Source organism: Hypomesus nipponensis, chromosome 23, assembly GCF_054491055.1.
Source record: "Hypomesus nipponensis isolate SF chromosome 23, ASM5449105v1, whole genome shotgun sequence".
NCBI lineage: Eukaryota > Metazoa > Chordata > Actinopteri > Osmeriformes > Osmeridae > Hypomesus > Hypomesus nipponensis.
In genome coordinates, this window is record NC_140383.1 from 4,937,944 (window position 1) to 5,179,520 (window position 241,577).

Here is a 241,577-nt window from a genome sequence, read left to right on the forward strand (position 1 = left end):
CTTGGAAACATAATCTTGTATTCTCAGCTATTTCATTATAATCTCCTTAATACAGTGATGATCTGTTCTCCCAATGTGTGCAACAGATACAGACCAGACATTACTATTTATGGATGTGTAAACACCAGCTATAATCTAAATTACAAACAAAATTGTTACAAACTTTTGTGCTCAGCTAAGTATAAACATTGCATCTACTTTTAGATAGACTGTAAGGAACTTCTCAAAGCAAAGCTTTTTTACATCGATTGTTCATTGCTGGAGTACATCCCTATTATTGTACAGGTAAAACGGAAGCAAGCAATGGTTAACCTGTTTCACTGTCATCATTCAAATTGAACTGTAAAGAGCCTTTTACACTTTTTATATTAGGGATAAACCACAGTTCTTAAACAATCTGATTTTGAGGGAAGAACTTGTAACATTTCCAAACAAACATATACTTGAGTTCAATAAAATGTTTATTTTAATCTTAACCTTTTTTATCTAGTTAAAAGCTAAAAGCTCAGTGGAGAAAACCTTGAGATGGCCATGGATAGGAGGAGGACATTGTGTACTGTATTCTGTACTGTATATACATGGCTGGTGAGCGGTCCAGTCACTGACCTTGAGGGGTTAGGGACAGTACTAGGTGCTGAGTGGGCCTGGGATGGTTAGTCTGTCAGTCGCTGGCCACTCCTTGAGACAGCCTCTTTCTGGACCATTAAGGATTGCTGTGGTCAATTCAATGTCCTTCAACGGGGCTTCTCACAAACCCTCACAGAGTATATCATTTTTTTAATGTTACTTTTGAAGAGGTCTGTCCTTAAACCACAGATCAGTTAACAATAATTAAAGATAAGGATTACTCTATAACTTTTCTACTGTTTGAAATGCTGTGAATGTAATAAACAATGTTTTATCTATACCCTGCTAAATTAAGCTCTTGAGCACATAACCGTTGGTTATGTCCACGAGAGAAATATGCCTATCTATTAATGATATTTCTTTTATCATTGATAAACAGTAATTATGCTGTTTTCTGATGCCTGCATTGCCATGAGTTAGTTATTTGTAAGGTGCGACGAAGAAAGGCCTGCAACACTAGTGTAGGTCAGAGGTCACAATATTACCAAAATCTATAATGCCATAAAATTTTGAACGCGGAAAATAGAAGGAACGTCAAGGCCATTTCTGGAAGCCCTATCTAAAGACCTAAACAAAAGCTATCTAGCAAGCAGTGTCCTATTTCTGTCCTTGCAAAGGCTATGCTAATCGTCTCATATCCTCCCATATTGTGATACTATTTAACTCCCTGGATTTCCTGTATTCATTATCCAGTTTTCTGAGATGCTCAACTTGAGTGTATCAGACACCTGCATCTTATAGATCTATAATAAATATGTTAATTAAGTCTCAACCTTGTACTTAGCTATTTACTTCATTGACTTGGTAATTTCACAGCAATTAAGCACAATCTAATACGTCTTCACTTTTAATCATGAATACATGGAGACATAATCTTCTATTCTCAGCAATAAATATTTTTATTTTACTCAATAAGGTGATGGTCGTCCTACCCTATGTGTGCAACAGATACAGACTAGACAAAATTATATTCATGTATTTTGTTTTTACCAAGTTGCGTTCATGTAAGTACAAACAATGCATCTACTTTAAGATAAATTGTAATGTACTCTGCCAAGGAAAACCTTTTCCCATTGCTTGGCAGTTTCTAATGATGACATCCTATAGTTAACATACATTTGGAACAGTAACTACAGTTAAAAGGGTCTCGCTTTATTTCCAGAAATAAGTGGAGCCATGGATATAAAGTGCCATTCTATATAGCAACACACTACTATTCATGGTTAACTAGCTACAGTATTTGGAGAAAACATTTTACACAACAATGGATCCTCCTTTAATTCAACTATTGTACAGTAGGGTTTTGGAGGATACTGCTGCAATGCAAGGGAGTGCATCCTTACTGTAGAAGTAATGATGAGGTGAAATGGAAGCTAGCATGGCTAATGTGTTGCACAGTCATTCAGATAAAACTGTAAAGAGCCTTTTACCCTAAATCATTTAGAATGTACAGTCTAACGGGTTCATAGACAATAACATTTTGATGTCAGATCTACTATAATTATCAATACAACACAAAAATAAGTTACATTGTATTTTTCCTTTGTTGCATTGATGATTTTTTGAGACTGAAGTTAGACGAAGCACCATAGAAAAGATTAACAACTAAACAGAAATATTCAAGCTACTGTATATGGTCTCACACAGGGGTTTTATAATTACAGAAAGATCTTATCTCTTTTGATATAATTAAAACATATAATATCAACCTTGAATAGCAGATTTCTTGAGGAACAAAGTCTTACATTGTTGTCTGATTATTGACAAATTAAATCCATATAGTACAGGGTTAAAAAGTGGTTGGCACACCAGGAAGTACAATGAGATAATAATACGCAGAACAGCTGGGACATGAGTCATGTCAAATCTGCTCTGCAGAATCTCAAACCAACAGCCAAAGAAGAAATTGCTCAGAGAAGCCAAGTGGGGTGTGCATGTGCGGATGGCTTTCTGTTTAGTCTCTTTTGAAGATCTTAAACAAATACGTAAAATCTTGATGTAGGAGAATACAATTGGGATCACAGGCACAACAACAGACAGAAAAGTTCCAAATATTCCATTGTAGTTATTCACTGTTGTGTCTGTACAGGCCAGTTGGACTAGTGAATAATTATTACAATATACTTTATCCATAATGTTGCCACACTTGGGTAAACTTACACTTGTATACATAGTAAAAGTAATGTTCATAAAAGGATAAATCCATACTAGTATTATGATCATGATCACTCTATTAGAGGTCATAATGACATGGTACTGCAAAGGATAACAGATAGAAACATACCTGTCATATGCCATGGCTGCTAAATTGCAGAATTCGATTACTACATATGTGTAAATAACATAAATCTGTAAATAACAATAATGAGCAGGCACCACATGTGTGTCTGATAGAACCTGTACCATGAGGAAAGGCAAAACAGCTGCACTGCCATATAATTCATTAACAAACAAACTGCAGAGAAACAGATACATGGGCTGGTGTAGCTTTCTTTCCATGGATATCACCACTATAAGCATTGTGTTAGCAAACACTATTGCAATGTACAACACAATTATTATAGTAAAATACAAGTATTTCAATAGTCCGATATTTCCATATGCAGTCAGTACAAATGAAATAATCTGTGTTGAGTTTTCCATTGTAAATGTGCTATTGTTTAAAAATCAAGAAAATTACATTTAAACACAATTTCTAAAAGTTGAAAAGTCTTTATCAACTGACTGAATGTCTAATAATTGTTATTAAGTCAATACAATTTATAATTAATCAATAATCAGCTTATTGTGTAAACATTTACAATAATCTAACTAGTTGTCCTAAATGGTACTAAGAAAATTTATCTATCATAACCGCCTCACCAAGTCCTCTCTCTGTTTTACACTTCCAATAGTTCCTTGTCTACAAAGTGTTCCACAGAAACTGCAGTCTAGTCAGCTGCAGTAAGGGTAACTGGCTAAGCTACATGGAGGCAGCTACAGTACTGATCTTATATACTGTTTGGGAGGGACACAACCTGCCAATCAGACGGGCTCAGAGGAGAAAACCTTGAGACAGCCATGGATAGGAGGAGGACATTGTGTACTGTATTCTGTACTGTATATACATGGCTGGTGAGCGGTCCAGTCACTGACCTTGAGGGGTTAGGGACAGTACTAGGTGCTGAGTGGGCCTGGGATGGTTAGTCTGTCAGTCGCTGGCCACTCCTTGATAGAGCCTCTTTCTGGACCATTTACAGTTGCGGTGGTCATTTGAATACCTTTTATCGGGGAATCTAACAAACTCTAACTTACAATATATCAATTAAAAATTCAACTTTTGAAGAAGTCTGTCCTTAAACCACAGATCAGTTCACAAGAATTTAAGATAATGATTACTTTATTATTTTTATACTGTTTGAAATGCTCTGAATATAATAAATCATGTTCAATCTATACCCTGCTATATTAATCTCATGAGCACATAACCCTTCGTTATGTCCAAGAGAGAAATATGCCTATCTATTAATGATGATTCTTGTATCATTGATAAACAGTCATTATGCTGTTTTCTTATGCTTGCATAGCCATGAGTTAGTTCTTTGTAAGGTGCAAGGAAAGACCTGTGTCACTAGTTTAGGTCAGAGGTCACAATATTACAAAAGCGTATAATGCAATGCAACTTTGAACGAGGAAAATAGAAGGAATGTCAAGGCCGTTTCTGGGATCCCTATGTAAAGACCTAAACCTTTAACTCAGACCCCATGCATGTGGATTGGACTTTAAGCCATTACTGACTGCAAAGGGAGAGACAGTGAGACCCAGCCGTCTGTTCTATTGCCAGAAGAGCTAAATACCTTTTACGCTCGCATTGAGAGGGACAGTGAACCCCTGCAGTGGTGCTACCTGTAGGCCGAGCCAGTAGCGTACATTAACTGTAGCTGAGGTCAAGCACTGCTTCAAAAAGATCAACCCTTGCAAGGCACTTGGCCCACACGGTATATCAGGTAGGGCCCTCAGGGGCTGTGCTGACCAGCTAGCAGGAGTCTTCAGTGACATCTTCAACCTATCCCTCAACCTGTCTGTACCCCCTACCTGCTTCAAGAGGACCACCATCGTCCCTGTGCCCAAGAACACCAAGGTCACTTGCATGAATGACTATTGCCCGATGGCACTGACATGAAGTGCTTTGAGCAGCTCGTCAAATCATTCATCTGCTCCTCGCTGCCTCCCACCCTGGACCCTATGCAGTTTGCATGCCGGTCCATCAGGTCTACAGACAATCCCATCGCCCTGACTATGCACACCGCTCTCTCCCACCTGGACTACGTATAAGGGAATACGTATGTGAGGATGCTGTTCATTGACTACAGCTCAGCATTCAAAACAGGCAATCCCCAGGGCTGTGTGCTCAGCCCTCTCCTGTTCTCCTTGTTCACGTACGACTGTGCGGCAACGCACAGCTCCAACCTCCTTGTTAAGTTTGCTGACAACACAACAGAGGCCTTGTTAGACATAAAACTACTGGGGCACAGGCCTCTATTCATGTCCCTTTTTTTCTTTCAAGCTTGCTGCGCACAATGCACTACTAGGCTATAGAAACTCCCCTTGCTTAATCCACTATAGTACGACAGTTCAGGGGCGCAAGTTTGATATCAGCTTTGGCAGAGACATTAATAGTTAATGTGTGCATGCACATTTCTTTCCCTATATTTTGAGCGCAAATACTCTTTTTTTGAGCTTCATGTAATATTGTTTTTATGTTTTAGTCAAAATACGATGATCGGTAGGCCTATTATTTAGAATCTTTCTTTAGTTTTTGAATATTTCTTACCCTACCTCAATTGAGTCTGACACCTGGACTTCTGTGTGCGTGCTGCAGTGGCTATTTGGCAAACTCAGAAGAACGCGCCAACATGGAATTCTGCAGGCATTGTTTGTGTTTTCGGTTCAACTGCTTTGATTTTACAAGCGTTGATTGGGATACTGCATTTTTTTTTCAAACTTTAGATTTTACTGGGGCACAGCAGATTTATACTGGGGCACGTGCCCCAGTATAAAGGGTCTAATGACGCCCCTGCGACACAACCATTGTGGGCCTCATCTCTGGCAGTGATGAGTCAGCCGACAGAGAGGAGGTTGATACCCTGACATCATGGTGTCAGGCCAATAAGCTCTCTCTCAACATCAGCAAGACCAAGGAAATGATTGTGGATTATAGGAGGCGGCAGGAGGAAGAGCATGTACCCCTTCACTTCAACGGACCAGAAGTGGAAAAGGTCAGCAGCTTCCTGTTCCTCGGGGTGAACATCAGCAATGACCTCACCTGGTCTGCACCTGGTCTGCACTTGGTCTGCACCTGGTCTGCTCACATGAACAAGGTGGTCAAAGCGGCCCAGAAACACCTCTTCTTCTTGGGGAGACGAGAGAAGTTTGGCATGGTCTAGGTCATCCTCACTAACTTTTGCAGATGCACTATAGAGAGCATTCTGACCGGTTGCATCACAGTGTGTTATGGGAGCTGCACAGACAGGGAAAGGCCCTAATTAGTGTGGTCCGGTCTGCTTAGTTCATCATTGGCAGGAAGCTCCCAGCTCTACAGGACACCTACCACACACGATACCTCAGGAAAACAGGCAGGATCCAAAGAGACTGTTACCACCTATCCTTCAGTCTCTTTATCCCGTTGCCTTCTGGCAGGCGCTACTGTAGCATTCTGTCTCGCACAAGCAGACTGGACAAGAGTTTCTATCCAATGGTCATCAGGCTTCTAAATGGACACTGATATGGACATTGATACATTTCTCACTAGTCACTTTACACACTGTCACTTTCAGTTCATTATTGCGCTATTGCATTAACTTACCCCACTTAAGTTAGTATAGGTCTTGTCTTAGCTTAGTTAGGTCTATAAGGTTAGTATATGTCATTATGTGTATTAAAGGTCAAGTATATTGTATTGTATATTGCATACTATTTTGTATATTGTGGTTTGTTATTATGTTATTTCTATTCTATTTGAGCTTATTATAGATATAATCCATGGTTTTAGTACTTATATGTTATGTTATACCAGGTTGCTTGCGTTGTCTTGTCCCAAGAATTTCTGTGCCCAGTCTGACCTTGTGTTGTTCTGTGCACCTGACAATAAAAAACTTGAAACCAGCTATTCACCTCATTGACTTCATACTTTCACAACAATTGAGCACAATGTAATACGTCTTTACTTTTAATAATGTATACATGGGAACATAATCTCCTATTCTGAGTGATATACAATTGAATCTCCTCAATAAGGTGATGGGCTGCCCAGCCTATGTGTGCAACAGATACAGACTAGACATAATTATATTCCTGGATGTTTTTTATTACCAACTTTTGTGTTTATATAAGTATGAACAATCCATCTACTTTCAGATAGATTGTAACCGTCCCAAGGAAAACCTTTTCCCATTGCATGGCAGTTTCTAATGGTAAGAATAGTTCCTGCTGAAACATTGATGACATATAATTTATTATAATTTATTTATTTCTAGCAATAATTGGAGCCATGGATATAAGGTGCCATTCTATATAGCAACACACTACTAGTCATGGTTAACTAGCTACAGTATTTGGAGAAAACATTTTACACAACAATGGATCATCCTTTAATTCAACTATTGTACAGTAGGGTTTTGGAGGATACTGCTGCAATGCAAGGGAGTGCATCCTTACTGTAGAAGTAATGATGAGGTGAAATGGAAGCTAGCATGGCTAATGTGTGTCACCGTCATCATTCAAATTAAAATGTAAAGAGCCTTTTACCCTAATTCATTTGGATAGTACAGTCAAATGGTTCTTAAACAATCACATCTACTATTATACTAATCTATTATTATTATCCATACAACACACAATTAAGATCAATTGTATTTTTTCTTGTTGTATTCATTATTTTTTTAGACTCAAGTTAGACGAAGCACCATAGATAAGATTAACAACTAAACAGAAATATTCAAGCTACTGTATATGGTCTCATCCAATTACAGAAAGATCTTATGTCTTTTGATGCAATTAAAACATAAAATTATCCTTGAATAACAAATTTCTTGAGCAACAAAGTCTTACATTGTTGTTTGATTGTTGATAAATTAAATCCATATAGTACAGGGTTAAAAAGTGGTTGGCACACCAGGAAGTACAATGAGATAATAATACGCAGAACAGCTGGGACATGAGTCATGTCAAATCTGCTCTGCAGAATCTCAAACCAACAACCAAAGAAGAAATTGCTCAGAGAAGCCAAGTGAGGTGTGCATGTGCGGAGGGCTTTCTGTTTAGTCTCTTTTGAAGATCTTAAACAAATATGTAAAATCTTGATGTAGGAGAATAAAATGGGCATTACAGGGACAACAACAGACAGAAAAGTTCCAAATATTCCATTGTAGTTATTCACTGTTGTGTCTGTACAGGCAAGTTGGACTAGTGAATAATTATTACAATATACTTTATCCATAATGTTGCCACACTTGGGTAAACTTACACTTGTATACATAGTAAAAGTAATGTTCATAAAAGAATAAATCCAGAGTAGCATTATGATCATGATCACTCTATTAGAGGTCATAATGACATGGTACTGCAAAGGATAACAGATAGAAACATACCTGTCATATGCCATGGCTGCTAAATTGCAGAATTCAATTACTACATATGTGTAAAGAATATACATCTGTAAATAACAATAATGAGCAGGCACCACATGAGTGTCTGATAGAACCTGTACCATGAGGAAAGGCAACAAAGCCGCACTGCCATATAATTCATTAACAAACAAACTGCAGAGAAACAGATACATGGGCTGGTGTAGCTTTCTTTCCATGGATATCACCACTATAAGCATTGTGTTAGCAAACACTATTGCAATGTACAATACAATTATTATAGCAAAATACATGTATTTCAATAGTCCTATATTTCCATATGCAGTCAGTACAAATGAAATAATCTGTGTTGAGTTTTCCATTGTAAATATGCTATTGTTTAAAAGCAAGAAAATTACATTTCAACACGATATCTAAAAGTTGAAAACTCTATAACCTGATTGAATGTTGAATAATTGTTATTAAGTCAATACAATTTATAATTAATCAATAATCAGCTTATTGTGTTAACATTTAAAATAATCAACCTAGTTGTCCTAAATGGTAGTGAGTCTCACCAAGTCTCTTTGTTTTACACTTCCAATAGTTCCTTGTCTACAAAGTGTTCCACAGAAACTGCAGTCTAGTCAGCTGCAGTAAGGGGGAACTGGCTAAATTACATGGAGGCAGCTACAGTACTGATCTTATATACTGTTTTGGAGGGACGTAACCTGCCAATCAGATGGGCTCAGAGGAGAAAACTTTTAGATGGAGGAGGAGGACATTGTGTACTGTGTTGTGTAAAATGTTCGAAGTCTTCAATCAATCTTCAAAGTTTGTGCTGACCTTGAACAGGTAAGATTCTAGGTGCAGGGCCAAAAAACTGTGCATCTTGACTTGTAGCTCAGGCCTCTGCGTGCAAAAGTGGATGCCTGCCTCCAGGTGGCCTTCTCACTCACTCCTCAGCCTCTGCCTGCCTCCAGGTGGCCTTCTCCCTCACTCCTCAGCCTCTGCCTGCCTCCACGTCAATTGTATACTGTTAGCCTACTGTATATGCAAGGCTGATGAGCAGTTCATCTGTGACTGACCTTGTAGGCTTGGAAACTTTGTTTTGGCACTGAGTTTGCTTGTGATGGTCACAAGCGTCAATCGATGGCCGCTACTTGAGACAGTTTATTTTTTGCCCACTTAGGGCAGTGGTGGTTGTAAGGTTCTACCTATGAACATGCAGTCCAGCAGCACAGAGTCCTTACCAGATCAGTCCAGAGGTGGTTACAACATTACCTCCCAGTCACCTCAAAACAACCATGGGGATTCTCCACTGCTTGCACACGGACAGGACAGAAATTGACTCACGTTATGTGTTTCCCCAACAACAAACCCTTGTTGACTAAGGACATTAACCGGAAGAAGGCGGCCTTCAGGACGGAGATAAAAGGAGGAGATGAAGAGGGCACAGAGAGAAGTGAGGGACAGGATAGCTGAGGGCAAGGAGTGCTACAGGAGGAAGCTTGAAAGGAAAAGCCATCAGGGAGGTGTGGAGTAGCATGAGAACCATCGCAAGCCATGGAATGAAAGGACACTGGGATGGAAGAACACTCTGATAGGACACCGGGATAAGACAAGTTTGACGATCACCCCTATCACCTCTCCTCAACAACTCTGGAGGCTGTGCGGTCCAGTGTTTAAAGTAACTGACATTTAACCAGGAGGTTCCCGGTTCAAATCCCATCTCCGTCACCGACTCATTGTGTGACCCTGAGCAAGTCACTTAACCTCCTTGTGCTCTGTCTTTTCGGGTGACACGTAGTTGTAAATGACTGTGCAGCCGATGCATAGTTCTCACACCCTAGTCTCTGTAAGTTTTCTTGGATAAAGGCATCTGCTAAATCAATTATTATTATTATTAACTTTTCTGGATCCTGTCATCTCACAATATTGCCCCCCTCCTCCATTAAGGTTCTCTGACAACCTTCCAATGGCCATCACTGTAGAGGATGTGAGGAGGGAGTTGGCTGGCCTACACCCAGGCAAGGCACCAGGGCCTGACAGCCTCAGACCCTTAGTGCTCAAAGGCTGTGCTACTCAGATGTGAATCTTTCAGGTTAATTTCAGGTCAGCATTTTCAAGGTCAGCAGGATAATGCGCCCTGCCCTGCCCAGCAAATAATGTCTAGGAAATGGTTTGAGGAACACAATGAGTTCAAGTTGTTGACTCTGCCTCCAAATTCCCTAGAAATGTTTGACCCAAAATCGATGTAAAAATGATTTACACTTAATAAGAATCAATTTCTTTGTTAATAATTTATAATAGATCTGTATTGATGAAGCGGCTTTTTTGCGAACTTAGTCTGACCGTGGCCTCTTTCACCACTCTTAAGGGAAGCACCACTCTGAGGTACCCTGGGGTCTCGTGAGGTCTAAAAGGACTTGACAATGAAGCAACATCTCTGTTTTGCTTTGGGCCTGGCTGGTCTCCCTGGCTGATCTCCCTGGTTGTCAGGTGCTCAACGTCCATCCAGGGGTTGAGGACTAATGACCCGATGAGCAAATAAACATGTATATGCTCTCACAGGTCATGATCATTTGCTACACTGGGGTATTAGGGTTGAAGACTGCTAATTAAACCCAGTTGTCCAGTTAGGCTTTGTGAAAACAAAAACAAACAGAAAAACATTTAGGAATATTGCAAGTACTTTGCAAGTTCTACAGTGGAATAAACTACTGTGTGGAGCTTTCACACAGAAAAATGCGTTTTGCATCTTCAAATGAAAATGTGTGCCACTGATAGAAAATACAGTCAGTATTTATTTATAAATTATAAATTTTAGGGAAAAACATCAATGGCCACTGAGCCATAATTATCAGTGTTGATAAAACGATCTCCAGTCAGCTCTGTTCCCAAAGGTTTTCAAACTGTTTGTTTGAATATGTCAAGCAGGGACATAACATGAGCGGTGGCCATTAGGGATTAAAGGTGCTAACGAAGCTCATTAACTTAACCTTACATCACTTAGGGGGGCACTGTGATTGTAACCACAATCAAACTAATTAGACCAACAGATACAGTAAGTCACTGTAATAATAATAATAATAATTATGAGGATTTTTTATGTGATATGTGCTCCCACACTATTCATGGGAGTTGACCCCAGCCAGAATCTGATGCCAGCCTGAATCTGAACCCAGCCAAAATCTGAACCCTTGGTACGCTAGCCCTACTGCAGCTGCTGGGAGATGGTCCTGGTGAAGGCGCAGGACATTAGGGACTTAGAGTTGCAGTTGTACTAGTCGTTGTTGTTTACTATGCATACCCACTAGTGAGGACACATCCTAGGGATGTCTACTAGGCCTACATATTTTGTTTGTTTTTTTTCGTTTTTGTTGAAAAATGTCCAAAACCCCATTTGTGCTTGACAGGTTTTTGGTTTGAATGGGCAAAATGTGATAATCATTCATGTTACAGGTTGTATTTAAATAGGTCTGTCACAGGTTAAACTCTTCAGAAGGTGAAAGGTATGGAAAGGAATCGAAACATGATGTACTATTACCCCACGTGATGTTGCTATTCCTTTCCCTACCAGAGAAGGGCAACAAATGACAACCTCTGAATTAGAATCAGAAGGGATTTTATTCTCCATGAATGTTTGCACAAACAAGGAACTTACTTTGGCAGGGAGGTGCATACATTAAACATATAGGAATATTGAAATCTAAATATGTGGACTAACTATACAAAAGGAGAAAAGTCTAGCTGATATTAAGGGGGGTCTGCTAGAACAAGTCCAATTCACAAATGTCCTAAAACGCTAAAACCCTCTTCATACCAATTTTTCTTAAATATTTGATATAAACTGGTTGAAAAGATTTTAAAGCAGGTGATTCTGTACATGGTGGATAACTGGTTAAAAATCCGTTTGTTCAGATGAAGCCCAGCTGGTCCGTGAGATTATGAAGGACAGGACATTAGTGGTTGGTCATTCTGATCTTCATAGCTCCATCCTCCTTCACAAGGCCATGGTCTTCAGAGCCACATGGTTGATCGCTCCACTGCACCATACTGTGACTGTTTCCACTGAGAGGGACAAGGCACATAGTCAATTTACTTTTAACAGTGATTTGGCTCGTTTCATTTTCATGCCTTCATTCGCTTTCCAAAGTATTATTATGTAGTATATTACAATTATTACAGTTTGAATATACCCATTATTATGTTTTTACTTTGCAGTAACTTGTTCAGTCATTTATTATAACATGATAGGCTGAACACAGGCATGGCTGGCGTGCCTAGGGACCCAAACCACACATTATTGACAGACAGCACACCTCATTGACCCTTAACACAAACTTCAGAGTAAATTGTTTGATTCCCTTTTGGCACTACGTAAACTACATATTCACTCTCTTTGAAGGTTGCAAATCTGTAAAATTTGTAAAAATATGCCATTCAACGATTATTATTCTTAGTAGGCGTACAGACACCTCTTGCCAGTGAACATTCGAGACATAGGGCCCTTCAAGCTGCTCTACTGTGACCGAAGTTTGTTTTCTTAAGCCTACCTGATTTAAAATTTCGGATGTTTTTTTGCAGTGGGAGCGCCTGCGACGCAAGCGCAACGCTACACCCCCGCAGACTCCAGTTCAATGTTTCAGACATTTTAATGCGATTAGCCCAATTGAATACACGCGCTTGAACTGGACTTTTCTTCTGACCGCGGGAAATTACACAAAACTACGGTGTAGCTGCTGTTATACATTTGCTGGCTGGCTTAGGGCATGGAGTGTAAAAGCTGTGCATTCTTATAGCCTACTTCAGGCAGTTTTGTTGCAGTTAAAGTAGGTGGAAAGCCAGATTTGGAGTCACACTCGCCCCTGTACTCGTCACAGTACACGGACAGAATGAAGGGAGTATCGAAATGTTATCGTTTGTCGGTGGTTCTGACGTTGTTGTGTTTGAAGTACTCCGTTTCATTTAATCTGGACGCTGATAACCCTACTGTCTATTCTGGACCAGAAAGGAGCTATTTTGGATTTTCTGTTGATTTTTTCAGGCCAGATGACAAGCAGTAAGTTTGTACTTTATCTGTGTAAATTCTCAATGAATCGAAATGGTGTCGCATTAATAATCAAAGTCAAAGACATGACAATGAAAACAATTCCAAAGTAAACATTCAATTGAAAGTGTTTGTGCAAGTTTCCCACCTCTATTCTCATAGTGTATAATGGGTGCATGCGATGCCATAGACCTGCATGCAGGGCGGTTAAGTGTGTTTCATTTCTGCTGCTGGTTGTCCCCAGGTCTAACGTGATAGTGGGAGCTCCCAGGGCCAACACATCAGCAGCCTCCTCCGTGGTGGAGAGAGGAGCGGTGTACAGCTGCCCCTGGGTGAGCTCTGGTGCCTGCCAGGAAGTATCGTTCGACAACACAGGTGAGCAGAATAGAAAATGTTTCTATGTTCCTAAACGCCGGTGAGTCGGGCCACAAGCGAAGGAAGAAAGTTCTAGAACACTGATAAGTAAGGTCACACTTTACACTCTAGAACATGAGTAGCGACAGGTAATGACACTGAAGCCGACAATGACAGGGATGATGCTGAAGTTTGTGTTGAACTAAAAGCGTTATCCATTTTTTTTTAAATAGATTTGGAATAGGTTGAGTGTGTCAGTCATGCATGTGGTGACTTGTCCTGTCTGGGCTCATCCAGGAATGCAGCAGGAGGAAAAGATTTGACATTCTGAGAAAGGCTGAACACCCACTCCAATCATTCATTCCAGCCGGATGCTGATCCATTATGTAGTAGGCCACATAGACTTCTTATTTGATTTAGTCTCATATGAATCTGAAGTGTGGAGCAGTGTAGTTGTGCTTGTTGTGACAGCACTGTGCACTGCCTAGTAGCTCCGACAGAGAGGCCCAGAGGCTGGGAGAGAAAGAAGCAGCATTGTCATTCTAAGGGGGATATCTGAACTCAGACACATTTAGACAGAGGGCCGAGGCATGTTGTTTAACCATAGCTTGTTTGGTAGCGTAACAGCTTGTGGGAAGTGCGGTTTGAGTGACTGCTGAGCTAAGTACAGGCTTGTGTAGGACTCTCAGTTGTGTGAAAACACCAAACTACTTCAGAGCCTCATTCTCAAGCTGTCACAGTTTATACGTATTTGGATTTGAACCCAACATCACAGGACTGTACAGAAAACAGTAAACAGCATGTTTTAACTTTTGACCCGCATTGAATTGTTGTCCAGTGGGGCATGTTCCTTTGGTCTGTTGTACGGTACAGTCACAATGACTCTCTTTGTGGTGGCTGACTTGCTAACCAGGAAGGCAGGCTGGATTAAAGGGTGACACAGTCCAGTACTGGAATTAGAGTGTGTGTTTCAGTGTTTATGTATGTGTATGTGTCTGTGTGTGTGTGTGTGTGTGTGTGTTTTAGGGCTCAAGTCATTTTTCTGTTACTCCCTCCTGACCTCAGCCAGCTTGGCTTTGCTGCCTCCGTGATGCCCAGTCATGACAACACTCTGCGTCCTGAGGAGGGGCTGTGGGATACAGAGAGACTGGGAGGGTGTGGTATGATGACAAGAGTTACAGCGGGCTATTGTTCTCTACCCTCCCTCCCTCCCTCCCTCCCTCCCTCCCTCCCTCCCTCCCTCCCTCCCTCCCTCCCTCCCTCCCTCCCTCCCTCCCTCCCTCCCTCCCTCCCTCCCTCCTCCCTCCCTCCCTCCCTCCCTCCCTCCCTCCCTCCCTCCCTCCCTCCCTCCCTCCCTCCCTCCCTCCCTCCCTCCCTCCCTCCCTCCCTCCCTCCCTCCCTCCCTCCCTCCCTCCCTCCCTCCCTCCCTCCCTCCCTCCCTCCCTCCCTCCCTCCCTCCCTCCCTCCCTCCCTCCCTCCCTCCCTCCCTCCCTCCCTCCCTCCCTCCCTCATGTTGTGTTACTGAGGGCGCAATGCTGAGGTGCTGACTGTGTTCTCTGGGGTTTAATGACCTACCTCCATCTTGTTCTGGTGAGGTAGCACTCTTATTATCTTGACCCTGCAGGCAATCTGCTCTGCTCTGTCTGCGCATGCAGGCCTACAACAACCACTACTGCATGCACAGTGTTGCACAGTAGTATGTCTGATGACAACAGGTTTACTTTAATATAGAGGGAAGCTTCTCCTTTGAACTCTCAGCAAATGGACACATTTATTTTCTCTGGTGAAAACATTGCTCGAGGTAAAGTACTGTGTGTTTTAGAAAAGGGGGGAAGACATGACACCCACACATGCACCACTGGGTGCAACCCAGGATTTCAACATTTCAATGAGTAAGCAAACTCAACCCAAAGGCAACACTTTCAAAGCACTCTCAGGCAGCTCCGAGGCTCAGCCTAAGTCTGAAGGCAGGCAGCAAATCAAGTGTGATCATGTACAGTTTATCAGGTCCCGGTGTCCTGCTCTCACACACATGCATGTGAGGGCAAATCCTGACCACGATTTGTGAGCCTCTATGCTGTTAGAGATCCCAATCGGTCAACAAGCCACAGTTGCAACACTTGCCTAAGGCCTGGCTGGGGTGATATCTGTGGTTCTGACCAGGGATTTTCCTTGCACTGGAGGTTGCTATGTACACACATACACACACACACACACACACACACACACACACAGCCTACTCACCACCACTACCAACCCTTCCCTTGGTGTGTAATAAGACAAGTCCCAACACCCTGGCTGTGACCAGGAGGAATGTCTCTCCCTAGGCGTAGGCCAGGTGAGGCAACAACAGCAACCTTCTGAGACATCGTCTGTTGTTCTCACTGTGGAAGTTGCGACATCTATTAGCAGTCTGATAAGCGTTCTGAGCTGGCAGCTATGCCTCTTTCGTGGTCCACAAATATCTTGTCCTCACAGGAGATCTTGTGACTCTCGACATGCATTCAATGAACTGTGAAGACCGTGATGTTGTTACTGTACATTATAAGTCAAAGCTATTACCTTTTTAGGAGATGATCACACAATTTATTGCTGCACAGGGTTGACATCTTATCCCGCCTGTAGTGTAGTAAAAGTTAGAGCATGGCTGTGTGTGTGGTCACGTCCACAAGGGTTATGTGTGTGATATGGTGAGTGACCAGGGGGTCTCATCCTCCCTCTACCCCCTCCTCCAGATGACAAGAAGAGCCAGACTGGGATTCAGATGGAGTTCAAGTCCAACCAGTGGTTTGGAGCGTCCGTTCGCTCAAACGGAAAACATATCTTGGTGAGTCCCTCGCACATTCACACACCCACACACACACACACAACAGTCCTAAAATCACTTACTACACGGTACTTTATCTTAAGCTAAGTTTTCACCAGAGAGTGTCAATTTGTGTCAACAGTGTCAATTTGCTGAGAATTAAAAGGAGAAGAGACGCTAGAAATAAACCTGCAGTCATCAGACGTACTGCAGTGCAACACTGTGCATGCAGACGTACTGCTGTGCAACACTGTGCATGCAGACGTACAACTGCTGTGCAACACTGTGCATGCAGACGTATGGCTGTGCAACACTGTGCATGCAGTAGTGGTGTTGTAGGCCTGCATGCGCAGACAGAGCAGAGCAGATTGCCTGCAGGGTCGAGATAACAGAGTGCCGTGTGTCAGCTTCACTGTGTGTGTGTGTGTGTGTGTGTGTCCAGGCGTGTGCCCCCCTATACCAGTGGAGCACGGAGGACTTTAGCGATCGGGAGCCGGTGGGAACCTGCTTCCTGAAGACGGGAGCTACGGTGGTGGAGTATTCTCCCTGTCGATCCAGTAAGGACTGTGCAGCACCCTGTCTCTCCAGTCACCCGATTGGCCTCTCTGCATGCCCATGAATAGTCTGTATCTCTGCTGTATCTCTGCTGTATCTCTGCTGTCTCTCCTCAGAGTTGAAGTCTCCATCAGGCCAGGGCTTCTGTCAGGCAGGCTTCAGTGTGGACTTTGTCAAGGTGGGGCCCCGTGCATCCTACAGTCCCCCACATCTCAGCCACACGCACACGCACACACACGCCAGCTATCTCCTCTAGGAATCTGCACTGCATCCTAGAATGACGCCATCGCTGTGTTTGTGTTACGTTAGGTTCATGTTAAGCAAGCAGTTTCATTCAAACTGGGGAAGAATGTTGCTGCTGTTGGTCTGCGTGGGTCTGACTGTAAACAGCTGGGCTAGTTGTACACGTAAACAACTTGGCTTCTCTTTCCTCTCTGACAGAATAACCGAGTGGTGGTGGGGGGACCAGGCAGTTTCTACTGGCAAGGTCAGAGCTCACTAAACAGCTAACACACATACACACACACACACACACAAACACGCGTGAAATGTTATCTTGGGGTAAAATTTGGGTTGGTTCCACCAAATCTCACTCAAAGGTCTTTTGAAAAGTTGGCAGCCCTGCAAGTGGCTTCCTTGGGTGGGAAAGGATAGTTTCTACATCCTGTTAGTTAGTCAAACAGCTAAGGCAGCTCTTTTCTAAACGCCAGCATTGTTTACAGCCCTCTATGACTGGAAAACTACAGTACTCTAAGGGTGCATGTGTCTATTGACGGTCAAGAGCCAGAGCACTTTGCACAATACAACAGTGCTATAGAGATACAATTCCAGTATAATAAACCCCATTTCCCCTTCTTCCCACATGTCCACTGCCCCTCCTAAATAGCTTATGTGTCCGTAGTTATTCAGTTTGTCTAGCACTGACTGGTTATGTGCCTAGGAAAACCCTGGTCATCGACCCGAAATCCTGACACGCTGTCTGCCTGTGTGTGTGCGCACACGTTTGTGTATGCGTGTTTGCATGCGTGTGTTTCTGTGCGTGCATGTGTTTGTGTCCACTCTCCACAGGCCAGCTGATCTCAGACGACATCTCCGAGATCATCACCAGATATAACAACCAGTTCTACACCCCCTACAGCAAGACTATGGCCACCAGTGCAGCCGACTTCTCTTATGACGACAGCTATCTAGGTGAGGCCAGCTGTGCTAGCCAGCTAGCATATATCTGACAAGCAGGACACTTTAAATGCTAATCATTATAATGCTAAATTATTATTGATGTTATTGAAAATAAACTGAAATGTAAAGCCAGTTGTAAGACTTAAGGATTAAATTAAAATGTAGGAAATGTACACCAATATAGGCTGTCAGTGTGCAACATGAACATATAAGCTATAGAGGGGATCTGTTGAGCAAGAGATGGTATGTTAGCACACCAAGATCAAGAGCAGCCCCTCCACTTAGAGCACAGCATCTACGTTTACATTTGAGTCATTTAGCAAACGCACTTATCCAGAGCGACTTGCAGTAAATACCGGGACATTCCCCCCGACGCAAGTAGGGTGACTTGCTCAGGACACAATGTCATTTTGTGCAGCTGGGAATCAAACCAGCAACCTTCTGATTAATAGCCCGATTCCCTAACCGCTCAGCCAAATTACCCTCCCCCACTTCACCTTCTGTTCTGTGTTTGCGGCAGGTTATTCTCTAACTGTTGGGGACTTCAATGATGACGGTGATGATGGTAAATCTGAGGAGAACCATGCGTTCCGAAAATTCAAATAGAAACAAATCAAATGAGATTATTTGTGTGTTTGTTCATTCTTAATGCAGGGTATTAGTACGTATATTCAGCTTCCTGTCTCTTCCAGATTACATCACTGGGGTTCCTCGAGGGGACAAAGCCCGAGGCTATGTAAGTGATGTGTCTTTGGTATGATGCTAGTGTGCCATTGTGTAGTGCAGAGCTTTAGTGTGCAGTAGTTTAATAAGGACATGTAGTAGTATGCTATTTTGAAGTACGATAACCAGTGTGGTGTTTCCTGTTGCCAGGTCAACATTTTTAACGGCAAGAATATGGAGTCCATGGTCAACTTCACCGGAACACAGGTCAGCCATGACAGCCAATCGACTATAGACAGGAGGGAGGGTGGGTGGAGGAGGGAGATGAAGGAAGGAAGGAATAGCACAGTGTTCAGAAGATATAAAACATCTCTTTCTCAGTCTTTCCGTCTCTCTCCTTTGTCCTCTGCCCTTCTTTACCTTTCTAGATGGCCGCTTACTTTGGCCACTCGGTAGCTGCGACTGATATTAACAACGACGGGTATGACCCTCGCCTCAGCATATCCTCACTCGACCTCTGACCCCCTGACCACCACCCACTCTATCTATCTCACAATCACTACCTCTCTCTGTCTCTCTCTCTCTCTGTCTCTGTCTCTCTGTCTCTGTCTCTCTGTCTCTCTCTGTTCCAGGATGTTGGATCTGTTGGTGGGGGCTCCTCTCTTCATGGAGCGTGGGTCAGACAGGAAGCTGAGGGAGGTGGGCCAGGTGTCTGTCTACATGGGGAAGGGGGGCTTCTCCTTCCACCCGCCCAGGATGTTGACCGGGGGGGAGATCTACGGTCGCTACGGCAGCTACATCTCAGCCCTGGGCGACCTGGACCTGGACGGGTATAACGGTAGGAGTCTGACTCCATGTGTCTCTCTGCTCTCTCCCCTGTCTAGAGGAGTTCTCTACAGTGGGGAAATAGTGTCTCTCTCTATCTCTGTCTCTGTCTCTGTCTCTCTCTCTGTCTCTCTCTCTCTCCATGTGTCTCTGATGGTTTCTGTTGGTCTTTTTCTCTTTTTCTGTCTCTTTCTGTATGTCTGTCTCCCTCCCTCTCTCCCCCCTTCCCCCCCTCTCCCTGCACCCTCCGGGTCCCCCTCAGACGTGGCCATCTCTGCACCCTACGGGGGCCCCCTGCTCCAGGGCCTGATCTACATCCACAGCGGGCGCTCCACGGGCCCAGAGCCCACTGCCTCGCAGGTGCTGGAGGGCCGCTGGGCCTCCTCCTACATGCCCGCCAGCTTCGGCTACTCCATGACCGGGGGCACGGACATCGATCACAACGGATACCCAGGTACACCGATACTGTACTCAGACCTGGGTCTGAGGACGCTGAGCCAGACCCAGGCTAAGACACAGAGAGGGCACAAACAGAGGGATAGGAACAGACAGCTCTGGATTGTTCTGCATACAGGCCTGGCTGTGGTTTGCGAGAGCAGTATCCTGCTCGGATGCAATTATAAAGTGCTGATGTGTGCATGTGTGTCTCCTTCAGACCTGCTGGTGGGGGTGTTTGGAGCTGACAAGGTTGTTCTCTACAGGTAATCCCCCCCCCACACACACACACGCCTGACTGTATGCCTTTGATCTAGGGCACACGGTGTGCACTACACACCTAGTCTTGCGGTTGTTAACCAGACCACCTACGACATGAAAGGCTAGCTGCTTCTACATAAACCTCTAACGCGGGGCTCAGGTGTGCGGGTGTAGCGAGCCACAGGAAGCACTGGTCTTCCGCCCGCCGGCCCCTGCTCCAGGTCATCTCTACTGCAGCTTCACAGGATTGGTGTGAGCGAGCGCGGTCTCACAGACAGCTGGCAGGCGGCCTGTCGTATCATACGTGTTTCTGTGTGCCCCTCCAGGGCAAGGCCGGTCATCGGGGTCAATGCTACCTTGGATATCAGCCCTCTGGTCCTCAACCCGGAGGATCGCAGCTGCATTCTGCCCGATACCAAGACCCCTGTGTCCTGGTAATACACACTAACTACACACACACACACACGCGCATACTCACACACATGCACAGGATGAAACATGCACTAAGTGTTCGGTTGACTGAGTTCACTGAGAATCTGCTGTCTGTCTTGTGTGCGTTTTGTGTGTGTTTGCGTTCAGTTTTAAAGTCAAGTACTGTCTGGAAGCCAACGGGAAAGGAGCCCCAGCCTCCCTCAGTAAGTTTCACCTTCTGAGCGCACACACACACACACACACACGCCTAGCTCTAGCAAGGTCACTCTGGGTAAAGTGATGTTGTGGGTTTTCTGTGGAGGGTAAGGGACACTTATTAGGGGGCATCCTGTCTGTGACACACACACACACACACTCAGGGGTGTATCCGGCTTCTCTGTTTTCGTTTGATCTCTGCGTGTGCGTGTGTGTGTAATAGTTACCAGACGTGGTTGTGCTGTTGTGGCAGCACAGACACTTTGCCTCGATCATTACCTCGGTTCCTCCCAGGCCTTTGAACTTTACAGCCTCTGCTCCCTAACCCCAACCCCCTGCTGCATGTCTGTCTCACTTTCTCTCTGTCTCTCAATTCAAGATGCTTTATGGAGATGAATGTTAAGGTTAAAGGACTGTTGCCAAAGCACATGCAATTATAAACACATCATAGAACTGAATTATTATCAATCACAAACATACAATTATAATAAGGCAAACTTGCGGTCTCGCTCGCTCACACTATCTTTCTCTCTTGTTCTCTCTCTCCCACTCTCTTCATTTGTCTCTCCGTCTACATGTCTCTCTCTCTGAACCCAGAGTTCCAGGTAGATCTTGTGCTAGACAGAAATAAACACAAGGGGGCGATCAAGCGCGTGCTTTTCCTCCAGAGCAGGACCTCCCAGTTCAGCACCAACATGACGATAGCCAATAAGAAGGGACTGACCTGTGGCGAGCAGGATGCCTTTCTCAGGGTGAGTGGAGAGCTGTGGAGGTCTCTCCGTAGTCAAGAACTCATATAGGAATGCTCAACCAGCACACCTCACCTCACCAAGCGCACCTCACCCAGCGCACCTCACCCAGCGCACCTCACCCAGCGCACCTCACCCAGCGCACCTCACCCAGCGCACCTCACCCAGCGCACCTCACCCAGCACACCTCACCCAGCACACCTCACCCAGCACCCCTCACCCAGCACACCTCACCCAGCACACCTCACCTCACCCAGCACACCTCACCTCACCCAGCACCTCACCCAGCACCTCAACCAGCACACCTCACCCAGCAGACCTCACCTCACCCAGCACCTCACCCAGCACCTCACCCAGCACCTCACCCAGCACACCTCACCCAGCACACCTCACCCAGCACACCTCACCCAGCACACCTCACCCAGCACACCTCACCCAGCACACCTCACCCAGCACACCTCACCCAGCGCCTCACCCAGCACACCTCACCCAGCAGACCTCACCCAGCACACCTCACCCAGCACACCTCACCCAGCAGACCTCACCCAGCACACCTCACCCAGCACACCTCACCCAGCACACCTCACCCAGCACACCTCACCTCACCCAGCACACCTCACCTAGCACACCTCACCCAGCACACCTCACCCAGCAGACCTCACCCAGCACCTCACCCAGCACACCTCACCCAGCAGACCTCACCTCACCCAGCACCTCACCCAGCACACCTCACCCAGCACACCTCACCCAGCACACCTCACCCAGCACACCTCACCCAGCACACCTCACCCAGCACACCTCACCCAGCACATCTTACTTGTCTGTTTCCTCACTACTGAAGCACAGGGAGAGACTAACTCTGAACCTGGCCTTCTTGCCCTGCAGGATGACTCTGAGTTCAGGGATAAGATCACTCCCATAGCCGTGTTCATGGAGTTCAGCCTGGACTACCAGCAGGCTGCCGACAGTACTGGCCTACTGCCCATCCTGGACCAAACAGCCTCCTCCAACCTTATGAAGCAGGTGTGTTTCCATGTGTGTGTGTGTGTCTGTGCGTGTGTGTGTAATACCGGACACCTGAATGTGTGTATTGACATGTGAGTGTCCTCCAGGCTCACATCCTGCTGGACTGTGGTGAGGACAACATCTGTAAACCTGACCTGAAGCTGTCTGTCCAGAGGTGACTGGTCTGGATGGATGGAAGTAAATTCATTCCAACACTTGTCTGTGTGTGTTAGTGCCTCATGCATCATGTACACTGGGGGTGTTTCCACAGTGACACCAACCAGATCTACATCGGAGATGACATCCCTCTGAAGCTGGAGGTGACGGCAGAGAACGGAGGGGAGGGGGCGTACGAGGCAGAGCTGCACATCACCCTGCCCCCCCAGGCAGACTTCATCGGGGTGGACCGCAACAGCCAGGTACACACACACACACACGCGCGCGCACACAACCAGGTAGATATGCTGAATAAGGTCTTGCAGTCCAGCCCTATGTTGTTGTTGTCCCCTGTCCAGACTCTGTCCCGACTGTATTGTGCCTACAAGAAGGAGAACCAGACCAGACGTGTGGAGTGTGACCTGGGGAACCCCATGAAGGGAGGAGCTAAAGTAGGTGCACACACACACACACACACACACATACGCACACACCCATCCTACACACAGACACACACTTTACCTTTTTTTGTGATCGACCAGGTGGTGGCAGGACTAAGCTTCAGTGTTCATCAGCTGTCAGAACAGGACACGTCAGTCAAGTTTGACCTGCAAATTGTCAGGTAATGTCCACTGCTCTCTAACTATTGTAACAACAACCAACAATGGGAATTGCGTGTGTAGACCCAGTACTAATGTGAAGAAGACTGCTTCATTCAGAAAGATATCTCTCCTTCTCATTATCTCTCGCTCTCGCTCGCTCGCTCTCTCTCTCGCTCGCTCGCTCACTCTCTCTCTCTCTCTCTCTCTCTCGCTCGCTCTCTCTCCCTATCAACATAAAGCAGTGCTGCCATCCTGTGGTCATTTTGTAATCCAGGTCACTCTGTCATGTCCTTGTGTTGCAGCTCCAACCAGTTCAGCAGCAGCAGTAGTGTGGTGTCCAGCGTCATTCAGCTGGCTGTCCTGGCCAGAGTGGAAATCAGAGGGTACAGTGACCTGACCTCTGACCCCTGAGACTAACATAGCAGTTCAGGCCAGAGTAGTTTCCTTCTGGACTAACTCTACAGATGCCTTCCTGTAGCTGTATGTGGGTGCCTACTGGAGGTATATCTGGAGGTTTAGATGTTATAGTGAAGACCAGTCGTGACCCTGTCCTGTCCTGCAGGAGGTCAGCTCCAGACGAGGTGTTCCTGCCCATCGCCAACTGGCAGCCCAGAGACCCCCCTGAGGTCGGGGACGACATCGGACCCCAGATCCATCAGGTCTATGAGGTCTGCCCTGATTCCAAGATGCGCTTCGCCACAGTGTTGCTACTACTTAGCTCGTCCCATAGAGCCAACTCTGTGTGTGTGTGTGTGTGTGTGTGTGTGTGTGTAGCTGCGCAACAACGGACCAAGTACATTCAGCAAGGCTGTCCTGGACATAGACTGGCCCTACAGGTTCAACAATGGCTCTCTGCTCTACATCACCAAGTTAGAGCTGGACGGACCTATAACCTGCTCCACTGACTTCGATATCAACCCCCTCAACGTGTTTGTACGTTCGACACACACACACACACTCACTCACTCACTCACTCACTCACTCACTCACTCACTCACTGTGTTCTAGAACGCATGAAGCCCTCTGTGTTGAAGAACCCCGTTTGTCCCGCTGTTCTAGAATCCCATATCAGAAGACACCAACGTTACCACGGGGACAGGGGGGGACCGAACCGACGGCAGGAGCCGCAACCGTCGAGAGGTGGAGGCCAAGCCCCTCGTGGACACCCTGGAGACTCTGGTACCGGAGCAAGAACCAAGCCCCTAAGCAGACCCATCCACCCGTACCATAGACTGGATCCAGTGAAGGAAATGCTGTGTCGCTCTCTCTCTCTTATGGGGTGTGTGTGTGTGTGTGTGTGTGTGTAGGACTGCACCACGGCCCAGTGCCAGAAGATCACATGCGAGGTGGGTCGCGTGGAGAAGGGCCAGAACGCCATCCTCTACATCCACTCCAGACTGGCCGCTGCCACCTTCCTCAAGGTGAGAGTCCTCCCTCCTTCCTCCTGCACGTTTGGAAGAGATGACATTAAACACAGATTATTTGAAGTGGGTGTTTGTCTGTGTGTGTGTTTGCGTGTGTTCTCTACAGATGGACAGCCAGAACCACTCCTACACTGTGCGCTCCTTGGCGTCCTTCAGTGTGACAGAGATGCCCTACAAGAACCTGGTGTTTGATTTGCCCTCTAACTCCACCAAGGTGTGTGTGAGAGAGAGAGAGGAAGGGATGGAGGGAGAGAGAGAGAAGGGATGGAGGGAGAGAGAGAAAGGGATAGAGGGAGAGGGATAGAGAGGGATGGAGAGAGAGAGGGAGAGAGGGAGAAAGAGAGGGATGGAGGGAGGGATAGAAGTAGTAGTTGGTGCAGGGATCCTCTGCTGTATTTTCTGTATGTACTATTTGTATGTCAGTTTAAATGAAAGTGTCAGGTAAATGTATTCAAATGTGATCATAATTGTGCTACGAGGATGGGACTGAAATGTGAGCCGTTCCCAGGTGGAAGTGTCTGTGATCTGGGTGCAGACTAACGTCTCCCAGTCTGTCCCTGGGTGGGTGGTGGCCCTGGCTGTTCTGTCTGGACTGCTGCTACTGGCACTGCTCATCTTCATCATGTACAAGGTCAGTCTCTCTCCTCCTCTTCCTCATCCTCATGTGGAAGAAGAGTTCTCAGCCAGCGATGTTGAGGAAAGTGTTATCCTAAACATGGCTAGTGTGAGTCATCAAGGAACCTGTGTTTTAAAACAGCCTTCACCAGTTGGTGATGCAAACGGACACTCGTACAGCAGAAGAAGAAGTCTCTGCGTTTCTCCACAGGTTCTGCTACTGACTGACCAGTTTTGCCTCTTTCCCCCCCTCCCCCAGCTGGGTTTCTTCAAGCGCGTGCGCCCCCCGCTGGAGGATGATAACGCAGATAAGGAGCATCTACAGCCGCAGGATAACGGGGACACAAACCCAGACAGCTGAGCGCCGCCCCCTGCTGGCCACACGCTTCATCTGGGGCCTGGAACACGAGCCGCTGGCTCAACTGTGTACACACACACACACACCCACACCTAGACACAGACAGGCAGAAAGACACATGCACAGTATTTATACCAAGCCTTGCAGTACAAGTTTTCTGTGTTTCACAGTGTGTTGACCCAAAAGTTGGACACTGATCTTAGACCTCTTTGAGGGATGCGGGATATTTTTTTCTTTTAGTAATGTATGCCTTTATGCACTCTAAAACTTGATGACCTGTTGTAGTAGAATATGAACCAAATGATGCATTGTGTTACAGCTTGTTGTTTGTGTTGTAGTGAGGTGCGGTTTTAAAAATGCTCTTTTTACTGCTCGAGTTGTTTGTTTTTTCTAAAGTGTACAGGAATAATGTGTGTTCTGATGCCACAACGCTGTTAAAAATAATTGTAAAAAACACACTTATCCAGTCTAATCAGTAAATGGTCGTGTGTGTTCTGCACACAGCCACATACTGTACTTGGCATCCTTGAGCCAAACGATCAAAATAAGTTGGGTTACTTTTCCATTAACTAGTCTGAAGGGTGTAAATCACTGAAGACTCAGCCATCCCATCACTACTGCTTCGGTGAAGAGGCTTTTCTTTTATAGTTTTTCAGAATATTAACAATGATCTTAGAGAGGAATACTGGTGGTTACATGAATGGATCTTAGAGAGGAATACTGGTGGTTACATGCATGGATCTTAGAGAGGAATACTGGTGGTTACATGAATTGATGCTATGCAGGACGGAGTGGATGTATGTGTGTATATTCAGTGAAATGTGCATTCGTGAACTTGACTTTGCCCATATTGGGTTCATCCCGTCTATGGATTTAATGTGCATCCAAGATAATAGGAAAAAAAGGCAGTTTGTCAGGGCTAAATAATAAAAATGTTCATGAAACCATTAAAACTGTCTTCTTTGATCTGTTTAGACTGTCTACCTTACAAAATTAGATATAGTACCGTTTTCCTGTTTAAATGATCTGTATTCTTTAAATTCAGGCCGACTTTAATCCTTCATGAACTTGTTTGATTCGTTTTGACCCATGTGTTCCCGACTGCCTTCCTATCTATATTATCTAGTATAAAGTTCTTTATCTTTACACCTAAGATAAGATTGGACAAATAGAGGTGAGTCACAGAATAAGAAGTAAACAGCTTTACTTGATAGACATATTATTTTACCAGTAAAACCATACTTTTGTCTTTAGTGAAGAAGGGATTAAAAAAAGTGAACAGAATGGCATAGTTCTCTCTTTGCTTTGAGAGGAAACAATGTTTTCCCAGGTCAAAGTCTATCTGTCAGCAGGAAGCTGAGGTCACTTCCTGTTTCATACTCCACTGTGGGCTTCTCCCTGTAACACACAGACACAATGCTATCAAACGCGGTTCATTGTCCTGAGAGTTTGAGTACGTGTGTGTCTGCATGTTTGTGTTACCTGATAAAGAGGCGGGCCTTGGTGCTTCCCAGTAAAGTAGCTTTGTCTCCTTCCACTAGTAGCATGCAGCCTTCTCTCAGAGCCTGACAACAGACCACAACACTGTCAACAACCTGTCAGCAATACCATCTAGCTAGTCAGTCAGTCAGTCAGTGTGTGTGTCTATATGTCTGCCTGCCTGTCAGTATTGTGCATGTAAATCCTTGCAATCAGCCTCACCAGCACACAGGGGGTGTCAGGTTCCTCAAGGTACTGAGTGATCCTCTGCTCTCTGGTCTCCTGAAGAGGACAACACACATGGTTATACAGATGACGTGCGTGTTACCATATCCATGCCTGGACATACAGCACGAAGGCTGTATGCTGGTGCTTGTACCCACCCCCATGTGCCTGCTGGTGGGGTCTGGGTCCAGGTAGTGGGGGTTGATGTTGAAAGGCACCAGGCCGATGGCAGAGAAGGTGGGCGGGTAGACGATGGGCATGTCGTTGGTGGTGTTGATGCTGATGGTGGACACGTTGGTGCCGGCGCTGGAGCCCATGTAAGGGACTCCATCCTGGGGGAGGGGATGAAGACCTCAACCTTGACCCATCTCCGAATCCGGGCATACAATGACATCATCGTGGAGGAGCGACCCCCCCGGTGACACTCACCTCAAGCACCCGCTTCCTGATCTCAGTCACCACCTGGATGTCGTAGAGACACTTCAGCAAACGGAATGTGTTGCCACCACCTAGAAGGACAGAACAGGCATCAGGAGCACTCACCTCACCTATGATGTCTTCCTGCTTTCCTCTCTTCTCCTCCCCCTCCTCATCTCTCCTCCCCCCGACTCCCCTCATCTTTCCTCCCCCATTAACTCTCCACCCTACTCTTCCTGCCTCTCCTCACCTATGAAGATGCTCTCTGCCTTCCGGACTGCCTCCACAGGATCTGAGGCCTCATGGAGGCTGTCCACTTCATAGCCTGCATCAAAGTCAACACAACATTAACACAGAAATTACAGAGCAATTATTATTATACATAATAAACGACAAACAACATTAATCAGTACAAACAGAAAGTCATTCATTTATGTGGAGTATGGACTTGAGTTAGAGCCCTGTTGGATCACAGCCCAGTCAAATCGTACTGTCTGGGTTTGAAACCCAGTGATAGAACGACTGTATGTGGTGTTGTGTCTTGCAGTTAGTGATTGGGTTTGGAGCAGAGTGATCAGAATCCAACCTAGACTCCTGAACTTGTCCCTTGCTGTCTTGGCGTATGCGTCTCTGTCATGCAGTGCATAGGGCACGAACAGGACCCGCTTCACGTCACTGTCACACACAAACATTTCAGTTTCAATAGTAATATAGGAACTAACCAACATCATGTCAAGGATAAGGTGTCTTTGATTTGAATGCTAACTTACTTTCCAAAAAAGTCTTTAATCTGTTGCTGACAGTGTTCCAGGTATCCACTCCCGTGCAATGTTGAATTCGACACCAGCAGTAGTCTTCGCTTCATCTCTGCAAACACCAAACCGTACAACTCAAGAATACGTCTGCATTTCAAAGAGCTAGTCCAGCCAGGTCGAAGTTTAACTTTGAGCAATAACCCCCGTCTGATTTGCTGACTCGTCCTCAATATAAATTATCTTTACTCTTCACTCATGGGTCTAAGGGTGGCCACAGTTTCTGCGACGATTGTTTACCTTTAGCAACTTTTCGCAGGCTCATTGAAACATCACTTCAGTGCTTACAACAGCACAGGACAATCAAAGCCTTATCCAATACATTCATGTTCATTCTTATTTGGAAATCATTTCGACGGACCTAGAGCAAATAGGAAATTTTAATCGAGTATGGTTGAAGCACACTGACTGCTTGACTTGTATTGCGTTACAACGCAGGCGCAGTAGCGGGCCTCATCACACAGCTAAATATCTCCATCTAGTTGTATTTAGGGGTATGGTTCTGCGCATCGAGGGCAGTCCGGCCATTCTCTGTACGTTAGTATGGGAACACACATTATCTCACGTGTAGTGTTTGTTGTTTTATGTGGCAAACAGTCAAATAAAAGAATAGTAACATGATAATGCATTGAAAGGATGTTTTATTTGTAGAGCATCTCCTTAGCCCAAAGAGGCTTATTTTTGTCCTTTTGCACTGACCCCAAGACAACGAATTGCCGGAGGCCATCCTTCGGATAATTCATACATATCACACTACATATCTTTAATGAAAATGGAAACAAAATCCGCCAAAAATAACTATTCAGAGATACACCCTACTTTATAAGCTAAGAGGCCAGAGTGTCGTGCTGTCATGCGCTTCCTGTTGGATCCACTGGGGGGCGCCTTCGTTTGCTCACTGGACGTTAAAATACAGTAGGCTGCATGTAAACATATACATGCAGTTATGTACAATTGATTGTTCATCTTATACAAAGTTTTTCAACTCTCTGGACTTCAAATTATAACACAAATAAAACCATGTTGTTGCTGTGTTGTATACAAGCCAGCCTTTTCTCCTATTGCAAACAAATCAGTTTGTCAGACCACTTTTAGTGACTCTTTCATCAATTATATTCATCAGTACATGAACACTTCAGAGAAATATGGGAAAAGGCTAAATATAGGAACACAAATTTAAATGATAAACATTTAAAATATCTCACTTGCAACAACAAATTGAGTTCTGACAACAACAGACCCTGATTCAACTTTCACAAGGACGTTGAGTGGTTGCCTTAAATCAGGATAATGGTTAACGATTGCTAGCATAATTAGCTTTACACATTCAACTGTCAACCTCGAAACACACAGGCAATCACCTCACTTAAGACCTAATGGACGCTGCATCCAGCACAGGGTTAATCAATGAAGAAAGGAGAAGTCTCCTTCCTGTTCCACGACCTGGCCATGCTCCATTTTCTCAGCCTCTCTGGTTTCTTATTCAGGAGAACTCCCCTGCTCTTTACGGAGGACGGCCCGGGGCTTTGGCTAGGACCAGTGCTTCCATGACGCCCACTCCTCAGTGTTGCTGGGGCTGGAGACAGGGATAAGAGATCCCGAGGCCGCTGTGGAGGGCTGGAGCTGCTTTATTTCACGTCTCTGCTGCTCGCCCACCTTCTCCCTGGATTTGCTGGCAGGGGGAGTTGTCTCCTACGCCTCGTGTTATGTGGGACTGAGATGTGGAAATCACACCGTGTGTCTTGGCAGCTTCAGAAGCCCCTCTTGAGGCATTTGCTCAGAACTGAGGCAAAAAAGAACATTTCAGAGAGAGAGCACAAAAGCAAGAACGATAGAACGATAGAGGAGAGCGAAAGAGAGAAGATAGCTAGTACTCCTGTGAACCAGGTGTGTAATAATTCATGCCACATCAGTTTGATCCAATATCTTACCTCATAGTAAGCTCCTGGCCCTTCTCTGGTTGTTGTTGCCCAGAAGCAGACCCAGCTGCCCAGTCACATGCCTCATGTTCGCAGTATATTTGCTGCAACTTCGACTGTCATTAAAATGTAAGTCATACAACATTTTTTACATGTTGTCATTTAGCAGATGCTCTTATCCAGAGTGACTTACAGTAAGTACAGGGACATTCCCCCCGAGGCAAGTAAGGTGAAATGCCTTGCCCAAGGACACAATGTCATTTTTCACAGCCGGAAATCGAACCGGCAACCTTCTGATTAATAGCCCGATCCCCAAACAGCTCAGCCATCTGACTCCCATACTGTATGGTTTCACATGAACCGAGGAAATACACAACACCATCAAGGTATGTTGCGCTGTAGAGACACTGTAACATCTGTAGTCTTCTCATATGAGAAACATCCATCTCATCTGATCTCCTTTCCTCATCAGCAACACTGAGCCAAAATAGATTAGTGGCTGCCAGGTTTTCTGATGGATTTGTTCACTGATTAATCGTAATTTGATAGAAGCATATGGGTCTGGAGCTTTTGCATTTCAATGAGCTTGTGAAAATCATTCATTCCTGCACCAGTCAGCCACCAACACACCCACTGGCTTTGTACAGCAAGTGTTCAGAACAACATAGTGAGAAACACTGGGATTGCTTCAACATTGTTGAGGCATTTCATGCGGCGTGTCAGTGAAGCGTGAGGATTCTCCGAGTGTCCAGAAGCCGCTGATCTGGACAGGAGGACCAGTGCTGACCCCTGGGCAGATCCACAGGACGCTGCCCTGTTTGTTCAGCTGCTCACTGTGTGAGGAGAGGCTGAATGACAACAGATAGGAGGCAGAGGAGGAAACATGGAAACTGCAGGCATCCACTACTGCTCATGCGGCCACTGTGTCTGCAGATTGGATTTGCTGGTTGTGTGTTATGGGTGTTCATTAATCCTGGAAGTGCAAAAGTGTTAGTTTCACAAACACTATGTTTAAGAGCTTCTGATACCTTACTTGAATTGCAGATACTGTAGATGTGTTTCCTCATTTTAATGTTTTGTTGTTCTGTACACAAAGTAGTGTACACCTGCCATTGATTACATTCCACACCATCACACTGTGGTACATTCCACACCATCACACTGTGGGGAATATCCAGATATGTTCAGGCAAAGAAAAGAGTGCTAAAGCCTTTTTAACAACGGCACACGTTCGTCTGAAGGAGACAAGGTGAAGGAGACTAGTCTTTCGTTTTCACAAGTTGGCTCACAGCTTCCGAGACCGAAAGCGGTAAAAACGGTTAAGACCCCCAACTGTGACTCCATTTTCTTGTTGTGACGTGTGCAGCCTCCATAGGTTCCCCTTCACTGTCACCACGGCCCCCCCATCTTGGTCTAACAGGTAATTAGGGGTGGAACTTTAACCCCCGCCGTCAAATTCAGGCTCTGTCTGTGTCTGGGCCCACACTTCCAGACACCGCCACGCTCTGTGTATTGCCTCTGGGCTGATTACTCGTGTCGCAAGGCTGTCAAATTTGCCCAAAAATATTCCGCCCTTTCCCTCTCAATTCTATTTGCAATACCCCTGGGTGCCCATATTTGATAGGCCAAAGTCGTTTCAGGAAACAATCACGGGCACAGTTCATGCACACGTTTGAAAGAAATGTTTTCTATGCTTGTGTCATTCTTTAATGGAATAATTGAATGTGTTACAGTGTCAAAATAATCCCAGTTCATTTCAACATTGCTTCACTGGTGTTTTATCCCATTTCCTCATGTTGCATCACCTTCTAGAGAAGGGAGAAAGCTTAAGCTGTGACAGTGCAATCCATTCATTAAATAGACAACCTGGACTGTCAGTCAAATACATTGGAACTGGTTACCATAACTTTCCTTGATGTGCTACTTTGTAAGGCTTACATGAATGATGAACAGTACCAAGTTACTGATTATTAGTCGTAAAATGATGAGATAAAGCTATAAACTCTAGGTCTTAAAGGATCCGTTTAGAACCCAATCTCAACAGGTTGTTTAAATATGTCATCGCTCCTGCACACAGAAGCAGGAAGTCTGGCAACAGCGAGAAGTCAGGCATCTCTGGAATGTTCTTCTGCTGAGGGTGGAGGAGGGTGATGGAAGGATGGTTGTTACAGCTGATCAAGCAGGGGTTGGGGGGGGGGGGGGGGTATTTGTTGAGAGGCCATTAGAGGAGCTTGGACCAGGGGGCTGTCTACCCCCTTGGGTGAAGCATTACGGGGCCCCCGGGTGGAGCTTCACGGCCCCCCCTGGGTGAAGCAGTCTGCGGACGAGGGCAGAGCCTGGCATGCTCCGCTAGCAGAGCTAAACACTGGAGGTTTCCCCGCCGCCACATCCGCACTGCTGCTTTCACTGCTGAGTCCACAGAAGCAGAGAGATGGATGACCTTCCTCTAACATCATGGCTCACTGTCTGAGCGCTGGGAAACCTTCACCGCAGTTCACTAGGAGGATGTGTTTGACGCTGTGTTGGTCTGCAAAGTGCAGGCTGCCTAACTCACTGACAGGAGTCGGAGGAGTTTGTCAGGTCAAGGCGGGAAGTTCAGTACAAGGCATGGGTGCAATGCCTGGCCTTCTACTGTGACATTCTGGATCATCCATCTCTCATCCCTCACTCCAAACACTGCCTGGGGGGAGGGACCTGAAAACAGCCATCACCAAATGTCATACCTTCTCCCTCATGGCTCTTGTAAATGTGAGAAAGGTTCCTTTTTGCTTTCACTTCACTTCACTGCCCTGAACCTGAGGCCTCTCTACAGCTGACAAAGTTGGAAGCTTATCTGACCTCACATGAACGCTTTTTAACATTTTAAGTAGGCTGCCCAATAGCATGTTATTGATTACTCCCTGCCATAATCACCTGACAGAATAAATAATCTGTCAGTAAGGCCACAGGTGCGGTGGGATTGGAACGTATGTTTTGTTCGATTGTATTCTATTCTAAATATAGATAAACATGCTGTTGGAAACAGCAGTGATAGAACCTTACTACTGTAACTCTTTGTTTTCATACTTCAATTACGCAACATATTCAATGTTCCCCCGTGTCACAAGAACGATTCACAAACGATGAATAAATCAATCAACAGCCATGACATCCAAAAAAGGACTTTCAATAAATCTGATGATTACTTATTCTCAGCAAACACTAGGAATAGGTCTATTGTGGAACTGATGTGACTGAAAGGTCTCGCATCATGTTTTGAAGAAGATGACATGGATTAACATCTGTACATAAAAGAAAACTAAAACAAAGCATACGCTCAGGAGAAGGAATTTCTCCCTGCTGTTTCAGACATCTTCCCCCCACACACTCCATTGCTACAGCTGCAAATTAGACTGTGAAATTGACAACTCATGTGTTGCCATCTGGTTGCCATGACACCTAGTCATTAAGGCCTCATGACAGTCCTAACCAGGACTGGAACGTTCTGTCCCCCCCCCCTCCCTCCGCTCTTACTCTCCCATTCTAAAAGGCGTGAAACTGGGTTGATGGGGGTTGGTGAGAGGGATGGAGGCTGGAGGTTCTCCCAGTGGAGAAGCTGGAATCCACCTGAGGTTCAGCGTATGGGGGAGTAAACATTCACACATTCAAGCTGTGAACCCACGCAGTCACTGTACACGAGCCTGCAGCAATGCTCCCCAGTCCTCAGAGGAACCCCGTAATCTAATCTGTTGATCAATCTCTTGGATCTCAGAACATCACTGGTGTTGTTGCATAAAAATAACAATGATGCATGTTGTTCACAAGACACATTTAACTTCAAAGAAAGGGGGGATACTGGGGAGATTTGATTTGCGATCTCTTGATCTGCAGTCGAATGCTCTACCACTGAACTTTATCCGCCACATCTTTCATCTGGAACCCTGGCGCACCACGGGGCAGTTCACCACCGAGGTGAGGTTCCAGTCCCAGTCTGGAGGTCTGTCTGAAGACTCCAGGGCCTCACTGGGCCTTTGTAATGCTCCACTGATCTATGTAGGGATTACAGCTCTTTAGAGCTCCTTTGTGTGGGCCCATCCATGGACTGAAATCAGCTAAAGGTTTAACACCACTGTGGGAGCTGAGCTCCATGGATTCCTGCCCAGGGTGGGGAATGTGTGCGCCTGTATGTCAGATGTGAGAGGAAAAAAAAAACGTGACATTATTTTCCATGAAGACCTGCGTGTCAGATAGTTACCCCCGGTGACTGAGTCAAGGTCAAGGAGGAAGTGAGGAGTGCCGGGGGTACGTGGGAGGGAGGGGGGGGGGGGGGGTTGAGGGAGAGGGGGGGGAGGATGGCGAGACTCATGCGCCGCTCTTTTACTTCATCTTGACATTTGACATACTGACGAGGATCTCGGCTGGAACAAACATGCCACAGAGAGTCACAGATGCACCGCCAAACACCCCCGGCAACCAGTCTGAAGCAGGACAGGTAACCATGAGTCAGCTCCTATTTAATTCATACGCCTACTCTCGGGCGGCTCAGGGAGTTCTCTTCAAGCATTTTTAAGGGCCGCTTGTTTTCCACACAGGGGCCCGGCTCTGCTTGCGCTGCCTAGTGATTCTTTGAAGGTATGTTGTAATGTGGGAGGGAGAACAGCTGTCTGCAGCAGGAACAAAAGTTCCTGTCTGTGTCACGACGTCTGTGAACACACTCTCCCACTTCAACTAGGAACACGCTGCACCATCCATCACCTCCCACCACCCACTCTCTGTCAACTGATAGATGCTGCTACAAATGCATCCATCGTCATAATACCCATGATAGATGTTTTGAATTTCTATTAGTCACACCTATTGTTATGGAAGGATATAAGAAAGACAGAGTGTTCGCTGGGAGCACAGGTAGACCAGCTGCATCAGTCTTATCCTCGTTCGTGTTCCCAGAAGCTTGTGACCTCCTGGTGTGCTGTCTCCCAGTCTTGTCATCTCAGACAGACAGGGTGACCACAGACGGCTGAGGGAAAACAGAGAGTCTGTCTCTCTCCTCACCGGGAGAGAGTGGATCTGGTGTTGGGGGGGTGGTTGGTGGGGGGGCTGATGAGGGGGGGTGCTGACAGGTGCCTCAGAAGAGAGGCTCACAGAGAGATGTATCCAGATCTATTAACAAGTGATTCCCCTGGAACAGGGCTTCCGCCCTGTCTACATCAGTGATTCAGGACCATCTCTAAAACTAGCCGCAAGTCGAACCAAGAAGGCAGAAGAGCCGGTGCATTAAGGAGCCTGCCTTTTATCATTTCTTTCAAGTGTTTCATCTGCCAATTCAATGTTTGGTACCTCAAATGTTTGGTACCCCTGAGATTCGGGTTTAATATGATATGAAAGCACTTCCAAAACGAAGGACCAACAAAAAACATGAATTACTTACAGTGTAACTTCAGCTAGTTCAGACTTTTTCAACTACAAACAAAGCTGATAGCAAATATCCAATTGAATACTGTGTGGCAATCGGAACAGCCATTGTCTATCTGTAATTGTAACTCCATTATCTTCACAGAACACCCTGCAGGGCTGGCCCTAATCCCACCCCCCACCCCCCCTCTCTCTGTCACTCTCTCTCACTCTATCTCCATCTTACCAAGTAGACATAGGACTGGAACTACTCCATGAGTGAGATCCCTCGGGCGTTGATAGAGAGCGATAGCAGGAGATACACAGAGAGAGAGATACAGAGATACAGAGAGAGAGAGAGAGAGAGAGAGAGAGAGAGAGAGAGAGAGAGAGAGAGAGAGAGAGAGAGAGAGAGAGAGAGAGAGAGAGAGAGAGAGAGAGAGAGAGAGAGAGAGAGGAGAGAAAAAGACAGGGAGAGGGGGGGGGTTGGAATACAGAGTCACTCATGATCAGCTAACACCAGTCATACATTATTGATGGCACTAACCACAATATGATGTGTGTTGCATGGTCTTGTATAGCTAGGGGCTTGTGAGGGTAGAGGCTATGGACGGTAGGTACGTCAGCAGGGCTGGTGTTTGCTGAATTCATGACTATAGTGTCCTACTAGGGCCCCCTTGGGCCAGTGTGGTCAGGACTGACTGATGAAGCTAGAACGGATGATAATGGGATGCGCTATAGCGAGCCGCTAACTCCATGTCACTCGGACACACTATCTCTATCTGTATGTACGTTCACAAACACAACCTTGACCTAATGTTACACAATCCTGGATGTATACAGGTTGTGGTCTAGCCCTAAACCCTGTTTGTCTGTTTGTACTAAAGAACTGTTATTGATGATTATTGGAACCAAATTACTTCATTATGCATGGCTAATCAATACCACCATTTAAATAAATATACATCCAAAGGAAAGATAAATCATGCTTTGTTTTAAGATGAATTTGATTAAATGAATAGATTTGATTAAACCAAACGTAATTAGCAAAGGGACTGTTTAAATCCAATGCAGTCCTCTGTTGTGATTCTCTTGTTTTCTCTACATCTTTTTAACCCTTGTGCTGCCTTCGGGTCACATGACCAAAAGATTCATAACGAACCATCGTTGTGTTTACCCAATTTTACCCAATACAAAAGCAAATGCTTTTTTTTTTCTTTTAACCTTCGCAATGTGGGGGGTCTGAGACAGCCCAACGGTTAAAAGAAAATGCTTCACTTTGTTTTTGTATGCGGTAAAGTTGTCGCAAACGACGGTGGGTCACAATGACTGATGGGTCAGAATGACCCGAGGAGAACACAAGGGTTAATGTAAAGATAGGAACATTGCAGAGCACAACTGGTCACAAGAGTATTAGATTCAGTTCAGAAAACAAAACATGCATTTGGGCCAAGAATCAAATGTCTTTGAAGTCCTCTTTACAATATTTGACAATAAAGTAATCAAAGTACACCGGCACAAACACAGCAGAACAGTAAGCAAGCTGTGAACAACTCACCAGGGAACTCAAAACACAGCTATTTGTTATTCACAAACCCACTGCATGTTTACTATGTTATTTAGGTCTGCAAATAGTAGAACAAAAGATATTTCAAGTCAAAGATGTCTCTACACTAGAAGAATTTAGGAGCAAACCTGCCTGTGGTTGTGCCACTCAGGAGCAGTTCTGTAAACAGTTGGGAGACTCAGTCTAGTGTTGAACGCACTTTTATTGTTTGGGTGGCTAATGAAACAGTGTCACCATTCATTTAGGGAGGAAGGAGGAGTAAATGTTCACATAAAAAAATAGAAAATGAACAATGGAAATGGTAACACGGGGAACGCCTGGTTCCCGTAGCAACATGAATGTACAGTTGGCCCAGTGCCAGACCCAGATGTGTTTGTGTTTGTGTTTGCACAGTTCCACAGCCAATAATAATCTCAAACGATGAAAGTCCTTTTTTTGTTTAGCCATGCATACGGTTGACATTTCCACGTGTTGAGTCTGTGTATTTGTTTGTAGGAGCTGGCACTTTCAATACAAAATATTTACACTACCGGTAATTATACTTGTTATCATCATCATCGTCATCATCATTATTATTTTTATTACTATTGTAACTATAAATTTTGAATACTCTGGATACATAAAGTGGAACAGGATGGTTTCAAAGCTTAAGCATCCCATCTTATTGTGATTCCCAATCAGTTAAGTTAAAGCAAACAGAGACTAAGATGAATGAAGGCGTCTTCATTCTAAACGTCACCCATTCCTGAAAAGAATAAAGGTTTTTAGAGTCTGTGAAGATTATTCAAACATTGACAGATGGATTTCTTGTTCCATCAGATTGAAACAGTTACAATATCCATCAATCTGCCGTCAGAGCCTCCAGAAAAGAAAAGCATCACCGGATATGCGAAAGACATCTCTGCTACACTAACTATAAGATCTCCAAAACGAGGAAATAGGAAACAGACAACATCGCTGCACGGATGTTTCAAGAAAGACACTGACTTTTCACCATTTTCCATTACTTCAAACTAATCAAAACAAAAAAAGAAAATGGAGGTGCTTTAAAGTCACCTATTTGGATCTGCCAGTAGGGATAACAAATAAAAATAAATCCATGCAGATGAAGGTAGGCCCTCTTTTTGTTTTTTCATCTGTGCAGAGAAACCCAGCACACAAATCAATTACTCATCAATGTTTAAAACTGGTGGATGGGAGGGGTTCTGCACTGTCCCGGGTCTGTGAACAGGAACACAGCACGCGGCTCCACTGTCATGGCAGCTTCACATGGAGAAGGCTCCAGCTAGATGGGCCGTGACAAACTGGGTCATAGCCACAAAACTAAAACGATGTTAAAGAGATGGTTTTTCAAAGCAGAACAACCTAAAGAGAGGGAAACCTGTTCAGTGTTCACTGCACTGACAGCTCTGAACATCTCCCTTTCTTTCAAATCAAAACAAATGAATAAACGCGTTAACATCATAAGGCGAGTGCACTTCTCATGAGTTCAGTTAGTCAATTTCTCTTGCGGCAAATTCCTTGCATTCCTCATTCCATTCTAATATTTCATATATATATATTTTTTTACATATCATTATTATTCATTACTTCATGACTTGATTTTATGCACCAAATAGTTAAAATCCAACAAACTTCTAACGTGAGCGTGTTAGCTTGTCTTCCATGTGTTATGTTGTGTGGATGTGTATTTCCCCTTTATATGGCATCCTGTGTAGAGACTTCCTGGTTGTCCTGTCCCATGGGGTTCTGGGGCTATTGTATATTGCAGGAGGAGCAGCAGGGGTCATCCTTGTCTGGCTGGGCGGCGTAGTCCATCTGCCGAACGATCTCAGCGAACAGTTCGTCCACCATGGTTTTGCTCTTGGCGGACGTCTCCATGAAGGGGCAGCCCCATTCTTCAGCCAGAGCTTGGCCCTCGCTGGACGACACCTCCCTCTCGCTCTCCAGGTCCACTTTGTTCCCAACCAGGATCACGGGCACCTTCTCATATCTGACCAAGACAAACACAGGGACACACACACACACACGTCAGACGTGACACGACAGTGTCTGACCCACATACACAGCTTTACGGCAGCCTTACCAAGTGAAAACAAGCGTGTGTGATACACAAATCGTATCCGATATTCTGGCACATAAAGATGTTTGTCAATAAATCATGCGACTCGTAAATAATTACATTTAATCCATATGGTGTGTATTGTCTTGAAATACTGTTTTCTAAAAGGCTTATCTTCTCAAAGAGATTGCTTGGTATGAAAGAAAGCTAGCCTATCCTGTCCAGCCTGTGGGCTATAATGTCCCACAGTACCACAATCTCTGACAACCTCTAGTCTAGAGCTTAACCCAGAAGTCAACAGGAAGTGGGTGATCTAGCCCACTGTTCCCTGGGGGCAGGAAGTGGCTATAATCCTGTGAGCGTTGAACTCTAAGCCATGCTGGTTGAGTGCTGCTTGCCACTGAGGAACTGAGCTACTTGAACAACGGCCAGAGAGACATAGTTACATCACACTGCCTTCTTACTGCCTTCTTACTGAGCTTGCAAGGGTTTTGATAAACACAGTATAATCTCAACTGTATGAAGTACGAACATTTCCCTATATTAGAGAGTCTGACTGGATCAAACTGCAGGCAACGAGCATCCTAGAAATATGGGGTGGAACTACTTTGAACTTACAACCTCAAAAAAACGATTTTCAATTTGTGAAAATCGAACTTTGCTTCTGTAGTTCGTAAATGAGTCAAACCATCAATCCATTTTGAAATGTCATTTTGTCAGTCAAAATAACCTATTTAGAGGGATTTTGCATCATCGGCAAAAAAGGAGTAAGCCGGCTGTGAGTCCTTCTCCCCCTTATCTACCAGTGAGGGCAGGAGTCCTTTCATTCTGCTTGAGTGGGGTGTTTCTTTGATTCAGCCACAGCCCAGATACGAACCCCCTCAGATTGCCCCCCCCCTTCTCCTCAAATTACAGAGCAGCAACAGATCACAGCAGAATCGAGCACTCCAACACCCTTCAACATCCTTTGAGTTTTCTAAGGTTAGCGTATTTGAATGAAATATTCATGTCCTTAAATTATGTATGTTTATTTGACAGAGAGAGAAATAAATACATTCATTCTTGATTGCTATGGTAACAGGTGAGAAGGGAAGGAAGCCGTGTTGGAGAGCGATCGGAGAGATGAAGACTCTGTACTTCTTTGTTCTGCAGAGGAAAGGAATCTCGTCACAAGGCCATGGTCTGCAGGTTCCACAGCTCCAAATAAGCTCCATCTAGCAGGGAATAAGGAGCTCACTTTGATCTACTCCTGAATATATTATCCAGAGTGAACTTTAATCTTAGCCATCCAGCTTCCAGGATCTGTTCCCAAGCCGAGCCGAAAAACGACTGGGACTTAAGAGCAGATTTTGGGGGTGCTGTGGAAGCTACTGAGACTGAGATACTGTACTGTCAGCTGCTACTACTGCAGAGACAGCTTTGTTATTCAGACTGAATCTCCATGTCCCCACACCTTTTTTTGTAACGTCAAACTAATACAGTTACAGAGCATGAGTTATTCAAAATACAACAGTGGAAAAGTCTGAGTCAGAAACTCATCAACAGATATAGCTCTTGGCACTTCGTATCTACAACGTGAAAAACTGCTATTTCGGAACCCGTCTTTGAGGCCATGGTAAACACATGCTCTCCAGTCTGTCATTCCTTTCCTGCTCTCATTGGAGAAGCCTTAATCATAGCTGTGGGTGTGTAGATTGGAGGGCTGGGCTGGTTTGAAAAGCAGCCACGAGGGGGGGAAGGAGCAGGTTAACAGCCCCTTACTGCTGGGCGTCTCTCTGCAGAGCAGGGTTGTGGTCTGGGGTAGTGTGCTGTGGTGGGGCCATGCCCGACACTACCAGCCCCCTGTCCTATGGAGCCCCCTCCCTCCCTCTTTAGCCTGCTTTACCAGGGAAGAAGATATGTTTGACATTCTGTAGCCCTGGGGCATAAGGAACCTGAACAACAGTTGGGTCTGAGTTCGAGAGAGCCTGGATGTGCGTTTAAGAGTGTGTTTCTGTGGTTGTTGTTCTCTGTGTGAGGGCGTACCTGTGTGAGCAATTCAGCTTTAGTCTACAGGGGGATCTTTTGGGCTCCAGCTAGCTCTGATGGCTTCGGAATCCACTGATGACCTTATGCCTTCCAACACGGCCTTTCTCCCTGACTGTCATAGCTGCCTGCCTCCCCCCCCTCCCCCCTTCACCCACCCCAGCCCTCTCAAACTGTGACTCACAGTCCCGTCACGCATCCAAACGAAAACCACCCAAAAAAAGAAACTCACGATCATGACTGACGCAGCAAGGGAAGAGCCGATAAGAACATAACTAATTGTCCGTGGATGTGACCATCGATAGGCTAGCCAGCAAAGCTCAGGCCGTCGTGGGGGTTGCGAACCTTCACGCTTCCAGGAGGAGAACAGCACAAAGGAAAAGACTTGTCATCTGGCGCCAAAGGAGGAGAGGCTCTATAAATAGCCGTAATAACAGAGGGGAAACCTGCAATCCCGGGAGGTGTGAGCGAGCGGCTGCCACGGACGCCAGCATGCAGGGGAGCGCGGCGGGGGTGGAGGGGTGCAGCATGGAGGAGGGTGCTGGGCAGTCTGGGGATGGGCCCGTTTGTGGGGAAGGGGAGAGAGGGAGAGAGGGGGAGAGGGGGGAGAGGGAGGGAGGGAGGGAGGGAGGGAGGGAGGGAGGGAGGGAGGGAGGGAGGGAGGGAGGGAGGGAGGGAGGGAGGGAGGGAGAGAGGGAGGGAGGGAGGGAGAGAGGGGGAGGGAGGGTGGGAAGGAGGGAGAGAGGGGGGAGGGGGAAAGACACTGGCCAGGCTGTGCACAGAGCAGAGAGGAGCCCTGCTGAACACGCTAGGTGTAGGGCATCTTGCGGTATGTTTAATGAAGGGTAGAGCCTTCCAACAGGAAGCCCTGTCTTAGGAGGGATGCGGAAACACAAACACTTGCCTTGCACGCGCACATACACACGAGCAGACAAGCACACACACAGTGGTGCCTGGGCACATGCACGACAACACACAACCCCAGGGCACAGATAGAAACTCACCCCGTCTGTCGGTCAGTCTGACTGCATACATTCGCATGCACTCTCCCTTCCTGGCTCTCCCAGACGGCCCTTATGTATAATACATGAAGCATCAACTGATATAGGCCCAGATGAGGCAGGGCGGGCGGAACAGGAGCTGGTGGTCCCTGGGTCGGTGGTTTTATCTGTGCCACTCTGAGAGGCAGCACTGTGGCCTACATGAGGGAAGGACAGGCCAGTTTCTGCACAGCTGGTGCAAGGCCCAGCGCCCCGGGCCTCCAGGATGCTGGTTCCCAGTGGTCACAGAGGGGCCTGTTGGGGGGGGGGGGGGCCTGCGGTTGACTCTGGAGTCTGGATTTAGCTGAGTCAGAGGGCCCAGAACATGGATATAGAAACACAGACACAACGTTTGAGATTTGACGCGCATCTGCGTCATATTGTGTGTGGTACACACAATTTTGGATATTCAGACTTTACAAGATCTTCCGCTAACCCGCTTCATTTTGAACCAATTTTCATGAACTAAGCAACTTGTATCAAGCTCAGTTTCTCACGTTTCTAACAAAAAATTCTCAAATTTCACGTCTATATCTATGGCCCAGAAGGTAGGCTTCATTAAAGCTGAGGTTCTGAAGAGGCTTTCAAACAAACTGAGTGCAGTCCCCCAGAAGCACTTCAGAGCCCCTATAGCAGGAAACGCCAAACTCCTATTCTGGTGAATGGATGGCAAAAACAGACAACAGCTGAGATATCACTTTTTAGAGAACCTTTAAACTCTCTGTTGCGAATCCAATGGATGGTTTCACAGTAGCTGGAGGAAGCTTTCCACTTCCCTTTCCTGTGAAGCTCTTGGTTTTTATTTTTAGATGTATTTTTCTAACAAGAACAACTGGACAGGGTCCAGTTGTGTGACAAAATGTTGGACATTCTCTACAGTAGCTCTTCCATCTAGATGTTTTACTTTTTCAGACAGTGACCTATCTTCACAGACAAAAAAAAAAAAAAAGGAAAAAATGAAACTTATCCTTGTGCATGGGCTTAACCGACATAGATGAAAAATGTTACATGTAGTGACAGTGTCTCCCGCAAACGTGTTTGGCTCTTCTGCCCATAGCATCCCAGCGAAAGAGAGGGGAGAGGAGGCATGGCTCAAATTAGACTGGTCTAATTTATGGTTTTTATAAATAGAAAGATTTGAGTGGCAGACTCAGCCTGTTTCACCCTCTCCTTCCCAGCATTTCTGGGTCTTCTGTACAGTACATGATGCTAATTCTGGAACCTCCATAGGCATGTATTTTGTACCTCATGAAAATAACTCATGGCTCCATGTGGAATAGTATAGTTCTAGAAAGGTAGTCACAGTTTGAGCCATCTGGACAAAAACTGATCAGACCAATACATTATCCAGTGAATTACTACATTGATTGTTTCCAAGATTTTCTTTTGAGGATTTCAGACTTGATAAAACGGCAATATGCTAATCATGCTTGGAGTAGCTGGGCTCTCTAGAGTTCCTGTAATATTGTTTCGCTTTGTGCATCAGTCATTTTCCACCCACCACAGTGGCATGTACACCATCTTCAAACGTTGCATGGCTCTTTCAACTACAGAGCCAGTAGATTCGGTCCTCACCTGTTCACTGCTTGACTGACGTTACAGATTGTGTCATTATTTTTTACTTTTTTCACTTACGACGGAACTGTAATACTCTGAGAGCAGCCAGGGCAGCTTTATGATGCTGAAGTCAGGCTTAGAATAGCAGACAGACTGAGCGTGCTGCGCCAGTGATCCAGGCTGCTTATGAGGGTCCTGCTTCACTGGCTCCGGGTCAGAAACTTGGTGCTGGGTGGTCTGAACCAAGAAGAGGGCGACGTGACAGGGTTTAAAAGTCCCATGAGAAAGGGCAAATCTGTCGGGGGTTTTTGACAACTTTGTAACAGCAAAATGGTGTAACTGGACAGTGCATGAAATTTGTAATTGTAATAAATGTCATGCAATTGTGTGTGAAACCTCTCTCATACATAATGGTTCATTCAATAACAGCATTGGCCTGGACTGGTAATAGGGTAATTAAAGCGAGCCACCCTTTTAGAACAAAATTGTTTCCACAAGTTGGTTTAGGAAATTCCCTTTTCCAGTTTCCCCTGCAGTGGCCCTGCAGAGCACATCTCAGGACTGGCTTTTGTCCCACATCAATGTTGCACAAACAGACGCCTGTGTCATACAAACAGTCTCTCTCTCAGCCTATGGGGCAGATGTCACGACAAACAAGCTGGACTTGTAGCTCCACGGAATATCAATGGAGCTCCTCTTCTCCCTCTTACAGTACATCCATCAAGCCCTCACACTGACCCTGGTGTCTGGGCGCGCTGGCGCATCCTGCGCCACCCGTCATTGGCCATCACCCGCGCGTGGCTAACTACCGCCGCAGACCGGAGCGAAGGGCGAGCAGGCGGGCGTGGAGAGGATAGGGGGGGGGGGCATGCGGGGGCATGCGGGGGTGATCATCTGCACCCTCCGTTAACAGCCATCTGTGGCACTAACGGCAGACACTAACGCTGGCTGACAGGGCTCGGAACAAGGCGTGACACACACCAGGGCCTCTGACCGGGGGGAGGGAGGCAGGGCTGTGGGGAGGCCGCCAGAGCGAAGCGGTGACGAGGAGGGCCGGGGCTGGGAGAGCAGCAGGGGCAGCTGTGAGGGCCACAGGGCCCCTCTGCCTCACGGACCCCTGGAGGGTGAGGAGCTGCCGGGCTGGCCAGGTTGACAGATCTGGTCGAGTCATGCTTCTCTCGTCTGATGTTCACGGACTGGGGATGCTTAGATAAACAGAGGGTTGGAGCTCAATGCAATACTGATGATTTGTTTACTGTTGGGCTCTCTCACTATCCTTGGGTTTTGAGCTTCAACAAGTTGAGGTTATGCCGACCAACAGCCACAACTTTACAACCTAGGTCTACTTTGTGTTCTATAGAAGTGACCTGGCTAGCTCTAGTCTTATGTTTACTGTACTCTGTACATCCCCCTTTTCCATTAGAATAGGATGCTTTGAGACTCAGGTCACGATTCAGTAAACAACATGAGTCATTTTCTTTGTTTGGAACAGAAGTAGTACTGTAAACTTCCCTACCATAATCTATGAAACCAACTGCGTCTTTGGCTGAGAAACTGAGTTGAGTGGCCCTATCATTTTGAAGTACAGCATTTAGAACAAGCCGTGGGAACATGACCATAGTTTAGGCCTCCAGTCTTGGATAATCCCCATCTTAACCTTTACTGTATAAACACACAAACAAACTGTCCAGCTGCAGGAAATATGGTTCGCCTGTTCCAAACAGTGTTGTAATGTATAAACATGGGCCAATAGCAGATAGAGTTGGTGAAGTACACCAAGTCACATCAAATCAAGAATGATTATTAGCATAAATATAGCAATCCCTGGGTTCTGCCAGACAGATGAAAATGCTCATTTTGATGCTCGATGATCTTTTGTTCCTGAGGGCACGAGGGGGAGAGTGTTGCTGGAGTGTTTTACAGTGACAACAGACTTGAGGAAACAGTCCCTGGGTGTGTGTGTCTGGAACGACACACAACAGCTGGCCCACACCTGGTGCACACACACACACATACACACACACACACACACACACAATAGGCTTTGGGCCACAAATGCTCAGCCATACCTCCCCTATGCTCACCTCTTTATGGGGGAAACACATGCTGACCTCATTCTTTCATGTGGAATCGTAGATTTATGTGAATGGTTACATCCAACCCAAACTCTGAATTAAACCCAGTCTGGGCTATGCTGGAAGTCATCAAGAGAGAATCCAGATACCCAGAAGGAGAAATGCAGGCGATGACAATCAATCGTTCAGACCAAATAGCAATAACAATCTGCGTTCATCCTCTTTAACTGTTTTTTTGGTGGAGTGTTGGCTTTGCTCTAGCATCGTGGCTACGTGCCTTTAGCTGTCATCAACCACAGGGCATAGATGTGCAGGAGTGCAGTGGTCTAGTGCTGCAGCTGAGGGTTGTCTGGGAGAGCAGAGCCTTGTCTCTTTGTGGCCTGTCACACTCCCCCACCCCCCGCCTCCATTCAGCCTGGCAGATACACTGACACCTCGATGGAGCGATGCACTCGCACTGTCACAGCCTCGCACAGGCCCAGACGCCACTCTTTACATGACCTCACCGGCCAAGTCACGGGATTAATAGCTGCACAAACAGGCCTTAATTATGGCCACGCTTTAGTTCTTTACCTGAGAATAATAAACCACTGAAGGGCTGTACATTAACTAGGCCTACGGTCATTAACAAGTGTGTTAACTGCTGTGAACGAGAAACAACCCGAGTTCATCTCCACAGTGCTGTGGGTATCCCCTGGTCAACTCGCATGTTGTCTGTGCTTGTGCTTTGTCATTAAACAACAATATGTTTGATTCCTTCCAAGGTGATCGTTTTTCTTCTTCTTCTAATAGCTTGTACTGCCAAGTAAAAACTCCACTTTTCCTCTACTGAAACTGGCCTGACAATAACATGCTTTCCCCCTGAAATGTAGCAACTCCAAAGGCCCATTGCTTTAGCAGTGATTCTGAGGTATAGCCACACTCATGGGAATACCAGCGGTCAGTTTCACGAGGGTTGCAGCATCCAGCACACAGTCATGGCCAAACCATCAGACAACCACGGCTAGCAGTAGCTGAGCTAGCCAGGCAGACACACAAGACGCTTGTCTAATATTGTCTGTAATGAGTGGGAGTAGGGGAGAGTGCTGTTGACTCTACTGAAGGCCAAACCTGATGCTGAACAGTAGGGTCTACTGGGAGGCTAACTGAGGAGAAGGTGTAGCATCATGGCCCTAGTATTGTAGATGAGGGCAGTAGTTAAGGGCAAATATAAAAATAGCAGATGACAAACCATATGGCCTCCATGCGCCAAATAAGACAAACACACATGTCGTGAACACACCACTAAATATATAATTCATACTGTTGAGAATCCCATTGGAGTGAGTGAGGAGAGATGAGCGGGCCTGCAGTTTGCAGTCACTGTGATGCTGAGGGTATTAATGGTAGGAAATGGCAGGTTGTGTTTGCTTCATCTGATGCCACACACTCAAGTTATCAACACACTGGTTAAGTAATTTGCGGTCTTTAGGAATTTACCCCGCAGTTTTATATTTTACTTAATTAGATGCACTTAGATGCACAGCCCGCACAGCTACTCTGCTAACATGGATCAATTCTGTCCTGTGCCACTGGGCTGTGTCATGTTAAGAGATGCCCTAGTGTGTGATGCATATTTCCAACTGGATACAGGCAATGCAGGCATTGATCCATGTTCACCAACCTTTTAACTCTGATGATCTGATCTCTCATAGGTTTTATGTCTTGGAAGCTCTGTTGGTTGACAAGGCTATAGACCAATATGAATCCTTGTCCATTTTTTATGTAAAGGTCCCGCATAGACGCAAACTGCTCGGTGCCAGCAGTGTCAAGAATCTCCAGAACTGATGGGGAGGAATCCACCTCGATTTCCTTGCGGTAAAAATCCTCAATGGTTGGGTCGTACTTTTCAATAAACGTCCCGGTGACAAACTGGACAGTGAGGGCGGATTTCCCGACCCCACCGCTGCCGAGGACCACCACTTTGTACTCGCGCATCGCTCCCTTGTTAGTGGACGAATTCAAGAGATTGTCAAAAGCTATTACTTTCCGCGCGACATTGAACTCAATTACAATATCCCCGCACAAATGTCATTCACAATTTGCATCCCATTGTGAATATGTATCAAGAACAGAGCCTTGGTTATGTTACCACTGTTCATATATGGCACATAAAAAACAGAGCACAAAGACTCGGTGCCCGCAGATTGATTTCATTGTAGAAATTCCTCCCGGCAGACAAGACATTGGTGACTGTGTCCAAACGACTGCAATTTCAAAATGCATCAAATACTTGAATGTGAAACGTGCGTTTTTTTATCTGCTCATCTCACCATCGGCATTGTGAAAAAAAACAAAACTTGCTCCATCGAATACATTGGCAATAACACAGGACAAACCGTGGCGGATTTTACGTTAAAGCCTTCACGCGCGCTTTGGGCCTATAGCCAATATAGTTGTCCAAACGCGGTTTCAAGTGTCCAAAATACAAGTTGGGTTTCTTTGTTTCTAATTCACCATATCTTTCATGTCCCCAGTTATTTGTTCATAAATACAATCCTGGCCGCCATACTCTCGGGTGGAGACCCACCGCCGCCGCGCTACGAACCAGTCCCCCCTCGGCTTCCGTACCACAGAAAAGAGAAGGGTCTTCCCTCTCATGAAAGATGTGCAAAGTACCCAATAGCTAAACTCATTCGCTCTAACCTCACTCATGACGATCTAGAGTGCCATACTGAGAAGGCCAGTGAAACTCGAGGATTGGATTTCCGTTCATGTGGTAAAATTCCCATCATTCGGTTACACCAGTGACATCCAAGGTGTGTTCGTCCAATCACAGCAGCAGCTTGGGGATGTGTATCCATGAGGAAAGTGCACCGGATGCTGTTGCTATGGTAACGCTGCATACCGTGAACTTGTAAGATTGAAAGCTTCTTGTAAAGTAATTGAAAAGACTGGCTGACAATTATGGTTTATTACCTAATAGAGGTAAATTGGTTAATCAAAGTAACATTACAATCTGTACAATAAAATTGTACATCATGGTCTATTGCTGTAACCAAAAGAAAGTAGTCAGGATTTGGACAGAATAACTAGGCCTACATGCTAATTTGGTATACACATGTGCAATGTAAAAAACTGAAACCCAAGCTTGGCATATACTTAAACCTTTATTTGTTTTTTTGTTTTAACATTAGACTTTACACAAATTTGGATTTACCAAAAAACATAACTACTCTATATAACATAAAAGAGCACGTAAGTATGCACAAATAAAACATTGAAAATTGTCACATAACATAATTAAAACTGAGAAAGGGTACTCTCCCTCTTCCATAGAGCACAGGTCTACAGTACAGCATCACTGATAGAGCCCTGTGCTTCGGACACAGTAGCCTCACCAGAATCCTGCCGTAACATTAGCACAACCATTCACAATGGCACGTGCCACCTCTCTTCATCAAGCTTTTCTCAGGAAATTGTTAGACTGCGCCTCATACAATTCTGTTTTGGCCACAAATAAAAACTCCTGTAAGAGTGAGAATTAAACAGCGTATTTTACTGATATCTAATTCGATCATACTAATCACAATCCTTACATTTCATGAGCCCAAGCTAACACATACAAACTGAAGCACGAAACATCAAAGGTAAGGCAAAGTTCACACATAAGCTTTTCTGCCCAGTATATCCACTGTCCAGAAAGTGCTCAGGAATTACGTTACCACTGGGTCAGTAAACTGAAACATTCTGACTGTCCTTAACTCTTTTGATTGGGTGACCTAAAATCTCAAATTAATAGCATCTGCAGATGTATTTAACTACAGTGTAATGTAATTATATTTTAACTTGAAATGAACTAGGACAACTTGAAATGAACAATTATTTTATAATAGTATTTTCTTGAAAAACGTGTCTGCTGTTAACAGTTGACATAATTTAAGGAAATCCAGTTTGCCGTACCCAAGACAAAGTTGTATTATCCGCAATGGGAAAATAATTATATTCTTGGAACAAAGTGCAATTCTAAACAGCTAACAACCATCAAACACAACCTCATGACATCAAACGTCCGATCAGCAGATACAGAAACTGAGCTTTTTGGTGGGAGAAGATAGAAATATTAGATGTCATAAGGGCCCTTATATCTTAACCGTAAAATTAATATAGTGTGATACAAAGGCAATAAGAAACAGAAAGTACATATTGTATGCAATTTGCCATAGAATAGGAAATGTTCTTTATGGCAATACAATCTTGTGTTAGAGTGCTCTAGAAAACAAACATAACAAGACATCCTTTACAAAAATACAGAGCTTCCATCATTGCAACTTTAGTTTGACACAGCAACAAATTATGAAATCATACCATACTACAATGAAAAGTAAGTTCAATACTTTTTTTCTTTCTTTTTTTTTTTTTTTTGGTAAAATGTGACAATAAACCTTTATTTTTTATTTTAATTTTTTTTGTGTGCTTTTCTTTAACATAATAAAACCAATTCTATCGCCTCGCCCGTACTGCAGTTTGTAAGATGACAGAGAAACACCAAGAGAAGGAAGCGTCACAAGCGTTATACATTTACATTCTAGCCAACGCTTCTGCTGCTCTGGGAGGCAGAGCGGAGACGTTTCTGACGCCTCCTTCTCTTCAAGCTCCCTGCAGATGACAAGGCAGAGACAAGGTGGAGGTGAGGAAACCCAGCACTGGTAGCTTTAACACATCTTCCCTTGTACACAGACGGCTTTTAGTAGGCTAGAGTGACAGGACAACCCCTTTGAGGAACCTCCAGCAGAGCAAAGCTCAGTTTAATAAATTACATTCATTTTTTTAAAATAGAATATAGGTTACAATATTGTTCTAATACTAATGTTAAACAAATAAAACTACTGTATATTCCATATATTTCCATCAAGAGTTGCTTAAAATTAGACTTCTAAAATAAAGGTGATTGTTAAAGGATGTACTGTAGGCAGTGAGGACTAGTGTGATGGGGCTTCGGTGGATTGTCAGGGAGTGGTGACGTTCATCAAACAAAACAACATCATTGTGTACAACGTTTTTGTTGTGTGTGTTTTTTTTTTTACAGACACACTGCTTTCACACAATCAAAATGAAATGAGGCAAAATACAAAGGGCTGTGAACTAAGCATTTGCACGTACAGTACACTAACTCGTCAGAGACGAGGAAGAATCAACGGGGTGATGAACAGTTTCATGTTTCAGATTTGTTTTCAGTCTTGTCTTAAATGACAGTTCCTAATTTTTGACAGGTTAAATTCAGAGTGAATTTGGACCTGTGTGAATATGCATATTTTCAACACAGCACAGACCATGTCTCACTATGAACAAGTTTAGTTTCATTGCACAGTTTGATAATTATTAGACCACATCTTATTACAAACACATTACATTATTTTGTGAAAAATTCTACCTGAAAGATGTTAGACTGTAAGTTAAATGCAATATATGTTGGTTTTTGAGAAAGACAAAATGAGACAAATGAATTACTAACACTCAGACACAAACCTTTCTACCAAATTACTTCCATTTCCCTAACTGAAAACTATTTATAAGGAACTCAACTTGTCCATCTTACAAAAGAAACAAAGTAATTTTGCAGAGGCATAATCAAATCTGTGACACAATAAATGCAAACTTTCATGGAAGTCCATGACAAGTTACTAAAGCACTAAAACTAACCAAGTGTACAAAAAGTACTAATGCACTGAATCAGCATCACACAAACACTTATTCGCTTCCTTACAGATCTAGTAGGCCCAGGGTTGCTGAGCTGATGGCGGCAGACTAACAAAGTTCTTCATTCTTAGATTCTAATGAGTCACGAATGAGGTTACGTCACTCTCAAACTCAACAAAGCCTTTTCCTGATGCTTGCTATGTACTTTAGGCACTTCTACAGTTCAAATAAAACAGGGTTGACAAACTACTTTCCCCACCACCTCAAGATTACCTTGCGAATCCCCCCCTTTTACCCAGAATCATCTATCTGCCTTCAGTCTAAAGTATTTCCACCCTAACCCTCCTGGGCAGTGGTCCTTGTGGTGTTCTACCCCCCAACCCCTCCCCCTTGCCTGCCGGGTCATCAGACACCTAGTCAGCCTCTCAGCTCCTCTCTAGACCCTGGTGACCTGGCGGCATCCACAGCACCCTGTCCTGCAGCTGTACAGCAGGAAGCCTGTCTATCCTACACCAACACGGCAGTGTGGGACGTGATTTAAAAAAAAGACGAGGTGAATTCTGGTGAGTCCACCGTACGTCCGCCTGTTAATAACACTAATTGAGGCTGCAGTAGGGGAGGGCCAGACCAGGTGGCTGACTGAATGAGGTGTCCCTTGACCAGCCTTCCTGGAGAAGCAAAGGCACGCATGGGCTGAGGGGAGCAGTGATTCTGTTCAAAAGTAGAGTAACAATAGGGGGAAACATATCCTCTGTGACATTCATATTCTCAAAGAGCAAGAAGGCCTCTTCCTCCAGTCTGAGTCATAAGCCAAGTGCAGGTAGTGTGGGGTAAACAGCTCTTTCCAATGGTCTGTGTTAAAATGTCAAAACTAGCACTAGATATACCATTTTTTTAATGCGAGTTTTATGTTGCTCTGTGAGTTCATGTGAATGTTGTGCACTTTTAAGAAACATTAAAAAGGAAAAAAGAAACAATATAATTGTTCAATAACAATTACATCTTCACAATCCCCAATCGTGTGTAAGTATATACGGTACATAAAGTAATCTTGTGACATTTAAATATCTGTAAAGCAGTATTAGTCCTAGGTATATAATTCTGATATATAATTTGTATATTTCACATAGCTCAAGGTTATGTTTACAACATTTCCTCAGTAATCTTCTTGTCAGCATGCAGGTTGCTGTAGTTCTCATGTGGAGCAGATGTAGTATTTACAGAAAGGATGTTTAGAGCCTTTGAGGGCAGCATCTCGACAATTTGTTCTTTTCATGTTGGTTACTTGAGGATGATCTGTTGCAGGAGTAGAAATTGGGAAAAAAGACATGTCACTTGATGGTGGCATTTTCTATTAACAATCTCGATTGCCCTTTGGTCCAACTGCATATACTAGGATTGCAAAGAGAATCCTTAATCCGTGCTGGCAACATTTGCTAAAGAAATAAAAAAAAGCATTTGAATAATGGTCGGCGGCAAAACTGTTTAGCGTAATGACACATTTTTTTATAAATTGCATATGAGACTGAGAGTGGAGTTAGGAAGAAGAATGACGCACACCCACACACCCACGCTCCCACCCACCCACACACGCACTCTCTCCTTCTCAGCTGACGAGGAGGAATCAGATCACCTGACCTGACCCCCCCCCCTGAAGATGCCTAAGATGGACAACAGAGGGCAGTCACAGCCAAGTCAGAGGAGGGAAGCCACTGGGTGTGAAATGGGTGCACAAACACACACACACACACGCACAAAATTGCTCGTAGACATAAACACACGTACACACAAACACACATAGTTAGAGGAGTAAAATGTCTGCTCCCTTCTACAGTGCTAGATAAAGCCATGTAAAGATGTTAATTACACCATCTCAAAGAAAGAGCTGAACTATTATGCAAGCCAAACTGTAGGTCTTCTTTGGAGGGGGTACTTCCCATTGAATAAAGCAAAGAACAAACGAAAAAGACATGCAAAAAAACAATTAAGGAAATTATGCAACAACACATCTACTATTTGCAGATGAGAGATCTCTAAATAAGTGCTGTCTGACCGTATTTGAGTGCAAATGTATCTCTATACCAAAAAAAAACAACTAAGCAAATGATTTGCTTGTAGGAAAGGCACAATAATCACACAAAGAAAAAATGTGTCTAGGGACTAAAACAAGCACTTATTTAGAGCTCAAGGATTCATGAGAGAAAGCTTTAAAAGGAGCAAACCTGATTGGCTGGAGCTGTTGCTGCGTAGGGGCTTGTGGCAGGAGTAGAGGCTGCAGAGACAGCAGCAGGCGTAGCGCTGTACATCATGGGAACTTTTCAGGAAGGGAACCATGAAAGCAATGAACAGGTAGGTGGAGCATTATGGTAACCATAGCAACGTTTCTTTTTTGTGTGCAGGGTGATAACAGTACAACATTAGCAGCAAAGCCATCATTGGGTTAGACCAGCAGATGGCATGCAATCACAGAGCAAAGCAAGATAGCATGGGAGAAATAATAGAGGAGAGCTGATTAAAGGTAGTTTAGGACATTTGACCATTTATAGTTTACTAAAGAAGATGAATAAAAATGCATTATGAAACACAATGACTAATCTCTAGTAATTTCATATTTACAGCTGTATGTATAGAACATGTTCTGTAAATGAAAAAAATGAAAAAATCTAAAGGGATACAAGTCATTTGTGGCCACGCGGAAATAAAAATGATGCATAAAATACATGGGAAAGTGATCAAATGTCCTAATCTACAGGATATAGCAAAGAGCTAGTAAATATCATCAACCAGTTGTGCTTAGATGAAATCTCGTGTTTGGAATTTAGTTTTTCTTTTGGTACAATTATCAGTGAGATGGACAAAGGGCGTAAAAAATGTGGAAACATTTGATCAAAATAAGTGAGGCAATGAGAAAGTATATAAATATTATATGTAGAGCATATCAATAATACCCTGGTACTTTGATCAGCAACAAGGTGCGGTAAGAATAAAACACATTTTTAAATAAAAATAATTATACATCCAAAACTGTGTTTTTTTCAAATGGCCTTTTAAATGTGTGTGCTGGACCCTACTGTGTACAAAGGAGCTCTGCCCAGTGACCCGGAGACATGTTGATCCAAGCACACGCCGGAATAACAAGAATGTCTATTAAATCAACAGTGAGAACATTCCATGTTCCCCCGTTCATTAGACATTTGATCAGAAGAAAGAAGCAAGGGACCTACCCATGCTCGAAGCAGGAGTCATGCACAAGACTGAGCCTGTGTGGTTATGCAGTGGGAAGTGAACAGAGGTTAATATGGGGGGAAAAACAGGTTAGCTTCAAACTGTTTTCAGCATGCTTACCACACACACACACACACACACACACACACACACACACACACACATCTGACAGAAACACACACACACACACACACACACACAGACATATCTGACAGAAACACACACAAAATAAAGAGAAGCAGACGTGGACTCCTCAGTGGAAATCAGGGATAAGATCTGTAGTTAGGTGAGCAGTGGCCATATCCAGAGAAGTGTGTGTGTGTGTGTGTGTGTGTGTGTGTGTGTGTGTAGGGTTTGATGTGAGGTACGGGTAACACTGTTCAGAGTGAGATGCACATGCAGAGGTTGTACTGTACATATTCATAGACTGGCCTAAGTCATGAGCACTCAGCAGGCAACAGTAAGACACGAGGCGGGTACTACTGATGCTGCTACACTGAGACCCTGCTGACTGAAGGAGCTTAGCGGGAGATTTAATGGATCACCTTTATCTACAGTCATCTTACACACCTTCAAAAGTGTCAAACTCTAGAACGCCACACCGATGGATTAAACTCAATATGATTTAAGCTGCCACATCTGAGTAGACTGAAATACTGTCATAATCCATCTTGACCTAGTTCATGCCTCCTTTGATTGACACCTCAGGCTTTGACACGTCACGATGATCAAGTTGGCGCTACTGCCGGGACAACAGGCCCCCGATGACGTGTCAGCAACATTAACTGCGCATAATTAGCAGAAATTGTTCACAGCGTTTTGTTTTTTTTATTCATCACATCTGGTGCATCTGACTGAGAGAAGAGGTGATACTGACCAGGATCGAACCCAGCAAAGACACAAGAACTCAAACTGTCACGGCCTCAGCCGTGCCCCCGTTTCTGGTTTTGCCCTGTCCTAGTGTTCCCTGTCATTGTCTTCACCTGGCTCGTTAGCTTCATTGTGTCCACCTGTGTGTCGTTTGGTTCTGTGTATTTCGGTTCCTGTTTTGTGTCCCGTCTTTGTCTTGTCCACCCCTGTCACTGTGAGTACCCTAACTGTTTTCCCCATTTTTCGAGATTAAACCTTTGTTTTCAAAATGCCTCACATCTCTCGTGCACTTGAGTCCTACCCCACCTCACACCCTGACATAAACAAGTAAGATCTCCGGGGGGGGGGGGGGGACACAACGTCTAGCAGGCACAGGTAATTGGGCTAGGGGGGGCTGTGGACCGGAGACAGGGCCTACCTGTGGGAAAGAATGCAGGCTGATGGAGCTGTGCGTTGGCCAGAGCCTGCTGGTAGTGCAAAACACTGGGGTTGAAGAGAGAGCTGGCGCCGTTGCTCTTCTCCAGTGCTTGTCTCTTTGGTAACGGCTGCAGGAGGCCGTGGGGAAAGGCCTGAGGAGGACACAGATCATTTCAACATGACACGGGAAGCATGAACATCCACAGCTAGCTCACGTCTTACAGTGCACTCTCTTTGGCAAATAACTAGTTTAAGGTATTTCAATAATCCAAATACATACAGTGTATGCTATTACTACTACAAAATTATAACAAAGACCTTTTTAATAATGAAGTGAATGTCTACAATATTAATGGTACTACATTTAAAACATCTATCAAGTCAATTAATCAGAGGTAACTGACGATGAATGAATCTGTGCACATACTAGATGAATCTAAGAGGTTTTAAAAACAAAAATGACAAATAAAAATTCTGTGAGTTGCTACAGTACAATTAATAGCTACATGCAAAGCAAAAGGTGAAAGGTCAAAGTACCAGGTCTACAGTTGCCTCGAGGGGTCGCTTCATTGCTTTGGCAGTCGACTGAGTCTTTTAATAGCAGGCAGCGAGCACATGATGGCAGTGGGCCAATGGGATTCAAGCGTATTAACATACAGGTAACAGCAAGCAGAGGTGCGTCATGGGGACAGCATTGCATTGTGGGTAGGTGAGAAGGAAAAAACAAAAACAAAATAATCTGAATGCAGTATACCACATACGAAACAATATGCATGCACAATAAACAAAATAACTGATCCAAGGAAACGAGAACTAACTCCTGCATTAGTAGGTCAGCATCAACTACACGTTAGCTTGATCCAATAGGTTTTACTACAATACATTTCAATCTTTCTGGAGTAAGGATATTCACAATATAGATTGACGACTACAATAATACAACATTAGCTGATTGGTAATTAATAATCACTATCAACACTTATCCAATTAAGGACAACAAAGTATAAATATTGAATTTAGGTTGCAATTCTACAATCTAAAAATGTACACACAATTACTGGATATAATAACCTTTTAAGAACACCTTACAAGTGATAATCACAGAATGTGGAGCACTGTTTACAATAATATTATTATTGTGATTATATTACTAGAATGATCATAAGATTTTGGATTGTGCCTTTTTTATTGGTTGAGAATTGGGTAAATCATTTTCACAGTTTTGTTTGTTTGAGCCAATTAATTGGTCACTGTTCATTTAGATCTGGTTAAATCTCTATGGTTACTGGTTGCATAGAATACAGTCATTGTAGACTAAAACCTATTTACTCAAATAAGCCGTAAATCTTTAAAAAAAGGGATTTGTAATTTGGCGGTCATGCAAAAAAACAAACAAACAAAAAACAAACATAGAATGTAGTAAGTGAACTAATGACGTAAAACACGTATGAAAAAAAATATGACAGGTTTACCAAGGGGTACATAGCGCATTCTAAGGTCATGGTGCATGCATGTTTTCAATTACATTTTTAATGAAAGCATGGACTGAATCCGTTGTTAGAGGTTAGATTGAAGGCCTTCATCTGCATTAGACTATAACTGTCCCATAGTGAGTGAAGTAGTGTTCAGTGAAAGTCGCTCACTCTATAACATTGCTAGTTATTAAGGCTTTAGACGTTTCAGAAACACCACCAGCAGACAGTAGAATGAAACAAGACAGTAGCTGTGGGAACAAAGTTAGGCTAGGTTTGTTGCAGCTACATCGACTTTAAAAAGCGTGGGAAGCAAGGGACGGAGGCCAAAGCAAGCCATTTTTATAAGAATACTGCAACTAGGTTAAAAGCTAGCATGAGTTGCAACATAAAAATGTTTAATAAACAGTATAGACTACTAGGGCATATTGTTGGAAAATTGGGAAAAATGTTCATTATTTTGACAAATAACTTGTCTACAAATAAAGCAGAGCTCCACATTCTATGATGATTGGTAAACTGACAGACATATGGTTGTCAGACAGGACTAAAAATCCATCAAGGCTGATCTGTCACATTTCATCAAAGCGTTAATTGCACAAGTTGTCTAAGATACAATGTTCTAACAGTATGAAAGATGTGGTGGGCTTGAGGCCAGGACCTTACCATGGCTGCTGCTGCCTGTGCTGCCACAGCAGTGTGGTTGACCTGGTGCTGGGTAGCTTTGATTTTGGCCTGTAAGTGTGCAGGGGGGTGGAAGTACTTGCACTTCTCCCTGGAGCAGCGGCTCTTGATGTAGTCCATGCACACGGTCACCGTGTTGTCGCTGGTGTCGATCATGGGGCTGTCGCTGGGGTGGGCAAAGCGGCAGTCCGTCTCGCCCCGAGCGCAGTTGCCTCGCTGGAACTCCCGGCACACCTGGGGGGACGGGGGGACGTTACTGGAAGGTTGAGACTTGAGACTTACAACACTCAGTGAGCAGGGATGCTTTTTTTAAAGTGTTGTCGGAGCCTTTAATGGAAACGCTGCACTAGGGCCTCAGCCTACATGGTACGAGCACTTATACGGAGTCAGATGGCTGAGCGGTGAGGGAGTCGGGCTTGTAATCCGAAGGTTGCCGGATCGATTCCCCGCTGTGCCAAATTACGTTGTTGGGCAAGGCACTTGCCTCGGGGGGAATGTCCCCTGTATTTACTGTAAGTCGCTCTGGATAAGAGTGTCTGCTAAATGTAATGTATACGGTGAGCTACCGGTCAACACACTCAACAGGTGCTTTAACACTTTCCAGTAGGGGTGTGCGGTTCAGTCTTCTAGCGATTCACAAATGTTTTTTTTGTAATGTTATTTCATTTATTTATTTTATTTAAAAAAACATTTTTGATTAAAAATTGTTTCTACCAAGAATCGATTCGACCCAAGAATCGATTCTAATCGAATCGTGAGGTACCAAAAGATTCCCACCCCTACTTTCCAATCATCTGGATTGCCTACCTCCAGCTTGTCTGTGCGCAGCATCTTCTGTGAGGACGAGGAAGAGGAGGACGAGGAGTTCTGGACATTGATGGGGGGGCTGCCGGGGATGATGACTGGGGCGCTGGGAAGCATGTCTGCAGAGACAAGCCCCATCCCGTGGCTCATGGGGGTCATGTAAGGAGCATAGCTAAGTCCAGGGCTCTGACCAAGTCCTTGGCTCATAGAAAAAGATGGCTGTGAAAAGCAGGATGGGCGAGAGTCAGGAAAAAAGTACTGCAAAGAATTTGGTTTCAAAACGTGAGTGTCAGGTGCTACTTGGAAGTTACTTACAACTGAGTATGAGTAACTTACTACTGGCTGCATGCTGGTTCCTGGGATCATGAACTGCATCTGCTGCGCCAGCATGGCGGCTGCTGTTTTCTGCTGGATGAGGTTGTTCCGTCCGTTAATCTCTAGCTGGGTTTTTAAATGCGAAGGTGGATGAAGGTACTTACAATTTTCTCTAGAACATCGACCCTGTGGTGAGAGAGAAGAATAATTCAATTTTAACACATTCTTGGGACCCCCCCAAAAAAGTAACCTGACCCACTAGGCTGTAATGTTTATGGAGTTATCCACATTCATAAAGGTTTTACATTGAGATGCAGATTTTTTTTAATCAAATAGACCAAATTGAATTTTGCAATTATGGAACCGAGGATCCATTTAAACCACTATCATCAGTGCTGCATATAAAATCATGACAGACAAGGTCAATAGAATCCATACACAGTCAAATGAAGAGACAAGGATGTTGTGCATGAAGGCAAGGACACATGGAGGCCGTGTAAGCCCATTTGACATCCATTTAGTCCCCCGTCACACTGGTGAGAGACCTTGGTGAAAGGCATTGGCTCCCAACAGGCCTTGGTGGTGTTGTCAAGATGACAAGTCCCCATTTTGAATGTCCAGCGTGAATGGGTGGGAAAACAGCTAAAACCACAAAAAAAAAAACCTTGCTTCAAACGTTCCATGTTCTAAAACCATGAGGAGAAGGTAACCTTAATGACACGATTATGACCAGGATCGTGTCTCCCTAGTGGATGAGCAGCTCGTGTTTTTCTGGAGGAGGGAGCAAGAGGCTATTATTTCTCAGAAAAAGCCAGTCAACTAAGATTGACTGAGGAGGGAAGTAGGCCACATCCTTATTTTAGTCTTATAATAGCACACATGGGAAGTGTACACTATGCTTGGATGTATGAAGCAGAACATTATCTGCACTTTCACTATGACAATCTCTCCTTTTTAGAGGTCAGCCACGCTATCTGTAGCATACAGACTGGGTCTGCCGTCACGATCACTGGTTTGCCGAGAGCTCGAACCAACATAATGATGACAATCAATGATGTATCGTGATGAGGCCGAGAAATCTCAATCTCCACGTCCCTCCACAGAAGTCTGGCGAAGCGGCCATGATTACCACCAGCAACTGAAACAGGCTTAGGGGGAAAAGCTGAATGGCCAGAAATGGGCTGTGAGTTTGCCAACATAGGGGATCTGTCTACACACTGACCGCCCCCTCCTCTTTGTTGGGGAACAGTGGGCTCCAAAGTCCATTCACAACAATTCAGATGTCTGCATGATAGCATTCTCACCCGGCTCTGTTTAGTAGAAGCGTGGGTCCAGCTCGGAGCTGAAATAGCCAGGCTACTAGGCTAGGCTAAAGCTTAAGGTTGGGCTAGTATACCAGCTAATTCTGAAGTGCTGTAAAGTCTGCAAAATAAGTTGCCTGATACACATTTTAATTGCACTGGGGACTCTTTTACCACAAAAAAAGGATTATTGTAGTCATCAATCAAACAGCCAATCAATGAGAGATTAAGCTGCTATCCTGTGTAGGTGTTTTACATATTCAAATGAAAAACTTGTTTAATAATGCAAGACAACAATTCTGACACATAGATTAGGCCTAGATTTACTGAACTCATCTGAGATTCCCCCAAGAGATTCATATACATTATTCTCATTCACTGTCCATGAGGATTTTATCTTTATCCAAGCATATTCTCTTGGAAAGTTCCAGATATTAAAGTGGGGATTGTGGATTAGAGACACAAAGACAAGCTGTTGTGTAACTGACCTTATCAGCAACAGCTAACTATTCACTCAGCTCACAGAAAGACATTTAATAAGGGAGAATCAGTGGGCTAAAACACAGACTAGCTAGCCATATATAACCTATCAATCTTTTCCTTCCTTTGTGAGCTAGATCTGGCATCTACTTAAATATCTAATAGGCATCTCCTATAGAGACAGAAAACACTGTCTTTCCTAATCTTTTACGGAATTTACATGTGACATCAATGCAACTGCCTTCAGCAATTAATGAGACACAGACAAACTATTGATCCGACGCAAAGAGACGCTCCAACAGATGTTCACTAAACACAAACAGGCAAGTGTGCCCTGGCTGTCATAGTGGGGCCAGCCAATCGTGTGGCCCTCCCATTCATGACAAATGAGATGGTGCAGCCATATTATTGGAGGATACAGAGAACAGAAACACAGCTGTGTGGAGCACAGGATCTCCGTTCACACACACACACAAACTTCTTGACAAGCTCTTTATTGAGGATACAGCTAAGACACTATACGCTTTGGACAAATGCATAGCTGCGTTATAGAGTCATTGTGATTTGTAGGCTATACGATGGCATAATCTCTCATCTATGGCAAGAAACACATGCTAAATTGATTTCCCGATTATACGGTACTTTTCCAGGGCAAAATTAAGCCCAGTATAAGCTGGTCACACCCAGCAGTTCCCAGCCGTACTCAACGGAGCTCTACCCTCAAGATACTTTGACCCCAGTTTAAATAGCTCGAGTTATCACTCAGTTTGAGGTCAGGCCCACACGTGTCATCATATCCAATAATCAGACTTTCACTGCCCTCATGCTGTCCTCACTAACCACCAACATCCTGAACTGTGATCCCTGGACAGGAAGGTGGCTGGCAGTTGAGGTGAGCCGAAGAGAACACAACCGGCACACAATGGCGTCTTATCTCAGCGTGATAAGGGGTCAGGGCAGATGCCAGGTCCAAATTCCAGGCAAGGCATGCCAGGGTAAACCGACAGGGTAAGGCGTCAGAATGGTCCACGCTACCGGCCCACTGGAACGGGGTCCGAGTTGATGTAACGCTCCTTTGGGTAAGCCCCCAGATGAGGTGTGAATAGTGCTGCGGGATAAAAGGATCATTGTTCGGTCTGTGTTAAATGCCTCATGAGAAGGGCCGTAGTGGGAGGCAGGGAGATAGAGAGAGAAAGAGAGAGAGAGGGGAGAGAGACAGAGAGAGACAGTGAGTTCCGTCCTCTCCAAGTTCTTGACTTGAACAGAGACTGAGCGTTGTGTTGGAGGTACAGTGAGTTGGTAGAGGATGCATGAATGTAGCAGGCTGTGCAGTGTCAGCATGGTCTGATGGTGAGCTCCTGTATCACTGTCAGACATGCTCCAGTGACTGGGGATTCTCCTTCCTGTGACGCTTTACTAAAATGTGGCGTCGGCGGGACTTTGATTCAGTAAAGCAGTTTATTGCCTTTCCGCCTCACTCTACCCTCCGGCTCACACCGCACACATAAACACACGTCAATTGCTTACTTGTCCCATTCTCCCAGGGGTAATCAAGAAGCCAGTGTGTTTGTCTATGAAAGAATAATCCCACAGATGGGCTAAATGAACAACTGCTGACATGTTTGAAATTAATATGTTAATATTTTTAGCTGAGCTTGAAACCCTTAAGCCTGGACTCATACTGCAGTGGGTGCTAATTCTACAGAACAGGGAAGGGAGAGAGAGATAATGTGTGTCAGAGAGAAAGAGTGTGTGAGCGAGAGAATGTATGCGAAAAAGAGAACGTGTGTGAGAACGAAAGAGTGTGAGAAAAAGTGTGTGTGTGTGAGAGAGAGAGAGAGAGAGAGAGAGGCCCCCCTCCTCTCCTCCATCAGATGATGTGATCTGCAGTGAGCTCCTGCAACTAGGCTGCATACTCCCCCACCCAGCCCCCACCCAGCCCCCACCCAGCCCTCACACCGCCTCACTCAATATGCTACATCCCACAGCCAAGCCCACGCTGGGGGGGAGGATGAGGGGGAAGAGTAGGAGGAGAGGGAGTTAGAGAAGGAGGGGGAGGAGGGAGTAGGATGAGGATGAGGAGGAGGAGGGGGGAGGAGAGGGAGTTAGAGGAGGAGGGGGAGAAGGGAGTAGGATGAGGAGGAGGAGAGGGAGTTAGAGAAGGAGGGGGAGGAAGGAGTAGGATGAGGAGGAGGAGGAGAGGGAGTTAGAGGAGGAGGGGGAGAAGAGAGTAGGATGAGGAGGAGGAGAGGGAGTTAGAGAAGGAGGGGAAGAGGGAGTAGGATGAGGAGGAGGAGGGGGAGGAGAGGGAGTTAGAGGAGGAGGGGGAGGGAGGAGCAGGATGAGGAGGAGGAAGGGAAGGGAGGAGAAGGTTGAGTAGGGAGAGGGAAGGGAGGGAGTTAAAGGAGGAGGGGGAGGGAGGAGGACAGTGAGCACCACTCCTGCAGGCATCAAGAGAAACCCACACAGGCACATGACCCTGTGTGTAGTGTGCTACAGGCTTGAGGACGAGGTCCAACATGATAATATCGGCAAACGAAACAACGTCAGTACATCCTGAGCCGTGCGTTTCCCGAAAGTAAACCATGTATGGTGATTTTACAGCAGAGCATGTGAACTTTGTTTCCCATAATGCATCCTTCTTTAACGTCAGAAGGGAAATGAAAAAAATAAGGCAGGCTTTCGTTTGCAGCAGGGGTGGGGGTGCTTTGTCCAACCAGAATGAAACTAGATGAGCTTCATGAATCCATACCATACAGGATGACGGTATGAAAAAGGGAACAGTAATGAATGTAGAAGATGTTCTGGTGGGCTCCTGAGCCTCTGTGCAGTGCAGGCTTGGAGCAGGAGGGGTGAGTCCTCTGAGCTTGGCCTTGGGCTCGCTCGTCTGCTGCAGCCTGGTGTCCAGGCGGAGGGAGGGGCCTTCATGTCGCACACAGGAAGCTGGATGAGTGTGGAATGTGAATCACACCTGAAACAACAACAACCATCTGCCTCCACTCACACGAAGGAGAGGAGAGACAATGGCTAGTAGCTTGTGTTGGTGTACCAGCCTTCATCCGCTCCACACTGCACACCCGTTCCAAGTCCACCGATAGGTAGGTATCAGAGGATGTCTATGAAAATGAATAAAAACAAGATGGCTTTTGCCAGGAATGTGACTAGTTTCAGCTCTGCTAAGCTCGTTACAGATTTTGGACGACTCAATCGCTATGAAAAAAGCCACGGCAGCCACGTAAGTTTGAGATTTATTGTCTGGAACGGCCATAATGAAATGAAAGAAATTAGTCCACCCAATGAGAAACATGAGGTACCGCACAGAGGTGGTTAATAGTCTGACAGGAAACCATTAAGTCAACACAATACAATACTTTTTATATCTGAACAATGGATGGCCTTTTATGGCATTTCACATACAGTAGCCCTCTGACATCTTTTTCAACACATGAAGGGGGAGAATGAAGCTTTCTGGTGCCCATGACTGCAATCATCAAATGGCACAAATATAGGAGGAACATTTCCTCGGCCCTGTGGGTCAGGGTGACACACAAGAGGCCTCTGACTCGTCAAAAGAAGCCACAAGTAGGTCAAAGGGAGAGGGGGAGGGGGAAATCTTGGTGGAGAAGCCTAAGGTCGACCTTCATAAGAGGGGAGAGTTTGTGTTGGTTTGGCTTCGTTGTCACTTTCACATGACATACCAGCGCCAATCACAGACGTGCTTGTGTTGACATGGAATGTGAGGCACTTGTGTTGGAGTTAAGTTAATCTTCCCAGTCAGACACTGCATGCCCCTGGTTCACCCGCATGGTAGCCTTGGCTCTAACCCTGCCTGACCACAACCAATGGCATGACTGGAGACGATGACCCTTGTTTTGGGAGCAGGAACATATATTTGTGTGTCTCCATTTAGGCTTAGTTAATATAGGGGGCATAGTAAGTATGGGGCACTCTGAATATGGTGTAGGCAAGCCTACTCTTAAAACTAATCACCGTCTTCCTGCAGACTGCACCTTTATTTGATCATAAATGCTCTCACTGTTTTCTGTTTCCTGAATGCTTTTTTAAGCATATCGCACGGTTGGCACATGTGCGTTTGCACAGCAGTAGCATGCAGTGTACCAGCATAATCCATCCGTCTTCAACAATGCTATGTTTCAGGGGAAGAGGTTGCAGATTAAGTAGCGCCAAACTATGATCTATGATCTAAAATAGGCATCGTAACACATGAAACTGAGGGTGTTAAAAGTTCAAACTCATGAAACAGAAGAGCCTCTTTTTGCGATGTACTGTATCTGGTAACAGCGGCACTAACATAAATCTTGGGAAGCAGAGTAGTCGCATAGCAAATAAATGAGACTAATCCCAGTATAACAGCATGAGCTGGTCACCCCACCCACACACTGAATGTTAAACACCATGCCACTGACAAGACAGGCCTAAAACCTGGGGAGCGGCACAAACACAAAGGAAACAATTCATACTGTATTTCATCCTGCGCTTTGGATGCAGGTTGAAGGGATTTCGAGTGTTTCTGAGGCTAATGCATGCGTTCCCTTGGTGGCATGACATAAACTTTCTGGCTTTTGTTCCCCGCGCAGAATAAAAAAATTTTCACGCTCTCCGCAAGTGAAAAAAAAAAAAGAGAGTCATTCTCCTTGTCAGTTTGTTTAGCCTGACTGCGAAATGAACTCTTCTCAAGCCAAAATGTGACGAGATGGGAATTCTTCACTTACTGTGGGCCTACTCACATGCTGAGCAATGCCGACAACCATTCTCTGCACGTACTATGGTATAGATGTCCCATTAATATTCCTGCTCTCAGGGAATCTCTCTGGGTGTCAGCTGAGGGCTCCAGAACCCTCCCGGGGAAATCACACAGTCGGTCACATGGCCTTCAGACGGCATCTGCTCATTATAGGAAGAGCTTGTAATGAGGAACACAATGGACAATAAAACTGTGGGTGCGGTGCCATGTTGCTATGGCTGATCTTCTTGTTTCTCGCTTTTGCGGTTAATGTGGTGGTTAATGTGGTGGTTAATGTGGTGGTTAATGTGGTGTTTTGCTTACAATTTTACACAAAATGTAATCAAGACAATTGAACAGCCTAACACGTATCGATCGCCACATTTTCTGGTGGGTTTACGTTTCAGCAAATTGGGATTTACGGTACACATCAACAATAACATTAGGTGAAATCATACTATTTTGCCCAGAAACACAGCTTAGGAAGTGTTTTGGGGTATATTCAATGCAGGGGCTTGCTTTAGGCACTGCCAGCCCTGCTCCTCTCCCTGCAGTGTCTTTAGAAGCTTCCTTTGACCCAGCTTCCACACTCTCCCAGGAGAGCAGCCCCAGGAAAGCAGCTTCTCTCAGCCACATCATGACTGACAGCCAGCCAGCCAGCTCCCAGCCTGCCCTGCTAGGAGCCCTGGGACCGAGAGATCCTCAGAGCCCCGGCCTGTTTCTAAGGGGAAAGCCGGTAGGTCGGGGAGGGAGAAGGACGCTTTCTCAGGCTGATGATGCAGCCTGAAGGGTGAGTCAAACCCCACAGGCACAGGAGGAAAAGAGTATGCTAAGCTAACTGGAGTGTGCTAACACCCGTGAGCTTATCGGCCAGACGCTCTTTGTCAATTGGCGGGCAGTCATGAGATAGTAGTTACTGTCATGCATGAGCTACTGGGCTAAGTGGGATCACATGGACTATATCAAGCAGGCTGAAGCATGTCAGGAGAATGGCTGATTAAGAAGAGAAAACCTGTGACATCCAAGAAGTTATCCCTTAAGATTTCTTTGGAAGTCATGCCAGTAAAAATAACAAAAAAAGTGAAAAACTTTCCTTCTAGAATAGGCTTTTAGTTTCACATTAATAGAGAACAAATGAATTCCACATGTTTATATCAGCGTCCAGTTCTAACTACTTGTTCTCAACTAAACAAAGTGCATGCTGTATGATTTACATTACATTTAGTCATTTAGCAGACACTATTATCCAGAGCGACTTACAGTAAGTACAGGGACATTCCCCCCGAGGCAAGTAGGGTGAAGTGCCTTGCCCAAGGACACAACTTCATTTGGCACGGCCGGGATTCGAACCGGTAACCTTCTGATTACTAGCCCGACTCTTAACCGCTCAGGCACTTGACTCCCATTTACATACAGAACACATTCAAATTCCGGGAGTGGGAAACCGCTGACCGCTAAAAAGAAGTCAGTAACAGATAGACCTCCAGTACAAGAACTCGTCTTCAACAACAAGCTATTCAGCAGGAAGAGTCATGACATCATCACATGACTGTGGCATTTAGTTGGTTTTCAAGGCCAATCCTGCCCCATCCCCCTTCTCCCAGCTAACAGCTGCGTCTCTCTCTTTTCACTCTGCTTCTCCGAAGGAGTCATGTCGTCAAGCGCAAGGTGGCAAAACCACGCTGACTCAAGTCAGCCCCATCTAATCTTGATCATGAATCATAATGTCTCTTGAGCTCTACCAAGAAAATCAATCAAATATATCCACTGAAGAAATTACGCTTGATTAATTTGTCTAGTACCTCATAGTTCCGGACCATGGGAAACACTGAACTAGACAGTAATGTGTGCTAAGCCTACAGTATAAAAGGCTGCTTCACATACTGTTATTGCTGTCCTTAGAATCAATTAAAATAGACTGCAAGAGATAGGCTACAGGGCTACAATCTCCTTAACAGAGAAACTGCGCCATAACAATTCTAACAATATTCTGTGAATTGTGTTGTGTGGGTGGGCTGAGCCTAGGAGCATTTTAAACCTGTTTGCAGAGGGCATTATTGTTATCCACCACAATACTTCAAAACAAACAACAAATACAGGCCTTTTTGGAGCAAATATAAAATAGCCAGTGTGTGCCCCCCCCCCCCCCCCCATGAACAGTCACTTCCTCCACCTACACTTCGGTCTAAATTCAGAAGCACGATCGTCGGCCTGTGTTGAAGAACCATGCGTGTATTTGAACGAAGTTTCCCTCAGGTACTACAGTCTCTCCTGCCCGCTAGTAGGCTTAGTCAGTCTCGCTGGGCCCTGGAACACCAGAGAGCCATGTTAGACAGAAGGCTGGAAGGACAGACTGCTCAATGCCTCCACTGTTCTGAGGGAGCAAGATCAACAGTGTATGACTCTCTAAGATTAATGACTGGGGCACTATTCAGGCCTGAAATGTCTTCGTTATCCATCCAGAGAAATACAAGGAAATCGAGAAACCTGCAACACAATCTTCATCTCCATTAATGGTTTGGGGTGAAAAGTCAATGGGCAAAATCAAAGGCAGGCCAAAGGATTTTATTCTTTCTCAAATACACAACACCCAGCTGAGGAGGCACTTGGGCAGAATGGGTTCTTTGTGGTGAGTTCCTGTTGCTGCTTGTGACAGCACCAGTCCTGACCGCTAGGCCAGGGACCAGGCCTCTTGCCCAGGCAGGCTGTGTTTAAACCGAGCGGTGAAGAGATAAGGAGGATGAGATCATTCAACATGAGAATAATCCGTGGGGAGGGGCAGGGCTGTACTGTGCTACGCTGGCAGTGAGAGCTTCTGTGTGGATTAACCCTGTCACAGCCACAGTCCCAGACAGGGTAAAGCAAGGCAGGGCCACTGAGGTGAAAGGGGGAACGCTTTCACAGTAATCCCAATCCCAGCCCCAGCTAGTAGAAGACTACAGTCTTAAATCCATACAACCAAAAGAGCAACCATTGTGGATTTTTGATGTGTATGGAGTACACTCTCACTCTGAGATGCTTATGCTGAGTTACACCAAATTATTATATGGGATCATCTCTGTCTGTCTGGTAAAAGCACCATCATACAGCACACATGATTGAAATTATCTCGGAAAACCTGCCTTTTTTTCTAGCATACCGAGGCAAACAGATCATGAATCTATCCGAAAATATGGTCCATAACATTCCTTACCTTTAGCGAGTCGAAGCAGGCTATAACTCTTCCATTTTCGACCTGGCAGCTCTTTGGTGGGTGTGCAAATTTGCATTCCTCATCACTCCGTGAGCAAGTTCCTCTCTGAAACTGACGACACACTTCCAATGTCAGCCATTTTGTGTCTCTAATCGAAGACATATTTAAAGCCATGTCCAAACCCTTGTGGTATTTCAAAACTGGTTGACTGTATTTCTGAGGTTTCACCACGCCTTGTCAGAGGTTCTAAACTTTTGAGTCCGCTTGATTTGTGAGTTTAAGAAGTTCTCAAATCATGAAGTCATCAGATGGTCCCCCACAGTGTCAGCCAGGCGGAGATGATAATTGATCAGCTAGATATCAGGCATCAATCAGTTTACACCAACAGCAGACCACTGGCAAGGGAAACAGCCTTGCTATGTGGTACATTCAAGTGGCTTTTCCTCCACTGACAGAACCCATAAATAAGATGTCTGGGCAATAGAGATCCTTGATAGAATATCAATGCAGACTGGTTAGTATTGACTTTGCCAACTTTTAGTCATTTGTCAGTGTTGTCCTTGCTGGCAGATCTTCACGTCTCCAAAGTAAATCTCTCCTTTTGGATCCCTTGCTTGTTGTGCAAAAGTCAACAGGAGACTGAGGAGTTGCTGCAGAGTTGTCCCCTGATACTGCACAGGCCTGGTCTTAAGGGGACTGGGCCTGGGCCGTGCACATGTGGACCGCAGAGAAGGTTCCAGATGGGTACGTCGTCTGAAAGGCACTTTCTGTTGATGAGCTGAAAAGTGGGAAAAAGAGGGATAAAGTATTGTGTTTTAGAACAGCTGTACTTCTTTACAGGAGCTCAATACCCTTATCTGCAACGACTTAGCCTTTATGGTAAACAAGTAAACCAGCTGAATGAAAAGCAGCTGAACAGTGAGACCTGCTGGAATTACTTACAGTGAGGAAAGAAGGCCAATACACCTTCACAATTATGGAAAATTGATATGTTAGGATCAGCTCTAAACACAAACTGATTCATAAGTGTGGTCCCAGTGGATCATCCACCGAAAGAAAACAAAAGCAGCCAAAACATTTGGACATTTGGAATAATTGCGAACATCTGTAAATATTTAGGCCTGGATGTGAACTCATGGACAAGACATAAAAGAGTCGTCAACAGAGATAAAAGTATAAAACCAGTTGGTGACACAGTTGATATCATTAGATAGCCTAATCTTAGCCATCAGTTGTAGTCTTTCATCATGTTCTTAATGTGGCTTCAATCATCTCAGTGCAGCATGGCAACAGTGTCTAAAACTAGCTATTTGACTTTGACCAATCAAATTTGACTAGTGATGGGGGTCTCGTAAACCAATTTATTCTGGCTTCATGAGGATCACAGCGATGAATGCGGTGGCATAAGACAATGTGGATCCTAAATACCCTCCATTAGGCCTACATTTTAACTAATAGGCAGACATACCCATCTCTTTTAATGTGCCAATCATGCCAATCATCCAAATAATCACCCCCTCTCTGGCAGGACCTAGCCTCATTTTCTCCTCTCCCAGGAGAACATCAGCTACTACAAACGACTACTATGTGTCAAATGTGACCTTTTGCAATTAGGCCAGGCTGGTGCGATTCATTTGGGACCATCTGAAAGCTTCTCCAATTTAGGGAAAGTGAAAACAATAACCTAGTTAATTAAATCCAATTATCAGGATCTAGGTTATAGATGAGAGTTTCCCCATCAGGCTAGGTAGGAGATATCACTTAGGCTCCTGTACCATATTATTACATCCATCAATAACGCTAGAACAGCAGTCACCGTATTCATAATGCAAAAAAAAAAACAGCTCGCCGTGTAAGAATAAACTGCAGGGTATAGATGCTTTATCCGGTAGTTAGCTTAGCCTCTTAAACATGATTCATATTGGAAAGGCTTGACTACATGTGGCTCTGGGATAATGTTGATGAAGCATGACAGCTGGAAGCCAGGTAGGGAGGTGTCTCTAACACTCTTGTGACCTCTCCAGATTAGTTTAGTTCCCTCGAACACCAGTCAGAGGGACACGAGCACAATACTGTACCAATGTGGAATGATACTGTAGTTCCTGAACCACCCTAGGTCCTTTAGGGGAAACAATGTCATCGCCCGGCATTGGCCTGTGTCTAAATCGACAAGCTAGTCATCAAGAAGTTCACACTACAGTTTGGCACTAATCAGAGTGACATATTTGACTGATTAATGTCTCTGACCTTGAAGCCTATTCAGCCTACGGTTTATGAAATTTTAATTCCATGCTCTCTAGGCTCTGCAGCGCTAGCCTAGCCTATATTTATCACCCCAGACAGCCTTTGAGGCAGGCACGTCCAATATGACAAAATTATAAATATGCTTGTGGAGAGTCGAAGCAGCTGGGATGCAGGGGACCCCAGCGAGACAGTCCAAACACAGATCCGACCCCAGAGTCAAAACCTTGCTATTGCGCAGATTTCTGTTGTGGTGACATGTGACAGCTAAGGACAGGGGTTGATGTTGGCCAGATGTTAGCAAGGTAGGCTATGTGGATAAACAACACTAAATTATCAAAAATACCAGAATAAAATTAAGCGTTGTTCCACTATTAAATAAGAAGATCTCTACTTCTTTTTTCCAATGTAGATTTCCTTTTAAAACTAAGGTTGAAGTAGATACATTTAATTGAAATCATTAATTCTATAAATGGTCTTTAATGTTTCTAGATAGGAAGAAAGTAGGACAGGCTATCACACACTTACAGAAATGGGGATCATTCAATCCTACAGTACATCTTATTCTCCATGGACATAATAAATGTAAATGGGCTAATTGTGATATCTACACATATTCCTCTCTGTGTAAAAATATCTGTGTATCTATAGATGTACAGCATACGTGTGTTACACCTTGGAGTCTGCAAAAAAAATAAAAAATAGGTAGACCAGGTCCATTATTCTATAGTTTATTCACAGTAGACTCAATAGTTTGGCTTCTAACTGAATGTGGGGCATCACTGTGATAAGGTTGTCAGAGAACCCGAGCTTCTGACTTTGGTTGCTTATGTTGAACATTTCTCTACATGGTTCACCTTCTGCTACTTGACAGATCATGTATGGGCCTTTGCCATTAATAGGCTAGCATACTAATATGATTTGATCTTTCCAAATCACACGGCGCAGGTGAAAAATACCTTCCAATAGATAGCCATTAGGGACTGATCATGAAACAATAGACACATATATTATGCTGAACGCTATTAATAGGCATTAGCCTACTAGTTTGCAGAAGGTTACGCCTAGGCTATTACTGGTATGACACCCTAGCTTGCAGCAGCAATGCAGTCAGCTATTTACTGAGTCAGCAGGCATGCGTGTTTCATATATCTACTACTGTGGTCTTAGCTATTAGGCAAACTGAACTGGGGTGACCTTAATTACTCTCATGTTACTGCGAGTGCACAGTTCTACAAGATAATCTACAACCGTCTGGCCTCCAGGGAGCCCAAAACCAATCCATAATTCGTATATTAAGCCTCCTTTCACTTATTTAGACTAAAACAAAGTTAGTCGACTTAAAATTGTATCTCGTGAAATGATGTTAGCGCAGTAAAAGTGCTGAACTTTCCCCGGATTGTCGCCCTCTGCCAGATATTTTCCCCACAGTGTTGTTTTCGTTGGTCATGATGACGACAAGGTAACACCTGGTGCCTCAGAGAATAAATCATTGTGTGTTGACCCTCGGTCCGCCTTAGCTCCGGGTACGAGGAAAACACTCCTCCGAAGCTTGTGCAAACACACACTGGGGAGGGAGTCAGACACGGGACAGACAGACCGGGTAAGTGCTGAAACGCCACAGGAAGTTGCAGAACAGGCATAAAGGGAGTACCTTGTTCTTTCCTGGCAGGATGAGTGAGGTAAACTCTCCACACTGGCCACATTAGCACATTAGACAAGAACCAGCCAACCAGTGGAAAGCAAATAAGAGTTAGCGGTAACTGTACACGTAGAGTTATCATAGGGGAGTGGGCTAGATTTTATCAACACACAAGTCAAGTCTCCTATCTCTCCCTCTCAGTCTCACCGCATGGTATGCAGCATAATGCAGCAAATTCCTTCAGGGAGCAAGTCAGGAAACACTGCAAGGAAACAAGCCTTACCTCGCGCAGTTATGAATCACTTTTGGCTAACCTCGTCCACAGAGTCTAGGTTAGTAATCAGACTTTTCCAAATGACTTTCTGTCTTGATAATCACTATGTGCGTAGTTGTCTTTCCCTTTGATATTCTGTTTTCTCAGAGACCATGCCTAGACAATTTATTTTCTTTCCACGACAGTACAGGAAAAAGAATGTCTGCTTAACTCTGGCTCAAACATTTCCAGCCACCCCCTTCCTGCCGGCCCCTCCGCCTCCAGGAAGGCCCTCCCATAAAGCTCTGGCCAATGGCAAATCAGAAACACATTTGCAGCATACAAACTGGCTGTGCAGGCCAGACAGACAGCCTAGCTAAATCAAATCTGTACTTACGTTGAGAAAGTTAACTGAAATCTGCCTGCTTCACATATTCTTAATGGACTACTATTATCAATATCATTACAAACATCCTCTATTATAACTATAGCCTATTACTGTAATTACTCCTCCAAAAATTGTAAGCCTGCAGAACATTAAGCAAAGAACAAACACTGGCATTTATTACAGCATAGAATAACCAGGGCATTTAGGGTTACCGTAACATACAATAAGACCACACATTTCACAACATTGCTTCAACATTGCTAGATTTAAATCAATTATGGTATCAAGGACAAACCTTTTCTCAATGTTAAATATGAATCTTCATGGTCTGACTGGTTTAGAAGAAAGTTACAACGTTAGCCGACAGTTGGCATTGATGTTATCTAAGGCTAAAGACTGCAAGAACACTTTCGATAAATATATGACCTTGTCTGGCTTTTCTATCCCCTATCAATAACATGATTAATAACGGTGGTGTCTAGCTACTACGACATTAATACGACATATGTCAATGTCCAGCTGGGTTGATCACTATCAAATGTCCTAAAATATAAGTAGGTTAATGTATAAGGAAAGGATTTACGTCAAGTCAAGAACAAGTGAAGTCTATATTCAACATCTAGTCTGCCTACCATGTACAATACTTTTTAAATGTTTTAGCTAGACTATGAAAGTCATTTCAGAGACGGTATTTCTGGTCATGTACGACTTCCTCGCTAGTACTAGCTACAGTAGCTAGTAGCGACGACTGGCTAGATGGGTTGGTAGGTATATTCTTGTTCTAGTCCGTGCTAGCTAGCTTACATTAGTCCAGCTAGCATTACTTTGGTGGACGTCCCGACCCATATATCTCAGTAGCTAGTTGACACGTGATTTCTGTGCTAAATCTTCAAAGAATGAGCTAACATTAAAGCGTCCTAAGACGGTTTATATCTTTATGCCACGTCAAATTCGCTAGCTACTGCTAGCTAGCTAGTTAAGTCGCTCACACAGCATTTTCACCTGCTTACCTTGGCTTTACCTCATCGTTATGAAGAATCTCTCTCCAGACTCCAGCCCAGCCTACCATTCGCGCAGACAGTGCAGACTTCAGCGCCACCGAATTGGGAGAAAAAAACAAGATAGCTATGGAGTGAAGCCGAAATATTTATATTCAATAACACATTGGGTTCTCACTTTATACAGGAAACTATGTTTTAGACGAGTATATCCGAGTGTCAGGTTCTTTTTCGACACTTTGTTGCACAGATTGGAGCAACAAGCATTTGACAGCTCCCTGTACGACAGCCAGCAGATTTATTGAAAGGGTAACTACAATGTCTATCAGTGTGCGTACAAAAATGTGAAGGCAACGTTTGTCGAAGAAAATATAACTAATATATGAATACCTTTTAGAGACTTCATGTTAATTGTAAAATATGTGCTATTTTTTTTAACGGAAGATTATAAACAAATGGAAATCTACAGAGATCACCCCATGAATGGACATGGTACGTTCCAAACGAATGTCAGGTGGCTCCAGAAGGGCAAGGGTTTGCTTGTTACCAAGGGAACAGCAGTGAAACCGTGAGGGAAATTATAGTTTTTCAATTTTTTATAGTCCTACATTCAGTTTATATTTGATTTGCTTGGCATTCGGTATATATTTGAGTTTCCACTCTGTGTATGGAGTATAATTATTAGATTATTATTAACAGCACCAAAAATCTTAAACTAGGTATAGCCTACCTTAAGTTGCCATATGAATTTGATTTTAACAATAGAAATAGTTCTATATATTTAATAACCAGATACAAATGGTTATTTTTACGTTAATATTTGTTTATAACATTTATTAGTACTGAATGTAACATGTTTTTTTGTTTTTTTTTCAAAAGCGAATGTATATAGCCCCAGGGGTTATACTTTTATTTTCGAATATTTCGAGGTTCACTTCCACAAAGAAAAATTTTGCAGTTAGGAGATAACATCATAACTCCCCCTGTGAAAAGTGGGATTGTATGATCAGCAAGTTTCTGAATACCTTTAAACACTGAACATGACATGACATTTACTAAATGGATGTTTCTTGTAATTATTTGCCCCTTTCCTCTCTGACCCACCTCCAAATTCCAAACTATTACTTATTCCTGTCATTTTACAGAGTGCCAGATATGGGATTACGGAGGTATTTATGGAGACAAACACATTCTTTCCATTAAATTGAAAGCGGTATGTGTGGAATGATGAGCTGTTATTGTTATAGGCATCAGAAAAAGGATGAGCAGACTGGAATGCCAGACTGCTGGACTGGGTTGGGGAAAGCCTGCTGACCAAGCTTCACTTATCTGTCCACACCAGGGCAACCTCCCACGCGCACCATGCAGCGGTAGTAGGGCAGAGGAGCAGAAGGCCTCAGTGACAGATGACAGCAGTACTGAAGGGGACATGGCCTAATGGAAATGCATAAGGAAGGCCTCTATTTCACAGTTCCTGTTGCCATGTGCTCTCTATATAAATACACAGTGTTGACAAAATAAAATAATTGTCTGTCATGATCAAAACTATACCCAATATTATGTGATTTACTCGTTGATTCTGTCACTGGGTTCAGTAGAATTCTTAATTTTTGACATATAGAAAAAAAAAGAAAACAAAACTGCCAAAATATATATGAACTATTAGGCCTATCAAATGGCTTTACCAGTGTCATGACTACAATGGGGTGTTCATTTGATTAAACTGTCACATTGATCAGCTTTGGCCTTCACATAGCATATAAGAGTATAGGAGTGGTCCAGCCTTTGATCTTGTCACACTGTCAAGCCCCTCCAAACGTGTGTCATGGACATCAAGAGCAGTGAGGAAAGGTCACCACATTGCTCCCATCAAGCCTGAAGAAATGCCACTGTCAAATAGACTCAGATATGAAACTGAAAAAACATTCTTCTACCAGTTCCCCTTTGACCTTGTAGAGCCTCCAACTACATATCCCTCAATAACCCCTGGTAGCTTCCTCAAACTCATGTAAAATACCATCTTACAGTGAATGTTAATCTACTCTCTTCAGTCTTGTGGGAATATTCATAGTAAGCTATATTTTGCGTGAGATATGTTCAATACGTGCTTGTTATTGTAACAACATCTTCTGGTACCACAAGTCCCTGCACACTGTTCATGAATATACATTATCGTCACATTATTATTCCCATGTGACTTGCTGTGTGGAGACCATGGTACTGGATAGTGTGCTGCAGGCCTGCAGCAACCTTCAAGCTCTCTCTTCAACAGTAATAATGCTGTGATTGACACCAAGCCTATAGCCTTTGATTGAATTTTCACTTTAGTTGCCTTGGAAACTCTCACTAACTACATGAAATCTAAAATAAGGTTAAGGATAAAAAAAAATCACATTGTGGACATTTTGTTTTTGAGAATTGGTTAGATGCCATCTAGTGGTTGTAAAAAAAGCTGAAAGTCTTAAATGCTCCAAAGGAATAGCGTTTAAAATCAGGGTGCTTCAAGCCAGGGTTTTTCAAAGTCATCTGATCACAAGATTCATAACACCAGACTGAAACAAATATGAATGTGAATGTTTTGTTCCAGGTTGTTTGGTTTCACAATAGTAAAGGGAAGTTAAATAGCATGGATATTTCAACACTGCAGATGTCATAATATTTTCAGTATAAAATAACCTTCTTGAATGACACTACAATTCAGGTTTCAATAATATAGCATAGATTTGTCAGTAAACATACCACGGTTTGTTCAATAATGTTATTATTATTATTATTATAAGTGGTGAAGTTCTGTAAATACCTTAATTAAGTTTGTTTAAAACTTTCCCCAATGGTGTGTTGAAAAGCTGAAATCCTCAAAATGTATGTGATTAAACTGTTCCCATTTGTTCACAAAAATGTGAGAAGGCCCTTAGATGACCACTAGATGTCAGACTTTCTTTAAAATAAATTATAGAACTATTCAAATTCACTGACTGTACAAAGTATTTTAAAGCCACTGTGCATAATTATTTTATATTAAAATATGTTCAGCTCTTGTATTTATTTCACTGAACAGTGGCAGAGGTGGTACACAGCATTTGACAATACATGTTCTTATGACGATCAGGAAATGTTGAGACATAAAGTGTTTATACGTGGAGTCATCAGTTAAACAGTAACAACAGTCTTCCCTACTGTTGGAGACTTCAACCAGGAACTAGTGAGAAATGTTTTTAGTATGATGACCTACGGGTAGTGCTGATAAAAACATAAACAATGATAAGTATTCAATTTCATAGACTACATTTATATTGGGTTCAAAGAATACTGCATATTATATTGTAATTTGACACACAACAAACACACTTTTTGGAGTGCACTCTTGAAAACATCACTCTAAACTCTGCTGTATCTTCTTAGTCTGAAAACATTTTCATGAATATTTTCTTTTTCAAATGACTCCAATAGGAAAAATGTTTCTCTAAATAATATATTTTGAATTGAAAATGGTTTAGTAATGTGCTGTCCTTCCTGGGTGTTCGTACTTGATGTTGGTGGGAGGGTCTGAGATGCTATTTACTCTGGTTCCTGCTGAGAAAACAAACTAGTATCCAGAAGATTCGAATCCAGAGGAGACGCACCAAGGAACAGCTTTGCAGTTTATGGTAAGAGTACTTATGCAGAACTACATTTTGCTGTCAGTGAAGGGAAATGTTTGAAAGAAAAGTAATACTTTATTTACAATCATTTTATTGTTGGTTGATTTATTATAAATGACAATAATTAATTCACGTTGTCCACAGAAACATGATGAATAAACCCTGATATCTCATGACACCTGAAGACAGAGTTCCGTTTAGCTGTGAATTGTCTTTCTAGGTGTTACTCGTGTCACTCTACGCAACCATGAGTCAAGAAAAAAACAGCTGCACGTCAGTTGGTGAGTCGTTAAAGTCATACTACCTGCCTGTGATGTACAGTATCATCTGTGTAGTGGGACTTGTGGGGAACATCATCTCAATCACCATTTACCTGGTGAAGTTGCGTCCATGGAAGAGCAGTAGCATCATCATGGTAAATCTAGCCATAGCTGACCTCCTCTATGCCAGCAGCATGCCGCTCCTGATTCACAACTACATCTCTGGCGAGTGGGTCATGCATGAGATTGTGTGCAAATTTGTCCGGTTCAGCTTCCACTTCAACCTGTATGGCAGCATCCTCTTTCTCACCTGTCTGAGTGTGTTCCGCTACGTGGTGGTGCTGCACCCTCTGAGGGCGGCCCAGGTACAGAGGAAGAGCTGGGGCATCCTTGCCTGCCTGGCGGTCTGGCTCGTCTCTCTGGCGGAGATCTCTCCCATGCTCACCATGGTCACTGTGGAAAAAAAGGACAACAGGACAGTATGCCTTGACTTTGCCAGTAACGATCCGGCAGAGACCGTGTGGTTGTATGGCTGGTTGCTCACAGTGCTGGGCTATCTGCTTCCCTTGGTGGTGGTGTCCTGGAGTTACATCTGCATTGCCAGGGAGCTGAAAGCAGGGCCTCACAACGGCCAGTCTGGCCGGGTGCGAGCCCGCAAGCTGACAGTGATGATCCTAGTGGTGTTCGTTCTATGCTTCATGCCCTACCACATCCTGCGCTGCTTACGGCTGTACACCAGGACTCTGGGCTCCGTGTCTTGCATTCTGGAAAAGGGGGTCAATGCTGCCTACATCATCTCCAGGCCTCTGGCAGGCCTCAACACCTTCTTTAACCTGGCTCTGTACACCCTGGCTGGGGATAGATTCCAACAGGCCTTGCTAGATCTCCTTCAGTGGAGGCCAAGTTTCACCAGGACATCCATTGGCAAACCAAACATCAACAGCATCTCAAGGGCTTGCCTTGTAAATCTGAAATAGATATTTTTATTTTTTGGTAAATGTCAGCTTTGCTTATTTACAAAAAAATGCACTTGTACTGACTTTGGGTGTTGTTTCATACACCTCTTTATGTTACTGCCTTGTTTGACTTTTCTAAATGTCTAAATGTTGCTTCCTTCAAAGATGTAGATTTCTCTGTGAAAGGGAAATCCCATAGAGAGTGTTTCTTTCCAGATTACTTAATTTCTTTATTGTTTGCAATATTAATCATGATTGTAAAATGATGTAATTATTGTGATAAACATACTTCAGTTAAAGTAAAATTTTTGTCGTAACAGTTATTTGCAATTTCATGTTTCTTAATTAGGAAAACCCCTTGTTTCAATTTTAATCAATTAACAACTTTTACATAATACAACTTTGACGCAGGTAAATCCACTCATAATTCATGCAGACAATCTGTCATATCTTTCCTATTAATTTGGCTGGCATGAAAGATGAGGAATATTTGAAGCTCCAAACGCTTACACAGCAGAAAATGGCTGAGGAGGAAAGTCTTGTCTCTTTCAAGTCATTACCCACTTCCTGCTGTTTTACTTCTGGGATAATAGAAATTGCACCATGTGGGTGAAAATGACATGCTGTAGTCCCAGTCTTTTGGCCTGAGTCAGCGATCCAAGGACTGGAAAAGAGGGGATGGCAGTTGGTGGTGTGATGTAGATGATACAGTACACTGGCAATCAGACAACACTAAACTGTTTTGTGTGTGGCTGTGGGTACGGTATCTACTTAAAACTAAATAACTGTATGTTAGGCCTGCAGGCTCAGTCATGTCAGGGTCTGAATACAGGCCAAATCACGAGGAAGCATTCCTGTAAGGAAGTATCTGGCAAGTTAACAGCTCTCAGGATAGTCAAGGACGTCAATATTGTCTTAGTAGTGATTAATTAATCGCTGTGGAATTTTATGAATTCCCCCAGGATAAGTAATTGGGAGAAGTACTGTACATGGTTGTTTGTCATGTTTTCTTTGTTTACTTTCTTTGTGATTTTTATCTGGGAGAGGTGCTCTACAGATACATTTGACTTACCTTCTTACTTACACACACATTGAAAAGCATTTTGTCCACTTACATTCAAAGATGAGGAATACATCTGAGATTTGGTTAAAAATGTGCAGGACTGTGTGGGGGTGTATGTTTACGTGTGAAGCCTAGTCATTTTATTGTATACAGTCTTATCTAATCCGTGTCTTGTCATCTTGATGGGTCATTGCCTACTACAGTACAGTGTGTATAATAATACAGACCATTCTAAAGATTTCTTTACTTATTTTGCTGAATTACATGAGATGAAAATACTGTTTGTTCGAACGTTATAAATCCTATTAGTTATTGGAAGAATGCTGATGTAAATAGAGAACCTAATCAGAGTTAAATTCAAAATGCCAAGTTTTTTCACCAGTTATGTTATGATAATCCTACAACAAGGCTTATTGAGGATTGTGCATTAAGATTCCTTTTAAACTATTTTCAAATCCTGCCTGTAGGTGTAGCTCTAGCACAATAATCCCAGTCAGAAATTTGCGGTGTTTGTTCAATGCATTTATTTCTAATATCTGAAGGACTATTCTCCCATTTTTGCAGATCTGACACGAAAATCTTAGATTAAGTAGGACAAGTCAAATAGCATCAAGACGGTTCTTTTCATACATCACAATAAATGTAACAGGAACATACAGAATACAAAGCTGTCTTTGAGCACAATCCACTAGCCTTCGTGGTAAATACAGACTTCTTCCTTTGGACAAAGTCCTTTTTTCCAGGAAAAAACGGCCAAATAAATACAAGACAAGCTGTCCTAGTGATGTGTATTTCTATTGAGTGGCAGTTGAGATTGAATTTAAATCACTCCGTAACTACAAGTTATGTCTCAGCCATTGGGGAGTGGCAGTTTCACATAAAGAGACAATGCCTTATTCTTTGTCACATCACTTAATTTACACCACATACCTATAAATATAGTTTACAGGTGTTTGTCAGTGGAGTTTGAACAGTTGAATATTACTCAGTTTCTGTGAGAGGTGCAACCTTGTAAGAGAAAAATTAGATTGGTCTAGCACCTGGGGGTATTTGCATATAAAAAGTTGATTTGACAATGGAAGGTAAAGGTTCCACCCTTTACTGAAGGTAAAGGGTCTGCCATGTCATTTTATTAGAAATGATACACAGTAGTGTTATCAATAAACAATGATGACCACACTCATCCCATGCACTCATGCACACATTCAAACGTTGATTTCAGATGGCAACAAAGATTTTGGTCAGATTCAGACACAATGAAACACGTACAGTATTACACTTTGTATGATTAAAACCTCCAGTGCCTGCAATTATGAGTAAAACAAGTGTCACACAGCAGCAGACGTCCCCATGTGTTCATGCCTTGGTTACGTAAATACTGTACAGCCATTTCCATAAGAGACCCATACAGTCAAAGTTGTAACACAGCTTTTATTGCCAATCATTCATGAGAACATCCTAGCGTTCAATCACAACAAACATTATACTTCCATGTACAGTAATGATGTGTATTTTCCAAGGTGGGGGGGCTAATAAACCACTGCTGTGTTCAGTGTTGATCGTGGCCCTGCTGAGGTGGCAGTCTGCTGGCCCCAGTGCATCCAGCCAGCACACTGTGTCTCCGGCCTGATCTCCACAAACATGTCAGAGCAGCCAGTGTGACGACTGGTAGAGTCAGGGCCGAATGCTGATCACCTCATTGACAGTCAGGATGCAAGCCAGCCACAACGCCCTTTTTCATCACCCATAGTATTTACGGACTCTTTATCTATACTTTCTGGAGAGACGTACTTTACAAAATCAGGCTTAAATTGTTGTAACATATTTTTCCGCTGCCGTTGTGGTGCTTGTGATGTGAAAGCTGACTGACTTTAGGTGTAGGGCAGGGCAGAATGAAAATATGAATGATTTGCTTCAGTGGGTAATCCTCTTTTTGTGAGTCTACGATTGACTTCACCTTCTAAACACAGATAGCAGCGGAAAGGGAAAAGTTCAAAAGTTCTTATGACAAGTTCCTGCACTCTATACAGAATATTGCACAAAATAAATGAATATGTATAATTTTAATGAAAAAGATTGACATTTATCTGATCAGATTTTTCAGACCAATATTTGGTGGCAGAAAAAACCCAACAGTTTACACACCACCCATGACCCATTAATGACCACAAACGTATTTTCATAAATATACTTTGACTCTTACCCTTCGTTTGAAATTCACTGCCCTCAGACCATTTGTCAAATATAGTGTGGACACATGACATGCAACAATCAGCACTTGAATACTGTTTCCTGATGAACTAATGTATTCCTGCCAGTTATAACAGAAAAAACATTGATTGATATTCACCCCATGTGACATTAAGCGTCCCAATGAAATAACTGTTACATTACAAGCAGCTTCTTTTGGTTGTGTCTTCTTCAGGCTTCATTGGCTGTCTTTAAAGAGTTGTCACAATCTGCATGATAATGAATAATCAAAGCAGGGAAGGAAAGAAGCAACATGAACAACCATTATAAAGGATTCCATTAAAATCATCCATTTACAACTGTTAAGACACCAAAGGGCACTCCAAGGCAGGGCTGCTGTGGGACCCACAGACTTGGCAGTTTGATGACGGTAAAAGAAACTACAGCAGAGAGCTTGGATCACACTGAAGCTGAGAAAGATAGAGAGAGATATAGTATATCGAGACCGAGAGAGCTTAAGAACGAGAGGGGGAGAAAAACAGAGAGAGAGATGGAGAGTTATGTTTCTGTGTGCTATCCCCTGTGGCTCCATTCTCTCCTTGTGTGGTCAGGGCTGTGGTGCGAGTTCACCAACGAGCCACTTGGCTGGTATAGTCCTCCGTTGTGGGGGCAAAATCATCGCCACCCCCACCTCCACCCCCCTCCCTGTCCCCTCCTCCTCCTCCGATCCCACCCCGGCCACCGTCTCCCCGGCGCCTGGGGAGCCAGGACCTGCCCTGCTCCCTCTGCTCCCGGAGCCAGCGCCGCTCCTCGCGCCTCTTCAAGCGCTCCTCCTGGTGCTCCCGCTGGCGCGTGAACTGGAAGCGCTGCAGGAAAAGGTCCTTGGCGTACTCGTACAGCTGCATGTCCAGGTAGTTGAGCTCCTCGATGCGTCTGCGCACGCCCTCGCTCAGGTCCACGTTGGCGGCGCGCGTGCTGTTGATCTGCGTGAAGGCGGCGATGAAGCGCAGGCTGAACGTCCGCTCAAACAGGTACTGCGTCTTGCGCTGGAACTCCGTCAGGCCGTAGAAGGCCATGTTCTTCAGGTTGTTCATGGCGCTGCCCAGCAGGATCTGGTTGCGCTCGCTCTCGTTCATGGAGGACAGGTTGTAGCAGCCCACCAGGCTGAGGTCGGCCAGCATGCGCACCTGACGGTTGTTGGCCAGGTTGGAGGAGCAGTCCATGAACTGGGTCAGGGTGACGCCCGACCAGTCGTCGCCGCTGTAGCACGTGGGGAGCTCGTCCTGGGTGGGCGAGCGTCCGTCGCACATGTGCAAGGAGGTCTTCCAGGTGGCGCCCCTCTGCACGTGCTTCCACTCACTCAGATAGCGGGATACGGGGTCTCGCAGCATGGTGATGTAGTAGAAGTTCCTGCGGCCAGAAACAAACACAGTCAGAGAGCTACGAACACAGCGACATCACAGCTCGCTGTTGTCGTGGCAGATGGTGACTTCTCTATATGTCAGACTTCAAGGTTGAATGCTAATTGCTGGGCTAAATGAGGGCTTTCTCCCAAGGGACCTTGACGCGAAAGTCCAGTGTAAAAGTCAAAAACATATTGCTGTTTGAAAAGTGTCATTTTGTTGAAATGTTCTTCCCTTTTTACAAGATTAAAATGAAAGTTATCAATCATTATCAATAATCTGTACAGGCGTTGACTAGGTGCTTGCTCATCAGTGGGTCAAAAATCCCTGCCACACTATTAAGGAAGATATTTCTTCTATTGAGAATTGCTATTAAATGATATATATAATTTTTACACACATCACTGCCTCTCCTCCAGAGAGTGACTTTCTCCTCAATCCTTGTAAGCCTAAGGACAGCTGCTGAGCATGGAAGACAAACGAGGAAGCTTCGCTACAATTCATCAGTCTTCTGAAGGGCCAACTTAAGGACATTCAAAGGGGAGGACATTACTGGAGGTCTGCTGTTGGAATCGTGACATCTCTAGTCTGGGCTGGAAACAGCCTGGGAATCCATCTTGGAGAGTGTGAAAAACTCTCAAAACCTGTGAACTCTTTCGATCTAACAACTGTAGGCGTACACAATGTACATACTTAAATATATGAACTGTTTTGCTGTCCAACATGTCTATCTGCTCCTAAAGTTAAAGACAAAAAGAATCTCGTCAGTGTTTTGCTCTGACGGCTGTTAGAACTCACATAAACACCACACCTGCCTGTCGCCAATGGGTAGATCTAGTTGAAAGGAGAGCCACCCAGCTCCAGGACCACAGGTATGCCAACCCTCCCAGCAGCCTGGGGTAGGGAGCCAGGACTGGGGCAGGTGTTGGCCGGCCAGGCCTTCCCCAAGGTGATGTCCTCTGAGTGCCAGTGAATATTTAATGGGGCCGCCACTCTGATGTGACCCCAGAGAACAGACTGGCCGGATAAAGTGAAGGGTATACCGCTGAGATTTCACACTGACTCCAAAGCTGCTCTGCGCTCACGCTCTTATACAGTAAACAAACACACACAAGCACATACATACACACACATATACAAACAGTTAGAGGAATGTGTGCTCTCTCACGCTTTACACAAACAAACTCGCTCCCTCACTCGAACACTGAATCGTCACTGGTCTGCGTATGCCTGACTGGTAGTAGCATGTAGCATCATATCACCGCATCTGCAACATAACAGCCCACGGCAATGAATAATAAAAGCAATATGATTTCGACATGGTCATGATTACTCTCTGTCCACACACATACGGCATCCATAACGTTCCTGAGCTCTCTGCTGAGTTGCCCTGTTAAAGGGCTGCAGTCACTAGTCAATTAGCCACCTCCATACAGTAGCAGTAAGACTACAATACAGTGGTTTAGGTCATGGATGTCACCAGAGCCAGATCATAACCTACAGAATCTCTCCCTACCCAATTGCCATGGAGTTCGATAAAGGCGCAGCGACTCAGACATCAGACACACTTAAACCCTGGCATAATCCCACTGCGTAATCATTGGTGTGCTAGTGCCAAGCTGGTGGTATGGTAGGGGGCAGGGGAGGCTAGGCAGCACCCTCTCTCTCTCCCCCTCCCCTCCACAGTGAGCTGGCAGAGCCGGACAGCAAGCTGTGATTAGAGCCCTCCTGGCAGCATCTGTACGCTGGCACGTGCTGGTCCAGCAGTGGGCAGGATGCCGCCGCTGCAGACACATCCTCATTAGCCTGTCTGTGGGACATAAACACATGCAGCAAGTGTTGTCTGAGCACGCTCAGCAGACCCAAAGGTCATCCGTGTGCACCATCAGTGTCACGGCGCATCAGCATCAAAGTGTCTGCGCTTGACGTCTCGGAGACAGGTGAAAGCCTTCCCGCCTGCTCCAGATGTACCTTAGGGAGGGAGGGAGGGAGGGAGGGAGGGAGGGAGGGAGGGAGGGAGGGAGGGAGGGAGGGAGGGAGGGAGGGAGGGAGGGAGGGAGGGAGGGAGGGAGGGAGGGAGGGAGGGAGGGAGGGAGGGAGGGAGGGAGGGAGGGAGGGAGGGAGGGAGGGAGGGAGGGAGGGAGGGAGGGAGGGAGGGAGGGAGGGAGGGAGGGAGGCTAGCTGTAGCTACAAGTTTCCATCCATCTTCCTCTTCTAATCATCAGGCTTCCAGCTTCTCCTCTCACGGATATAGCTAGCTTGTTATCGTCTGTGCAAACACCAGGATTTTGCACATCAAGTTTTTTTTTTTACCTGTTGGATGCGTGGGTTGGATGGTGCAGGCTGCCTGAGTAGCAGACAGGGGTAGAGACAAACATGTAAGTACCCCTTCCTGGGGCACCCATGCAGCCCAAGAAGCATGTTTAAGTTGAGGCATGCTAATCACTGATCGATAATGGATGGGATGCTTACAGCCCATCTCAGCCAGCTTCAGATTGCTCATCTCATTCTCAGCAGTGAAAGTCCACTGGAGCATGGATTAACGAGCGGTCATTAGGGGGAGATGGAGGGGGTAGGGGAGAACATGTGGATTCAAATGGAGAATAATACGTGATGACCGCCACAGAGAGGGAAGACTGATTAAGAATTGTATGCGTGGTCTTAACTTGAATAAAACTTTCCAGTTTGTGCTCCTGCTTCAAACTGTTACTTTGTGGATATGCCATACATTTTTATGTCATGTAAAATAAAATTTTAAAACTATACAATTGTGGGGTGACTGCTGTGCTTGAGCTGCGGAGTTAAACAACCACAATCAGTCCACTTACAACTCAAAAACTCTAAAGACAGTATAGATTTGGTGTCAAGGACAAACGGGTCGTCTCCCACTGGCACTTCAGAAAGATTGACACTGACGCGCCCCCTTTCTTCCCATCCGTCCCATGACACACACAGGCACCAATCTGAACAGACAGTAACTATTCATCCTCACCCAGTGTCAGCGGAACAGCCAACTGGTTCTTAATTGCCTGTAATTAACCTCAATGACATGATTTCAGCCCACTGCCCCTCCATGATTGCTTGCTACCAAAAAGGACAGTGTGCATTTAGCCCCAGCACACAATCTTTGCGATGTGGGCGAGAGAGCTTGTCAGGCCACTCAAGTGTGGAAGGAGTACGGAGGTATAGCATATCTCAGATGGACTCCTAAACAGGAGAGAACAAAACAAACGGAGATCGGGCTGATGGTGTCCAGTCTGGAGAAAGTTTGCTGTAAACTATGTTGTGGTATCGTTTGCAGGAAATAAGTAAAGAAAGTCCGTGTTACGCTAGGCCTAGTACTGACTCAATCGTCTGACTTTGTAAAAGCAATATCCTCAGATAGGCCTACCAATTCACTTCAGATTCGAACCAATTTGCTCAACTAGTCAACTCTACAGACACATTGCAGCAATGGGATTGATTGTTAGCAATTAGCTCATTGCAGTCAACTGGAATTAGCGAGGGAATATCATGTACTGTCGGCGCTAAATAGAACATGTTGTGCGGGTAATTAAATGTAGGCTAATCAACATCGGTTCCTGCCATGCACTGCATAACAGGATGAACGTAGAGGGCTTCACTAGAATGTTCCAAAAGTCGCCTGTGATGATGTAGCGACGCTGAGCTTTTCATCTCACCTGGCAAACGCTCAAACCGTTGCTTCTGAAGCTACACACTCGGATCTTCAGAAGCTTATGTTCACATTCCAACTAGCGGTGTGAAACGGGTCACAAAAATCACCTGTGCTGAAACCTTTCATTCAAAGACAACGTTTGCTCTGTTTAGAGTTGTGAAATATGAATTGATATGGCAAAATTGAACTTTGACTGAGCTGGCCAGCAAATTATTTTGAGATTTGGTAAATCATCTTACCATCACTCAGGGGCGAATCTAGGTTCCCACTTTTGAGGGGGCTAAGCCCCTATATAAAACCTAATATTTTTCCTGTGACCCAGCAAAACTAGGGGGGTCTGGGGACAAGTTCCCCCAGGAGAAATGTTTGAAAATATCGTTTTAAATAGTGTCCTCTAGTGGGGTTTAGGAAGAGAAATTAACAAATGTAGATAAATATTATTTTTTTAAAAATTTTATGAATTCTTTTGGGGGGGCTGATGAAACTTGTGCCCCCTCGCTTGACTCCTGCCCTTTCCTGCACTCAGCTGCTCCTTCTTGTCCAACAGACTTCAGGATTCCCTTTAGGATACTCAACCTTTCCTTTAAAGGTTGTTGGATTAATCACGCTTCTGATTTCACTCGTCAATCTCTCCCTTCATTCCACTCCACCTCCCTCTTTCTCTTTACTGTATCTCTATAACTCCTATCATCTGTTTCTTCATGTCTACTCTCTCTAACCAGCAGGGTTGGATGATCAACTACAGGCAACTCTCATCCACTCCATTTCTGGTAACTCCTGTGGTTGTAAATGCCCCAGAAAGTCTTTGAGAAGGTTATGACTGGCTCAGCCGATGAAAAGATAAGAGTAGGCAGAACTCAGAGACGGTTTGTTTCTAAAGGGACAAACACATTTAGTCTCATTCTGCATGCGAACCTCTCCAGCGATCACAGCTTGTTCTACCTAAAATCAATAGAAGGGAAAATGTGATCCACTGCAAGCTGTTTCAGAAGAGAAAAAAATCAATTCTTAATAAAGCAACCGTGCTGACGGTTAGGGACAGGGTATTAGATACAACACACAGCATGTAGAGGAGGGAAGATCAATTACTGTATTTTTCATTATTAATATCGCCGATTTTGACAGAAAATGCTTAAAAACATGCATTTTCTAAGTCTTACCACAGCCTTTGAATCCTAATAATCCATAGTTGTGTTTGCTCGCTTACTTCAACTCAGTTCAAAACATTTTACTGTAACTTTCATGCAGAACTGTTCTTTCAGGAAAGAAAACAGAACCATATTATTAAAGGATGCATTATTATTTATCAAAAACAAGTAAATTGGCAACACATACCGTATTTCGTCAATATAGAATGTTACATTGTGAGACACAAGATGCCAATCCCTATGTATTTGAACCTAGGGTGGCCTCGTTAGAGTCCTTACATCATCAGGCCTCCTAGCAGAACAATTCTCTATTGTCTTACTGCTGTGTACACTCTGCTGTGATGCGAGCCATGCATCTGAGTAGCGGATCATGTCAAGCCTTAGCAGTCAACCGCAGGGCATTACGGGCGGCGGATTTGCCCCAGGTGCAGCCAAGGGCTAAACGGCTATAGCTCTGGGCCTGCAAGGACACCCATCCCCTGCTAACAAAAACCACCACACTCACATTCACATCACATCATGCTCAAAAACATACACAATAATTGGTGAAAGACGCCATAGAACAACTGCAAAATAATTTGAGGGAACTTTTCTCAGTGCAGTAACAATGCCAAACCTCCAACGTCCTGCTGTAACGTTTACACAATGATATAAAGGTTAGGGGTTTGTAGTAAACTAGATCCTGCACTGTACTTAAATGACGTTGTAGAAAATATTGACAGGGTTACAACTGCACATATTTGTAGAACAACTTTGTAGAAATAAAGTGTCAGTAAAGATTGTAATCGGACAAACAAACTGTGTTGGCTTCAAACCATCTTCCGAGGAAGGAATCGGTTTCCTGACAGGGTGAGAGGAGGACAAGGCTGCTTGATGGAGAGGTATGAGCTGGGAGGATGGTGTTGCTCTCCTGGCTGAGAGAGGGGTATGAGGTGGGAGGATGGTGTTGCTCTCCTGGCTGAGAGCGAAAGCCCTACTCTGCTACTTCCTGTCTGCCCTGTAAGAATCGCCCCCCCCTGAAAATTAGTTGGCGTAATTCCAAGAAATAACTTCAGTATTAATGCAGCTCTGTAGCTTGGTGTATAAATACAGCTCTTTTAAATGCTAAGCCCCCGCCTCCAATTACTCTACCCTTGTTTATGCTGCATGATCGGAGAGGTACTGTACTTTAACAGATTATATTCATATTTGTATTGACATTATGGTTGAATCTAAATGTCAATATGAAACTACCAATGTTTAAGTATTATCTATTGGGTTGAATCTACTGTATAAACTCTGTTCATTTGATCTATGACCAAAACCACTAATGTATGAGGGGCCGTTTAAGAAATAACAGACTGTCCTTACACAAACACATATGAAACACATCCACATACGAAACGTTCACACACATTCATACTACTGAAAGTTCACATCCACATGAAATGCTTGCATAGACACATATGAAACGCATTCACATTCACATGTGACATGCACTCACTGATAAGCACTTGATGAGGATTCTAGTATACTCTACTGTGTGGTACTCTGCTCTGCTCTCCGCTCCTCCTCTCTCCTCTCCTTTCACTGTGTATGTCAAAAAAAAAGAAAACTTTTAGAAATTATTTCCTAAATGACCTCTAATACTATTGTACTGCACCATATGTCTGTTTGATCTTCCTTTCTGTGAAGTTACAGTTTGGATGCAGAGTTCCCCACAATAACCAGAACATGCAATTACATACAGCTTTTTCCAGCCTCCTCTGAAAAAAAGGAAGCAATAGTCTTGACATGTATGTGCCACCCAGCTGAAGCTGCAATCTTTTATTATTGCGTCAGTTGGAGCTTGCAGTATATAAGGACAGATGTGGTCTGAAAAGTTTACAGTTTCTGTTGTTAAAAGCAGGTGGAGGACCACTGTCTGGAAGCCCTAGCAACAGTTACTAATGTCCGTTTATGTTTACTCATGCTAACAAAACTTGTTATATTTTTCATATCTGAAGTGAATTTCATTCTCTCTAGGCTAATTTGTGCAGCATGAGACTGTATTATAAGACATGATTACTATAGATTCAAACTAAGGAGGTTTGGTAACTCGGTTGCTGAAACAGACAGGATGGGATTCCTTTTGAACTTCAACTCTGTGCGTGACTAATTCATTTTTCGACACTATATCACAACATTAACATCACAACACTGCTTTTATGAACGCCAACCTGACAACAAACTCAGGAGAAGATAAAAACATGCCTTAAAGCAATCGGTAGAACACTGAGTGTTTTGATGTGCGTATAATTTGACTTGTAACATGCATTAGTTGTCATTCGTGTTTTGTTGAAATCCGAAATCAACCCAATACTATGTGGTGTACCATCAAAGTCCTGTAACTCATTGTTCACCTATGATGTCACAATCTACAGGATACAGTCTAGAGGCTTGCATTTCTTTAACTGTACGGAGAAACACTATAGTTAGACAATAGATATAGAAACGGCGTTGCTATGATACCGCTAAAGTGAGAAATGTCTGTCTGCTCTCCTGACGGATGGGTTAAATCCAGCTGGTGTTCTCTGGTTCTCTGTGACTAATAAATAATGAGGTAAACCTGTCATAGGAAAAGCAGCGGTATCCGTGTAACAGACCTAGTCCATGATTATATTAATTTGAATGACCAAAGGAAGATACAATTGAAGACAGACAGATAACATGCACCGGATATAAGACTTGACCATGCTGTTTAAAAAGTCTGACGTCTGTCATAAACCTACTGGTGATTATGAACTGTTCATTCGGCACGCGGTTTTTCTATAATAGTTTACAACAATCTTTCTTTTGTAGAATATTTCTCTGTTGATTCAAACCATTTCCTGTGATGAATAATGCTCAGCTCTGACTTGTGGCCATCATAGAGGACCCTGATGCAGGTCTAATCTGACACACTGTGCCAAGGATCTACTTGACATTCATAGCCTTCAAGGTTTTCATTTGCACAAAAACAATGTGGATGAAGTCAATTTAGCTCCTCCATTAAAAATACATAAATGCATCAGGACTTAATGGCGTCTTGAAACTATGAGACTGAGCTTTCACAGTCTTGAATATAAGTCAACGGATCATTACGATAAATTGATAGAAACGCATGCAAGTCAGAGTTGCTTTTTTATCCCAATTAGGTAGAAAATTACCTAGTGTAAAAATGTGCTGGGAAGTACTGATATAGAAAGATGGATTAGAAAAACGCTGTATAAATAATGACTATACGATATCATGTACCTCTGTAAAGGACTACACAGCCGAACAGAAATATCATAGATAGAGACCTACTGCTTATAGGACATTTCCAAATAGGTCAAATAGTTTTGTTGACTACTGCAAGAATATTGGCTGGGAAGCATAGGTGGGCATAATCCTAACATAACCATTTTGTCTACCTGCCTAAAGTGAATCAATTTCCTCAAGCATTTTTCACAAGTGACAAGGGGCAGCCAAAGCACAACGTGTTATTTGAAGTTGCAATAAGAGGCGCATTTGAGGAGACAACTATTATAACATCTCTGAATGGGCTTTGGTTGATTGATGACAGTGTACAGTGAGATAAGACAATTCTCTCTCTTTCCCTAGTCTCCTGCCATGCAGATGAAATGTATGCCACCGGAAGTGACGTCATAGTCAAGCGTCACGCTGGGCAGAGTGATACAGAGTTGTTTTCGGGGATAAGTCTGGCGGGAGGCTGCTGTGCACCTGTTATCTGCTTACACATCACAAACTTGTCCAATAAAGTCCCAAATGGGGTACGGAGGGTGGTGGGGATATGGGGGGGAATTGCATTAAGACAAGGAAACCTGCTGAGTGGGCTGGAAGGAGATCCCTAAGTGGATGAAAGACATTTAAAAGCCATTGGACAATGCCCCAAACTCATTTTGATGACCTTTACTTTGATGACTTCAAACACACAGATTTACTAGTTCAAGCTTCTGCATGTCCAGGCATGTACTTGTGGGGACAGACTGACAGAGCTCTCCCATAGACCCTGTGCAGAGACGCTGAAAGAAAGATGACTCCCTTAGTAATGACTTTCCTCATCCCTGCGGGCCTTAATTTCAGCAGCCATGCAAAATGACATTGATAGCGCCAGCGGTAAGGTTATTGAGACTGATGAGAACTCTCTTTTATTAGGTCACTTTGTGAACTGTAATACTAGAAGCCCACAGTGTCTACCGTTACCACAGAGCAGCAAAGACCCATCCGCTCTGATAAGTGGCCGCATAAGTGGCGCGGCCAAACCTCTTTACTCACTCTGCCTTCTCTGCTACAACAGTAAATTACCCAAGAGTTAATTGATCCGTACACGGTGTTGAGAGGCAGAGAAACGGTGAACATAGCTGGCCTGTCCTTGCTCCACTCAGGGATGCCCTTGGTTTGCAACCGGGAAGAGGAGAGAGTTTCACGGTCTCTGAGGTGGTCGCTACATTCGCTCCGCGGTGCCCTCCTCTATAAGGCTACACGAACGCAACACTGGAGAGACATGCATTATTTGTAACAGATATCGTTCCCTAATGGGATCTGCTCTCTCCCTGGCAGCGCATAATGGGCCGTTTTTGATTTGCTCTGCGTCTCGTTCAGAGTTTTGATAGTGACGGAATGGGGACAGTCAGTGTCACCTGGGAAGAAACGAGATGAATGAGAGCCCCTTTCATTGACTTGTCAGGAAGCTGCAGCGATGGCACTTGACGTGGTGTGCAAACTGAAAGTGCTTGTACTGGCAAATAACAACAAGGGCAACTGCCATTCAGCCCAAAGAGACTTCATCCCTTCGTTCTTGGAGGGTAATTTCCATGTGAGGAGGACATGTTATGAATTTCAGTGGGCACATACAGTATTAGGACACATAGACAGAGGAAAAGAGGCAAGACGTGATGTCACCGCCACCAGCAGTCTTATGAGACTTTGTCACTTTAGAAGAGAGAGTCAAACATGAGTCATAATGTATCCAGCGAGTACTCAAGGAGTTCCCAGAGTTCCACTGTTGCACTACCAGCGGACAGACAGTCAGACAGTGGAAGTTCTATGTAAGGCCAAGGTAATTATGTCGAGCCTCACATAACAGCCTGGCTGCCTGGCTGGGACATGAGAAACCACTTAATGGATGGTGACAACAGTAAGCAGAGACATTTACTGGGTGAACATGGAGAGTGCCTAGCGATAGAGACACAGCTGTCTGAGGTAGTTATCCTCTTCCAGTGCATAAAAGCAATTTGACGCAGGAAAGATATCAATAATATGCATACTAATGTAAAAACACAGTCCAAAGATGAAATAGACGTTGTGATAACATCCTTTCGGTACCCTTTTTTTTACAGCCCACTGATAAAGTAAGATTTCTTCACAACAGACAAATATCAACATGAGATGAAAAGAAAGACTTGAGAGCTGTTACTTAGAAAGGCAATCAAGTAATTCCTGAACGCTGAATGCAAAGTTTACTTCTGGAAGAGTCAACTCAGGATGCAACTTGAGGAACAGACTTGGAAAAAACAAAATCTATCTCCAGCCTAATTGGAATTACTGTTTATCTTTAATGAGATCTAACATCCCATTTCTGCACTGCGGACTAAGTCTCCTCGCCACTCTGATTTTCTGTAGGATAAATCCAAAGGAAAACTGTTACACTAACAAGGGTTGATGTGGCACATATCCAAACCAACAAATTCATTTTTGACTCAATTAACTTGAGTAACCCACCATAAGCTTATCAGGTCAGAAATAAGCACTTACTTTTATGGAATGTAGGAAATTTGTTTCATCCTGCCTCAGGAACAATTCATTATTAAACATGAACATCCTATTTAAGGACATGCACGCACTTTTAAAAAGTATAGGTTGGACATGATATTTAAAGTGTAATTTAGAATCAAACAGAACCCTTTGCACTTTAAGTTGTTCGAAACAATCTCTGGTAATTTGAGTCCAATTAGCTATTCTGATTTGACAGCACAAAATTAAATTAGCCCCGACAATCTGAAAAACTCATCTGTCTAATTACATTCTCCTTTTAATTTCTCACAAACATCACCCTGTAAGAGGCAAGGGCAGAGGAGACTTGGCAAACACTCGTACAATCTCTGAATTAATCATAATGCCAGTTGAGATACAACTCCACAGGCTCACTTGGGTTACCATGGTACACATCACATCATGTTACTGTGAGTGTATGTGACTCTGAGAGCCTCAGGAGCATCACTGGGGCTGCACCATCCGACCGTCTTCCAGTCCACCGTGCTGCTGCTTCATCTTCATCCTTCTTACAATCCTCCACATCCTCATCTTCAGACCTCTTGTGTGGCTGACAGTATTCTCTGGACCTTACTAGTGATATCCCCCCTGCCGGGCGAGTATAAAAATGTGTTAAACCGTGAATACTTAAACCCATTAACTCCTTTCAGCCACATCTCTAATGGAATTACTCAACTCTGTGTTTAGCTGTATTGACTTCTGTGCTGAACTGGGCGATATTGATGCGGCACATTTCCCAGGGCTAAGAGCTCTCACACTGACTGGCTCCACTTCTGCATGATTCCCCCTCTTCATCCATGATCTCGTACCTGCAAGATTTGCATATCTTTGGCTCTTTAGAATTGAACCTTTTTGAAATCAAACGAAACCCCTCAGAATTAAGATCTGGGCTCCTGTCTCCAACACCCATTCATCAACATCATTCATGTAAGAGGACAAAAGCTGAACTATGCTGCTGGGTAAAACTACCTCTGTATACCCCTGTGTGTTGAAAGGAAGCTCTCCTGTGGTGTGTGTGTGTGTGTGTGTGTGTGTGTGTGTGTGTGTGCAGGCAGCAGGGTGTGTGTGTCCAGAAGCAGCCCATCTCGGCCCTGCCTGGCCTGTGGCAGGGATCAGCCCAGAACTGGGAGAGAAAGAGAGAGCTTTAACCAAAGCTAATCTCTGCTCTGCTGAGGGGCTAGAGAATGTGGACAGATGAGGGGGGGGGGTTGTATATTTGTGTTTGTGTCTGTTTGGGTGTGTGTGTTTCAACAAACACAAAGACAAAGAGACATGGTGAAAGGCAGACATACCTCCACATATCACAGGAAATGAGAAGCGAAGAGGAATTGAGACAAAAGGAAAACTTGAGAGGGACAGACAGAGAAAGAGAGAGAGAGAGAGAGAGAGAGAGAGAGAGAGAGAGAGAGAGAGAGAGAGAGAGAGAGAGAGAGAGAGAGAGAGAGAGAGAGAGAGAGAGAGAAAAGAGGGAGAGAGAGGCTTGTGTTTCCCCAATCCCCAATGAGCTCTCTGACAGCACAGGCAGCAAGCCCTGGTACACACATTCTCTCCTTCTTATAAATCCCCTTTCTCACATGTGCCCCCTTCCTCTCTGTGTCTCTGTCTCCATCCCTCCATCTCTCGTACTGTGGTAATCACTGTGGTAGGTCACTGAACTCGCTCTGCCAGGAAGAGAGACTTAAGACAGTCATGTCCATCCACAAGCCCTCACACAAGCTTACAGATAATGATGATATAAGCTGAGAGACAGTTCTGCAGCCTGAGACTGTCAGACTACCTTGGGAGGTACTACCAAGGGATTTTATAATGTGAAAACTTCAGATTAACAATGCAGGAATACTTTGTCTTCAATAAAAGAAAATACAACTAGAGTGACAATTTCTGAGAGAGAAACAGTTTCTGGATCCTGATCATACCAACAGATCTGAGAACAATTTGACGTTGATTTGACATGCAAAAAAATATATACATTTCGTATTTTCCAAACAGCAAATCAAAATCTAAAGTTTCCTCAAATGTATGTCTTTGCTTTCAGTGCTCCCTTAAGAAAATGAAAGAAAATAAGATGGCCAAATCAACAGTACAAGTTCTAGAAGCCCTGGTGCAGTGTGGTGTGGGGCTTCGGGATCAGGTGTGGTTTAGAGTCAGGTGTGGTGAGATTGTGTGAAGGTGTGCTTGTGTTTTACAATGAAGGGTATGTGTTGCAGTGCAAGATGTAGTGTGGAAGTGTGTAGAGTGTGGAGGGCTGGTGTGGCTCTGTAAACAGAGTCCCAGAAGACGGATGACGAGAGAACAGCAAACTCCTTGTCTGCCTTCAGATCAGGAGGTTAATGAAACAACAGAATGATATCTGGACCTGAAACAGAGCTGGATGAATTATTCACAGGGTCTTCCAAAGGAGCTGATGGTTATATCATGTCTGTGTGTTAGTGTGTGTTCGCACGCATGTTCGTGCATATCTGTAGCATTTACAGTATGTGTGTGTGTGTGTGTGTTTACGAAGATGAGGAGTCACATTATATCACCTATGCAATGGGGATCTATCCACATTAGTTAAGGAAAGCGGAAAGCCATGTCTAAGGGAGGAAATAGAAAAATAATCTAATTATGGTTCTCAGTTTGATCTAGGGTCTCCTGAGATATGATTAAATATGTTTCCAATAAAATCCTGGAGTAATTTCCTACACGGGAGGAAATACAACAGCAGAGAGAGACACTTCCTGTGACTGAGCCTCCCTTGTGGGACCAGCATGCAATGTGTTCAACAGACGAATGAAACACAACTAGTCTACCTAATATAACCAGGGCCTGAGAGACCAGCTCAACCACAGCGTAAACGTGTTCGCCAGGATCTCCTTCCTCCCATGCTATTGTTTCACGGTAGGCCGTAAGGGGAAATGGAGTAAGTGAATGAGCTGAGGGATCCAAAGAAGAAACATTTTCATGAAATATTCAAAAGATATATTCCACAATTTGGCCGCGGTGGAATCCATGCAGAATAAGAAGTCGTCCGGGATGTGGCCAGACCATCAGGCATAATCATCAGGTCAGCATTATTTATTAAGCCCAGCCATGGATAGAATATTTAAATAGTATAAATGTAGTTGAACGGACTTGGTGAAAAACAGGGCTAACCAAGAAGGTTGAAGTCCTAATGAGAGACCATTTAAGCCTTATGAATCAATAGACAGTTAGCTATGGAAGAGAGGGCCGAAGCTACTTGCTTGTGCATGTCGGGAGGGCGCTTCTACCACATTAGGTAGTGACTCAGACAGCGCTGTGGGGAGGCGTCAGACTGTGCGCTGTCCAGGCTGTCTGCCAGGCTGAGCTAACTCCACAAGCCGCAGGCCCACAATGCACTGCTGGCCAGCACCACACCTCACCACCACATCTGCCAGACTGCCCCCTGCTTCACCCCTGGATTCTGGATGTGTGTGTGTTTGTGTGACCAAATGGGAGTCACATCCCATATGGACGTACACACTAAGCACGTGATTATGACTTTCTTCACAGACAATAACATGTTGATTACTTTAGGAGAGAGCATTCACTAAAATCTGTCAGTCGTAAACATAAACATTTTTTACACCTCTGATGGTGTTTTTATGGTCAAATTAACTATAGACACCTTTGTCTGCTTTGTAAATGGAACATTATTGATTTTCGGGGAATGTTGTAGAGACTTAAATGCAGTGCGAGTCTGGGTCCTTACCTCGCAGGTCAAGGCGCTGCAGACAAAATGAAGACTTCAGAATCAATACTCGCCGAGACAATTTCATTCATTACCATCAAGGTTCTAGAAATTATTAAGAGCCATTCAAGGAAAATCTTCAATTAACAAGTTATTTCCCATGTCCATGCATGAACCCTTCCAATGTCTGTCAAAGGCTGTTGTGTTCTGCTACCAAAGAATGAATTAATGTGGACTAAATGTCGATTGCACTCCTAACTTTATTAACAGGATTCAGGATAAATGCAACTATACAGTATAATGCTGTTTCCATTAATTCATATTAAGGATGAAGATGAATTTGCATGATTACATGCAGATGAGGTCAGGAGCTGTGCGGGTGTGTGTGGGAACTGTTCGTGTGTGCAGGGTTTCAAGGGATTGTTCATCTAAAATCTTTCCTTCCTTTCTTTCCACAGTCTAGATGATGTCATTAATCATTATGAAGTTTAAACTTGTAATTGATAGAGAAAACCCACACAGCCATTACCACTTCGAATGACATTTGAATGAATAGGAAATGTGTGTGTGTGTGTGTGTGTGGGGGGGGGGGGGGGCACTGTAAAAGGATAAAATACCAGCATTTAGAGCAGGTTACTTATTCAGACTGATAGTCAACACTGGAATCGCATCTCGCTGAAGAGAATAGATGTGGATCAATAAGGGTTATCTCTGTTGCTTTTTGTCTGACTTCAGGCTACGGTAAAAAGAAACTAACAAACTAAAAAAAGAACAAAAAACAGAACAACTGGAAATCTGCTAAATCACCTCTTGGCCCCGTGACAGGGTACGCCGCGGTGAGGGCCAGGAGGGTTCAGAGGACACAAACACAGCCAGCCCAGGTGAGGGCCAGGAGGGTTCAGAGGACACAAACACAGCCAGCCCAGGGGATCCAGGGTCTGAGATATATTGATCCCTGTCCAAGAATATTACGGTTGAGGTCAATACCGACTTCATTTCATTCCCCGGACATGCGTGGCATACTAGAAAACCCAAATGATCTGAAGATGAGATTATTGCATAACAAATGGGAATGAACATTCATCTGGATTCAGAGCTGATACCCAGTACAGTACACAGCACTATGTATCTTCATAATTGCTAACTTTGTATAATTCATGCAGAGCTTTGGCAGACTTTACCATCAACACAATACCACAACTCTGATGTCCTCCTCAGTCAGTTTTCTGATGTGTCCTGACATGAAAGGCAGGTATAAAACAAACATGACAAAGAGACATGAAAGCAGGTTTGAAAGCTAGCGGACGCGGAACTGTCTCAGAGGGAAAACGCTGGGTAGATCACTGTGTCACAGATAATGACTCCAATAGGGTTTTTAAAGGCTTGTTTTCCTGTTGCTGTTATTGATGTTGCGGATGCAGCGGTGGCATGCTGTTGGGTAACGAGATATGTGATTTATCTGTCCCCGCTCCTCTGCTCCTCTTCCTAACTGAGTAGAATGCAAAATCAGGGGGAGAAGCCCCGCCCTAGATTGAGATTAATAAATCTTGTCTCAAGGTGATCGGTGACAGTGCCTGCCTTTGAGGGGACCCGCATTCCTGCGGCCTTTGCCTACTCGCTCAATTATTTTTGCTCATCATGGTGAAATGAAGATAATCCCCTGCTCTCCCTGCATGGAAATGAGAGCAGCGGGCTTGTTCCAATGACAGAAATTCATATGTGATGGCTACTTTAATAAACCTTTTAGTTCCGGTTTAACCTTCCCTTCCCTTTCCTAAGACAGCCCCCCCCACCCCCGCCCCTCCTTTCACTGTGTCAGTGGCCCGCTTACATAATTGTGGACATAAACAACCTCATTATGGTGTGCGTGTCCAGAACCTGGAGGGGATCTGGCTAGGTCCACCCCCGAATCCTTTTTCTAGTTCATACTGGATAAGATTAAATGAAATGCACCATAGTGTTAATGTTTACAATGTGACCTCACAGCGGGATAATTATGACTCTGAGACGACCTCAATGTCCAACTCTATAGAATCCACAGTTCAATAATAGTAAATAACCGTACACTGCATCATGTTATTGGCTCTTAATTAATGTTGTAGATCTTTATCTGACAGGGGTAACCAAGCAACACAAGAAGAACATGTGGCATGGATCTAGCCAGGTGATTAATTTAATGCGCATTGAACAAGGCTGTCGTTAACCACCGCCAATACACAACGGATTTGACCATTGTGTTCCACTCAACTGAGGCCATCATTCAACTTCACCAAGGAGCGGTTAACATATTCAGTTTGCCCATTTGTACAGGTGGACTCTCCAGGAGAGGAGCTGAGGGCCTGACGAGGCCCCTGGTAATAGCTGTGACCTATTACAGTGCTCATCTCTCTTGTCTCCCCACAGCCCAGCTTGCCGCACAGCATCTGGCGCCAGCGCGGCCGTTTATTACTCCTGCCGTGCGCCGCTGTGATGTGGGGGGCGTGCTGGGGGGGGGCAGTCAGGGTCCATGGCAACCCCCCCCTGGACCGCTGCTACAGGATGACAGGGCTTCCTCGCGTAGCCACGCATCCACCTAATCGATCTTCTCCGGGCTCTTCTCATCTCCTCCGCCCTCGCGCGGCGGCTCGCAAACTCAGCCGCTCAGTCGCATTAGGAGTCTGTGATGTGCCGCCGCTGATGCAAAGTGAGACCGTTTCAGAGGAGCGCTCGTTACCCCCCACCCACCACCGCTCCGCCCCCCCCCCCCCCCCAACCGCCCTCCCCCCCACACACTCCCCACAGCTACCTCATCCTCTGGAGTTCCTGAAGAGAGCGATTTTCGCATGCCACTGATTCAAAGGAGCCATGTAAAGTTATTTTCTTTGAATGCGGCATCTCACTCAATTCTCCCCTCTTACTCCTCTCTTAATCTCATGGGTCCTTCGACTGCCATACAGGCACTCCAGGAGCCCAAGGGTAGGAAGGATGGTTCACTGTACTACAGTATCATGTAGAACTTACTTCCTTTCAGCTTCCATATTCCATACAAGGAGAGCGTTCCCGCTTACTCATATGAAGTGATGTAGCGTTCAGATCAAAACTCAAACGGAGGGAGCAGAGCCAGAGCGCAGCCCTTTTCCCCGTGTTCCTCGAGGCGATGTTAAGGGAAGGGGACAGAGACTCCAGCAGTGTGGAGAACAGTCAGTAAGGGAGCTGTGTCCTTGAGCAAGGCGGGGTCACAGTCCTCCCTGAATAATTACCACAGAGAGTCCATGCTGCCAACACTGAAACTTCTCTTTTGGATGACTGGGATCTCAAGCACTGGCACGCTGACATTCAGAGAGTAAAAAAAAAACACCACAGCTTTTGAACAAAACCAAATTCTTTTCAGATAGTACACCAGGCATTTTAGTCAGGGAGTGTGACCGTCTCATTATATTTTACAACATTCCGGAGCAGTCTTTCACAGATCGATGTCAAAACAAACCTTTGCATAAATAGGGACAAACCTTAAGCTCCAAACACCCTGCCCCCACCCCCACCCCCACCCCCCTCACAAAACCTTTTTTGGCAAATAGGAAACCGATCGGAATATCCGATTGGGATTGAGCAGGACTTGGGCGCAATATGCGCTTAGCAGCTCAAAAGCCACAGACCACACTGGGCAGAGTGCCACGGCAGAGCAGCTATCTCCAATCCAGCCTGTCTCTGCTGGCCTTGCCCAGGCTCCTAACCCCAGCTCTCCCTCCGCTCCACTTTGATACATATTAAGCGTTAATGCTGCTCTCATGACTATTGATTTGGTAACCACGAATTAGCAGTTCTGCTTTGATGTCATTGTAATGCTACTGTATGGAAGATCCAAGATAAAATGATGGAGGGTTTATCCCATAAGCTTGTTATTTCGGAGGATTATTGGGCCGCAGCTGAATTATCATTTTCATTTTTGGGGGGCACAAACTGGATTATGCCTTGCTGTATCACTGAAGAGATATCAAACACTCATCGCTGATTTGCTCTTGCAGCCATGAACTCCCAGCACAGCTGAAGAGGGCCAGTGCTGATTGGGTCTGGGGAGGGCTCTGTGTGGTGGATTTCCCTGGCTTTGTGTCCAAAGCTCTGCAGCAAAACAATACACACATAGCATCACGGCCAGGGATAAAAAAAACAGACAAAATCTGCCTTGAAATACAGCCCTACCACTAATGCAGAGATGCAGTGTATTTGCTCACGTACTTCTGTTAGTGAAACAAACTTGCTTGTACTGTTTTTTTTGGGGGGGGCGCTCCACGATATAGTAATCGTTCCTTTGTGTCTCCAAGCATGCCTCATCGCTGCTCAATGTCTGTGGCAGCTTGGCTGTTTTTGTTGTCTCAGTTTATCCTACTGGAAAAAGAGCCCTTTAGTTTCAGTTGACCCTGAGGGACCCTATTACCGTCAGCCAGGAAGCCTCCCACCCCCACTAGGAGAATGACCCCACCCCAGGCTGGGCTCCACAGTCCTGGATACACTCCACTGGTCTCTCTGCTCAGCAACCCTGGCTCTCTCCAAAAGATCACGGTTGGAAAAAAAACATGGCTCAGTACACAAACAAAACACACCCAAAGTATGATAATCTAGATTGATATATACCGTCTCTTTTCTGTCTGTAGCGTCGATAAAAGTGTATTTTATGGATCGTTAATTTACATAAGGCTTCACCTTGAGTGAAAATCCTCTATTGCTTGAGGAGTTTGAGATGCATGCTCCGATGCTCAGCCGTGGTGAGTAGCATCTGGGCCAGCTCATCCATCCCTCCGCCCGTCTAACCCCGGAGCTGTGATTCACCTTGACATTAAAACTCGGCTGCTCTGCCCCCAAAAAATCAGCTCGGCACCGTGGGAAATTGTGACGATTATTTTAAGGCTATACACCCAGGATTTCATGTGTGAGACTATGGTTCTACTACAGACGATTTTTGAAAGATGTTTATTTATTTTTTTACCTTGTTTTCACGTTCGCTTCTGACTTGATCCGTGGTCCTCCCTTAACTGTGGCTGTCACTTCCTGCTTCTAAGGCTCACCACTAGTGCAGAATCAGACTGTATCGAGTAATGCTAGTGAATAAGAATACGGATAATACAATAGAAAAGCCTAAGTGTCCAGTCCACTTACCAGAGATTTTGACAGTGGCTGGTTAACAGTGCAGAATGTAAAACACAGCAGCTCTTTGCCTGCCTGGAAGGCAAACTGACCAGCTCTATCAGGCTGTGTCCACCACCTCCATGCTTATTTAAATAGACCTGACAACATGCAAACTAGCCCATATATACTTTCCCAGTGTTAAGGTAGGTGTCGAGGGGTAACGGATGGAACCCTGTAAAACATAAACACACACCGCGGTCTTTGTGCTCGTCTAGATGAGTTGAAGTGGGATGTCTGTTAGTGAGGTAGGCAGCTGCAGGGCAGGGGAGAGCTGGTGTCTTTACTCGTCACTGTTCTCCTGTGAGCCCGAGATAATACTGCACCATTCTGGAGACCTGGAAGATCTTCACAGCCCTACACAGCCAGGGGCCCCCACCACACCACCCCACGACTCACAGGAATCCTACTGTACTGCACCAACAACATACAGCTCAGGGCATGGACCTTCCATACTCAGACACACATGCAAATGCAAGTAGACCACACATGGACAAGCGGATACACGGATACAGACCTCAGCGAATATATATTAGCTCTCTCTGTACGGTTGAAGGTGCTCGCGCGTGTTTGTGTCTGTTCCAATCCAAGCCAAGACCCACAGTTTCACAGTCTCCATGCCAGCTGGGCACAGTGGCCGTGCGGGGGAGGAGAAACCCACTGTGACAGATCCACTCTGCTTGTGCTCCACGTTACCTCATTACACAAATATATCTCTGCGGAGCCTGACAGGATGACAGGATGACAACCACCATAGCGTCACGGGAGAACTTCTCCCATCCCCGGAATAAGCTCCGATTTCGCTGTCCTTTTCCCTCACTGTGATAAAAATTGGTTTTGGGCCTGTGCTCCAGACCATGCAAGGGGCACAGAGAGAAAAATAAGAAACTGGGGGGTGACCTTTTTCCCAGGCCTCCAGGAACACTTCTAATTGGCAGCTCTTATTGTTATACAGCATCCTGTCAGACAGAGACGTCCCACTGCACACTAGCATGTTTTCCATTTCAGGAACAAAATAACAGTTACAAGTTATTATAGGAGAAATGTAATACTTAGTATGTTGGATGTGTTGCTCCTTATTGATTGAGGTAGGGTCTCACTGATAAAACCCTTTGTACTACTATGTTTCACCACCCTGCCTCAAAACCCATACATGATCGATATCTGAGTTGAAAAATGAACCCAGAGCTTCATGGATGTAATGTGTATGGCTGCAATCGACCCTTTCTCATCACACCGCACTACAGGAAAGGTCATACCTCACAAACTGCAGGGGCTTCTCACCAAACACTCTGTCAATAGTACCATGCCTGCCTCACAGGAACACCTACTGTAGCTAGATTCAACCAAGCATGTTGCCTCAGGCTGCTCACTTCAAAACCAATAATAATATGACCCCCCCCCCCCCCCCCACACACACACACACACACACATACACACCATCGCTTCTTTCTGAAGATACAGGTACAGTACCAGTCAAAAGTTTGGACACATTATCCCAGTCATGTGTCCAAACTTTTGACTGGTACCGTAGCTCAAGAGACCAAAAAACATGGCCGTCGTTTTGCGTTGAAACACACAGTAACCAGTAAGCAATAACAGATTAAATACAGAACAGATATTGGTTATGTGCCCTTTCATCTCAGAAATATGTCGCAATTCTCAAGGTCTGGCTTTTAATGACAAGAGCTGTAATGATGCTAATAGATGCAATTCAGTGCTTTGTTCTGCTATGTTAGGTCGTGTTCTGTGTATAATTCTGGTTTCGGGATCTGAAACCTTTTACAAGCTGGTGTTGCTAGATCCCTTCCTCCCTCCTATCACACCAGATGGACCCACAGATGGGCACAGCGACATTCTATTAGTCCACCAGCTCCTGCCACAGCTAACACGTCAGACTGAGGCAGTCTATCGCAGTTCTGGGGCCAAATCCCAGAATTAGACTTTTTATTTGTCTGTAAATCACACACCGTCAACACTATCACCCAGATGACACACACAGACAATTAGAGTGGAAGCAGTGGACCGCACACAAGCACCGCCGACTCCAGATCCTTTCAGCAGACTGCCTACTGCACACAAAAGGTACGGAAGGGTATATAGCCGGAGAGAAGCTATCAGATGCTTGTTAGTGAAGCTGTACAGTATGTCAGGAGGTCTGACAGGGTCAGACACGCTTCTCTCCCATGTCTGTGGGTTTCTTAAAGCCGGGTTGTCGGGTGATCCCCCTCTCTCTCCCCGCTCAGGGCGGCGTGTGATGTGTGTCCGCCGAGATCGAAACGGGGTGGAAGTGAAGCCAGGTTTTCTGACCGTCGTAATCAGACAGATGCAGCCCTGGCGCAGTCTTGCGTTTCGGGGGCTTCTCCTGTATCCGTCTGTTGTTCACCAGCATTTAGCTATCAGCCCCTCGGCATCTTGGAGGAACGGGCGCCGGACGGCTCCTGGGATCCGCTAAGAGCCTGAGTGAAGGAGCAGCGTGACCAGGGGGATCTTCACCTGATACTATCTGTGATTTATCTCCTCCCGGTGCCCCCTGCTGTAGAATAGCCCGTCTCCTGGAGCGGCTGCCTCGGACAGGCCAGTCTCTCGGCTGACAGCCCTCCCACATCAGCCCGCAGATCCAGTTACACACATATCCTCTGTCCTCCAGCATTACACACACACACACACACACAGAGGTTCAGATAAGTTACTCAATCCACTGGCCAAAGTGGAGGGTATGGATCGCTGTGAGTGCCCACAGTCGCATACCCTTAAACACTGATTGCTGGGCTACACAGGAACGAGCTCTGCGACAGGATGTAGATGCCACATGAATGCACGTACCCGTATGCAGGTTTATGGTTTTATTCAGGGGAACGAACCAAATCGTTCAAATCGATCAAAAGTTGCGCGTCCCACTGAGACCTGCTTCAGAATGATGTTCTACAGTTGAACAGACACCCCTGCTCTGGAGAATCCCCCTCAGCCTCACTATGATTAGAGGTTTAAAGGGAACCTACAGCACCTGACAGACGAACACAGCTCTGACTGTCTCGCCTCACACACAAGCTAGCTTTCATTGACAATCGAAGGAAAGAAGACTCGCTCAATGAACAAAAAGATTGTCAGAGCTGAGAAGATGATCACAGAATCCACTGAGAGACAGAGAGAGACAGACATGGAGAGTGGGACTCTGCTCATGGTACTATAGTTTTATTGTTGTTGTTCATGTTCCAACTTCATCAAAGTCCTTATCAGTTGTGAGCCAGAGCTCCACACTTTTAGATTGACAAGGGAACATATACACTGTGTTTTCATCTCCCGTGAGAAAAGCCCCTCTCCCTGTCAGACCGCACTCTGCTCAGGTCTCCGTCTGCCTGAAGTATTTTGACAAATAAATTATGCTCCAGCTTAAGCAAAACATCTGAATAGAAACGCAAATTGAAGCAGATGCTACGTCCACAGAGAGACAGCGGAGTGTTGAGCTTCGAGGAGGATATTTAAAGAGTTGGAAAAAGAATGTCCACGGTTGATGATTGATAAAGCAATGCTGCAGCTCTGCATCACCATCACTAGCCAATGGCTAAAGCTGGAACTACTAGCCCACAGCAGAGATGATAATGAGAGATGGAGTTCACCTTGTAGCCGAGAGTCTTCCAAACACCATAACCCAGGATTAAGGGCCTCCACGTCCAATCATACTCCTCCTCCATCTTCCTCTCTTTTTCATCTCTCTTCTGACTCATGAAGACAGGGTCGTTTTTTATTTTTTTTTACCCCAACCACCAGCCCAACAGAAGATGTAAAATCCATTGGCACTTCATTTACTGTGGCTGGGCTGTGACGGCTCCCAAGAGGCACTGAAAAGTCTTCCTTCTGCAGTTCACCACAAACTTTCCCCTTTTACGGCTCCATGTGGCTTTCATCTAGAGGTACCAATACTGGATTAGCTATTATCAAAGTACATGACAACACCATGTATCCATCCAGACAAACATATTATACTTTAGAATATCGTCTGACACCAAAGCAATGTTAAAAAAGGTATGTTTGAGGGTTAACTAGGATGAGGTGAGATGGCTACTGTGATCACGGGGGGCTATTGTAAACAAAGCCCATTTGTATTGTGGGGAGCCAATGTGACCTACCTTGGACATTTATACTGGACCGTTATACTGTATATGAATAGGATAATGAAATGATAAACAGCAATAGTCACTGCAATAAAATCTTCCCCCAATTCTTCAAGGCAGAAATCCAACAGTCTGTGAGCTAATACAGTATCTGAGGAATATGGACGTTGATCAAACAGCTGGTTTCCATACAGCCATCTGAATGCTCTACAATTGTAGTTGACACAGATGGTCAGCAGCTGCCTGCTACTGTTGCTATTTAACTATTCTAATCACGGGTATTTATATGCTAAACCAATCCGATGGAGAGAAAGAAAGGCAAATTAAAGGTTGTAATGTCTCCATGGGGATTCTAGAACCAGCTATGGTACCAGCTGCAGGGCTGGTTAAAATAGCACTGCCCTGCTATGGGCGTCACCCTCTATGGAGAAGCAAGGACAAATTACGTTTTGCAGTAAAAAAAAAAAAAAAAAGTGTTTTCCTTGAGATAGAAAATGAGGTTAACAAGAGTTCCTATTTCCGACCTCAGTTTAATATCAGTCTAAGGTTTTCCAATTAGATGGCCCTGGTAGCTAAGAATTTCAAGGCAATACCATTACAACTTTTTTTCCCTCTAACCTAACATTTGAAAGCATTGATCTCTCCTTGCAGGGCCGACTCAGTTCTGCGGCGGCTTGTTCCCAATTACCTGCTCAGGCTCATTCGTCTGACAAAAGCTCTCTCCGAATACGCACACAGAAATGCAGACACTTCCCAAAACAACTCAGCCGAGGTGAAGTTGCAGGCTGAACAAAAGGTTAGGGAAACCAGAGTCTGGGGAACAAAGAGATCCGGGCTGTGCGGGGTCAGAGGCAGGTGATGGACCACCCTGCCCATCCACCTGCCTCTGTCAGTCTGCACTGGCCTGGTCTCTGGTGGGCAGACTAAAGACCTTGCTCTTCCAACAAAAACACTGTCACAGATAGCCCAGTCAGCCGTGAAATTGATTTTGTATTAACAAACAAGGCGATCTGTTTCCACCATCCTGTTAATCAAATCGTTTCGAGGAATGAGGGGGGAAGATGAAAATAAAATCATTAACTTCCAACAGTAAATCACGTTCACTGCCAACCTGTTGTCCCGTTAACCCTGAAACCTGTTCAATAGCTAATTAAGGTAATTACTTCAGGCATGACACGCCACTTAATCATGAATGACTGGCTCATTTATAGTGGTGGCTTCATTACCATTGGCAGCCTTCACTGACGGACTCCCCCGTCTTCTTCACACTCAGGAAACACTGAGGGGGAACTTGCCGGAGTCTCCCCCACCATGTTGGAACAGATGTCCGTACAGGGCTGGCTTGGATATCAAAGCACAACTTCAGCAGCAAGCCTATTGTCATTCCACCTACCCACAAAAGCCCTCTGTGGTGTTTTCCTTTATATTAAAAAAGACTGATCGCTTGCTTCTGACAGTACATAGCCTAGACAATGGATGCCCTTAGTACCCCAGATTAGCTAAATATAGACGGACAGCCTAATACATTTCTATTGCCTTGCATACGGTCTGACCACAGGTTTTTAGTGGCAGAATGAGTCTTGACTCGCACTGGTACTGTCCATGGTGCTGAACACGTACGCTCTTTACCTGCTTCTCTCTCTCTCTCTCTCTCTCTCTCTCTCTCTCTCTCTCTCTCTCTCTCTCTCTCTCTCTCCCTCCCCCTGTGCCCACTATGGTCTGACACCTCCCCTGTCAGCAGTTCCCATCTTGCTGGGTGTGACAGACAGAGGTGCTGAGGGAGGCCCTTGTAGTGAGATGTCCTGAGTGGGACTATTGATCTTCCTGTTTGTCTCCTCTGACTGCGGCAAGGCTGGGGCTGATACTAGGGATGGCTCCCTTTAGCTCAGTTCTCCATTCCTCTTACCCCCCCCCCCCCCCTCTCCTCAGCCCTGTCATGACCACACGGACCAGTGAGGAATACACGCCTGCTGCTCAGAGAGGCAGGCCTCTGAAGCTGGGTTCTGGGAAGGCTGCTCATCCTAGCACAGTTAAATGTCACTCTCTTCCCTCCGACGCACATCAATAAGAGAGGCCGGCACTGCAGGACACATCTCTCACTCATTCCATTTCCATTTGCAGCCATGAATACAAATTTCTGGACGATCTTCCACTCTGTCAGGCGGAGGGGGAATTTCACACAGACTCCGTACTGAACTGAAGTCTCCAAATGCGGAGTGACATTAAACACCCGCAATATATATTTCCCCTGCAGCTGACAGACACCAACTCAAAGACCAGCAGGAACAAAAAAGCTCACCTCAGACTGGTGTGATGGCCTTGACTTTGATCTACCTTTATTAGACAACAGCAGCCGACAGGTTTATTGCTGTGATTGCAAGTGTGGCGCCTTAATTAAAAACAGCGGTAGTTACCCTCCTCTAGACGTTGTTTATCTTCTTAACATAAAATGCACAGCCATTCATCAAAGCGCTGTATAAACAAGTGCCTGTTTGTGTTAGCTTATCAAGCATCAGTGCTAAAGACCTAGGGGAGAAGGGGTTCTGTGCCTGTGCTTTTAAACAATTAGAGTGGTTCTACTGCAGGGGAGCGAGGAGAAGAGGGAATGTCAGAGCAGGTACGCTGCCTTACTTTGTGACACCGTGCATTTCAATGTAAATGTCAGAGTGCTTTATCCCAGACTAAGACTCCCCGTGGACTAAACGTGTTTTGCATGGAAGCAGGCGACAAGCCCGGATGGGTTTCACGCGTCCAGACGCTTCTGCTTGAATATTCCTCACCCCCTTCGCATACTGTCCACATTGACATTTAGCTTCCTTAGAGTTAACATCCCAGCGTGGTGAGTCTCCGCCGTTACGCCATGTTATGTGGAAGAGGTGGCTGTCTTTGACTAATGGTGAAACTACAACGTCGTTCCTTCATGCACTGTAGTGGTATGTATGCTTAATGCTTAAGGCCTGAACTGTGCTCGGACTTAAGCAACGACGAACCACGACCAAGCCAATCTTTCTAAACGAATAAGACAAGAAATCACTCAGTGACAACCCAATGTTAAGCCAACCATTTTGGGCTTATCTTGGGGTGCGGGATACTGTAAATGGCTGTCATCGTGAATTAGGAACATGCCAGAGAAGATGAAGTTCTTTATGCTCATCCAAGAGGAACCGAAAGCCCCCTTCAACAGCCCCCTTCAACAGCCCCCTTCATGTGACATTTGATCAATACGTACGCAGATGAAGCACTGGCATTTCCAAACCCGACCCGACTTAAAAGTAAACAAAAGTCTAAACATGCATTAATATCCTAATGAACTGCTTTACACCTCTGATATGACTGACTGAACTGCAGCATTAAGTGGCTTTTAGCGGGGGCCTTCTCCACAGGGGACGAGAGAGCAGTCCCACTGTGTTCAGGGTTCCATTATTACTCTGGATGAGAATGACCCCCATGGGGGGAACCATTAGCCTGGGCTGTTTCTGGTTTTGGGAGGGGCACCCCTCCGAGCCTTAGGAGGCCTTGCCTCCACAACAATGTCCCACCATAGGGGCCCCACTACCCCCTGCTGAAATGATCACATCTGGTAAAAGTGGCTCCTTGGTAATTAGTTCACACTTGTCAGGAATGTGCTTATCAAAAGTAATGTTCCGGTGCGCCATGGGTCTTTGATGTAAATGAGTGATTACAGCTTTACCTTACAAAATGGATTTCTGATGAATTTGACAGAACTTTTTGACAGCTACCTGAGGCTTATCTGCAGGAACAAAAGCTAGCCTGGTGTTAAATTTAGTTCAAAATATGACCTTGCTGCAAGAATGAAAAATTGAATGGCTCTAGAATTTTCCGGGGCATTCTCTTTGGTTCCTGTAGTTTTCCTCTTTCTGTAGCATAGAATAAATGGATGTGATTGGGTTCCACTCGCTTTTGGATGGATAGTGAGTAAGCAGAGGGACCGAAGTCCAGTGTTCCCTGTGGTCTGAAGCCTTTGGTGTTTGGTGATAAATGCCTCCTGTGTGGTAATACTGTGTGATTAAGGAACACAGCCCAAAGCCTGATCCCTCCTTTCCCTGTTCACTGCACCTGAATCAATCATCTACATGGAACGGCCACAGCGTCGCTCTGGAGCAGGTTCTCAGCTCAAAGCACTCCGCAGTTAAACCTGCAGACTCCCTGTAAGCTTGTAAACGTATTCCATCTCAAAACAATGCGGTTTCCCTCGAATACTGGAATAAAGAATTTGGTAACACTTTTCAAAAAATAGAATATACATAATTTGCCTTACCCACGGGGAATTGCAGCACAAACATGGCGAGTCAGCAAACATTTCCAAACTAAAATACTCAGGGTAGCTTTAGCAACCATATTTCATTAACAAAAGCTGAACCTTTGAAGCCTTAACCATGGACAAGTTGCCTAATCTGATTGCCACAGTCCCAACCTATTAATACATCAACTGCAAGAGCTTGCTAATTTGACTGAATGTGAACGTGATTGTACTTGCAGTGCAAAATCGAAGGGAAAAACACAAAGGAAATGGACCAGTGAGGCTCAAGAGCAGAGCTGCTCAGCCCAGTATCTACTTAGCCTAGCCTCTGTTTCATCCTCCCAGTGTGTCTGTGTACATATTCGGTATTCTTGTGATTTCTCGATTAAGGGCGTCATTCACAGCAGTGTTGTCAAGGACTTTGTGTTGCATGTGTTTGAACGGATGGACATGCTCAAATATGGAGATGTATGTATGTATGTATGTTTCAAGATGCTTGTGGATTGTTTAAAACTGGCAGGGAAGCTGAGCGCATTCTGCGTGAATAGAAAATGAGATAAGCAAAGAATCATACAGTAGTCATTTAATATGATTCTTAAAGGCCATGCGTATTACCTTAAATTGCGAACTGAACATATTTTATCCAAAATAACATTATACCAAAATAATATTATAATGTTATTATGAAAGATACCCAATGTTTTTCAACATAGGTCGAAGTAAAGTTGATAGCTTTTTTTTAGGAAGACAAGAAGTTCAGACTTTGTCTGGAACCTTCTGTAAAGGGCTGCAGTCGCCACGTCCCTATTGGAGGGTGGATTATGTTGGTGGCATTGGCAGTCAAATCAATCCCAGTGTTTTTCTCTGTAGTCAATATTGGGCCCAGGTAAGACCCATTAGTCATTTTGGCACCCTGTATTGTGATTCCAGGCTTGAAACAACTTCAAAAAACTCTCTGCCCAACTCCCAACAAACCTCTCAGCTCACCTTGAAACTAACAAACCTCCCTTCACAAGGAGACTTCACAAGAAGACTAGGAGCCTCAACAAGCCAACGCACCTGCTTGGATCAGGACCCATGTTCCGCACCAAACACCCTGAAGAAGAACAAGCATTCTAGGAGACAAAATACAGTTAATCTGTTCCTTATGAATAATTGGAATATATACGGTCGCTACATCCAGCAATAAAACGATTTCCTGTGCGCCAGCGACTAAAGGAACCCCGGAGATCCCCAGCACCAGGGGAGTTACCCAGCACAACGACTCAGAGTGCAGTAGAAAGTAAATCATTCAGTGCAATGTTCCAGATAGCTGAAAGTAAAGTTGATCCCTGGATTTGTGAATGGGATTTGCAGCTGTACCTAGCTGTCCTACCAGCCGAGTCTCAGGAGGACTGGCTTACAATGAGAGACATTGGATTCCTATGATGGAGTTTATATGCTGCATCGCAGGCCCGTAGAGAGACATAATGCTATTTGTTCCACCCCACCACTCTGTGATGCTGCAAGATGTTACTCTATTCTCCTGCGCCATTCTAGTGTTAGGGATGGATTTTCAATCTATACTTATTATACTGTGTACCAGGACCAAATTTATGAAGCGATATACAGTAAGGCCCTGCTCGAGAATTGATCTGCACTGTACCTTCCCATTCCCAATGGGATTTAATATGGTGTTTAGTCAGCAAAACACAGAAAATGGAAGATAAAATGTGTCTTCTATCTGAGTCTTTAATGACAGTATTGCCAAATGAAGGAAATTGAAGGTTTTAGAAACAGTTTGCAAGGTAATGAGTCAGTGAAGCCTAGATCTTCCACTATAACTGCACATACTAGGAAATACTAGAAAACAAATGAGTGTTTACCACTCATTTACTTGTGCCTTATCTGCGGATCCTTTGATTCTATGTGCACTGCTAATTAAATATCTGAGATGATATTGCGAATTAAACCAGAATGCGCACAAGCTCCTATTTATAAACACAGGAGTTTGAGAAGCAATCTGGACAGCAATCTGTTCAGCGAGATCATTCTAGCTTCTCTCACAGCCAGCCTTGCGCACAGCAAATGGAGAGAAATTTAAAGATGCCAAGCCACGATGTGAAGGAGAGAACATTTGTTTTCACATTCCCAGTGAGGTTGAGGTTGGAGGGATGAAGTATTGGTACTGGGCATAATTAAACCAGAAAGTCTCCAGGGCCACTAAAAGCACTGTCAAAAGCTTCTGCAAGAAACCCAGTCACTGTCTGGTCTGATCCATCAATCAATGTCTACATCCCTGAGCATCACACTAAGACACACCCAAACACACCTATAATAAGGACCCGGAGACACTCGTAGCAGCTCCCGGACGATCGTCACTCCACGCGATTTTCCAACCCTGGCCATGAGGATCGCGTGACGGAGAAGCCAACGAGCCTGGGTTAGTTTTCCCCCTCTGTGGCCAGCCAGTACCGAGCTGAGAGGTGTGAAACAGTGGGCAGCGTGGCACACGCTACAGACCGGCCCTGAGTCACCTCTCACTGAAGAGGCACCGCCGTGAAGAGGAGATTAGTTCTCTGTGAAGGTGACTCTACCTGTACTCGGCACGTACCCAAACGCGAGCTCGGCCACTAAGCTCAAACACTGAATCCTTGTCAGAGAGGCGTTGGTCCTCCCTGTGAGCCTGGGTCCTGGTCCCCGCAGCATAACTTACCTGTCAGGACGCCCGGCCCGAATAAGGATAGATGACCTTTCCTCGGGTAGTTATTACAAATCAACTCCCGCGCTGGTTATTCCTGGCAGGGGCCTTTCCTCGGCCCTTAAAGGTATCAATTGAGAAACAACACAGCCAAGCGTCTGAGCTGCTGTTTTCCCTGACGCTGTTAGATCTGTCAATCTGTCAACTAAGTAAAGAAGCAGGCACGTTCCAGCCTGCGAGGGAAGTCAATCCTGTGATGCTGGAAACAAAAACAACAAAAAATGAAGCTAGGCAGGCCTTACCATCACCTGTCAAAGATGCCTGACTGTGCTTCATTAAAATCAGCTTAAGAGAAGTAATCACTTCTTTTTGCAGTATACAATGACTTCCCAAGGTCTCAAAACTATTTTTAAGTTTTTACCTCTGGTTGTGTATATTATACAAAAATATATACACTGTTTAAAATCAGAGACAGTCAAGCATTTGAAAACGAATCAATGGTAGGAATACAATCTAGAGACACTGTTATAGCTCACCATTCCACCTCACCGTGCAAACAGTCAAGATGATCTGATTAAGAGAAAATATGACGACATAAATTAACATGAAGATAAATGGCCAATGGCCTGTATCCTAATCCCTGTTGTCTCATTATAGTCTGAGGAGATGAAGCAGCGCTGGTAGACAGCAGAGTAGCACTATTAACACTCTAGAACAGAGAGGTTGCTACTGTAACTATCCTGTCAGTCCTCTTGAAGCTGTCATTGGCTGGTAGCATGTTCATATTCCTAATTGTGAAGTGAATGAGTTGAGTTATTCAATTGGCATCATCTAAAGCTGTGTAACAAACTATAGCTATCCCAGTTACAGTGTGTAACATTCCAAGACATTGCCTCATCATTATTCAAGGACAATGGCTACTGGATCAGAAGGTGAACCCACAGTACAAAAGTCTGTAAATGTCCTTAATTCCCAAGGCAACTGTTACCATAAACTCTCCTTCTGTTCCTATTGTATTCTATACTATTAAACAACAGCATGTTTCAGTTCAGGTAAACTATGTTTTTTTCAGTCTGGTCTACATAACCTGCTTAGCAGTTTATTTACCAAATCTTGCATTTATAAATTGCAGAAAGGATGATGAAAATGCTGTTTTAACAGCCACAGCTTTATATAGTAATAAAGAAAAACAAAGACTGCACGGTGACAGTTGTTTAAGCTTGGTTTGACAGTACCCTAGAGGCTGTTAAAAGAGGGGGAAAAAGCTGATCATGCAATTTTCATCTGCATATAATGAAGGAATATATGACAAGCTTGTTTTACTGAGATGCCTGTTGGAGGTAAACAAGGAAGTAGAATGTTTTTCTCCATAAGTAGGCAGATGTAGCAGAGTTAATGGCACCTCTGGTAATTGAGCATGTAAAAGCCCAGTCACACAGCAGGCGTCCGGAGGAACACGAGGGGCGTCCGGAGGAACACGAGGGGGCGTCCGGAGGAACACGAGGGGCGTTCGGAGGAAAACGAGGGGCGTCCGGAGGAACACGAGGGGCGTCCGGAGGAACACGACGGGTGTCCGGAGGAACACGAGGGGCGTCTCGGAGGAACACGAGGGGCGTCCGGAGGAACACGAGGGGCGTCCGGAGGAACACGAGGGGCGTCTCGGAGGAACACGAGGGGCGTCCGGAGGAACACGAGGGGCGTCCGGAGTCACTCCTGCCGACTGACTCCCATCACTTTGATAACTGCATTTAAGTAGATCCCAATGTGGTGACACAAACACACACACACACACACACACACCCTCCTCTCTCTGAAGCACACTGCTGAGGAGTGATCTTACCCTGATCAAAAGGGAGATTGGAGTCAAAGAGTTCAACTTGACAATTATGCCACGAAGCTCCACTTCTTCAAGCCAAGTACAAATACATCGGCACACCTTGAGTGGAGAACACCAGGATCAATACAATAACTGATCAAATGATCCCTCGGAGAGAAGGACCCAATCAGATCGACCTTCTGAAAGGGCTTCAAGGTCCCACAGCTACTAATATACAGCCACTGATACCGACAAAATGTGACGCCTCATCAATATGGTACTTCATTTTGCTTCTTCAACAAAATGCTCTGCTAACAACCACATACCTGGCCAGATAGTTCCTGTCCCGTCTTTGCACAGAGCAGGTTTGTCCGACCATTGCAGATCAGGGAGGTTGTAACGCACGCAACGAGCCGTGGATGAGGCCTCAGACTGTAGCCAGTAGGCTGAGGTCCTGTTCGGAATCTGGTCCAGGGGCCACCCTTTAATCACAGTCTTAGAGCTGAATCAGACTATCGGAGAATCATATTTGCCAGACCAGCAAATATTTGACAGCAGCATCAGAGGAGCTGTGCGCCTATTTTGGCACGCTGCAACCATTTCATTACCCAGAGTGGTTTTTAGAGGTAGACTATGAGGTCTGTAGCATACACTTTCAGAAGAAATAACATCAAATATGCCGAATGGCTGATAAGCATGCAAGAGGTTTCTATTTTCCGCCAAATGTAAATTTCCTGGACAAAGACTGTAATCTCAATCAGAGCTCAGCTTTTTAATCAATGTGCACAAAACAATATAATAGAAAGGCAAGTCAGGACACCATTTCGGTTATGTCACAAATCGAACTCTGGCATGAAACTGGAACTCTAATCTCCTTTTAGCTTAAAACACTTTGCAGCACTAAATTAATCTTCCTCAAAGTGACAACAGATTAAAAGTTCTGAAGTAAGAACTAGCTAGCAGTGCTTCACAGCCTTACTGAGATACACATCAGAATCATAAATCAAACATTCGAAAAACCTACGATCATTTTATTCAGCAACATTAAGTAAACTGCATTTTTATGGTGCTACTGCTGTGGGATATCCCATAATAACCATGAGAATTGCAACGATGGCAATGACCCAGAGAGTAATCACCCTGCCCTCCATCTATAAAGACGCTTTTGAATCACGTAGTCATTAGTGCAGTACATATCCCTTTAAATTATATTTAATCACACCTTCGTTGACTCACTTTTATTTTCTTTGTCAAGCCCGTGAACAAGCGCTTGACAGATGCTGTAACATCTCCTATCTAGGTAATACTTTATTATCGAACCAACTGGATTACAGTTTAGGCCTGCCAGCAATGACGGCTTGGATTAATGACACATGAAAAGCAATCTCCACACCCTGAGAGTTGAGGGCTCACAAGTGCACACTCAACTCCACACATAATAAACATCCCACAATGTGGAGGAGCTCTGAGCAAGGCCCACGGGTCTGCTGGAGCGACCAGGGCTGTAAATCTGGATAACTTTACCTCTCTGGGTCCATCTGTGTTCAGAAGACAGCTAACAGCCCTGCTGCTGGTTCAGCGTGCTGCTGAAACCGGGCCATGGCTATGGCTCTCTTCTGTTTGACTGAACACAGAGTTCCACAATGTTGACGCCCTTTGCTGAGATATTTCCCAGTTCATGCATACCTTATGCTAAAAGGACTGACTGGCTCCCAAGTTCAGCTTTGGGGAACCTTCTTTCCCCAAAAGTGCACCTCTATTTACATTCATGGGGCTCTCTATCCCGGTCCTGATCCCAACCACGGCCACTTAAAAAAACTATCGAGTTCTGAGTACCACAGAAATTATTATGTGACAGAACATGTCATATTACAACTCCAGAGACAGAGTAGAACGGTGGTAAAAACAAAACAGTAGTGGCATTTGGACCTGGTCCAGGTCACTGTGGTCCTCACCCTGCATGTCCAGACAGATGCCTAGCAGAGGTCTGCAGTATGTAGTAAGCAGGTGGTGGAGACAGTAAGATATACTGTAAGTCTGGATAAGTGTTTGGAGCGGTAAGCGGTAAGGGCCACACAGTAATTGCAGCCCTATCTGCTTTGGCTGTAATGAATACAATATTATGTTGGGTATTACTCAGGAGGTAGTGGGGTCGGAGCATGTCATCGGTGTGCCTGGTGAGTAATAATGGCCCATTAATGCTGCTGCAGGTGCCTCATTACTCTGATTGGCCTGGAAATGAATCTATATGAGTGAATCTATACTTTTCTAAATGTCCAAGGGGTAATGCTAGAGCAGCTATTACTGTACTGCACGTAGCATCGGTTGAAGACACGCATACCGACAGAGACTAACACGCACACACATAAATGCTGGAATCGAAAAACTAATTCAAAGCACTGAGTCCTTCTATTGTACTTCAATGTCTGGTGCGGGGGGGCAGATGGCTGAGCGGTTAGGGAGTCAGGCTATTAATCAGAAGGTTGCTGGTTCGATCCCCGGCCATGCAAAATGACGTTGTGTCCTTGGGCAAGGCACTTAGCCCTACTTGCCTCTGGGAAAATGTCCCCTGTACTTACAGCAAGTCGCTCTGGTGTCTGCAAAATGACTAAATGTAATGTCAATGTCTCCATACCTGGATTTTTGTTTAACACCTCTGAAGTTGTTTTTGTATATACAGTACTGTGCAGAAATCTTAGGCACCAAATATTTGATATATGAATATTGTTGTCCACTTCTTCTTCAGAAGCAAAATACCAACAACAAAAAAATCGATACTGAAAATGGAAGCAACTATGAAAGTACACACAAAAATACACAGAAAGATGCTGACAAAGTCAAAGATTGCTAATCCATTCTAAAAAAAAACGTTATGACTGTAATTAGGGCTGTGTTCATTAGTAAATCAATGAGACGGCAGTTTCCAGCTTGTAACTTTGCATGACCAAGTCATTTACCGGAGTTAAGATTTGATTTGCTGTATCACCAAGTTTGCAGTGACACTGTCGATAAGTAAGAGAAGGACAGAGAGTCTGGGTAAATCAGGAAAGAGGACAGAATCCACAGCAGTCTGTCTGGCTTAGCCTCCCTACTGCTGACGTGACTTCAAGCACACTTCGTTCACACACTCCCATCTTTCGGGATGTGAAGTGTGAAAATGGTGCTGAGCGTCATTCCAGCTGAAGACAGCACCATCTGACCCTGCTTGGCGCCATTAACGTAAGGAAGTTAAGTGTTTTCCTGTTCTCGAATAAAGCTGATTCCAGAGTTTCTCTTGCGGTGCTTTAAAAAGCTCCACTTGGTTGGATTTGCTGCTTTTCTCCAGGAAGCAGCGTTTCCCCGGGGCAGGTTTTTGTTTGAGCTGTTGAGTCTTGGGGGTCATATGTTTTGTGGCTGTATTCTGCTCACGTTGGACCAGAAGCCCTTGCAACAAGGACAGAGAGGAGCAGAGGATGCTTTCTGGTGCTATTTGTGGAGCTTTACAATAAAACAGCATAAGACCACAAGGTGAAGACCATGAGGAAACACAGAGGGAGGATGTTTGGTCTTTTGGCTACCATGATCTCAGGAAAATTGAATTCTATCAGAAACATAATGGTGGTCTTGAACAGTGTTTTTTGTTTGTTCAGTACAGAATAAACTGCATGGCCTGTAAAGATCTTCCATCGACACCAATGACAGGATAGACATCAAGCACAAAGACCTTTAGGACCTGTAATCATTTGAGTTAGAACTCAAATGTTTTGCAAGTAATCCTTACAGTTAGACAACCCCCTGTCATCAGGTAGCTTTGATTTGACATGACTCTATCGAGAAAAATAAATGCCCATTATCTCCTTGCGTGAGAAAAGCTGGATCCTGGCTCTTATTATGCTCTGGCAATCGTAAATCATGCAGCCAGCCACTCTCATATTAACATGCTGCTCTCAACACCGAAACTTAAGAGGACAGCTCTGTGGTCTCCCTCTCCCTGAAGCCCCAGCTGATACGTTAGCCTGCCTGCTCTGCTTCTCCCCTGACTGGCAGCACACTCCCACAGAGTCCCACTGCAGGGCACCACCCTGATCTGCTCTGACACGCCTGACCTTTCCTGGACCGTGCGACCGGCTCTCTGCGTGCCGCACCCTGCCCGGCTGAAAAGGCCACGCCACGCCAGGCGGACTGTGCCTCCGCCGCCCCACCCCCGACCCCCGTAGCTGCCATCACAGGGCTATCGGTGGCAGGGTGACTGGCCTGGACAGCCAGCAGACAGTCACTCCGTCTGAGGGGCTCTCGACCATAAAACAAGGGCATGCTATCTGTTTTTGGCAGTGAAAAACAACCTCAGTGCAACCCAGAACTATACCAGCAGTACTCGTTTAGTACTCGTGCGACATCCTGAGGTAAATTTCAGATTAGTGAGGTGAATTAGATGAGTGCTGGAGCTGTAACTCGTGGTTAAGTGAACTGTTATTTGTGCAGCTCTTTATGTTATGGCTCACTTTATTCATTTAACGTGTTGCATTATTAAAAACCTATATTCATTTCTGAAATGATGACCATTAGTAGACAATTTCACCATGTAAAAAGAGACTACACCCAGACCAGAGATTAAAAAACCCTCGCTGTACAATTTGTTTTTAAAAGCCAACGCGTTGCATCGCTCACCAACACAGGCATTACAGTGGCATTCAGTTTGGTTGAAAGCACAGTAGCAAGCGACGTGTATATCTCAGGACTAATGTGCTTCTGACGTCCAGGCCCCTTTAGGAGCGAGGAGAAGGGCCGGAGCACGGAGAGAACAGAATAGATGCTGCGACTGTGGAACGGGGAGCTGTCGCATCCAGTAGGCTCTTTCCGCGAGTAAAGGAAACACTTGGCACTGCAGAAATAAATCATGTGCTCATGTCCTTGCAGTTTAATGCCCGATTGTATTTTTCTTCTTCAAAGCCTATAGGAATGTTCTCATCTACAAACATTGCAGTCCCAGCATTAAAGATGTTTTATAGGTGCAACTTTCTGGGGGCTTCTTATCACCATTGTCTGAAAAGTACAGTAGTCTCTGGGGAAACTTATAAATGCGAGTCTACAGAGTCTACAGATAGACTCTGTAGACTAGATATTTTTGTTAAGATTAAATGAAAGAATGCTGGTCATGTTAAGTTACTGTTGTTTAATAAACAAACAAAAAACAAATAAACAAAGAATAAAACAAACTACAGTAGTATCTGTATAACTCATATTTTGTGGGGCATAAAATACCTTAAGGGAATTATTTTGGTTTATGGATTAAATGCTCATTACTGAATCCTTTGCTTAATGAGAACAGTAAATATTACTCTACGTTACTCTAATATAATGCCATATGTATGATGAATTTACGACATGTTGAGATATGTATTAATCATCAAGAAGATAAAAAGCAACATTATAGAAACAGACCCAGTATCACATCAATAGTCCTCTCCAGACTTCAAAGGCCCAGGGGTGAAGACGCAAGCCTGCATGAATGTGTGAGTGTGTGTTGGTCTACTGGCCAACTCTTTAAACCTCTTTAAACTAAAGACTGGACAAAGATGGATTCCCTCGATTATAAGGATAAAAGGCCACTGAGAAAAATCGATCCCCACTGCAAGCCTTTTACCGTCTATCTATGTTGGGTTTGAAGCTACTGGGTCTGGTTGATTAAATTATGTTTTGTGACTTTTGGATTCAAAGCATTAACATTTATTACAGTACTGCAACAGCAATGAGCACACTCCAAGACACCCAGTACTGTATAATTCATATACTTGCCCCTAACTACATAAGAAGCTGTGATTGGAATACTGTACTCTCAGTTGACTCACACCATCCATTTCAATTACAGGATGTAGAAACATTTTCAAGATGTCATTCATCGCTTTTAATGAAGGATGCAGATTGGGGTTTCATTTCAAACACACACCTATTCAGAAAAAGTTTAATTGACTAACCCCATCTAGCAAGTCAGTATTTCTGCACTCATTGGACATCAAGACTACAGTGTTTGTTATGAGTACTTAGCTTAATCATGAAGGCACTCCAGTTGTTGTTGTTATACCATCTATCTTTGATGTTGTTGTGCTTTTTTATGGGCTTGAAGACTACAATGCAACAGCAAGGATCTGTGCAGGTTCTGGGTTTTGAAGGAATGCGATGATCTCACATGTTGTTGCACAGTGATGGCAGGTCGTTTCAAGAGCACGCTCAAGAAAAGATAAGGGGAGGATGGCACGGTGAATGATAACAACAGTATTGTTATCATTTCCATTATATGACATTGTTATTTCTACATACTATTGTAAGTAACTGCTGTAGAGATTTTCTTGAGGAAAACATTTTGAAAAAACAAGCAGATAGTTTGGAAAGACAGTTTCCGTTAACAAATGCGAGAAGGAGGTTGGCTATGTATAATAAATAAAACAAATACAATAAATAACTTTAGAGTTGACAAACAGCCCAGGTAAAAATTACAAATATGAAAAGATTCTACCACAGGTAAATAATAAGATGAAAAGATTAAAAAGAGTAACTGGAGGACCACCATGTATTATACAAGGCTTTTGTTGGTTTGAAGGGCAATTATTAAGTGGTTTTATCAATAAATCTAATGGATTCTCAGAATTTACTCTGACTACTTTACTCTTACTCTACTACTATTACTCCCTTCAATACAATGCAATTTGCAAATGGCCCACACAGATACAGTCAGACAGACAGGCAGACAGGCAGACAGGCAGACAGACAGACAGACAGACAGACAGACAGACAGACAGACACACACACACACACACACACACACACACACACACACACACACACAAACATAATAAGTGTATACCTTCGGTTCTTCTGGGCTTCCTTCTTGTCCATGATGACGGGTACACAGTTTGTTAGTTCTGTCCAGTCTGCATGCAACCCACAGCTCCAACCGGTAGAGAACCGCGAGAACAGCCAAGATTCCTCTTTCCCCGGTCGGTGGCATGTGCATTTCTTTTGCCCAGGCTTGCAGTCGCATGGCTGCTCCAAACGAATATTCCTAACTAAGTGCCTTCCGAACGTTGTTCCACCGGTTTTCTGAATGTGCAAAAACACTATCACATCATCTCCTTTGATGTTGAATTCCACGTGCCGCTCAAGGTCTCGCTCTGAGAAGTTGAATTTTGAGGGCAATTTAGGCGGACTGTCTTCCTCCAGGTCTTGATCTCTGTAAAAGTCATCTGTTGTCCGATATGGGGTGGAAAGTAAACTGATCCCTTTTAAATTTTCTTCAGTTTTAAAGTGGCAAGAGTTGCTGCCAGCCGGACATATATACTGATAGCCAATCATTACAAAAAGAACAGCTAAAATAGGAACCAGGAGTAGTTTACTGGATTTATCATCCATTATAACGAGCAGGTGTTTTCTTCCATTAGTGGGAATAATTACATGAGGTATCTTTAAGAGCGGCTTCTTGATACACCATCATAATGATTTCTATGGATGTTATAAGTGCCACATGTTGATCACGCACGGTTTATACTACTTGGTAACGGTATACTCTGAGAGGCATAATCTGGTCTAAACAGGTAGCCTACCTTTATGTTCCTTTAAAACACCGTTGCGTACTCCATGTCCTGAGCACACTGTCTAATGTAAGATTTGGCTAACACCTCAATGCATTTGGGTTACTTCTCCCCGTGGATGTCCAACTTCACAAGCGATATTTCAGAGCTGCACAAAAACGACCTCCCTCATGGTTGACTATCTATAGTGGGAATAAGTCATCTCTAGATATGACTTACTCTCCCGTCGAATTTCGACTCATCACCAATCTGAAGAGTTGTCTGCTACGATTATGCAGCACAAACGTCGATATCTTTCACCGACGACACGCACAATTTCATACACATGCCCAAAGCATGCGTGTGAGGAGGCGAGCGACTGCGGCTTTCGATTACAGTAGGATGGAGTCTTCTGTAGCATCCTCAGCATCCCGGTTCTTTTCACTGTACATGTACACTCTTCTTCGAAGATGCTGTGCCGATGTCTAGAACACGTTATGCACTTGTCGTTGCCTATAGCTATCCTTATCTGAATTAGGCAGACGAAGCAGATAACGTTCAAAACCGTATTGACATGGCTTCAGTTCCATAAAGACACATTAGATTTTAGGAAACTAAGCGATGAGGTGTTTGCATCATTACCAGCCATTAAGAGACTAATTGAAGTCGTCTTATGTCTCGAATTAAGATGTATTAGTCTTTCAGCAAAGTGAATAGCATTAAACTAATATTATAAGTTTGACTTTATGTAAAAAAAACGAGTGAAATTAAATATATTAAGGCTAGCCTATGAGTATAGGCTTTTCAAATTAAGAGTATATCGTGTATTCTACATGTATAGTGGTGTATTTGTTAGTCCAGGATGCAATTTATCATAATTAATTTTGGCACCATGGACAGTTCCAATCCAGGCTAAAGTTAACTGTCACTTGGACTTAACAGACACTGCATGTCATATGGCTGTACAGCAGGCTTCGAATTTTGCAGGAACGGTTCCTTTCTACGTTTTTTATTTTGTCCATGCAAACAGCCAACTGTTGATAACAGCTCGTTGTTCAGCGTACGAAATATTTGTGTGATAAATGTTCAGTTATTAGTAGGCTAAGTTATGACGGAACAAGGTAGCAATTAAGTTCAAGTTCAAAATACCACATTACATGAGTCTATTTGTCTACAAATAGTTGCCTAACTAGGGCATGTATGCTAATATATTAAGTCCAGATTTATTAGTTTGAACACTGCATTCAGAATGTTTCTAAACATTATTCCACATCTAGGCTACACCAAGTAAGCACAGTTGCCTCAAATCAATATCCCAGGTTTGCGAGCTTGAGAGTTCTGAACGAGCGTGGCGCTCATCACAAAAGTAGGTGTCAATAGCATTGCCTGATAAAAAATATTGTTGTCAAACTTCGTTATTATTAAAAATAAAGAAAAATCACAACATACAAAGACGTGTGGTATATAGTATATAATTTGGTGAAATAATAACTAACTATTATTTAGTTAAGGTTGTAAGCACAAAGAACACGTTAGATGTGTATAGCAAAGGACCTCTCAATGGCAGCGAGCATAAACGGGGTAAGAAAGGATAGGCTACGTTGTCCACATTTCAACGAGCGAAATTGTGACTTGACATGGATTTAATGTTGCAACATTTGTCCGCAGAAAAAGGCAGCAGACTGTTTAGTTTACAAATTTGTATCTCACTGAAACCGCTGCCTGAACATTCATTCATAAAGTACCACTCAGGCTTTCAAACTGCTTTGTGGTTCATAGATTGCCTGAATGCTAGCTAAATTTAAGTACAAATAAAAGTAGACTACTACTACTATATAATTGAAAAATTGGCATGCCCCAGTAAATGTGTAATGTCTGCATATCCATTCTGTCATTCCATATCAGCCTGCACGTATCTATTACCGCTACGTGGCACAAAGCCTAGTCATGAGGATACAAGTGGGCTATGTCTGATGATGATTGTTGCGGTTGGATGTAAATCTCATCTCAGTGATTTTGTAGGCTACTGTATTCATGTGATCTGATATTTTCATTTCAGAGGATGAATAACGTCTTATTGCTGTCACTGTTCTTAATGAACATCCAGCATGTATCAGCTTCCAAAGGAGTCTCTGCCAGTCTGAAAGCCAAGTGGAGCATGACGCCTTTTCTTTTGGAGACAAGGTGGAGTTTTAACGCTAGTTGTTGTACGCTACATTAACCTATTTGCTACACTTTTTAGCTGGCACCTGTCATACCAGCTATTAAATGCTTTCCTGAAGTTTAGCTGTGGCCTATTGTGTTCACTTCCACAAATACATTTTGTATTTTACATATCGTTTTGGATACACAATGTACATGTAAAATATTGTATGCTTGTTGATTTTCATTTTTAACCAAGCCCTATAAATACATCGAACTGCAGCTGCTGCATTATGTTGACAGCAATGTTCAGCTAGCATGACCGTAAGGCTAAGCAATTATCTTTAATAGCAAGCAGGTGGGTGGAAGGGAGCAAAGTAGGATTAGTAGCAATGTACAGTAAACTGGTACATACGGGAGTGGAGTATTGCAAAGAGGAGAATGGGACATAGGATTTGTTTAGACAAAACATGTTGCTGGTTTTTTAAAGTATTTTTCCACTACTTTATTTAGCCTGTTTAGCTAATTTGACTTATTTTGTGTAGTGAGTTCATTGGAGAAGATGGGAATGAGAAATTCTGGCAGTTTGTTGAAACTGTTAAAGAGTTGACAGTGTACAAGAATGGAGGTATGTCAGTATTTTCAATCATGACCCCGACAGTAAACACAAAATGAATTTGTATTAATTGGTAATTCTGTAACACTTTCAGAACCAGTGTGTGACCTTCAACCCAATGACATAGCATAGATGTATCTCACATCATCAAATTAAGCCTGTAAACAACATGATTTTTATTCCAGCACGTCAAGTCAGTTTATTTATAAAGTACATTTAAAATCAGCCAACGCCAACCAAAGTGCTGTACACAGTTATCAAATAAGGCAAACAACAATAAATAGAAACAACAGACAAACACAATTAAGTCTGTGTGACCCTAAACTGACTCGAAACCCAAAGAATATAAATACGTTTCAAGACGAGATCTTAAAGATACTTCAAGATCTTACTGCGCTTCCAATGTACAGTATGGAGTTTATGCTTTACGTTAATTCCTCACTCATTGATGCCCTTGGTTAACTCTGCCGCAGAGTCAGTGCGATCATATTACAACTTGATCATCAAGAAGGCTGGCCAGTTTCAGACAGATCTTCAAGTCAGTCTCCTGAGATTTGCTCTGTCTATGAGGGCCTACTCTCCAGCAGTCTTTGCATCCCAGCAGGTAGGACCACGTACCATTTGAACCCCGGCGCTTACAATCATTACTGATGACCACTTGGCTCATTAAGAGGGGCAAAGTTATTCTTGTTATCATAAAGAGGTTTGCTGTTTAGTAGGGTTTTTTGTGTTATTGTCGGTCATTGCTTGTTGATTCCTACAGTTGTTCTCTGCCGGCTTCCAACAGATTGCCAGTGATGAGCCGCCTCCCAAGGCTTGCCCCGCCTTTGTGTCTGTCCATGGTCAACAAAGCTGTAGCACCAAGGACATGAAGAAACTCCTGAAGGCTGCTGCAGGCCGGTAACACAGCTTCTCATTGTCAACCCCTCGTGCTAACATCGGATGCTCTGCTCTCCCTCCACATGTTTACTTGTTAGCCTCAAGGTTTTTAACACTGTATTCACTGCACGGCTCGCCCGCTCCGATTCTTTTGAAACAAGAGTTTCTAACCATGTTTTCATGTGTGTTGCAGGCCTAAGCCATACATATACAAGCATGATCACAGATACCCAGGACTCAACAAGACTGAAGTCCCAGTGGTGATTTTGTATGCAGAAATAGGCACTGGGAAGTTCAATGCCTTCCACAAGGTCCTGTCTGAGAAGGCTGAGGAGGGCTCTCTCCTGTATGTGCTCCGTCACTACGTAGCGGTGAGTTGTGACCCTGCCGTCTTGGGGTCCTTCTGTGGAGCAATGAGCCGATTGACTTTGCATTTGATGTGGTTTAAAAGCTAAGTGAGCACGTAGAGCGAATATGACCCTGTGCATTGGTTGTTTTGGATAAATGCTCGAGGATTGATCCGAATGATGTAACCTCGGTAAGAATGTGTAGGCCGATTTTACCATTGTATACATTTGTGTTGAAGAATTTGAAGAAAGACATATACATTTTAAGTGTTTAGGTTAACTGATAACATCTCTTGAGTTAGGAGAGAAGAGGAGTACTAGTTGCCACCTTATTTACGACTATTATTATTCCTTTGTTAATAATGACAAAAGCCAGATAGGACCCTTTTCATGCTAGAAGAAGAACTGTGAGCCTTCAGTCCTTGCAACACTCTGTTCTTGCCTCGGAGCTCGTCAGCTGTCAGGATCGTGAACTCGATCGAGCCTCAGAAGTCTCGGTCACTTATTACTTGGCAGTATTCAGAACATACTCAGTGAACCAGGGAAGAATATTGACATCACCATTTCATACAGTATTTTATACTAGCTCTTTAGGGGTTCTTCTTATAGGTTTGAACTGGATTGTTTCAAGTGACATCCGCTGTGTTCTGAGGTCTGTTGTCTTCTAGGTAGAAATTGAGAATTTCAATATCCGATCTGGATCAGTTTAGCTACTGTAGCTCGATAGAAGTTATCTATTTTCTTTTGATTATGTTCACAATCAAATTTTTTTATTTGCACCGTGGGATGAAATAAACTTCCCTGGGAGGCAATGGAGAGTTCTAAGAGCTACGTGCACAAAAGCCAAGGTCACGACGATGTACAGCCAGATGGATTGCATTATCCGCCAGCGTTTAGCAGAAGAAAACGTCTAACTGTGGACGGTTAGCGTCTCAAATGCAGATGGCCTGACTCTGTGCTGCTGCAGTAATGTGTTCTTTTCAGAGACGCCGGTGAGATCAGCAAGCCACCGTGTAGGTGGCGGAGACGGTGCGGTTGAGCCGCCCCGTGTGTCAGGAATGCAGGGGGAATCTTTTGATCACGGGGGGCATTAGTGTCAAGGTTGAAATGTCAGTCTGTGTCCCGTGGCGTGTTCATGTTCACATAGAAAGAAGAGAAATAGTTCTGCCAGGTTTCTCTCTGTCAGGGGTTTAGCTCTTCGCTTGCTTCATCATCTGTGCCAATGTGTCTCTCCTCCCTTCAGATCATATTCCTTTAGGTTGTTTCTTTTCTTTTTCTCTAGGATCCAAAGCCTCAACATATGCTTTTGTCTGGATATGGTGTCGAACTGGCCATTAAAAGCACTGAATATAAAGCTGTAGATGACACCAAAGTGAAAGGTGCGTTTCTTTTTGGCTGCCTACTTGGTATAGAGAAATAGTAATAAACACCTTACGGGGAGAGTGAACTTCTATACATTGCCATGATTGCTTTAGATTCAAAAGTGGCTGTGAACACGGAGGAGGATGACTTTGATGAAGTCCAAGGATTCCTTTTTGGAAAATTAAAGTAAGTCTTTCAACTGTCTTTTTCAATAGACATTTTTCAATAGCCAACTATGACAAGAATGGCTAGTATCTGCGTACATTGCTGCAGTTTCAGATTAGTAGAACACAGTCGTTGTCCCACACAAGGCTACTTGATGAGTCCGAACTGTGGTAGTCGTTTGAGTGACATTTGAGTCACACCCCCCCCCCACTCCTCCCCCCCCCCCCCCCCCCAGGAAGTCCCACCCGGAACTACAGGAGCAGCTTGGGGAGCTCCGGAAGCATCTTCTGGAGAGCACCAACGATATGGCCCCCCTCAAAGTGTGGGAGCTGCAAGGTACTCCAGCTCCGTCGAGTACCTCGTAGGTTAATCTGGCTGACAAACAGAACCGGGGCCCTGAGCAGCAGCCTCCTGAGGAATTTCTGAAGTGGCTTTTTAGTCGTTTTTGATCAAGTAAATCACTTGAAATGAGCAGCGGTCATTTCAGGGGGGTCGGAGCTTTTAGTCGTGCTTTATTTAACGAGTTAAACGCAGCGTGACATAGCAAAAGGGAAGAGATTCTCATTGATTTTGTGGATTGGTACTAAATTGAACGGAACACGAACGCGTTCTGTCGTCAACCCAACCCTGACAACGAGGCTCCCGTTTCATCTGACAGATCTGAGTTTCCAGGCGGCGGCCAGGGTGTTGTCTGTACCAAAGTACGAGGCTCTGAAGCAGCTGAGGGACCTCAGCCAGAACTTCCCCAGCAAAGCCAGGTGAGACTTGGCACCTCGCGCTGCCTCAGAACGTGTCAGGAATCCACCTCCTCCGACATGGGAGACTATATCGGTCTTTCCGTTGTCGGACTTGTTTTTGGCACCAGACAGCTCTCATGAGGAACAACTTAGAAGTGCTGAGTCAAGCTTGGAGCTTGTGTTTACAAGGAGTCAGCTGTAGATATACCATCTGACGACCCACAGATTTGGGAGATTAAAAATGGGTTTTTACTGCTCGCCGGGGATGTGGAAATAGCTGATGGTGACTGTACATGTTTTACTGTTCCCACAGATCACTGACGAGAGTGGCTGTAAACCAAGAAATGAGAAAAGAAATTGAGGAGAACCAAAAGGTGTGACGTCATAAGCAGAATCCTGGGAGAAAGATTCAGGATTCTTGGCACTTTGTCTACAGAATCTTCTTTTTGTAGACATCTTGTTTATGTGACAGTCGCCACAGTCGTTCCTGAACTGATGCTCTTCTCTGGTTATTAACCTCAAGTTTGACTAGTATACTAATCAGACGAGCAGATTTCTGGAGGCTTGATTCACACTGGGCTAACAGCAATGGGTTTGTTCCCGCAGCGCCTGAGCGAGACCATGGGTGTCCATCCTGGAGACGGGGGGCTGTTCATTAACGGGCTGCACATTGATCTGGACGTTCACAGCCCCTTCAGGTAGGAGCCCAGCAGGGCGGAGCAGCAGTCAGCCTGCCTCCTGGCCCCTCCCTGGGCCGTCTCTGTGGAGGCGCTTCACAGAGCTGGCATCCTGGAACCACCGGATCCCAGTTTAGCCCTGCTAGCTTGTGCTCGCAGCTCCTGCTGGCAGGCCGGATGAAAGCTGACCTGTGATCTCGCCTTGTGGTAGCATATGGGACATCATCAGAGGAGAGGCCAGGATCCTGGAGGGCCTCCATAACCTGGGCATCAAGGGAGGGAACCTGGGCAAGCTGCTGAGACTGCCTGTGAACCCTGTGGAGGACAACTATGCCTTAGACATACGCCACCCAGCCGTAACGGTGAGAAAGCCTAGCCCGCCCCAGCCTTGCAGGTGCTTTGTCTTAGTGTCTGGCACCAGCATGTGGATTAGTGGATCAGTCATCAGAGTATTGCAGCAGTCCTAGTCTGCCAAAACCCTTGATTATGTACTGGGACCAGAGCCAAGGAAAGCTATCAAATTAAAAACTTGCAAACTTTGATTTCGGCCCCCCTTGGCCATTTTGTTATGCAAAACACTTAGAAAAAAAGGCCAAATGAACGGCTGTCAGATATTTAGTCTGAAATGTATTCCTTCGATCAGAGTGACTGTCTGTCCGTGAGGCCTTTCAAATATGCCCCCTGGTGCTAGTGGTCTGGTTTGCCAGACAGTGAAATGGCTGAAGAGAATGGGAGGGCGGGAATGAGAGAGAGAGCGAGAGAGAGAGAGAAGGAGGGCGAGAGAGGGAGAGTTAGTGTGCCAGAAAGAGCTCCTTCTCTGGGAGGTTTCTGAGGTTCTGGAGAAGAGAGTGTTGTTAGTAACAGTTTGGGCTGTAATGGATGATTTTGGCCACTGTAGCCATCTGCAAGTCTATCGCCCCCAACACAGATCTATACAGCCCAGCATGCGCCTCTCAGTCACGGGAAGAACAGCCATCTATCAGCCTCTCTTCTCTGGGAATATGGGTCGATCTAGCTATGGCACAGCGCGGCGCATTTAGATTGAACAGGAATCGATTTGATCTTTAAAATCCAAAACGACCATCGGCTTTTTCCTCCTGAAAAGGTCTCGGGGAAAGCCGGCCCATGTAATCAGTCTTTTTTCTCTTGTCTGGCGTTTTCTTTCCAGTGGGTGAATGACATCGAGAACGACTCCATGTACCGCAGCTGGCCCTCCAGCCTGCAGGAGCTCCTCAGAGCCACGTTCCCCGGGGTGATCCGCCAGATCAGACGCAATTTCTTCAACCTGGTGAGACCCCCCCCCCCAATCCCTCCCCCCCAACCCCCCCGGGAGCTCAGCTGTGGCTGTGGGTGGAGGGCGAGGGAGATTGTCACTCATTCTCTCCAGAACAGCTGCCCCTGCGGAGGAGATTGAGTAACGGACCTTCGATGATCCCGTTGTTGTCTTTTTTTGAGGCTTTGAAATGGAAAAAGATTTGATTGTTTCTTGTCTTGGCTCAGGCAACACATGTCTGTGTAAATTGATTATCAGAGGTGTTTATTCCAGCCGAGGAGGCGGTCTGGCGGTGTTCTCACCTGTTTCCTGTGTACAGGTGCTGTTTCTGGACCCGGTTCAGGAAGACAGCATCGAACTGGTGAAGCTGGCTGAGCTGTTCTACAAACACAAGATCCCTCTCAGGTGTGCTGTCTCAGACTTGTTTTCGTTTTTCCTTTTTTTTCTTCCTACACCTGTTAGCTGCGCCACATGTTCACATTCGGAAGCAATCAGGAAATTCAAATCTGATATTACTCTCGTTTCCCCCAAAGGATCGGATTTGTGTTTGTCGTCAACACGGAGGACGAGGTGGACGGCCTGTCAGATGCCGGGGTCGCCTTTTTCCGGCTGCTGAATTTCGTCGCCGATGAGTACGACATGTCTCAGGCTCTCATGTCTGTGGCCGCGGTACGCACCTCCCCACGGGCATCTTCTAACCCCTCCGTCTGATCCAAAACTCATCCTGGAAGCCTTTCCTGTAAAAAAGTGCCGCCTTTTGATGCAGCCCGTGAGACATTGGTGATTGTGGTCCGTGTGTTGGCCTGCTGCCTGCCGTGTTCTTGAAGCAGACGGGAGGGAGGGAGGGAGGGAGGGAGGGGGGGGAGGAGGAGGGAGGGGAGTCGTTTTGAGAGGGAACCCGAGAGGGAGGGTATCGACAGCACCCGGAATGTAATGGAGAGTGATGCTCAACTCTCACAGAACTTTAGTTTTGTTTTTCTTCTCCCCTGCAGATGTACAACAAAGTAGACATCGGCGAGACGCTGTCTGTCAACACGGTGTCTGCCTACCTGAAAAAGACATTTCCCAAAGCCAACGCCGCCAGCATCCTGGGGGTGGATTCTGAGTATGACGACAAAAGAAAGGTACACAATATGAGGATCTCTTTCCCAGAGTGCCTTAAGCAAGTCTGAGTGACAGTAAAAAAGCTGATCACGTTTAAAACACATGGATTAGCAGACTATGTTGTCATGGCCCCTGACTGTGTGTTTTTTTTGCCGGGGGGGGGGGTGGATGCCAGGCAGGAGCCGCGTTCCACAGGAAGAGCGGTCTGGGCGCCCTCCCTCTGGCACTGTTTAACGGCGTTCCTCTGAGCCCCGAGGAGATGGACCCTGACGAGCTGGAGACCATCATCCTGCAGCGCATCATGGACGCCACCAACTTCTTCCAGAGAGCTGTGTTCATGGTACGAGCCGCCTGGAACCAGATGCTTGTTAGGGCTGTTCTTGTTTACTTCCTTGGTCCTGTCATGAATTTGGGGTCGTGAGTGACCTGGATAGATATAATGAACAGTCTGGGGACATCAGCCAGTGGGCCTGCACTAGCGCCCTCTCCTGTTGTCTGCTGACAGGGTCAGCTGACTGAAGGGACGGACGTGGTGGACTATCTGATGGACCAGCCTAATGTGGTGTCTCGCATTAACCCTCTGGTCCTCAGCACCGATAGAATATATCTGGACTTCACTGCTTCGCCCGGTAATGCCCTTCTAACCCCCCCCCCCCCCACTGACGTGGCGTTCTGAGTTTGTTTGCGTCGAGCCTTGTGTGTGTTTGTGACACTTTGTTTTGGTTTCTCCCGTCAGTCGCGGATGACTGGGAGGACACCACGATGTTCTCCTACCTGGACACGAGGGACAAGACGGCCGTCGTCGCCAAGAAGATGAAGTATTTCACCAGAAACGGTGAGAGGCGGGCGGCTGTTCTGTCCATCTGGCACTGCTGCCAATTGATTGGTCTCTCCTCCGTGTCGATACCGCAGCGAGGTGTCGTTTAATGTGTTTGAGCAAGTGTGTAAACGATTTGTTCCAACAAAGCGGCGCGGCTTAAATGAGCACATCAGAGGAATGTTTGTTCCTCAAACATCAGGGAGGAGGCTCTGCGAATGATACGCTTGCGTGTTCCTGTGGGCCTGCGCAAGGATGAAGTTGGCCTTTAGAAAAGGAGAGCAGGCTGCGTGCGTTTCTCCCCAGATAATTGCCCCTCTCTCTGATTGGCACCATGCCAGTGGCCTGACTCTAGTCTCAGACCCACAGCTTTCTGCTCCCTCTCAGTCTCTGTCTCTCTGTCTCTCAGTCTCTCTCTCTCTCTCTCTCTCTCTCTCTCTCTCTCTCTCTCTCTCTCTCTCTCTCTCTCTCATATTCATATTGTGTGGGTTGTGTGGGTGGGTGTGTGTGTACACAAACACATATCTATGTGAGGAAATCCAAGGTCCTGTTTCACTTACTATGCTGAGAAGACTGTAGGGAAGAAGACAGTAAGCCATGACAGGTGGCACAATCCCCCATGAGCTCCCACTCTCCCTTACACACACACTCTCTCTCACTCTCTCCTCCATCCTCACACCCATCTCCCTCTCTTTTTGTTCTCCTTTGTCTCTCTCTCACTGGAAAATAGCTCAGATATAATGTTCCCTGTGCGCTGCAGTCCCAGCAGACAGTAACCCCTTTAAAGGGTTAGCAACACCTCCTACCAGCATGCTGGAGCTTTCACATTCAGATTGACCGAGTAAGAAAATGTGTGGGTGGGGGGGGGGGGATTAACTATCGGCCTAAAGGCCAAACCGGGGCTTAGTCAAACCCAAACCGGGGCTTAGTCAAACCCAAACCCAGGCCTCCCTCGGTGGAGCTAGACAATAGAGACCAGTGTTTCCTGAATGCGACCACCTGTGTGATGCGGAGCTGACAGGTGATTGGTATTCGTTGGGCTCCCCCAGATGAGGACGGGATCAGCGGAGTGACCGTTTGGATCGTGGGAGATTTGGAGACGGCCCCAGGGAGACGGCTGCTGCTCAACGCTATGAAACACGCGGTGAGCCCAGACGGCGTCCCCGCCCCCTCCCCCCCCTGCCACAGACACACTTCAAAGAAGCTCCGCTCCCCCTCTCGCCTTCCAAACTTCACATGCGTTTACAAGACATGAATTACTAATAATCTTTGGAGTGAATTTTTAAATATATTTTTTAATAGCTCAGGACAACTGACTCGTAGTTTTGGCATAAATGTAGCTTTAAGAATCCTAATTAACGACTCGCGGTTGCTTGACGCACACGTCAATGCAAATGTATCCCTTTCATGTAGTCTAGCCAGGTAAGCCCCAGACGTTAATTACACCCCGGCACGCAGAATCTCCGCTGGAATGAAACTCTGTTGGGACGTGTTTTCACCTTGGCCCCGAAATGAACAAACAAAAGCAGCCCGTGTGGTTCAATGATAAACACCCACATAAATATTCTGTGGTTCACTTCCAACAGAGCCAGAGGTGATGCCTGACTTGCCTGACTCACGAAGGCAGATATGGGTCGTCCATTAGCAGGCTTGTGAAGGTTTGGTCACTGCGAGCCATGGAAAATATTATAGAGGGCTAATACTTTATGAACTCCCCGAGGGGCGTTTGGCCATGCCAAATGTATTTTTCAGCAGCAGTGTTTTCGAAGACAAAATCCTTACCCCCCCCCCCCCCCCCGCCTGCTGTCTTTCAAAGCTAATAGGAAACGCAAAGCATGTGTAACCTTTTTAAGTGAAAAGATGTAACAATGCTGACACTAATTGAATTCCAACATATTTCACACCTTCAGATGCACAGGCAAGACCTTGGAACACCTTTGTTATTGCCCCCCTCGTCCGACTGCTATGCTGAGATTCTGTGTGTTTGTGTGCGTTTGTCCGTGTGCTTGTATTTTCCCGTGTGCAGAAGGCCAGTCCTGGAGTCCGTGTCGGGGTGCTTGCTAACCCCAGCAGTAAGCCCAGCCAAGAGAGCACCGTGGTGTACAGGGCTGTCTGGGCCTCGCTCCTCACCCAGAAGAACAAGGCCGCAGCAGAGTTCCTCCACAAGGTCCTCAGAGAGGAGAGCATTCTGCTGCTCCAGCAAGGAACCAGGATGAAAGACCTTCTGGTGCAGGTGAGAACAGGAGGAACGCTGCCATTTGTTCATGCCGTCATAAGTTAGAATCTTTTTTCTCTCACTCTCAAGTATTGCATAGATCTGTTAGTTCTATTCTAAGCCCTCACGCTCTCGTTTTCTACCTGCTGTCAGCCGGCAGTGAACACTCGTATCCCACTGCTCTCTATTAAAACCTGCAGCCCCGGAAAAAAAATGGTGATTGATGAATACCTCCCCTTATTCTTCTCCTGGATAGCACGTCCCAGAATATATTTGCCCGAGCGCGCCTGTCTGCCGGCCCTCAGTCAGAGGACACATAAGCAGCCGGCTGCTCCCTGTCAGTTCCACTCCGTCTGCCAGAGTCGCCGCACGAGCCGGCCTCCACGTGCTGCATCTCTAACCAGGATACCTGGATACCTGATCCCCCACCTACCACCCCCCAGAGGGAGCCGGACTAGCCGGGATCCTGCTTGCGCTTCACGGCCGCGTGGGTTAGATGTGCCCCGCCAAGCCTGTCAGTCACTCTTCCTGCTCCGGCTCAGTAACCCCACGACCACGGGTGTCCTGAGCCCCTGTCATCTCTGCGCTGGCTGGACATGGGATCGACCTACAGCGCTGCTCGCACTGGAGGAAAAACCTCGACCGGGTTGATCGACCACATCAGCTGACAGAAAAGCCGGCTTTCTGTCCTCGTTAGAGACAGGAAATGACCCGGGCAGCCATCAGTCAGGGGGCTGTAGCAGAGAGAGAGAGAGATGGGTGCACACAAGGAGAGAGGGGGGAGAGAGACACAGAGGGAGAGGGAGACAGACAGAGAGAGACAATTACGACTCTCCTTAAGCGAGGGGAAAGATTTGTCTGGAAATGGCAGGTGCTCGCTGGGGCTCTGTGGTTTGGGACCTGGAGCCAGAGTCCGGGGATATGAGTTTATTATTGGCTGCCTGACAGACCTGCTGACTGAGTTGTGCTGACATTATTGGTATTTCACCTGTTTTCGGGGCGAGGTGAGGTGGTGGAGAGGGGGGTAAGAAACTAATAACCTGACTGTGCAAACCCTCCCATTCTCCACACTTCTGATTTGTTATGGACAAAATGGCCAATGTTTAATTAAAGGTTTGTTAGATTAATTGCAAACTGATTGATCGCTCCTAGATTCCCATGCATGTGCAGTTCGGACAGCTCGGGTCTCTCTGGCTGTGAAATATTTACGTTTAAAGGCCGCCGTGATGCAGAACGTCAGTGATTTGTCAATAGCAAAGTGATTTCCAGCCCCGAATACATCATACTTTCCATCAAAGCGCTGGGCAGACTTTGTTTTGGACAGCCTGAGAATGGGAGGCCACGTCCTTGAGGAAGGCTGTGCGGCTATACATCACCGAGTCCTCAGAATGGCGGTGCGCGCGCTCAATATATCTGTCTAAACCCAAATGTTTGCTCCTCCGCCTCAGGGCATGGACGCGGACGCCTTTGAGAAGAAGTTCAACACGCTGGAGGAGCACCTGGTCCGCAGTCAGCGGCTCTTCTGCAGAGACGTCCTGAAGCTGAGCCCTGGACAGAGGGCTGTGGTCAGCAACGGCCGGGTGAGACACACACACACACACACACAGGCGCACGCCCGCGCTCCCTTCCCCCGGCTCTTCAGACAGATCCCTCAGAACTCCTCCACTCAGCAGTTCTTCCTGTTAGCGAGTCATGCTCAGACATCATAACAACACATTGTGTTAGGCCTCATGCATATCCCAGGGGTGACCCGGGGTTGGAGCTGTGGTGTGGGGCTGAGGTACAGCAGTGTGTGTCGTCAGGTCTGGCCCGAGTGACGGCGTGTGTGTGTGTGTGTGTGTGTGTGTGTGTGTGTGTGTGTGTGTGTGTGTGTGTGTGTGTGTGTGTGTGTGTGTGTGTGTGTGTGTGTGTGTGTGTGTGTGTGTGTGTGTGTGTGTGTGTGTGTGTGTGTGTGTGTGTGTGGTGTCCTCCTACTGTAGCGCAGAGATCCTGGAGCCTGCTCGTCAGCAGGAAGTTGTCTGGGGGGGTCATAGGTTGCAGAGGTGTGTGTGTGTGTGTGTGTGTGTGTGCAGAGCTGATGACTGATGCCTCAGCAGCAGCAGTGCTGACAGTAAAGGATGAAGAGGCCAACTCCAAAGATGGCAGTTACAATTAATATCATTTTCCATTCTTCTGTTGTGAGGCGGGCCAGTACGGCGGTGCAGGGCGTCTCTCCTCCCAGAATAGATGAGCCGAGTGCAGGGAGAGGAAGCAGCAGGGTGGGAGCGCACTGGCCATCTGGCTGGAGGAGATGAAGCACCCTACTCCATTCACATTAGCTGGAGAGATACAGCAGCCTTCACCATTCACATTAGCTCTCTCCCTCCTTTTTCTCTCTCGCTCGCTCGCTCTTTTTTCTCTTTCCTTCTTTCCTTCTGCTCTCTCTCTCTCTCTCTCTCTCTCTCTCTCTCTCTCTCTCTCTCTCTCTCTCTCTCTCTCTCTCTCTCTCTCTCTCTCTCTCTCTCTCTCTCTCTCTCTCTCTCTCTCTCTATCTCTCTCTATCTCTCTCTTTCTCTCTGTCTCTTGCTCGCTCTCTCTCGTTCTCTCTTTCCTGCTCTCTCTCTCTCTTGCTCTCTCTCTTTCTCTCTCTGTCTTTCTCTCTCAGATTCTTGGACCATTGGAGGAGGAGTTTACCGTGGAGGATTTCCATTTGTTGGAGCAGATTACCCAGAGCTCCACGGCAGAGAAAGTCAAAGGAAGAATCAAGCAGATGGGGATCAAGGGAAAGCAGTACGTGTTCCTCCATGTCTCCATTTCAGTTCAACTCACCGGCTCAGAGGTTTCTTCCTCTCTCTTACCTGTGCTTTGCCCGAACACAAGAGGCACAGGACTTAATAAATACAAAAAGAGTGAATGATATGATTCATCACAACCTGCTAAGGTGGCGCAAGACGCTTTTGACAGTTTTTGCGAGGTACGTTCAGTAAGGAAAATTGCATACACCAAAATGGTCATAAACAGTCCATTCTGTGTGAACCGCTTCACCTCCATAGAGGTTGCATCAAATCAGGTAACATGCAGAGGGGAGGCGGGAAGACTTCAGAACTGCTCATTAAGCTGGGCTTGGCTCGAGCTCCAGTGCGCCTCTGCTCCCACGCGCTCAGAAGGCCAGCGTGCGTCACCTCAGCTGGAGGTGAGGCAGTCCATTTGGGATGAAAGCGATGTTATCACACGACACATTCGTTATCATTTCCCAAGCCCTCCTCCTATCTTGTGGAGACGGTCGTCCCTTTCCTCACCGTCTCTGAAAGGTTTTTACAGAATGGACATTCAGTCTCCAAGGGGTCGATCAAGTTTTGTGAAATTGCCGAATCGTTCACATTGGGGGCTCCATCTCGTTGGTTAAGACTTTTGTGTTCTAAAACCGCTCGGCGACCTTGGAACGGTCCAGGTGTGGGGGGGGGTCACCTGCTGAGTGGTGTGTCGAGAGGGATCATGAATTAGTGATTGAGTGACCCTGGTCCTCCCCTCCTCAGAGCCAGCGACCTAGTGATGAAAGTGGACGCTCTCCTCACCGCCGCCCCCAAAGGAGAAGCCAGGAGAGAAGTCCGCTTCGCCAAAGACAGCCACAGGTGAGCGATGCCTCGTCTGCCAACCAGGCGGCCCCTCATGTCTCCTCCTGTCCTGTCGGCCATCTGTATCATTTACAATGAGTCATTTAGCAGACGCTCTTATCCAGAGCGACTTACAGTAAGTACAGGGACATTCCTCCCGAGGCAAGTAGGGTGAAGTGCCTTGCCCAAGGACACAACGTCATTTTGCATGGCGGGGAATCGATCCGGCAGCCTTCTGATTACTAGCCCGACTCCCTCACAGCTCAGCCATCTGTAACATTTGAAGCTGTGTAGAGAGACGGGAGTGTGTTTGATGTAAGTTTGAAGCGACTGGGAGTGCTGCCCAGTGTTGCTGACACGGCTTCTCTCTGTTCCTCCTCACCCCCACCACAACCCCATACCAGCGTGCTCCATCTCCCACCTCGCGAAGGCGAAGTGTTCTACGACGTGGTGGCCCTGGTTGACCCTCTGACCAGGGAGGCCCAGAAGATGTCACCTCTGCTGATTGTAAGTTCTCCTCCTTCTCCTCTCCTCACGGCTGAATCCTGACGCTCTAGGACACCGGTGTCTGCTCCCTCCCTTCAGGGAGAGCGACGCCACGCAGTGCACGAGCCCAAAGCTCACAAGCCCAAAGCTCACGCTGAACACTAGTCTTTTTTTTGGCTTCCCAGATATTGAGGTTAAGACCTGCGATCCTTTCCATGATCTACTTTGATTGACTGTTCCGTTTCAAAAGCAGTCTTTGTTTGTGAACCGAGACCCCACAATAGATGCTGGCTAATCCTGGCATTAACATGACGCCGTTGCCCTATATGATCGACCGGCAGCATTGAATGTGTTGTTACACACATGAATGTCTTCTGGGAGTTGAAAGAACAAGTTATGTGTACAGTTTGATTCTCCTTGCTTATTCTATAACAGGATGACTCATCACAGAACCCCAGTTGCTCAGGTAGTCGTAGCTGGACAAAACCATGTCAGTGTTATGTGACTGAGGTGAATTTGATGAGTCACCTCCCTGAGCTGCCAATTCCTGTATTCCCGTCGAGTGTGTTAGCATCTGCGCGTGGTAGCGTTCACGCCAAATCCAACGCAAGTCCCAACCGTTCAGCCGCATCTGTATTCAGCTGCTGCTCTGTAGCCCTCAGCTAAGGCTAAAATGGTTGTGTGGCGCGAGGCTGAAAGGTGGAAAACCTCAATGTATTGTAGTTAGAAGAAGATGGACAGCCCGACGCCGAGTCTTCCATCAGAGGAGCCTCCGCCGCAGGGCTCCCCCTGCAGAGCTGGGGCCGTGTGTTGTGCTGTAACTGGGTCGTCTCTCCATGTCTCCTGCAGGTGCTCAGTCAAGTGGTCAATGTGAAACTGCAGGTGTTCATGAACTGCCGAGCCAAGCTGTCCGAGATGCCCCTGAAGAGGTGAGCCCCGCCAGCGTCTAATTAAACTTCCTGTCCGGGCGTGTGCATGTACCTCCCCCCCCCCCCCCTTAACCGCCTTCACCCCCCCCCCCCCCCCCCCCCTTCAGAGATTGCGCCGCCACAACACCACACAGATGCTATCTCCTTAATAACATCACCTTATTGCTCTGGGCCTCCCCTAGCTTCTCCGGGCAAATTGTTTACAGCTCGTGCTGTAGAGTTTACATTACCGTCAACACTGTTTCAAGGTTTTGCTCACGAATATCTGTAATAACATACAGAGCTTAGTCATTTGGAGTTCTGTTTCATGCTATCTCCTGGTGATCGTTGGACGCCGATTCGCTGTGAGGCGTTTTCGAAATAGCTTTTTTAAATTCAGATACCCGGGGTGGAATAAAAAGCATTCTGGCTATTTCACCTAAAGAACAATCTCGACAAAATCAACAAATTGCGTCAACATCCTTTAATTTCCTGAAGACGATTGGGCTGTTGCTTGGCATTTGCGCCCAGCCTGGCGCTAAGTGGGGAGTCTGCTCGGGGAAGGGTTCCAGAGCTCCCCAATTTGGAACGGGAGATGAGTTTGTGTAAACACGGCGTTCTCTCCCAGCTCCCGAGTCACAGGGCTGGTTACACTCCTGCTCCTCCCCCCTGAGGAGGCTCTGCTGCAGGCATGTTCAGGTGGATCCCCACCCCCCCTGCCTCCACCACCACCAGGAGGGTGATTGCTTCTTACTCATGTATGTCCTCCCTGGGTGGGGTTGTGTGGGGTGGGTGGGTGGGCGGGGGGGAACAGGAGTAGAGGGTTGGGATGGGACTTCCTCAGGCATCCTGTCGTCTTGTTCCGACTTTCCGTTCAGCGCGGGGAATTGGTTCGCTCCTCAAAATGGGAACCAACCAATAAAGAGTGAGTGCTTCCTCCAGTGACTTGGTTTAGGGCTCAGTAATTTAATCCTCCATCTCTCTCTCGGTTTCCCTTTCTCTCTCCTTCTCTCACTCTCTATCTCCTTCTTTCCCCCTCTCTCTCTCTCTAACTTCCTGTGCAGCAACTCTGCTCTCCAGACTGCAGTCACTGACTCCCTCTCGCTCCTGCCTCTGCTCTGTGGGAGAAAAGAGAGTGCTACTGCCACAGACGGAATTAACTTCTGAAATATCGTCCTGTGTGCAAATGTGTGCCTCTGGGGGGGGAGCAAGATGGCGTCACGAACACAAAAGAGAAGGTGTTGGCGGTGTCGGCCCTGGTGCTTTTTATCCCCCAGTCGTCACGACTTCCCCGTGTCGTAGGGCAACGAAAAGAAAATAAATTAGCATAAAGATTAGCAGACAGAAAGCTGCCAGACGGCTGGTTAACACTAGCAGAGCTGGAAGGTTCCGTGCGACGTTCATGCGGTATAGAGCGCTAGATATTAAGTTGTCCACTTTGAAGACACCGTATCCCCCGCTGTCACAACAATCCCCGCTCTCCTTTTTCAGGAAGTGAAACATTGCACAACATGTCATCATCTTTGTCTAACCAAGTAAACGAAGCTTTTGTTAATTGCTTTGCATTGCTTATCAAAGATGTCAGAGCGCTCTGGTTCCAGTTTGATTCTCTAATTGTTTTGTTTGGGGGAGGGAGAGGGGTCTGCCTTATTCTTGCTGGGAAAAGTCTATTCCCAACTCATTCTTATCTGGATCTGCAGTGGAAATACACAACAATGTGTCAGCTCATCTCTCTCTCTGTCTGTCTCTCTCTGTCTCTATATCTCTCTCTCACTCTCTCCGCAGCTTCTATCGCTATGTCCTGGAATCGGACGTGTCGTTCATGGCCAACGACTCGGTCTCCGCGGGCCCTGTGGCCCGCTTCTCTGAGCTCCCCGAGTCCCCCCTGCTCACCCTCAACATGATCACCCCCGACAGCTGGATGGTGGAGGCTGTCCGCAGCCCCCACGACCTGGACAACATCCACCTGCAGGAGGTACGCTACACACCCCTCTCCTCCCCTAGCAGGAGGTACGCTACACAACCCTCTCCTCCCCTAGCAGGAGGTACGCTACACACCCCTCTCCTCCCCAAGCAGGAGGTACGCTACACACCCCTCTCCTCCCCAAGCAGGAGGTACGCTACACACCCCTCTCCTCCCCTAGCAGGAGGTACGCTACACACCCCTCTCCTCCCCTAGCAGGAGGTACGCTACACACCTCTCACCTCTCCTAGCACCCTCCCACTCCACCAGACTGCAGGGCCGCCAGGATGTGGTCCTCTCTGATACCTCTCCATCTGTCTGCCTGCCTGGTTGTTTCTCTGCTTGCTTGCCTGTCTCTCTCTTCCCTCCCTCCCTCCCTCCCTAATTGCCCCTCTCTCTGATTGGCACCATGCCAGTGCCCTGACTCAAGTCTCAGACCCACAGCTTTCTGCTCCTTCTATCAGCCTCCCTCCCACCATACCCGTCTCTGTCCTATGCGGGCCCTAACCCCGGAGCTGTGTGCAGGTGAGCGGGCTGGTGGCGGCGGAGTATGAGCTGGAGCACCTGCTGCTGGAGGGCCACTGCTTCGACCTGTCCACGGGCCAGCCCCCCCGCGGCCTGCAGTTCACCCTGGGCATGACTCAGCAGCCCCTCATGCAGGACACCATCGTCATGGCCAACCTGGTGAGCTCCATCTCCCTCCGCCGGGTCAGGAGTTAAGTGGCAGCTTAGCATGACTCAGATATTAGCAAATGTGTGTGTGCGTGTCTTGGGGGAGAAGGGGTGTGATACTTGATTTATCGGTGGCTACTGCCAAACCCTGAACCGTCCTCCAGAGAGAGGCTCTCCTCTACTGAGCCGTCTGGACGAATGGGCGAATGCCGTTTGGTCCGGCGTGTCCGAGAGGAGTGTGTTGTTGTGATGTGAGCGTCGGTCCGCAGGGCTACTTCCAGCTGAAGGCCAATCCAGGCGCCTGGGTCCTGAGGCTGCGCAAGGGGAGGTCGGAAGACATCTATCAGATCCTAGCGTGAGTAGAAACTCAACTGCAACCTGGTCTACCCTGTTTAGCCCCTATTTAAAGGATTGCATTTCCCTTTTGGCTTTGACACCCCCTGATAATTGAACGGCATTAGGGACACGAGTTTGTAATTTATCAGCGCGCCGCGCGCGATGCTAATTAGCGGGCGCCATCTGTAGCACAACTTCCGAGGTGTTTTAGCTACCTCGCGATCTCACCGGAGGTTTAAAAACCCCATCGCTATGGAAACGCAGCGAGCTGCTGACTTTGTAGCAGCTCAAGGTTTTGATGAGTGCAGGGAGTTTGCTGTGTACGGGCTGGAAGAGAGGTGGGGGGGGTGAGAGGGAGGAGAGGGCGGGGGTGGAGAGGTTTAAGGAGGGGAGAGGTGCCATTAGAGAGAAGACGGAGTGGAAGGATGATTCAGCTGGTCACCTGCCACGCCGCCATCTCCCAACCAGGGATATCAGCAGCTCAATATCTGTTTTAGCTGCCAGGCGTAGGCGTTGATGGCTGCATATAAACGCCGCGTGGATGTTTTCTAATATCCCCCGACAGAACCAGCATGATGTTCCCTCAACAGCGGATTTGATGCCTTTTCTAAAGGCCTGGGTCTTGCTTAAGTCCTAATTCCTTCTCTATATCTGGCCCAATGTCATTTTCTCATTCGAAAAGTGGAATTACAACACAAGTATAAATCCATCATCACTTGTGATCTCCCTGACAGGAGTGTGTGTAGAAGTCCTTGGTTGTCTGCAAGTCTGTACGGTTCTGACTCGCGTCTCTCTCAGAGATCCTGACCGCGCGCACACACACACACACACACGTACAGCAGAGTGGCCCCTCACATCACACACATTCGCCCCTCAGCTCATCCTCACAGAAGATTTAGGACATATACAGCCCTGGGTTCTTCCAGAATCACATCAGACACCCAAGATTTATTCCCCCAATCCTCCAGGTGGAGCTAAAAGGTGATGTCATTTTTCACCTTGGCAGCGCCATTATTCTTGCGCTTAGCGGCGCCCTGCCCCGGTTAGGGGTCCGATCAGAGCCGAGTGGGAGTGTCGGTCCTCTCCAGTCCCCGACCCGTGCCCCCCCCCCCCTGCTCCCGGGGCCCCGGGCGTGCCGCGGCCCAGCCTGTCCTGACAGCGATGAATGAGACGACCAGCTCTCCTCGTCGAGCACGGCCACAGACACAAATGGATCTCTCGTGCATTTTCCCAGCATCAGCCTTAATGGCTGTGCATCGCGCGTGCAGGCGACAGTAGAGGAGCCGAATCCAAACAGGACTCCTGTGTGTGTGTGTGTGTGTGTGCGGGGGGGCTTTGTGTCTATTGAGGGGTGGGGCATTTATCATAGTGATAAGGTTAATTCTCAGCCTTTTAGTAAGCGCTGAGGTCATAATGGCTTGCTGAGCAATGACAACCTATTGCTCATCTGTCTGAGCGCTGGTGTTCCACCAGCAGACCCCTGGTATCCTCTCACTCACTCACTCACTCACTCACACTCTCTCTCTCTCTCTCTCTCTCTCTCTCTCTCTCTCTCTCTCTCTGTCTCTCTGTCTCTCTCTCTCTCTGTCTCTCTCTCTCCCCACACACACTCAGCTGAAACAATTACAGCTAAAGGCCAGGACACATGATCAAAGGGCCTCCCTTTACGAGGCAGTACTCAGTACTCGTTCCCACAGACGGCAGAGTTGAACACTAACGATGGACACAATGGCATCAGGCTGCCACTGAACAACAACTGAGAACAGTGAATACGACCAGCGCGGCCAACCCTCCAACAGTCCCAGAATTCCCAGTGTCCTCCTCCCCCAGAATAACCTTTGTTGTCGTCCTTGGATGGATGTTGGGGCTGGGAGAGGGGCCGTCACAGCTGGAAGCCACACTGATGCCCTCTGGCTGTCTGGTCCAAAACACACGATTCCCAGGGAAAGGGAGACCGATTCTCAAAGTTTGGCAGTTATTTTATTTTTTTTGTGGGCAAACCCAAGTTCCCCAAAAGCCCGTCTGGATTGTGTGTGTCTATTCAGGGCTTGATAATAACGATGGCCGGGGGCCAGTCAAAAGTAACGTCGGGCCACTGCAAATTATTGATTGGAAAAAAAATCTTATTGTGAAAAGTTAACATCCTTCATATGTTTTGCTATCTGCTAAATGCGTAAATAACTTTGCAGCTCATGGGGCGCACAGTTGGCAAATCAAGAGTTAAGTAGTTAGTGACGAGTGTTTGTCAAATTGTAATTCTTTAATCTCGATACAGTTCTTAACAACTTGAGTTTCAAACAATATTAGCATTGAGCCCTGACTGTTGACCGTCCCACAGGCACGACGGGACAGACTCCTCCACAGACTCCGGCGACGTCCAGGTGGTGTTGAACAGCTTCCACAGCAAGATCATCAAAGTCAGGGTGAGCCCTCCGTCCTCTCCCAGAGCGGCCTTGCCCCGATGTTGCGCTCCCCGTGTCACTCTCACCGTGTCTCTCTCACCGTGTCTCCTATCACCGTGTCTCTCTCACCGTGTCTCTCTCACCGTGTCACTCTCACCGTGTCTCTCTCACCGTGTCTCTCTCACCGTGTCTCTCTCACCGTGTCTCTCTCACCGTGTCACTCTCACCGTGTCACTCTCACCATGTCTCTCTCACCGTGTCACTCACCGTGGCCTCACCGTGTGCGTGGTCCCACCGCAGGTGCAGAAAAAGCCTGACAAAATCAACGAGGACCTGCTGAGCGACGTCGCAGAGAGCCAGGGGATATGGGACTCCATAACCAGGTGAGGGTCTGTGCAGTGAGGGGTGAGTGTGTGTGTGTGTGTGCAGTGAGGGGTGTGTGTGTGTGTGTGTGTGTGTGCAGTGAGGGGTGTGTGTGTGTGCAGTGAGGGGTGTGTGTGTGTGTTTGTATGTGCAGTGAGGGGTGTGTGTGTGTGCAGTGAGGGGTGTGTGTGTGTGCAGTGAGGGGTGAGTGTGTGTGTGTGTGTGCAGTGAGGGGTGTGTGTGTGTGAGTGTGTGTGCAGTGAGGGGTGTGTGTGTGTGTGTGTGTGTGAGTGTGTGTGCAGTGGTGATGACTGTGTGTGTGCACTGAGGGGTGTGTGTGTGTGTGTGCGTGTGCAGTGAGGGGTGTGTGTGTGTGTGCAGTGAGGGGTGTGTGTGTGTGCAGTGAGGGGTGTGTGCGTGTGCAGTGAGGGGTGTGTGTGTGTGTGTGTGTGCAGTGAGGGGTGTGTGTGTGTGCAGTGAGGGGTGATGATTGGCCCTGGTCACTGATCCACTGTGGTTTTTAGGAAAGCTCCAACGTCCGTGGGATCCAGACTGCAGTATTACTCTGTAAGGTCTAGTCATGCAAATAAAATGTGCTTCTGTAGGCGTAGGTATGTGTGTATCTGCGCATGCTTGTGTGTGTGTGTGTGTGTGTGTGTGTTTTTCACAAGCACCTTCTAACTGCGTGCTTGTCTGTCTCTTCATTTAATGCTTGCTGTGTGGAGTGTTTGGAGCACTTTAGAGAAAAGGTAGGCAGAACATCGCAGACCAGTTTGACCGTGTTTACTGGCATGGTGTGTGTGTTGTTGTTTCTGGAAGGGGGGTTCTTCCTGCTCACCTTTTCCAGCTCACAATCATTTCTAACGGTCATCCCATAGTTTCCACCAAGTTCACTATTTATTTGAAATCTGTCACGGGAATACTAGACTCTAAGTTGGGACCTTTCAATAAATATCTTCCTATTCTATTTGATGCTTTCTAAGTGGGACTAAGTGCAAACACGTTCCACTTAGTTGGACTTGGTTGGAGGATGAGCTGTCGAAGCGGAGAGCTGGCTCCACCTGTGCAGGTTCTGTGGGGTTCTGCTCGATGGTCTGGCCGGGCCCAGTCAAGGTCCTTCCCGGGGTCTGGATGATGTGGCGCATGTCGGCCAAGCGGCCGCTCACCTGACTGCTAAAGCTGCTTATCTGGGGTCCTGTCGGAGCGCTCCAGATGGCATTATGTGGCCCTCACAACCGAGGGGTCCCCGTCATCCCTCTGTGGTGACAGGCCCAGCCGTGGGGGGGAGGGAGGGAGGCGGGGAGGCAGGTACTCACCCCGGCAGCATGCTCACTCTAGCAGGGAGGACCACAGTGCCAGCCTCGGCACAGACTCTCAGCCCCTGATAATGAGACTGAGACTGGGGGTCGGGGGGGGGGGGAGGGGAGAATGCATTGAAATGGAAGCAGAGATGGAGCTATTGCACGGCTGAGTGCCGCGTGCCTGCCTAAAATCAGAAATGGAGAGAGAATTTGAGTCCATGTGAGCCGAAGTGAGGCAGAGCATGAGGACAGATCCAGGCACCGGCGTGGGGAGGGGAGGGGGTGGGGGGAGGCAGACTGGGAAAGGCTGAATGCTCTGTTCCACCTCGCTATTAGCCACCATGGTCTCTGCCGGAGGCCCAGGGCCTGCTCCACTCTGCTCCTCTGATTGAATATGGGAGAGCCACTGCAGTCATCAGCAGTCTGCTAAAGACAAGGGCACGCAGCTGGACTGCTAAGAAGCCTGCCCCCAAGCCCCACAGGCCCCACTGGGACCCAACATGTGCCATGGTACAAGATCTAGTGCCTCTGGACAGGGCTTAGTGGGGGCATGAACGTGTTCTGGGCCCCTGGTAGTTTATGAAGACAAAACACAAGTGATTTATTACCCTATGAATCATCTGCCCAAACGTTATCTTGATCAAATTTAGAGTGAATTCGGTGCCTGGTTTCGACACTGAAGGGTCTGGCAGATTGAAAAGCACCTGGATGCAGCCTGTGGACCTGCAGTACAAGCCGGCATGATCCGACTGTCCTATCCTTAATCATCCCTCTGCACACGTGTTTTAGCAATTTGATGACTGTGTCCAAAATCAATCTGCCAATGGTGGAGGAACTGGAGCCGTGGGCTCGGAGCTCGTATTTGATTAGCAGCTTTTCATTTGATATGGGTCGAGCCAAACAGAAGGGCTTCTGTAGTTCCAGCTGCCTTCCCCGTGTCTCCGCTGTAATGACTTGATCACGCCAGCGTCCTGGAGTAGAGCCAACAGGATAACCCACACATCCCGCTGTCAAACCACACAAAGCCCCACCACAGTGGCGACGTGCGCTCCATAACTCGTCCTGACAAACTTCTCCCATTTTCTAATGCATGGTTTGTTCAAAAATGTTCCTTGTGTCATCAGTTAAACTCTGTGCTTCTGCCGGAGGGGCCTTAGGGGTGCGATGGCTCAGCTGTGATGTAGAGGCTTCTGTCTGAGGACCCCTCTGCATCAATCAGCAGGGAGCGGCCTCAACACCAGCGGGCTTATGTAACTCGCGGTCCTTTACAGCATGGCGGGGGGGTCCGGTTCAGACGATGGAGACAAGAAGAAGGAAGATGTGCTCAACATCTTCTCTGTGGCCTCCGGTCACCTGTATGAGCGCTTCCTGAGGTGGGTTAGCGAGCGCTCGTGCGCACACACACACGCACACGCACACACACACACACACACGCACACACACACACTGTTGGTCTGAAGCCTCAGCTTTCCTCTTGCCTTTTATTAGCCCTGCTCCTCTGAGATCCACCCACCCCCTCCTCCCCTCTCCTCCCTCCACTTCTCTGTTCCAGAATAATGATGCTGTCCGTGCTGCGGCACACCAGAACCCCCATCAAGTTCTGGTTCCTCAAGAATTACCTCTCTCCTTCCTTCAAGGTAAGCGCCCAGCGGCGTGACTCCATGCAAACTTTGTGCCTTCCCTGCCTGGTGGTGATAACTTTCTCCTGGCTGCACCACGACCCCTGGGACACAGATGTGTTTGTGAAGAGGGATGAAAGGAACTGTGGGATGCCTTCTCCTGTGTGATAGTCGGCCTTTTTTTATCTCCTCCTCCTCCTATAGGGATGAGTCTATACATATGAACGCCTACTAGTCCCCTCAAATGTCTCAGGAATAATAGAAAAGAGCCACAGGCGAAAGGGAGTATTAGCAGAAAACTGTACGTTTACATTTCACTGTTTATGAAGTATTCCACAAGATAAGAAATATTCGATACCCCGAGGGCCTTTTTGGGAAACTTCTCCGCTCGTGAAATATACATACATGTTTTATTTATGCATCGGGATGGCTGTTCTCAGCATTTTAGTTGCAAATGGAACAATGTTTTTCAAACGCGACAGTCTCACTTTATGGCGAGCCGAGGAGATTCGAGATGGGAGAAGTTCAAACGCGTCTAGCCTTGTTCTTCTGAATGTTTTCCTGTGTGTGTGTGTGTTCAGGAGTCCATCCCCCACATGGCTGAGCAGTATGGCTTCCAGTATGAGCTGGTTCAGTACAAGTGGCCCCGCTGGCTCCACCAGCAGTCTGAGAAGCAACGCCTCATCTGGGGCTACAAGATCCTCTTCCTGGACGTCCTTTTCCCCCTCGCTGTGGACAAGATCATCTTTGTGGACGCCGACCAGGTATGCCACCCAGTCCACCCTGACCTGTTTTTTGGCTAAACATTTGCGGTCGCAAAAGCCCCATTTTGGCCTCGTGTGTCAAGTTGCCGTGGGCCGGGAGACGGATGTGCCCGTGAACGAACACCGGGTCAGTTGTGGAAGGACGTTGTAGAGGGAGTGGTCTGGTGGAGACCCATGGCCATAGAATGCTTTTAAACCCAGGTTTCTTTTCTCTCCTTCACAGATTGTGCGCGCAGATCTGACGGAGCTGAGGGATTTGAACCTGGAGGGCGCCCCCTATGGCTACACCCCGTTCTGCGACAGTCGGACAGAGATGGAGGGCTACCGCTTCTGGAAGACGGGCTACTGGGCCTCCCATCTGGGGCACAGGAAATACCACATCAGGTACTAAAGTCCTGCTTTATCCCATTTACAAACTAGACTGCAAGGACAAATGGTTTCTGTATCAGTGATAATCCGTATTGTATTGTCTTCATCTGTTTGCTATACATGTTGTTTTTCAGCTCCAATATAATATTTTCAGACGTTGCCATAGAGTATAGAGAATAATACGTTTCCCCCTGATTTATTCAGCGGAATAAATGCATAAAATATTCTCCAGCAGACAGTGAGTGACTCCTTTGAGTACTCTGTTTACTCTTGATTCAGGACATTCATCATGTCTTCGCTGGCTACATGGACATACTTGCACATGGGCTACAGAGTGAGACCGTACCATTGCATCAGCTTTTCACACCATTTTGATTTTTTTATACTTCCGACTCATGAAAATATGTATTCCGTCACCACGGCTACAGCTCTTCTGGAGTGCTTCAATTTCCTTTTCTTTGAAAGTGCATGTCTGCTTTTCATCGTTGAACAGTACGTAGCATTAGGTCAAGGATTCAGAAAGCCTCCCTCAGCTACAACACAGCAAAGAAACAGGTTTTCCGTATTTCCACCAAACATCTCCTTTCTCGACCATTCGGATGGCACACATGAGTTTTTTAGGTAGCAGGACGAGATGGATCGATAATGTTGGTGTGTGGCGCTGGATGCTGGCTCCTTTTTTAAGTGGCCTAACCAGCAGGGTACTGCCAGGGGGAGGAACAGACCAGGTAGCCCCAGCCTGGCAGCCTGTTCCTGGGTCCGGACCGCTGCCTGAGATGCCTCCGGTGCTCTGGCCAGCGGGACATCAGGAGGATTTTTATCGGACACCAGCAGGCAACACAGCCGCATGGGCGGGAGGAGTGGAAGAGAGGGGTCTCTGTCCATCTCTCTCTGTCCATCTCTCTTTGTCCATCTCTCTCTCTGTCTCTGTCCATCTCTCTCTGTCCATCTCTCTCTGTCCATCTCTCTCTGTCCATCTCTCTCTCTGTCTCTGTCCATCTGTCTCTGTCCATCTCTCTCTCTCTCTCTCTCTCTCTCTCTCCCTGTCTGTCCATCTCTCTCTCATGCACAGCTACATGTGCAGACGAGGAGAGTGGCAGGAAAGGGGGGGAGGGTGACCTAAAGAGCTCCTTCTGTCTTTATCTTTTTGCCTCTGTATCTCTCTCCGTCTGGCTCTCTCTTCTTTCTCTTTGTTTGTTTCTCTATCTCTCATAGTCTCTGTTGTTTTCTCCTAATCTCTTTCTCTCACGTACACACATACATCCACACGTGGCTAAGAGTGTGTGGACAGACATGGTCTGTGATGCCAGTGCTGCGACATTAACTTCACTGTACCACAGGGTGCATTAACATCATGCAACAGCTCCCATGCTTATGTGGCGGCATGGGACATTTATCTTCATTTCACGCCAGGCTGAGTTCCCTCTGGGTTCAACCATTACTGAGCTAGTGTTGGGAACTGTAACTGTGCTCTCTGTCTCTGTCTCTCTCTCTGTCTCTCTTCCACGTGCCTCCAGTGCTCTCTATGTGGTTGATCTGAAGAAGTTCCGGAAGATAGCAGCAGGGGACAGACTGCGTGGTCAGTACCAAGCCCTGAGCCAGGACCCCAACAGTCTATCTAACCTGGACCAGGTGAGCGACGCCAACGTTAATCCACTCTTCGATTAACTGGATTATCCCAAAAGGGCACCACGGTTGTTAACCGCCCTTTGGGACGATGAACGATGAAGAGTGGATTAAGGTTTTGCAGCCAAAAAGCTACATAACGGTATTTCTTGTTACCATGAATCCCCCAATCCCATCCCGGTAGGATCTACCAAACAACATGATCCACCAGGTGGCCATCAAGTCCTTGCCCCAGGAGTGGCTTTGGTGCGAGACCTGGTGTGACAACACCTCCAAGGCCACTGCCAAGACCATCGACCTGGTAGGTTCCTCCTCCTCACCCCATCTCCGACAGGTTCCTCCTAACTGATTAACACCAGTTACATACTGTAGAACACTGTATCCGGGTCGTCACGGGACGCTAATTCTTGCTGATGGTTATTGGCTCACACAGTCAAGAATAGACCACGCTCATTTACACTCTCACCTCCAACACTGCGCCAACAAGCTGCTCTCTGCTTTCCCGCTTCTGGAACCTTCTAACTCCCTGGTGGAGTGCGAGAAGGAGAGCTTGCAGTCAGCCGACATAACCAGTTAACTACAGCCACACGGCTCTGACCAAAAACACTGCCACAACTTTTTCAGTAAAAGGGTGTGTCTACACATACTGAACTTTGTATGTCTGTGTTTAAAATGCTTTTTGTTCTGATATTCTATTTGCTAGTTATCCCCCTACACAAACTGTTCTGTACTGCTATGTAAATGTCATGTTCCTTGTTAGCAATGGTGCTGCCTGCACGTAATATTGTTTGTCCATGTACCCTTCATGGAAGGAGAACCTCCATTCAGGAGACCTATAGCATCTGGAATAAGTGTGCAGTATTACTGAGTTGAATAAGTGGTTCAAGTGAATTAGTGCTCCTGTCAGAAATGAAGCACAGTTTAGTATGATACTGTCTTCATATACTCCTTCGTACTCATATATTTATAACATATGTTTATAATTCCAATTCAGTCATGCCATCCCTTGGTTTGGCCTACTTCATTGAAAATTCTCTCAGCCTCCTTAATGTCTGTTATCCATGAACATTATGTTCAACATTCCTCTGCTGAAAGCAGTAATTCCAGGTTGCTAATGGCGTTGAGGAAATGGAGACACTGGTAATATTTTCTCCATTTCCTAAACTAATTCTGAGCGTGGATTCAAGCAATGGAGCAAGTATTTGCTGTGGAAATATTGGACAGGCTCTAACAGCCTGGAAAGTAAAGAGTTTCTCTATCTCGGCTAGGGGACATTTGTGGGCTTCTCTGCACCAGGAGACACAGACTAATGTCACTTTAATGGAGCAGGAAATCAGATCAGCTTTAAATGGTTGCTACAGACACTACAGAAGAAATGGTCTGGGTTGTTGTGAGGTTGCTGCGGTGGTGCCATGACAGATGTCTGTATCTGCCTTCTCTGCTGCAGTGCAATAACCCCAAGACCAAGGAGCCAAAGCTAACGGCAGCGGCCCGGATCGTGCCTGAGTGGGTGGAGTACGACAACGAGATCAAACGGTTACTGAGACAGGTGCAGGAGCAGAGGGCCTCAGGTCACACAGAACCTCCCTCTCAAGAGGAGAAAGGTCAGTCAAGCTGAACGTTTCATTAACCTTGTCTACCGTCGTATAGGACACGATCAACATGATGCATTCCAGGGGCAAATCTAGGTTCCCACTTTTGGGGGGGGATAAGCCCCTAGATAAAACCTATTATTTTTCCTGTGACCCAGCCAAACTAGGGGGGTCTGGGGGCATGTTCCCCCCGGTAGAAATGTTTGAAAATATCCTTTTAAATTGTGTCCTTTAGTGGGGTTTAGAAAGAGAAATGAACAAATGTATATTTAAAATATGAAAGGAAAAAGAAAGAAATAATAATAATATTTATAAAAAACATTTTGGGGAGCTAATGAAACTTTTGGGGGTGGCTCCAGCCAATGATGCATTCTAAATCACTCATGTCTACTTTTTACAGCAGCCGGTTTGTTTTGACTTGTTTTTATATTATATATTTTTTCTCATATTATACTATTATCAGGCAACTGCTGGTAAATGTTAATTTGATATATGGAACATACAAAAGCTAACATTGTCTCCTCGGTTATAAATATACTTTAAAGCCAATTTTCACTGTCGGACATGTAACAAGGATCTGCGTTGGTGTCTTGCTTGTTCACCTTCCAGGCAGCCTGCGGGACGAACTCTAGCCTCCTCCCCCACCAGGATGAGATGGTCTTCCTGTGAAGCTTGAAGAATGCCACCGCACAAAGATGTACATTTCACTTAGATCGAAGGGCGTTCTGGAATGTTTCCACGTGGGAATCGGGTACATTTTGCTGAAATACAAAGAAGGAACACATTTTCTCTCACCATCATTTTAAAACATTTTGCAATAAATAAATATACACAAGTGAAGGACAGCCTGGTGGCAGAAACATGACAATTCTCATTCATTCCTGTTAATTCACAGAAACCCTGATGGAAATGTTTCCATTGTGAAATATCCTGGAACTGTACAAACCCATTTTCCACAAAACTGGCCAATAAATATTAAACCTCTTTCAGAAGAGGAGGAACGAGAAGCATATTGCATATTTTAAAAGTCATGTAGATTTCAATTAATGGGCATCCATGTCTTATGACAGCATGTGATGTACTTTTTCCTGCCGTATATACACACTACATGTAGTACGTTAGATGGCTTTATGGCCTTATTAGAGATTAGGTATGGATGAAGAGCAGCAGGAAAAATGCAGGCCTATATAGGCCATGATAAGTGAAAAGTGTGGAGTTGGTGATGGCAATGATTGCACTGATACTGTAGTGTATGCAAAATAATCAAATCAAGAAGGCACATTCCTAAGATGAGCAGCCATCGCAGTGCCATTAGAAATGATCCGGAACATTAATTGTATTTAAATGTAATGTGCAATTCTACATCATGTATCTGCACACCTTAGAAGGCTATGGAGATGGAGCCTAGTGCATTGGTCCGTTCATTTGTGAGATGCACTGCTACTGCTTGAGGTTTTTCATCAGTTTGTTGCCTCTGTTATTGTACAAATCAGCATTTTACATATTCTTTTCTTGCACTACTCACAAGTACGTTAAGGACTTATTTCTGTGCTTTGTGTTAAAAACCTTGCTGTATTGGAGCTACTGTAATCACTAAATATTACATAGACAGAACCCCCCTCCCCCCCCCCTCCCAAGCTGTCTGGATGAGTGATCAACCCACCAACCATGTCTCTCACCTCGTCTCTCTCTCTGCCTGCCAAGTGAGTCTGTGTGCGCAGATTATGTTCACCTTAGAATCACAAAGGGATCTCAGTATATGGAAGCAAATCAGTGTTTTGAATTTTAAAAGGCATTAAATACCTAATATAGACATTTAAACACCACCAAATGTGTTGGTTTGGAATTCACCTTTTAAAATTGAAATATGAATTTATTTCAATGTAAAAAAAAATCAGATCCAAAAATTCAAGGTTTGGAAAATTCTGGGTTAGGGAGCAGGATTTTACTGTTTGAATTTGAGGAACCTGAATTTCCAAACTTTAAATTTTTGGATCAGAATTTCTGTTTTACATTGAAATAAATTAATATTCCAATTTTAAAGAGGTGAATTCAAAACCAACAAATTCGGTGGTGTTTAAATTTCAATATTAAGTATTCAATGCCTTTTTTTTCTTCTCCAAAACATGTCACAGATTTGCCTCCATATTAGTAGTTCCTTATGCAAAAGGCACAGTAGGTAGAACATAGGATTTGATAGGTTACTGATTTTGTTTACAGGCTGTGTTCGTGTTGGTCAAAGTATGTTTCACTTGTCAAGACTGATTTTGTTAATGCCTTGAAATGTACAATAAACTGCTTTTATCTCAGGAATGAAGTAGGTGTTAATCCATGTTTAGAAATGTGGGGCCATGTTTCTGCCTTAACAGCTAATCAAGAAATGAAAACCAGAAGGTGTATCAGCTCTTAAGTGTCCAGAGAATGTTTGTCATTGTTCACGTCACGTCAAGATGAATAAAATGTATCTTTGCTACCAATGTTTGTCGACACTGTTTCTATGCCAGTATGATTGATTGCACTTGAGAAGATATGCGCATAAGACATTCTACAGTTCCATACATAAGTTGTCAAACGTATTAATCAAATGTAATTTTGAATAATACCTTAACAGATTCTGAAGGAAATTCATTGAATAAATATCACGGATCTGTTATCAAGTAGGTATAAATAGATCTTTATTTACAATTCAGAATAACTCCATTCATAGAAAAATAATAATGTAACTATGTACACTTTGCTTTTACGAATGGAATTTCAGTGTTGTCTTCCACCAGTTGTGGAACATTTCTTTGGAATTTATCGAGGCCTCCCAATTGTAAGATCCCAGAAGAGTGAAAATACTTAGCAACAGTTCAATATTTTTTTGGTTTTTGTTTGTTTTGAAAAATAGAATCCCAAATACTGGAACCATAATACATCTTTATTGTGCTCAAAAAGTCACAGTTGTCTTCACGTCTCCTGGAACGACCCGGCATGCTGTTTCGCAAGCTCCTTCCCTGACAGGCTTGTGAGACCATGAAGAGCTGCAGCCACACTGAACAGAGCTCCGACATCAGTCGGCTCAGTTGTAGTTGAATTTGAAGTTGAACGGCCCAGAGCCAAAGGGGTTGAAGCCGCCTTGGTAGCTGTTGAAGCCTCCGTGGAAGTTCTGGTGGTGATGACCCCCTCCCTGCTGGCTCTGTGGGTCCATGGGGTCTTCTCCCTGGTCGAACTTACTCCTCATCTCTACACAGAGACACAGGAGCGCCGACGTATAAATGCAAGGAATAATTTAAAAAAAAGGTGCATTTAACATCTGTCTTGACTAGCATCAATTGGATGACTTCCCGGAGGGGGAGAACCCAGACATCTGTAGTAACGGGTCAGGAGAAGACCTGACCAGCACCAGACGGGCCAGCAGAGCTGCGTGTACGCACCTGGGTCAGTGAGAACCTCCTTGGCCTGAGCAATGTCTATGAACTTCTTCTCGGCTTTCTTCTTTTCTTCCTCACCCTGGAAGTTGTCTGGGTGCCACTGCTGCGCCAGCTTCCTGTAGGCTTTGATGATTTCCTTCTTCTGGGCGGATCTGGGATAGTGACACACACACACACACTAGGTTATATGATTGCGACCCTTTATTTCCCATTTTTCCTTTAGATCTTATGTAGATGCTCCGCTTCTCAAGAAATGACTGAGGAGCAACTGGATAGCATCGGGAATCGAACACATTTCTATCTATTGAGCATTTACATCCCGGGATTTATCCTTATCCAAAGTGTTCTCAAAACACTGTTAATCCTGTTTTGGAAGTTCTCTAGGCAAACAGGTGTGCTGTCTTGGGCAGTGCATCTTCATTGTACCTTCCATTATAAACACTGGTAACAACCCTGTGCCGCAGCAGAGCTAGCCGGTAACCCACCTCTTGACACCCAGGATCTTGTAGTAGTCTCTCTTCTGGGACTGTTTGAGCAGTCGCTGGGCTTTTTCCAGACCCTCCTTGATCTGGCGGTCGTTCTCGCTGTGCTCCTTAGCAGCCTCAAAGTCCCTGACAGCTGCAGAGAAGCAAACATGATGAAACAACTCCACGTGTCACGTGTGTTTTGTGCCTTTACAGGAGAATCAAACTGCCCCTGATGAAACACACAAGGCTCGGCCGAGGATCTGACGGCTCAGCGGCAACTACTGCTAAATAAACAGCGTGAATACGATTGAACAAATTCACGAAAAAGGAACCAATTCCCCAAACGTTTGCGTTTAGCATCTACACAGTTAATTCATCACGTCATCGTTCTGACCCCGTCAGAAATCACAACTCCGACCATGTTTGGTTTGTTCGTACATGGTACAGAGCCGTCAGAGCGAAGGGAGTGCGTGTGTGATCAGGGCTGCCTCTCTGTGGGGGGGGTGCAGATGTGCGTGAGGAGTAAAAAGAGACACAGTGTTTACAAGGCCCTGTGGGGCTGTGACAGTTTAAAAGCCCACGTGACATGCTGACGCTCCCACCTCCCACTGCTGTGTTCACGCCTAAGCAGATAAAGTGCCTTAATGACAATTTACTGGTGCCCAACCCCTTCTGCCTGCCTGCCTGCCTGCCTGCCTGCCACAGGGGACAAGGAGCCATGGTGAGGCTTCGCTGGCCAAAACCCCCCATGGCATGAGCTTCCTGCCCAGGAACATCTCTTACAGACACATTTGCGGTCTCTATTTATGCCCTGCATGCGCATGCGCGCACATTCACAACCACCACACTTGTGCGGAGTGCTGGGAGGGACAATAAAACAATCTAATCTGCTCTAGACTCTCAGATCTGTGCTCTAATCGACACTGTTGTGCCACATTAATGACGCCAAGCTAGTATGTGTTTGTCTCGATAGTTTCACACCTTTGTTAAGCCTGTACAAGGCTGGAGCGTCTAATTAAGGATTTTTCATTCTCTTTATTTACCATTTGCAATGTACTCAGATGGCTCATTGGGCATCATTCCATTTACAGCTTTACAGTTCCATTATGCTAAATAATGTTCTAGATGAGAAAAAATTGTAGTAGTTGAATGTTGGGAGCTAACAGACCATAGCAATAAGACAACAGTGATAAATAGATGGCGATCGGTATCTTGACAATGGATATGCATTAGGCCAGTGACTCGAGCTGTGGTCTGCAACAGAAGGGAATACAAAAACCAATAGAAACAGGCTAAAGGACTGTATGTGTGTGTTTGTGTGTGCGTGTGCGTGAGTTGGCACTGCCACCCTGGAATGGCTACCAGGTTGATTAACGAGCTGCTGTGCTTAACTGCAGCCTCCCAGGCAGGGCAGCTGTATATCAGGGCAGGTTGTGCATACTCCTACTGTTGCCCAGGACAGCAGGAAAATTGCCTCCCTCTGCATTTAAAGTCACATTGCATCACTTTTAAAACAGCAGCAATGTTTTTTTGATTCTTTTTTTTTGTCAAGAGAGGAGAAATAGGGGCACAATATGCTAAAACTTCAAAGAAATGTCTACTCAGAAGTGTGCAATTTTGTCTGGTTTCGTTTTTTGGATACCACATATTTGTGTAAGAGGACAGAGGGATGCCATGTTATATTTTGAGATTTCAGGCAACAGTGATTTGACCATACGGTTGCAATCATGTCCTGTCAACGCAGCTTGATGGGAGGGAGAAAAGAAAGAAAAAAAGTACATCATCTTTGGTCCGTGGTTTTGGTGGGAAAATACTGCCCTCTATGTCCGGGCACATGCTATGAGCTGTTCATAAACGCTTGGCATCTCAAACACGGCGCCACCAGGAAACACTGTGTCGGAACACGGACATGCTCACTCCACAGGTCGACAACCACTCCTCCTCACCTTCTTCGTACTGCTCGTCTTGGATGTAGGCTTCGGCTCTGCCCTTTAACGCGTTGACGTTCTGGGGGTCCAACTTGAGGACCTCGCTGCACACCTTGATGGCTCTCTCCGCCTGCTGATCCTGGGAGGGCCAGAGAGCAGAGACAAGAAGCTGGGTGACATCGTCAAGCTACCCATCTACTGTCCACACCAAGCAGCCTGGAGCAGGCAGGAGAGCCCTGGAGGTCTGTCTCCACACAGCCGAGGGCCGGGTGAGGGCCGGGTGAGGGCCGGGTGAGGGCCGGGTGAGGGCCGGGTGAGGGCCGGGTGAGGGCCGGGTGAGGGCCGGGTGAGGGCCGGGTGAGGGCCGGGTGAGGGCCGGGTGAGGGCCGGGTGAGGGCCGGGTGAGGGCCGCGCGGCTCCTACCTGGGCCAGACAGTGGCAGATGCGCTCCTTGGCGTGCAGTGAGTACTGCTGCACATTAGGCTCGGTCTTCATCACCGTCTCGTACTTACTCACGGCATCGCCGTATCTATGGAGGAGGAAGCACAGCTGACGCACTGTTCTTATGCAACGGACACTGATACACCCACAGATGTTACGACCATCCCCCCCCCGCGCGCGTCCCCCCGCGTCCCCCCACGTCCCCCCACGTCCCGCCTCATCCATGGCGCTCTTCAAAAGCGGATGGCGCTGGCTGGGATGTTTGGAGACGGGTGAATCACACAGCAGCTATTCTATAAACGCTGTGTTGTATGTGGGTGACTCAAGCGAAACCAAAAATACACACACACACGCACGGACAAAACATCATTTCTCACCTCTGCTGGTTGATGAGCTCCTCCGCAGACTGGATCTGTTTATTGAGCTTCTTCACCTGCTTGTAGTGACTGTAGCACAGCTTGTGATCCGGGTCCAGTTTCAGGCACTCTCGTACCTCGCTGGAACCACACAGGCGGTAGGGTTGGTTCCACAAAAAAACCCACACTTCATCAGATCGATCTAAGTCAGAGTTGAGGAGCAGCCCCTGCCCGGCGAGCCTTACGTGAGGGACATCTCGTGGTCTCCCAGGCTGTAGTAGATGGTGCTCAGTTTGTAGAAGGCCTCCGTGTTGTCGTTCCTCAGTTTGGACGTGGCCTTCAGGTCGCTGATGGCCTTGCCCATCTCCCCCAGCTGGATGAAGCACTCCGTCCGCAGCTCCCGAGAGTGAACGTCCCACACGCATGTCTGGACACGCGCACAAGCACACGCAGCTTCCTGGTTCAGCTAACGGGTCGAATTTGCGCCTCACCGGAATAGGTAGCACCGTGGACGGCGGGAAACGTCGGCAGTTCAGACCGACTCACCTCTATGACGGTGTCCAGCTGTGCGGCGGCGGTGATGAAATCCCCGCGGTTAAAGTCATTCTGAGCCTGAACCACCATACGCTGGATCTCATCAGATTTGGTCAGCTGACTGTTGGCCTCCATCTGCTCTTTGCTACTGGGGTTGGACTTCAGCTGGGAAACACACAGACAACAGGCTCACATTAACATGGTCGAGTCGTTTTTTTGCATGGACATTAGTATAAAAAAAAGATGTTCCTATCCCGTTCCTACAGCCATCATTACTGACTGCTCATAAATACATAGAGAACGAAGGCTGCTCTGCTGTAAATAAACAAAACGTATTTTTGCCAGTCACTCTTCTGCTCCTTGCGCACTGATGCACAACCTCCATCAGGGAGTAATCTTCCTCATCACTCTGCTCATCATCTTCATGATGGCAGGGTCGGTTAATGGAACATCCTTAACAAATAGACTTGGCTCTCTTAGTGTGCTTTCCTGCTAGCTCAGCTCTGGGAGCCCAGCGGGTAGAGGGGATGCAAAAGAGTGCCAGAGTAATAACCAGCTGAAGCAGCAGGAAAAAGGATGTCCCGTTCCTCTGGCCAGACCCCTCGACATCCTCCCCAAAACAATGCCTTAGAAAAACTGTAACAGTCTTAATGCATATTGCGCAGTGAACATGACCACTCCCCAACACACAAACACACGTCACCACCAGTACCGTTCTGGAGAGCATGACAGCTACCCGTCAATTACGACCTCGAACAATATCCCAACTTTTTACCTGCACCTTGAATAGATAAACAACAAGCATTGCAGCTGCTCGGAAGTATTCAAATGTTGAAGCCAGAGCAGCCTGGAGCGACCCTGTCAGTGATGGCCCAGAGCCGCACCTCACCCAGAGCAGCCTGGAGCGACCCTGCCAGTGATGGCCCAGAGCCGCACCTCACCCAGAGCAGCCTGGAGCGACCCTGCCAGTGATGGCCCAGAGCCGCACCTCACCCAGAGCAGCCTGGAGCGACCCTGCCAGTGATGGCCCAGGGCCGCACCTCACCCAGAGCAGCCTGGAGCGACCCTGCCAGTGATGGCCCAGGGCCGCACCTCACCCAGAGCAGCCTGGAGCGACCCTGCCAGTGATGGCCCAGGGCCGCACCTCACCCAGAGCAGCCTGGAGCGACCCTGTCAGTGATGGCCCAGGGCCGCACCTCACCCAGAGCAGCCTGGAGCGACCCTGCCAGTGATGGCCCAGGGCCGCACCTCACCCAGAGCAGCCTGGAGCGACCCTGCCAGTGATGGCCCAGGGCCGCACCTCACCCAGAGCAGCCTGGAGCGACCCTGCCAGTGATGGCCCAGGGCCGCACCTCACCCAGAGCAGCCTGGAGCGACCCTGCCAGTGATGGCCCAGGGCCGCACCTCACCCAGAGCAGCCTGGAGCGACCCTGTCAGTGATGGCCCAGGGCCGCACCTCACCCAGAGCAGCCTGGAGCGACCCTGCCAGTGATGGCCCAGGGCCGCACCTCACCCAGAGCAGCCTGGCAGCAGGTTCCACCACTGATGGAACTACTGAAACATTTCTGCTTTGTGTTCTACTTGATAGGCCCACTAGGGTATACTGTTCCCCTTAATGGAGTCAAACAAGGGCAGTCATGACTTCTGGCAGCGCCATGGTGGAAAAGAACGGTAATATGATTGGAAAACGTAGCAGCCAATTTCCCTTAATGGGCACCTGGAAACTGTCCCTGGTGACCAGCTGAAGAGGTGCCTACCCATGTAATTATTAGAGTCAAGTTTGAAAATGGCCTAAAGATGGTAATTAATCTTTTTTTTTTCAATGTTAGAATGTATTTTTTATACCACTGCTAATTGATATCCCATTATAAACCATTCTATATAACGACTGAATGAGAACATTTCAGAGTTATTTCACTGACATCCTTAAAGAAAGTTGAGCACTATGATCACTCAAACTTTCAGCCTAGCAAACGCTAAACCACAGGCCTGGAGCGTTTGCATAGATTCGAATACAGTGGAGCAGTTAACTAACTGTAATGTGAATACAGGACCATGTTCTCCACAGTTCAACACTGACACCTCCTGGTGATTCACCCCACAATACAAGACAGGAAAAGCTGATGCTCAGTTTTGCTTTCTGACACCCAGCTGCAGTATTGGCCCTGGCCACCCTCTCCCTCAGACTTAAGCAGCACTCCAGCACTCACCACTTTCTTAAAGTCGCTCTCAGCTTCATCCAACTTTCCCTGCTTCAGCAACATGTTGCCTCTCTGAAGCCTTGCCTGTAGGAAAGATGCGTCTCCCAGTTATGGTGCACAACATGTTCTTACAATGCTGTCTTATCCAGCCATTAAGCAGCTGAGCATGGTTATATGCAATGAATAATGTCACTCACAGATGTGAAGTCTGGTTTGAGTTCTATGACTTTGCTGAGATCTGGCAGGGCAGACTTAGACTTGCCCATGGCCAGGTAAACTGTAGCTCTCCTGTAGTAGGCCATGTAGTTTTGGGGATCTCCATCTGGACATGGAGAAGTCATATATCCAATTCAGTACATTTAAAGTCAACAAATTTAAAAGAAAACATTGTATCAGAGCAGATGGTCAGTCAGTTGACCAGTGTGACCGTGGATTGTTGTAGTAGATGGACACTGACCAACAGCTGCATGGAAGTGTGATAGTGCGTCAGCCAACTGTCCAGCAGCTAGCAGTTTCTTTCCCATCTCAAGGTGGTTCTCCACGCTGCCATCCTTGTCGCTTCTTACACCTGAGAATCCATGAATAATGTTTACGTTAACAGCCGTTTTCGTCTGTGTTTGTTTGAGTAATGAAATCAAAAAAACACGCGTGTTGTCATTGAAGCTTGACAAGAGGTTACAGTAGGCTACAAGTCGTCAACAATGTAACTAGTATAACTCGTTCCCCTACATCGCCCAGCCCAGCCTGCTGCACTAACAGCTGCTCTTGGGCCACACTTGGGCTCCTATAAAGGTTGGGGAACCACGTGTTATATACACTCAAAAGCAGCATATCCAGTCTGTGAACGTCAAACCCAGCAGATTGCTAGCCAAAACAGCCAAATACAAATGATGTTTCAAGCTTCATTGTGCAGTGTGCCTAGCAAAATAAGCAGCTAGTTGCTAGCTAGACCAAGTTAACTTGTGGTTAAAGTCAATGATTTGTGTGCTTACCTTCATATCGCAGGTCTATCAAAACAAGAACAAAAGGGATGTAATTAAAGATTTTGCGAGCGATTGGGTTTATGGAAACCATAGCGAATCAATCTTGTACGAAAACAAACTATATCGTTTATATTAATAATGTATTTAGCATTGAAAGTAAATAACTTTCCGAACCATTACAGAACCACAGTTGACAGTCCCATAACTGGATGACAGTTTTGCAAGCTAATCAACCAGAGCTAACTGAGGCTACTCCACTCTACCGGTCGTGGGTGGCTCTGATTGGATGAATTAGATGAAACTACGCCCACTACGTTTCCCTCAACAGAGAGCAGCCACGGCAGCAGAACCTCGCCGCGTGTCGTTATATGAGGCGCTAGGAAAAGTTAACATTTGGTATCTCAAGGGTGTGTCTAATCATTGTCATGTGGCAGGCAGTTAATCTGACCCCGAGCCCTGGATGTAGCGTATGAGTCAATCGTCAGAAAACCATAGCCTATATAAAGAATCCAAACAAGACAATATATATTGTTGCTGTTGCACATCCAAATACTATTTAAATAAGTATATAAAACCTCACACATGAACTGTAGGCCTATAGGTTTTACGGCATATAAATATCAACATCATCATGTTGTGAAGGATTTAAAATCTTTGTGTCTAATTCAATATGTAATGATGGTATTCAATAACACAAGTCTGTGTTCTAGAAAGAGTGGTCTGGAGTCGCAGAGGTCCGATAATATCAGTTTTAATGCAGCAGTTGGAAATCAACAAGTAGAGCTCTGGGGTTGTCTACGTTTCCATATCCGCAACAGTTATTGGGCTGGTTCACGAAGTCCAACTGGCTATCTGTCCCTGCCCCAGCATATATTATACAGTGCAATTAAAACAGAAAGAAAAAAAAGGGTTGATCTTGTTCTCTCGTGCATCAGGGAGTTGTTCTTGCCCCCGCATCCCACCTGCTCCGGTGCCGTCTCAGCCCGGTTTCAAGGTTGCTTCTGGAATGAAGAGATTAATACACAAATACAGCCTGTTCCCCACACCCTGTGTGAGACACAATGTTTAAGCCTAAGCAAACTTCTAAATTCATAAAACATAACTTTAATAAGCACAATATATTCTTTAGTTGTCATATGCATATGAACATTAATATACAAAAAATGATTTCAATATTGTAGTCTTGGTCAAAACATTCAAGTATACTTTAAGCATCAATAAAAAGACGACTAATTTCTTTTTTTCTTGAATGCCAAAGGTGCCAGGAAAAATTCATTCATTTGTGTCACCTTTATTTCAGTTTATGTGCACAGTTGTAGTAGGTCACACATAAGCATTCGTGGCAAAAGGTTTGGTTTTTCCGCTGATCTTAGAGACATTGCTAGCTTGGCTGTCACTGCTGGCCTTTGACTTCCGACTCTGTCCACCCTCTGTGCGTTGTGATGACACTACGTAGGTCTGTTTAACTGGAGCCTCTGAAGCTAACACGATGTTGGCCTCAGAAATCCTGTAGGGAGGCCGCTGCTTTCTGTCTGAACTGTAAAGAACGATTGGAGAACAGCTTTTTGTCATTATTGTCATCTGTTGGCAAGGGAAAAATTATTTATTTCTGGCAATTGGCTAGTAGCTATTACAAACTAGGGAGTCAGGGAGTCAGATAGGGAATTGGGCTCGTAATCAGAAGGTCACTGGTTCGATTCCTGGCTGTGCCAAATGACGTTGTGTCCTTGGGCAAAGCACTTCACCCTACTTGCCTCAGGGGGAATGTCCCTGTACTTACTGTAAGTTGCTCTGGATAAGAGCGTCTGCTAAATGACTAAATGTAAATGTAAAAAGTGCACACCTTGAGTTGCATCCTTCCTTCCCTGCAAAGATACTATAAAGAAGGCCTCCGACAACTAGCAATGTGGAGCCTCCCCAGCCAATATACACACCAACTCCGATTTCAAACCTGTAAAAAAAACAAAAAACAATGCAATGTTTTCTATGATGATAATGTGTCATAGATTGTATAATAAATTTACCATGGACATGCTCATGGGTTTGTTGTGATACGGGTATACTTTCATTTTATACTGCGTTTAGTTACATTACATTAAAGATGCAAATGTGACATTAATGAAGACTTACTTTTGTTCCTTAAAATGCATATCATGAAATTCTGCTCTTAATTTGTTTCCAAAAAAGGAAAACGCCACCATGGAACACAACCCTAGAACAAAAATTAAATGTATTGTTGCATTTTAACCTTCTAAAAACAGAGATTTGCAAAACCAACCATCTCACAAACACAAAAGATTTACCTGAGACCAGGTAGTTCATCCCTCCAGCAAATGTTACCCTTGCATTTATAATCTCCGATCCTCCCAGTTTGGTGCACTTCATCCCCACCAAGACCAGAATAGACCCAAAGAATGCCAGGATTATAGAAGTAATGATCAGAGCCCTACACATGTGAATGTCCCCTGTCAAAGCAGCACAGAGAAAGACTGTACTTCAGGTTTAGTTCACAGCCAGGTAAAGCCTTTCTTGTCTTTATCTATTATAAAAACAGGGGGAGTAAAATATGAATAAATCTCCATTATTAAAAAGTAATTCAATACGAATATGGAAAACGATAATCTGTTGAATAAACTACTCACAGCTCAGTGCAAACAGGGAAGGGATGCCCTTGCAGTCAGACATTCCGGTCGAGTCAGAAACACAGTCCTTCCAAAGATTGGAGAAGTAGTTTGACGTCGTCAGGACGATGCTGCTTACTTCAGACCAGGTCCAAATCTCAGTTGGCATCGTGGAGCAGACCAGGATCCATCCACTCACACACACCACAAAACAACCTATCTCTATGTACATCACTACAGTCCTGTAATTCATGGCTACCTCTCTATGTGGCTTACACAGTAAGGGGAAAAGCCTGATGAGGATGATTGCGACGGGCCTGCTACTGTGTCTGCCACAACTGAAACTGAGGAAGCACTGTGCCCCTACACTTTCCATGAAGCTGTTTTGTGTACATCATCACATCTTTTGGCTTGGTCATAATGGCAGGACCGTGGCAGGGTGTTGACAGGCACATGACTGAGCTATGTGAAGGTCGTGGCATGTTTGTTATCGGTCCAACATATCCATCACCAGCATAAACTCAAGTCTTGTTTATTTTTCTTCACTTTTCCAAACCAAGATTTTTTTTCAATCCATTAGTCATGTTAAGGTCGCAAAAGTAGATTTAAGTTGATGTTGGTATTTGGAAGTCATGGATGTCACTGTTTGAAACTATAGAAAAGTATCCTTGTTTCAAAAGTGAATATTGTGTAAGTTAGTCACACCTTTCAGAGCAGAAATATGTACATTGTTGACAATCAATCAAGCCAGGACCCATTCAAAATGTTCTTTATATGTATTTACAATTCAATCGTAAATTGAATTTTAACTGAGACATGTACAATGTCACAGTTTCTAAATATATACATTTACACAATAAGCTTATCAATCACTTTCAGAACATTTACAACAAGTATGACTTAAAAAAAGTAACAAGTAACAATCACAACAAACAAGGTCAAAGGTGTACCACTACACAAAAGCATCTCTCTCAGACATCTTTTCAATGCTCGTCTTTGAGATGGTGGAGAGCTGGTAGCTGCTGGATTGTCCTGAGCCCCTGTAGGAGCCGTACTGTCTAGAGTACAGTCTGCTTGGTCTGTAGGCGCCGTTGTACAGAGTTTGGCCCCTGGAGCGAGCAGCCATGTATGTTTGTGTGCCATTTCCATTTTCTGGGCTACAACAAAGAAACACCATTTGAATCAGTGTAGCGGTAGTCTTGCTGATTCCAGATTTTGATGGCGTATTTCACGTGGATTTGTGTTTTCTCACCTTTTAGGGAAGAGTATTCTGTAAACAGTAACGGCATAAAGTATGGCACCCAAAAGGATAAAGAAACTTGCCACCAGTCCCAAAAAGACAGGTTGGCCCAGATCAAAGCTAGCAAAAAGAAAAACATAAAAAACAAATATTTTCACTTTTCTACACGTCTGATGTAGTCAGACGTGTAGGATGTTTTTATATTATTTTGAAGATCAGTGTAAATGCAATTTACATCAAGGTTCCTTTAGGTTGATTGCCAGAAAAGGTTGTCTTGGCGATTCTGTTTACGTATAAGCAGTATCCAGCTAGGTCTGCCAGACCTGTGAGAGGAGGTTTCAGTGATACTGAGAAATGTTGAGGGCAAAACATGTGTCATTTTCAAATCAGTACTGTATGTCTTGTACTTACCACCAACAAAGTGAAATACTGATCCTGCCAGCAATAACTTATCTTTCATTTGGTCCTCTCCTCCAAGGTAGGTGCACTCCATCCCCAGAAAGCAAAATAGTATCCCAAAGAACCCAAGACCGAGTCCGCACATCAACAAGCCTCTAACACCTTGGACATACGCTTAAAAAAAAAAAAAAAACACACACATACACCAATATGTTGTCATATCATGACTGGTAAAACGTGTCTTTGACATGGGGGAAAATAAGTCGAAAGATGTTTCAGCAGACAATGAAATTTGAAGTGTTATGTATAGACCAGCATTTATTTGCAATAGACGTGTGAGGAGAACACTTACCAGTGACAGACCAGAGCACAGGGAAGTCTCTGCAGTTGCTGATACCTGAGGAGTCAGTGAAGCAATCTTTCCACAGGTTGGACCAGAACCAGGCCACCTTGATGATGAAGGAGCCTCCAGTGCCGCCCACCTGGGCCACCCTCCAGTAGTCCATGGCCATGGTGCAGAGCACAAACACCCATCCCAGGGAAGAGATCAGGAAGCCAGACAACTGGATCTTACGCTTCCACATGGCTCTGGATCAGAGAGGGTGAGCTTGCGGACCAACCTGAGAACTCCTTCTATGGCGTGCAACAGAACAGGAGTATTGACACACCCTCTTACTCTCACGTCATTGGTTGATGCAGGGTGTTAGTGCTTGTTGTTTTGGTTTGGTAGATGAAAATAGGTGTATGAGGACAGGGATGATGTGGCGTGTTTGGGATGGTGATGGGGTGTTGATGCAGTGAAGGAGTGGTTGCGTGAACAATGTTGTCAAACACATCACAGATCCTGTTTACTATATCTACTCTGGGATAATGCCTCCCACTTTAGCACCTAAGCATTTCTGCTTGCTTTTCTCCAGTCTTTCCACTTAAATTGCTTCAATTAATTTTGTGTAGCTATGAGGAGCGATGTGAGAAATTGTGTCAGGTACAGTGCTTCTTTTTTTCTATGCATTGCTTTTAGTTTTGTTTGTATGTGTCTGTACAGTATGTTGTATTTGTACTTGAATGCATCATTTTGTACCTTACTACGTAACATTTCCTCAACTCTGCAGGGGGGTCTAAGAAACGTGTCCTTGTTCTGTCATTACAGTCTGAAAGTATCAATAATGTCAAATGCAGACACACAGTGCTCAGTTTACTTTAATATCAAATTCATGATTATCAAAAAATATAAAACAATTGACAGTAAACCATAAACAAATGATTATGACTTCAATAAACAGTTGTTTTTTTCAACTTTATGACTTTTGAAAGCTCTGTATTTACAACATTAAATCTATACTAAATTATACTCAGTTGCTGTCAAGGGGGGTGTCTAAAAATCAGTTAGGAGTAAAGTAAAAGCACATTAGAACAACATAAAAAAAAAAAAAAAATATATATATATATATATATACACACACATATATATATATATATATATATATATATATATATATATGTGTATGTGTGTGTGTGTGTGTGTATATATATATATATATATATATATATATATATATATATATATATATATATATATATATATATATATATATATATATATATATATATATATATATATATATATATATATATATATATATATATATATATATATATATATATATATATATATATATATATATATATATATATATATATATATATATATATATATATATATATATATATATATATATATATATATATATATATATATATATATATATATATATACACACATATACGGACGTGGCAATATGTGCTAAAGTGTTATATCCAGTGGTTCTTAACAGTTATGTACTCATACTTACACAGTTCGTATCCTGTATCAAGTTTTGTTTGTCATCACTACCAAAGTAGATTACGTAAGCATGTCCCTCAAATCCATGTAGCTATGGTAACTCTGCGTCTTTCTTTCTTCTTACACATAGGCGTTTTTGTCAAAGTGCTGTGCCCTGGAAGAGTTGCTGTAGTCGGGGGGAGGTTTCTGGTGTATGGGCTGTGCATGAGCCCTGGGATGGGATGAGACACGCGAGGCGGAGCCTCTGTAACCGTAGCGACCTGAGCTGTGACAAGGAAGTAAAGATGGTAAGAGACAAGGGAGTAAAGAGTAAACAAAGGGAAGGATTACTCGTATGATCACCTTCAGTGTGTCTTCAATGAAATGTAAAGATGAGATCGGTGAGCTTAACACCTACTTTTTTGGAGGGAAACTGTCTCCAATGGAGAAACTGAGGATGAGCCCCCCAAGGAGACACAGGATGGAACCTGCCCAGCCGATGAACAGGGCAGCTCCTAATTCGTATCTGGAGAACAGAAGTTAATTAATAGCAAGATGACGCTCACCAGTGAGCACCCAACCAGTGGTGTGACACCATGCAGACACTTGGAATTAGTCACCCACTTCTGTGCGACAAACATGGGGTCAAAAAACTCTGACGTGATCCTGTGGGCGTACAGGGAACATGCAGACAAAGAGCAGAGACCTGCAACAACAAATGAGATCAGTGTTCAAATGTACCATCTTAATACATTGATTGTACACGCATATTTCACAATACTCACCACTCAGTATGAAATTAACTCCTGAGAGAAAAGCTATTCTAGCTTTGCTTTGATCACTTCCTCCAATTTTGGTGCACTTCATCCCGACCAAGGCAAAGATGGCACCAAAGAATCCGAGGCAGATGGCTGCTATCATGAGACCTCTGCAGACCTGGATGTAGCCTGAAAGAAAACTTACGTCACAGAAAGCAGGAAGGAACCAAACTTACAGTCAATATGCAGTGCGCCTTACACAAGTCACACATACTGTACACACACATGCTAACAACAAGCACACAAACACACCAAACAAGGTCACACTTTCAGGCCACAACTCAGCGTACTGTCTTAGGTGACAAATAGGCACATTAAGCATAAAAGATGAAATGTAAGCACCACACATAATTGTTTTTAAGTGTATCATGCTTAGGTGGTCACAGTCTTGGCATAGCGCTGCCTTTCAGACTTGATTTAAAGGCAAACATTAGCTTAGTGGTTTAACCTAAAGACTAGTCAACCATGGTGGAAACAGCCTCAAGCTCTCGGTAAATCAAATTTACAGCCTTAAACTCCAAGAAGTTAGGCTAAACATTTACGTATTTGGTAATAAATGAGTTTGCCTGTGCAGAAAATGCCCCCCTCCTTCTCCCCACATCACATTTTAGCTCTGGAAAGTTCTAAGAACCGCTACAGGTGACCTGAGCTATAAAGGAAAGTTACGGAGAGGTGTAGATCCACTCTCAATCCTCCCAAACCTAAAAAGAAACTTCTAGCCTGAATATTTGTTAACGTTCAAGTGCCAACAATCTGATCACAACTACAAAACAAAAATCGGACTAACTCAATATCAGCACATACCGCACGAGCTTGAAACTAACATGACTTCAATGTCCACAAGCATGGTGAGATACTTTCCCAAAAAATCTAATGGGGAGTCAGATGGCTGAGCGGTTAGGGAATCGGGCTATTAATCAGTAGGTTGCCGGTCCGATTCCCGGCTGTGCCAAATGATGTTGTGTCCCTGTACTTACTGTGAGTCGCTCAGGATAAGAGCATCTGCTAAATGGCTAAATGACTACATGTAATGTAAAACAGTAACAATAGGTGCAGACCCTCCAATGCCAGCATGGAGGGAAAGTCCTTGCAGTTGGAAACCCCTGTGGAGTCTGTAACACACGTTCTCCAGAGGTTCGACCAGTAGGTTGCAGTGGTGATGACCGTGCCGTCGAGAGAGGACACCTTCCAGTATTCCGTGGGCAGAGTGGAGCAGACAAGCACCCATCCAGAAGTGGACAGGACGAACGCCAAGATCTCTGTCACCATGTTCCTCATGTTATTCCCCCACTCCAGTGGAGACTAGGTTGGTGAGATCCTCACAGCTGACTCAGGGATAAGCTGTTCACAGGAAGGTCCACTGGCAAGAGAATAGCTGGGGTACGCTTCACAGAAGTGAGATGGGCATACCAGAATTGATGGTTAATGTGTTCTGGGCTGTTTCTTATTCCTAGGAGGGAGGGGTTTAGCTGTCGTAACAGATCGCTGACCAATGGTCTGTACCTTCTTTCACCCACTAAACCTCTACAGGCCACTGTGAGTCACTGAGAGGCAGTACAGAAATGATGGGGATTTCTGTGTTCTGGTAGGCCACAGATTATGGATGTTAAAAATGGGTCATGATGACCTCAGAAAGGATGTTTTACATAAGTAACCTGGGAATAACTATCTGATACCATTCAGAAAAGAGGGCAAACATCATCAATCATGCTGAAAATCCAGTGTCTCTCTACAGAGGAATAAAGAGATAATGGAACCACCATCTTTTTATCATCACGTTGTAATTTACCATTTCGTTATGACAGGAAGTGCTAACTACAACTTTCTTCCTGAGCTAAAAATAGATTCATATTGATCACTCATTAACAACTCAACTTATACTAGTGAGCGCTGCCTGAAACACGCTAGCCGAAACCTCCGGAAGGGACCAACATCTTTTGTTCAGGTTAATGATACTTGTTGGGACAAATAAGGTCATCGTGGGAACAAACTTCAATAAATAAACTTACAGCAAAGTCATAATATGGGAATCAGATGGCTGAGCGGTTAGGGAATTCGGGCTAGTAATAAGAAGCTTGCTGGTTCGATTCTGGCTGTGAAAAATTGTTGTGTCCTTGGGCAAGGCACTTCACCCTACTTGCCTCGGGTGAATGTTCCTGTACTTACTGTAAGTCATTTGGGTTAGAGCGTCTGCTAAATTACTAAATGTAATGTAATATAGCCTATACATTCCTTCACTGAATCTGCTTGGCTTCCCCAACCTTGAGTCAGTGGCGTGAGAGATCCCTCTAGCGTCTGCACACAGTACGGTGAAGCTGTTCCAGTACCTCCATATGGCCACAAGAGAGAGCACTGGGAGAAGACGTTTCACACCATCATACTGTAAAGTACCACACAGCTAGAGGCAGCATTTTTTTTTTTATGAAGCTTAGAAATCAAATGACCTGTGTTAATTTAAACACAACTTTAGCATTAAATGAGTCACTGGTAATAACTTGTCTGTACAACTTTGAAATGTTTATTGAAACAAAATATATGATCAAGTGTCTGTAATGAAAAGACGACTTGAAACCATGAAAATGTGTAGGCCTATAATTTCTGATAATGTACTTTTTATGGGATCTACAAGGCCTGAATAGTTGTGTAGGCATCATTACTGTCTTTAGATAGTTTTAAAGTACAGTACACCTCTGTATGCATGAAGACACCCTATTCAGACAGGAACACTTACGTTTAACCTTTCCTTCTGAAGATTACTCATTGGCCACAGCAAATCTCTGTGTCATCAAGACAATAGAACTTGTGGTTTTCTCTCAAATCATAGAGAACCATGTTTAAAATAGCCCACCACCCCACTTTAAAATAAAGGAAATTGGTATTTCCAGCGGTGAACTCTTAAAAACCAGACATGTGTAAGGCCAGTTTAAATTATATCAGACAATTGATTGCACAACTTCCTACATACCAATGTTTTTTAAACAAATCGGATACCCACAATAGACTATGTGCTGAGAGTGTATTTTTAGATACGACGTGTCGACAACAAATACAAAATTGCAACCTTCTTGCTATATCCTTGTTATTGTATACCAGAATATTTATATATATATATATATATATATATATATATATATATATATATATATATATATATATATATATATATATATATATACACATTTTTTTGAGATGTAGATTTTTTTGTGTGAGACCAAGAACCATACAATGGAACACCGAAGGGATTCATTGTAAGCACCATTAAAGCACCACAAACAGTGGTTCAGTACACATGTATTTAGGCATGTTACACGACACCATTGGTATGTAAGAAATTGGATCACGTTTCTCAGCCACTGCGTACAGGATAGTTATGGTACTGGATGTGGCTGCAGCCTCCTTACCTTCCAGTTTAAAGATAGTGTGGTGGGGTCTGCAGTGGAGGGCTCCGATCGCGTTTCCAGCACAGTTGTTCCACAGACCCTGCAGCACCCATGTAGCGGTGATAACCGAGGATGCCCTGCTCGTGGCCTTCCATTCGTTGGACACTGTGGCACCTATGGTGGCCCCCAGCCCCACAAGACCACCCAAGAAAGCCAGGATCTGCCAACCGGACATTTTTTTAAATGTCGAGGACTTCGAGATTTCTTGAAAAAATGTCATCCACTTCAGGAGAATAGTGGGTGTACAATGTCACAGTTGAACACATTACATAGAGGACATGTGTTCTACAGTGATGATTTACATGCTGGACATCAGGCTTTGCTCCATTTACTGGCGAGGGATGGACAAAGATAACCCAGCCAACAAAAGTATATATCTTCAACTGACAGTTATCCATTAAAATGAGACAGGAAGGGTTGTCTTTTGTTTGCTTGGTGCTCTTCAGATCTGAGTTTTGAGTGGGGCAAAGTATCATATTAACATTCACAAAAATAAAAGAGTAATCAGTAATCTTAAAGAGAAGGAACAATGTGACAAAGTCCAGTTACTGGTTCAACAGTAAACTGCTTGCAAACTTCAAAAACCTGCTTTGGGTCACTTTCGTAGAGGGGAAAAGGTCATTTGACCTTTAAAAAGCCAGGTATGTTCACTATCATGGGTATCACTACATACAAGTATCACTAACAGAAACAGCAACATCCCAACAGATCCACAGTTTATGGGACAACAATGCAGCATTTTATCTCGCTGCATGAGTTCTTTCATTCACACTCATTTTGAGCAAACATGAAGTGCAGTCCAAAAATTACAAACATTTTTTTAATATGTAGTTTACACAACATATACATTACATCTAAAAATACAATCATTTCACTTTGTAAACATTTTAACATTTAAAATGCGTAGTTTAAGTGTATTATATTTTAGTTAATGCGATTACTCAAATTCTTGTTTGATGTAACACAAGAGAGATGGACCGCCAATGAAGTATTTAATCAGCCAATCGTGTAACAGGTGGGCGGGACATACGATGGCTGCTCTAATAGCAGTCGAGCCGGGCTGTGTCGGGCTATGTCGGGATGTATCGGGCATCCTTCGCTGTAGAAATTATCCCAATGCTACCTCAGCATGTTCGGTGCCGGTGAGAAAACGTATGTTTTCCCTTAAACTTGTTTATGATACCCTAGAAGCAAAATGTAGCAGTCGTTTTCAGGTTTTAGGCTACCAAGTTTAATCATGGAGCCGGTACGGAAAGAGACAAAGCATAATCCTTCGGCCACAGCTAATCTTCTGTCCAAGATTTTTTTCTGGTAAGCAAAGTAGGCAGCAGTGTTTGGCATGTATTAACTGGAGAGGGGTCCCTTGTCCCGACAGCCCGTGGCATTGCTATATTAGGCAATAACGTGTCACCTGTGTAGGCTACTGTTGCAAAGGTTAAAGCACTGTTGTTGACTGTACACGGAAGCTATTATATCAAGAACAAAGATCGATACGTCGTTGGTACGATCATCACTTCCGCTTGGAAAGTTTAAAACATACGTGTAGCGCTTTTTACACACGAACCTGTCTTTTTGAATATCATTCTCCGTTACATTTAATTCCATATAGCTGTATTGTGGTTGGCAACAAACAGCCTACAACGTGTAGGCTAATCTAACAAATTATATTCTTATCCTTTTTTCCCTGTCACAAAGCTGGCTCAATCCACTATTTAAAATTGGTTACAAGCGGAGGTTAGAGGAACATGACATGTACAAAGTGCTTCCAGAAGATGGGTCTGAACGACTAGGGGAAGACCTACAGCGGTATGTCACACCCACATATATTCTGAAGCCATACAAGTGACACTATCATCAGGCATGACTGACACTGACACAGTGAGTGATCTGTGTTTTCATCAGGCACTGGGACCAAGAAGTGCAGAGGGCAGCCAAAGAGCTGCGCAAACCTAAGCTAACCAAAGCCCTTATCAGATGCTATTGGAAGTCTTACGCCTGCATAGGAATATTTACTCTTGTTGAGGTACCTCACGCATAGGTGGAAAGTAATGTGTGCCCAAAACTATATTCCTATCATGTATACAATTAAAACAATATTACCCATTAGGAGATCATCAAAGTATGCCAGCCAGTCCTTCTTGGAAAGCTGATCCAGTACTTTGAGAGCTATGACCCTAACAATATGGCCGCCCTTCATGAGGCCTACGCCTACGCCGCTGGCATCTCCTTATCAACCCTCGGTCTGTCCGCTCTCCACCATCTCTACTTCTACCACGTTCAGAGAGCAGGCATGAAAATCCGGGTGGCCATGTGCCATGTGATTTATCGGAAGGTCAGTGCCAGCGTGGCATGTTTTGTTAGCATTAGTGAACAATTGGCGGTTGTAGTCATTAATAACCGTTATTAACTGTTAAACAATAATCTGTTTGATTTCCCCGAAAACACTTATCGTTGACTGTTTCCAAGTTTTTAATCCATGTTTTTTAAATCATAAATGTGTTCCTTAGGCCCTCTGTCTGAACAGTACAGCACTGGGCAAAACAACCACGGGGCAAATAGTGAACCTCTTATCCAACGACGTCAACAAGTTTGACGAGGTAACGATCTGAATCTGAAAAGTAACGTTTGGTTGTGAACATACAGCTCTGTAACCTTGACAAGAATAGCAACTTTACCTCACCGTATTGTCCATACACGTCTCTCTCTTCGACAGGTCACCGTCTTTCTACACTATTTGTGGGTTGGTCCCCTGCAAGCAGCAGCGGTGATAGGTTTGCTGTGGTTTGAGATAGGCCCATCATGCCTTGCAGGAATGGCATTGCTGGTTATCCTGATGCCTGTCCAGACTCTCTTTGGGCGTTTGTTCTCATCTCTAAGGTACATGCATTTGAGTTGCCATACAAAGACTATTTAGCTTACTAAGAAGTTCGCTTTTGCCACTCTAATGGATAGTACTGCATGACACTTCTAGTCTGTGTGAAGCCAGCATGTTTTGCAACCTGACCAACTGTATTAATGTCTGTCCAGGGCGCAAACTGCATCTTTAACTGACAACCGAATACGCACAATGAATGAAGTGGTCTCAGGAATTCGTATCATCAAGATGTATGCATGGGAGAAACCTTTTTCAGCTCTGGTAGATGAAATCAGAAGGTATGTTGTGTTTTGAATTAGCCGTTTAAATGAAGGACAGGTGGCAGTCTATCGTGGTAGTCCTACTATAAGACCATCATAGCTACTGTGCTAACATACTGTAACATTAGACCCTATTGATCTACTGTGATAAATTGGTAGACATACTTACTGTAAGACGCTCTGGATAAGAGCGTCCGCTAAATGACTAAAATGTAAATTGTTCAGGAAGGAGATCTCGAAGATCATGAGGAGTTCCTACCTGCGAGGCCTCAACATGGCCTCCTTCTTCGTGGCCAGCAAGATCATCGTCTTCATCACCTTCTGCGTGTACGTGCTGAGCGGGAACAGGATCTCGGCCAGCCGTGTGTTTGTGGCCGTGTCGCTGTACGGCGCCGTCAGGCTCACCGTCACGCTCTTCTTCCCCTCCGCCATCGAGAGGCTGTCGGAGACGCTGGTCAGCGTCCGCAGAATCAAGGTGCCGTCCGGACGCACGCAGCAGCACTGATTTAAAAACCGAACCGATGAAAAGAAACATGTCTATGTCGATGAAAGAAATGTCTTGTCATTCCCATGTTTGTTTCTTTTTGACAGAACTTTTTGTTGTTGGAGGAAGTGTCTACACTACATTTGGGTGCCCCTGTGGGTGAAAAGCAGGACTGCATGGTGGAGATCGAGAACATAGTCTGCTACTGGGACAAGGTGATGCTCTGCGTTAGAGCGCACGGGACTTAGTGTGGAGCACTGGCTGGTATTTTGTTTTCAGTTTGTCAAGATTTGCAGTGTGTCAGATTATGATTCTAGTATCTTCTCTGGCCTGTGCTCCCCTCCCCCCAGGTGTCAGATGCCCCGACGCTGCAGAACGTGTCCTTCACAGTGAGGTCGGAGCAGCTCCTGGCTGTCATCGGACCAGTAGGCGCTGGGAAGGTAAGAAACCTGAATTGGGATGTGATGATGCTCCCATGGATGACTTCACTAGCTACAGCCAGGTCCACCCAGGGCAACTAACTTTCCTCACTGTCCCAGTACTCCTCTCCCCTCTCCTCCTATTCCTCTCTTTCATTGTGTGTTAAAAGTTTCTAAAGGTAAAAAAATAAATAAGTGTCACTGTCAGGAGCTTGCCGGTCGATATGGGTGCGTACCAATTCAGTGATGTTGTCCTAGTTGTTAGTCCATGATTCAGGGCTATGTTCTCAGAGCTTGACCTTAATCCTCATCAAATCCCTGTGTGGGCAGCAGGCCACTTCATTTCTTCAATTTCAGCTTCACCTTAAACTCTCACATTCTATTGCTAATCAGCTAGGACTACTTTAATTCCCCATGTCCATTCTAGTTGACTGGCTGACACTCTATTGGCCGCGGAGCCTTAGAGAAGAAGCGATACAGTATGACTTTTGACCCTACCCTTCTCTATAGGGTGTGTGTTGATTGGCTCCACTGTTTCCTGTGTTCCTCAGTCCTCTCTGCTCAGCACCGTCCTGGGAGAGCTGTGTTTGGACACGGGTGTGGTCAAGGTCAGGGGCGAGCTGACCTACGCCTGCCAGCAGCCTTGGATCTTCCCTGGCACCATCAGGAGCAACATCCTGTTTGGGAAGGAGCTCCACCCCCAGAAGTATGAGAGAGTTCTCCGAGCCTGCGCCCTCAAGAGGGTGAGCTGCTCATGGATCCTAGCAAACAAATTGATTATCATTACATTTATATCAACCTTTTATTTAATGTTTTTGAAGTTATTTCACCCATGGCAACGGTCAGAGTGTATTTAGAAGGCACAGCGGAAGATCAAGGATCAGAAGTGCGTAGTTCTAACAGTATTTCGCCTGTGTTCAGGTGGTCCACTAGATCAGTGTGATGAGTGTGTTGTGGTGTAGGGTGACCTCATGGTTAACCCTGGGGTTGTCAACAGGACATGGAGATGCTGCCCGGCGGGGACCTGGCGGTGATCGGTGACCGGGGGGCCACCCTGAGTGGAGGGCAGAAGGCCCGGGTCAACCTGGCCAGGTACGCTGCTTACCTCTCTCCCTTCTCCCCCAACACCCCACACAATCCTGCTGCTTATTCATATGACCGGGATACGCATGGTTAATACTGTACACTCTTGTTACTCGTATAACATGTTTACAGTCCTACTTATTTCACATTAACTGTACAACCACATCATTTAGGAGGTTCACACATTGTGTGTGTGTGTCTGTATTTAGGGCAGTGTACCAGGATGCGGACATATACCTGCTGGATGACCCTCTCAGTGCTGTGGATGCTGAGGTGGGGAAGCACCTGTTTGAGCAGTAAGTTACGACCGCCGACACCTTCCCCTAGTTCAGCCTTTCTCAACCCTGGTCCTCGGAACCCCCCCCCGCCCCCTGACCTGGACTCCTAAGTTTTGTTGTGGCTGCTTGGATCTGGATTAGACGAGCTCACCCGGTGCTTGTGTGTTCCAGGTGCATCTGCGGCCTGTTGAAGAACAAACCTCGCATCCTCGTCACTCACCAGCTGCAGTACCTGAAGGCAGCGGACGAGATCCTTGTCCTAAAGGAGGTGTGTGTCTGTCTGTTTCTTATAGTTCCCCTATGTTCAAAACGGTAAACACACCTTGGTAGTCCAACGGAGCTCCTGTGGTCTTACAGGGCCACATGGTGGCGAGGGGGACCTACTCTGAGCTGCAGGGCTCTGGCGTGGACTTTACCTCCCTGCTGAAGGAGGACGTGGACGAGGAGCAGGACAGCCGGGCCCCCCCCGGGGCCCTCTCCCGCTCCCCTCACACGCTCTCCCAGAGCTCCATGCTCTCCCACACCTCCTCTCTGCAGTCCATGATGGAGGGAGCCGACCACCTGCCCCTGGTGCGTACACGCCCCCAGCATCCTCTCCACGCATAACAACCTCGTTTAAAACCTTGGATGGGTGGGACTAGTTCATTCACCGTGCAACCTCCTCCTTACCTCCACTAGAGGGCAGTGCTCACCCTCAACTCGCAAACTCCCCCCCCCCCCCCACCCTTTCGCTGTGTAGTAGAGTTATTCAGTGGTGATCGAGTCGCGGCACTGAGAGCCGCGCGTGTGTTTGTGTTGGTAGCCGGCGCAGCACATGACTGAGGAGAGCCGGTCGGAGGGGACCATCGGCCTGCGTCTCTACCTCAAGTACTTCAGAGCCGGGGCCAACTTGCTGGTCCTGCTGGCTCTCCTCCTCCTCAACCTGCTCGCTCATGTGAGTGGCTTCCCACGGTTTGTTTGAACACGGATGGTTTTGGGATTGTTTTATGCATAATTGTAGTTGCACTTTGTGTCACACATTGTTTTTTTTTTTTTTTTTTAGATCAGCTATATACTGCAGGACTGGTGGCTGGCCTATTGGTAAGACACAAAAGCAATTTTTTTAAGTTTAGTTTCTAAAAAGGCACTGCACACTTAACAACTTTTGTTTTTCAAGTTCCAACAATCTGTCAGATTTTCTTTCAAAATCTGATTTGTTCGACAGAATACAAGTGATTCTGACAGTGTGTGATTGTCTTTGCTATACTCAACACTGCTGGTTTGAGTATAGCCTTGTGGCTCTGTTTTGGAACATTTCCTTTATATGTGCCCACAGCTAGCATCTTTCATCCATTGATGCCTGCAGTGTTTATTTGTCCTTGTGCTCTTATAAATCCCGTCAGGGCCTCTGAACAGCAGCACCTCAATGTGACAGAACCCATCACCAACAGCAGCTCCCCTCAGCATCTGGACCTTGACCTGTACTTGGGTGTTTACGCAGGTGAGGCCCAGTCGGAGCACATCCCTTTGTGTGCTATTGAGGCTGTGAAAAGCCCCAGGCATTCACTGCACGTCTCCACACTTGTTTGGCTGTGGCCCAGTCCTTCAAGGCCCAGTGTGTGTTCCTGGGGCTCAGCTGCAAGATAGGAGGGCTTCTTGTTGTTTTTTTTCCCTCCAGCGTTAAGACTGCCCTGATTTGCCTTGCCTTGACTCTTCACCTCTTCACAGTTCCTGGTTTTTGTATTCAGAGTTCAAACTTGCAGCCAGGTCTGAAAGTGAAGCGCTGTGGGGGTTTGTTGGAGCTCTTCTTCTCTGGTTTAGTTGTGTGTTCACCAATGGTGCGAAAGCGCACGGCTTGTCCTTCTTTTGGGGCTTGGTGTGGCTGCATGGTGATGGATCCCACCTTGTGCGTTGATCAGGTTTGACCGCGGCCACCATCCTGTTTGGCTTCCTGCGCAGCCTGGTTTACTTCAACGTCCTGGTGATGTCGGCACAGACTCTGCACAACCGCATGTTCAACGCCCTCCTGCGCACGCCTGTGCGCTTCTTCGACGTCCATCCGATTGGTAAGGAGCTCTGTTCTCTCTGAACACGCACATTCTCTAGGAAGGATCCACACATCTAAGTCTCAAACATGGCACTCTCTTTAGCAGATGAACAGTTGATGGTCAGGAAGACGTAGGTCCTAATAATAGGCTTTGATTATGAGGCTTGGCCTGGGTTGAGACCATGTTGTTTCCAGGATGTGTTCACTGTTGTCCACTAGAGAGCAGGCTAGTGCTGGGACATGGCCACGTCTACCTCAGTTCAAGGACAGAGAGAGCACTTGTACTTCCTCACCACACTCAGCAGGCTGTTTGTTTAAGCGGGCCTTGAAACCGGACGAGTATTTCTGCAGCTTTTTATAGGATGAAAATTATCTTTAATTGCACATTGCATTCCTCCTATGATTAAATTGATGCTTAATCAGTTATATATATATATATATATTTATATCTGATAATAACAACATACATTAATTGTTGTTATTATCGTTGTTGTTATTATCAATATTGTTATAATTATTATTATTTTTAACCTATAATTATTTAAGAAGTATTAAATATGTGCATACAGTATATATGATACAAGGATCACAGAATGAACTGGAGTGCAGGGGTTAAGCGGTAAACCTTTGAAACAGCTAATCAGCTCAGGACAGCGATGTCTTCCACGTCCTGAAGACACTGCCGTGAGACGGGCTCTCGTCATCAGAGCCGGTGGCTGAGGGGCAGGGGGAGCTGGTGTTGCTGTGAGGCCAGACCCCTCAGGAGGCTGGGGACCTGTGAGGCCAGACCCCTCAGGAGGCTGGGGATCTGTGAGGCCAGACCCCTCAGGAGGCTGGGGACCTGTGAGGCCAGACCCCTCAGGAGGCTGGGGATCTGTGAGGCCAGACCCCTCAGGAGGCTGGGGATCTGTGAGGCCAGACCCCTCAGGAGGCTGGGGATCTGTGAGGCCAGACCCCTCAGGAGGCTGGGGATCTGTGAGGCCAGACCCCTCAGGAGGCTGGGGACCTGTGAGGCCAGACCCCTCAGGAGGCTGGGGATCTGTGAGGCCAGACCCCTCAGGAGGCTGGGGACCTGTGAGGCCAGACCCCTCAGGAGGCTGGGGACCTGTGAGGCCAGACCCCTCAGGAGGCTGGGGATCTGTGAGGCCAGACCCCTCAGGAGGCTGGGGACCTGTGAGGCCAGACCCCTCAGGAGGCTGGGGACCTGTGAGGCCAGACCCCTCAGGAGGCTGGGGCTCCTCTCGTAGGTGTCGCCTCTTTCACTACGTAGCGAGAAGAGGGCTATCTGTTAACCGTGAGCCAGAACAAAACACAACAAAACAGGGAAATGAATACTGTTTGCTGTAGATGTTGGACAGTGAGGTATTTGAACGGCTGAGTTGAGCACACATGGGTATATTTGTCCAGTGCGCTGTGACAGAAGTCTTTGATTCTTTCATTAGCTTTGTAGGTTGGAGTCTGGAGTGGACAGATAGACATCATCTCATAACTGTGCAAACACTAGCGGCATACAATACATTTTGACATAAAAGCCACATAAACAATCGAACCGCCGACAACTTTAGCACTTAGATAAATTATTCCTTGTACAATTTAAATTGAAACACATTCTGCTGCAAATGGGATGCCAATATCAACATGTTGATAGAAGCAAAGTTGACTAGATGAGGTCATAGACTTTTTGTCATTCAGAACCAAAGTCTAATGTCAACTGGACAACTTGGCCAACTAAAAAAATAAAATAAAATAAAATTCCCAGTCCATTGTGCACTTGTCAGTGGATCATTACTCAGTCTAATCTCTCCAAAATGACACTCATGTCAGACACAATCGGCACAGTTGGGAGTTCTGTGTATAATGAGTCACAATAAGCTGGTAACACAACTCCAAATATGATTTGAGGGTGTTCGGTAGCTTGTGGTTTCTGCTGGCATTAGTACTGGGTGTAGCGACATACTGTTTCTTTGGAAGAGTGTGTTGGTAGCAAACACAGTCTTAACCTTCTGGGTTTGTTTTGACTGCTGCCGTTTTGTTCCATGCTAGTCTACCTGTCGGCTTATCTGGGGTGTGTCTCCCTGCTAATCTGCACAGAGGAGGAGTGCAAACACTTTGAATAATGTAATCATCTTTTTAATAGTGCAGTCAAGGAGACGCATAACAGTTGCTGCTATCTGATGGCTGTTGTGTTGCTATCGGTGACCGTTGTATGGCCGGGTCAAGTTGTTCCAGATCCGGTCCCAGGCTGGGAGACGTGTCCGTGTGTGACTGAGGTTGAGCTGGATCACTTCTCTGAGTGATGACCTGCTCACAGGCCGGCATCTCTACTGGAGATCAAACAGAAAACTTGCCCAGCCAAAGTCCAGATGACTTTCATCTCTGTTAAACATGCCTGTTGAAATGAGTGGAAAGATAAAGAAAACACATTTTCTTCAATGTTTCCATTCCAAAGTTCCACTTTTCTGTGTTTGCGGGCATCAAATGTTAACAGGTTACTTTTTACACTTGAATCAGATTACAGGTGAGCCAAGGAGAATATTAAGCTTTAGTTATTGTCAGTTCTGGAACTGTATTACTGCCTTTTTTTTTCCTTCCTTCCTTCCTTCCTTCCTTCCTTCCTTCCTTCCTTCCTTCCTTCCTTCCTTCCTTCCTTCCTTCCTTCCTTCCTTCCTTCCTTCCTTCCTTCCTTCCTTCCTTCCTTCCTTCCTTCCTTCCTTCCTTCCTTCCTTCCTTCCTTCCTTCCTTCCTCACTCTCTCTCTTTCCTTCCTCGCTACCTCTCTCTCATACTCCCTGCTCCATAATATCTGCCATTCCCTTGTGCTACCAAAACAAGTGTGAGTAATGCATTTGTGATTGTGCATGCGTTGTTAAGGATTTGACAACTGTTTACACATGGAAGTGATGGGTGCTGCTGCTCGACAGGCCCCGTGTTTGTTACTGACAGAGCTAAAGGTTACCGCCACAAGCTCCTTCGGCTCTGTTGCGTTCGCGGTGTGGCTTGTTGGAACAAAGGAACAAATCGTTTGTGAAATATGAGTGATGGATAGGTATTGTAGCTGGACGGTATCAAGCGCTGTAATGTGTGCATTTGCCATTTGGCTGAAAGACAGGCGTTCTTGTGCCTGTGGAAACGTAGCTGTATAACAATAACAGTGCCTTGAGGTTGGGTAAGAATGATTGAACAGGATCATGGAGTACTCTCGACGATTAATGCCTAATGTCAACCATCCTCTGACATCCTGGTATGGGTGTACTTTGAATTTTTACAATTATGAACACGTTTCTTCATTGTACTACCCAACCGAACATGTTCCCTGTGGAGCAACACACACACACACATACACACACACACAGCAGTGGATGTGTTGAGCTGATGTTGATCCCTGTAATTTAGTGTCATTGAGTGGGCTAATCCCCTCAGAGACAGCAGGCCCAGACTCCAGCTCATCAGCAGACACACACACACACACCAACACACGCACACGCAAACCGCCGTCATCTCGTATCTGCAAAGATGTCACTTAGTGGGAGCTGTCAGTCAGCTAACGTAGATACAGGAAACTTAAGTAGCCACTTTCTCCATCGCCGGTACAGTATGTCACAGCGGCGCCGTGTAGCTAGTTGTGTCTGCGGAGGCAGTGTTTTTAATGTCTATATTCCCTCTGCAGAGTTGGTGAGTGGAGGAGATAGGGGGGTGAAGGTAGTGCAGAGAGGATGATGATATCGGGGTGTGTAAATTGAATGTGGAGATGGAGCCGTGTGTGTGTGTGCAGTGTGGCTGATAGGGCTCCCCCTCGCTCGCCACTTCCACTATTTAATTGCATGAAAGGGAAGGAGAGGAGATTGCAGGAGCCTGGTGGTGTGAGCGGAGAGAATGGATTTAGAATGTATTAGTGTTGGCAGCGAGGTGCCAGCGGTGGGAGGCTAGCCGCCCCCGGGCTCCTGGGCCCCCGCCACGGACGTGCAGGTGAGTTGTGGCACCTCAAACCTGGGCGGCCCTCCTCCCTCCCTCCCTCCCTCCCTCCCTCCCTCCCTCCCTCCCTCCCTCCCTCCCTCCCTCCCTCCCTCCCTCCCTCCCTCCCTCCCTCCCTCCCTCCCTCCCTCCCTCCCTCCCTCCCTCCCCCCTCCCCAGCGCTCCTCTATTATCACGCCCGTCTGGCTGAAAAGGGCCCCGGCATCAGGTGGGCCCCACACACGATGGGCCTCTCAGTCGCCCTCCTTATCTAGATGTTTACAGGGAACAGCGATTAGCCACACGCCCCTGCTCCAGTCGGACCCCACTGTTCCACTGCTTCAGCCTGGACCCGCAGCCCGGCCTGCCTCATGCCTCCACCCACAGCTCCAATTGGGAGGGCTTGATATTTCCCCGGCTCCCGAAAAAGTGGTGCAGATCACCCCTGGAGTCCCCGAGCATGAGAAATTGTTTGATACTTAAATGCAGCTGATATCCCGAAACGTCGATTCCCCCCACCACCCTCTGCACAATAGGTGATATTGTTGACGGCCTCCCGTAGTGATTGAAGCCATTGTGCCTCCGACCTGTCTTACCTCATAGGCATTTCCATGTGCTGGATGTCTTTGTGTAACTGCATCGCTGTAATGCATCTCTCCTATAGTGAGCCAGGACTGGAGTGGTTGCTTTACCTCATCAGAGCTGCCGTTAACCAACCTGCTCGTCAGACAGCTGATTGTTCTCGGATGTTCAAACACCCTCAAACCATGGCATGATGTAACCAGGAGTAACGTGTTCCTTCTGCCCCGGCCTTTTGTTTGTCCGACACGCATCGATTTGGGTCATTTATGCGCTTAGACAGTAACATTACATACACATTAAAGGATATACCAAAGGCGCAGTTTGACAAACATAATTCTCTTCTTCTCTGTTGCCAAATTGCGAGCGGGGCGACGCTCTCCCTCGGTCTGGCGCAGGGAAGGGCAGGAGCGCCCCTCTCCTCCAGCGCGCCCGCCCGCCCCTCAGGCAGGTCTGCATGCTAAAGGGCCACTCACGCTGTGAAGAAGATTAGCCTGCCTCCGAGTGCTACAACATGCTTACGCCACTTGACTTTGAATCGGCGCTGATTTGGAGCATTGCTGGTTTGTTGTGGGGGGAATAATGCGCCGGCTGGGTTTATGCGATGGCTGTTATGGGGAGCCCGTCCTCGTCTGCATGCATGCATGTTTTTTTCTGTTTTTTGGGGGGGAGGCGGGAGCGGGGTTTGGGATAAAGCTGTAAGCTGCTTACGGCCGTGGAGAGGGGTGATTACAGGGCCCACCTCCATGGGACACACTGGGAGACGCCAGGCGACTTTGAGGTCAGCGCCTCAACTCTGCTCCCACTGGAAAAACCTCCATATACCCATGTACATGCCATCCATGCGCAGACCCTCCCTACACACACACACACGCACACACCATCATGCCCTGTGCCTGTCACAGTGCCAGCAAGAACAACCAATCAATACAGGAGGGAGAAGCGGGGAAAACAAGCCTGGGGGCGTCAGCATCTCTGCAGGGCGCCCTAAACCCAGGCCTGGGCTCCACACCCTGGGTTCACACACAGGTCGTACTGGGCGATGGCCACCCGTGAAAAGATCAAAACATTGATACGCTTGTTCCAGAGACATTGAAACGGTTGCGTGCGCTCAGTCGTTTCCTTAGAACCTGAGTCTAGTTCTAGAAGTGGTGTTGGCAATCTGGAAGTCTGAAGTCTCCCTCCAAGTCCTCGGAGACAGGACAAGCTTTGCTGCCTGTCTGCCTCGAGGTTTGAGACCTGTGGATAGGCTATTACCGGGGCCTGCGGTAAACACAGGAAGTGAGCAGCTGGAGAGTAATCTTCCGTGGTCTGGGATGGGGCTGGGAGGAGGAACGTTTCTAAAGGAGCCACAATGAAGGTTTGGAGGAGCACCTGTGCAGCCTCAGCCGGGATAATGAACACCTGAGCAGTTCGGAGGCAGCTCAATTAAAGTCATTGACACTGCCAGTCAGGAGAGAAAGGCATGTACGTCGCTTCTGTTCCGTCTTTGTGAACAAACAAAAGACTCGCCAATGTATTCAGTCCAGACTAGGACAGCCTTTATGTAATCGAGGCCAAATAATGATTCTTTGTTTAATTTAGATAGGGCTCTCTATTTGTCCACCTGATATCACGTTCAATGTATACATCCTAGTGATATGGCCCAGACTCGGGTAATAAAAGTCATTTATGAAGTGGCAACTGACTTTGTGAAGGGGGGGGGGGGTGATATAATTATTGAGAAAGGTCTCGCATTGTTTGCAGACGTATAAGCTCATGGATTACTAAGTTCTTTTTCAGTGTGTGGTTTTGTTCGCAAATATTTGGTGAGCTCATTCAAGGTAAGATGCAGCGTGAGTTGAAATGAGTCATATCTTTTCCTCCCTTTGAAAAACATTCCACACAAGACTCATGATCCTTTCACTGGTCATATTAGCAGAACACTCCAACGATAAAAGGCACTGCAGCACTGAGGCTGTACAAATGCTTCTTGCTGCTCGAGCAAATAATCATCACACACCACTGACAATGAAAACGCTCAAGTTCTGAAAAAAATCGTCCACCGATGATTCAGTGGAACACCCGACTAATCAGTGACCCCGTGTCTCGTGTCTCCCATCATGCACCAGGAAGAATCCTCAACAGGTTCTCCAAGGACATCGGCCAGCTGGACTCCCTGCTGCCCTGGACGTTTGTGGACTTTACCCAGGTGAGTCTCATCTCGGCGGCTTCGGCCCTCCCCCCCTCGCACCCCCCCCCCCCCCCCCCCCCCCCGGCCTCAGCCTCGACCGCCGTCGGGGCTGCATGGGGAGGCCATTTCATGCCTGGCTGGGCCTGCTTTGTGGTCCGGGTCCCCTAATCTGGAAACAATTACTGTAGGATTACCTGGCAGCGCGGCCCAGCGCCTGCACAGATTTAATAAAAGTGTCTGCACACAGGGCCGGGGCGTGGCTCCCCCAGTGTGGCACGACACTGCAGGCCCTCGGACTGTGTCAGGGGACTGAGCGAGTGATTGGGAGAGAGAAAGGTACCACAAGAGGACATAATGGCGACAGGAAGATGGGCCAGATCTGGCGCCAGTGAGGGAGAAGGCAGGAGAAAAGAAGGGGATGATCTCCCTGAGTGGTGAGAAAAGGAAGTGAGCAGTAGTGTGTGGAGGGGTAAAGAGAGCGAGATGGGGAGACAGAGAGGAAAAGAACAAGGGGAGAGGGATCGACGGAGAGAGAACAGACTGAGAGCGAGACGGAGTGTAAGATAGAGGGAGATAGGTGGAGGGGCGGGGGGGGTGATGGGGGACAGGTCAGTTGAAACTGATAGACTAGAGAGGGACTTGCCCAGCTTACCGTGATCCTCTATCCCCCCCCCAACCCCACCCCAGTCTGTCGCTGGCTGGTTAGCCAAGGGCCACCCTGACGCATAGCCAGGTAATGTTACCGAGCGCCACCGCACCACGCCGAACAATCATCTCCCAGGAAAGCCCGCGGAGATGAGCCAGCTCACGCACGTAGTGCCACAAAGGAGGGAATGTTTGCAGCCCAGTCCGAGTTAGGGGAGCAGGCGTGGCTCCTTGGTCAGGGCCGAAGAAAAGAACAAAGCTGCTCTGGAAACCAATCCCTCCTCCACAATGCCTGAGTGATGTTTGTGGCAGATACCCATCTCACCGGAGACAAAAGCCATCTTAAACGCTGAAAGCACAAAAGATCATACCTACAAAAGCTTTTTGTCCGCCATGGTCCCCCCCCCCCCCCCCCCGCTATTTTGATAATATGGTGAATAATAGTCTGTGTAAAAGAGTAATGTTGTGGAAGGCCTTCAGGTCCAGCAGGAAAACAGTGGAAGCTGGCTGCTGTAGGTCACATGTAGCCATGGTCACATGTAGCCATGTTTTATTGATCTGGAATACCACACCGTTCGTGGAGCAACAATAATGTACATAAATCATAACTTATCTAAAGTAGTTTGTTGTGATGTACATTTTTTCAGTGGGAAATGAGGCCTAGACGAGCAATTCTAAAGCTAGGCTGTTGTTTTAGTTCTGTTCAAACTTTTAGCTGGCTAGTTACCTCGTTGGCACTATATGTGTGGTGGGACATTGTGTGTGATGATGCACAATGTGCTCTTTTGGTGCAGTGGAAAAATGGGAGCACTTTGTGAAGAGGACAAAGGTGGCATCATTTGGACAAAGTGCTTTTGTTTGGCCTTCTTTCTGCCCTTGTTTGCAGGTGCCTTTTATGGAGCAGTCTTTAATGCTTTCAGGAAGGAAGATTTTCACTCTTTTTATCAAAGTATTAGCCGAACAGAGAAGCTGCTGATCCTGACCATTGTTGGCCATTTGTGGAGGGACATTTCCCAACAGTCATTGTTTAAATGGTTGTCAGGGGGAATAGAGTGAAACTTGATAAACAATGCCCTAACGGGCTGATCTCCTCTGAGGGGAGAGGCCAGCCTCGGTGGAGGGATTTGCATCGAAGCTGCCCTCTTTATGGTGGAGTGAGCACTTCACAGCCATCAGCACTCCCCCCATACAGGCCCAACAAGGGGATTCCCTCTAGTTTGGGGGAGGAGTCTGTGTGTGTGTGTGTGTAGGAAGGGGGGGGGGGCTGTAGCTGGGAGGGGGCATGAGGGACCTCTGTGCATCCCAGAGGCCAATTTCTTCACAGGTCTCATTTAGGAGCAATTTAGTATATATTGAAAAAATGTGCCCTTTCTCTTCCCCTCTTTATGCTGCGGGGACAAAGACAGAAATGTCAATTAAAAGCACCTCAGGCAGAGGGGACTACGGGCCTTTGTGTAGCCTTGACCTTTAAATCCTGGGTTGCCTCTCCTTTCACACCGGGGGTGGCTGAGGGCGAGGGGGACAATGGGGGGTGAGGGAACCCGGGGGGGCCTTTCAGAGGGCCCGGGCCCTGGCCAAGGCTCCTGACCACGTCACCCCGCTGGCTGTGGGGTCCCAGGCACATCCACGGCATCTTCCTAAGCGTCCAAATTGAGTTTGTCAGCTGCATAATCGTCCCTAAGATGGCAGGTTGGGGCCGCGGTGAGGGTAGGGTGGCTCTGAGGTTTGAGCTAGCAGTGACCTGTATTTACTCCTTACGCTTTTAGTGGCTGTGTCACGGCCTGGTTAGGGCAAACTATTCCAATGAGTCTGCGTGTGGGCTTGAGTTGAGCTGACCTTGGTCTGACCACAGTTTGAGCGGTTACAACCCGGAAGAAGGTCCCTCTCTCATAAATGACGGCATGGATCCGTCAATGTTGTGGAGGAGGAGAGGCCCCTGTGTGTGTGCGTGTGTGTGTAATGGCAACAGCTTGAAGACACACACACACGCACACACACTCGGGGCAGTGACGGCCATTGTTTGGGAACACTGGCGGGTGGACGGCAGGGTGAGACTGTATATTGTGGCACATTGTATGTCGGGCCTCTTCGGTGGCTTTGTGGGATATGAGAACTGCTGACGTAACTGCGAGTGCTGTAGGATGGGATTTCAGAGGCTTTCTCTGGAGCCTTTAGCAAGCCGGGTGACAGGAGAGAGGAGGAATGCTCTGGCTCCGGGCACAACACATACCAGGTTAGTCAGAGTCACACAAGAGAGGGACCACGATGGAAATATATCCGCCATAAATACCTATTGAACATTGTTATCCGACAGGCCCATTGTCTCTGTGTGCAAGGTGGAAAAACACGAGAGTGACACAGAAAAGGAGAGGCCAAGAAAGACACTCTTTTCCTTTGGTGTTCACACGGGCGGTACATCTCCCACGGTCATTCTCATACAAGTTCCCCGGTTGAAGATCATTATTTGTGTCTCAAAAATGGTTTGTGTGTGTGTGTGTGTGTGTGTGTGTAACATGGAGAGACAGTGTGTGTCAGCAGGGGGGGGGGTGTTTTGACTCTGCGTCTCAGTAGTACCCTGGAGGAGGGGGGGGGTGGGGGGTGGGGGCGGGTCACGTGATGGTGGGCGCTGGCCCCGGGTGAAAAGCTCCCAGTGTCTGTGTGGTCTCCCATGGCACTGTCCTGGCACCTCTCCTGTCTCAGCCATGCTGGACTGCCTGGTGCTACTGGAGCCTGGGAACCCAGGCTGGCTAGCAGCCGCTCCCTGGAGACAACCGCCAGCGCCGCCTCTCTCCACCAGGGGGACGGGGCTCCCGCGCCAGCCTCGGCAGTTGGGGGTTCGTTGTCGCGCTTAGTGTGTGGTTTACTGTTTTATTGACTCGCCTGTGAGCTTCCACAGACTGTGTGGCGAAAGAAAAAAAAAGTGTCCTTGACACTTTGTACAATTGTGAACTATGGCTTGTGTTCATTGTTGGTTTCTGTAAGCTTTTGTTTGTGTGTGTGGGAGTGTGGAAGGGAGGTCAGAGAGGGAGGGTGTGTGTGTGTGTGTGTGTGTGTGTGTGTGTGTGTGTGTGTGTGTGTGTGTGTGTGTGTGTGTGTGTGTGTGTGTGTGTGTGTGTGTGTGTGTGTGTGTGTGTGTGTGTGTGTGTGTGTGTGTGTGTGTGTGTGAGAATGCATGCAGAGCATTGGGGCAGCTGCTTTCGGTGGATACTCGTGATTTATAGTTGCGAGAGAGATAGCAAGACAGACAGGGAGAGAAAGTGTGTGTGTGTGTGTGAGCGAGAGTGCATTTCAAAGCCTTTCTCTTATTTCCAAAATGGGGGGGTAGAAATCAGCAGCTTGACTGAGCCCAAATAAGTGACTTCTCTTACCTTTTCACCAGGGACAAAGGCCTAATCCTGGGACTACTTGAGCCACCAATGTAGACAGCGACCGAGACCACCACAGAATGTGTCAGGCCCTCCTCGCCACACACAAAACACATTGACTGCAGCTTTATGAAGTGAAAATGTCCCCCAAAGAGAAAATGTGAAGGAGGTGTCCACAGTCGTTTCTCCCTAAGAAAAGCCACAGCATCTGGGCATTTAGAGCTGAAATGAAGGGCGAACACGGTGCAGAATGGACTGGGTCACCACTATTGTCCCAGCCTCCAAGTGGAACGGTCTTGTTTTGTTTCAGTACCACTGACCCCTACATCTTATTGGACCAGTCTGTCAGAGAAAGTGTGTGGCCAGAAAAATGCTGGCGATGACAGAGGATTTTGTTTAGCATGGAATTCAGTTGGCCCCCTCGCCGCTCCCTCCATTTCCCGTTTTTGTTTGTGCTTTTTTCCCAGCGGCTGCGTCTCTTCGAAACACTGCATGCTGTCACTGCATAAAGGGAGGATGAAAAAGGAGTTGTAAAGAAGCGTACTGATTCCTCGTGTCCGGGGGGATGTTTAATTAAAGGGAAGTGTTTATGTTCCGCCGTGGAACAACAGTCGATATCGGAGCCGAGCACAAATATTGCAATTAACTTCAATTTTCTGAATTTATTTGGACATCAAAGACCAGATGGTATCACCTGCAAAATAAAGCAATTAGGGTCAGCAGAGATGTGAATGGTCTTTAGGCACAGCGGTGAGCGCTGCGTGTCTGAATGGCTGAATCGCATGCCTACTGTAGCTTTCTTTTCTTGCTAAAGAGCAATTAGAGTTAATGCTTTATTTAAACTGTTTGTATACAAAAGCTTTTCATCCACTTTTATGTTCGGCGGGCTATGGCTTGGGGAGTTGTCCATTCCTGTGTGGGTGCTGGGGGGCGGGGGGGGCGGGGGTCAGTGGTCGCTATGTGAAGTTGGTGTGGGGGGGCGGTATCACCACTGCTTATCGGGTCCATCTGTGTGTAGTGTGGGTGGGGGCAGCGGTCTTCTCTGATGCTGACACGATAACGGGCAGACCAGGCAGAGGGATCAGATCAACTGGGGTCTTGGCGACAGTGGCCCCCTTGGGAGCAGGAGAGGAGAGGCTGGACTCCTATCTAATGGTTCCAGTTCCTGCTAAGACTCTCCTCAGATGAACCGTCCGTCCGAGCCGGGCCTCTGAAGGCCCCCCCGCCCCCCCGCCTGAGCTCTCCAAACATCCGCAAACGACGCAGCCACGGATCAACAAGAGTTCACAGTACATAATCACACAGGGTGTGAAATATGTTAAGCAAATGTTGGGGCCCTTTTAAAGTGTAGACACAAATCCATGTTTGTCGACTGGTAAATAGTGGTGTGCCACTATTGGAGGTTGGATAACATGCAGTAATAGCCTGCGTGCTCACATCTCACTTTGCAGTCCGGTGGCCCCCCATCACAGCCCAGATTGAAACTTATGTAGTGTGAAATTCTCAGGATCAGTTGTGCTCAGTAGTTTTCACTCACTGCTTGATTGTGTGTGCTCCAGCGCGGCGATGGTGAGACTGGTAATACCCTCTTATCTCCACTGTAAACGGAATTGAGTGGCTTTTCATCATAAAACCACATTGAAAGTGATCATGCTTAAACGTGCGCTTAAGCGTCAGATAACATCCGTAATTAAGGTGCTAAATTAAATTTTCATCTCTGAGGGCTAGTAGGAGACCATTGAAGGTAACAAACTGATCCTAATCTGTTCCTTACAGGAATCATCTCTAAGGTTGTCTCTAATTTCAGGGTGTAAGATTTCAATTTTATCAGCCATCAAGAAAATATGAAATATGCAGTACAGGATATCTTGAGAGTTTGGAAACTCTTGGAAAGGGACTTTTATATGCATGTGTTGTTGTAAACAAAGTTAACAGTTGGGTAAAAAAAAAAGGCTTACTATTATTAGAGCTCTACTCATTGTGTTGTGGTATTGTCACAAACAATTATTATTTTTAGTAGAGGGCATTAGGGAGTGGATGCAGAGGGTACAAAATACCTTCTGAAAGCATTCAAATGAAACCACTGGTCAGAGCAGAGTGGGACAGTGTTGGTACCATATCACTGAGCCGGGCTCACATTTAGGTATCAGATTGCATGCGGCCTAGTGGTCTAGCTGTGTCAGATAGCCAGCCATTAACAAGAGTGACGAGTCATTGTGTTGTTGAGGGCTGTGTGGTTTGGCTGCGCCGCATATCAGACACCCACTGTGTGGTTCCCAGAAGCCTCTGCCAGTCACAGTGACGATGCCCATTGGCTGGGTGCTGTGCCAGGGGGAGTTAGGGCCGAGGTGTTGAAGGGGAAGCCCCTGGGAACAGGGGGCTGTGAGTCACACAGGAAGAGGGCCCAGTTCTCACCTGCCTCTAAGTGAGAATTAGTGCCTTGGCTTCTCTCCCCGCACACAGCGAGCCTCACAGCCTCTGTATCCCACTGCTGTCCCTCAGGCAGTGGTGTTCCCACACAACAACAACAACAACAACAGCTGATAGGCTTCCACTCCTGCCATGCTCAAAGCTCAGTGGTAGCCCACAAGCTAATGCTGGCCCCGCTCAGAGGGCTGATGTTGATCTCACCTGTGTCTCGTGTCCTCAGGTGTTCCTTCAGATCCTCGGCGTGATCGCCGTGGCGGCCGTGGCCATCCCCTGGATCCTCGTCCCGGTCGCCCCCCTGCTCGTCGCCTTCCTGTTCCTCCGCCGCTACTTCCTGCGGACCTCGCGAGACATCAAGCGGCTGGAGTCCACCAGTAGGTTTCCGCGGGGACACGTCCGTTTGGGCTCGCGGACAAAAGGCAGAGCGCGGGAATGCTAATAGACCATTGAAGACGCTCCCGGGGGGCTCTAGCATAAAGGCTAAAGGTAGCTGTGGCCCATGGCTCGCCCACACACAGCCTCCTTCAAGTGCTGAGAGTTGGTGACATCACATACAAAGGCGGTGAAGGCGAGCGGGCATGGCTGGGCCATGGCAGGGCCATGGCAGCAACTAGTTCATCCTCCTCCCTCTGGGCTGATGGCCCAAAGGCATAGAGGAGGACAGGTTCCCTGATCTTGACGAACAAAAGTGCCATTAAGAGGCTCCAAGGAAACATTCAGGCTTTGTCTCTGTTTTTCAGAAGCCAAACACATCTTAACAAAGCACTCTCAATGGTGGCCCTTTCCTCAATGCAGGTTGTGTGAAGCTGAGGTCATATAAAGGGGTTTTCATGGCGAATTTTCCATTGAAATGTGCAGGTGTTATCATATCAACTTGCATATTCTGCCTACTTCCTATAATGAATGGCAGGCAGACATAATGGACCGGGGGGGGTGGGGGTGGGGGTGGGGGGGTGGCATTCAAGCTGAATGTCCTCGAATAAGAAAAAAGGGAAATCCTGTACATTCTGTAAAACGGATTGGAGGTTTGTCTGTACAGCTCCTCAGCCCCTCCCCCCCTGATTCTGTCTCCCCCAGCTCGGAGTCCTGTCTTCTCCCACCTGTCCTCCTCCCTCCAAGGTCTTTGGACCATCCGTGCCTTCAAAGCCCAACAGAGACAACAGCAAACCTTCGACCAACACCAGGACCTCCACTCTGGTATTCGACCTAATCAGTGTTTTTGTTTTGGATCGATTCCCCAATGCACATCAGTGTCATGTCTTAACATGTTCGCCTCCTGGTTCTCCTGATGTAGAAGCGTGGTTCCTGTTCCTGACTACCTCACGGTGGTTTGCTGTGCGTCTGGATGGGATCTGCTCCATCTTTGTGGCTCTCACTGCCTTCGGCTGCCTGTTCCTCAGGGATGGTACTGTACCAGCCCTCCAATATAGATACTAATCTTTACACAACCTTGGTGGAACCTGCGTGTTGAGGGATGGGTTTAACTCAGTGGTAGAGCATTTGTCCTCTTGACTTCGAGAGGTCACAGGTTCAAATCCCGCCGCCTGTATGTCGCTTTTTGATCAGAGGTTCTGCTGATAGAATTGGTTCTTGTTGGAGGATCCAGTGTTGTGTTTGTCTCTGTTCCCTGGTGTGGCAGACATGGAGGCCGGGAGGGTCGGCCTGGCACTCTCCTACGCTGTGACCCTCATCGGGATGTTCCAGTGGGGGGTCCGACAGAGTGCCGAGGTGGAGAACATGGTGAGGACCCTCTCTGACCTTCAACATGAGCAAAACGTGGAGCAAAACGTGTAACATGGAGGTCAGGTGGCTGAGCGGGTAGAGCGAGCGGGTAGAGCATCGGGCTAGTAATCTGAAGGTTGCCGGTTCGATTCCCGGCCGGTGCACATAACGTTGTGTCCTTGGGCAAGGCACTTCACCCTACTTGCCTCGGGGGAATGTCCCTGTACTTACTGTAAGTCGCTGTGAATAAGAGCGTCTGCTAAATGACTAAATGTAACTGTAAAACGTACATCGTGTCTTCTCACCGATCTGCTTGGGGTTCATCTCTGAACCTCCCAGCAGGATGACTGACGGGAGGTTTGCTTGTGTGGATTCTCATGTACCAGATGACGTCAGTGGAGAGAGTGGTGGAATACTCTGAGCTGGAGAGGGAAGCCACCTGGGAGAGCGATAAACGCCCTCCAGCTGACTGGCCTGGAAACGGCGTCATCATTTTCGACCAGGTCAACTTCTCCTACAGCTTGGACGGCCCCGTGGTCCTGAAGAACATGTCGGCCGTCTTCAGATCCAGAGAGAAGGTTTGAGGGGGTCCATATCTTCCGGCCCACTATCACACTGTCTCTCCCAGTAGCTGAAGTTGATATGCAGCTTGTGTAATAGGTGTAGGCCTGTTCCTTTTCTATGTGTCATTATTTTTCTAATCAATAATTGAACGACCACCATATTGTGCTGCTGAATCCGGGGGAATATACCATTTGTGATTCATGGAATACATATCATGTAATTAAGACTGCTGAAGTGGATCCGTTTGTTCCCATTAGCATTTTGGGATACCTGACAGTGACAACTGTTTATTCACTGTACAGAGAGAGGGGGAAAAAGGAGCGAGAGAGGGAAAGAGAGAGGCGGAGGAGGACGTTGGTTGGGGTTTGTGATTGAAACCCCAGCGTTTATTGCAGGGGGGTGTATTTTGCATGGCTACGGTTGGCCAGTGCGGCTGATTTCACAATGGATGGGTTGATAAGTGGAGAGGCCCGGGCGTCTGGCAGCCCAAGGGAGGGCTCGTCACCCGGGCGCCGTGGGGCTGAAAGGCTTTGTGCATCATGACAGTCCCCCTGAGACTGTGTCACACACGGAGCGCAGCACCTAGCATTCTGAGGACTGCTTCCACCCCCCGCGCTGCACACACACTCACACACAGACACACACATATACACACACACACACATACAAACACAGTTCAGCCCAGAGAGAAACCAGGCTGGGTTAAACGCAGAACAATCTAAATGTTCTCTGTATTGTAATAATGTATTGACTGTTTTATTGAAAGGGACGTGCAGTCCTGGGGGGATAGAAAGCGCTGACCTTTTGATCTGCAGTCAAATGCTCTTAACCACTGAGCTGTAGCCACCCTGGTCATGCCAAGACTGGGTTACTAGTTTGCTTGTCTTTTTCTCACGTTTTGTAGTGATGTATTGTAGTGATTGGAAGAGGTGGTTTCCAGATTGAATTTAGATAGCCTTTTGTGTTCTATGTTTGAATTCATAAGGAAATGTGATATTCCTGATCAGTTAACAGCCTCTCCCGACTCATGTTTCAGAATCGGAGTGAGAACCTATCGCAGGGAAGAATGGTACTGGTGGAACAGGGCTCGTATGCATACATGGTGATAGCATCAAATCCTGTCATGTTAACTTCCGGAAAACGCAGCTGTTTTAATGTCAGCCCTATCGTGTGCTGGCTTGTTAATAACTGATACTCGGATAGCTGCGAGTAAGAGGCAGCTTGGTAAAAGCACGGCCTCTCATGTAGAACTGGTTGTTCATGTCTTTTACTGTAAGAACATAAAGGACCCCATTCACAATGGTGCGATCGAGAGAAGTCAGTTTATGAATGTCAGCTGTCAGCGTGAATGCAGATTGTCGTCGAGGGAAGAAAAAAAAAACGACTTCATTCATCTTAGGGAGGGGGGGGGGGGGGGCTTGGTTATGCCTTGAGCCCTGAGGAGTGCAGGCTCTGAGCGGAGGTCCCGGGGATGAAGGCACGCTGTCCTCCGCAGGTCGGCATCGTGGGGCGCACGGGCGCAGGGAAGAGCTCCCTCATCTCCGCCCTGTTCCGCCTGGCCGAGCCCGAGGGGCGGATCTCCATCGACGGCGTCCTGACCTCGGAGTTGGGCCTTCACACCCTGCGCCAGAAGATGTCCATCATCCCACAGGTATGAGCTCCCTCCTTTACGGCCCTCGCGTCCGCATGAGCGAGGACAAACTCACACCGTCAATATAAAGGTTTGACCGAGAGGTTTATTACCACGAGCTCGGATCGTTAAACCGCCCCATCCTAGTGAGTCGGGGTTCTAATGAGGGGTTCTGATATACACAACGGGGTAAACAAGGACAAATATCGTTTCCATTGAATACTTTCCTCCTTGGGTCTTAAGATGGAATGCTCCAATGAATGGGGAGTGCTGGTTATCCCGTAATCATCATGCACTGGTAGTCCCAACTGTCACCTCGCTGTCTCAACCTGGAGGCTTAGTGTCACGTCGAACTGTGTGGTCCACCACATGACCTATGACCCTGGTATGACAGGTGCCAAGTCTGAAAAATCCAACCTTCAACTTTCCTCTCCTATATTCCTGTCTGGTCTTCCTCTACCTGTGACCAACTGTGCTTCAGTCACACCTGCAGGAGCCTGTTTGTCCTCATCAAGCTTATCTATCTTAGGATGTCCAATAACAAACGGTTTTCATACCACAATGCTCCATTGGCAGAACAGAAACGATTGGAAATGTTTTTGAATTGTAGTTCCACCATGTCACAAGTGTAATACTAGTAACAGTGCCTCATCAACTCTTCCTGAGTTCCCCATTGAGGTCGTGGGGAGAGGTTTTTATGTCCCTGGCGTTCCCGAGGCACAATCCACACTCCCCAGGCAGGTAAGCCAGAGAAGCCATCACACCTCGGCGGGGTTTACCCAGCCTTGTCACTCGGCCGTCTGTCTGAAAGGCAACAGAGAGACCCATCCGAGGAGAATCACAGTTGTCACTCAGGGGATTTCTGAAAGTGAGACAAACGGATGCCTTGAGACAGTTTGAACTTGACTTCCGCTTGTTGAAAGCGATACGGCATTAAGAAGGAGGCGGCCCGCGGGAGCGTGTCAACAGTGAGGGGGGAGGAGCCTCCTGCCACAGCCGCTCTGTGAGCAGAGCACCTCCCCGTCCCTGACAGAGGATTAGCCCTCTACCCCCAAAACACAGGAAAGCTGCTTAGGAGAGGGCGGCTCTCCCCCAGCCTCACAGTCAAAGTCCCCAAAGTACCTCAGACAGCAACACTTGGCCCCAGTCTTTTGAACTTCTGCTCGATTGCAGCCAAGATGCCCCCTAAACGGGTTGATTTGAATGCTTTTCTCTATAGCGACTCGATTTATCGTCACATTTCCAAATCAGGTTTTGCTCAAACAGGTGTAAACAGGTGTTTGTTTTGCTGCAGGTTTTCGAACTTGCAATGCAAACAGAGCACCTCAGATTAGCAATCCTGCATCTCTATTGTCAACTGATTTTGACTGTAGAAGTGTGGACTTGACAAATTGCCAAAAGATTTCAAATGACAGGTATTACTTTACCAAGATTGGGTCTCGTCTGTTATTTGCAATTTTTGTTAAACTTGCCCAATAGAAAGTATTCACTGCATTTACAAATGTACATTTAAAAACCTTTTATTATATATATATATATATATATATATTCCAACGTTATATCTAAAAGTGATATTCACTCAGCCTTTCAAATGGAAAATAACTTGTTGGCTTACCTTGTGATGTGCGATCTTCAGATTGCGAGGTGCATTCCATATGTTGCCAGTGAGCTGTTTCACTATTCTTCCCTCTCCCTCCGATCTGATTATGATAAACTTCTATTAGTATGTGGCATTAAAAAAGAATCCATTTCAGGTTCTTTTGAAATCTTACGAAGGAGTTTTCAGAAAGAAAAATGAATTCTGCAGCAAACAGAGGGCTTAGAATTGTTGGAGCACATAATCGGTCTATGGAAAGCTGTGCTTGAAAGCAGTTTTTTCCAACTGAACATTGAATCCTCAATTAAAGTGTGTCACAAAACTAGTTTGAATTGGGACTCCTGGCTTAATGACAAGGCAGTCTGCCCCTGGCAGAAGGACAGCTCATCGGGACTAGAGAGGTGGAACATTTTAAGGCGAGGGAGACAAGGATGAACCTCCGAATACTAAAAATTCTCCCTCTCTTTTTTTGGAATCTGCTCAGAGTTGAGCAGTTGCCGTGGGTTTCAGGGCTAACACAAAAGTCTGTTGAGGCGTGTGAATCTGTGTTTGCGTTGTGTGTGTGTGTGTGTGTTTGGGTCTATGTGTGTGTTGTCTCCTGAAGTCGTGTTAGTACTGCTAACCCAGTGTTTGCTCAGAAGCTCTGACATGCCCACAAGCACATACTGGGCTGTTTACTGTATGAGTCACTGTTCCTTCCCTGGGCCGGGAAGCACAGCCTTCAGGCTGCACCCTGTCAGCCCTCTCCAGCACCTACCTCTGCTAGCTCCCTGATCTGCCAGTTGCCAGGTGAACATGTGGATCTTGATCAGAGGTCAGATTAGTGTCTAGTATGAGCGTGATTTATCCTCTTTCCTTGACTGTATTGTGGATCCTGACAGTTCCTCCTTGTCCTCTGCTATCTCTATTGATGCCCAGTCACACTCGTTAACGTAGCGTCTTTACTGTCATTATGGCCATTAAAGGGTCATTAAACCCGTCGTTTGTTGTAGAAGAAAGCACTGTGGTATTTGCTTACTGATAAAACAATGAGGTAACGAGACTATGAATATGTTATCAGTATTTAAATTGTTATGTGAATGGGTTGACGTTTGGTTTATGACCAGGGAGGAGATGGTCCACGCACATTAAGCACAGTGCTCTGGAAATCACTTTTTCCTCCGAACAGGTGGTCTGAATATCTTAACAGAGCTGGCATGCGAATGTGGCTGGACTTGTGTTTGTCAGGTTTTAAAGCAAACACCAGGGCATGCTGGGGCAGAGCGCCCAGGGGTCAAGGTGTTTCCACCGCACTATAAAAACAAGCTTTATTTACCTTCTAAAGATGCTTGTATGGCTGAACTTTGGCACAGGTGTGGACTGTGGCTCACCGCGAAGACACTTGCTCACAAAACATTGAATGTTTCACAGATTTCTACTTTCTACAGTTACATGTTAAATACAACAGTTTTTTCAGGTTATTCCTGAATGATTTTCCTTGTTTTCCAGCCAACCTTTATTCCCAATACACTCTCCATGAAACCATGAAGTCACCTACAGCTTTTCCAAAAATAAAAAAGATAAACCGAGTAAAGGAGGCCTGGGGACTGAATGAGACTCCCGAGTGAGGCGTCGCAGGCCTTTTGTGAAGCCCTCTCCCTCACACATAGCCCCAGCACCTCTTTATACAGCCTGTCTTAACCCTTTCAAACGTCTTCCCTGGTCATTATCTTAACCGGCCATGGCCTTCCCTTTCTATATCCATCCATCCCCATGCAGGATCCAGTTCTCTTCACGGGCACCATGAGGAAGAATCTGGACCCTTTCAGCCAGCACACAGACGAAGACCTGTGGAATGCACTCCAAGAGGTACTCCAGCGTGGCCGTGAATGATTCTCCCCTCCTCGGCCCAGGGGGGGGATCCCTCTGTCCCGCAGCACAATGCTCACATTCAGCCTCCCCTGCTCGCCACAAGTCATGGAAGGGAAATCCCATTAGGGCCGTGGGGCCCAGCTCAATGTGCGGCTTGTAACTGGGAGCCATTGAAAGTACTGGGAGGGGGGGGGGGGGGGGGTGTGTTTGGCCCGTGAGGCTGGCCGGGATGAGGGCTCCCCCCGCCGCGGAGGGCTCTAGCTCCTGGTTCTGATCCTGAATGGGTTTGGTGGCCTGGATTAAAGCTCGAGGCCGGCCACAAGGCAGCAGTGGCCAAGTTCGCCCGTGGGCCCGGCCCTCGCATTGTTTTCCAGGCAGTTAATGGGTGTGTTTGGATGCCCCCCTTTTTCAAAAGACGTCCCCGGCAGGAGGTCTTTGTGGCCGGGCTAACGGGAGGGCGGGGGCCCCCCCGGCGCTGCCTTTCTCCCTGCAGGTGCAGCTGAGGCCCGCTGTGGAGGAGCTGCCCGGCCGGCTGGAGACGGTGCTGGCCGAGTCCGGCTCCAACTTCAGCGTGGGTCAGAGGCAGCTGGTGTGCCTGGCCCGGGCCATCCTCAGGAGGAACCGCATACTCGTCATCGACGAGGCCACCGCCAACGTGGACCCCAGGTCTGGGTTCAGGACACGACGCCACATTTCATGTGCTGCAATTTACAAGTAGCCACTGTAGTCTGTTTTACCCTATTTATTGACCGTAACACACTGCATGTACCATACATTGCCGGTTGTGCAGGAAACACCCGCTTTTGATTTTAAAAGCGGGTGTAAAAGTTGCAACACCTTCGATGGGGGGAAAAGGATGGCTCTCTGTTACTGACACTGGAACTCAACACCATGACATCTCATCCAGCTGCACATACCTGCTTTGGGATTAGCCATTGTTTTGATGTGTGTGTAAAATCCCTGCCTTGGGGTGTCCATGAGGAGAGCATTGTCTGGGGCTGGTTAACGAGGTGTTGTGTTCCATCCTCCTTCAGAACCGACGGCTTGATCCAGCAGACCATCAGGGACAAGTTCAGGGAGTGTACGGTTCTCACCATTGCCCACCGGCTCAACACCATCATCGACTGTGATAGGATACTGGTAAGAGCCAGCGAGAGAACCAGACTGTGATTGGCTGAACACAGGAGCCAGGTAGATCATCTTCAGTCCACGTGCTTGAAACGACGACAGTTTGTCAGTCCTAAACAATGGCATGGTTCTGAAAAGGCTTTTCAGTTCATCCTCTTGAGAAGTTGCTCTTTCATAGCGGTGAGATATATAATGAAGCCCTTGTATCCACTCTATAGAACAGCTTTGTATTGTACTGTACACTGCCTCTAATACCCCCATGGTCAGGGCCAGAGAAGTATTACTTTTAACACTGTCGGGACTTGTTGTAACATTTTACCGGCAGCTTCTCTGGAGATGGTATTCTGTCTGTTTGTTCTCCTATCCATGCGACAGCCAGGCACTCCTGTCGTGACCCGGGCCCCTCCGAAGGCCACCGACAGCCTGTGCTCCACGCCACTCGATCCTTGGCCTCAACCAGGCCACTACCTGCAGAGGTGCCAATTAGTGCCATTTGTGGCAGCGTTTGTTTCCGGCCCTGGGTAGCCTCTTGGATGGTGAGAGGGGTGGAGAGAAAAGCCAAATGTCACGCAGCGGGGACCTTTCCACACCTGAGCTCGTGTCAAATGCCCCCAGATTGTCAGGCTGTCGGCTAAAACGGACCCGGGGCCCACCTGAATTGCCCCGTCCAAAAATCGTAGCCTGCTCCCCCCCCCCCCGAGGAAATGGATTGTAGCAACTATGCTGCCTGCGTTCTCACTGAGCTTCTTTCAGCTGCTGATCACATAGAACGTGTTAGAGCTTCAAAATGACTCCCAAAGTAGTTGTTTCCTGTAGTGTAAAGAAGTCTCTTCTTGGTAAAAATGTTTCCATAATATAATGGCAGGTATTTGTCTGAGCCTTGTGCCTGAGTTGGTCTTTGTTTGACTCACTCACTAAGAAACGATGGCAATTTTCTTAAGTGTACAGAGGGTGTGATTGTTGGCTTTGTTAAAACGACCACCCTTGCCGTGCTGAAACACATGGTGAAAATGCACAGACAAGCACGTTTACAGCCCATCTCTGGTCTGCTTCCACTGTCACGTCACTCTCAGGCTGTGTCCATTGTCCGCAACACTGTCGGCCAGAAACCATCCCCGGTGTGTGTTGTTGTCGTGAGTCACTGGAATTGGCGGGTTCAGAGCTGTCGAGAACTACTGTTTCCCTCTTAGCCTGCACTATCTGTTTGTCTCTCTCAGCAGTGAAACCCGCTGAAGTCCACCTTTTTCTAAGCAGTAAAGTATAGCACGTACAGTACCTCACGGAACACACCCTGCTGTGTGCCTGATTGCAGGTTCTGGACGCAGGGAGGATCCAGGAGTACGAGGAACCGTACGTTCTGCTTCAGAACCAGGACGGGGCCTTCTATCAGATGGTCCAGCAGACAGGGCGGGCGGAGGCTGCCTCTCTGCTCCACGCAGCCAAACAGGTAACCCCAAAACACTGGGCTTTGTCCCGACTCGGACACACTGATCCTGGGCTCTCCCTTTAACAACAGACCTCGCGCCTCTGCACCAGAACAACACAGGCCAGCAGCGGAAAAGAGTTCCGCGCCGATGTACAGAAGCTTTGGTTCCATTCAGATTGAACGTACTTTGTTCTACCTTCACTGATCTGCAGTACAGTGATGCCGTAGCATAACTTTAATCCCATGAGTGAAATTTCCCCTTTGTAGTTTTTTGACATGGGCTGATTTTATCATACAGTAGGAGCCGTCCATATAATCTGTTTTCCTAAATGTAATTTTCCAATCGTTTGAGAGATCATTCCAGAACAGCAGCTTTTTTTTCCGCCCTATATCTGTCTTGAAATATTGGCTTTAACTTTGTCTCGATTTAGGATAAACTTTCTATGGGGATTACTGTAATGGAGAACATTTTTTTTTTTCTTCTTTGAAATTCATTGGTGATGTATTTCCCCTTCAGACACTCTCCAGATAAGGACTGGGTATTCATCGTTCAATTCCATTTTTATGTGCATCTGTCTGGGACTACAGATACGATATTGCAACTTCAAACAGGTCTTTGTGAAATAAGAAAAAGTGGGCATCATTTCATTTTCTCTCTGTCCCTCGTACAAATTTATCAGGAGACCTGTATCTCCCAACACCACAGACTGAAATGGGCAAAATACTGATTTCAAAAAGACTCTGCACACTGAGGTATTATTTGGTGTCGTCTTACCCTGAACACTGGCGGAATGGTCGAGACATTGTTCAGGCCCTTACGTCTCCTTTCTATATTGTGGGGGTGTTCTCTGTAGATCAGATTACTCCAACTCCCATAACCGTCTAGCACCACTTATTAAATACTGAGGCGCTTCACAAACGGACTGTGAAGTTTCTATAGTTGTCAGTCAAGGTTTAAATATACTAAACCATCTGATACCAGCCTCTCGCTCCTTTTGTCCGAGCTGAATGAGAAGCCCTGAGTTAGGAGTCGATCTGATGTTGTGACCACAACCCACTTTCACCTGTTTCTTTTCCTCTTGTGCATAGTTTTGTGTTGCCATGGATGTTGGATTTCGAGCTTCGAGCCATTGGGCTGATTTTGGAGGTGGCTGAAATAGGTCGCGTCTGTTGTTGTTTAGCCAAAGCTACACAGAATATTTCACACTAGAATCCGGTGTGGAGAAGCAAAGAAAATCTATCCAGATTATTGTTGTAATGATCTCAGATACATTTTCCTGTGAAGTCACTGCTGTTGTGAGACCCAAATAAGCATTTCTTGCTTCATAGTGGGAGACTAATAGCTGAACAAGGTGCAGTTGCTGTCGTTCACAGACTTCCCATCACATGACTGTGTGCAGTAAAGGCCGATATATGCTTCTGCGTTTTTCGAAAAACGGACACATGGGAACGCCCTTGTCTCCGTGGAACGCCCTCTACGAGCTCTCCCTCAGCTTGACGTGCACCTCCTGAATTTTTTAACTATCCTTCGTAATTTCGGAGATCTATGGAGAGCTACAGAGACCCCCTTGGCTGTGATTGGTCAGTATTAAGAACCGCTTGCGTCGGGGGCGGGGTTGCCGTGATAAACAGAACGAACAGAATCCTTTGACTGCCATTGCTGTATGTTTTTACAATTCATATTTCAGCTAAACAGTACATTTAAATCAGCATCTGAATTAAAATGTGACGAGAAATGGGCAGTGTAGTTGCTGAAAATGTGCGTATTTTATTGATGAAACAGTTCATTAGTAAATTTGCTCCGACTTCTTGGTAACCTAGGTAAATAAACACTCGACGTCCTACAAAAAACGTTGCGCCACCTACTCCTCTGGCAGTGAATTGTTTTCAGCACCCACAGCCTACGGAGAACCATAAACGCAGTCTATCCGTCCGTATCCGTGCGTATGCGTGCGCCCGCCCATCCGTAAACGGAGACGCAGAAGAAGGGAGATGGCTGAGCCATGAGAGAGTTGGGCTAGTAATCAGAAGGTTGCCTGATCGATTCCCCGCCATGCCAAATGACGTGTCCTTGGGCAAGGCACTTCACCCTACTTGCCTCGGGGGGGGGAATATCCCTGTACTTACTGTAAGTCGCTCTGGATAAGAGTGTCTGCTATATGACTAAATAAATAGTAAATTTAATATTTCGGCCTTAAGGAGTGACACCACTCTCCTGATCCCCCTCCAGGTTTACATGAGCAAAGGTCGTCCCACTGATGCCAACGGGCTGAGGGCCGTGAGCACTACTGAGGGGAGCAGTGTCGTCTTTGAGACTGCTTTGTGACAGCCTGCAGACCTACCTGACCTGCTCTGTGACAGCATGCAGACCTACCTGACCCCGCTCTGTGACAGCATGCAGACCTACCTGACCCCGCTCTGTGACAGCCTACAGACCTACCTGACCCCGCTCTGTGACAGCCTACAGACCTACCTGACCTGCTCTGTGACAGCCTACAGACCTACCTGACCCCGCTCTGTGACAGCATGCAGACCTACCTGACCCTGCTCTGTGACAGGATGGAGAGCTTCCTTACCTGCTCTGTGACAGCATGCAGACCTACCTGACCCTGCTCTGTGACAGGATGGAGAGCTTCCTGACCCTGCTCTGTGACAGCATGCAGACCTACCTGACCCCGCTCTGTGACAGCCTGCAGACCTACCTGACCTGCTCTGTGACAGCATGCAGACCTACCTGACCCTGCTCTGTGACAGCCTGCAGACCTACCAGACCCTGCTCTGTGACAGCCTGCAGACCTACCTGACCCCGCTCTGTGACAGCATGCAGACCTACCTGACCTGCTCTGTGACAGCCTGCAGACCTACCTGACCTGCTCTGTGACAGCATGCAGACCTACCTGACCCTGCTCTGTGACAGCCTGCAGACCTACCAGACCCTGCTCTGTGACAGCCTGCAGACCTACCTGACCCTGCTCTGTGACAGCCTGCAGACCTACCTGACCTGCTCTGTGACAGCATGCAGACCTACCTGACCCCGCTCTGTGACAGCATGCAGACCTACCTGACCTTCTCTGTGACAGCATGCAGACCTACCTGACCCTGCTCTGTGACAGGATGGAGAGCTTCTCAACACCAGAGCTCACCAAATAATCACCCAGTGCTCAAATATAAAAGGCCTTCAAGATATTTTTAACCCATGACTGGCCTGACAGCACTGGGCTCATACTAAACTTATGAAAATGTTTCCAAGAAGTTTGTGCCTTGTGTTGGAACAAGATGCTGTTTCCTGAGTGTTTGTGTGTTTGATGTACTTCATGTTTTAGGAAGTAGGAAGTGTTGGGATGCCATGTGTTCTTGGTCAAGTTAAAAGTTGGTTCCACAATGTAAGTTATTTTAGTTAAAGCAAAACTATTGAGTTTATTGAGCACTGACTTTAGTGCTTTTAATGACAATCAGTCTGTACTTTCAAGAATTGTTGAATACAAGTGAAGCCAGAGGGGAGACATTTACTGTTATGTTCAGTAATCATTGTGCCTTGATCAGAATAACGATCTTTTGTAATTGCGCTGTTTTCATTGATTGTCTTAAGGCCTGATTGGTCTCCTTGCACTTTGAAAAGAAAGACTGCATTGCTACCTCTTAGATCAGGCTATTGAATCACAGTCAGACAGGTCATACAGGATGTGGTTGCTGTAGGTGCATTACATTATATCTGTTACTCGAGATTACCAAAAAACATGTGAAAATAATGCAATACCTTGAATGTTCAAGAATATATGGATGTGGATATTTACATAAGAGAATGTAAAATTGTCAACCCGTCTGTCCTACTGTGAGGATCTAAGCTTAATTGGCAGCTGCTTGTTGGGATCCAGGTTGTGTTGCCTGTGGGTAATGAGGCTGTACCCATCATGTATGAAACACTGTCTTCTGCATAGATTACATACTGCAATGTTCTGGCCATGTATATTTGTGGTAGTCCATGATTGTTGACAGTTAAGCTTCAGTCAATTGTAAGCCTTTAAAAAAAAATCTAAACACAATAGGAATGTAAACATTACATTAATAAAGAATATGTTAACAAATACATTTTTCTTGATGTGTTTTTTGATTTGTGTGTGTGTGTGTGTGTGTGTGTGTGTGTGTGTGTGTGTGTGTGTGTGTGTGTGTGTGTGTGTGTGTGTGTGTGTGTGTGTGTGTGTGTGTGTGTGTGTGTGTGTGTGTGTGTGTGTGTGTGTGTGTGTGTCTCAAGTCTGCTCTCCTTAAACATTAGTGACCACTGGTCTGAATCCTGACAACACGATGGTAAGTGGAACAGACGAATACTGAGTGGATGGTTTAATACTTTTGATTTGAAATAGGATCATCTTAGATAAAGACAGTGTTGTATTGTGTTTGTAAATGGAACACAATGCTATGATCACTTGCTCAATTAAAAGAAGTGCTTTTGTTCCCTCACACTGACCACAATTACAGACAGTTATACCACCGCCAAAGACTGCTGTCAGTAAACATTCAGCCTTTTATAAATAGCAGTATTTAACCACGGTTAAATATGCTGCAGAAAGGGGCTCAGATTTGGGTCGTGAACCGGTCCTTTTAAGCTGGGTGATTTACACAATTCATTAAGGCCAGTGAATCTGCAGCTAGCGTCGTATTAAATGGTTACTTACTCTCAAATAGCCCCCGGGGAGTTGAATTGTTGGCCTGCGAATAGATTAAAGTTTACATTGAAAAGAGAAATTGAATTCAGAGGTAATCAATAGCATAATGGGGCAGTGAGAGGAGCCTGCTGCCTGAAATGAAATTACCATATTTTTAATCTTAATTTTCCACTCTGTTTATCTGACAGTGTGGATGTGCAATCCAAACAGATAATGAGAGAGTGGGATATTGACACGCCGGGTCCTCTGGAGTGCTTGTTTCAGTGATTAAACGCTGTGATCTGTGATTACTTTGTGTCGTGTGTCAGGCTGGCGGCCACAGCCCGGGGAGACCGCGGGCTCACAGACAGCTGGAGAGTCCTGGGTCTCCGAGGTGCTAATACACCTGACACAGCGTCGACAGCAGCCTAAACCCTATCTTGGACAGCAGCACACTGCTGCAGCTCCCGCCACAATAGGAATACTCAGGGCACTATCTACATCACAGTCAGCATATATCCTCTCTGCTCTACCTCTCGATAACGCCAGCCACGAGAATGGCGACAACAAAGTTTGCACAATAAGTATTATTAACCAGGAACCTTCCTGCGTTTGTTATAATAGGGCTATTTTAAGACATATCTGAATAGGTGTGTAATAGCAATGCTGTCATCGGAGTGCTGATGTAGCTTTAATAAATAGATGTCTGTGCAACAGAATAAGAAACCTGGCTGGCCGCACAATGAAGTTAATCCCAAAGAAATAAAATACAAAATGAGACTCAGCACAATAAGGAGGGAATGAATGAAATGAGGGATGAATTCAGACCGTGCCAGTTAACCGGTGTGCATTTTTAGGAGACGCGATATGGCGATGCTGATTTGAAGAGGTACTGTATGAGACATTGTATTCTGTAAAAAAATAAAAGATTGTGTTGCCTTATCAATAAAGTGAAACAGAATGTAACAAGTATCCATGACAAGTGAAAGTGATGTTAAATAGAAAAAGGTTCTCTTTTTTTTCAGGGGCCTATTAACAGTTTGTCAGGTGACCATTTTGGGCGGATGGGACATTGTTGTTTTTTCAAACTTTTTATTGTGCCAGCATTTTCTTTTGTGAAGGGATACTGCTGTTTGACAAATGGAAACAAATTGCATGGTGTAGGTCTGTGAATGGCAGGGAGCGGTGTTGTGTCAGACTCCGCGCTGAAAGACGGAGGAGAGAGAGGGAGAGCCTCAGGTTTCTGTAGGAGGCTCAGTCCTGACTGATCCAGGCATAAAGTACTTGTTGAAGAGAAGGAGAAAAGGAGAGCAGGATTTCGACAGGCTGTAGTGAAATTAGAAGAATTGACTAAGGCGGCTTTGTTCCTGGCTGGTGACATGGAGGAGAGATGGGGGAGACTTGTGGGACTCCCCTGAGACTTGGTTCAGCCTTTCTAAAGCGACTGCAAACTGAATATCTGACAAGTTCCCAAGACCTGACATGACTTGTCTATGTAGCGTTCAGAAAAACAAACAACAAAAAACACCTTTATGGATTCGTGCTGTGACACTGGGTGTAGAGTGATAGAGAATGGCTTTATACAGTTTCTTGTTAAAAATAGAGGTTTTATTATTATTATTTTTCCTCCACCCACTGTTGAATATGTTGATACTGTTTTCTAGACTGTGATTATTACTGCCAACAACCTAGCTCACTTTTTTCCTGTGAAACTTGAACAGGAAAGCAGAGTTCTGTGTACTTAGACATCTAGTTGATTTACAACTTTTGAGTTGTTAATGTCAATGACAAGCTGAGGTTAGTGCTCTTCACTACATGTTTGGATTAAGTGTGAAACAAAGATGTTATAAGGATTTCCCCCCCATTTGTTTCCCATGTTAATGAGCGTTATCGTGGTACCAACCCTAAACTGACCCTCCGTCTGTTCTGGGTTTGGACATCTGTCAAACAATTCCACATTTCCTTGCAACTACATGAATTGAACAATGTTACAACAAACTAAGGAATATGGAAAGGCTGCATCCCTCACTAAAACACACAAACAAAGGCCTCTCTAGTACTTTTTCTTGGCTAAAGGGCAAGGGATTTAATCTAAATACAGCAAGTTCCCTTACAATCACAAAGCATCATTAGCTATTATACTGTTGAAATAACAGGATTCACTACAGAAAGAAAACAAACAGGCTTAGAAGGCCAGTCTTTACCTGGGCCTAATGCTTTGAACTGGCTAAGCCTGTGGCCCTGCGAAAGGCCACCAGATAGGAAACCCCTTTGCAAGACTCAACCCTAAATCCTGTGCATGGTCCGGCACCTTAGCAAAATGCTGTGTGATTCCTCAGCTGGGAGAGAAAGGAGCCAAGTGGAGGCCTCGACAATGGAGGAGGGCTTATCTCATCAGTAAATAAGGGTTACTTATTGCTTAAAGCTTAAAGAGGGAGAATACTTATTGGTGATGTCACCCTTTTGTGGAAGATTGATGGAGCTTGAGGCAGGGGCTGTTGTGTGTGTGTGTGTGCGTGTGTGTGTGTGTGTTTGTGTGCGCGCATTCATATATGTGTGTGTGTGTGTATCCGTGTGTGGGTGTGTGCACACTAGTGTCTGTGTCAATGCAAGTTTATGTATGTGTGTATGTATGTGGCACTTCTTAATCTATAACTTACCCATGACACTTAATGTGACCAGAAATAGATTGCAACCGCTGCCACAGTTAAATTGAAAGGCTAAGGCTGGTTAAACTCCTCCAAATGTACTTCAAAGTCCCATGTGGCCGGGGGGGCTTTTATCCCTGGCCATGAGAGCGGGTGATGTTCTGTGCATGTAAACGTGCAGCGCTGGGTGAAGGTGCGGACAGCTTGTGTGTGTGTGTGTGTGTGTGTGTGTGTGTGTGTCCCGTTATTGTTGGCCTCTTTCTGCGTGGGTCCAAGGGCCCACTGTGTCTTTCGGGGTTACTTTCTCATCATTTTTCCTAATGTAGAGACCCACAGGGTTGGTGGCAGGCTAACAATGTGCCCGTTGTATGGTTACTGTCAGCTCTCTCAAATAAGGCTTCCTGTTCATTAGACTTCTTTTCACCTCCGCACAATGCGGCGGCTTTGCCGCAATACTGAGTCGACGCCCATCTCTTCAATGCCATGTGAATAGTTTTAAATAGTGTTTATGCAAGCCATTGTTGCCTTTTGTAGAGGCAGTCTTAATGCACAGTGATTCGCCTGCTTTTGTGGACCAGGGATATATAATCTTGCCTGTGTGGCTTCAGATGCATGGCTGGTCTTTCAGCCAGTAAACAGCTAGTCTAAAAGTTAACTCCCCACGGATGGTGACAGAGATTCCTGATAAAGTAGGACAAAGTATACTAACGGACTGGAACTTTTCCTGTCTCTCTCTGTTGCCGGGTTGCTGTTCGGTGACTTGGACTTGTCAGTGAATCATCATCATCATCACGCCCAGCATCTGCATGCATCTCTCACGCTGCTGACTGCATGCATCTCTCACGCTGCTGACTGCATGCATCTCTCACGCTGCTGACTGCATGCATCTCTCACGCTGCTGACTGCATGCATCTCTCACGCTGCTGACTGCATGCATCTCTCACGCTGCTGACTGCATGCATCTCTCACGCTGCTGACTGCATGCATCTCTCACGCTGCTGACTGCATGCATCTCTCACGCTGCTGACTGTTTATATTCATCTCTGTCATCTTCATTCTCTGATTATTTGGTCACATGCTGGTTTCTGACCTTGGGTTGTTGCCCTGAGTCAGGATGACCTGAAGAATGCACCAACTCTAAATCGGCATCGCTGTATTTAGAGTTGCATCCTTCGGTTATCCCGACTCTTATCTGTCGAAACATGGACCCAGGTTGTTCCGTCAGTGGAAGGTTTGATCTAAGCCTTATGTCTTTATTGTTCAAGCCATCTGCATGAATCTGACACCGGGATGCAGATGGGCCCGCCAGATGGATAATCTGACACACAAGAAAGTGTCTAGAACCTGGCATCTCCCAACGAGAATGTTATGTCAAAACACCAGCCTACTGTAGCTATCTGATGTACAGCAGCGACGCGATCAGTTGCAGCGGCACGGTCTTTCTCAGCCTGCCAGTCAGCTTTGTGTCAGAACTCGCACGTAGAAGTTTCAGAGTGTAGAAGAAACTTCTGTTTGCCTAGGCCTGGTCTTGGTGTCACTGTGTCAGTCCTGTGATTGTTGTACACCCCTGATTTTGTTCCAGTAAAGTGCGCTAGCCCCGTCCTCCGCGCTCACGTTATGTGGTCAGTTTGACGATCTGAAGTGGCGTGTCTTTTTCCTGTTCGTGTTCGTCTGCCACTTGAGAGATCATTTTTTCTTTAAGTTGAGATGAAAAGATAAGCATGTTTGTTCTGTCCCTGAAGAGCTTTTTTGAGATCCTGTTATTGTGCTTTATGAAAAAAAGCTTTTGACAGGAAGAAAAAAGAAGTTGGAATGGCCAGCGTATCGTGGTCTTTATCCGTTTCTAACATTGTTCCAAAGAGCAAATACATCACCCCCACAGTGTAACTGATAGGCCCAACCATTCTCCCCTTAGATAGGCACACAATAGCAGCAGATATCTGCAGCACAGATTACATTATATCCAGTTCAAAAGCATTCACTGTCTAGTATGAAGAACTCCCCTCCTCTGAGGAAAAAAAATGCTTTTAATGCCGGCCAGTGATTATAGGTGAGAAATGTAACTGATATTCCAGGCCTTATTGTTGTGAGATTTGGTGTGTTTGACCCTCCCCCCCCTCCCCTACAGCCTCCTGCAGCCCAGGCAGCTTCCACCCCTGAGGAAAGGAATGTTATGATAGCTCTTAGTGACACTGATACAATAATGGCACGTTACTCACCTAGATAGATACAGTTGCTGTGTCAGAGGGTCTGGAAGGTAGAGTCATGAGAAGGTGTGTTCCCAGAGAGCACAGGGCTGCAGTACACACACACACACACACACACACACTGGGGAGTCAGACCCAGACGTTTTCATTAAGCTTTTAGAGGTAAGTCTTTGTTTTGTTTTGGATCCGTTCTTCAGGTGTGTCTCCGTGTTTTTATTAATGAACTCTGGCGGCATATGATAATACAGATGCTCCAACAACATTTTCCCAAAGCAATCATCTTCTTTTTTTATGTTTTACTCAAGCAGGAGTCTACTATTGCTAAGTAGGATACTGCTATTGCTACTGGCTGATATTTTCATTAAGGGCCTTCTTATCAAATAATGAAATGAAGAATCGTTTTCTCACCCAGAGTACCTCCTCCAAATCAAAAGGTTTCCTCAGTAATGTCTTGTTTCATACCAGTTAATTGGGTACAGTGGCCTCGTACTACGTACTAATGCTTCGTTCATGCGAATAATACAAGACAATGAACCTGTCCCTTTTATGTCCTTCTGCAAAACCCTCTTAATGACTGTAGCCAAACACAAACCAATGGTAATTGAAATTTAAACATCCCCTTCTTTCTAGTAGGCAGCAGTAAAATCACTAGTGTTTTTGTTCCAGGTCTTGTTGAACTGTGATCTGTTATCTTCAGCCCATTTAGCATCGTCTTGTCGGATCGTTCTCCAGCATGCAGCAGCTGTATAATGAAAAGAAATGCCTTTACTATGTGTAAACAGAGGAGACAATGTATGCAACCCTGCCATTGATTTGCACAGTGGCATTAATATTCACACTCCTCCAGATAATCACAGCATGGTCTGCATGATTTGTTTGCATTGATTAAGTGACATCTCCCTAGCTTCCCGGATCATGGTTATTAATATATTTTGCATTGATATCATTTCTGCGTTAACAACAATCCCACCAAGTGAGGGAGATTAGGAGACGGATGCAAACTAGGATCTTCTCTATGTCGGGGAATCCGATAGATTTAATCAGAGTCACTTTGATACAAAATCTTTATCACTTTAATCAATCTTTATGGATAGCCTCAATGCGCATTTGTGCATTTGGTTTTAAAGAGGCAGAACCATGCTGTCAGTTTTTTTTTTTTTTTTTTGTGTGAAGCGTTTTGCAAATTACAAATCATTCTTGGCATATCAATGAGGTGGCGCGGCCAAATGACCAGTTTGCACACTTGCAGGTTATCTTACAACATAGTCTTACGTGGGAGACTGTGTCTGTGTAAGTTGAATGTGCATCACTAGAAACCACACCTTATCTTTGTGCCACAGGGATTTTCTTTTTCAGACCCTCACACCAGAAGGCTGAAATAGAATAGCTCAACAAATGCCGAATAGCTCAAAAGGCAGACAGTGGGTGGTTTTGTTGTCTTTATGCACTTAACAGTAAACTTCCTGACTGAAAACTTTGATAATAGCTTTTCTATCCAATTCTGCTGTGAACATCACAGCGTGTCGCTCGTCATCTACCTGTACCCATTAACTGTACCCATTAACAATTGTGACATCTTGCTAAGATCAGGCTCCTAGCCCTCCAACCACCCACTATGGCTGTCTATTAAGCTAACAACCAGAAAACAGATCTGATGCAACCCAGGAAAAACACTAACCAGTTTCCCCACACCCTTTCCCTGTATCTTTTTGTTTTTGTATTTAAAGACGTTAGAAAAAATATTCTGAGCGGAGGAAAAAGGAACTGTAGCAATAAGTCTTATTATCCGCTCACAGCCTCAGAGCGAAAGCCCTTCCTGATTTTGGGGGTTATGTTGGCTGTCGGAACCAATGTGTTTACAGATATCTCACACGCTACCGAGGGCTTGTTCAGTGTCTTAAGGAGTATTAGTTATGTTGTGGGAGCACAAGGTTATCTCTTGTGATAGCCTCTTCTGTGTAAAGCTGACAAGTTCAAGTAATCACAGTGACCTTCTGTCTTCTGCACCTTGTTATCGCGCTCAAGACGAAAGGGGTTTAGTAGGGAAGGAAAATGGCTAGAATAAATACCTAGATACCAAATGCCACAGACTAGGACTAAAAGTACTTTTAAAATATATTACATGGGCCAAGAGAGAGAGCACTGTAATTCACTGAGGATAAAGAGTCCACATAATTGTACACAGGATTGTAGTGGCTGTATAGCCACAGTTCAGAGAGAGGATGAAATAATTCAAGCACAAATCCATGTGCTGTGTTGATTCAGTTCAGAATCTGTCACTGACCCAGTGGGGAAAATTGATCCATTAGTATCCACCTCAAATGTGCTGTGAGTGGAGGAGGTTTTCCATGGGTGGGGGAAAAAAGAAGTGAAGAGAAAGCAGGATTTCTCACAAAAACCTATTTTTACTCGAAGATTTCCAACAGACCAATCTATCTGTTCTCTCTATTTCTAAAAACATTGATCATCGGGGCATAGCCAATATAGAGGCTAATCCATCACCCGGTCTATTCTATGGGCTGCTTATGGAAGCATATTTACTTAGGGCAGTCATGCAAATTATTACTTACTGCCCTGTAAGCTGATAAAACAAATTAGATACCCATTAAAGTCGAACAATGTATATAGAATTTTTAAAAATAGATGGCGAGTGATACCTGAAGTGATGCTCAAGTCATGTGGTATTAAAAATGCCTCGCGCCTGCAAACTTTGAAAGTGGAGGAAGATTCTTATCATTGGGACTGGGAAGATGCATAATGGTAATCTCTAATGCACAGAGGCAGCTGCTAGGTGGAGGGTAGCACACTGCATGTTTATGAATAGGAATGATTACAGGGACTGGGGAGCACGCTCACATGGACCACTGACACAGACCTTTTTTTCTTTTTATCGTCTACCTAGTTGATGAGCACAGCAGCCCACTGGAAGAACCCCTAAAATACTCCCAGGGTGCCTGTTAGTATCACTCTGACTTCAGTTTTGCATGTGTGTGACTTACAAACATTTCTACATCTTGCTTGTGTGCTCTCACCTACTTATTTTGTGTCTTTTGTAGAACAGGTGTTGGGGAGACTTTTTCCAAGTTTCTCATCTCCCCTAACTTTAAGCCCTGACCTGAATGTGGGTTGGAGAGGTGAACAATGGCGCTGTTAATACGATCCTGCCACCTGAGGGGCCTGTGAAATCAGTGCACTCAGAAACACGACTGCTCTAACAGCTCCGCTGGGCCTCTAACTCCACACACTCACACTCCTATCAGATGTAGCACTTTAATTAACGCGCCAAAACCCCTGCTACAAGTCCTCTCAGAGGTGGCAGCAGAAATGTTGTGCATGTTTTTTTTAAAGGTGTCTGGGTAACCGGGGACATGGTGTCAGTGGCTAGAAGAAGTGCCTCAGGCCTGTTTAGGAACCCTGGCAGATCCTTCTTTAGGAACCCTGGCAGATCCTGCTTTAGGAACCCTGGCAGATCCTGCTTTAGGAACCCTGGCAGATCTTGCTTTAGGAACCCTGGCAGATCCTGCTTTAGGAACCCTGGCAGATCCTTCTTTAGGAACCCTGGCAGATCCTGCTTTAGGAACCCTGGCAGATCTTGCTTTAGGAACCCTGGCAGATCCTGCTTTAGGAACCCTGGCAGATCCTTCTTTAGGAACCCTGGCAGATCCTGCTTTAGGAACCCTGGCAGATCCTGCTTTAGGAACCCTGGCAGATCCTTCTTTAGGAACCCTGGCAGATCCTGCTTTAGGAACCCTGGCAGATCTTGCTTTAGGAACCCTGGCAGATCTTGCTTTAGGAACCCTGGCAGATCCTGCTTTAGGAACCCTGGCAGATCCTGCTTTAGGAACCCTGGCAGATCTTGCTTTAGGAACCCTGGCAGATCCTGCTTTAGGAACCCTGGTAGATCATGCCTTAGATTTGTCTGTTTTTCTTTTCAGCCCCTTTTCCTTTTCTGCTCTGCTGGCTTGATGATAGTTAGGGATACATCTTAAAGCCTCCCCCTTTGTCTGACAGACCGTGGAGTCAGCAGTTATTCTCCAACTGACAACTTTGAATGGCTGGCTGTGAAAGTGATGAAGCTGAAACACAAAGGCAAATTAAGGGTACAAAAACACTCGCCATTGTCCCATTGTTGTGGGTCACAAATCGTCAAGTAAAAGCCACACAGCGTGGTCAAAATGTATTCGCCTCCATCCCTCTCTCCCTCCCTTCCTTGCCCCCACTCTCTTTATATTCATTAGATTCATTATAGGCCACAAAGGATTGCCAACAAAACAGCTTGTGATTTTAGTTGAATTCATCCCCCTCTGAGGCCTGCAGGGAAATTAAAGTAGGTGACTACCACTGGAGGGAGAGCAGGCTTGACACATCTGAAGCTTTCAGTGATGCTAATAGCCAAGCGTATCCAAAACACACAGGAGCTGACCCCAAACAGATTGTGGGGGTTTAAATCATTAGTTTGCAAATGAAGCAAAAAGTAGATTGGCTGTATGTAAGAGACAGCCCCTCTGAACCTTTGATTAGTGTTTGTAAACTCCCCTTTCTCTTCACACTCCCTCGCCCACTCACAATCCAGAAATTAATAAAGGAGACATAGCGACACTTTGGAGGGAAACGCTTGCATCTCAAGCACCTGTTAAACAAATACACTTTAGGCAGGAATCAAATTTGCAGGCAGGTTCAAATTGGTGTAAAATCTTCATTTAGACGATGTCCCCGGGGCCTGCTTATTACTTGAGATTTATATAGCATTAGTTCTGCCTCGCAACTGTGGAAGCACCATTTCACCTCACTGAAATATGAAGTGGTTAGATAAAGCGCTACAAGAGATTCTCTCATAAAAAAAAAAAAACTAAACCTTTTATAGGTTCATTAATTGAACTTGTGGCGTGCAGCACTGACAGCCTGAGTACCACGCTTAGTGCCTTTGAGCAAGAGTAGGATGATGCTGGGGCTCATCTGGGGAGAGAGAGGTGACGAAGAGAAGTGTGGTCTGACAGGCTGGATCCTTCTGTCATGTTTGTTTTCACACGTCTTCGCCATGGTAGCAGGCGTTCGCAGTCTGAAATTAGATGTTTCTACAGGAACACAGACACAATTGCATACTGCATTGGGTCTCTGTTGGTTTTTGCGTACTGTACCCGTTGGTTTGGAGTCTAAAGTTTTGAGTTGGACGCGCACACACACAAAAAAAAAAGACAAAAAGGACCTTCAATGAACTGCCATGTTTCTGTGAGTCGTGTGATTGAGGCTGCGAGCTGGATGAGAAGCCCCCACAAAGGCATTCCAGTTGTAGGACTCCCCCCATTGAGCCTGTGTGTTTCAGTCACCAATCGGTTTTGTTCTGGATTCTTTTCAATTTGTTTACATTTGGCCCCTGCCGGAGAGGGCCGGTCTATTGATTTATTGTCCTTGCTTCCTGAGAGCGGTATTAAGGGTGCACAAGGCCCCCCGTCTTTAGTGCCTACTCTTCCTTACTGCTGCATTGTGTCCCCTGCTCTCTGGGCTCTGCCTCACCCACAGGACTGGCCCACCGACCTCACAAGAAAGTAGCCCGGGCTGTGGGCCTGGTGGAAAAGTGCCTGCACACAGTGTTGCCATGTCTGAATGGGAGTTTCCATGGGTCATTTGCTCTGGACAGAGCGCTGTGTTTAAGAGAAGGAAGAAAAAAAAGTGATTTGTTTTGACATTGTCCAAAATGCGGATGTTATTATTTATTTTATTTATGGAATAAAGTGCGTATGTATTAGATTGAATTGTCGAATATGTGCATATACATTCAAACTTAAATCACAGAGCAATTTCTATAAATGTATATCAGTTTGAAGTTACAAAATTGCATTTGTATTTTTTTTTTCTCAAAAAATGAAGACTATTGTTGTTTACGTGTGCCATACAAGCTGCATGTGTAGCATTCAGTCCCCCAGGTGGTTAGTATTCATATTCGATGATGTCTCCTTTCACAGATTGATATTCACTTTGAAAAGCACCTGTCTCAGATTCTAAGGAACAATTTATTCGAGTGAAAAGAATCATTTCAGATGAAAGTTAAAATGCTATTGTAAAATTGCCTTTTCACTACCCCTGCTTGAAGATAAACAATTTCCCATGAATATACGACAGGGCCCCTATCTCTCACCAAAATCAGAATGTGGCCCATACTGGGCCTTTTGTGGTCTATTAAAAGAAATCCTTCCCTGTGGCAACCATTTTGCAGGTTTCAAGTAGATAAATGCCTTCCAAGAGGGATAAGAATGCATTTCTACAAAACTGCATTAAAGAGTAATGTTTGTCAACGACTCAGATAAAAACTTCACAGTCACAATTCTTTTTAGTGGTGGATAATGCATTGGCAAGGCGCAAAGCTGATTGGTCCGTTGAGGCTGCCTACAGGTTAGCAGGCCTCATATCCAATCTCTGACAGCAATATGTGTCGCCTCGCGCTTCATCCCGATTGCTCGTGTTCAACACAAACCCTGGTCACTCTATATATGGAAATCTCTGTCTTCAGGGCGAAAAAAATTAAAAAGGTGAGATTGGCACTTTAACCTCCATGGCCCCCTGAAAATATGTTTTAGTCTGATACATTATACTACTGCGAATTATTTATCAAGACGATACAAGCTTGATATTTCAAAAAATAATGAGATGTTGAGGTGGCAGCTGGAATGTTCTGGTCCAGTGAGCAGCATCTATGAATCGGGGGAAATGAAGTAAATATGGCCGGCCGGGACACACCATGCGCTGAATGTGAAAGAGTGCAGCGCTGTTTGGGTGGCATCAGCCCAAAAAGTTTAGAATCCAATATTGCTTTGTGATCTCAGTTTAATCTCTCTCTCAGAATGGTAGAAGCCAAATACATTTATATCATGCATTAACAATGACCCATAATCATAATTCACCTGAAATCAAGGTCAGTCCTAAATACTGTTTATTGTAAATACCTGTTGTTCAAATGATACTTGTGTTATTATTAAATTATTATTATTTTATTTTGTCATTATATAACCCTGCTAATGATTTAAAAGCATCCAGTCTTAGTGTTAAGAGATGAGATTCAGATAAATAATGCTTATGTCATTCAGAGTTAATCAAGCACGCCTAGGTACAAGCAGAAGGAAATAATGAGTTCAAAATGTCCCAGACAAAACAATGTTGTTGTGCTTCTAGTTGAAAGAGCACTCCTGTCAACAGGCTGCAGTCAAAAAAAACTAGTTATCCAATCATAATGTTCTAACAAACAAAGAATGCAAATCTGTTCTCACACAATTTGAATGCAGTCCAAGTCAAGCTCTCTGAAGAAGTTTCTGTTATACACGAACAAAGCTGGGAAATGCTTAGGATCATAGACATTACATTCTCAACCAGTTAGTCATTGTGTGCCTTTCTCAGCTGTATGCATCTTTGAATACATGATTCATATTCAATTATACTTACAGTACAAGTGATGGTGAGAGGAACTGATTAGATATCTCAACAGTGCAATTTGTGTTAGTTTTTTCTTCTTCTATGGGATTACACAATATCAGTTTTCAAACTGTAATAACTAACAGTGATAACAGTGATAATTACATAGATGTCAACTAAATGAAATCAAATATTAAGAGGTGAAGGTTATGCTTCTGAATACATTACCAATAGCATTAGCATAATGACTTGTGTGTAACACTCCACCAGTAAGCTCCATCAGTCAAACTGATCCCACTGTCATAGGACGTGTCTCAACTTGTTGATTTAGGAAAGTAAACCAGATGACAGAAGAAATAAATTGGTTTATTTCAGACCATTTCCCTCCCCTCCCAGACTCCTTTCTTTAGTTTAGCTTTATTTTATCCTCTCAGAACGGCCCATTGCTTTTCAAGGCCCCCTTTGTTCTTGGTGAAGGGGGCCTTTTATTTGGGAGAAATCTCCCATCTCAGACCAACGCTTTGCCTTAATGCAGATCTTCATTAATCTCTGGGGCCGCTGTGGGCTCTATGGCAGCCTGCCGTTTTGATGGGAATTGAATTTGATACTGCATTGTGGCTTGTATGGAGGCTGACAATGGGCTGTGTTCCTTCCTGTGTCTGTACACAATCACAGAGACCCAATTAAATAATTTGGTACAATAAAGGGGAACAAAAGGCAAACGCGGGCATCAAGTGAGGGCTTCAACATTTGCATTCTACCTTTTTCTGTATCATGTTAATTAATTTGCTCTGAAACCATAAGGGAAAGCACAATGGAAAACAGAGTGGCTCATTTAAAGTATGTCGGGAAACGTTTTATATTCTGCCGATGTGCTAAATCAAAATGTTAACAATGGAATAATTCTTCTCTGTATTTCTCTGGAGCATCACTAGCAGATTAAAGATGAACGTTAATAATACTGCTGTTTTTCACTGTGACCTGAGTGGTCCAAACAGAAAATATTCCCACCCTTTAATTTAGGAAGCTGAAACAGATTTATTGCATTTGGTGTATACTGTGGCGTTGTGCTTTGTGTTTTCAATTGAGTGTTTGTGTAATAGCATGCGATAGGGAGAGTATGCTGATGGGAATCTGATTGTGGTGAAATATGATTACCACAATATGACTGTGGTTATCAAGATGATCATATATGACTGCTATCTGCTCTTTGAATAAGCCTCTGAGAAAACATGACCTAAATTGATAAAAATACGAATCCTAAGATAGAAAACCGTCCTCGTTGATATATGATACCAATATGTCACCTCCAATGAAGGGTATATGAATGGTCCATAAGTGGGCCATGATAAGTAGGGATGGCCCTGCACATATGGAGCTGTCGCTGGCCCTCTGTTGGGTTCCCCTGTTCCAGCCAGGGTAATTGAAAGAAATGAGCCATGGAGCTGACACATTAGTACTCTCCCCTGAGACCGCTTGGAACAACTGGGTGGCACGGGACTCGGATAAACCCCCCCCCACCTCCCCCCCCCACACACACAGCCCCCGTCCGCACACGCCGGTCACCTCCGCGCGGCGCGGCGCGGGGGAACACGCACGCTGTCGCGCCAGTGGCCTCAGTGTGCGGTGGGTGTTTGGCCAGCAGCCTGTGTGAGACAGAGTGGAAGATTGGGACAGTCTGGGGCTGAGGCGAGGGGGGATAATGAGAAACTGCCCTGCAGCGAGTTAATCAGCTCATCCCTCTCCTCAGCACTGCCATTTATTTGCTGTTTATTCCCCAGTCTAGGGCCCCCGGGGGAGGGCTGTCTGTGAGGCTGCACCTGCAGCCTCCAAACCGCTTGATTTAGTGCTGTAAATGCTGCTCGTGGAGTAGATTACACTGGACAGTGATCAAACCTTATTTGCACTCTGATTAGACAAACTGCTCCCTGCACTGACCAGACTGAAGCAATTCCCCTTTAGTAATGGTATACGGCTGGCCAGCATAAAAATGATTAACACCGAGCGAGAGGAAGGCGCTGCCGGTCACCACCGGCAATATCCTCGGCCTGCCCGGGTCCTGAGACAGGGCGCTCGCCCGTCAGTTCCGCAAGCCACGGGGGCATCACGCCCATACGGACGACAGATAAACGTAGCCGAGCGGACGGCCCCGTTTTGGAAGGTACGACGCGTATCTTTAAAAAGCAGCCGTGTTATTTCCGTCCTTATCCTTTACAAATCTAGTTTCTGCCCCAATTTTTTTCAATGATGTGAAATGTGTTTAGAAGGGGTGCTCGCTCGGAAGCCAGGCGTTTGACGGAAGCTCCCGTTCAGGTGTGTTGTCCGTGCTGTGTGGATGCAGAGAGACGGCTGAGTGGGCCTGGTGGCTCTGTGTGACTGTTGGGAGTCACAGTGGGCTCCGGACACAGCCATATCTAGCCACGACTTTCCTCAACAGATGGATGTGGATTCGGGCCACCCAGTGGCTGGCTGAATCAGCAAGACAGAGGTTTCTTTCACCTCCCAAACGCCGAGACCAACCTTTCCCTCAAACGTTCTGATCTTATCTCTCTCACTTTGACAAACAAAGGCTGACTTAGTGTCTCAGTGGCCCAAATCACTCAACATTTTTCTGAGTTGGGCTGCATGTTCTTCTATCAGAACATTGTGCCTGTCACTATATCAATGAAATAATTTCATAGATGGCGAGACAACATTAAATATATGCATTCTGTTCATGAGATCTTAAGGATTTTCGCATGCTGTAATTACATTTACGAGTAGAAAGGCCTCCAACAAAGAGTACATTGATGAACAAATGATTGGAGCAGTAAGCAATTGCATATAAGCTGTTGCGTACCAAAGGCACCCTTGAACCTTTTACATCCCCATGCCTCCCTCTCTCACACACACGCACTTGCTCATCTAAAAGCAACCAACAAAACCTCATGTAACCTTCATGTGCATTGTGCTTTGAGGACTAAGGTCTCCTACTGGCCCTTCTGAGCAGAAAGCACTCCAGCGACAACATTGTACCACAGATTTCAGTGCTTCAGATCCGCACAAGGCTTCCTCTCTCTACCCAGCGATCAGGCCATCTTAAATATTTACTCAATGCACCTGGGTCTGAATAGATACATAGTGCATGTACAAGGTCCCTTTTCTTTTACCTGCCTCGGTGCATAGGCGAGAAAAGCATTAACGAAGACGTTTTCAGATCTGCTCTCTTTACCTTGATCTTCCCCCAGAATACCCCAAAACAGCGTCTCCATCTTTTCTTGAGTATTTCTTACCTTAGCCTTGATGCAAGGCCCATTTAGAAGGACCACTGAATGATGGGGACACATATTACGGCAAGGGGGCATTATTGTGTGGAAAATGTATAAACAGCCAAGAAGAATAGAGAGCAATGTTCATAATGGAATCTGAAAGCTTTCATTTTTGTTCTCATTGTCTCTCCTTCCTTCTCTAAACAACCTTCCTTTTTCCAGCTATCAATGCAAAGTTCTTTGAGAGAAAATGAAGTGCATTCATGCTCTCTGAAAGGGGCTTTTAAAGTTGAGTACAGCTCAGACAAAAGAGAAGGTAGGCTAGTGCTGGCCTGAGAATGACTCAATGTTTATAACCTCACCATGCAGGCCTAAAGAACGCTGAGAAATGGATGAATACCCAGCACAGATGAATGAGACTGGATCCAAAGCACATCCAAGACACAATACCAGCAAGCTTATTTATATTCATGGACATATTTTGACGGTGGTAGCTGAAGTAATGTGATGCATCACGGGTTTAGTGAGATATTTTCTTATTATTAAACACAACCTTTTATTGCAGTTGAATTTCAACCCGTATACTGGCACAACTGACACTGTTTTTCCATAATTCTTTTTGGGGGCAAAATTGTTCTCTGGCATAGTATTACATTACTTCTATTGATTGGGAGTCTTGAAAAAGATATGCATCTGGAAGATAAATGTACGTTTACGATAAGATACAAAGAGCATTTTTCTTAACTGTCAGCCCTCCTCCCACTGCTCTCGGCCCTCTTCTCACTTCATTCTGCTAACTGGTGCTCAAAGCTTGCCTGCCGCTGACCAAGCCCCAGCCTCCCTGCTCTGATAAATGGGCTGCTTTGAATTGATGGCAGGCTGGAGGAAAAAGAGATAATCCTAGATAATGTGGACACAGTTTTCATTTCTTGTCACCCAATTAAACTGCAATTATCCCAAGTGCAGGAGAGGAGAAAAGTAGGAAGAATGGCCAAAGAATGGAGGAGCGCGGCTCACTAGGACTCTTTCTACCAGACACATTAGCCCAGATTTGCTCTATTCTGATAAAAGAGACCCGTTCCTTGCACTTGGCAGTGCACAGCAAGTGACTGAACAGCTGCAACCTGGGGCTTAGAATAGAATGCCTGTACAACGTTTGTGCTGTGCCTCAAAGTGGCTGGGAAGAAAAAGACCAAAGTATATACAGGTTGTCCGCCCGCCAAAGCAATATGGCATTTGTATGGAGGGCCCTTTGTATCCTTAGTAGCACCCAGGACATCAAGATTTTAGCCCTAAATATTCCCTGTGGATTTTTTTTATTTTATGATGCTAATGTTCAGGACGCATTGTCGGGATCAACAAAAGTGTGTATTGTGAGAAACCTTTGTCATCTCTACACAGTTAGTGACTGGTCAATGTAAGAACCCTGGAGCTGGCTACACAGGGGTTCACAAACCTGCTGACAATCCTGGGGCCCACCCCAAATCTGCTTTGAACCCCGGCCTGTGCTCGCCTACTGTTCCTTCACAGAATCAGCCTGCTTTTAGAAAAAGGAGACGCTTCCTCCTCCAATTGTGTGCCTGCAGATGAATCAGACCCGGGTGAAACACTCCACTGGCACAAAATCTAAGCAGTAAATGAATGTTCTTTGTAATTACTGCTCCCCACAGTAATTATCAACCCGGGACAATTTATGGATCACCCTATTGATTTAACTTGACCCTCAGCTGGGCTTAATTTGGGGTAGCTCACACAGACAGAGTCAGGGCTGGTTCTGCCCTGTGTGTCAGCTCAGCTTAGGAGGTGTAGCTGGAGCTGTCACAGGGTATCTTTAGCCAAGGCCATCCCCGGGGAGGGCTGGGCTGGGCTGGGTCAGGGTGCAGGTCTTTGGTGTGGCGCGGTTCAGGGTGTTTCACTGCACGGGGGATCGACTTTTGGCGAACATAAAAGCAGCGCTGGTGGAAAACCAAGAGGAGCATTCATAATGGGCACCCCCCTTAATCCTGACGCAACCGATTAGCGCTTTGATGTCTTTGATTTTGTGAATTTCCCCTGCTTTACACCGCACCGCCCCTCACGGGCTATTTAGATAAACATTGGAAATAAACAGATTATTTACCTCATTAAACCCAAAATTATCTTAACACACAAATACAGGCAGACTTCTTCCCAAAAGCTGATAATAAGGGCCCTCCCTCTGCAGTGGCTTCTAATAATGATGTAGTGGATGCCGCTGTGTGCACACTAACACAGCCATGGCAGTAATGTATTGCTGATTATGGAGAGGAGAAAATACTCTGTCAAAATGCGATCAATAACACCCATAAGTGTCTCGTGTGCTCTGCATGAATAACGGACTGATTAAGCCTCATGTGAGAGGGCCCCGCGTGAACGCGGGCTCTCCGCCGGTGCGTCCATCAAATAATGAGATCACCTGAGACGACCACTGCCGCGGACCCCTGCGACAGGACGTGCTGACAGGACACTTGCCCTCCCATTGATCACGGTGTCATTCAAGCCCGTGCTTGAGTTAAATAGCGCGCTCGCACGAGCGCCGGGGAGGACACGTGCGCGCACACAGACGCACCTGTTCACGGCTGTGTGGAAAGGACAAGCGATACAGGAAATACAGTGTGAGCCACGCTGTAACCGGATCTTCCGAGCTGTTTCCGTGGTGACCTCTCTGGTCCCGCTTGTTTCAAACGTAAACCTGGAAAATGGCTCCTTGTTTTGTCACATTGGCATGTCAGACACCACTGCTATAATAGGTTTACCTTGAGAGATGTGACATTCAGCTCCAACAATGAGCCATCTGCAGGACCACTGTTATTTCACTCTGTTGAAAAGAGGGAGGTTTTTCTCTCTCAATGACATGGTTATTATCCTGGTCACTTAATCTCCTCAAATAAGATTGATTTCCCCTTTCAAGCAGGGTTAGAGTGCCTCTGTTTGAAGGTAACCAGGCCATGGGAACCATGGAGTTCCAATGCATCCTCACAATTCCTCCATTTGATAGAGGTCACAGTTACTGTGGCTGTTGCCTTGACATACTGATGAGGAGACAAACAAAGGTTCTTTCATTGTAATAACAGATAGAGAAGAGCAGAGATATGTCCACAAAGCACGGTACGAAGAGATAGGGTTCTGCGTGTGTTCTATGAATGCCAACATGCTATTCAAATTGTCCTGTGATTATCAAGTGAGTCTTGATAGACATGTGAATCACAATAACTAGATGGTCACCTTGCTGATATTTTTCATGTCATTGTTTCAAACACAGGCGTTTCCTGAACAGTACAAATGAGCTTTTTTCATCTCTCTTTGCTAAATGGTAATGCTGCAGCAATATGGCTAATGTCAATCAATGAGAAGCAACCTGTAAATGGCATATTCAAAAGAGTCAGAGTGTGTTCACCCAATAGTAAATGTTTAATGCACTGATTTGACATGTCTCATATCGGAGATTAAAGCTGGATTGATTGTCATCACCTTCAGTTAGATTTACATAAAATTCTGTTCAATATTTAGGAGTTCAGAACATGGCTTCGGGTCCAGGCTTTCAGTAAACTGATGTAGTGTTGCGACCCAAGTCAATGTATCCCGTTCAAGGCTCCTATTTCTCTGTCCCAAAGTAACATCGGTAAAAGTGTTCCTGGAAGTCAAAGGCTGTGAACAAGATAGATGTTTCTTCGACCTTTACAGAGAAGCACAAGCACTCTCCCTCTCCCTTTGCTTTGGAGCTTGCAAAGAATGTCACCGATGAACAAGGCACTCACTCTCTTTAGCGGAAGGACGATGGCACAATATGAGGGCCCAAATGGCTTGTCACCGCACTGCCACTGGTTCAAGGAGATTGGATCACTTTTTGTGTGCCAAACGGCCTCAATTCTGCCTCCACAATAAGGATAGAGACTTGAGGACGGCTGAGCAAGAGAGCAGTCTTTGTGGGGCTGAGGGAGAGGGTGGATGAAAAATTGCCTGGGTGCATCAGTTTTCTCTGATCCCAACTGGAACTATAAATGTATCAGGAGAGATGAGCTATCTGTGGCAGGCTGTGCCACAAGCAGGCTTTTTCTTCCCTCTGTCCCTGTGATGAGTTAGCGGGACCTGGACTGATAAAGCTGATAGAGGTGGTGCTATCAGGTGGCAGTCTGGGTAATTACAACTCTCTATTTGGGGCTGTGCAGCGATGCTAGGTCGATAAGGGGCGAATAATGAGGGGGAAAAGGCTAGCGATAATACATCTGCTAAATGGTTGAAAAACAGTGTATCATGGCAAAAGTCAACTCAGAGCCTGTAGGGATACAAGTAGCATCTGTGGATTTAAATCACAGGGCTCAGCGACAGAAAATGTGGGTGTTTTAAGCTGAACATTTTGCCCTGTGGGAGATTGTAGGAATCAACGCTCCGGAATCTGACTTCCATGACAAAAGGCTATCAAGGTCATTCTATAATGATGCAGGAAGTCACTTTTATTTTGTTTATGCCTTGAGGTGTGGAGATATCCCTCAATGGAAGATTATTCAATGTGAGCCACTGACTTGGTTTGAGGATGAAGGTCCTATCAACCTTGTAGCTTCTATGTCCTTTTGTGTAGCTTTTTACATTCAGTCTTTTTACATTCAGTTACCTTCCACGTGTGGGTACTGACAATGTCTGCCCTCAAACCACACACGCAAACACACGCACACACACGCACACACACACACACACACACACACACACAATCCTTCTCTGAAAAAGGTGAGTGTTTTGTTGTGCTTATACTCATTCATTGTGTATAAAAGAGTGTTATTATTATTGAGGGTTAGCTACTCCTTCACAATCATAGCAACATGACCACTATGCTCAATTTAGTATCACAAAATAATGTGATTAAGTTAATACTCTGTTCTATGAAAGGATTAATTCTGAATTATTTTGATATGCTTAATATTTAGGTTGTGGTGAAGTAAACGTGTTGGTTCTCTAGAGCAAAAATCCCAACAGAAACAAAGATTCAAAAGTGTGCCCTGAGGAGAAATAAACACAGTATAATTAGAGTGATTACAGAGCTGGAGAAGTCATTTGGCTCTTATTGAATATGTTTTTGGAAAACATCATAAAATAGGTCACATTGAATTTGAGGAAAATATTAACTTTATTGCTTTAATTATGGACTTATTCAGAGATGAATGTGACTCATTAGAATGAAGGCAGCGAACCTTATTGTTGATTTGCCAAACCAGTCTTTATGTTTCTGACACTTGAAACACTCACTAGGCTTTGTACAAACAGCAGCACACTATAGACATGAGACAAAATTACTTATTTAATCTAAATACAAGGATCTTTTAATAGTAGTCAATGGGATTTTACACAAGACTAAACTGTTAAAGCCATTAGCTTTCTATCAAGAAATGATTATGTATTAAGATAAGATACTGAAGCAAATAGTATTTAATGGGTGACAAATTGACTTTCAATACTGTCTGGCTCAGGAGATCAAGCCAAGAACATTTCCTTCTTATACAGTATGTTAATTAGATTGATTTTAAACTGAGCTGTTTTTTCCTCTCCATAGAGTCAGGAAAGTACTTTAAAAAAACATGTCCTAATTTCTAATTTGTGCCATTGTACTTTCTCACAATAGCTGTTTATTTCAAGCAAGGATCAGACCACAAAACAGGCTAAGCCATCTTACAATTATGAACAAGACAAAACTGACACCGCTATTTATTTCCCTCCTATCTGCTATGACATCTCCCCAGCAATGCTGACACATCTGTTTAATGGAGAAAGAGGAACCTAGATGAACATTGTAGCTGACAAAACTGGACAAAGGATGTAGGTTAATGAAAATCACAGGCAAAATGAATAAGAGTGCATGAATACCTGGAGTGTAATAGGTTTAGCTCCTATCTGGGTCTCGCCCCTGTGCAATCTAATGGAAAGGAAGGGGGATGGACCAGGAAGGCAGGGAAGGCATTGCTGTGATCAGAGAAGCAGAAAAGACTGCATCAGGGCCACAATCTGAGCCCCTCCCTCCATCTCTCCACCCCACATTCTCCCTGATAATGAGTAAACTTTCATGTTGCCATGTGACGTTTATTGTGTAGAAGATGCTCTGATACCAAGAGGTCAACTCCACATGCTTTTGAGCGCAACTTCCTATTCATAAACAATGCGATCCTCCCTCCTTTCTGCTGTGGAAAGCAACTGTAATGATTGGAGTGCAGTTCTCCTATGGTCCTGTAATTACCACTGAAAGGAAAGAGACAAACGTCTTTTTTGCAGATGTGTGTGTGTGTTTACATGCTAATCTAGACAACAGTCTGTCGTCATTAATGTTCTCTTTTTGAATAACGAGAAAACCACTGTGGGTTAAGACATCCAACTCGTGCTATGCCTTAAAAAAAAAAACTTCCCACCTCCACCTCAGTGTGCTGTAAGATGCTGGAGCCCAGAATGTGGGTGATCTCTCCACAAAAAAAACTGTCCCCTCATGCTTGTTGTGCTGCTGTCTGCCTGCCATTTGCATGATATTTTTTCTTTTCAGTCTTATCACCAGTGTGCTGTGAGGTGGCAGCGCTCTGCTCTGCTTCGTCTCAGAGGCTGGACCCAGGCTTTATCACCAGGTAATTCTCCCACTCTCACTAGCTCATCTTGAATTATTGAAGTGTTATTCCCTCTCGAACCTTGCCCCCCCCCCCCCCCCACGCCCCCCAGGAAAAAAAGGAAACAGAGAAAAAGCCAAACACTTGTGTCTTTTGCAACAATTTATAAGATCTTAATTGCATGTGTTTTGCCCAGCCACAATGTACTGCACTGTTTCACCTAATAGAAAGGCCAATGAATCATTAACAATCTGTTTAATCATATTCAGAACAGGTGATGAAACACTAATTGAATTGAAGGTTTTCTCAGCTACTCCTTATCATTTAAAGAACTATGGGCATGTCCAGGATACTCCCAATGCACACCATAATCTTGTGGTCACGGTTGAGCAACAGGCTATTATGAAACATGCTATTATGATTCAGTTGCCTAATTATACACAATATTAAATGCTGCCAAGTTCAGAATTAAACGTTTATCTAGTGCTTCCTCACGAATTGAAATAATATGGAGTTATGATTTTGAGAGACTCTAATTACAGGGGGATAAAAAGCATTGTTTTGTGTGATCATTTGCCTGTGTAGGTAGAATCTACTCCCGATAAGAACTTTTTCATATAATTCATAGTCATTTTGCCTCTTTGTGTCATAAAAGAAGAAGCTCCCGCAGAGTGATTCGCGCGCTTCACTGTTGGAATGTTATCTTAGGCAATGACAAGACCACAATAGGGACACACCATGGTGTTGAGAGACGCGGGTACTTTCAGTAGAGGTAGCAGCTTGTCTCTCTGAGATGCGTCAACGTGCACTTGTCAATCAGCGGCCGGTTCTTTTGACGCGCATCATCTCCACCTTGTCATCAGGTTTCCTTCCAGAGACAATGGAAGTCTCTCAGTGAGGAGGGCAGTATTTCCCGTTGACATTGAAACAACATTAATCGTGGTCGTTAGGCTTATTAAAATTGAAAATGTTATCGTTCCTTTCAATGAAAGGATATGGAGCGCATTTTTTCTATACCGCATATATTTATTTATTGAGCCGATTGGTGTTCACTCGCTGAACTTTTTCCCCTTTAATTCTAAAAATATATAGACCATGCATGATTTTTTTCCACTGCAATTTTGTATAACTATGGGAATCTTATGATGATCTAAATTATTGTTATTCAAATTACTATCATAAAGGATATGGTAATTGCGATATACAACTACAACTGCCAATGGTAAACATTAATATTCGTTATTAGAACAACAATACCGAATACTAGCCTACTTTTATAAATTCTACAAATAATAGTAATAGCTACACGTTACTGGAATAGGCCTAATAGTAAAAGGGCAAATTTTGATTTGCCAATATAAAAACTGAGGTGTCAAAAATTCCAACACAGTGCAAGTTGATTCATTAATATATCAATTTAAATGTCCGACCTATTCAGCATTATCAATTGTTTGATGCAGCCCCTTTTTACTTTTTCATTTAAATAATTATGCACAACAGTACGGAACAAACCACTTAAATACAATTTACTCAACAAGTCTTTTAGATAACTGTAATTGCTTAGTTGAATATTCGACAACCTAATTTCAGTTGTCGATTCACCGCCCTTGGGAAAGTCCTTTGAAGTGAGAGTGAAAGGGGAATTTCGGTAAAATAATTAATTTACCAAGTGCGATTAGAGACATTCTACCCTCCTCAATATTTAGTAGTATTTATGACAAATGCTTTCCTATAGTAAAATAAAATGTAACGAAGACATCTATATATTGTGTGTGTACACGTGTACCATTTCTATACCTACCACCCATGAGGACATGTCACAGGGGAGGTGACTATGCTTGGATGCAGGACGGGCTGTAGGCTAATATCAATTACCAATTACATACAGCCTATTCTGTAGGCCTAATAGATTAGCATTGCAAACAGGATGGTCACGTAGGTTTACCATTTTAAAATGTTTCTAGAAAAAGTAGACAGAGGGGGGAGAGAGACGGATTCATCTTTAAGATCACAATATCTAAGGCCATACAGGTTCATGTAGGCTACATGTATTGAAGGATGATCGTCATTTGGGGCTTGAGACACTTGATCAACAAATTGACTACTTGATAGAAAGTAGGCCTATGTCATCCCAAAACGTAGGCCAGACTTCCAACCAATTACTATAGCGCACATAGCTTGCATCCTCACCAGACCACGGAATTATAGTCGAAGTGAGCCATCTTTAAGGTTTTCAGTATTCAGTGTTTTCATTCTGATGATAAATTGCAGTCCGATGTATTGGCCCCTATAAATAAAGGCGTTAGCCTACATGTTTCTTATTGTAAATTGCTTGCTTTATTTTTATACTAATTTGTAATCAAGGGAGGACTACATGTAGTCATAATTGTTATGGTATACATGTTATAATCTTCGGAATTGGTCCTAATAGAATCGTAAGATTGAGTCAAGAAAATATTGATGCGTTTTCCTCTGGGTCTTGGTCTCCCTCGCGCGAACAGGGAGGGATTAAAAGAGCGCTCGGTGTATTAGACGCATTGCGCATGCTCCTAAAGCACTTTCACTACCTGCTTCACAAATCCTTATTTCACATGGGGCAGCCCGGAGTTATCATCCATTTGCGTAAATGCTGGATTCAAGTGCTGAGTGGCGGTTAACATTCTCTGGCGATAGAGCAAATACAAGATAACAACTGCTACATCGGGCGTATTGGCTTCTGACTTCTGTGTCATATTGTCGTCGTCGGATATCAGAATGAATCAGAAAACCTAACTTTTACACAGTTATTCATCAGTGCGCTGTATTTTTCTCTTTTCCATACGGATACGAACGGGGGGGATGAAGAACTGAAATCTAAGTAAGTGAAGATGTATACTAGAGTAGCCTACTTGTATTTTTTTTTTTTTTCTTTCTCATTATGTTATACTACTGAAATGTACATCGATGTTCTTAAATGTAACATTCTTCCGATGATGTGACATATTGTTTTGGGTTCTGTTTTCATGAGTGACTTGACATTATTGTCTTTGGATGTATTTCAGGCCAAAAGTACTTTGTACCAACATGTCGAAACCAATGGATCACGTAAAGCGCCCGATGAATGCTTTCATGGTTTGGTCCAGGGCTCAGCGGAGAAAAATGGCTCAGGAAAACCCTAAAATGCACAACTCTGAGATCAGCAAGAGATTGGGAGCGGAGTGGAAACTTCTCACCGAGTCAGAGAAAAGGCCATTCATTGACGAAGCTAAACGACTGAGGGCCATGCACATGAAGGAACACCCAGACTATAAATACAGACCTAGGCGGAAGCCAAAGACTCTAATGAAAAAAGACAAGTTTGCTTTCCCAGTGCCCTACAACCTTGGAGAGCACGACGCGCTCAAAGTTAGCGGTCTATCTAATGGAACACTTTCCGAGTCCCTTTTAGGAAACCCCGACAAGGCGGCAGCGGCAGCGGCAGCCGCAGCTGCCAGGGTATTCTTCAACCCGTCCATGTCCACGAACCCCTATTCATTTTTTGACCTCGGGTCGAAGATGGCAGAGCTTTCCCCACCATCGTTCCCGTACGCCTCTCCGTTGGGGTACCACAGTGGCACAGCATTCACTGGAACTGGCGGTGTCGGTGGAGCTCACACTCACTCACATCCATCTCCGGGCAACCCTGGCTACATGATCCCCTGTAACTGTGCAGGCTGGCCCTCAGCGGGGCTCCAGCCACCGTTAGCCTATATCCTGCTTCCTGGAATGGGCAAGCCACAACTAGAACCGTACCCCGCATATGCCGCGGCATTATGATAATATGGACCTAGAAGTTGTTTAAATGTGAAAAAAAAATATTCATGCAAGAATTTATTATGCATGCACAAATTTGTACATGTGATGAAGTGCTCGTCGTCTCAGATATCACATGTGTATGTATATTGATTAATGCCTTTATCTAAGGTATCTTATTATGCTTATTTAGAGAACTCTCTAAAATACAATTCAGCTATCACCTGGCAGAGGAAAGGAACAAACGGATGGCATAATACAGAAACCGGAGAGGAAAGGGTAGGAGACCAGTTTACCCTTGTCAATGTGAATACTCATTTGAAAGGTACCATATTTGATTTCTATCTGTTGCAGTTGCACTTGCTTCCGACTTTTTGGAATCAAGTGGGTGGGTAGCTGACAGCGTCCAATGAGACCAATGATGACCACTTTTTTAATTTGTTGACTACTTCTTCTGATAATTCAGTAATATTTAGGAACTTTAATCACATACTGATGGGTTTACAAATTTATCATGCACCTGCTACCTGTATCATCTTCAAAACGTATTGCAATCAGAATTACTGTAAATGTGTACAGATAAATGATACTAGTTGATTTTTCATTAGACTAGTTTTTGAGATAGGCCCTGGAACAGGCATGGTTGTTTGACTAGAAATCCGGTGTATATTTTACGTTTTTAAACACTGTTTTATGGATGTCTGTAATATTTATTGTTTGGTGGAAGCATATGGTGACCCAAACGATTTACCAGAGGACGTTGTCCTGTAACATTTGCACAGGAAATATGAAGTGCTTATATGATGTAATTTATTGAAGGAGAAACTCTGCCAAGTATCCCCAAAGTTTTGAATCGACTACAAAACGTCGATCTTTCTTTCAACTATCACTGACAATTTTTGTTTCTTGAGACATCCGCATTTATGTGCATTTAAGTGCATATAAGAAGCATCATTCGTTTTACTAACTCTTATTGAAGTTGTATGTTTTGTGTTTTATTTAACACCACTTACATGTACTTTAAACTCTTAAATGCTATTCTGTTCATTTGTTGAACAAAGGATTATAATAAAGCGTATGCGGACAAATGGAAAGAATCGCGCTGTAGTTCTTTTTGAATTGCTAACAAGATGTTTATCTTGCCCTGACGTGGTCAGTTCAGGTGAAGTGTAAGGTATCCTCCAAAGGCCGCTTTTGTTCGCGCTTTGAATAGCATTACCCGGAAATCTAAATCAACCCATTGTAATCAAGAGCCAAAACCTGATTTATCACAATTTTAATCGTGAATAGGAAGGAAGATAAAACTGAGTGGGTTTCTTTAAGCCCTCTATTCCCAGTAAAAAGATCCCCTTAGGGCTGTTGAGGAGGGATCGTTTTGAGATTTAAAACAGAGTCTGAATGAAGTGTCTACTTCCAAATCCAAAACACAACTAATTACATTATGTTTTATATTAATTAAATCATCCAATGAAAAGCACATTCTTGAAGGCCTCCCATGCACTATTGGGAACAGTTGATCTCTGGTCCTTAAGTGTGTGTGTGTTTGTGTGTGTGTGTGTGAGAGTGATCGAGTGAGTGAGAGAGAGAGAGCTGGAGAGAGAGAGAAGGGAGGTTGGGTGGTTATAGCTTATATTTGGGGGGGAGTGGACAGAATCTATGCTCATATTAGGACATGCAATAATACATTGGACATGTTATTTAAGCAAACCACCCCTCCTCGATTACATTAAGAAGTTAATTCATATGGATCAGAGCGATTATGCAAAACTAATTTGGACTGTCCAGGGATAATTATCTCCGTCACGGTTAATTAAACCCTTTCACCACTCTGTATTCTCTATTGTAACACCCCGATCACTTCTCTCCACGGAACTTCCTGCTTTGCACTGGTAATAACGCGCAAGTGACCTGTTTCAAGCAGTTACAGTATATATTCAAATGTTATCTTGTCTAAACCAATTCAGCAAATTGTTTATCCAAAGACCGCTGTGGATCAAAACAAATCTTAAGAGAAACGGTATTGATGTTTTAACCTGGTGTCTTATTTCTATTTTAATTTATAGTCTTATAAGCCGTGCATAAATACATTATAGGTTACACATATAGGCATACAAAGCCACAAGATACTCTGATGTTTTAAAATATATTTTGAATGTTGTATGTTCATTTTCTAGAATATTTTCAGCTTTTTGCTAAAGAAGCATGACACATTTTGCTGGCTAAAATGCATGAAAAGGTCGTCAGGTTGATAAAGGAACTCACATTACAAGCTCAGTGACCATTTCCCTCTCTTTCTTCGCCCTTTTATTATATTTTACTTGAGGAAAGGGGAAGAAACCTGAAAGAACTTTTTTCTTCTCTGGGAGCGTTTAGACGGTCGAGGAGGTTTTGTCTGGGAACAAAACGTGGGTTGGGAGGTTTTTGTGAGAGTGTTGTTTGTTGAAGTGGAGCTCAGCAAAAAGCGGCTGCTTTCCCTCATTGTGATGAAAGCAATCAGTGGTATTTGGAAAACTGTTAGCATTGTGCACTTCTTCTGTGTCCATTGTGGAGGATTTCTTTTCACAAGGTTTTTTTCAGCCGATCCAGCTGGCCGGAGTGAATAGCACTGCAATGTGTACACGCTTTGTCCGTCCAAGCCCTTCAAGTAGCCCACATTGAATAGAGTGAGTTGACACTGCATGACAGTGAAACAACATAATAAAAAATACATGAGCACATGAATAGAAGCAGGCGCATAAATAAATAAAATGGGTGGCCAAAACTGGATAAACTGAATGACAAAACGGTGAAAGGGGAACAAAAAGATATTTAACACGCTAGATTAGCATTAGAATGCAATCTACAAGGCAGAACAATTGATGAATAGGTTTACCGGCCAAGAAAGAAATGGACTAAATGCCTTTTGAATAGATATGCTTTTTTTCTCGTTGAAGAAAAAGAAGACTGAATAGGAAAGGTGGAGATGCAACTATGCAAATAACTGGGAGAAAACTTTTTCTCAGGAAATCATTCTCCGGTGCTGATACAAGATTGTCAGGTCAGGTAACCACGGACACCCATGAACTTGTGATTTGTGTGAGTGGTTTGGTGAAATTATACATTTTCTTTACTATTGTTTTTCAATATATTTTACTTTGTTTTACATGACAATTGTACGATTTACCACATTATAATGATATACATATTTTATTTAATACTTTGTTATAATTGTTAATATTGTTGTCCTTTAAATTTAATATTGAATCCCTCTTTGGACAACCAGTTACTTGCCCTTTTCCCAACCTACACTTGTAAGTTGGACATCTGTCTTGTAAAACAATGTGAAAATGTATTACACCTGTGTTAGACCTGTCATCAATTATGCCATTCATGTAAAACAGCACCAACAACATCTATACAACCATCTCTTATTATTGGGCCATAAATAACATTTTGAATTGAAATTACATCTTAAATGTATCAGATTTCTAGGGGCATGAGTGACACAGGTCTTGTTGAGGTGAATAGTGCCCACAGGTCAACTTTTGTAAGGAAAACTCCAAGCTTGTCTAACACACATCCTACATACAGGGATGTTCTCCCCTACTGTCCACACATGCAGGTCAGCAGGGCTGTGCAGACATGCACTCATGTCACCATAAGCATTCCATCACACTTCTTCGCCAAATATCTCAGATCCAGAGTTTTGCAGCCTTACCTTATGGTAAAATGCCACTAAATGCTAAGTTATAATTGCCAGATGGCCTTTTATCCAAGATTGGTCCACATCATATTCCATTCTCCAGTCTTAATTGAAAGACTTTCCCGCATCCACCTGCTGAGATGCTTCATGGACATCTTAATTACTTCTTACTCCTGGGAGACAGGGACCTTTATTTATGTCATTTCCCCAGTGTTTGAAAATGAGCTTGGGGATGACAGCGTGTCTATAACTCTGTGTTTCCTGCTGGGAGAAAACATCATATTTTTCATTGGTAAAAAGTTGTTGTTATACAGTACGCAGACTTAATCTCAGAATCCTGAGGAGTGTAACAACTGTAGTTGTAATATTAGGTATAATTTCTTAAAAATATATAGTTAAATGTTACCTAGTTGTATACAAATAAACGGTATGCAACACTCATTCAACTAACCTAGACCAGTATTTTTTATTATAATTTGTATTTATTAGGCGAATTACAGGATGTCATGTTTTTTTCTGTAAGTCTATAAATTCTACTTTATCACAATTGTTTACTATTTCTGAAAATGTATAATAAACTGGTAAATAGGATGTGCTGACATATATATACATATATATATATATATATATATATATATATATATATATATATATATATATATATATATATATATATATATATATATATCATAGATAAAATAGAATAAAAAATACTTGATTGTTAATTGTAAAAATAAAACAAAAAAACATCGGCACCGCTACAAACTAGTCTGTCATGGAGACATAATAGGAAGGCTCTTCCAGAAGATCTGGAGCCACGTCTGTCTCATATTTTCATAAATCCTTTCAGATGCCCTGATATCATTGTGTCTTAGAGTTAAACCTCTTTATGTGCCTGTAAGACATTTGTAGAAGAGAGATTAGGCAAATTAACATACATATGTAGCACCAGTTCAACTCTGTGTTGACCTCAGAGGCATCCACCAATGGTTTTTACATTCCTAATTCTCCTACGGCTGGCCTGCAGGGCCTGGATTAATGCCTTTAGCTTCAATAGCTCAGATGGATCACATTTAGAGTATTTTCTTCTGACATGAATAACAAATCAACACTATCTCTTTGTAGTTTTATTGCCTTCATTTGTTTACTTGACATAGCATTTTGTGGTCTCACCTGGATATCATAACATAGGTGGATGCGGGAGATCTAATGCCTGGGCAAGTTTCTCTGTTAAAAACCTCAAAGCCATCACTGACTACCCCAGCTCATTTTAGGCAAATCCAAGTGTGAAAAGTCTCTCCTGAAGCAATCTTTCCATCATCAGGTTGTGTCAAGAATGTTTATGAAGGCTATGTGCTGTATTACCTGTAATCT

At 45.5% G+C, this 241,577-nt stretch overlaps 15 protein-coding genes and 1 long non-coding RNA gene across 38 annotated transcripts; 6 read left to right on the forward strand and 10 right to left on the reverse strand.

Moving 5' to 3' along the window:
* Positions 1 to 2,331: 2,331 nt before the first annotated feature.
* On the reverse strand, positions 2,332 to 3,270 carry LOC146233735 (olfactory receptor 10A6-like). Its single transcript, XM_084689078.1, has one exon. The coding sequence runs from the start codon at positions 3,268 to 3,270 to the stop codon at positions 2,332 to 2,334; it is 939 nt and encodes a 312-aa protein (XP_084545204.1).
* Positions 3,271 to 7,675: 4,405 nt separating this feature from the next.
* Positions 7,676 to 8,617, reverse strand: LOC146233736 (olfactory receptor 10A3-like). The gene has a single exon (XM_084689088.1). The coding sequence runs from the start codon at positions 8,612 to 8,614 to the stop codon at positions 7,676 to 7,678; it is 939 nt and encodes a 312-aa protein (XP_084545214.1). The 5' UTR covers positions 8,615 to 8,617.
* A 4,289-nt stretch (positions 8,618 to 12,906) lies between these two features.
* On the forward strand, positions 12,907 to 26,851 carry LOC146233737 (integrin alpha-V-like). Its single transcript, XM_084689218.1, has 30 exons — positions 12,907 to 13,296; positions 13,529 to 13,659; positions 16,374 to 16,465; positions 16,887 to 17,001; positions 17,116 to 17,177; positions 17,441 to 17,486; positions 18,068 to 18,190; positions 18,699 to 18,743; positions 18,871 to 18,914; positions 19,052 to 19,108; positions 19,270 to 19,322; positions 19,474 to 19,679; positions 19,929 to 20,120; positions 20,322 to 20,367; positions 20,689 to 20,796; positions 20,942 to 20,997; positions 21,587 to 21,741; positions 22,624 to 22,761; positions 22,851 to 22,918; positions 23,015 to 23,162; positions 23,259 to 23,351; positions 23,442 to 23,521; positions 23,804 to 23,884; positions 24,064 to 24,169; positions 24,276 to 24,434; positions 24,561 to 24,680; positions 24,809 to 24,922; positions 25,032 to 25,139; positions 25,434 to 25,556; positions 25,800 to 26,851. Exons 1-30 carry the CDS (start codon positions 13,130 to 13,132, stop codon positions 25,899 to 25,901), a joined length of 3,138 nt encoding a protein of 1,045 aa, XP_084545344.1. The 5' UTR covers positions 12,907 to 13,129; the 3' UTR covers positions 25,902 to 26,851.
* Positions 26,852 to 27,085: 234 nt separating this feature from the next.
* Positions 27,086 to 29,277, reverse strand: LOC146233738 (alpha-aspartyl dipeptidase). The gene is made up of 9 exons (XM_084689249.1): positions 29,072 to 29,277; positions 28,790 to 28,886; positions 28,606 to 28,694; positions 28,270 to 28,344; positions 28,032 to 28,111; positions 27,761 to 27,934; positions 27,600 to 27,659; positions 27,381 to 27,463; positions 27,086 to 27,296 (listed from the first exon to the last, which is right to left on the reverse strand). The coding sequence occupies exons 1-9, from the start codon at positions 29,094 to 29,096 to the stop codon at positions 27,230 to 27,232; spliced, it is 750 nt and encodes a 249-aa protein (XP_084545375.1). The 5' UTR covers positions 29,097 to 29,277; the 3' UTR covers positions 27,086 to 27,229.
* An 8,340-nt stretch (positions 29,278 to 37,617) lies between these two features.
* LOC146233739 (ras-related protein Rap-2a) lies at positions 37,618 to 49,047 on the reverse strand. Its single transcript, XM_084689825.1, has 2 exons — positions 48,110 to 49,047; positions 37,618 to 39,680 (listed from the first exon to the last, which is right to left on the reverse strand). The coding sequence occupies exons 1-2, from the start codon at positions 48,421 to 48,423 to the stop codon at positions 39,443 to 39,445; spliced, it is 552 nt and encodes a 183-aa protein (XP_084545951.1). The 5' UTR covers positions 48,424 to 49,047; the 3' UTR covers positions 37,618 to 39,442.
* Positions 49,048 to 49,582: 535 nt separating this feature from the next.
* On the reverse strand, positions 49,583 to 75,625 carry LOC146233740 (muscleblind-like protein 2a). Of its 16 annotated transcripts, none has more exons than XM_084689809.1 (10): positions 75,543 to 75,625; positions 75,165 to 75,241; positions 69,631 to 70,408; positions 59,601 to 60,098; positions 58,776 to 59,027; positions 57,175 to 57,228; positions 56,639 to 56,789; positions 55,350 to 55,385; positions 54,348 to 54,439; positions 49,583 to 53,421 (listed from the first exon to the last, which is right to left on the reverse strand). In XM_084689809.1, the coding sequence occupies exons 3-10, from the start codon at positions 69,802 to 69,804 to the stop codon at positions 53,407 to 53,409; spliced, it is 1,272 nt and encodes a 423-aa protein (XP_084545935.1). In that variant the 5' UTR covers positions 69,805 to 70,408; positions 75,165 to 75,241; positions 75,543 to 75,625; the 3' UTR covers positions 49,583 to 53,406. The 16 variants fall into 16 exon arrangements, with proteins under 16 accessions (XP_084545935.1, XP_084545938.1, XP_084545941.1 ...); XM_084689812.1 differs by having other exon boundaries at positions 75,176 to 75,241; positions 75,543 to 75,560; XM_084689815.1 differs by lacking the exon at positions 75,543 to 75,625 and having other exon boundaries at positions 59,601 to 59,816; positions 59,934 to 60,098; positions 75,165 to 75,431.
* On the forward strand, positions 73,384 to 76,702 carry LOC146233741 (uncharacterized). 4 transcript variants are annotated; one of them, XR_014741781.1, is made up of 4 exons: positions 73,384 to 73,474; positions 73,715 to 73,845; positions 76,298 to 76,321; positions 76,400 to 76,702. It is a non-coding gene; the product is annotated as an uncharacterized LOC146233741 (long non-coding RNA). The 4 variants fall into 4 exon arrangements; XR_014741779.1 differs by lacking the exon at positions 73,384 to 73,474 and having other exon boundaries at positions 73,510 to 73,845; XR_014741780.1 differs by lacking the exons at positions 73,384 to 73,474; positions 76,298 to 76,321 and having other exon boundaries at positions 73,510 to 73,845; positions 76,495 to 76,702.
* Positions 76,703 to 78,977: 2,275 nt separating this feature from the next.
* LOC146233742 (2-oxoglutarate receptor 1) lies at positions 78,978 to 80,220 on the forward strand. Its single transcript, XM_084689597.1, has one exon. The coding sequence runs from the start codon at positions 79,041 to 79,043 to the stop codon at positions 80,028 to 80,030; it is 990 nt and encodes a 329-aa protein (XP_084545723.1). The 5' UTR covers positions 78,978 to 79,040; the 3' UTR covers positions 80,031 to 80,220.
* A 3,668-nt stretch (positions 80,221 to 83,888) lies between these two features.
* hs6st3b (heparan sulfate 6-O-sulfotransferase 3b) lies at positions 83,889 to 124,373 on the reverse strand. Its single transcript, XM_084689261.1, has 2 exons — positions 123,829 to 124,373; positions 83,889 to 84,672 (listed from the first exon to the last, which is right to left on the reverse strand). Exons 1-2 carry the CDS (start codon positions 124,371 to 124,373, stop codon positions 83,889 to 83,891), a joined length of 1,329 nt encoding a protein of 442 aa, XP_084545387.1.
* Positions 124,374 to 126,082: 1,709 nt separating this feature from the next.
* On the forward strand, positions 126,083 to 157,336 carry uggt2 (UDP-glucose glycoprotein glucosyltransferase 2). Of its 3 annotated transcripts, XM_084688926.1 has the most exons (41): positions 126,083 to 126,112; positions 126,591 to 126,715; positions 127,219 to 127,301; positions 127,763 to 127,893; positions 128,077 to 128,189; positions 128,362 to 128,539; positions 129,798 to 129,894; positions 129,991 to 130,063; positions 130,278 to 130,378; positions 130,701 to 130,800; positions 131,093 to 131,153; positions 131,386 to 131,477; positions 131,668 to 131,818; positions 132,625 to 132,744; positions 133,049 to 133,134; positions 133,263 to 133,398; positions 133,722 to 133,853; positions 134,009 to 134,173; positions 134,339 to 134,462; positions 134,570 to 134,668; positions 135,700 to 135,794; positions 136,677 to 136,883; positions 138,314 to 138,445; positions 139,510 to 139,634; positions 140,381 to 140,476; positions 140,863 to 140,965; positions 141,794 to 141,873; positions 143,638 to 143,827; positions 144,341 to 144,499; positions 144,757 to 144,842; positions 147,162 to 147,246; positions 147,526 to 147,608; positions 148,314 to 148,337; positions 150,161 to 150,262; positions 150,442 to 150,526; positions 151,090 to 151,272; positions 151,496 to 151,656; positions 153,159 to 153,273; positions 153,452 to 153,568; positions 154,715 to 154,871; positions 155,469 to 157,336. In XM_084688926.1, the coding sequence occupies exons 1-41, from the start codon at positions 126,092 to 126,094 to the stop codon at positions 155,489 to 155,491; spliced, it is 4,596 nt and encodes a 1,531-aa protein (XP_084545052.1). In that variant the 5' UTR covers positions 126,083 to 126,091; the 3' UTR covers positions 155,492 to 157,336. The 3 variants fall into 3 exon arrangements, 2 of the variants coding, with proteins under 2 accessions (XP_084545052.1, XP_084545053.1); XM_084688927.1 differs by lacking the exon at positions 148,314 to 148,337; XR_014741617.1 differs by lacking the exons at positions 148,314 to 148,337; positions 151,496 to 151,656; positions 153,159 to 153,273; ... (1 more) ...; positions 154,715 to 154,871; positions 155,469 to 157,336 and adding an exon at positions 148,113 to 148,155 and having other exon boundaries at positions 151,090 to 151,138.
* A 181-nt stretch (positions 157,337 to 157,517) lies between these two features.
* dnajc3a (DnaJ (Hsp40) homolog, subfamily C, member 3a) lies at positions 157,518 to 165,430 on the reverse strand. 2 transcript variants are annotated; one of them, XM_084689732.1, is made up of 13 exons: positions 165,357 to 165,430; positions 165,192 to 165,206; positions 164,657 to 164,767; positions 164,397 to 164,521; positions 164,209 to 164,283; positions 162,011 to 162,163; positions 161,710 to 161,891; positions 161,486 to 161,605; positions 161,091 to 161,196; positions 160,686 to 160,806; positions 158,758 to 158,890; positions 158,276 to 158,424; positions 157,518 to 158,084 (listed from the first exon to the last, which is right to left on the reverse strand). In XM_084689732.1, exons 3-13 carry the CDS (start codon positions 164,721 to 164,723, stop codon positions 157,921 to 157,923), a joined length of 1,395 nt encoding a protein of 464 aa, XP_084545858.1. In that variant the 5' UTR covers positions 164,724 to 164,767; positions 165,192 to 165,206; positions 165,357 to 165,430; the 3' UTR covers positions 157,518 to 157,920. The 2 variants fall into 2 exon arrangements, with proteins under 2 accessions (XP_084545858.1, XP_084545857.1); XM_084689731.1 differs by having other exon boundaries at positions 165,192 to 165,423.
* A 1,075-nt stretch (positions 165,431 to 166,505) lies between these two features.
* Positions 166,506 to 168,056, reverse strand: LOC146233746 (claudin-10-like). Its single transcript, XM_084689950.1, has 5 exons — positions 167,825 to 168,056; positions 167,486 to 167,647; positions 167,313 to 167,394; positions 167,026 to 167,133; positions 166,506 to 166,719 (listed from the first exon to the last, which is right to left on the reverse strand). The coding sequence occupies exons 1-5, from the start codon at positions 168,054 to 168,056 to the stop codon at positions 166,506 to 166,508; spliced, it is 798 nt and encodes a 265-aa protein (XP_084546076.1).
* Positions 168,057 to 168,668: 612 nt separating this feature from the next.
* On the reverse strand, positions 168,669 to 170,047 carry LOC146233747 (claudin-10-like). Its single transcript, XM_084689951.1, has 5 exons — positions 169,795 to 170,047; positions 169,455 to 169,616; positions 169,279 to 169,366; positions 169,056 to 169,163; positions 168,669 to 168,960 (listed from the first exon to the last, which is right to left on the reverse strand). The coding sequence occupies exons 1-5, from the start codon at positions 170,024 to 170,026 to the stop codon at positions 168,756 to 168,758; spliced, it is 795 nt and encodes a 264-aa protein (XP_084546077.1). The 5' UTR covers positions 170,027 to 170,047; the 3' UTR covers positions 168,669 to 168,755.
* A 1,188-nt stretch (positions 170,048 to 171,235) lies between these two features.
* Positions 171,236 to 175,697, reverse strand: LOC146233748 (claudin-10-like). Of its 2 annotated transcripts, none has more exons than XM_084689953.1 (5): positions 175,484 to 175,697; positions 172,050 to 172,211; positions 171,889 to 171,970; positions 171,683 to 171,790; positions 171,236 to 171,550 (listed from the first exon to the last, which is right to left on the reverse strand). In XM_084689953.1, the coding sequence occupies exons 1-5, from the start codon at positions 175,695 to 175,697 to the stop codon at positions 171,406 to 171,408; spliced, it is 711 nt and encodes a 236-aa protein (XP_084546079.1). In that variant the 3' UTR covers positions 171,236 to 171,405. The 2 variants fall into 2 exon arrangements, with proteins under 2 accessions (XP_084546079.1, XP_084546078.1); XM_084689952.1 differs by lacking the exon at positions 175,484 to 175,697 and adding an exon at positions 173,141 to 173,935.
* A 915-nt stretch (positions 175,698 to 176,612) lies between these two features.
* LOC146233749 (ATP-binding cassette sub-family C member 4-like) lies at positions 176,613 to 210,091 on the forward strand. The gene is made up of 31 exons (XM_084689949.1): positions 176,613 to 176,833; positions 177,218 to 177,328; positions 177,425 to 177,545; positions 177,630 to 177,854; positions 178,030 to 178,119; positions 178,236 to 178,399; positions 178,550 to 178,675; positions 178,883 to 179,132; positions 179,249 to 179,356; positions 179,492 to 179,581; positions 180,112 to 180,303; positions 180,558 to 180,652; positions 180,853 to 180,939; positions 181,093 to 181,189; positions 181,279 to 181,491; positions 181,724 to 181,855; positions 181,964 to 182,001; positions 182,304 to 182,401; positions 182,820 to 182,966; positions 189,588 to 189,667; positions 196,310 to 196,460; positions 197,164 to 197,283; positions 197,381 to 197,491; positions 197,726 to 197,826; positions 198,195 to 198,386; positions 199,868 to 200,023; positions 203,358 to 203,447; positions 203,944 to 204,116; positions 204,485 to 204,590; positions 205,891 to 206,025; positions 208,235 to 210,091. The coding sequence occupies exons 1-31, from the start codon at positions 176,760 to 176,762 to the stop codon at positions 208,328 to 208,330; spliced, it is 3,969 nt and encodes a 1,322-aa protein (XP_084546075.1). The 5' UTR covers positions 176,613 to 176,759; the 3' UTR covers positions 208,331 to 210,091.
* A 25,271-nt stretch (positions 210,092 to 235,362) lies between these two features.
* On the forward strand, positions 235,363 to 237,612 carry sox21b (SRY-box transcription factor 21b). The gene is made up of 2 exons (XM_084688693.1): positions 235,363 to 235,607; positions 235,792 to 237,612. The coding sequence occupies exon 2, from the start codon at positions 235,814 to 235,816 to the stop codon at positions 236,543 to 236,545; it is 732 nt and encodes a 243-aa protein (XP_084544819.1). The 5' UTR covers positions 235,363 to 235,607; positions 235,792 to 235,813; the 3' UTR covers positions 236,546 to 237,612.
* Positions 237,613 to 241,577: the final 3,965 nt, after the last annotated feature.

Excerpts from the sequence above, each read along its gene's own strand:
- LOC146233736 (XM_084689088.1), bottom strand. The coding sequence starts at position 8,614 with ATGGAAAACTCAACACAGATTATTTCATTTGTACTGACTGCATATGGA.
- LOC146233749 (XM_084689949.1), top strand. The coding sequence starts at position 176,760 with ATGGAGCCGGTACGGAAAGAGACAAAGCATAATCCTTCGGCCACAGCT. Across the intron at positions 176,834-177,217 it reads CTGTCCAAGATTTTTTTCTG|CTGGCTCAATCCACTATTTA; the intron begins GTAAGCAAAGTA and ends CCTGTCACAAAG. Across the intron at positions 206,026-208,234 it reads TGCTCCACGCAGCCAAACAG|GTTTACATGAGCAAAGGTCG; the intron begins GTAACCCCAAAA and ends ATCCCCCTCCAG.
- LOC146233748 (XM_084689952.1), bottom strand. The coding sequence starts at position 173,360 with ATGAGGAACATGGTGACAGAGATCTTGGCGTTCGTCCTGTCCACTTCT. Across the intron at positions 172,212-173,140 it reads CTCCATGCTGGCATTGGAGG|GCTACATCCAGGTCTGCAGA; the intron begins GTCTGCACCTAT and ends GTTTTCTTTCAG. Across the intron at positions 171,791-171,888 it reads CCCATGTTTGTCGCACAGAA|ATACGAATTAGGAGCTGCCC; the intron begins GTGGGTGACTAA and ends TCTGTTCTCCAG.
- hs6st3b (XM_084689261.1), bottom strand. The coding sequence starts at position 124,373 with ATGGATGATAAATCCAGTAAACTACTCCTGGTTCCTATTTTAGCTGTT. Across the intron at positions 84,673-123,828 it reads GAAGCCCAGAAGAACCGAAG|GAACTTCTACTACATCACCA; the intron begins GTATACACTTAT and ends TTCTGGCCGCAG.
- LOC146233746 (XM_084689950.1), bottom strand. The coding sequence starts at position 168,056 with ATGAATTACAGGACTGTAGTGATGTACATAGAGATAGGTTGTTTTGTG. Across the intron at positions 167,648-167,824 it reads TTCCCTGTTTGCACTGAGCT|GGGACATTCACATGTGTAGG; the intron begins GTGAGTAGTTTA and ends CTGCTTTGACAG. Across the intron at positions 167,395-167,485 it reads GATGAACTACCTGGTCTCAG|GGTTGTGTTCCATGGTGGCG; the intron begins GTAAATCTTTTG and ends TTTTTGTTCTAG.
- LOC146233737 (XM_084689218.1), top strand. The coding sequence starts at position 13,130 with ATGAAGGGAGTATCGAAATGTTATCGTTTGTCGGTGGTTCTGACGTTG. Across the intron at positions 21,742-22,623 it reads AGCAGGATGCCTTTCTCAGG|GATGACTCTGAGTTCAGGGA; the intron begins GTGAGTGGAGAG and ends CTTGCCCTGCAG. Across the intron at positions 24,435-24,560 it reads TCAACCCCCTCAACGTGTTT|AATCCCATATCAGAAGACAC; the intron begins GTACGTTCGACA and ends CCGCTGTTCTAG.
- LOC146233742 (XM_084689597.1), top strand. The coding sequence starts at position 79,041 with ATGAGTCAAGAAAAAAACAGCTGCACGTCAGTTGGTGAGTCGTTAAAG.
- LOC146233740 (XM_084689809.1), bottom strand. The coding sequence starts at position 69,804 with ATGGCTTTAAATATGTCTTCGATTAGAGACACAAAATGGCTGACATTG. Across the intron at positions 57,229-58,775 it reads CACAGGCAGCAGCAGCCATG|ACTCAGTCGACTGCCAAAGC; the intron begins GTAAGGTCCTGG and ends TGCTATTAAAAG. Across the intron at positions 55,386-56,638 it reads GCCTGCATTCTTTCCCACAG|GCTCAGTCTTGTGCATGACT; the intron begins GTAGGCCCTGTC and ends ATAACCACACAG.
- LOC146233747 (XM_084689951.1), bottom strand. The coding sequence starts at position 170,026 with ATGTGGAAGCGTAAGATCCAGTTGTCTGGCTTCCTGATCTCTTCCCTG. Across the intron at positions 169,617-169,794 it reads TGTGCTCTGGTCTGTCACTG|CGTATGTCCAAGGTGTTAGA; the intron begins GTAAGTGTTCTC and ends TTTTTTTTTAAG. Across the intron at positions 169,367-169,454 it reads AGTATTTCACTTTGTTGGTG|GTCTGGCAGACCTAGCTGGA; the intron begins GTAAGTACAAGA and ends CTCCTCTCACAG.
- LOC146233735 (XM_084689078.1), bottom strand. The coding sequence starts at position 3,270 with ATGGAAAACTCAACACAGATTATTTCATTTGTACTGACTGCATATGGA.
- LOC146233739 (XM_084689825.1), bottom strand. The coding sequence starts at position 48,423 with ATGCGCGAGTACAAAGTGGTGGTCCTCGGCAGCGGTGGGGTCGGGAAA. Across the intron at positions 39,681-48,109 it reads CAGATCATCAGAGTTAAAAG|ATATGAGAAGGTGCCCGTGA; the intron begins GTTGGTGAACAT and ends TGTCTTGGTCAG.
- LOC146233738 (XM_084689249.1), bottom strand. The coding sequence starts at position 29,096 with ATGAGCCTGCGAAAAGTTGCTAAAG. Across the intron at positions 28,695-28,789 it reads ATTAAAGACTTTTTTGGAAA|TGACGTGAAGCGGGTCCTGT; the intron begins GTAAGTTAGCAT and ends TGTGTGTGACAG. Across the intron at positions 28,345-28,605 it reads GGACAAGTTCAGGAGTCTAG|GCTATGAAGTGGACAGCCTC; the intron begins GTTGGATTCTGA and ends ACTTTGATGCAG.
- dnajc3a (XM_084689731.1), bottom strand. The coding sequence starts at position 165,273 with ATGGTTTCCATAAACCCAATCGCTCGCAAAATCTTTAATTACATCCCT. Across the intron at positions 164,768-165,191 it reads GATAGACCTGCGATATGAAG|GTGTAAGAAGCGACAAGGAT; the intron begins GTAAGCACACAA and ends ATGGATTCTCAG. Across the intron at positions 164,284-164,396 it reads TCAAACCAGACTTCACATCT|GCAAGGCTTCAGAGAGGCAA; the intron begins GTGAGTGACATT and ends TCTTTCCTACAG.
- sox21b (XM_084688693.1), top strand. The coding sequence starts at position 235,814 with ATGTCGAAACCAATGGATCACGTAAAGCGCCCGATGAATGCTTTCATG.
- uggt2 (XM_084688926.1), top strand. The coding sequence starts at position 126,092 with ATGGCAGCGAGCATAAACGGG. Across the intron at positions 129,895-129,990 it reads AGATGACACCAAAGTGAAAG|ATTCAAAAGTGGCTGTGAAC; the intron begins GTGCGTTTCTTT and ends TGATTGCTTTAG. Across the intron at positions 136,884-138,313 it reads TGAAAGACCTTCTGGTGCAG|GGCATGGACGCGGACGCCTT; the intron begins GTGAGAACAGGA and ends CCTCCGCCTCAG.